Raw genomic sequence first — 288,358 nt, 5'->3', positions numbered from 1 at the left:
CGGCAGTCCGGAGCTGATCAAATAGTACTGAAATCAGTGGCAAGGGGTAGGTGTTTTTAACAGAGATTTTATTCAAAGCACGAAAATCAATACATGATCTGAGCGACCCATCTTTTTTCTCAACAAAAAAGAACCCTGCACTCAATGGAGATTTCGAGGGCCTAATGAAGCCTTTTTTTATGCTCTCCTGTACATAATCATTCATTGCCGTAGTTTCCGGCCCAGACAGGGCATATAGTCTCCCCTTAGGTAAAGAGGCACCGGGAACTAAGTCAATAGCGCAGTCATAGGACCGATGAGGAGGCAGAATATCCGCATTACCCTTGGAGAAAACGTTGGCAAAGTCCTGATATTCCAAAGGAATAAGTTCTGGGGTGACTGCCGCAACCCGGACTGGACGGGAAATACATTCCTTAACACAAAAGGGACCCCATCGGGAAATCTCCCCAGACTGCCAATCTATGGTGGGATTATGAAGGGCAAGCCAGGGGTGACCCAGAACTACGGGGACAGTCGGACAATGGGTAAGGTAAAATTCGATTTTCTCTGAATGTAGGGCCCCCACTGTCAGTTGTACTGGAGGTGTGCGGTGAGTGATTACCCCGTTAGAAAGTGGACCACCATCCAAGCAGTGCATGGTGATACGTTTATCCATAGGTATCTGTGGAACGCCCAAAGCCTGAGCCCAACCAAGATCCATGAAATTTCCCGCAGCTCCACTGTCGACGAAGGCCGACACCAACGAACTGAGGCTACCAAAGGAAATTTTTACAGGAACTAATAAGGAATCATTAGAGGAGATTAACTGCAGACCCAAATGAACCCCCTCACCACTCACTTGGTCAGAGCGTTTCCCTGCTTATTCGGGCAATTACGTGCGATATGTCCCTTGCCACCACAATACAAGCAAAGACCAGAATTTAGCCTTCTGGTTCTTTCCTCTGGGGACAGCCGGGAGAGACCCATTTGCATGGGCTCCTCGACGTCCTCAGGGAAAGTACACACACATGGACCAGGCCTGAAACTAGCTCCTCTTTCAGCCCTCCGCTCCCGGAGACGACGATCAATTTTAATAGCAAGCTCCATGAGTTTGTCTAGAGTCTCTGGAGCGAGGGTACTGAAGGAGACCGTCTTTAATAACTTCAGACAAACCGAGGCGAAACTGACTGCGCAGGGCCGAGTCATTCCAGTCACAGTCGTTCGACCAACGGCGAAACTCGGTACAATACGCCTCTGCTGGATTTTTCCCTTGCTTAAGCGCACGCAGGTGGCTCTCAGCCGACGCTTCTCTATCAGGGTCATCATACAAAAGGCCTAAGGACTTAAAAAAGGCATCTACAGATAGCAAGGCAACATCATCGGCTTTTAGCCCAAAAGCCCAGGTTTGTGGATCGCCTTGTAGTAATGACATCACAATCCCGACCCGTTGAGACTCAGTACCAGAGGATCGGGGCCTTAAACGAAAATAAAGCTTACAAGCTTCCTTGAAATTAAAAAAATCCTTTCGGTTACCCGAAAAACGGTCAGGTAGATGCATCTGTGGTTCTGGAATCATACTCGGGGAAGCTCGCAAAAGATCTTCCTGCGATCTCACCCGAAGAGTAAGATCCTGAACCATCTGAGTTAGTTCCTGAATCTGGTTGGCCAAAAGCTGGCTGGGATTCGGTCCTAATACTGCCGGATTCATGAGGCCGAATTTCAAAGCCCACCAAATACAAATAACTTTTTTTTTTGTGTGTGTTTTTGGGCCGGTGATAATGTTACGTTCCTGATGCTCAGAACTAGAAATATGTTGCGAAGTGAGTCCAGAGCACCAGGACGTGACGCTGAAATAGGGAGGGAACGGGAATAGCCCCTAGCACCCTACCTCCGTTGTTTTACCCGTGTGGTCAGTTCACGCCTGAGTGACTATGGTTCCTTGGGCCCACGGCAGCCGCGTTTGAAGGCGGATTAGGTCTGCCCAACTCCGATGCCCCCAGGTCTTAGAGTGAGACAAAGCGTGAACCGAGACAGGATAATAACAAGGGGACCTCTAACTAAAGCAAACAGAAGCTAGGGGCTACTAACTACCCTAAAACTAAATATATGTGCGGCACGCCGCCAAAGGAAAAGAACAACAAAAGATATCACTGTCCACTCCCCCACACGGCACCGCCGAGTTCCGGGGAGGACAGTGAAAAGCGGAAACCTCCGCAAAAACCACCAATACAAAAAGTACCAAAAGGACTAAGCGGCCTAGGCCGCAACACGCGGCAGAAGCCGCTACTCACGAAACCGGGAGAGAACCCCAACAAACGAGAACCCCCAGATGACTGCAACAGGTTCACTTGAACAGGAAGGATTCCCAGGACCGGCTTCAGAACTCCAGGACTCAGGAGCACAGGGAGCAGGATCGACCAGATACAGCTGACCAGGAACAGACGTTACAAGGCAGGAACAGCATACAGGAAGCTATCACCGGCGTCTGTGCCAGGTAGTGAGGGAGAATATAACAGGGAGCCCTCCAATAGCTGCAGCGAAGCTTAATTAGTAATGTCGTGCAGCTGCCCTGCTGCACGACCAGAGCTAACAGGTGTATTGATTGATAGGAAGCAACGGGGAACGCGGTTCGTCTGTGGCGTCCCCATTGCTAAGGGTCCGGCGGCTACGCGCACACGGCATCCCAGCGTTGCCAGGGACTCGGCGGCTCAGCGCGCATGGCGTCCTGGCGTTGCCAGGGACCCGGCGGCTCAGTGCGTACGGCGTCCTGGCATTGCTAGGCGCCGGGCGGGCAGGAAGGGAGGTGCGGCGGCCGTGAGAGTCGCTCGGAAGCAGACCGAGCGGCGCCGCTGTCCGCGGCACCTAACAATCAGATGGCAGTGTTTTGTTGTTAACCCCTAGGACGGAAGTGAGAAGTTCCTCCGAAGCAGGACCACCTCATTCTATGGAAAAAGAATGTCATAGTAGCTTGGGTAAAGAGTGGAACAAAGCCCTGAGTTCAGTGGAACCTGTTCAAGGTGGAGCATGGCAGCCACAGGGGCTCACAGAAGATGTGTTTATGGAGACACAAGATGAGGATGTGGGATGCCCGGCTGCTCCTCAGTAGACAGGGAGTGAGGAGGAAGCGGTAATGGAGCTGGGAGAGGTTTACTTGATGTCAAGTGATCATCCACCTCCAAAACAAGAATCCGCTAATCTGCTGGATCTGTGGCAGAATGATGAACCCCAGGAATCTACCTGGACAGATGGCAATTTGATGACTACAGGTAGTGGTTCATTCCTATTTTATGTTTATAAGTTGTCTTGCAGGCCAGGATTTCCCGTTGCTCTGTTTAAGAATACTCTTGTTTGCTGCCGGTGGTGAGTCTGTGTAATTGCAGCTTGTTGCCATGTGTTCAGCCTCACCTGGCTGCTAATTGCATCTTGTCAGTTTGGAGTCATGCAACAGGGCAGCTGCATGACATAATTAATTAGGCCTCTCTGTTATATGCTGGCTGAGTGCAATTCACAGACGCTGGTGATATTTCTAGGTTTCCAGTCTTCCAGAGTGCTTGAGTTCTGAGCTTGTTCCTGCCAGTTCCTGAGCTCCTGTCTAGCAGTGTCTGTCTAGCTGCTTCCTGTGTTGATTCCTGTGTCAGTCCCTGTGTCTGATCCCGTGTCCTGCCGTGAAGCATTCCTGTCCAGAAGTCCTGTGGCTTTACCTATGCCTGGTCGAGTTTCTGGCTTCTTGGTGTCCACCGGTCTGTCGTTTGGGATTCTGCCTGTCCTCCAGTTCTGAGAGTCTGTGTCAGCAGCATTGGGGGTTCCTGTCCGTTTGCCAGTATTGGTACCGGTTCCGTGAGTAGCGGCTCTGCCGCGTCCGTCGGCCTAGGCCGCTGTATTCCTTGGTTATATCTGTCACTGGTGTTTTGCAGAGGGTTCTGCTTATGCTGTCACCGCCGATACACAAAAGTATTGTGTCGGCGTGTGGACAGCATTTCCTTTGTTGTTCTTTTCCTTGGGCGGCAAGCCGCACATACATTTAGTTTTTAGGCTAGTCAGTAGCCCCTGGCTTTGGTTGTTTCAGTTAGAGGGCCCCTTGTTATTACCCTGTCTCAGTTCACTCTTTGTCTCTCCTTAAGACCTGAGGGGGCATCGGAGTTGGGCAGACTTAATCCGCCCTTCAAACGCGGCTGCCATGGGCCCAAGAAACCATAGTCTCGCAAGAGTGAATTGACAGCACGGGTAAAGCAACGGAGGTAGGGTACCAGGGGCTATTCCCATTCCGTTTCCCTTTCCCAGCATTACGTCCTGCTGCTCTGGACTCTCTTTATAACATCTCCCTTGTTCTGAGCACCAGGAACCTAACATTATCACCAGCCATACCACAAAAAAGAAATAAAACTTTTTTCTTTTTTGGCCCAGTCCAGTGTCTAGTCTAAAATCCAGTCCGGTGTTTAGAATCCAGTCCGGTGTTTAGAATCCAGTCCTGTCTAGAATTCAGTGTGCAGAATCCAGTCCGGTGTTTAGAAATCCAGTCCTGTCTAGAACTCAGAGTGCAGAATCCAATCCGGTATTTAAAAAAAAAAAAAAAAAAATCCAGTCTTGTTTTGTCTAGTTTAAAAATTCTAGTCTTGCCTTGTCTAGTCTTGTCTTGTCTTGTCTAGTTTTAAATCCTCCTATGTCTACTATGCAAGCCCTGCAGGCATCTCTCTCAGCCCTGAACTCTGCTTTCAGTGCTTTGAAACCTGAGCGACTAGAAGTTTTGCAGCAATCCTTAAAGCAACTGCAAAACCTTCTGACTAAAATCTTGCTCATCTTGCCAGAAGTCGTTGAGAGTACATCTATCTCTAAAGAGACTTTTGTTCACAGTATGGTGACAAGAGAATCCTCTGGTTTAATTGAAGAGAAAAGGTTTAAAAGTTTTCTGCGGCCCAGGCTCTCAGAAGAGGAGCGTCTGCGTCGCAGAAACTTAAACTTATGCCTATATTGTGGGGGTTTAGGCCACTATCTGCAGACCTGTGAGTTGCGCAAGCCAAAGTGGGGTGACAAGTCTTGCCCTCTGGCCAAGTTGAGTCAGGATACAAGACCTACTCCTGTCTCTACTGTGGCAGAGGTACTTGTCACACAACCCACACTAAAAAGCTCTCTGTCCTATAATTGGGGTCCTTGGGCAAGGGAGCCCCATTATAGATTCAGGAACCAAAGGAGAATGTTTCTCTCCTCTCTTGAGGTTCCTGTTGAAGCAGAGTTGCACACCCCTGGAGTGGTGCCCGATGCCCAGGGTCCTGGAGTGGTGCCCGTTGCCCAGGGTCCTGGAGTGGTGCCTGTTGCCCAGGGTCCTGGAGTGGTGCCCGTTGCCCAGGGTCCTGGAGTGGTGCCTGTTGCCCAGGGTCCTGGAGTGGTGCCCCTTGCCCAGGGTCCTGGAGTGGTGCCCGTTGCCCAGGGTCCTGGATTGGTGCCCGTTGCCCAGGGTCCTGGAGCGGTACCCGTTGCCCAGGGTCCTGGAGCGGTACCCGATGCCCAGAGTGCTGGAGCGGTACCCGATGCCCAGAGTGCTGGAGCGGTACCCGATGCCCAGAGTGCTGGAGCGGTACCCGATGCCCAGAGTGCTGGAGCGGTACCCGATGCCCAGAGTGCTGGAGCGGTACCCGATGCCCAGAATGCTGGATCGGTACCCGATGCCCGGAGTGCTGGGGCGGTACCCGATGCCCAGAGTGCTGGAGTGGTACCCAATGCTCTAGCTTATAGAGGGACATCAAATATTATAGCTCAGGTTTCCATACCAGAAGGGGTCTCAGAAGCTGTTACCGCAGGTAGGGACTTGAAAAGCGCAACCCCAGAAAGGGGGTCTGAAACCATAGTTCTAGAAGGGAACTCGAGAAGTAAAACCCCAGAAGGGATCTTTGAAGTAATATCCCCAAGTGGGGTCTCGAGAGACGCAGCCTCAAAGAAGGGTCTAGAGGTCGCTTCCCCAGGAAAGAACTTAAGAGGCATAGTATTTGTGGAGGTTCTGAAGGTTATAGCTTCAGCAAAAGTCCCGGAAGTCATAGTCCCGGGAGAAGTTTCGATAATTATCGACTCAGAGAGGGAGGCCAATGGCTCGGTCCCAGTGAGGGAAGCCGATGGCTCAGTCCCAGTGAGGGAGGCCGATGGCTCGGTCCCAGTGGGGGAGGCCGACGGCTCGGCCCCAGTGGGGGAGGCCGACGGCTCGGTCCCAGTAAAAGAATCCGAGGTGCTGACCCCAGCAGGGTTCCCGGAGGCCACTGCCCCAGCGGGGTTCCCAGAGGCCACTGCCCCAGCGGGGTTCCCGGAGGCCACTGCCCCAGCGGGGTTCCCAGAGGCCACTGCCCCAGCTGGGTTCCCGAAGGCCACTGCCCCGGGTGGGGTTCAGAAAGTCACTGCCCTGGGTTGGGTTCAGAAAGTCACTGCCCCGGGTGGGGTTCAGAAAGTCACTGCCCCGGGTGGGGTTCAGAAAGTCACTGCCCCGGGTGGGGTTCAGAAAGTCACAGCCCCAGGTGGGGTTCAGAAAGTCTCAGCCTCGAGTAAGGTCAATAGTGACCAGGTCCTAGCAAAGCACTCTAGTCAGTCAGATGGGAATGAAGCAGATCCTGACTCTGTTGATATCTCAACATCTATAATCTTTGATGGGGACTTAGTCCAATTTCTGGCGCTTTACAAACACTATTACATCATTATGTTGTCTAGACCATTTCTGGGCATCACTTCAGAAAACCTTGTGCTCTATCTGATTTATTCTTTTAGAGGAGAGCCTTTTGAGTGGGCGACCAGCCTAATGAAAGCTGAAGATCCCATTCTTCAGGATCCCATTCTTCACGGCTGTGGCTCATTTCCATTTTGCATTTTGGTTATGTATTTTATGTTATACTTCTGTTTATGTTCCCCGTGGGTGTCATGGGGTGCTCGGATCTCACCCTTAAGGAGAGGATACTGTTATGAACCACAGGTAGTGGTTCATTCCTATTTTATGTTTATAAGTTGTCTTGCAGGCCAGGATTTCCCGTTGCTCTGTTTAAGAATACTCTTGTTTGCTGCCGGTGGTGAGTCTGTGTAATTGCAGCTTGTTCCTATGTGTTCAGCCTCACCTGGCTGCTAATTACATCTTGTCAGTTTGGAGTCATGCAACAGGGCAGCTGCATGACATAATTAATTAGGCCTCTCTGTTATATGTTGGCTGAGTGCAATTCACAGACGCTGGTGATATTTCTAGGTTTCCAGTCTTCCAGAGTGCTTGAGTTCTGAGCTTGTTCCTGCCAGTTCCTGAGCTCCTGTCTAGCAGTGTCTGTCTAGCTGCTTCCTGTGTCGATTCCTGTGTCAGTCCCTGTGTCGATTCCTGTGTCTGATCCCGTGTCCTGCCGTGAAGCATTCCTGTCCAGAAGTCCTGTGGCTTTGCCTATGCCTGGTCGAGATTCTGGCTTCTTGGTGTCCACCGGTCTGTCGTTTGGGATTCTGCCTGTCCTACAGTTCTGAGAGTCTGTGTCAGCAGCATTGGGGGTTCCTGTCCGTTTGCCAGTATTGGTACTGGTTCCGTGAGTAGCGGCTCTGCCGCGTCCGTCGGCCTAGGCCGCTGTATTCCTTAGTTATATCTGTCACTGGTGTTTTGCAGAGGGTTCTGCTTATGCTGTCACCGCCGATACACAAAAGTATCGTGTCGGCGTGTGGACAGCATTTCCTTTGTTGTTCTTTTCCTTGGGCGGCAAGCCGCACATACATTTAGTTTTTAGGCTAGTCAGTAGCCCCTGGCTTTGGTTGTTTCAGTTAGAGGGCCCCTTGTTATTACCCTGTCTCAGTTCTCTCTTTGTCTCTCCTTAAGACCTGAGGGGGCATCGGAGTTGGGCAGACTTAATCCGCCCTTCAAACGCGGCTGCCATGGCCCCAAGAAACCATAGTCTCGCAAGAGTGAATTGACAGCACGGGTAAAGCAACGGAGGTAGGGTGCCAGGGGCTATTCCCATTCCGTTTCCCTTTCCCAGCATTACGTCCTGGTGCTCTGGACTCTCTTTATAACATCTCCCTTGATCTGAGCACCAGGAACCTAACATCAAGAGCCCATCCTAGAGCAGGAAGTCTTATCTGAGCTGGAGATTGCTTCTGTTGAGGTCTTGGAAACCCAGGTTCTGGACATACAGTGCACATGTGAGACTTTCTCTGACGAATCACAGACAAAGACCGTACCTTTGGAGGTGTCTCGCCTACGTCAGCTAGTCATTGCTAAGCTAGTTGCAATACAGGAGTCCACTTCCGAAGTCATCCAGGAACCTGCTTCTGAAGGGGTTCCCCTCGTGTATGAGGAGGATAAGGTGCAAGATTTCGATCTTGGGGTTGTTGCACCCTGGCATGATCCACCACAGGAGGCTCAAGATCCAATTGCTGAATTGGGACAGTTCATAAAGGACACACTAAGTAAGGAGCAAAAACCTGTCTCAGAGGAATCGGTGCAGAGTCCCATTTCTGAGGTTGCTGTACCCAGGAGAGTTCTCTATATGGGACACGAGAGCTTTAAAATTTGAGGGGAGAGTTCCAAAAGCTGGCCCTAAGTAACAGCCAGCTAAAAGAAACAGTGAAGGAGATTCCTAAACTACAGTGTCGAATAAGAGACCTGGACAAGAGATTCAAAATGGGTTTTGTGCCTGTCCTAGAACAGCAGGAGACCGTGACTAGGGTCAAAGATGGGAGATCGGAGGACGAAGCAGTCACGTTAATTAAGGAAATGTTATCAAAGCTGGAAAGAGTGAAGGAAGCACTAAAAGTTCAACAAATTAAAGGACTTTCTGAGACTCGGGACCAGTACCTCACTCTGAGGGAAAGGGTGGGGGCGAAGTTGGAACATGACCTCGGAACGATTAAAGTCGGGGCAGAGATAGGTGTTACCGGTGCCAAGAGCTTGGCCATAAAAGGTGGAATTGTCCATATAGGCAAAGACCAGTGAGGACCGGGGTGACTACTAGGCCCAGTGTGAACTTAAAAACCTTCCACAGTCCAGAGTTGGTTAATGTCAGGTGTCACAAACACCCAGACAAGAATGAAGCGACTTTCTCAGTAGCCAGTAAATCCAAGCCTGACAAGGGAAACATCCCTAAAGGTGGAAAGGTGAAGAGAAGGGGAAGTTTAGTGGGCAACAGGAAGTTGTCCATTAAAACAACCACTTCGGCCACTATGCCAAAGTGGAGGGAAAGGGAAGGTGGCACAGTGAAGTTGGTGCCACCAACCTTTAATGGAAACAGATTCCAAGGCCAGTTAAAAGGGCCTCGGACGTGTACTTGGGAGATGAACTTGGGACCCAGGTGTATGGGCCCGAGTTATGTCCCAAAGATTTGTCAGCCCAAAATAATTGGTAAATGTGAAACCTTGCCAATGTCACATGCCACTTTTCTGAGCCAGGAAAAGCTGAGGGAAAGGGTATGTGACAGGAGAGGTACTTTGCCACCTGTAAGCTACACACAGGGTCCTGGGGGTGGATGGGAAGTGTGGATGGACCGGGTTCCCATCCATTTGGCCCAGACCAGGTCTTATAGGCTTCTTAGCCCAAGAAGCTGCTTCATCAGCCAGCACCTGGGTGCTGGGTTTAAAGTAGAGTCTCTCCCATGAGTCAGGGCTCCTGAAGGCAGTTAGTGTCCAGGTGATATGCCTGCTAGGGACAGTGGGATCCGGAGGGCTGGGCCACTAGTGTCAGGATGCCGGGACCTGAAGATCTGTATAGCTGTGATTCTGTGAGAGTGACCCTGATTCATTGAAAAAGGATTATCACAGCATCTAATCCCAATCTATATGTTGATATTATTGTGGTGAAGCCTATTTGACATCTCATAATTTGAGTTGAATACCGAATACACATTTTGGATGTGACACACTGAGAATTACAACTATTGGTAATCCTTTCTGTAATAGAGAATTTGATGTTAACCCCTGATGAAGTCCTAACGGATGAAACGCGTTGGGTTTCTGTGATTTGGTTCATTAGAACACACATCATCTGATTGGAGATCCATCCTTTTCAATCTCAAGTAGAAATCACCTGATTGTTATTCCTCAGACCAACATGAAGGCTACATATGTTTATATGATTGATGTATAATCCTGAAAAAGTTTTTTTTCATATATATTTTCGTCAAAGACGTATGTGACAATGTTATGAATTCCATTGTTCATTTTATGTGAATAAAAAATTATTTCAAATATTGTATTGTGAATTCTAAGGCGATATAGCTCCCATGAGAATCCCCTATACTTTTCTATTCTTGTTTCAATACCTTATCTGACAGAAGGTATTGCTCTGTGGTGTAGCTTGAGGTATAGCGCAGTATAGGGTTTAATTTGGTGTTACTATATATATATATATATATATATATACTGTATATCATACTTGGCGACATTCTGGCTGCTCTCTGCGGGAGAGAGCAGCAAGGTCGGCTCAGCAGGGGGGCAGGGGAGGGCTGTGACGTGGGGAGGAGGTGGACCGGAGGCGGGACGGGGTGGAGCAGGGGTGGACCGGGGGCGGAGTTTCGGTGGCACATCCTTTAAGCCACGCCCCCGCTCTGTAATGCCGCGATCCCCGGCATTACAGCAAGAATCGCGTCATCAACTGCCCGGACCGCCCACTTTACACACTAGGTGGGCGGACGGGCAGGGGGACCCCTGATTCCGGGAGACTTGCCTGCTCTTCCGGGGGGCCGGGAGGGTCACCCGATTTTTGGGAGCCTCCCGGCCATTCCGGGAGAGTAGGCAAGTATGCTGTATATGTGTATATATAGCATCAATACATTATGCACAGCTTTACAGGGAATGTATGTAAATAATTACCATCAGTCCATATTGTGATGCATTGCGATGCACAAAAAGAAATATAGTAATATTAGCACCTTAGTATGTTTTTGGACTGGGGCGAGGGGGACTGGAGTGCTCATATGAACCCATAAGGACACAGGGAGAACATGCAAACTGCACACATATTGCATTGATTGGAATGAAACCCATAACCTGCTGTGAGGCAGCAATGCAAATAATTGTGCCAACATGAATCCAGAGTTAAATTAAATAAACTCAAATAATGTGTTTCTATAAATACACTATCATTTGTCACAACATCTGTTTTAGGTTAAGGTTCTAACATCAGAAATTAGAATAAAATGGTCACTGCACATCTGATACCACCGAGCAGGAAATTATGTAACTTGGTGTTTTTGGCTAATTGGATGGTGGAGCACTGCTGTGTGTGTGTTCCTGCTGATAATTATTACAAAACACCCTGAGCTGCTTTTTAAAATCAATATTTATACGTAAGCCTGGGCACAGTCTGAGGACACAATGTTCCTAACAAGGACAATCGAAAAAGTCATATTTAACTGTGTGAGCACCAGATTGCAGAACTTTGCACCCCTCCGCACTTGTCTTGGGCCTCCATGCATCACTGAAGCCCTACATGGTGGCAAATTCTACTTGGGAGACCCATTGTATTCTGAAGAGTGTAGGAAGTTGTAATGTGGGCAGGTTAACAGGCGCTGTAAAATGTTTCAGATGGGTGGGACAAGTCAAAAGAAGTGGAAGTAGGCAGGGGGGAGCTAGAATGTCAACATTCTGGCAATGCTGAGTGTCTACGTCCTGGCAATGTCAACATTGTGTCGATATTGTGAATGTAGCTATCTGACATGTCCACATTCTGTCCATGTTGTGATGTTGACATACTAAATGTCCATATTCAGACCATGTTGACATTCTCTTGTCGACATTCTGAGCATCTGCATCTTGTACCAAACCCATACGTTGCTCCCTGAAAATTGCTGCCCTATACCCATCGCTACTTTATAGCAACCGTCAGTCTTACTTACACATTAGCTATCAAGAAAGGGCATCTAAAAATGAATGGTACATTTTTGGGAAGAAGAGTTTTTGGATATGAGAAACACGATATTAATAACCCTTCTTAAACTCCAGTCAAGGAAACCCATGCAAATACAGAGAGAACATACAAACTAAATACAGATAAAACCCTAAGCACTGTGAGACAGCAGCAAGACAAAACGCCTGCGTTTTTCCAAACACTCCCTAAAAACGGTCAGTTGACACCCAGAAACGCCCACTTCCTGTCAATCACTCTGCGGCCAGCAGTGCGTCTGAAAAGCTTTGCTAGACCTTGTGTGAAAGTACATCGTTTGTTGTAATAGTACGACACGCGTGCGCATTGCGACGCATACGTGCCTTTTTTTGCCTGATCGCTGCACAGCGACCGAAAGCAGCTAGCGAACAACTCGGAATGACCCCCTATGTCACATCAGTATTTATTTTTTTAAAGCTATAACCTCCTGGGGTTTTTCTTCTACAGATGGTTTCTTCTTACTTACAGTTTATCCAAACAGTATTCACAGTGCTTCACTTTTTCCACATTTTATTATGTTACAGCCTTATTCCAAAATGGAATAAATTAATTTTTCCCCTCAAAGTTCTACATACAATACCCCATAATGACAACGTGAAAAAAAGTTTTATTTTTAAATTTATGAAAAATAAAAAAACTAAGAAATCACATGTACATAAGTATTCACAGCCTTAGTTCTATACTTTGTTGATGCACCTTTGGCAGCAATTACAGCCTCAAGTCTTTTTGAATATGATGCCACAAGCTTGGCACACCTATCTTTGGGCAGTTTCGCCCATTCCTCTTTGCAGCACCTCTTAAGCTCCAGCAGGTTGAATGTATAGGCAAAACTAGACATTTGGTAATGGGTGGTCCCTGTTGGGCTCCCAATCCCAAAAAGATCTGCAAAGCTAATCATGTGCGCGCGCCGAAGGTGGAAAAATGGGCGTGGCCACATACCAGAGTGGGCATGGTCACTTAAAATGGAGCGTGTCAACATGACACGCCACCTGTTTCTCGTCACACTGGGAACATTCATTTCAAATCCAAATGCACCTTACCTATATGATGGTTGATTGCAATGTGGAACCTCTGAAGAACTGTATCCTCTGAGGCAGATGGCGTCTTTAGCCGGTAGTCACTATTCATGTAGGAGATCACATCGCCAAGAGGATGCCTATTTGTGTAGAAACATTAACAAGGTCAGCATCATACAACAGAGGTTCAACCAGACTCACATCCTGCCCCCTGCGTCTCTCAGCCACACTATCATTTCCTCCTCATGTCGTCTCTCAGCACACCATCACCTACTCCCTGCATCGTCTCTCAGCACACCATCACCTACCCCCTGTGTCGTCTCTCAGCACACCATCACCTACCCCTGTGTCGTCTCTCAGCACACCATCACCTACCCCTGTGTCGTCTCTCAGCACACCATCACCTACACCCTGCATCGTCTCTCGGCACACCATCACCTACTCCCTGCACCATCTCTCAGCACACCATCACCTACCCCCTGGAAAGTCTCTCTGCACACCATCATATTCTATGTCTCTCTGTCCCCCCCCCCCCCATTAATTCTATCTCAATGTGTCTCTCCCCTTCATTCTGTTTCTCTCAGTATGACCTCCCCTTCACTATATGTCATCCTTGTCTCTCAGTGTGTCTCCCCCTCCCCTTCTATGTCTCTCAGTGACTCCCTCCCATGTCTCTCAATGTGTGTGTCTCTCTCTGCCCTCTGTCTCTCAGTGCTCCCCCCCCTTTAATGTCTCTCAATGTGCTCCCCCCCTTCTAATAATATAACAGCAGGGTCACCTCTCTTCCCCCTGGTAGTTGGAAGCCGGCGGGGTGAGGCGGCTGGGAGCTGAGGAATGGGGGCCGGCGGGGTGAGGCAGCTCGGAGCTGAGGAATGGGGGCCTGCGGGGTGAGGCAGCTGGGAGCCTGCTGGAGCTGAGGACCGGCAGCCAGTGTAGGGCAGCAAGCTGATATAACAGTGAGCATTACACATCGCGGTCATGCTCCGTAGCTGTGGCGGGCGGGAGGACGGCAGCCGACAGCACTGAAGGATTGATGAGGACTGGCGGAGGCGGAGATCTGGCGGGTGGGCTTTGACAGGTGTGTGGCACGCTGCGCACATTCAGTAACTTGGGGAGGGGGCGGAGCTGGGAGCAGCAGCGCAGCTATAGTCCTCACGGTCAGTAAATGCATTCCTGACCGGGAGGACACTAATTAAACTAATGAATAATGGATTGAGGGTAATGGGTGGTCCGGTGCACCCCCGGACCACCCCCTAGATTCGCCTATGGTTGGATGGGAAGCGTCGGTGCAAAGCCATTTTCAGATCTCTCCAGAGATGTTCAATCGGATTCAAGTCTGGGCTCTGGCTGGGCCACTCAAGGACATTCACAGAGTTGTCCTGAAGCCACTCCTTTGATATCTTGGCTGTGTGCTTAGGGGCATTGTCCTGCTGAAAGATGAACCGTTGCCCCAGTCTGAGGTCAAGAGCACTCTGGAGCAGGTTTTCATCCAGGATGTCTCTGTACATTGCTGCATTCATTTTTCCCTCTATCCTGACTAGTCTATCAGTTCCTGCCGCTGAAAAACATCCCCACAGCATGATGCTGCCACCACCATGCTTCCTTCTGGAAGGCTTTCCTCTGATCGCTCAGTTTAGATGGCCGGTCAGCTCTAGTTAGAGTCCTGGTGGTTCAGAACTACTTCCATTTACAGATGATGGAGGCCACTGTGCTCATTGCGACCTTCATAGTAGCAGATATTTTTCTGTACCCTTCCCCAGATTTCTGCCTCAAGACAATCCTGTCTCGGAGGTCTACAGACATTTCCTTTGAGTTCATGCTTGGTTTGTGCTCAGACATGCACTGTCAAGTGTGGGACCTTATATAGACAGGTGTGTGCAGAGCCGGCGCTACCCGCTCAGCAGCTCCTGCAAAGCAGGGAGGCGCTGGACGGAAGAGGCGCTCTCCCCGCTCTGCTGTTGCTGCTGGCTCCCGGCTGCCTCTGCGTCTGTCACACTGTATGACAGACGCAGACAGTGTGCGGCGCGGCTACGGCTCGATCCCCCAGGCACCCTCCCTTCTGTTTCCGCCCCCTCCTCCTGCACTTTAGGCAGCGGTGCCTCCTATTTCCGCCCCCTCCTCCTGTACTTTAGGCAGCGGTGCCTCCTATTACCGCCCCCTCCTCCTGCACTTTAGGCAGCGGTGCGCTTATGTCCTGACGGTGTGAGGAAGAGGTGCTCCAGGGCAGAGGTACTGTGGTTACTGGCCACTTCTTCTTTGGGGATGGGGGGGGAGGGGAGAAGGGGGAAGGAGGATGCCGCCGACCGCCTGCTGTGGTGCAGGGAATAAAGTTGTGCTCTATGAGGTATATATTGTACTGTGCCCTCCCACATGTTTTTTTTGCGTGTGTATCATGACTGTATAAATTGCTCTTGTTCATTTACATGGAGCGCCGAACCTCTGGATATTATATATATATGTATATACATATATATATATACACTGTATATATATATATATATATATATATATATATAAAGTTTGGTAAGGCGGCACACAGTGAATCAATCTTTATTTGCGTTATTATCCAGGCTGATTGCCTGTCGTCAGGGACAAACCCTGACAATGGGCGATCGGCCCGAAATGTGCTTTGGATAATAACGCAAATAAAGATGGATTCACTGTGGTAACAACGTCTCCTGAGTGCCGCCTTACCAAACCTGCATATATATGGTACCAGCATACCTAGGAGGGCACCGGAGCAAGTAATATATGGCTGTTTATCTGGGGGAGTGCTGGGAATAGGTGCTGTACAGTATGTGTGTGTGTATGTGTGTGTGTGTGTGTGTGTATATATATATATATATATGTATATATATATATATATATATATATATTCTGTACCATATATGAGGCAATGTGACTGACCCCAGCTTTCCCACAAGTGCAGATGGTCCCGGTGCCCTCCAAATAGGGAGTACGTAAACAAGCAAGCCATGCAACACCCAGGGGATTTCCAACATAAAGAAAGACGCATCACATGCACAGTAATAAAGAGATACTCTCCCGCACAGAGCCGGCGCTCTCCCACTCAGCAGCGTGAAGCGTGGGTCCGGCTTGGTCCCTCTGGCTCCCTCCCTCTTTCCTCACTGCACTTTAGGCAGCGGCGCTGGCATCACTCTCCATGGATCTGTGTGCGGTAAGTACCACACACCACCTCTATCTCCTCCCCTCCGGTTGACTTAAGAGTAAGGGGCATTAATTGTTGCACTACTTCTGTGGGCATTCTGTGTGGCACGACTACTGTGGGCGCTCTGTGAATCACTACGGCTGTGGGCATTATGTGCGGCACATCTACTGTGGGCGCTATGTGTGGCACGACTACTGTGGGCATTCTGTGGGCCACTACTGCTGTGGGCATTCTGTGTGGCATGACTACTGTGGTCATTCTGTATGGCATGACTACTGTGGGCACTATGTATGGCACGACTACTGTGGGTGTTCTGTGGGGCACTACTGCTGTGGACGTTCTGTGTGGCACGACTACTATGGGCATTCTGTATGTCACTACTGTGGGCATTCTGTGTGGCACGACTACTGTAGGCGTTCTGTTTGGCTTGAATACTGTGGGCGTTCTGTGTGGCTTGACTACTGTGGGTGTTCTGTGTGGCACGACTACTGTGGGGGTTCTGTGTGGCACGACTACTGTGGGCGTTCTGTGTGGCACTACTACTGCGGGTGATATTTGTATAAGGTACACTACTGTGGGTATTGTGGGTATTGTGTGTAAGGGACATACATGTGAATACTGTGGATATTGTGTGTCGTAATGTGAATTAGGTACACAACTATTTGGTGCAATATGAATCGGGGGACTACGTGTGGTATAATGTTAATACGATTGTGATACTGTGTAGCCTAATTTGAATTGGGGACACTATTATGTGGCCACGCCCCTTCCATGTGAGACCACGCCCCTTTGGCGAGCACTGTCCCTTTAATACACATGGGATGGAGGGCGCAAATTTATTGTTTGCAGGGAGGCGCCGGACACCCTAGCACCGGCCCTGGGTGTGTGCCTTTCCAAATCATGTCCAATCAACTGAATTTACCACAGGTGGACTCCACTGAAGCTGTAGGGACATCTCAAGAATGATCAGTGGAAACAGGATGAATCAGAGTTCAATTTTGAGCTTCATGGCAAAGGCTGTGAATACTTACGTATATGTGATTTCTTCATTTTTTATTTTTAATAAATTTGCAAAAATCACGTTGTCATTATGGGGTATTGTGTGTAGAATTTTGAGGGGGAAAAATAGGATTTTATATAACTACCGGTAAATCCTTTTCTCGTAGTCCGTAGAGGATGCTGGGGTACATTTAGTACCATGGGGTATAGACGGGTCCGCAGGAGCCTTCGGCACTTTAAGACTTTTTTACAGTGTGAACTGGCTCCTCCCTCTATGCCCCTCCTCCAGACCTCAGTATAGGAACTGTGCCCGAGGATATGGACAAACTTTGAGAGAAGGATTTACTTTAAGCTAGTGGCTAGATTCACACCAGCTCACACACCCTCAACCATGCCACACAACATGGCATACAACTCAAACACATGCCAATGAGCATGAATAACTTTCAGCAACTGCTGAACAACAACTTAACACGTGATAACTTGTGCAAGAAGAAAAGATAATATGCAGGAAAAAGGATCACTGGGAGGGCGCCCAGCATCCTCTACGGACTACGAGAAAAGGATTTACCGGTAGGTATATAAAATCCTATTTTCTCTAACGTCCTAGGGGATGCTGGGGTCCATTTAGCACCATGGGGATGTACCAAAGCTCCCAGTACGGGCAGGAAAGCGCGGATGTTCCTGCAGAACTGTTGACCGAATTTAAGGTGTCAAACTTGTAGAACTTAGCAAACGTGTTTGCCCCTGACCAAGTAGCTGCTCGGCAAAGCTGTAGAGCTGAGACACCCCGGGCAGCCGCCCAGGAAGAACCCACTTTCCTAGTAGAGTGGGCCTTAACCGAATTCGGTACCGGCACTCCTGCCGTGGAATAAGCATGCTGAATCGTACATCTGATCCATCGTGCAATTGTCTGCTTAGAAGCAGGACACCCAATCTTGTTGGGAACATACAGGATAATATGAAAATGGGGCCTGGACTGCACACCCTAGCTTATTATAATGGGATGTGCTACCTTGCTGGGACTAAGTACTGTAATACTACAACATAGGAACAAAGGGTGCAGGTGCACCATACACCATTAAAATTATTATAACTATAATATAATATTTGAGGTTCTTGGCATATATTGGCCAATATATGCCAAGAACCTCAAATATTATATTATGGTTATAATAATTTTAATGGTGTATGGTGCGCCTGCACCCTTTGTTCCTATGTTGTAGTATTACAGTGCTTAGTCCCAGCAAGGTAGCACATCCCACTATAATAAGCTAGGGTGTGCAGTCCAGGCCCCATTTTCATATAGTCTATATTATGTGTGTGTATACACACCTGAGGGTTGGGACAGCCCTCATCTCTGGATTAGCACCCCACCCACTGCCTCTCAGGCTTTTAAACAGGGAACCGGCACATTCTGACTGCACAAAAAAGGTATGATCCTTTTAATTATATACAAAGTCAGTTTGGGGTGAGCTTTTGGGGCGTGGGGCTCCCTATATTGCTCTGGCTGGGCCACCTTGGGGCATCACCACCTTACATTTACTTTTAACACTTATATCACATTGTGTTTGTTTTATATTTATGTAGCTTTTTCCACATATTTTTTACACTTCTAACACTGCTCAGCTAAACTTCACATTCTAACACTTTACTGCTGTCCTCTTCTTTTCTTTTACATTCAGCAGCCTCTTTCATTTGCTCAACACTGATCTTTCACTCCTATCCTTTTTCTGTGTGATGCCCTGGGGTGGTTTGGCTGGGGTGGTCTGGGGGTGCTCTGCGTCCCGGAGGTGAACCCCTATAGTGTTAGGGACCTGTCCGATGAGGTCACCGTGAAGCAGGTGGGCAGGCTCATAAAAAACTGGCAAATATATGCCAAGAACCTCAAATATTATATTATGGTTATAATAATTTTAATGGTGTATGGTGCACCTGCAACCTTTGTTCCTATGTTGTAGTATAACATACAGGATAAACAATGCTTCTGTGTTCCTAATACGAGCTGTCCTCGTAATGTAAATCTTCAAAGCTCTGACCACGTCTAAGGACTTTGAAGGAGCAGAGGTGTCAGTAGCCACTGGCACCACAATAGGTTGGTTAATATGGAATGAAGACACAACCTTTGGAAGAAATTGCTGACGAGTTCTCAGTTCAGCCCTATATTCATGAAAGATCAAATAGGGGCTCTTGTGAGACAAGGCCCCCATCCAGACACCCGCCTCGCGGATGCCAAGGCCAACAGCATGACCACTTTCCAAGTGAGAAACTTTAAGTCAACCTCTTGCAGAGGCTCAAACCAATCTGATTGAAGGAACTGCAACACCACGTTAAGGTCCCATGGTGCCGTAGGAGGCACGAATGGTGGTTGGATGTGCAGAACCCCCTTCAGGAATGTCTGAACTTCAGGAAGGGAAGCCAATTGTTTCTGAAAGAAAATGGACAAGGCCGAAATTTGGACCTTGATAGACCCCAATCTTAAGCCTGCATCCACACCAGCCTGTAGAAATAGGAGAAGACGTCCTAATTGAAACGCCACCTGTTAAAGCTGATTAACTTTCAGGAAGAAAAAGCAATACCTTAAATGGGTAACTAACCAGGCCTGCGACCGCTGAGCGTGTATGTGTAAAAACCCCTAACAGATGAGTACACGTTGCGTAAGCACGCCGTCACACTGTAAGTACAGAGTCGCTACACGTGAGGCGGAATACACTTTGTAACCCCTAGCAGGAAAGGAATACAACACCAATTGTATTTAAAATGTTGGGATCCAACCCACCAACAAATATTTACTCAAAAGGGGGTTACAACAATAATACAATTACATAAGAGAAGAGGCTACAATCAATGGATACATACGTTTGTTCGCCAGCACCACCCGGTCCCGTTCCTCAGTCAATCTGGGTAGATGACCTTCAGAGAATGTGTTTGACCGGCCAGGCAGCGTGGCTTTTATTCATTAGTCCAAATCATGAAACAATGGAATCTGTAATCCCTTCACCCATAGGTCAAAGGGCTGGTCATTTACAGTACAGGAGGGGTCATAGGTCTGTTTGAATAGGTGGGGGATGCCTGGTCCAGGTGCACTTATAGAGGGTCTCCACTGGGTTACCGCCGAATATCATGAGTACAGTAAATACAGTGTAATATTAATATTCTGTTCCTGCGCATAGATATGTGCAGGAGCGTGCTATCTTCTGCAAACTACTACCGGAATGTTGCTCTTAAAATACTGTACAGCTGGATACCAAACACCACCTCCTAACCTAATTCTGTCCCCTCATATCCTGTAAAGGTGAATCCCTATGTTGTTGTACCTTTTAAACAAATGTAACTCGCTGGTGTAGTGCATTTAGGCTATGTGTAAATTATGTGCTATGTGGATTAAATATGGGATATGTCTTTGTGACTTTTCCATGCGAATGCATATGCTACTGTAATTACTCACACCACGCGCTAATACGCACTACCGCGTGAGCGATTATACGCAACCTGCGAGTATGCGCACGTACGGCAGAACAAGCACCCGCACGGAGGCTATCTGTGTGGTGTTTGTACGTGATGCGTGTGACAATAATATTTCCGACTTCGACACACCATTGGAGAATTCCTGGATTCACACCAAGATACATATTTTCTCCAAATACGATGGTAATGTCTAGACGTTACTCCTTTCCTGGCCTGAATAAGTGTGGGAATGACCTTGCTGGGAATGCCCTTTCGGGCTAGGATCTGGCGCTCAACAGCCATGCCGTCAAATATAGCCACGGTAAGTCTTGATAAACAAACATCCCCTGCAGAAGCAGGTCCTCGCGAAGAGGAAGAGGCCGAGGGTTTTCTATCAGTAACTCCTGAAGATCTGGATACCAAGCCCCCCTTGGCAAGTCTGGAGCAATGAGGATCGCCCGAACCCTTGTTCTTCTTATGATCTTGAGAATCTTTGGTATTAGCGGAAGTGGAGGGAACACATACACCGAATGAAACACCCACTGGGTTACCAGTGCATCCACTGCTGTTGCTTGTGGGTCTCTCGACCTGGAACAATATTTCTGAAGCTTCTTGTTGAGATGAGATGCCATCATGTCTACTTGAGAAACGCCCCAACGACTTACTACCTCCGCAAAGACCTCTTGGTGGAGGCCCCATTCTCCTGGGTGGAGATCGTGCTTGCTGAGGAAGTCCGCTTCCCAGTTGTCCACTCCCAGAATGAAGATTGCTGACTGGATCTGTATGGGACAATCTTGAAGAAGATGCGCCGCTTGTAAAAGACTGTTGTAAATGGCTCTCAACACCAGAATGTTTATGTGAAGAAGTGTTTCCTGACTTGACCATCTTCCTTGGAAGCTTTCCCCTTGCATGATGCTCTCCAACCTTGGAGACTTGCATCCGACCGTGGTCACTAGGATCCAGGCTTGATTCCCGAACCTGCGTCCCTCTAGGAGGTGAGAACTGTGTAGCCACCACAGGAGCGAAATTCTGGCTTTCGTCGACAGGATCATTCTCTGGTGCATGTGTAGATGCGATCCGGACCATTTGTCCAGTAGATTCCACTGGAACACCCTCGCATGGAATCGGCCATACTGTAGAGCCTTGTAAGACGCTACCATCTTCCCCAGTAGGCGGATGCACTGATGAATCGACACACGTGCTGGTTTCAAAATTTGTTTGATCATTGGGGGTCATTTCGAGTTGTTCGCTCGGTAAAAATCTTCGCATCGCAGCGATTTTCCGCTTAATGCGCATGCGCAATGTCCGCACTGCGACTGCGCCAAGTAAATTTGCTATGCAGTTAGGAATTTTACTCACGGCTTTTTCATCGTTCTGGCGATCGTAATGTGATTGACAGGAAATGGGTGTTGCTGGGCGAAACAGGACGTTTTATGGGCGTGTGGGAAAAAACGCTACCGTTTCCGGAAAAAACGCAGAAGTGGCCGGAGAAACGGGGGAGTGTCTGGGCGAACGCTGGGTGTGTTTGTGACGTCAAACCAGGAACGACAAGCAGTGAAATGATCGCAGATGCCGAGTAAGTCTGAGCTACTCAGAAACTGCTACGAGGTGTGTACATCGTTCGCAATTTTAAGATGCTAAGATTCACTCCCAGTAGGCGGCGGCTTAGCATGAGCAAATCTGCTAAAATCCGCTTGCGAGCGAACAACTCGGAATGACCCCCATTGTCTGGATTTCCAGAACCTTTTCCACCGGTAGAAATACTTTCTGTACTTCGGTGTCCAGTATCATTCCCAGAAATGACAATCTCATCGTCGGTTCCAACTGTGATTTTGGAAAGTTTATGGGGGTAATTCCAAGTTGATTGCAGCAGGATTTTTGTTAGCAATTGGGCAAAACCATGTGCACTGCAGGGGAGGCAGATATAACATGTGCAGAGAGAGTTAGATTTGGGTGTGGTGAGTTCAATCTGCAATCTCAATTGCAGTGTAAAAATAAAGCAGCCAGTATTTACCCTGCACAGAAATAAAATAATCCACCCAAATCTAACTCTTTCTGCAAATTTTATATCTGCCTCCCCTGCAGTGCACATGGTTTTGCCCAATTGCTATAAAAAATCCTGCTGCGATCCACTTGGAATTACCCCCTATGATCCAACCATGATTCTGAAGTACTGTCAGGGATAGTGCAATGCTCTGCACTAACTTTTCCCTGGATCTCGCTTTTATTAGGAGATCGTCCAGGTAAGGAATTATGTTGACTCCTTTCTTGCAAAGGAGAACCATCATCTCTGCCATCACCTTGGTGAACACTCTCTGTGCTGTGGAGAGCCTGAATGGCAATGTCTGGAACTGATAGTGACAGTCCTGAAACGCAAACCCCAGGTATGCTTGTTGTGGAGGGTAAATGGGAACATGCAGATAAGCATCCTTGATGTCCACCGACACCATGAATTCCTTCTCCTCCAAACTGGAGATCACTGCTCTTAGAGACTCCATCTTGAATTTGAATCTTTTTAGATAAAGATTCAATGATTTTAGGTTTAAAATCGGTCTGACCGAGTTGTCCGGCTTCGGTACTACAAACAGGCTTGAATAAAATCCCTTTCCCCGTTGTAGCAATGGGACTAAGGTGATTACCTCGTCCTGACGTAATTTTTGTATTGCTTCCATTATTTTCTATCTGTCTTGTACAGAAGCTGGTTAGGCTGATTTGAAAAATCTGCATGGGGGGAGATCCTGAAACTCCAACTTGTAACCTTGAGATACTATTTGCAATGGGATCCGGTCTGAAGATCGACAGTATCTAGGTCGACAATGTTTAGGTCGACCACTATAGGTCGACAGTCACTATGTCGACATGGATGGAAGGTCGACAGGGTTTCTAGGTCGACATGTGCTAGGTCGACAGGTCTAAAGGTCGACATGAGGTTTTTCACATTTTTTTTATTTTTTCATACTTAACGATCCACGTGGACTACGATTGGAACGGTAAAGTGTGCCGAGCGAATCGGTAGCGGAGCGAAGGCACCATGCCCGAAGCATGGCGAGCGAACGCGGTGCACTAATTTGGGATCCCGGTCACTCTACGAAGAAAACGACACCAAAAAAAAATAAAAATCCTCATGTCGACCTTTAGACCTGTCGACCTAGCACATGTCGACCTAGAAACCCTGTCGACCTTCCATCCATGTCGACCTAGTGACTGTCGACCTATAGTGGTCGACCTAAACGTTGTCGACCTAGATACTGTCGATTTGATGAACCACACCCATTTGCAATATCCAGGGATCCAGCTCTGATTGTATCCAGATCTGGCTGAAGCGTTTCAGATGTGCCCCCACCTGAGCGGACTCCCACAGGGGAGCCCCAGCGTCATGCTGTGGTTTTTGCAGAAGCAAAAACCAAAGCGTCATGCTGTGGTTTTTGCAGAAGCAACGTCTGACTTCTGCTCCTGAGATCCTGATGCTGCTGAAGGTTTCTTACCTCTTCCCCGCCCTCTCCCTGCAAACAGAGCCGGATTAAGAGGGGGGTCCCGGGGATAAGTACCCCGGGCCCCCTTTTTTCAAAGGGCCCCCCGTCGCCGCTGCAGATTGGAACAGAGATCCGATCTGCCGTATTGCGCTGCACTCCCGGGAGCCGGCGCCACACGCAGCGGCAGTGACTTCACTGCCTCTGATGGAAGGACAGCTGAGCGACGGCTCAGCTGTCCAATAACGTGAAGAGCAGCAGCCTGCAGCTCAGTCATTGGCTGCCGCTGGGCGCGCAGGCTGCTCAGCCAGCTCTCAGACTCCTACAACACTGGCTGTCCCGGTTCCCCGCTTCCTGTCTCGGCTCCCCACCGGCGCTGCACACAGGACAGCTGAGTGACAGCTGTCCAAAGAAAGTAAGTGTGGCTGTAGTTAAAGTGTAGGTTCTGGTTATACATAATATATACAGTTTGTGTGTGTGTGTGTGTATATATATATATATATATATATATGTGTGTATATATATATATATATATATATATATATGTATGTATATATATATGAATGTGTATGCATATATATATATATGTGTGTGTGTATATATATATATGTATATATATGTATGTATATGTATGTATTAATATATATATGTATGTATATATATATATATATATATGTATATGCATGTATGTATCTATGTATGTATGTATGTGTATATATATATATATATATATATGTATATGTGCGTGTGTGTCACTCTATGTGTGTGTATATATATATATATATATATATATATATATATACATATACACAGTCACACACACATATATATGTGTGTGTATATTTATATTATACTTTGTAGTGATTACGATTTTAATATTACATTTTAGGGCCCCCCCTGTCGTAAGTACCCCAGGCCCCCCAAAGCCTTAATCCAGCTCTGCCTGCAAAGAAGGGGGTACCTTTGGCCTTTTTGTACTTGTTGTGCCGAAAGGACTGCATCGGATGAGCAGAGTATGTCTTCTTTGCAGGTGCTGCTGCATAAGGAAGGTAATTTTTGAAATCCAGGTATCCAGCTCGTCCCCAAAAAGCGCCTCACCCTTATAGGGGAGAGCTTCAATATTCTTTTTAGATTCTGCATCTGCATTCCACTGGTGAATCGACAGTGCTCTGTTTTGCCAGTGAGAGTAGGATGTATCATGCAGCTCAGGGCGCCCCCACCCGCGCCCTGCACCCTGTGTGTGAAGAGCTTATAGTGTTATGGAGATGCATGTCAGCGCAGCCATCCCGCCGCTGCGCTGTACCTTTTGCCACCAATGATGACCGGAGGGCCCCTCTCTGCAGGTCTCCGGTGATATACTCACCACTCTTCTGACTTCTGGCTCTGGTAGGGGTTGGCGGCAGTGCTGTGGGAGTGAGCGGTAGCCAGGCGTGGGCTATGATCAGTACCCTTCAGGGGCTAATGGTGTCCTGTCAGCGGGAGCAGAGCCATGGAACTACACAGAAAGTTGGTTCCTGCTCCCCCTAAGTCCCACGAAGCAGGGAAGCAGTTGCCAGCAGCTTCCCTGAAAATAAAAAACCTAACAAAGTCTTTTCCAGCAGAACTCTGTAGAGCTCCACTAGCGTGCCTCCAGTCTCACCGGGCACAATTTCTAAACTGAGGTCTGGAGGAGGGGCATAGAGGGAGGAGCCAGTTCACACTGTAAAAAAGTCTTAACGTGCCGAAGGCTCCTGCGGACCAGTCTATACCCCATGGTACTAAATGGACCCCAGCATCCTCTAGGACGTTATAGAAAATGAATTTATTCAATTTTGGAATAAGGCTGTAACATAACAAAATGTGGAAAAAGTGAAGCACTGTGAATACTTTCCGGATGCACTGTATATATATCCTTGATTACTAAATGAGAAATGTGTGCAGTGCCATTAGCTAAAGTTTTTAAACAATCACTGTTGACAGTTACTACCAGCGGTAGCTTTTACCTGCTTGTAGGAAGAGGGCTGCTGCAACCCGTGCCTGGAGAGGAGACAGCCAGCCCTGGTACATGCGTGAAGAATCTGGCAGGAGTCGGGACCACTGTATGCGCACAAGTGGCGGTGGCACTGCACATGCGTGAAACACCGGCTTCTATGGACTGACGATAAGATAGGGAGTGGCTTCCTACTGGAAGGACACTCCCTGTCAATCGCAGCCCAGCCTGGCAGCCCTGGCAGAGTGAGAAAACACTTCCCTCTCGGGCTGCCTGTCGTGTGTGTTACTGACAGGTAGCACTTCCAATAGGAAGTTACTGCCAGTCACAATGAAGCTATACTGCCCATCTGGCACTTCTGGCACATGCCAGAAGGGCCGATGGGCTGGTGGGCTGGTCCGGTCACACAGAGAGCCAGTAAGCCCACACTTCTGGCTCGCTGTTAGCACCCCCCCCCCCCTTCCCCGCCGCCTGAACTGCTACTTGCTAAGAAATACAGGAGCGTGCCGTGATTCCACGACCCCCTGACTCGCGGCACGCCCCCATGAACAGTGACTGCGCACCCCCTTTCACGGCATACTGCAACTGGCTGACTGAGCTGAGGTGGTGAATTTTACTGGGGTGGCTGAAATCCTGTAGCCAATAGGTAAAATCCAACACTGGTTACTACACAATTGGAAGTAGGGAAAATATAATAACTATGTGTCAGGTTTCAGCGCCCATTACAATTACCTGCCGCTGGTTTCTAGGGTCTGTACTCCGGCGTCATGGCTACCGGTCACAGTCTCCCCTGCAGTCTGGGGCTGCTTCACGGCCATCTCTCCAGCAGTCCTGTGTGGCTTCCATCCTGGTGTCTCCATGTGGATCTCCCTGCCGGCTGCGTCTGCTGGGTGCCGCCATCTTGGTCCTGGTCAGCTGACCATGGACATGCCAATCGGGCACCAGTTTTCATCCAGCTGACTACTGTATGTCTACCAATGTACCAATGAGCAGCAGGCAAGGGGGATAAGAGGTTCCTTCTGGGACTCCGAAGGCGCCACAGCAACGTTTGTCTTCAGGCGTCCTGTGGCTCCAGTTACCAGGTATCCCGTGTATCTGCTATTTCTCAGCATTAGCTTAGTTGCCCAGTTCATGTAGTTGTATCTGCTGTACTCAAGCTATTCTGGTTCCAGCTCGGATTCATATATTCAAGTTATTCCAGTTCCAGTCCAGATCCCTGTATTCAAACTATTCCGGTTCGAGCCCGGATTCCTGTATTCAAGCTATTCCAGTTCCAATCCGGATCCCAGTATTCAAGCTATTCCAGTTTCAGCTTGGATCCTTGTATTCAAGCTATTCCGAATACAGCCTGGATCCTGTATTCAAGCTATTCTGGTTCCAGCCCAGATCCCAGTATTCAAGCTATTCCGGTTCTAGACTGCATCCCTGTATTCAAGCTATTCCTGTTCCAGTCCGGACCCTTGTGATCAAGCTATTCCGATTACAGCCTGTATTCTGTATTCAAGCTATTCCGGTTCCAGCCCTGACCCTGTATTCAAACTATTCCTGTTCCATACAGATTCTGCATCTGCATTCCACTGGTGAATCGACAGTGCTCTGTTTTGCCAGTGAGAGTAGGATGTATCATGCAGCTCAGGGCGCCCCCACCCGCGCCCTGCACCCTGTGTGTGAAGAGCTTATAGTGTTATGGAGATGCATGTCAGCGCAGCCATCCCGCCGCTGCGCTGTACCTTTTGCCACCAATGATGACCGGAGGGCCCCTCTCTGCAGGTCTCCGGTGATATACTCACCACTCTTCTGACTTCTGGCTCTGGTAGGGGTTGGCGGCAGTGCTGTGGGAGTGAGCGGTAGCCAGGCGTGGGCAATGATCAGTACCCTTCAGGGGCTAATGGTGTCCTGTCAGCGGGAGCAGAGCCATGGAACTACACAGAAAGTTGGTTCCTGCTCCCCCTAAGTCCCACGAAGCAGGGAAGCAGTTGCCAGCAGCTTCCCTGAAAATAAAAAACCTAACAAAGTCTTTTCCAGCAGAACTCTGTAGAGCTCCACTAGCGTGCCTCCAGTCTCACCGGGCACAATTTCTAAACTGAGGTCTGGAGGAGGGGCATAGAGGGAGGAGCCAGTTCACACTGTAAAAAAGTCTTAACGTGCCGAAGGCTCCTGCGGACCAGTCTATACCCCATGGTACTAAATGGACCCCAGCATCCTCTAGGACGTTATAGAAAATGAATTTATTCAATTTTGGAATAAGGCTGTAACATAACAAAATGTGGAAAAAGTGAAGCACTGTGAATACTTTCCGGATGCACTGTATATATATCCTTGATTACTAAATGAGAAATGTGTGCAGTGCCATTAGCTAAAGTTTTTAAACAATCACTGTTGACAGTTACTACCAGCGGTAGCTTTTACCTGCTTGTAGGAAGAGGGCTGCTGCAACCCGTGCCTGGAGAGGAGACAGCCAGCCCTGGTACATGCGTGAAGAATCTGGCAGGAGTCGGGACCACTGTATGCGCACAAGTGGCGGTGGCACTGCACATGCGTGAAACACCGGCTTCTATGGACTGACGATAAGATAGGGAGTGGCTTCCTACTGGAAGGACACTCCCTGTCAATCGCAGCCCAGCCTGGCAGCCCTGGCAGAGTGAGAAAACACTTCCCTCTCGGGCTGCCTGTCGTGTGTGTTACTGACAGGTAGCACTTCCAATAGGAAGTTACTGCCAGTCACAATGAAGCCATACTGCCCATCTGGCACTTCTGGCACATGTCAGAAGGGCCGATGGGCTGGTGGGCTGGTCCGGTCACACAGAGAGCCAGTAAGCCCACACTTCTGGCTCGCTGTTAGCACCCCCCCCCCCCTTCCCCGCCGCCTGAACTGCTACTTGCTAAGAAATACAGGAGCGTGCCGTGATTCCACGACCCCCTGACTCGCGGCACGCCCCCATGAACAGTGACTGCGCACCCCCTTTCACGGCATACTGCAACTGGCTGACTGAGCTGAGGTGGTGAATTTTACTGGGGTGGCTGAAATCCTGTAGCCAATAGGTAAAATCCAACACTGGTTACTACACAATTGGAAGTAGGGAAAATATAATAACTATGTGTCAGGTTTCAGCGCCCATTACAATTACCTGCCGCTGGTTTCTAGGGTCTGTACTCCGGCGTCATGGCTACCGGTCACAGTCTCCCCTGCAGTCTGGGGCTGCTTCACGGCCATCTCTCCAGCAGTCCTGTGTGGCTTCCATCCTGGTGTCTCCATGTGGATCTCCCTGCCGGCTGCGTCTGCTGGGTGCCGCCATCTTGGTCCTGATCAGCTGACCATGGACATGCCAATCGGGCACCAGTTTTCATCCAGCTGACTACTGTATGTCTACCAATGTACCAATGAGCAGCAGGCAAGGGGGATAAGAGGTTCCTTCTGGGACTCCGAAGGCGCCACAGCAACGTTTGTCTTCAGGCGTCCTGTGGCTCCAGTTACCAGGTATCCCGTGTATCTGCTATTTCTCAGCATTAGCTTAGTTGCCCAGTTCATGTAGTTGTATCTGCTGTACTCAAGCTATTCTGGTTCCAGCTCGGATTCATATATTCAAGTTATTCCAGTTCCAGTCCAGATCCCTGTATTCAAACTATTCCGGTTCGAGCCCGGATTCCTGTATTCAAGCTATTCCAGTTCCAATCCGGATCCCAGTATTCAAGCTATTCCAGTTTCAGCTTGGATCCTTGTATTCAAGCTATTCCGAATACAGCCTGGATCCTGTATTCAAGCTATTCTGGTTCCAGCCCAGATCCCAGTATTCAAGCTATTCCGGTTCTAGACTGCATCCCTGTATTCAAGCTATTCCTGTTCCAGTCCGGACCCTTGTGATCAAGCTATTCCGATTACAGCCTGTATTCTGTATTCAAGCTATTCCGGTTCCAGCCCTGACCCTGTATTCAAACTATTCCTGTTCCATCCAGATCCTGTATGCAAGCTATTCGACGCCGGAATCCCGACTGCTGACAATGCCGACAGCCATAGAGCGGGAATAGAACCTATGACGAGCGCAGCGAGCCACAGAGCCCGCAGCGTGGCGAGTACAGTGAGTCCACAAGGGGACTCTTTGCGCTCACCCCACAGCCGGCATACTGATGGATGGGATGCCGTTATCGGTATACTGGCGACCGGCATCCTGGCCGTCGGTATATCATACTGATCTCCTCTGTTCATTGTAGTCATTCCGGGTCCAGTTTAGGATCCATCTCAGAAGCTACAACTGAGAAACCCTAGCCAGCCTTTATCTAGTACTTCAGTAGATCCTGTCTGTTCCAGCCATATGCTTAGTATCACAACAGTACCTCAATCTTCTTGTGTAACAGCATCGACCAATCTTAAACACAGTCCAAGCATCTGCTAGCCATCTTCTGTGGTTTAGACAAAGAATTATCTACGCCTGCCCAGTTTCTGTACGCAAAACCTACATCCAAATCAGACTCAAGATCTCTCTAATACCCCTTTTCCACTAGCTAAAAAAACACGGGTAAATGCACGGGGGTGCACATTTACCCGTGTTTTTTGCTAGTGGAAAAGGGTCCCCCCCGCAAAAACCCAGATCAAGTGACCCGTGAATCCTACCCGGGTAACTACCTGGGTAGGACACCGGAATGATTCGGGTAGGGTTGTAGTGTAAACGGAAGCCATGTCGATGCAACACGGCTCCCGTTTTTACACTGTATGGAAGGGCGGCGCTGGGAGATCATGTGATTTCCCAGCGCCACCCCTGCCGCGTCACTAGCAGCGTCACCAACCCGGCAATATGCCGGGTTGGTGAGCGCAGTGGGAAAGGGGGCTGAGCACGGGCCGCAGCCGGTAGCACCCGTGTCAGGCTCCCGGCTGCGACCCGTGCTCCGTAGTGGAAAAGGGGTATAAACTAAACAAGTTCTTGAAAACCTGACATTGTGGACAGGTTAGTCTCACATCAATAATAAGAAATCAATAGAATCATTTAAAAATATATTGTTGACTATTCAAAGTAAAACATGTTGCAATATACATAACAGTATGGATTTGCTGCTGAAAGATCAGGTAAAAAAATCGAATGGATTAAGGGACATATGTATCAATTATCAGGTTTTAGACATAAAAATTATAATTTCTTCTCTCAGCTATTTGTGGCAATCAAAAATGAACATTCAAAGAAATGTGTTAAAAAAACACATGCAGAGACAGGGTGGAGTGATCGCATTAGCGGGCACTGTTTTGGGCCTCCACACTACTGCGCGTGTATGGTCTGCTGACCACGCATATGTGGTAGCTATTGCCAGGGAGGGTTTCTGGAGGAACCTGGAACCCTCTCCCAGTAATTTTTGGGGAACATACAGTAGTAGCCCACAGATGTCATTTTCAGAGGCCAAAGAGGATGGGGGGGGGGATTTGTTTGAGTATGGGGTCATCCTTACCGTATTGATAGGTGAAGTGAGCAGTAGTCTAAACAAATGTGTAGCTATGCCCCCTGAACTTTCCACAAGCAGTACGCACTATCATACACATTAACAAAGCAACTCTCACTGATCATGATAAAGCAATATTTATGTTTGGATATGTAGTAAGTAATAACCATAGTCATGCCTGAATATATATGCATTTCTGCATTATAAATAGGAAAACCACAAGGTGCCACACACTGTACAGTGGCGGACTAATCAAATGTTCCAAATAAAATCGTATTATATGCATTTATGATCATTATCAACTAAAAGGCAAGATGCAAAGTGATAGAACAGACATGAATGATATTTCAATTCCCATTCCATGTTACTTTTATTCACCTAACATATTGGCATATGCATGTGGCAGGTAATATGACTGCCCATGATTAGCATCATTACACCTTTTTATAAAATACATTGTATTCCCTATCTGTACACTTATTTATTTATTAACACTTATTTATATAATGCATATTCTTATTATTACAATTTACTTATAACGCGCCACAAGTGTTTTGCAGCGCCTACATACATCACACATTAGAACAATACAGGGTACACAGAACTTAACATCACAGAAAACTATAACAGAGCACAGGTAACAATTAGTACCACAGTTCTAATTATACAATACAGCTGAGATGTACGGAAGCAAAGGAGTAATCGGTATACTACTGGGGTCGGGCAGCCGTTGGAAGAGATGAAAAGTCACGAGCAGGAGGAAATGCAGGTACTATAGACAGTCACTGAGTAGGAGATAGTTGTAATTGAAGTGCAAGAGCAAATGGCTGTGAGAACAGGAGGGAAGAGGGCCCTGCTCGAAGTAACTTACAAAGCTATGGAATACGCATACATATTCCACAGCGCTTTACAGAGAATATTTGCCCACACATGGAATAATTTTTTTGTCAGGAGCCAATTAACCTACCAGGATATTTTTGGATTGTGAGAGAAAGCCCTTGCAAGCATGGCGAGCATTTACAAATTCCACGCAGTTAGGGCTGTTTTGGGAGTTGAACCCAAGAACTCAGTACTGTGAGCCAGTAATGCTAACCATTACCATTGCACTTAGGGGGACATGTACTAAGCAGTGATAAAAGTGGAGAAGTGAGCCAGTGGAGAAGTTGCCCATGTCAACCAATCATATGCTCTGTATACTTTTATAGTATGCAAATTATAAATGTTACGTCAATGCTGATTGGTTGCCATGGGCAACTTCTCCACTGGCTCAATTCTCCACTTTTATCACTGCTTAGTACATATCCCCCTTAGTTTTTTAGCTGTCATAATTATCAGAGCGCATTTCTACCAGCCCTATCCATGGTGCAAAAGATCCATCTGAAAACAGGTGTAACTTACTCTTCTGCACTACTTTGCATAGCCCGCAATTTTAACAAAACTCAAACTCCTTGTTACACCCTATCGCCCGATTGTGGAGATGTGACTGAGTTGCATATGACTACATCGTCCGTAGTTGAGTCAAGTTATATCTGCAAAAAAACTGACTTATAATAATCAAGTCTGCATCAACCCCAGAGTTACAGATGGGAAGATTTCTCCCGGAGATGTGTGCTGAGCGATCTAGCACAGATCACTCAGCACACATCTCTTCCCCGCTCAACACAGCGCGATGTGTGCTGAGCGGGGGCAGGGATGGAGGGAATGCTCATTTCACCCAGCGGTGAAATGAGCGATCTAACTGGATTTGGCATGCATGCATGCCAAATCTAGAGCCGGCGACAGTGAAGCGTGGGGCCGCACATCGCTGTCGCCGGCACCCTATACACACAGCGATGTGTTCTTAATTTATAAGCAATCTAGTCAGATTGTTTAGAAATTAAGTAAACATTGCTATTAGTGATGAGCGGATTCGGTTTTACTCGGTATTACTCGGTTCTCAAAACCGAATCTTATTGACTCACTGATGTCACGTGTTTTGGATAGCCAATAAGATTCGGTTTTGAGAACCGAGTAATACCGAGTTAAACCGAATCCGCTCATCACTAATTGCTATGTGTGTACCCCCCTTAAGTCTGGGATTCAATTAGCAGCGGTAGATTACTGCAAGATAATGAATCTCCCAGGGCTATCCAATTAGCCCCGAAGCCAGGAGTTATTGTGGGCTTTAACAAGTGATTGGTAGAAAAAGGGAGTGCAAATGGATAGCCGCTGCCTCCCTTTTTCATCTGTGGTAATTGAATCCTGAACTTACCGGGTTATTCAGGTTTGTTAGCAAACCAAAAAAGTAAACAATTGGGCAAAACCATGTTGCACAGCAGGTGGGGCAGATGTAACGTGCAGCAAGATTAAAGGCCAGTACTGACTGGAGAGATGTGTGCTGAGCGATCTTAACACAGACCGCTCAGCACACATCTCTCGTGATATGTGCTGAGTGACAGGTGGCCGCTCACTTCACACAGCGCTGAAGTAAGCGACCCGCTAGATTGAGCCTGCATGCAGGCCAATCTAGCACCAGTGATAGCGACATGCGGGGCCGAGCATCGCTATCACTGGGGGCATACACATGACAGATCCGTGTTTAAAATCTAAGCAATCTAGTCAGATTGCTTAGATTTTAAACACGGATCTCTCCGTCAGTACCCCCCTTTAGATTTTGGTGGGTTATATTGTTTCTGTGCAGAGTAAATACTGGCTGCTTCATTTCTACACTGCAATTTAGAATTGAGTTTGGACACACCCCACCAAATCTAAATATGCACATGCAGTGCAACATGCTTTTGCCAAGTTGCTTACTTTTTTGGTTTACTAACAAACCTGAATAAATCCCTTAGGGTCTAATTGAGGTTGGAATTCAGACAGAAATTGCAATCGTCTCACATTTGCTACTACAGAAAATCGCATGTGAAGAGCCGCCCTGAATAGTAAAAGATGCACAGGTGTGACTGCAAATCTGCGTATGCATCAGCAGAATTGTGATGCAAACGCAGAAACCGAGTACCATCCACATTTGCGGATGACACAGGGCTACTCAGAATAACGAAAATGCAATTACACCGGCGCTGTGTTTTAAATTGCTAGCAATTGCAACTGCCATCAGATACATGCCTCGAAAACGGCCATGATCCGCCTGCATTTTTTCTAACCACTCCCCAGAAATACCATGTTAACACCCACAAATGGTCACTTCCTGTCAATCAAACTGCGATCGCATTTCACTTAGGTTGCGATTGCATTTTAGCCTTCGCGCATGTGCAATACGTTTGCAGCTCATGCGCAGTCTGCTGATAATCTCCTGATTTGCGATTTTTCAACTGAAGCTAAATAAGACCATTAGTGTGTGTAGTGACAAAAATGGCTTTGGACGCAGCCATAGAAATGGTAGACTCCGCAAAGGGAGTTTCACTGTGGTCACCAAGTGCTGTTAATTTAAAGATTACAATGTTACATCACCATTTTTTTTTTTCCTTCAATTTATTTAAGCAGCAAAAAAATAAGAATTTACTCACCGGTAATTCTATTTTTCGTAGTCCGTAGTGGATGCTGGGGACTCCGTAAGGACCATGGGGAATAGACGGCTCCGCAGGAGACTGGGCACATCTAAAGAAAGATTTAGGTCTATCTGGTGTGCACTGGCTCCTCCCCCCATGACCCTCCTCCAAGCCTCAGTTAGGACACTGTGCCCGGAAGAGCTGACACAATAAGGAAGGATTTTGAATCCCGGGTAAGACTCATACCAGCCACACCAATCACACCGTATAACTCGTGATAGGAACCCCGGTTAACAGTATGATAACAACGGAGCCTCTGAACAGATGGCTCGCAATAACAACCCGATTTGTGTAACAATAACTATTTACAAGTATTGCAGACAATCCGCACTTGGGATGGGCGCCCAGCATCCACTACGGACTACGAGAAATAGAATTACCGGTGAGTAAATTCTTATTTTCTCTGACGTCCTAGTGGATGCTGGGGACTCCGTAAGGACCATGGGGATTATACCAAAGCTCCCAAACGGGCGGGAGAGTGCGGATGACTCTGCAACACCAAATGAGAGAACTCCAGGTCCTCCTCAGCCAGGGTATCAAATTTGTAGAATTTTGCAAACGTGTTTGCCCCTGACCAAGTAGCAGCTCGGCAAAGTTGTAAAGCCGAGACCCCTCGGGCAGCCGCCCAAGATGAGCCCACCTTCCTTGTGGAATGGGCTTTTACAGATTTAGGCTGCGGTAGTCCCACCGCAGAATGCGCCAGCTGAATAGTGCTACAAATCCAGCGCGCGATAGTCTGCTTAGAAGCAGGAGCTTTCAGTTTGTTGGGTGCATACACGATAAACAGCGAGTCAGTTTTCCTGACTCCAGCCGTCCTGGAAACATACATTTTCAGGGCCCTGACTACGTCCAGTAACTTGGAATCCTCCAAGTTCCTAGTAGCCGCAGGCACCACAATAGGCTGGTTCAAGTGAAACGCTGATACCACCTTCGGGAGAAACTGAGGACGAGTCCTCAACTCTGCCCTATCCATATGGAAAATCAGATAAGGGCTTTTATAGGACAAAGCCGCCAATTCTGACACACGCCTGGCCGAAGCCAGGGCCAACAGCATGACCACTTTCCACGTGAGATATTTCAAATCCACAGTCTTAAGTGGTTCAAACCAATGTGATTTCAGGAACTCCAAAACCACATTGAGATCCCAAGGTGCCACTGGGGGCACAAAAGGAGGCTGAATACGCAGAACTCCTTTGACAAAAGTCTGAACTTCAGGCAGTGAAGCCAGTTCTTTCTGGAAGAAAATCGACAGGGCCGAAATCTGGACCTTAATGGACCCCAATTTGAGGCCCAACGTCACCCCTGCTTGCAGGAAATGCAGGAATCGACCCAGTTGAAATTCCTCCGTTGGGGCCTTCCTGGCCTCACACCAAGCAACATATTTCCGCCAAATGCGGTGATAATGTTTTGCGGTGACATCCTTCCTGGCTTTGATCAGGGTAGGGATGACTTCCTCCGGAATGCCCTTTTCCTTCAGGATCCGGTGTTCAACCGCCATGCCGTCAAACGTAGCCGCGGTAAGTCTTGGAACAGACAGGGCCCCTGCTGCAGCAGGTCCTGTCTGAGCGGCAGAGGCCAAGGGTCCTCTGAAAGCATCTCTTGAAGTTCCGGGTACCAAGCTCTTCTTGGCCAATCCGGAACCACGAGTATAGTTTTCCCTCCTCGCCTTCGTATTATTCTCAGTACCTTGGGAATGAGAGGCAGAGGAGGAAACACATAAACCGACTGGTACACCCACGGTGCTACCAGAGCGTCCACAGCGATCGCCTGAGGGTCCCTTGACCTGGCGCAATATCTGTGGCACAATATCTGTGGCTTCTGCCATTGCCCTCCTGCTTCTTGTGCCGCCCTGTCTGTTTACATGGGCGACCGCCGTGATGTTGTCTGATTGGATCAGTACCGGCTGGTTCTGAAGCAGGGGCCTTGCTTGGCTTAGGGCATTGTAAATGGCCCTTAGCTCTAGAATATTTATGCGAAGCGAAATCTCCTGATTTGACCACAGTCCTTGGAAATTTATTCCCTGTGTGACTGCGCCCCAGCCCCGAAGGCTGGCATCCGTGGTCACCAGGACCCAGTCCTGTATTCCGAATCTGCGGCCCTCTAGTAGATGAGCCCTCTGCAGCCACCACAGCAGCGACACCCTGGTCCTTGCCGACAGGGTTATCCGCTGTTGCATCTGGAGATGGGACCCGGACCATTTTTCCAACAGGTCCCACTGGAAAGTCCTTGCGTGGAACCTTCCGAATGGAATTGCTTCGTACGAAGCTACCATTTTTCCCAGGACTCGTGTGCATTGATGTACCGACACCTGTCCCGGTTTTAGGAGGTCTCTGACTAGAGATGACAACTCCTCGGCTTTTTCCACTGGAAGAAACACTTTTTTCTGGTCTGTGTCCAGAATCATTCCCAGGAACAGAAGACGTGTCGTCGGGACCAGCTGTGACTTTGGAATATTGAGAATCCAGCCGTGCTGTTGTAGCACTTCCCGAGAAAGTGCTACCCCCACTACCAACTGTTCCTTGGACCTCGCCTTTATCAGGAGATCGTCCAAGTACGGGATAATTAAAATTCCCTTCTTGCGAAGGAGTATCATCATTTCGGCCATTACCTTGGTAAAGACCCTCGATGCCGTGGATAACCCAAACGGCAGCGTCTGGAACTGATAGTGACAGTCCTGTACCACAAATCTGAGGTACTCCTGGTGAGGAGGGTAAATGGGGACATGCAGGTACGCATCCTTGATGTCCAGGGAGACCATGTAATCCCCCTCGTCCAGGCTCGCAATAACCGCCCTGAGCGATTCCATCTTGAACTTGAACCTTTTGATATAAGTGTTCAAGGATTTTAAATTTAAGATGGGTCTCACCGTACCACAAACATTGTGGAATAGTAACCCTTCCCTTGCTGAAGGAGTGGTACCCTGACAATCACTTGCTGTGAATACAGTTTTTGGATAGCCACCAACACTGCCTCCCTGGCAGAGGGAGTTGCTGGTAAGGCAGATTTTAGAAAACGGCGGGGGGGGGGGGGGGGACGTCTCGAATTCCAGCCTGTACCCCTGAGATACTACTTGAAGGGTCCAGGGATCCACCTGTGAGAGAGCCCACTGTGTGCTGAAATTTCTGAGACGGGCCCCCACCGTACCCGGATCCGCCTGTGAAGCCCCAGCGTCATGCTGTGGACTTACCGGACGCGGGGGAGGACTTTTGCTCTTGGGAACTGGCTGTATGTTGCAGCTTTTTCCCTCTACCTTTGCCTCTCGGCAGAAAGGATGCGCCTTGAGCCCTCTTGTGTTTATGGGGCCGAAAGGACTGTACTTGATAATACGGTGCCTTCTTTTGCTGTGGGGTAGCCTGTGGCAAAAATGTCGATTTCCCAGCCGTAGCTGTGGAAACGAGGTCTGAAAGACCATCCCCAAACAGTTCCACCCCCTTATAAGGCAAAACTTCCATGTGCCTCTTTGAATCGGCATCACCTGACCACTGCCGAGTCCATAACCCCCTTCTGGCGGCAATGGACATTGCGCTTATTTTTGATGCCAGCCGGCAAATATCCCTCTGTGCATCACGCATGTATAAGACAGCGTCTTTTATATGCTCTACTGTCAGCAAAATAGTGTCCCTATCCAGGGTATCAATATTATCCGACAGGGAATCTGACCACGCAGCAGCAGCACTGCACATCCATGCTGATGCAATCGCTGGTCGCAATATAATGCCCGTGTGTGTATATATAGCTTTTAGGGTAGCCTCCTGCTTTCTATCAGCAGGATCCTTTAGGGCGGCCGTATCCGGAGACGGTAGTGCCACCTGTTTTGATAAACGTGTAAGCGCTTTATCTACCCTAGGGGATGTTTCCCAACGTGACCTATCCTCTGGCGGGAAAGGGTACACTGCCAATAACCGTTTAGAAATTATCAATTTCTTATCGGGGGAAGTCCAGGCTTCCTCACACACCTCATTTAATTCCTCAGATGCAGGAAAAACTACTGGTAGTTTTTTCTCACCGAACATAATACCCTTTTTTGTGGTACCTGGGGTACTATCAGAAATGTGTAATACATTTTTCATTGCCTCAATCATGTAACGGGTGGACCTATTGGAGGGTACACTAGTCTCATCGTCGTCGACACTGGAGTCGGTATCCGTGTCGACATCTGTGTCTGCCATCTGAGGTAGCGGGCGTTTTAAAGCCCCTGATGACATTTGAGACGCTGGAACAGTCACAAGCTGAGTAGCCGGCTGTCCTATGTCGTCAAACCTTTTATGTAAGGAGCTGACACTGTCACGTAATTCCTTCCATAAGTCCATCCACACAGGTGTCGACCCCTCAGGGGGTGACAACACATTTACAGGCATTTGCTCTGCCTCCACATCATTTTCCTCATCATACATGTCGACACAGTGGTACCGACACACAGCACACACACAGGGAATGCTCTGACAGAGGACAGGACCCCACAAAGCCCTTTGGGGAGACAGAGGGAGAGTATGCCAGCACACACCAGAGCGCTATATACCACAGGGTTATCACCTATAAAGAGTGTTTTCCCTTATAGCTGCATATATATATTATACTGCGCCTAAATTTGTGCCCCCCCTCTCTTTTTTACCCTTTCTGTAGTGCAGGACTGCAGGGGAGAGCCAGGGAGCGATCCCTCCAGCGGAGCTGTGAGGGAAAATGGCGCCAGTGTGCTGAGGGAGATGGCTCCGCCCCTTTTTCGGCGGGCTTTCTCCCGCTTTTTGTGTTATTCTGGCAGGGGTAATTTACACCTATATAGCCTCTGGGGCTATATATGGTGTCAGTTTTGCCAGCCAAGGTGTTAATATTGCTGCTCAGGGCGCCCCCCCCCCCCCAGTTTTGCCAGCCAAGGTGTTAATATTGCTGCTCAGGGCGCCCCCCCCCCCCCCCCCATCAGTGACCGAAGTGTGTGGTGTGCATGAGGAGCAATGGCGCACAGCTGCAGTGCTGTGCGCTACCTTGGAGAAGACAGAAGTCTTCAGCCGCCGATTTTCCGGACCTTCTTGCTTCTGGCTCTGTAAGGGGGACGGCGGCGCGGCTCCGGGAACGGACGACGAGGTCGGGTCCTGTGTGCGATCCCTCTGGAGCTAATGGTGTCCAGTAGCCTAAGAAGCCCAAGCTACCACCACTTAGGTAGGTTCGCTTCTTCTCCCCTTAGTCCCTCGCTGCAGTGAGCCTGTTGCCAGCAGGTCTCACTGTAAAATAAAAAACCTAAACTATACTTTCTTTCTAGGAGCTCAGGAGAGCCCCTAGTGTGCATCCAGCTCGGCCGGGCACAGAAATCTAACTGAGGCTTGGAGGAGGGTCATGGGGGGAGGAGCCAGTGCACACCAGATAGACCTAAATCTTTCTTTAGATGTGCCCAGTCTCCTGCGGAGCCGTCTATTCCCCATGGTCCTTACGGAGTCCCCAGCATCCACTAGGACGTCAGAGAAATGTATTACTGTACATCAAAGATGTATGGAAACTTTCAGCAGGTGCAACATGTTATTCCAAGTCACTAATGGCAAAATACAGAATTTTATGGACAATTAACATGTGCTGTTTTACATTACCTGAGGCTTTCTTTATATATTAAATTCCCGCAAAAGACTATGTTTAACCCCTTGTGTGCTGAAATAGCCTGGCTTCAGTTCTCTTATTGGAAAATTACTCGGAGTAGCCTGTTTGTGTGTCTCCAGGAAGGATAAAGTTTTAATTATGGTTGCTATGGCCAGTTGTGTCATGCTGGGGCTCTAATGCGAGAGAAAATGTTAATCTCATTAATACATCTCCACAGAAAACATCTAATGTGCACTCATTTCTCCCATTTCTCTCATGTTAGATTGGAAATTCCCAACGTGACAAGTTCCAACCAGGGCAGTCAGATTTTCCTGCTAAATCCAATCTGAAAGGGTGTCTCGGCTGGTGATTATGATTGATCTCACCGATAAAGTTTATATTAACAGACATTTTAAAAGGTCTGGTGACATAGGGCTGGTCTTGGCAAATGGTTCCCTTAATAATGGCTTTGACTGACCATTTCTTCTTAGATGAATGTTCATGTACTGAAGATTGTCAGGGAGGTATATATTATATAATTAAAAAGAAAAGAACACTTTAGGGGTGCTACTTGCTAGTGTCAACACCCTACCTCAAAGAGCAATATCTAAGAAAAGAATACAAAAACAGCTCAAGAGCTCTATTCTAAAAATGACTAGTAACACTTGAGGATCTGTAACTGTATAAAATAAACATTTATTAATATATAGTATTGGAGTTAAGGTGCATGCACACTTGCCGAGAAAGTAAACGACGTCGTTCATTTTCAACCTTCCTGAGCAACGTTTACTTTCTCGGCAAGTGTGAATGCTGGTGACGATGAGTGATGCGCGGCCCCATGGGTTGTTAACGACCCTCACTGTTGGTCGTGCATGCAGCTCAATTTGGACTGTCGTCCAAGAGCTGCCTGCATCGCCTGGCCGCGGCGTGACGTCACTGAGCGATATGGTCATCATATCACTCAGTGTGTATGCACTGCCACCGACCACCCGGCACGGGAGGGGAAAACACTAGGTAACGTCGCTCATAGAGCACATCACCTAGTGTGTACCCACCTTTAGATTAAAGTAATGGCATAAAAAAAAAGGAACCATGAAGACCAGTATGAATTACAGATATACAAAAAAATGGGGGTTAATCATCACAATGTCATGTTCCAAACTCTGGACAATTGTTCATAGAAAAATATCCAAAATAGTGGATTTGGTGGACAGTTAATGAGCTTACAGTTATATGTATATTAAATCAGGTGAACTATTACCATCCAATAATAATCCAGCAAAATATAGAATAAGTATGGTATCTACAAAATGGGGCTCATTAGTGATGTACTTTTAGCAATAATGAACATCTTCCAAATTAAGTTGTGCAAGGAGACATCTATTAAGCAGATATAATGGGGACAATCATCTATTTGGACATTGTGGTTACTTTTCCCATTCTAAACAGCCATCTATGGATCGTTATTTTCCAAATCATCTAGAGGCATCCTTGGACATCTACTTAATTTGCAAGACGTTCATTTTTGTTAAAAGGCTTTGGGGCATATTCCTCATAAAAAAATGGTTCTTCACTTTCCCTTCCTCTCGAACGCGGTTCATCATGACTGTATGACCATATCATACAGCCCACCAAGAACCTTTGCAATCTGGCGGACAACTATGCAATAGATAGCACCTTTCCTTGTGTATCAATGCCTATTTCCCTATAGATTGTAAGCTGGCGTTCAGGGCCTTCCTACCTCTATGACTGTTTGTTATAACCCAGTTTTGTTATATCATTGTTATTTCCAATTGTAAAGCGCAATGCAATTTGATGCGCTACATAAGAAACTGTTAATAAATAAATAAATAAATAAATAAAATAATAAAATGAAAAAAATTGTGCAAAGAGAATTTTTAGTTTGAAATTCTCATTGCATTCTCTGACATTTTTTCCATTATTCATTATATGGCCCCATCTTAAAATTATCACTTTTTGCGAAGTAACTTTTTTTGGGAAGTGATCATTTTTCCCTCTGGCTGCCCAGCTGCAGAAGGGAGCGGAGTGCTCAACATATTGACTTTGACAGCATGAAGAGCTAAAAATGACTACTTCCCTACTATTAATATGACACCATTATTGAGTGTATATGAATAAATGTTTATTTTATGCAGATTAGCATGGTATTGCTAACAATTGTTATATTCTATATTTATCACAATTGGCTAACTATCTGGGATAAAGTTATGCAAACAATGTGGAATCACTGAAGATGGGAATGGGAATATTTATTCTTTCATTATGGTTACAAGATGTTATTGGTAGAGGGAGGTGCAAGAAGCACACACATTTATTACAGCTATTTTACAGACATTGTTGGTTTTTCAAACATTTAGCAATTGGCTAATAACTGAAATCTCTAATGACCCTGCGGGATCTTATCTAGCTCACTCCTGTCTAGCTTACACACAGACATAAAGGGTACACAAGCAAAAACAATAGGCACCCACACCGTACAGAAACACCTTCATACCAGAGGCAGACATATTTAATTTCTGCATTAAGGATTGGAATATAGGTTATACAGTCTTGTATAAGGGAAAGATTCCATATCATATATCTCTGTTTAAAGGACTATGGGGTACATTTACTAAGCAGTGATAAGAGCGGAGAAGTGAGCCAGTGGAGATATTTCCCCATCAACCAATCAGAAGCTCTGTATCATTTTATAGTATACAAATTATAGATGTTACTTCAGTGCTGATTGGTTGCCATGGGCACTTCTCCACTGGCTCACTTCTCCGCTGTTATCACTGCTTAGTAAATGTACCCCTTAATGTGCAATGTTTTGTTTTCTGTATCATGATTTCACGGGATCTGGTCTTTAGGTTGACAGTAAGAAGGTCGACCACTGTTGGTCGACATGGTTTCTAGATCGACAGGGACTCTAGGTCAACATGACAAAAGGTTGACATGAGTTTTTCACATTTTGTTTTCTTCATTTTTTTTTTACTTTTTCATACTTTACGATCCAAGTGGACTACAATTGGGAACGGTAACCTTCGTGAGTGGGGTGCATCCCCGAGTCTGCTTATAACATAATGAAGGAAAACGCTGAAGAGATACATCCTTGTTAAACCTGATGCAGATGGTGGCTGTTGAATTTCTAAGATACTATGGACTGCAGTAGGCTGAAGTGTTGCCTAGGGTGCCGAGAAACCTGGCCCCGGCCCTGGACCCCGGGCTACTCATAATAATGAGAAATTGGTTAACATAATTTTCTCACGAAAGAGCATACTTATTAAAGTGAAATTGCTGGATCCCTGCAAAATCTATGTATATCTAACTTTTAAGATTGAGGTCCCTCCATTTCCGACTATAAAAGCTAAAAGCAGCCCCTATCTATCCACGGCTATAAAAAATCTGTATCACCCAGATGATTAATAAAAAGAAGCTCCAAAAGGAACCTGTCACTTTAATGTGTACAGTATAGTACACCTCTCAAATTTCCCGATTTTCGCGGGACAGTCACATTTTTCTGGGACTGCCCCGCTACTGTCCCTACCCAAGAACCGCAGTGTCCCACGGTGGTGGTGGGAGGTTGGGAGGCCCCTCTCATTCGTCACTCTGCTTAGCAGAGCAGAGGTGAATAGACACTGTGCACATGCATGGCCATCATCTCACAGAGCTCTGGGTATTCCCCCATAATGACGAAAACGTGAGGCGCGGCTCACAGTCATGGCATTCCCGTAAAATAACGCCCCCTTTTGCCGAGGCCACACACCCTTTCTGGACGGGAAAAGGGGACCTGATTAAGCGCTACAAAAAGTTGTGAGATATGGTAAAGTGATCACTGATGTAATCACTGTACATTGTGCTGTGAGACCCCAGGCGGCCTTGTGTGTGCCATCTGAAGAAATATCTGCTTCATCTTGGGAATCCTTAATATTTGCAGATACTCTCCGAAAATGGATTTGTTTGTTGGGATTTCTATAAATACAATCGAATGAATGGCTATGCCCGTTAAACTCAGTTGTAAAACAGTAGAGATATACACTGAGAAACTTTATTAGCTGCCTTAGATCTTTAAACCAGGTTACATTGAACAAGTTTTCTGGAAATGCTTACTCTAGGCTAAACATGTCCTCTCTGCAGGATAACGTTCCAAACCAAGCCTGGTCAACCTGTAGCTTTCCAGTTGTTGTGAAACTGCACGTCCCAGCATGCCCTGCCATAGAATGCTAAAACTGTACGAGAGCATGCTGGGGTGTGTGTACAGCAGCTGGAGAGTGTGTACAACAGCTGGAGAGCCACAGCTTGACCAAGCCTGTTCCTCCCCCTCAGGTCGATGTTCACTGGCACCTGCCTCTTCATGTGCAAGAAGGCGCATGTGCGTTTAACTTACAACAATTATTTAGTGCAGTGGTTCTGAAACTCGGTCCTCAGGACCCCACACAGTGCATGTTTTGCAGGTAACCCAGCAGGTGCACAGGTGTATTAATTACTCACTGACACATTTTAAAAGGTCCACAGGTGGAGCTAATTATTTCACTTGTGATTCTGTGAAGAGACCTGCAAAACATGCACTGTGTGGGGTCCTGAGGACCGAGTTTGAGAACCTGTGATTTAGTGTACCAAAATGAGCCCCCCGAAAGTACATATTCCAAGTCCGTGGACACATTTTCTTGCAGGACAGCATGTTTGCAGTCATCAGCTGCCAGCTGTAAACATGGCCGCGCAACGATGAATTGATATGCAGTGGGTTGTGTGCTTCCGCAGCTTGCCAGAAACAAACATGGCGGCACCCCTAGACCTTTCAAGCGACGCTCCGTCCGTTACCATGGTGAGCGCAGGGTTGGGCCGCAGTATGTGTGTAAGTGATGCGACCACTGTGGGCGGGGTAGGAGACTGTTGTTGTTTGGGAGTTGGGGGGTGTGCGCGCCGTTTCGAACCGAAGGCCGGGACCTTTTTCTGCCGCTGTTTACAACCAGTACCTGCATGGAGGTAAGGTACTGCACCTACACATTGCATACAGTGATGAGGCGCCAGCACCTGTCCTTTCACTGACGGCTATACATGTGCTGTAGGCGGCAAGAACTTCCGCAGACTTTCCAATCCAGCATGAGGGAGGCATTTGTCTGATCCTTTCATCAATACATCCAGATTGGTTTGATACATATGCATGATTGGGTGCAGACAAATGTTTCTGTCGGCATGTCTGTATTACACTTTATGTATACACCGGCTGAGGGATAACATCAGAGTGAGTAGTAGGTGTACGGTGAACATGTAGCTCCCTCTGCAGTTCCCCTGCATGTGAGATGCAGATAATTGCTACACCCTTTCTCTGTAACTCCAGTGTATTGTAAGTAGATCTATGGATGCACAGTGTACTCCACTATACACTGCCATAGGTTCCCATTTATATTTAACTCTTTGATTTAGAAAAGGTCAGAAATTATTTTGTTACAGGTATTAAATATAATTAACTTATTTTGCTCCAGTTGGCAAGTAAAAGGCAGTCCCCTAAATATAGGGTCTAAAGGGGGGTACACACGGAGCGATAATCTAAGCAATCTGACTAGATTGCTTAGATTTTCAGCAACATCGCTCCGTGTGTAGCCCCCTCAGCGATAGCGATGCGCGGCCCCGCATATCGCTGCTGCTAGATTGGCCTGCATGCAGGCCAATCTAGCGGGTCGCTCACTTCACCCGCTGGGTGAAATGAGCGCCCCCCCCCGTCTCCCCCCGCACGCTCAGCACAGATCGCGCTGTGCTGAGCGCCGGGAGAGATGTGTGCTGAGCGGTTCGCTCAGCACACATCTCTCCCAAATCGGGCCGTGAGTACTGGCCTTTAGGGGGACATTTACTAAGCAGTGATAAGAGTGGAGAACCAATCAGCACTGAAGTAACATCTATAATTTACATACTATAAAATTATACAGAGCTGCTGATTGGTTGATGGGGCAACTTCTCCACGGGCTCACTTCTCCTCTCTTATCACTGCTTAGTAAATGTCCCCCTAAGTTTTCACCATTGTATGTGTATCTACGCTGCATAGTATTTTTCTGACCTGGCCCCCCCCCCATACTGTCTGGATAAAATTAATTACTTTGCAAACATGTATTTTCACTGTAATTCATATTCTCATCCACTCTGTATAGTATAAGGTGTTTTAGAGCAGTATTCCGTAACATAGGGATATCTTATGATTGTTTATCCACAAGTCCCAGCATTATTTACCTCTTGTTTATAATGTGTTTTAGAGATAGGCAGCATATGGCTCTCTGGTTGTAGAACTACAAGTTGGCCAGTACGGATGGTGTAATGGTTAGCATTACTGCCTCACAGCACTCAGGTCATGGGTCCAATTACCTCTACAGCCCTAACTGTGTGGAGTTTGTATATTCTCTCCATACTTGTGTGGGTTTCCACCCACAGTCCAAAAATAAGTAGCAGGAAAATTGGCTCCCAACAAAAAATAACCCTAGTGTGTGTGTGTGTGTACATGTGATAGCGAATATAGATTGTAAACTCCACTAGGGGCAGGGGCTGATGTGTATAGCCATATATTCTCTGTAAAGCGCTGCAGAATATGTGTGCGCTACAGTTCCAGTATGGCCTACCAGCCTGTACTTGTAGTTCTACTCACTAGAAACCTGTATGTTGCTATTGTATGCATTCTAGTATTCCCTAATAGCATGTGAGACTTAAGAACACTGTACCTTGTGATGTTAACTGCAGTTTATATTACAATATATTGCAAATGCAAAGGTGCGTAGTGATGCCCGACTTGTACATGTAAGGGAAAGTGCATCTTTTATGTAACCAATAGATGTGATGCACATTTCAGGCTTATGGTACTAAACCTGATTAGAAGGGGACATAATACAAGTACAGCATCTCTGCTCACCTTATTTTCTGCTATGTCTTTCATTCTATGATGTATGATTCTTGGGTTAATATTGTATCTGTTCTTGTATATTTTGGTTCCAGTACTCCATTATATTTCCCTGAAAACTAAATGTTATGTGGCGTTGTGTACAAGCAGACTGAACTTAATGATTTATTTTAATGGCTGATAACAAACTTTGGGGTCGATTCTATTCGGCAACTAATGAATAGCGCCGGGAATTAGCTCCCGATGCTATTCAATTCAGCAACTAGTTACGTCGGCGATGGCCCGTTCTCGCCGACAAAACAGGTTGAATTGTCGGGAGAACGGGCATTCTCCGACTTAACTCCCCGGCGCAAGGCTGATTCCCGACAGAATCAGCCTCGCGCCGGCCGCGAGGCAGCACTTTTGTCGGGTTTCTCTTCTCATCCCCCGGGGATGAGAGAAGAATTCCCGACAATTGCAGGTAATTAGTTGCTGAATTGAATAGCGTCGGGAGCTAATTCCCGGCGCTATTCATTAGTTGCCGAATAGAATCGACCCCTTTGAGTTGTAAATATGTCCGAGCTCTCGCATCATGACAAAACTTCCTTCTAACCTCTGTTGGAAGTATGATGCGGCATAGGGCAGGTCCATTTGCAGTTTGCAAACACAGAAGCGGTTAGATATCAGATTTGCACTTTTCAGTTGCGCTCCTCTCCGATAATTACAGATTTTCCTGCGCACCTCTATGGGGTGTGAAGAAAAATCTGCAATGTTTATGGCTGTAAAGTAACTGGGAAACAGTTGGAATGCCATAACCTCGTGTATAGAAACTCAATAGAGTTTGTAAGGCTATGGAGAGTTCCTAAGAAGCACACATAAGATTAGGGAAGAGTGCATTGTACAATGGGCCCACCCTTCAATGTATGCTTTATAGCAGGGATGGGGAACCTTCGGCCCTCCAGCTGTTGTTGAACTACACATACCAGCATGCCTTGCTAGTTTTGTCAGGCCAGACATAACAACTGGGTGGCAATTAAAATTTGCTCATCCAGTTGTGACGTTAGTGTCGGCAGGGTGGTTAGCTGGACACACATGCACTGATATACCAGCATTAGCTGTGCTGCAGGGCCAACGTGATAGGTGTGTTAATAACATCATTCGAAGACATTGGGGGTACACGCAGTCCATCTGCTATCAATATCATATTCTCAATCAAACGATACTGTACATCTTTCTGGTGTGTAGCCAGCCTAAAGCTGGTTACACACTGGAGCAACGGGCATTCATTACAGCATCGGAACAAATGCCCTCAAGTCCAGACTCTGTGTCTGTCTGAATGAGGTTTATGCAGGATGGAACAATCGTGTTCCATCCTTTATAAGCATATAGAAGGTTGCTAGCGATATCGCTCGGTTTGACGTGGGAGCGCAGAATCACCCGTACATACGGAAAATCAGGCCGACGTCACTCCAGTGTGTACCCAGCTTTAGTTTTTATCTGTTTTGCAGGTCTTCTGAGAAAACGGGGTATGGAGATTCTGTGTAGGCCACATATTACACTGCTTGGATATAAATCTTGAAGACATCAAAGAGAAACCCACTTTTATATTTCACTGTTCCCATAAATGTGCTTTGAAAACACAGTAGTTTGGGGCCTATTAATCATTCAATATTTGCAGCATATCCCCTGAAAACACCCACCTGAATGTAGCAAGGAGGGGCTGCAGAAGATGGCTCCACTGCGGGAGGCCAAGTCCCAGGGTGTGGTTTTTGATACATTTGGGCATTACATCATTTTTTATTGCTGCGAAAAATAGCAGTAAGAAAATACAATTATTGTATAAAGTACAATCACCCAGACAGTTGTCATTTCCCTATCACTCTACTTCCCCATAGCTGCAGCATTGGGAGACGGCTTCTATTTTTTTTGTATCTGTCTCCTCCCCAGCGGGAGGTGTTGTCAGCAAATAGATATACAAGTACATTTAGTAACCTGTGGAGTCATAAATAGTGTTTCCTCCTCAGGATTTGTGCAGGGCAGGGTGCTGAGGTGCCGGGAATCATGTGCGTACAGACACCAGAAAATGGGGCGCACCCAGCCGGCGTCTCTGTTGGAGGCGGTCCAGTCCCCTTGACGGCATTAATGTGCACCAGCTGTGGAGTCATTGATGGAGGCATACCCGGTACCTACAGAGGGGGATCCGGTCTCTAGGTCGACAGTAATTAGGCCGACCACTATTGGTCGACAGGGTCTCTAGGTCGGGTGGTCTTCTGTATGCCGACTGACAGGATCCCGGCGCACAGTATACCGGCGCCGGGATCCCGACAGCCGGCATACCGACACTTATTCTCCCTCATGGGGGTCCACGACCCCCCCTGGAGGGAGAATTAAATAGTGTGGCGCGCCACCGTGCCCGCAGCGCGGCGAGCGCAGCGAGCCCGCAAGGGGCTCATTTGCGCTCGCCACACTGTCGGTAAGCCGGCGGTCGGGCTCCCGGCGCCGGTATGCTGGTCGCCGGGAGCCCGACCGCCGGCATATCGTAGTGAACCCCTCTAGGTCGACCTGTTCTAGGTCGACAGGTCAAAAGGTCGGCATGAGTTTTTCACTTATTATTATTATTATTATTATTATTTTTACCTTTTCATACTTAGCGATCCACATGGACTACAACTGGGAACGGTAATCTGTGCCAAGTGAAGCGAGGCACCTTGTCCGCTCGCCATGCGAGGGGACACGGTGCACTAATTGGGGTTCCCGGTCACTCTACGAAGAAAATGACACAAAAAAACCCTCATGTCGTCCTTTTGACCTAGACCATGTCGACCAATAGTGGTCGACCTAGACACTGTCCAACCTAGTTACTATCTACCTTCCATACCACACCCCTATAGAGGTGCTGGGCTTCCCCCAAGCGTTCCCTTTAATAGGAATAGATGCAATGTGCATGCGCACAGCATCTATTCATGCAGCGACGGCGCCGCTAAAGGGGAAGGGCGCATTTTGCCTTTAAAACTTGGGCAGGACAAGTTGCCATGCTAAACGACCTAGCGTGAAGACTGTTAAGGGCCAAAATTATTGTAAAATCTCACTTCAGAAGGTATATTTGAAGAAAACTGAGATTCGGACAGGCTTTGCATTTAAATCCTACACAGACTTTCTTTGTGTATCAGAAAATTGTTTTTATTCTAAGACACATTTTGTCAGAACGACATTCATTCGCCCTTGTAACTGGGTTTGTATTTAAATACTAATAGAAAAAAGTCCTGAGGCACTATAGGAATTGCTTTCAATGTTCCTACAGAAATATATAACCCTGCTTAAATGATTTTTCTGTCTAGCAATACCCTAACCAGTTGACAGCAGCATCTTCTAAAATAATAGAATAAATATTTGGTTTGCATTAAACAACAAAACAAAGTAGGCAATCAATTCAGTGATTAGAGACAGTTGCAGCAATATCTTGGCTGTACAATGTTGCATTTGTTACTTTGTAGGTGTTGTGGTTTTGTAGTGCGAGATATTGTGTACTCAGCTGATAAAGGACAGAGTGCAGAGGAAAACGTGAAAGACAACTACCCTGCATGCAGTCTTTGAGAATAATACCCTTGTTTGAATGTAAGTGGAATGGACTTCTTCCCCCCTCTTCTCCTTCAGGTCCAGAAGCACAATTCACATTGCAAGTTTTACATTCCCTTTTTGTGTTATTTGACGATCCTGTTTTCTGTATAATAGATGCGCTAGTCTGCATTTTGAGGGGGAGGGATATTTATGGCATTGCATGGCACGGTGACCCATTGAGGCTTTGGTAGCTTTTGCTTAGTCCCTCGCCTCTGCCCATGTCCATCTCCAGAAAATCGACTGGCATTTCTGGTGTTTCGTGGCATAGATTGGTTTTCTTTCTCCAGCAAGGTCTTGTCTTGCACGGCCTCACCAAGGCCAGAAATATCGCCCCCAGAGCCATCCCAACAGCACACGAGTAGAATGCAGAGCCGTAGTTCTGAGTCCAGTCTACCAGCACTCCTGCAAGAGAAGTAAAGAGCATTGTTATGCGCCCCTTGTCTGAATGCACAGGAACATGCTACTGTATGTGTGGGAGCGCTTTCCTTCATTTTGCTGAAAGGTTCAAAGCTGTTTTGACACTTAAATATTAAACTGTTGTCTTTGTAACACTACGGTATCTTTTTATTTATTTTCTTTGCACAAAAGAACAAAAATTTGAACCCTTTTTTTTTTTTACTGATGCTATTAACCACTGATATGTGATCAGTTGGTCTATGTTAGGCATGTCCAAACTGCGGCCCTCCAGCTGTTGAGAAACTATACATCCCAGCATGCCCTGACACAGCTTTAGCATTCTCTGACAGCAAAACTGTGTCAGGGCATGCTGGGATATGTAGTTTCACAACAGCTGGAGGGCCGCAGTTTGGACATGTCTGGTCTATGTTACTAAAAAGCAAATTTGCACCTGTAGTAAATTAGTATTGATCTGTTTTTGCAGCTCACTTTCATGTACATAAATGACCGTTCAGGTTTTCATATTTGTATTAACCTTGACTGCATTCAAAAGGCAATTACCATGTTAAATTAAAACTAACGCTGTTTGGGCACTTTTCCTAAAACATGTTTAATTCCATCAGAAACCAGTTTCAGCATGTTGTGCAACAATTTTTTTATTTTTCAATAATTGAAAAGAACGAGAGAGGAAAAGCCCATAAAAGCGTCCACAACATGGCAGACGTGGGAATAACTGATGCCATCATTTGACTCCGTCTGATCTGGCCAGTGGAACAAAACTATAAAAGAAAAATCTGGCAATACTTAAATAATGGCATCTGGGGTAAATGGATCTGAGTACAAGAGCGTTTTAGCTCTGTTGTGGAGATCCCAAGTGTCATCTCAGTCACTCTGCCCTGTTACCGCGTATCATTAAATTAGCAATTTGACCTGATTGGCGGATGTTTTGAAAACCACATGCTGCCATCTTGGAAAAAGGTCTTAGTTTTCTTATTTATTATGGGAAGTCCTCTGAATGGTATAATATTCCTAGCAACTTCCTTTAAGACCATGACAATCCCTGTCCAAAATAAAATGGGACTACATTAACAAAGATACTGGGTAGAGTGTGTATTACTGAATAAAGTTAGTGTTCATATATCTCTGCAGAATATCTGGTCACCAGATTGGCCAAGGGTGTAACTACCATAACTGATACTGCTACGGGGCCCAGGTGAAGGGAGGAAGCCGAACAGCATACCATAAAGCATGCCATTGGCCTAAAACTGAAAAGATAGACAAAATCTACTCCTACAATGTGGATTACACCCCCTCAGCTTTCCTTTTTCTTCTTTGCTTTCCATTACCTTTTAACAAAAACAGTCTTGCTGGTTTTGGTTAATCAGTAGACTGACATTAAGGGCGGTATCAAATTAGCCCCAATGCTACTTCAGCCGATCAAAATTGGCGTATATCGCGATGTATGTCAGATGGTCATTATTGTGGTATCTAATTATAGGCCGTTTTGATCAGCCAAAATTGGACCCGTGATCGCACTAAAACTTAGGGGATCAGGGATAAGTCTCCATTCCCATGTGTTATCGCGGCCCCTTATCATGCCTGAGGCACTCAGAGCATAATCCCTGATTAATGCTGGTATCGGAGCTAATATGATACCCGCTGCTAATAGGATCACCGGGGGCTAAGTACCGCTGCTAATAGGATACCGCCCTAAATGCCTATACTGTATGTTGCAACAATTCTGCTATACACCCAACATTTGGTAACGACTAACATTGAGAGCTTGCAATTTTGTCAGTTGAGAAACCACATTTTTGTGGATACCTGGTAATGCACAATGGCTGTAGTGTAATCAATACGTTGTACAGCTTAAATGATCATCATATTATAGTAGTTAGCATGTCCTTTTTGGAACATTTTGCCAACCTTGCATTTTCCAAATGTCCTCCAGCTTCTCACAGCTTAACAATACACTTTACAGGAAGTATTATAATTGGTTACTGATGATCGAGGTTCTAGATTCCATTAGGATAGTGTGGTTTTGTCTGCTGTATTTCAGGTATAGTCACCACAGATTGCAGTAAGCACATAACCATGGCTCAAACTGCTGTAATAGCGCAATATAACACATATAAAAGTGCACATATACTGCCTGCGATATATTCACTGCAACTTTGTTAGGCTAAGATGTGCCCCTCTCCTTCCAAACTCTAAATGTGTGCATACAGTTGAAGTAACAGCCATTGAGATTCTAAATCAAATATTTCAGAGCTCTATAAAACAGAAAAATGTTCTTACCTCCAAGTGGTGGTCCAGCCAACCCTGCAATGCTCTGAATGAATATATAGACTCCAACCCCAGATGACATTTTCTCGATTCCAACAAGGTCGTCTTCTGCCACCATTGGAATGTGAGTACCGGTAACTGTCCCCAACATGCATCCAAAGAAGACACTACACACCACAAGTCCCCAAAAGTTGTGAGCAAAGGGGAAAGCTATCATGGCTAGACACAAGAGGATGACAAAGATAAGTTCTATGTAGATCTTGCGGATGGGCTTCTTGTTGAGAATCCAACCAGCACCAATCCTTCCAAAGACCTCTGCGATGGCCATAGCTGACAGCATGTATGCAGACAAGTCCTTGTCTATACCTAGGCTCAGACTGAGGGGAATGATGTACAGTGATGGGGCAAAGAACCCCAGTGTGGCAAAGAGGCCAAAAAGTGCATAGCATATAAAACTGGAATTTTTTAATACCGAAAAATCTAGAAGAGGTGGTGTTTTTTTCTCGTCTATTTCCACCTTCTCGTCCATCTCATTTTTGTCTATTACTTCTGTGCACTTTTCAAGTTTCACATTGACTGGACCATTCTTAGGTGAGGTAGATACTTCGACTCCAGAGTCTATGGAGTCTAAGGATGTGAGTGTCTGCTCATTTTCAAGCATGTAGGTCATCTCCAGGTTTTCTGTCTTTGGAGGTTCTTTGGCTTCTTCCTGGGGCTTGATGACTATTGGCCTGAGTAAGGCACCACATACTACAATATTCAGCTGAAGAGCCCCGACTGTCAGTAGACAATATCTCCAACCAACTTGGTCATTTAACGCAGTGATGGCTGAGATAAGAAAATAAAATATTAATGATATTAGCTTGACACGTGTTTAGTAATAGCTGTATACACCAGATAATAATAAAACATTCAAACTCATGTGAGCTATATGTGAGGAGGCAATACTGCTGGCCACATGTTGCCATGTCAACTATTTTTGCTGATGGCATTGGCCTCTTTCAGTAGGATAATGCATCCTGCCACTCTGAAAATATTGTTCTGGAATGGTTTGAGGAACATGACAAAGTTGAAGATGTTAACTTGGCCTCCAAATTTACCATATATCAGTCCTATTGAGCACCTGTGGGATGTGTTGGAAAAACAGCCCAAGCCATGGAGGTCCCGCCGCACAACTTATAGGACTTTAAAGATCTACTGCTAACCTCTTGATGCCAGATACCACAGGAAGGGTGTGGTTCACAGGGTTGACAACTACTGGTCGATAGTAACTATTTTGACACCCAAAATAGGTTGGCACAAGCGTATGGTCGACATGAGTTTCTTTCATTTTTTTGTGTGTCATTTTCTTCGTAGAGTGACCGGAACCCCCAATTAGTGCATAATGTTCCCTTGCTTGCGCTCGGCACAGGTTACCATTCCCAACTGTAGTCCACGTGGATGTGAAAAACTCATGTCGACCTAGAAACCCTGTCGACCTAATGCATTTCGACCAATAGTGGTCGACATAGAGACAAGATACCGCAGAACACCTACAGGTCTTATGGAGTACATGCCTCGATGGGACAGCGCTGTTTTGGTGTCACAAGGGCACAGTAATAGGCAGGTAGTTTTAATATAAGCAATTTACTCTTTATTTGCCGATTTTAAAAGATTGGGGGAGAGAGAATCAATTAATGCAGCATGTACAGAAGTGTGGGCACCCTGTCAGTCAGTGTCATTGGCATGAATCAAAGCTTCCAAATGTTTCTTCCTTGCAGAGGCAGAAATAGCCTTAGGTAGACTTGCATGTATTACACACTAATTTTCAGTAACATTCATATCTTAGGACATTGGTGACCATTCCAAAACGTTAATCTTTCATTCCTGTATGTACGTCATGTTTATTTTGTGGTAGGCTTTGAATAGTTGTCTTGCTGAAGTAATCAACTTCTTTTCAGCATATGCCTCCTTTCCTCAAGTTTTCGCCAAATGTATTTTGTGTTTGTGGCCAGTTATCTTTATTCTGAAGTCCTAAATCGGCTGCATTATAAAGCCCATGACGCTAAGAGGTCAGACTACTTAAATTAAACCTTAAGAAGGCCATTTCAAGGTTGACTAGAGCTTTAAGATTGATTCACATTTTCAGGTTTTAGAAAGGAATATTGAATCATCTGGAAGGATGCCCAAACTTTTGCACATGATACTATGGATTTTATTTTTTGTTAAAACGATGAACATCAGCAAATAACAAAGAAAGGAAAACGGCAATTAAATATGTACATTGCAGACATTATGTAAACTTTCCATTAAAAATGTGATTGGGTGAGGACAAACTCTTTTATATACAGTTGTACTTAATGACTGCATGGAAAAAAGTCACATCTTATTGACAGGTTAACCTGGACCGCGGCTCACTGTGAAAGGTTCCCCCTAAAATAACCCTGGTCTATTGACTGGGGAATCCAACTCGAGCGTCAGCAGAGGAGAAGCCCCAGCAGTAACCCAGGTCCAGCCTGTGGTGTGTTCAGTGACCCGGGCTTTTGATTAGAAAAGGGTATTATAGTCTTCATCTACAACTTTGAAACTATCACTAATACAGTTGTAATGTTGTAGCATATATCTTATTACACAGAAAAACTCTTGTTAGGAGTTTTCAGAGTCCCATATATTCATAATATATCCACTTTGTTATATACTAATCTGCTTGTCACATACATAACAAATGTTAAGTATATGAAACTGTACAAAGCACACTCTGAAACCAGCGGAAGCGTTGTAGACCAATTTTTGAGCTCCAGTTGTACAATTGGAATACATGCGATATGCCGGCGGTCATATGACAGACACCGGCATCCCGATGCAGAGAATCCCGACAGGGGTCAGGTAAGTATGTTTACCATCCCTCCCGCAGCCTAACCCTAACCATTCCCGGTGGTGTCTAAACCTAACCCTCTCCGTGGGTGCCTAACCCTAACAATCCCCCCAGAGCCTAAACCTAACCTTCCACACAACCCATGGCTAACCATTGAGTACTCCGGCAGAGGTTGATCGGCATTCTTGGATTTTTTTAAGATCACGGCACTGCCATTTCAGTACATGTCGGTATTCCGAGCAGTGTCCGTATACAGACTGCCAGGATCCCGAACGGATCCCGTACAATTTATTAAGATGCACCAAATATTAAGAGACACTAATCTCCAGAGAATGTGTTATAAATGTGCACATTTTTACAGTGACCTCTAAACAATTGCTTCTTGTAACATTCAGGCCATCATTCACTGTGATTACGTATTGTATACTAAGGATATGCAACTCCAATCTGAATATCGTAAAAAGGTCATAGACCTGTTGTTCAGAGGAACCATTTTGTCAGCTGTACATGTACACAGAATATGGAGCTTGCTCTATTGTAAAGCTGGACACACACACTAAAAATAAGATTCTCTGTACCCTCTCCCCTCTATGATCAGATAAACATGTTGGCACTGTACCTGGGGCAAAGGCAAAAACAGCGAAACATTCTCCAGTAGAAGCGACAGCAGTGACCAGTGAGCGGCGCTTGTCAAAGTACTGTGACAAGATGGTGACGGTGGGAAGGAAGCTGAGACAGTATCCAAGACCTGAAACAATGTAAAGCATTTCATTACCACATACTTCAAGCATCTGAAAACCCCATATCATACAGTGAAAAATCAATTACCCTTTCACTATGGCATACCTCAAGCATCTGGAAAATCCAGCAGCTCATTTTTAGAATTTTAAATTACTGTTAATCTGCTGGAAAAACCTGAACTTTGATATGTAATATCTGTAATATTACAAACATTTTTTACATAGAGCTTTGATCTATGTAATTTGTTTTGTTTAATCTGTGGTAGAATCTTGTCCCTCCAATGTTCCCTGCCTCACTGAATATACTGTAATCCAGAGATAAGCCATCACTACTATGATACTTACCAGACACCACACCAATAGTGACATACATCTCCACAATATTGCGTGCAAAGGAAGCCATGATCATTCCCAGGCTGATAAGGAAACCCCCAAGCATAACCACCGGCCTGTGCCCAAATCGGTTACTCAGAACCGTAGAGAGGGGAGCTGAGATAAATAGGGAAGACATAAAATGAATGAGTCGTCTGGGCCCAACTTATTGCATCTGAACATGAATAAAAGCAAAACTGGAAATACTCTTATGACATTCGTTCTGAAATGTGAATCTTCAGCTCTATGATCCACTCACCATTCTATAATAGAGAGCAGCTTTCCTTCGCTAGGCATATTCTGCCATTGGCATTAGCTATCACTTTGGGTGAGATGTCCAAAAAAAAAACAGCCTATTTTTCATACATTGCTTTTTGCTGTGTATTTGACGTAAAGTATGATTTAGACAAAAGGATCTGTTCTATTTAGTGCATTTAATTTCAAGTGGAACAGTGTATGGACAGATCCCCAATTCTCAGCTTCTTTGTCAAGAGGAATGACCGATTATTTAAAGGTCAGCCAGAGATTGCAGTAGAGCAGCACCCTCTGTGGTAATAATGCAGTAGTGCCAATGATCTCTGGTAAGAGAATATATCTACAGACCAACAAAGTTAGCCTAGCATTTAGTTAATATAAACCGGTATACTCCTGATATGCTGAATGTGAGACATCTTGCGTTACAGGAAGGTTAAACTTGTAAGCATCAGATTTTTCTTGAATTGCTGAAATAATGAAACCTATATAACCTGTCTAAGTCATCCTTATTTTCTCACTCGCTCTGAGCACCTGCTCTAACAGAGAAAATGATGGGGGGCCAGTGGCCGGCAGGACTTACCTGTGAATGTAAGAACAAAAAGACAGATAGATATAATCCATGATATCCTGCTGTTACTCTCGTCAAAGTAAACCATAAGATCTTTGAAGAAGACTCCAAAAGACTTGATGACCCCATACGTGAATACTTCCACGAAGAAAAATGCCACTGCCACCACCCATCCCCAGCCTCCGTCAGGCACTTTGGTATAGACATTGGCACCAGTGCACTTCTCCATATCTAGCGTCATCTTTTGCCTAGGATAGTAAATAAAATAGTACATTGAATTAGATGTAATCCAGCATCCTCTACAAATACTATTAGCAAATTAAGAATACAGCCTCTCTGGGCTTCCTTAAATGACAACTTCCTATGCCCAGCCACACAAACAGAATTCATATAATACCATACAAACATATGTACATGGTGATTTCTTTAAGGATCAGTTCCATTCCTCCTGATAATACAGATAAGATAAAGATTAAACAGTAGGCTAGTGCGAATGGTATAAAAAGAGGTAAGTAAAAATAGCTGGACGTCAAGGTACATGTGTGTCTGATCGCACCATGCAGTGTCACATCTGCTCTATGTTCACAGATGGGAAAAAAATGAAGCTTTTAAAGAAAAAGAAAACCATACCCACTGGGAGGGGCTTTGTTATGATTTGGGGTTACCCTGCAGTGTCTGGCATGGGGTGTCTTGAACCTGTGCAGAGCACAATAAATAATCACAAGTTTAGTAAGGTATTCTGGAGCAAAACATACTGCCCATTGTCAGAGAGCTCTGCCTTAGGTTATGGATCCTCCAGAAGGATAATGACCCAAGAATACACCCCTAAAATCACCATAGAATGGATAAGAACAAAACATTGGAATATTCTGAAGTGGCCTTCTACGAGTCCTGATCTGATAGACCATCTATGGAAAGAGCTAAAACATGCATTCTGGAGAAGATAAACCTGAGACCGCTGGAGCAGTTTGCTGTGGAAAAGTGGCCCAAATGACCTGTACAGAAGTCTCATTGAGAGCTACAGATATAGGACCTAATTCAGAGATGTATACAAATCCAGTGGTTTATGTACAACTCCGATCTGCACTGCACATGTACAGATTTGTCCGCGACAATGGTCGCAGTGCCCCCAAAGCTGAAGCATGATTGATATGCTGCAACGTTTAGGGGTGTGTCAGCCCCATTTTCTGGCCATGCTGAAGCCAGTGGCTGCGTCCTTGAATGCAGCTTCGCTGTCTTCAGTGTGAATTTACTGAGGTTACTCAGATGTCGGAAAGTCGAGCAGTGATCTAATTCTGCATCTTCGGATGCAACAGCGGATCACAAAAGCACGCAGGAAGCATCTTTACACAAGACACCTCCTGTAACAGTCGCATATTTTCGCATAGCAGTCTCATCTAAAAAAGTAGCTGCTGTGTGATCAGTGTACATCTCTTGTGGCCCAAACCTTGATTACAGCAATTTCCTCTAAAGGTTGTATAACAAAATATATTAGGTTAAGGGTCCCATCATTTTTATCTATATCATTTTGTCCACGTCTGCACATTCCGACCCGTTCATCGCTGTGGTGCGAACGGGTCGGAACTGTGCATGTGCGGCGGCCGCATTGCGTCCGTGCGTCGTTACTCGCTGACCAGCGGCCAGAATAAAGTGATCACAAGAAGATTGACAGCGGGGAGGCGTTCTGGGGCGTCTACTCACCGTTTTCCGGGCGTGGAGATCCAAACGCAGGCATGTCCAGGTATTTGGACGGCGGATGTCTGACGTCAAATCCAAGACCTTCATCGTTGGATCCATCGCACAGGGTAAGTAACTGCAGGGCTAGTCTACTTCTGCACAAAACTTTTTTAGCATAGCAGGGCTGCACAAGCGATCGCAGCCCTGCTATGCTAAAATACACTCCTCCATAGGCGGCGTCTAGTTGATCGCACGAGCAGCAAAAAGTGGCTACGTGCGATCAACTCTGAGAGAGGGCCATAGAAAGATAACAATGCAACGTTTGTTATATGTTTTGTCACAGGAGATTTATTTATTTATTTTTAATTTTAGGACTTGATTGTTAATTATGGGGGTCATTCCGAGTTGATCGTAGCTGTGCTAAATTTAGCACAGCTACGATCATTTACACTGACATGCGGGGGGATGCCTTTGCACTTCAAGAGTAGCTCCCGACCAGTGCAGCTTTAGCGTGCTGGCCGGGAGCTGCTCCTCGCTTCCCAGCGGCTGCATGTGACGTCATGCAGCCGCTGCGGCCCGCCCCCCGTTCGGTCTGGCCACGCCTGCGTTGGCTGGACCACGCCTACAAAACGGCGGCCAAACGCCACCATTTCGCCCCCTCCCGCCCAGCGACCGCCTCTGCCTGTCAATCAGGCAGAGGCGATCGCAGCCCTGCCACGGCCTTCTGCCATGCGCCGGCGCAGTAGAGACCCATTCGCTCGGCTGCGATAAACAGCAGCGAGCGAACGGGTCAGAGTGACCCACTATGTCCTAATATGTAGCTTGATTTGAAAGAGATGTGTGTCTATGCTATACTTTTTTGTGTGAGCAGTACCACCGTTTTACTGTTAGAATTAGAAGTAGTATTCAGGCACACACTATGTCTTCTAAATTAAGCATGTCCTTTTTTATTTTCTAAATCCTCAACAGATGTCCCCTACCTCTTAGTTGGAGCCTTGTGGGCAACTTTCTCTCACTGCCCCTTCAAAAAACCAGGGTTGGGGGTCCACCTTAGGAAAAATACCTAAGTGGCAATGCTTATTTAAACTACAGCCATGCATTGCTTCTGGAAATGGTGGTAACATTTTAGAGTGGAGATATGGTATACATTTTATAGGTCACATCAGGGGCCAGAACTTTACACATTATAACATATGACAAAATGTATTAAGCCTTAAAAAGTGATATAGTGGAGACGGATAAAGTGCGATAAATAACCAGCCAATCAGTTATGAGCTGGTTGGGTGGTGCTTTATCACTGTTTATCAGTCTCCACTTTATCACTTTTTAAGGCTGAATACATTTGGGCCTCAATGCTCTCCAGTTCAAATTATGCCACATTAAAGTGCCCCAGTTCTTATTATGTAACATTATTATGCCCTCCACATTACAATGAGCAGATCAGATTGACACGTTACAGTGCCCTTCAGTTCAATTTATGCCACATTACAGTGCCCCCTTACCATTATAACATCCCCTACACACTCCTCTCACTGAAAATATAAAGTCACACAATTCAGTCTGGTGATTGGATCAGAACCAGTTGATCAGCAGGCAAATCTGGAAGACTGGTATGTATCTTTATAGCTTTGGCCGAGAGCCCCCTAAGCCTCTGGCCTCCATAGCAATGACACCCCTTGCACACACTACAGATATACCCATGGGCCACTTTATATTGGCAGAGGATTACATCAGTCAGCCAGTAAGAAACAACCAGGACATAAGCCGGTACACACTAGAAGATATGCTCCATTAGCTAACGATATCATTAACAATATTGTTCAGCGACGTCATCGCTAACAATATCGTTTAGTGACATTATCCTGCCACAACCCCGAACATGGAATTTCTGACGAGATTGTTGGATTGACCTGCATGTTCGGACGATAGGCGATATCGTTAACGAGCGCGTTTCGTTAACTATATTGCGTGTACACACTGGACGATTATCGTTACGATGTGTCGTTATCATCCACATCGTTCAAAAAAAACTAGGAAGGTGGTAAATGATGTAAAAGGCAGGAGGTAGTAATGTAGAAAGGGGAACCAACAACAGGGCGCACACACATGGATCCCAGAAAACTATACCAAGACACAGGTGTCAGCACTGAATATTAATAAAATGCTAATCCCTGTGCATGTAATGAAGTAAGACACGGAACAGTGTAATATGGTATGTTCAGGAGGTTAGGGTGTCACATGTAGGGCTCATACGTATGAATATTTTACATTCTTTAAGCTGAAATCTTTGTACATAGCATACATACAGTTCCCTTCCAGTTGCAGTCTGAAAGGGGTATTAGTCTAGTACTGACGCAATTGGTGCATAACAGTGAGACCTTATTGACACTAAATATCTATTTTTAGAAGTGTGTTCACACTGCTGCCACTACCATCTGTAATAGCACACTCCAGTAGCTATGGCTCTCAGGGACACAACTCCTCTGTAATGTATGCAGCAACCTACGGCTTGGTTACCATGTCTCTTGGTTCCACATAGTTTATGATCTGACGGATGTTAGGAGATTGCTTTAAAAAATAAAAAAAAAAGTGCAGCAAAGTGGTGTAGTCATTGAGAGCTATCGATTAGTTGCCCTAGTAAACAAAGCACTAAGATGTAAACGCCTAGAGATCTAGGCACTGTAGCTTTCTCCCTGCCTTCCATTTTGTGTTCTAATTTTACTGAGCCTGAGCTTGCAAATCCAGGAGAAGTCAGTAGGTGTCCTTCACTGTTTGCAAGGTCTGCATTTACTTATTCATATCTGGGACATGAATCGAACAAGAACATCGAGCTGACAAGATGGTGCATCTATGTAATATAGCAATAGATTACATATATAATACTGCCTCCATTACTGCTGTGTAATAGCCCTTTCTGCAAGAAAAGGTGGAAATGAGCTAAAGTTGGGTACACACTTTTGCGATCACTCAGGTTAATACTCCCGATTAATAGAGAGGAGGGGAGAGAAGAGTCCCTCCTCCAGGACACCCACAGTAAATCATACCCCTTTCAGACTGCCAGCTCGTAACCCGGGTTTCTGTGCGGTCTGAGAGACCCGGTATTTCAACCCTGGTGGCGACCAATGTTGAATATGGCTTCAACCTGGGTCGCTGTGTGGTGTGAACGGGTTGCCGGGGCGATGCAACCAGTTTTCCCTTTCATACTGTATGGACGGGTGGCACTTGGATATCATCCGACCTCAGAGTGTCACCTCAATATGCCGGGCTGGGGACACCAGTGTGAAAGGGGCTCGGGGGGAGGGGTCTATGTTATTGCTGGGTTAACCTGGTTTGCGGCTTGGTGTGAAAGGGTCCCCAAAAAATAACCCTGGTCCAGGGACCCAGGAATCCAACCCAGTTAGCGAGCAGGGTCAGTCCGGGAAGGACCTGGGTTAAGAGGCAGTGTGAAAGGGCGACCCAGGTCCCATCAACTCCCTACGGAGGGCCGGATCACCAGCGCTTGGAGAGGTTATCTCCAAACACCGGCAGAGGAGAAGCCCCGGCAATACCTCGGGATCAATCTGTGGTGCGAACGGGTCTCAAGCCACTGTGACATGACTTGTTACCAGTGTTCAGTGACCTGGGATTTTGGTGCGAAAGGTTACAAGTGTCAAATAGCGCATTTGGCACTTACCGCTCTTCTTACATCTCAATCACAACCTTTTACCTACTTCATTACTCTAAAATGAATCCCTAGATCCGGTGCTACTAGTGCAGAAGTCTGTCCCAAATTTGGAACCTGGGTCTTACAGAAATGTTTATGTTGCCAACAATGGAAACTACATCAAACGTATTTCCATGCCTTGTTTATTATAAATAAATTGTACTTTATGATAAAGAAACTCTGTAAGATCATGTTTTGATAGTATCATGTGACTGATTGTTTTCGGCAATGGATCTCAGCAGCGCACCATACCTGTAAACCAAGGAGCTTAGGCAATTTCAATGCCTTGCACGTTCTGTAACTTGGGGATTAAAAAAGGTGATATAAGGGGAGGCGATCACGAGACCACCTGTCGGGATCCCGGCGGTCACAATGCCAATGCCGGAATCCCGACAGGCGGTGCAATCAGTCGCCAGAATCCCGGCGCCACAGGCTTTCTCCCTCCTTTGGTGTCCACGACACCCATAGAGGGAGAATATAACCTGTGGCGAGCTACTGTGCCGGCAGCGGCCATCGGTATTTCGTATGTACTGTATTCCGATATTAGTCTGTAAGACCCAGTGTGATCGCTGTAGGAAATATGTATCACTTGTGACAAACAAAAATGGAGCTAGTAACACCATTATCTTGCTGAGATCACACCTAGGGTAAGGGTATATTTTGAGTGCCAGTTTGTTGCTTTTATATAAACTACCTACGGTGTATATAAACACAGGAAGATCGGACCATTGCCTGCCGACCTTTTGTTGTGTGCAGTTATATAAGTACCACTAAGTGACTGGCTTGTGGCTAGTTGCTGGTTTCCCTCTCCCAGCTGGTGAGACAATAGTGTTACATGAAAATGAAAGGCAGCATAGCATTAAAATAGTCAAAGTTCTGGCAGTAGTTTTAAATTAAATTGGGTTTGTATAGTGGTGGTGAGTGGCTGCAGTTAAATCTTCAGTTTTATACAACTAGAGATGTGCAGTATCCTCATCGGAGGGTCATGTTATCTGATCAGTTTGCCTGTAACGTGCAAGCTGGGAATTTCTGCAGTGCGCAAGGAGAAAGCTTGTGCTTTCCTCTGATCTGGGCACTCTGCAGCATTTTATATGGAGTCAGCTATTACTACACTTGTGAATCACTGGAACACTTCTCCTCAGCTATAACCACAGGCACACTGGCTACCTTGGACTTTCCCAGATCCGGCACCTTTGCATACTGCTGCATTGCTCCTTACTCGTATCCAGCAGAGGTAGAGAAAAAAAGATAAGTGACTAAGGGGTATATTCAATTAGGGTCGAAAACTGCCATCTGTCGAAAAGACGGCAGTTTTTGACTTTAAGGTCTAATAGTGATTCAACCTATTCAAGCCAGCTGTGTTGTTTTTTTGTTGTTGACAAGTCTGGGAATTCGACTTGTCGAAGAGTATGTGAATCGGCGGTATAGCTGCCGATTCACTTACTTTTGAGTGAAACGGCCAAATTCGACAGGATTTGGCCCCGTTTCCGACCATCTCAGTCAGACATAAAAAAATATCGGACTGAGATGTTGGACCCAGAGGAGGAGAGCCGCAGGGAGACGCGGGACAGGCGCGGGCATACAGGGGAGCAGCAGGCTGTCTCACAGCCGCGCCGCTCACGGCAGCGTCCACCCGGCTCCAGCAAGTGAGGTCACGCTTGCTGGAGCTGTGTGGACACTGCCGTGAGGTCGGGCGGCTGTGTGACATCCTCCTGCAGCTCTACTGTAGCGCTGCCCCCCGTCTACCCGCGGCTCCCCCCGCTGGTCTCCCACGCGGCTCCCCCCCTCTCCTCCTCTGGGTCCCTCATCTCAAATCGACTTTTTAAAAGTCGAATTGAGATGGTATTGAATAGGGGATGTCGGAATGGATCAGACCCTAATTGAATATACCCCTAAATCAGAATTAAGGAGATCTTGGCTTTTCATGGAGACAGGGCATGCATAAAGCCATGGAGACCTAGAAAAAGTGTAATACTATTGGGCCAGCAGTAAAACATTCCGACACTCCATGTACCACACACATGAAGAGTTCTAGCAAAACACACAATTCCCTCACGGAGGTAGGCTATGATTCAGATAGCTTATCCGTGTCTGTTGTCCTGAAAAACCCCAATCAGCTCCTGATCAGAACTGGCCAGATGTAAAATAGATGTGGAAGAAAAGACCGTCCCTGACTGTACTTGGTCATCAGCCAAGCTGCACCATTTAGGCTGTACATTATCAGGGTGGTCAGCAGGGGTGTGGTTCATCAAATCGACAATGTTTAGGTCGACCACTATTGGTCGACAGTCACTAGGTCGACATGGATGGAAGGTCGACAGGGTTTCTAGGTCGACATGTGCTAGGTCGACAGGTCTAAAGGTCGACATGAGGTTTTTTTTTGGTGTCGTTTTCTTCGTAGAGTGACCGGGATCCCAAATTAGTGCACCGCGTCCCCTCGTATGGCTCGCTTCGTTCGCCATGCTTCGGGCACGGTGCCTTCGCTCCGCTACCGCTTCGCTCGGCACACTTTACCGTTCCAATCGTAGTCCACGTGGATCGTTAAGTATGAAAAAATTCGAAAAAAGAAAAAAAAATGTGAAAAACTCATGTCGACCTTTAGACCTGTCGACCTAGCACATGTCGACCTAGAAACCCTGTCGACCTTCCATCCATGTCGACCTAGTGACTGTCGATCTATAGTGGTCGACCTAGACACTGTCGATCTTCAGACCGGATCCCGGTCAGCAGAACTACTGTATCAGTCCATTGTGTCCATCCAAATGGGTATATGAACAGAATCACTGAAACAATCCAACTGAATCAACATTTACCTAGTGCGGAACTGTCCAAAAGCCAGTTCTTGGGCCTGATTCAGTATAAGTGACAATCTTAACCAATATGATATTTGTTTTCAATATTATTGCCTGGAGTCTCCTATAGGACAAGGAGATATGTGTGTTTTGGTTGGGGAAGAGTTGAGGTATGACACCAGCACTGCACAACAGATAAAGGTTGCATTCTCTTCCAGGAAAGGCAAAAGTGTTGCGTAAACTCCCTGTTACATCATCTCTTGTCTTTCCTTTGCCAGAACACTGCAATATATAGATGTGAACCTATATGGATTTATAGCTCTGTTCACCCTTTCACAGACAATATTAATCACAATACAGAAGATGCGGCACACTGCCAATAGACACGACCAACAGGAGATATATACCAGAAGTTTTATGTGAGGGCACTGGACAAATCTATTTGCAGTTATATGTGAGTGCAGTGTCTGTGCGTGTAGCTCTAGACAAGGAGAAAAGTATTGCCCAGCAGTAGATTAAAAGAAAGCAGTCATTGCCCTGGTAACCAGTCCACGAAGGTTTAAATACAAAAGTGAAGGACAGGACAACACCCTGAGGAAAAAATAGTTTTAAGAAATAGACAAAAAAATTCTACAAAGTAAGCCAATTTCTGTTCTCGGAGAAAACGGAAAAGTAAGAAAAGCCTACATTTGCCCGGTATACTAGAAGTACCATCATCCCTGAAGCCACTGGGTCTGAGAATGCCAACATGTTGGGATTAGCATGTGTGTTGGTTTCTTTTTACAAATATACATTTGATACTTTAAGACCCAGAGTGCCATTCCGTGTGTGTGTGTAATAAATATATATATATATATATATATATATATATAAAAAACCTGAAACACAAATGCCGTGCTCTATACAAATACCTTGTTAGCTAGCAGCTCCTGTCCCCACCAAGCAGAGCAGTTGGCTCCCATACCAGGGGCCCCTGACCGGCGCTGCAGCAGATCTCCCCTGTATTGCAGATAGCACAGATAGCAGGAGAAAGATGCAAACAGCGCATTTTGCTTTTCGAATCTCCCGCGTTGTATAAGATAAAGAAATAAAGGATTTGTTCCAGTCCTTACAGTAATGTGCTAGATATGTCCAGTAATGTAAGGTGCAAAGCACAAGTGCACAGAGATCCCCTTAGTATGTGGCATGTGTCTATATAAGTAGAGAGCCCGCTCCTCCGGGGCATACATACTCACTGTGCCCCCCGGGGTGGTGGTAGTGGTGCTGCTGCTGATCAGCCTGGCAGCATGGTTCTGTTTCTCATGGGCCACATGTCAGCTCTCCGATCAACAGCCAACACACTCTGACTTTATATACATATATACCGGCTTTAGCCGGTCTGGTCGGGAGCGTGCATGAGTGTGACGGGGCCGCGCTTCCCTGCCATTTAACCCTGCAGTGGCCGGATGTTGGTGAGTTACTCATCTGTACTGCCATTAACCCCTGCAGTGCTGCGAGGCACATTAGGAGTGCCGCCTGGCCAGAGATGTTCGGTCATGTTGCATGGTGATCCCTTAGGTAGAGTGTGCACATGGTATGAGCACCATAGCAGTGGTAGAATAACTATAGGGATATGTTAATGAATTTGGTTTCCTTATAGCCTGAGCTCTCCAGCGCTAGATTGCAAGCTCTTGGTACTAGCTGGGCGCTGTGGCGTCATTATACAGGGCATGTGAGGTGAGCCGACACCTGCTGGTACTCGGCGGAAGTGCAGCCGTACCTTGATGCAGGAGATCGGGCTAATAGTTGGGTGCGCTGCAATATATAATATGGTGACGACCGCACACATCCATTATCATCAGTGTGGGCAAGGTGCACCCAGTCTCCTGGAGGTAAATGATTGTACCTTGTCCCCAAGGATTCTGCTACCTGGGAACGATGCAGATCTGATCATACCGCAAGGCTGTCAGCGCCTGCGAGTCTGATGTTTCCGCCGTAATCTCCATGGATGGAGCCGGGCACGGTGATCAGCACACTGGCTTGCAGAGTATTCTATCCATACACAACGAGAGCACAGCGATGCCGTACCATGATGTGTTACACATTGCACTACAGACTAATGGCACCTGTTATTCTCTGTATTCTTTTATTATAAGGAGGCATCGTATAGCTTTATTCACGGTACTCCGGACGCCATTGTCATTAACCCCTACTACGAGTAGACGCGATGAGGCAAGGGTTAAAAGCACGCCCCCGGGAGCGGGTATTGCGGGGCCGCGCCCTGGCGCGCTGCACACAGTCCGGGTAAAACAGGTTTCTGCCAGTTATGGGAGGAGGAGGCTGCGAGTGATAAGACACCGGAGACAGCTTCCCCCCAGTCACCTCCAGCCGCCTCCACTGCATCATCATTCACCAGGCACAGAGCCGGTATCTGTAATAAGGGGGCAGTACACCGTTGTGCTGTGGTAATGTGACTGCAGCCTTACCAGGGGTACATACTCAGTATACATCTCCCCCTGTGCATTACTGTGACGCATTATCTCCACTGCTGCCTATTTCATGGAAGGGCTTACCATCCCAGTCATTCCACCAGTTTCCATGAATCTGCTGAGAGTCTGACACCAGTGTTTATTTCCTGGAACTTTAACTATGTTTTCATTATTGATTCAGCTGCACAAACCAGTCCCTCGTTTTCTGACGTTTCGTGCAATTCTCAGCGTTTCTTCTAATCTTCGTCAATGATTGAAGATGTCTATTTAATATTATTAATAATGTTATTTATATAGCGCTTTTCAACCACGGGACTCGCTTCACAGACATCACAAACATGGTACATTATACAAGGACTTGTTATTACAAAAGTAGGAAAACATAGAGATAATTAAAACCAATAGAAACCTGGAGTACACAAGCATATTGCAGAGTTGGTGGAGACATTTTGGGTAGTAACTTCCAAGGGTTATATATTCCACTCATGAAAGGTACCAGGGGGTCCAGGGCCAGACTGCCACTTCTGGCATGTGCCAGAAGGGCAGGTGGGCTGGTCCCTCAGGAAGTCAGGAAGGCCGCGTGCGGTGCAGCCTCCTCGCAGGTTGAGCCGCCCCCACGGTCTCCATGGAAATGGGGGCGAGCTGCGAGTCCACACACCCGGACTAGCGGCGCACAGCGCCGCCATGGTAATGGGGGCATGCCATGGGTCCACGCCCCCATGATTCGTGGCACGCCCCCGTATCATGTGACGTGCGTTCACGAGTGCCCGGGCGGAAATAGAGGCCCAGTCCGTCACTGAGGGGGTCTATTCATAAAGCAGAGAAAAGCCCTGTTTTGCGTTAAACAGGGCTTTTCTCTGCTTATCGCATTTCACAGCAGGTTACCGTGGAGAAGTCCAGCGGCACCTCCGCTCCGTGCCTGAATTGCATCACCATACTTTAATATGGTGAGTGTGATTCATGAAGGAGCTGAAAGCTAAGCTTTCCGCGCCTCCATGGAACTCAGGTTCGCCATCGCGTTGCGGTAACTACAAGGAAGCTCAATGCTTCCCTGCTCTCTGTCCGCACCAGCCGCTAGCTCCGCCCCCCTGATGTGCCAGCAGCCCCTTGCGGCCTCCCAGGAGGTCAACAGGCGGCGCATGCGCAGAAGGATCCGCCAGTTTACCCCGGACATCGCAGGAGGGGACCACTGGAGGAGACAGCGTCGCTGGAGCCCTGGACACAGCAGCACTTTGCTGGAGAGGCGAGTATACGTCAATTGCTACTTATCCCAGCTATACATTGCAGTGAACTGATGCGATGTATAGTGATAAGTAGCAAACTATTAGTTTTTCATTTTCTTTATGAATAAACCCCCAAATGAGGCAGCCACGGTGGGTGCACTATGTAGGATTACCCTGGGTGGAATAGGTCACCCCTAGGAGAGGTGACACAAAATGGGTAGTTGCAGCGACCTAACACTAGAAGTAGGGTCTCACCATTTAAAAAATGTGTTTAAAATAATAATAATAATCTTATTCAGTAAATGATAGGGATTGTGCTGAAGTGTAGTTGGACCCTCTCTACAGAAAAGCATTGTTGAAAATATGCACATTCTGACTTAAATAATTCAAGAGCTGGCAATAGTGTAGTTACAAGACTTCACACTGATTGGGTATATTTACTAAGCAGGGGATTTTAAACACATTATTTTTTTCAGGTTTTGCCTGACATTTAAAAGGGCAGTAATATATAATGCAAAACCAGCCTGAGTTCGTATTAATTATTATTGTCCTTTTAGGCAGAGCAGGCAAATTGTCAAAAAACGTGTGTTTTGAAAATCCATTGCCTAATACCCTTCGGGGTACATTTAATAAACTGCGACTTTTTAAAAGTGGAGATGTTGCCTATAGCAACCCGTCAGATTCTGCTTATTGTTCTAGAATACAATTGCTAGAATTTGGTTGCCGTGGACAACATCCACAAGTGTCTCCCAATAAATTCTCACATTGGATGCTGCATGGTAAATTTTAACACAGGGCCGGCTCTAGGCATGTTCGAATAGAGCGGCCGCGCAGGGCGCCACCCTTAATGGGCGCCGCGCGCTGGCGCCGCCATATTTGAGGCTCACACCGGCCCTGTGCATTGTTGGCCCGGCCGCCGTGACCTCTTGTGTGCGCTATGCTAGCTGCGCGGCGCCGGTGTCTAACGTCAGACGCCGGCAGCACGCATAGCGCACACAAGCGCCTTGGAGGCCGTCCGCCCTCACCTGGACCCGCACTCGCAGGCCATCCGCCCGCCATCGGACAGCAGTACTCCTCCCCCTCTCAGCGCCGCAGGTATTTGGGGGGAGGCACATTTATGGATGGGTGGCACTGTGGGGGCATTTATCTGGCACTGTGGGGGCATATCCACTGTGGGGGCATTTATCTGGCACTGTGGGGGCATATCTGCACTGTGGGGGCATATCTGGCACTGTGGGGGCATTTCTGTATCTGACACTAGGGGCATATCTGGCACTGTAGGGGCATATCTGGCACTGTGGGGGCATTTATGTATCTGGCACTGTGGGGGCATATCTGGCCCTGTGGGGGCATATCTGGCCCTGTGGGGGCATATCTGGCCCTGTGGGGGCATTTCTGGTACTGTGGGGGCATTTATGTATCTGGCACTGTGGGGGCATTTCTGGCACTGTGGGGGCATTTATCTGGCACTGTGGGGGCATTTCTGTATCTGGCACTGTGGGGGCATTTCTGGCACTGTAGGGGCATATCTGGCACTGTGGGGGCATTTATGTATCTGGCACTGTGGGGGCAGATCTGGCACTGTGGGGGCATTAATGTATCTGGCACTGTGGGGGCATATCTTGCACTGGGGGCATATCTGGCACTGTGGGGGCATTTATGTATCTGGCACTGTGGGGGCATATCTGGCACTGTGGGGGCATATCTGGCACTGTGGGGGCATTTATGTATCTGGCACTGTGGGGGCATATCTGGCACTGTGGGGGCATATCTGGCACTGTGGGGGCATTTATGTATCTGGAACTGTGGGGGCATTTATCTGGCACTGTGGGGGCATTTATCTGGCACTGTGGGGGCATTTATCTGGCACTGTGGGGGCATATCTGGCACTGTGGGGGCATTTATCTGGCACTGTGGGGGCATATCTGGCACTGTGGGGGCATTTCTGTATCTGGCACTGTGGGGGCCTTTCTGGCACTGTATGGGGCATATCTGGCACTGTGGGGGCATTTATGTATCTGGCACTGTGGGGGCATATCTGTCACTGTGGTGGCATTTATGTATCTGGCACTGTGGGGGCATATCTGGCACTGTGGGGGCATATCTGGCACTGTGGGGGCATATCTGGCACTGTGGGGGCATTTCTGTATCTGGCACTGTAGGGGCATTTATGTATCTGGAACTGTGGGGACATATCTGGCACTGTGGGGGCATTTATGTATCTGGCACTGTGGGGGCATATCTGCACTGTGGGGGCATTTATCTGGAACTGTGGGGACGTATCTGGCACTGTGGGGGCATTTATGTATCTGGCACTGTGGGGGCATTTCTGTATCTGGCACTGCTGGGGGGCATGTCATGTGTAGCTGGCACGGCTGGGGAGCATATCATGTAGTGTTCCCGCTAGGCGTCTGTGGCTAGGCAATGAGTCTCGGTGCTCTGCCTGGCGCAAAGTGTCTAACGTGCTCTGCCTGGCGCAAAGTGTCTTCGTGCTCTGCCTGGCGCAAAGTGTCTAACGTGCTCTGCCTGGCGCAAAGTGTCTAACGTGCTCTGCCTGGCGCAAAGTGTCTAACGTGCTCTGCCTGGCGCAAAGTGTCTAGGAGGTTCTACCTGGTGCAGTGTGTATTAACTGCACTACTGTGTGGTGTAATGCGAATTGCCACTATTATGTGGCCACGCAACTTTCCCACGAAGCAACGCCCCTAAATTTTAGCTGCGCGCCTTCGGCGCGCACTGTCCATGCTTTACCATGTATTTATGTATCTGGCACTGTGGGGGCATTTATCTGGCACTTTGGGGGCATTTATCTGGCACTGTGGGGGCATATCTGCACTGTGGGGGCATTTATCTGGAACTGTGGGGACGTATCTGGCACTGTGGGGGCATTTATGTATCTGGCACTGTGGGGGCTTTTCTGTATCTGGCACTGCTGGGGGGGCATGTCATGTGTAGCTGGCACGGCTGGGGAGCATACCATGTAGTGTTCCCGCTAGGCGTCTGTGGCTAGGCAATGAGTCTCAGTGCTCTTCCTGACGCAAAGTGTCTAACGTGCTCTGCCTGGCGCAAAGTGTCTAACGTGCTCTGCCTGGCGCAAAGTGTCTAACGTGCTCTGCCTGGCGCAAAGTGTCTAACGTGCTCTGCCTGGCGCAAAGTGTCTAACGTGCTCTGCCTGGCGCAAAGTGTCTAACGTGCTCTGCCTGGCGCAAAGTGTCTAACGTGCTCTGCCTGGCGCAAAGTGTCTAACGTGCTCTGCCTGGCGCAAAGTGTCTAGGAGGTTCTACCTGGTGCAGTGTGTATTAACTGCACTACTGTGTGGTGTAATGCGAATTGCCACTATTATGTGGCCACGCAACTTTCCCACGAAGCAACGCCCCTAAATTTTAGCTGCGCGCCTTCGGTGCGCACTGTCCATGCTTTACCATGTAGGTAGATGAGCACCAAGCATTACAGTATGTACATCATTTTGCCCTCCTAACTTAAAAATGTGCCCTCTCTGTGATCAGCACCCTGCCCTAAAAAGTGAACACTATCATGTGTAGCTGGCACTGCTGGGGGGTATATTGTGTGTAGCTGGCACTGCTGGGGGGCATGTCATGTCTATCTGGCACTGCTGGGGGGGTATATTGTGTGTAGCTGGCACTGCTGGGGGCATGTCATGTCTATCTGACTGGCACTGCTGCGGTGCATGTCATGTGTAGCTGGCACTGCTGGGGGGCATATTGTGTGTAGCTGGCACTGCTGAGGGGCATGTCATGTGTAGCTGGCACTGCTGGGGGGCATGTCATGTCTATCTGGCACTGCACATTATGTGTATCTGGCACTATACTGGAGACATTATGTGTAAGGAACACTACTGTGGCTGTTATGTGTAAGGCTGCTAATTGTGTGCGTAGAGGGGGTGTGAAAATATATTTCTCTGACGTCCTAGTGGATGCTGGGGACTCCGTAAGGACCATGGGGAATAGACGGGCTCCGCAGGAGACTGGGCACACTAAAAGATAGATTTGGTACTACCTGGTGTGCACTGGCTCCTCCCTCTATGCCCCTCCTCCAGACCTCAGTTAGATTTCTGTGCCCGGCCGAGCTGGATGCACACTAGGGGCTCTCCTGAGCTCCTAGAAAGAAAGTATATGTTAGGTTTTTTATTTCTCTGACGTCCTAGTGGATACTGGGAACTCCGTAAGGACCATGGGGAATAGCGGCTCCGCAGGAGACTGGGCACAAAAGTAAAGCTTTAGGACTACCTGGTGTGCACTGGCTCCTCCCCCTATGACCCTCCTCCAAGCCTCAGTTAGATTTTTGTGCCCGGCCGAGAAGGGTGCATTCTAGGAGGCTCTCCTGAGTTTCTTAGTAAAAGTTTAGTTTTAGGTTTTTTATTTTCAGTGAGACCTGCTGGCAACAGGCTCACTGCATCGAGGGACTAAGGGGAGAAGAAGCGAACCTGCCTGCTTGCAGCCAGCTTGGGCTTCTTGGCTACTGGACACCATTAGCTCCAGAGGGACCGAACACAGGCCCAGCCTCGGAGTCCGGTCTCAGAGCCGCGCCGCCGGCCCCCTTACAGAGCCAGAAGCAAGAAGAGGTCCGGAAAATCGGCGGCAGAAGACATCAGTCTTCACCAAGGTAGCGCACAGCACTGCAGCTGTGCGCCATTGCTCCTCAGGCACACTTCACACTCCGGTCACTGAGGGTGCAGGGCGCTGGGGGGGGCGCCCTGAGCAGCAATAGAAACACCTTGGCTGGCGAAAATACATCACATATAACCCCCAGGGCTATATGGATGTATTTTAACCCCTGCCAGAATACAGCAAAAAGCGGGAGAAAAGTCCGCCGAGAAGGGGGCGGAGCCTATCTCCTCAGCACACGGGCGCCATTTTCCCTCACAGCTTCGCTGGAAGGACGTCTCCCTGACTCTCCCCTGCAGTCCTGCACTACAGAAAAGGGTAAAACAAGAGAGGGGGGCACTAATTAGGCGCAGTATAAATAAAACAGCAGCTATAAGGGGAAAAACACTTTTATAAGGTTATCCCTGTATATATATATATATAGCGCTCTGGTGTGTGCTGGCATACTCTCCCTCTGTCTCCCCAAAGGGCTAGTGGGGTCCTGTCCTCTATCAGAGCATTCCCTGTGTGTATGCTGTGTGTCGGTACGATTGTGTCGACATGTATGAGGAGGAAAATGGTGTGGAGGCGGAGCAATTGCCTGTAATGGAGATGTCACCCCCTAGGGAGTCGACACCTGAGTGGCTGAGCTTATGGAAGGAATTACGTGACAGTGTCAGCTCTTTACAAAAGACGGTTGATGACATGAGACAGCCGGCTACTCAGCTCGTGCCTGTCTAGGCGTCTCAAAAGCCATCAGGGGCTCTAAAACGCCCGTTACCTCAGATGGCAGATACAGACGCCGACACGGATACTGACTCCAGTGTCGACGATGAAGAGACGAATGTGACTTCCAGTAGGGCCACACGTTACATGATTGATGCTATGAAAAATGTTTTACATATTTCTGATAATACAAGTACCACTAAAAAGGGTATTATGTTTGGTGAGAAAAAACTGCCTGTAGTTTTTCCTGCATCTGAGGAATTAAATGAAGTGTGTGATGAAGTGTGGGTTTCCCCCGATAAAAAACTGATAATTCCTAAAAGGTTATTAGCATCATACCCCTTCCCGCCAGAGGATAGGGCACGTTGGGAAACACCCCCTAAGGTGGATAAAGCGCTCACACGTTTGTCAAAACAGGTGGCACTACCGTCTCCTGATAGGGCCGCCCTTAAGGAACCTGCTGACAGAAAGCAGGAGAATATCCTAAAATGTATATACACTCACACGGGTGTTATACTGCGACCAGCAATCGCCTCAGCCTGGATGTGCAGTGCTGGGGTGGCTTGGTCGGATTCCCAGACTGACAATATTGATACCCTGGATAGGGACAGTATATTACTGACTATAGAGCATTTGAAAGATGCATTTCTATATATGCGGGATGCACAGAGGGATATTTGCCGACTGGCATCAAGAGTAAGTGCGCTGTCCATTTCTGCCAGAAGAGGGTTATGGACAAGGCAGTGGTCAGGTGATGCTGATTCCAAAAGGCATATGGAAGTATTGCCTTACAAAGGGGAGGCGTTATTTGGGGTAGGTCTATCAGACCTGGTGGCCACGGCAACTGCTGGGAAATCCACATTTTTACCCCAGGTAGCCTCTCAACATAAGAAGACGCCGTATTATCAGGCGCAGTGCTTTCGGCCCCATAAGGGCAAGCGGGCAAAAGGCTCCTCATTTCTGCCCCGTGGCAGAGGGAGAGGAAAAAGGCTGCAGCAAACAGCCAGTTCCCAGGAACAGAAGCCCTCTCCCGTTTCTGCCAAGTCCTCAACGTGACGCTGGGGCTTTACAAGCGGACTCAGGCACTCCCCTAAAGTCTGCTTTACCGACGTCTCCCTCCGACAGGGAGGCGGTATTGGAAGCCATTCACAAGCTGTATTCCCAGCAGGTGATAATCAAGATACCCCTCCTGCAACAGGGACAGGGGTATTATTCCACGCTGTTTGTGGTACCGAAGCCGGACGGCTCGGTGGGACCTATTTTAAATCTGAAATCCTTGAACACTTACATACACAGGTTCAAATTCAAGATGGAGTCACTCAGAGCGGTGATTGCGAACTTGGAAGAAGGGGATTATATTGGTGTCTTTGGACATCAAGGAGGCTTACCTCCATGTCCCAATTTACCCTTCTCACCAAGGATACCTCAGGTTTGTGGTACAGAACTGTCACTATCAGTTTCAGACGCTGCCGTTTGGTTTGTCCACGGCACCCCGGGTCTTTACCAAGGTAATGGCCGAAATGATGATACTCCTTCGAAGGAAGGGAGTTTTAGTTATCCCGTACTTGGACAATCTCCTGATAAGGGCAAGATCCAGGGAACAATTGGTAGTCGGGGTAGCACTATCTCAAGTGGTGTTGCGGCAGCACGGTTGGATTCTCAATATTCCAAAATCGCAGCTGATCCCGACGACACGTCTTCTATTCCTAGGGATGATCCTGGACACAGTCCAGAAAAAGGTGTTTCTCCCGGAGGAGAAAGCCAGGGAGTTATCCGAACTAGTCAGAAACCTCCTAAAACCAGGCCAAGTGTCAGTGCATCAATGCACAAGGGCCCTGGGAAAAATGGTGGCTTCCTACGAAGCAATCCCTTTCGGCAGATTCCACGCAAGAACTTTCCAGTGGGACCTGCTGGACAAATGGTCCGGATCGCATCTTCAGATGCATCAGCGGATAACCCTGTCACCAAAGACAAGGGTGTCTCTCCTGTGGTGGTTGCAGAGTGCTCATCTTCTAGAGGGCCGCAGATTCGGCATTCAGGACTGGGTCCTGGTGACCACGCATGCCAGCCTGCGAGGCTGGGGAGCAGTCACACAGGGAAGAAATTTCCAGGGCTTGTGGTCAAGCCTGGAGACATCACTTCACATAAATATCCTGGAGCTGAGGGCCATTTACAATGCCCTAAGCCAAGCAAGACCTCTGCTTCAAGGTCAGCCGGTGCTGATCCAGTCGGACAACATCACGGCGGTCGCCCACGTGAACAGACAGGGCGGCACAAGAAGCAGGAGGGCAATGGCAGAAGCTGCAAGGATTCTTCGCTGGGCGGAAAATCATGTGATAGCACTGTCAGCAGTGTTCATTCCGGGAGTGGACAACTGGGAAGCAGACTTCCTCAGCAGGCACGACCTCCACCCGGGAGAGTGGGGACTTCACCCAGAAGTCTTCCACATGATTGTAAACCGTTAAAAAAACCAAAAAAAAAAACCAAAGGTGGACATGATGGCGTCCCGCCTCAACAAAAAATTGGACAGGTATTGCGCCAGGTCAAGGGACCCTCAGGCAATAGCTGTGGACGCTCTGGTAACACCATGGGTGTACCATTCAGTGTATGTGTTTTCCCTCCTCTGCCTCTCATACCCAAGGTACTGAGAATTATAAGACGGAGAGGAGTAAGAACTATACTCGTGGCTCCGGATTGGCCAAGAAGGACTTGGTACCCGGAACTTCAAGAGATGCTCACAGAGGACCCGTGGCCTCTACCTCTAAGAAGGGACCTGCTCCAGCAAGGACCCTGTCTGTTCCAAGACTTACCGCGGCTGCGTTTGACGGCATGGCGGTTGAACGCCGGATCCTGAAGAAAAAAGGCATTCCGGAAGAAGTCATTCTTACCCTGATTAAAGCCAGGAAGGATGTGACCGCAAAGCATTATCACCGCATTTGGCGGAAATATGTTGCGTGGTGCGAGGCCAGGAAGGCCCCAACGGAGGAATTTCAACTGGGTCGATTCCTGCATTTCCTGCAAACAGGAGTGTCTATGGGCCTAAAATTAGGATCCATTAAGGTTCAGATTTCGGCCCTGTCGATTTTCTTCCAGAAAGAACTGGCTTCAGTTCCTGAAGTTCAGACGTTGTCAAGGGGGTGCTGCATATACAGCCTCCTTTTGTGCCTCCAGTGGCACCTTGGGATCTCAATGTAGTTTTGGGGTTCCTAAAATCACATTGGTTTGAACCGCTTAAATCTGTGGATTTGAAATATCTCACATGGAAAGTGGTCATGCTGTTGGCCCTGGCTACGGCCAGGCGCGTGTCAAAATTGGCGGCTTTATCTTATAAAAGCCCTTACCTGATTTTTCATACGGACAGGGCAGAATTGAGGACTCGTCCACAATTTCTCCCTAAGGTGGTTTCAGCGTTTCTCCTGAACCAGCCTATTGTGGTACCTGCGGCTACTAGGGACTTGGAGGACTCCAAGTTGCTGGACGTTGTCAGGGCCCTGAAAATATATGTTTCCAGGACGGCTGGAGTCAGAAAATCTGACTCCCTGTTTATCCTGTATACACCCAACAAGCTGGGTGCTCCTGCTTCTAAGCAGACTATTGCTCGTTGGATTTGTAGTACAATTCAGCTTGCACATTCTGTGGCAGGCCTGCCACAGCCAAAATCTGTAAAAGCCCATTCCACAAGGAAGGGGGCTCATCTTGGGCGGCTGCCCGAGGGGTCTCGGCTTTACAACTTTGCCGAGCAGCTACTTGGTCAGGGGCAAACACGTTTGCTAAATTCTACAAATTTGATACTCTGACTGAGGAGGACCTGGAGTTCTCTCATTCGGTGCTGCAGAGTCATCCGCACTCTCCCGCCCGTTTGGGAGCTTTGGTATAATCCCCATGGTCCTTACGGAGTTCCCAGCATCCACTAGGACGTCAGAGAAAATAAGAATTTACTTACCGATAATTCTATTTCTCGTAGTCCGTAGTGGATGCTGGGCGCCCATCCCAAGTGCGGATTGTCTGCAATACTTGTACATAGTTATTGTTAACTAAATCGGGTTATTGTTGTTGTGAGCCATCTTTCCAGAGGCTCCTCTGTTATCATGCTGTTAACTGGGTTCAGATCACAAGTTGTACGGTATGATTGGTGTGGCTGGTATGAGTCTTACCCGGGATTCAAAATCCTTCCTTATTGTGTATGCTCGTCCGGGCACAGTATCCTAACTGAGGCTTGGAGGAGGGTCATAAAGGGAGGAGCCAGTGCACACCAGGTAGTCCTAAAGCTTTACTTTTGTGCCCAGTCTCCTGCGGAGCCGCTATTCCCCATGGTCCTTACGGAGTTCCCAGCATCCACTACGGACTACGAGAAATAGAATTATCGGTAAGTAAATTCTTATTTTTACAGTGAGACCTGCTGGCAACAGGCTCACTGCAACGAGGGACTAAGGGGAGAAGAAGCGAACCTACCTGCTTGCAGCTAGCTTGGGCTTCTTAGGCTACTGGACACCATTAGCTCCAGAGGGATCGACCGCAGGACCCGTCCTTGGTGTTCGTTCCCGGAGCCGCGCCGCCGTCCCCCTTACAGAGCCAGAAGCAAGAAGATGGTCCGGAAAATCGGCGGCAGAAGACTTCAGTCTTCACCAAGGTAGCGCACAGCACTGCAGCTGTGCGCCATTGCTCCTCATACACACTTCACACTCCGGTCACTGAGGGTGCAGGGCGCTGGGGGGGGGGGGGCGCCCTGAGCAGCAATAATATCACCTTGGCTGGCAAAATAACCACAATATATAGCCCCAGAGGCTATATATGTGGTAATTACCCCTGCCAGAATACAGAAAAAAGCGGGAGAAAAGTCAGCCGAAAAAGGGGCGGAGCCATCTCCCTCAGCACACTGGCGCCATTACTCCCTCACAGTTCCGCTGGAAGGAAGCTCCCTGACTCTCCCCTGCAGTCTACACTACAGAAAAGGGTAAAAAAGAGAGGGGGGGCACAGATTTGAGGCGCAGTAAATATTATAGCAGCTATAGGGGACATAATTCAGTTAGTCCCTGCATTATATAGCGCTCTGGTGTGTGCTGGCATACTCTCTCTCTCTGTCTCCCCAAAGGGCTTTTGTGGGGTCCTGTCTCCTTTAAGAGCATTTCCTGTGTGTGTGTGCGGTGTGTCGGTACGGCTGTGTCGACATGTTTGATGAGGAGACTTATGTGGAGGCGGAGCAGATGCCTATAAATGTGATGTCACCCCCTGCGGGGCAGACACCTGAGTGGATGGACTTATGGAAGGAATTACGTGCAAGAGTCGACTCCTTACATAAAAAATTTGACGACATGCCAAATGCGGGACAGCCAGCTTCTCAGCTCGTGCCTGCCCAGGCAATTCAAAGGCCATCAGGGGCTCTAAAACGCCCACTACCTCAGATGGCAGACACAGATGTCGACACGGATACTGATACCAGTGTCGACGACGATGAGTCAAATTTAATGTCCACTAGGGCCATTCGTTGCATGATTGAGGCAATGAAAGAGGTTTTACACCTTTCTGATATAAACCCAGGTACCTCAAAAAAGGGTATTATGTTTGGGGAGAAAAAACTACCAATAGTTTTTCCCCCATCTGAAGAATTAAATGAAGTGTGTGAAGAAGCGTGAGCTTTCCCTGATAAGAAATTGGTGATTTCAAAAAAATTACTAATGGCGTTCCCTTTCTCGCCAGAGGATAGGTCACGTTGGGAAACTCCCCCTAGGGTGGATAAAGCGCTCACACGTTTGTCTAAAAAGGTGGCACTACCGTCTCCGGATACGGCCGCCCTAAAGGAACCTGCTGATAGAAAGCAGGAGGCTATCCTAAAGTCTATATATACACACACTGGTGTTATACTGAGACCAGCTATTGCTTCAGCGTGGATGTGCAGTGCTGCTGCTGCTTGGTCAGATTCCCTGTCAGAAAATATTGACACCGTGGACAGGGACACTATATTGCTAACCGTAGAGCATATAAAAGACTCAGTCTTGTACATGAGAGATGCACAGAGGGAGATCTGCCGGCTGGCATCTAGAATAAGTGCATTGTCCATTTCTGCTAGGAGAGGCTTATGGACTCGGCAGTGGACAGGGGATGCAGATTCTAAAAGGCACATGGAAGTTTTGCCTTATAAGGGTGAGGAATTATTCGGGGATGGTCTCAGACCTTGTTTCCTCAGCAACAGCTGGGAAGTCAGCATTTTTACCCCATGTCCCCTCACAGCCTAAGAAAGCGCCGTATTATCAGGTACAGTCCTTTCGACCCCAGAAAAACAGGCGGGGAGAAGGCGGGTCCTTTCTGTCTAGAGGCAGAGGAAGGGGAAGAAAGCTGCACCACGCAGCAGGTTCCCAGGAACAAAAGTCCTCCCCCGCTTCTTCCAAATCCGCCGCATGACGGTGGGGCTCCACAGGCGGAGCCAGGTACGGTGAGGGGCCGCCTCAAAAATTTCAGCGATCAGTGGGCTCGCTCACGGGTGGATCCCTGGATCCTTCAAGTAGTATCTCAGGGGTACAAGCTGGAATTCGAGGCGCCTCCCCCCCGCCGTTTCCTCAAATCGGCCTTACCGACAACTCCCTCGGGCAGGGAGGCTGTACTAGAGGCAATTCACAAGCTGTATTCCCAGCAGGTGATAGTCAAAGTACCCCTACTTCAACAAAGACGGGGTTACTATTCCACACTGTTTGTGGTACCGAAACCAGACGGTTCGGTGAGACCCATTTTAAATTTGAAGTCCTTGAACACATACATAAAAAGATTCAAGTTCAAGATGGAATCGCTCAGGGCGGTTATTGCAAGCCTGGACGAGGGGGATTACATGGTATCCCTGGACATCAAGGATGCTTACCTGCATGTCCCAATTTACCTTCCTCACCAGGAGTACCTCAGATTTGTGGTACAGGATTGCCATTACCAATTCCAGACACTACCGTTTGGACTGTCCACGGCACCGAGGGTGTTTACCAAGGTAATGGCAGAAATGATGATACTCCTTCGAAAAAAGGGAGTTTTAATTATCCCGTACTTGGACGATCTCCTAATAAAGGCGAGGTCCAGGGAGCAGTTACTGGTCGGAGTAGCACTATCTCGGGAAGTGCTACAACAGCATGGCTGGATTCTAAACATTCCAAAGTCACAACTGGTTCCTTCCACACGCTTACTGTTCCTGGGGATGATTCTGGACACAGAACAGAAAAAAGTGTTTCTCCCGCAGGAGAAAGCCAAGGAGCTGTCATCTCTAGTCAGAGACCTCCTAAAACCAAAACGGGTATCGGTGCAAAACTGCACACGAGTCCTGGGAAAAATGGCTTCGTACGAAGCAATTCCATTCGGCAGGTTCCATGCAAGGACCTTCCAGTGGGACCTCTTGGACAAGTGGTCGGGATCGCATCTTCAGATGCATCAACTAATAACTCTGTCTCCAAGGACCAGGGTGTCTCTACTGTGGTGGCTGCAGAGTGCTCATCTTCTAGTGGGCCGCAGATTCGGCATACAGGACTGGGTCCTGGTGACCACGGATGCCAGCCTTCGGGGCTGGGGCGCAGTCACACAGGGAAGAAATTTCCAGGGACTTTGGTCAAATCAGGAGTCATCCCTACACATAAACATTCTGGAACTGAGGGCCATTTACAATGCCCTAAGTCAGGCAAGGCCCCTGCTTCAAAACCAGCCGGTTCTGATCCAATCAGACAACATCACGGCAGTCGCCCATGTAAACCTACAGGGCGGCACAAGAAGCAGGCTGGCCATGGCAGAAGCCACAAGGATTCTCCGATGGGCGGAAAATCACGTACTAGCACTGTCAGCAATGTTCATTCCGGGAGTGGACAACTGGGAAGCAGACTTCCTCAGCAGACACGACCTACACCCGGGAGAGTGGGGACTTCATCCAGAAGTCTTTCTACTGTTGGTAAACCGCTGGGAAAGGCCACAGGTGGACATGATGGCGTCCCGCCTCAACAAGAAGCTAAAGAGATATTGCGCCAGGTCAAGGGACCCTCAGGCGATAGCTGTGGACGCTCTAGTGACACCGTGGGTGTACCAGTCGGTTTATGTGTTCCCTCCTCTGCCCCTCATACCAAAGGTACTGAGAATAATAAGAAGGCGAGGAGTAAGAACGATACTCGTGGTTCCGGATTGGCCAAGAAGAGCTTGGTACCCGGAACTTCAAGAAATGTTATCAGAGGACCCATGGCCTCTATCGCTCAGACAGGATCTGCTACAGCAGGGGCCCTGTCTGTTCCAAGACTTACCGCGGCTGCGTTTGACGGCATGGCGGTTGAATTCCGGATCCTAAAGGAAAAGGGCATTCCGGAGGAAGTCATTCCTACGCTGATCAAAGCCAGGAAAGAAGTAACCGCAAACCATTATCACCGCATTTGGCGGAAATATGTTGCGTGGTGTGAGGCCAGGAAGGCCCCTACAGAGGAATTTCAGCTGGGTCGTTTTCTGCACTTCCTACAGTCAGGAGTGACTATGGGCCTAAAATTTGGTTCCATTAAGGTCCAGATTTCGGCTCTGTCGATTTTCTTCCAGAAAGAACTGGCTTCACTGCCTGAAGTTCAGACTTTTGTAAAGGGAGTGCTTCATATTCAGCCCCCTTTTGTGCCTCCTGTGGCACCTTGGGATCTCAATGTGGTGTTGAGTTTCCTAAAATCACATTGGTTTGAATCACTTAAAACCGTGGATCTCAAATATCTCACGTGGAAAGTGGTCATGTTATTGGCCTTGGCTTCGGCCAGGCGTGTGTCAGAATTGGCGGCTTTGTCATATAAAAGCCCTTATCTGATTTTCCATATGGATAGGGCAGAATTGAGGACTCGTCCCCAGTTTCTCCCTAAGGTGGTATCAGCTTTTCACTTGAACCAACCTATTGTGGTGCCTGCGGCTACTAGGGACTTGGAGGATTCCAAGTTACTGGACGTGGTCAGGGCCTTGAAAATTTATGTTTCCAGGACGGCTGGAGTCAGGAAAACTGACTCGCTTTTTATCCTGTATGCACCCAATAAAATAGGTGCTCCTGCTTCTAAGCAGACTATTGCTCGCTGGATTTGTAGCACAATTCAGCTGGCGCATTCTGCGGCTGGATTGCCGCATCCTAAATCAGTGAAAGCCCATTCCACGAGGAAGGTGGGCTCATCTTGGGCGGCTGCCCGAGGGGTCTCGGCTTTACAACTTTGCCGAGCTGCTACTTGGTCAGGGGCAAACACGTTTGCTAAATTCTACAAAATTGATACCCTGGCTGAGGAGGACCTTGAGTTCTCTCATTCGGTGCTGCAGAGTCATCCGCACTCTCCCGCCCGTTTGGGAGCTTTGGTATAATCCCCATGGTTCTTACGGAGTCCCCAGCATCCAGTAGGACGTTAGAGAAAATAAGATTTTACTTACCGGTAAATCTATTTCTCGTAGTCCGTAGTGGATGCTGGGCGCCCGTCCCAAGTGCGGACTTCTTCTGCAATACTTGTATATAGTTATTGCTTAAATAAGGGTTATGTTTGGTTGCATCAGGGTTGATCTGATGCTCCGTTGTTGTTCATACTGTTAACTGGGTAAGTTTATCACAAGTTATACGGTGTGACTGGTATGAGTCTTGCCCTGGATTCCAAAATCCTTTCCTTGTACTGTCAGCTCTTCCGGGCACAGTTTCTCTAACTGAGATCTGGAGGAGGGACATAGAGGGAGGAGCCAGAGCACACCAGTATCCAAATTCTTTCTTAAAGTGCCCTGTCTCCTGCGGAGCCCATCTATTCCCCATGGTCCTTACGGAGTCCCCAGCATCCACTACAGACTACGAGAAATAGATTTACCGGTAAGTAAAATCTTATTTTTTTTATAACTGCAAATTAAAATGTGGTGTGGTTTGGGAAGGTGTATATTATACACGATCCAACCTGTGACGTTTCATGCTTACATTTTCTAAAGTACCATGTTTAATAAAAGTTATTCAGGATGTGCAGTTTCCTATAGTAATTATATGATAATCCTTTTAAACTTCTATGTCGTGAGACATCTTGTTTCCACCATAGATGACGTAGATAACGCACCGCCAGGATATTTATCTCTTTTATTGTGTTTCCTGGTGAAGTAGTTGTAAACAGGCACAGAGAGTTCAAGGTCATGTACTAGTTGTCTGATACCGTGGTGTTCTTCTGTAAGATTACACTCACGTCACACACTTTGCTTGGGTTCAGCATTGTTTTTGCTTCAACAACTAAGTTAGCAGCTAGTTAGCATATTGCATTCGTGGGGAAGCCCTCAATTGTTTATCATGCCTGACCTCCCATCTAAAGTGACGGGAGATCGGGGTAAAGGATAATCAATTGAGCATTTTTTTTATTGCGCTCATAGAGGTCATGTTTAGCCTCGTAAAGCAGCTAAACCTGACCAAAATAATGGGCGCGACTGCAAAAAGGTCTCGATTAGGTGTCCAAATGGGTTACTTTTCGCATATTTATGCTTGCCACCCCCTGGTGGTAGCAAGCTGAAATGCTGGCGATGGCAGCTAATCGCACCAGAACGGAGCAACAATTCAATGGCTCCATTGGGTGCCACTCACTGGCTGCTAGCGCTGCAAACAATTGAATTCCGCCCATAATGTCATTTTCATAGAAAGATCACTTAATATCTTTTGTGTTTGCTGTATTCTAAGGGGGGAATTCTCTCTGAGATAGCACATTCCTTTCATCCAAATCGCCAGTTTTCATTGTTACCCCATAGAGGTGGAAAGGAAAATTTGCAATGCCGGCAGTACCGCAGTCCTGTTGGAGGAAGAGCGCTATATAAATAAAATTATTATTATTGTTACTATGTGTGCATGTCACGCAGCCACCCCGATCACGCCCACGCAACGCCCCCAGTTTTCCACGCCTCCGTTTCACTAACGGTGCTCTTTCTCCGCCTACGAAGCGGGCGTTGCCTCCCCACGAACGCCTCTGCTTGATTGATAGGCAGAGGCGTTCGCATTTACTGCGGGGTGCCCTCATTAAATGCGGGCGCATGTACAGGACGGGCCCAGCACATGCGCCCGTATCACCATTGTATTTTTGGCTGTTGGATCGCCAAATTAAATGCTTTAACCATTGTATATTTCTCATGCCTGAGATACTGTCAAGAGCTTTTCTCTTACGTCCTAGGGGATACTGGGAATCCATTTAGTACCATGGGGTATAGACTGGTCCACTAGGAGCCATGGGCACTTTAAGAATTTTATAGTGTGCGCTGGCTCCTCCCTTTATGCCCCTCCTACCAGACTCGGTTTAGAAAATGTGCCCGGAGGAGCCGGTCATGTCGCTGGAAGCTCCTGTTGTTTTCAGGCAGCCTGCCTGCTTCGTGGGACTTAGGGTGGGGAACGGCCCAACCTCTCTCGGGGTTAATGGTCCCGTTCCCCGCTGACAGGATACTAGCTCCTGAGGGAAATATTCACAAGCCCCACCACAGCGAGCGTATCTTCCTGCAGCACGCCGCCACCCCTAACAGAGCCAGAAGAAAGAAGAGTGGTGAGTACTAAGCCGGCATCCTGGTTAGCGGGTCGTGGGCCATTATGGCGGTATGAGTGTACGGAGACGCATGGCTTATGAACGGGGCGGACTGTGTCTCCCACTGTGTAAGGACACAGAGGCTGAACAGCGGACACAGTACCCGGACTGGAAACAAAGCCATAAAAGGAGTCTCCATTTTATGCACTCAGACACAAACAGCCAGTATAAAAAAGAGCGGTAAGACCGAGCGCCATTGAAGGGGCGGGGCTTCACTATGAGTGAATCCAGCAGCTCACCAGCGCCATTTTCCCTCTGCAGCTGACACAGACGCTGACTGACAGGCACGCACAGCTCCTCCGGAGAGACTCCAGATTACCTCAGCGGTATTAGGGGGTTATAGCAGGGGGGAGAGGTTATTAGTGTACTTAGTCCCTAATCTAGGTACTTAGTCTGCGACCCGGCTAAACTTGGCATTAGCGGTAAGGGTGCCGTGTGCTGGCTCCATACTCTCTCTTTGTCTCCCTGGAAGGGCTCTTTGTGGGTTAATTGTGCATTTAACCTTGTTTGTTTGTGTATGCTGTCACTGTTATAGATGTCAGGCAAAGAGTGTGTTTCATGTAAGGCACAGTGTTCCTCTTCTCCAGGGGGTTCACTAGTGTGTACTCAGTGTAGTGTCCCTTCCCATGCTAGCGGGGCAGAACCAGCATGGATAGACTCCATTAGGGGAATGATTTCCAACATTTCTACTAAATTGTCCCGCAATAAGAAATAGACGCAATACTTAAGACAATCTATGACTGAGTTTATGAAAAGAGACTCAGTACCCAAACCAGCATCTCAGTCCCCTACCATTTGTCCGCAAAAACATACTTTGGCCCATATCCTGCAGTCTGACTCTCTGATTATGAGGGGTCAGACATGGAGGAGGGGGAGGTGGACTCAGAGGTGGGGGAGGGTACTCTGTCACAGGGAATAGAGGCTCTCATAGAAGCTATTAGAGAAGTTCTGCATATCCCTGATAAGGTGACAGAGGAGAGTGAGGAATCTTATTTTAATATAAAAAAGAAATCCTCAGCCACTTTTCCTGTGTCAAAGGGACTAAATACCCTGTTTGAAGAACCGTGGGTTAATCCTGATAGGAAATTTAAAATCCCTAAAAGGTTTGGCCTACTCATCAAGCTTATCTAAGGTTTGCCTTACAGGACTGTCACTACCAGTTCCAGGCCCTGCCATTTGGCCTCTCTACGGCACAGAGGGTGTTCACAAAGGTAATGGCAGAGATGTTTCTCCTCTGCAAACAGGGAGTGAGCATAATACCATACCTGGACAATCTGCTGATAAAACCACCATCCAGGGAGAGGTTGTTAGACAACATTGCCCTCTCAACCCGACTGCTCCAGGATCACGGGTTTTGAACCTAGCAAAATCTCATCTGGAAACAACACGGAGGCTTCCGTTCCTGGGGATGATACTGGATACGGAGGCACAGAAGGTGTTCCTTCCGTTCGAAAAAAGGCATTGGTGATCCAGTCGATGGTGCGGGATGTTCTAAGACAAACCCGGATATGGGTGCGTCTTTGCAGTCGCCTTCTGGGGAAGATGGTGGCAGCTTACGAGGCGCTGCAGTGCGGAAGGTTTCATGCAAGGCCCTTCCAGCTGGATCTGTTGGACAAATGGTCCGGATCGCATCTTCACATGCACCAGAGTATCAGTCTGTCGCCAAAAGCCAGGATTTCCCTTCTGTGGTGGCTTCAGACTTCTCACCTGACCGAAGTCCGTAGGTTCGGGATTCAAAATTGGATCCTGCTAACCACAGATGCAAGCCTCAGAGGTTGGGGATCAGTCACCCAGGGGGAACAATTCCAATGAAGATGGTCAAGTCAGGAAGCCATTTTTCCGATCAACATTCTGGAACTAAGGGCCATATACAACGCCCTTCTACAGGCATCGGATCTTCAAGATCAAGCCATTCAGGTTCAGTCGGACAATGTGACGGCAGTAACGTTCATAAACTGACCAAAGTAGTGAATGATCTAGTCACTGCTAGATCAAAAGGCCATTACACACTACTTATTCTCCTAGATCTCTCTGCTGCTTTTGACACTGTTGACCACTCTCTTCTTATACAAACACTAGAGTCCCTAGGTCTTCAGGACACAGTCCTTACTTGGTTCTCATCCTACCTATCTAATCGATCTTTCAGTGTTCACTTCTCTGATTCTACCTCCTCTTCTCTACCTCTCTCAGTTGGAGCACCGCAAGGCTCAGTCTTAGATCCTCTGCTTTTCTCAATCTATACCTCCTCTCTTGGTAAACTAATCAGCTCCTTTGGATTTCAGTATCATTTGTACGCTGATGATACTCAAATCTACCTATCCTCTTCAGATTTATCACCATCTGTATTGGCTCGTGTCACTGGATGCCTGTCTGCCATTTCATCTTGGATGTCATCTCGCCACCTCAAACTCAATATTTCCAAAACAGAATTAATTATTTTCCCACCAGCTAAGAGTAGTTACCAACCTGATATTGCCATAACTGTTGACAATGCAACTATCCACCCTACCCCACAAGCTCGCTGCCTAGGTGTCATCCTTGACTCTGAACTGTCGTTTGTTCCACACATTCAATCTGTCTCTAAATCATGTTACATGCACCTTAAAAACATATCCAAAATACGCCCTTATCTTACACAAGACACTGCAAAAACTCTAATCCATGCACTCATCATCTCCCGCATTGATTATTGTAATAGTCTCCTTACTGGTCTTCCCAAACATAGGCTCTCACCACTTCAATCCATTTTAAATGCAGCTGCGAGGCTAATCTTCCTCGCCAGACGTTCTTCATCTGCTGATCCACTCTGTCAGTCCCTCCATTGGTTACCGGTATTCTACCGTGTCAAATATAAAATACTTTTACTTACTTACAAGGCTCTTAACCAAACTGCACCATCATACATCTCCTCACTCATCTCAAAATATCTCCCTACCAGACCCCTCCGCTCTGCACAAGATCTGCGTCTCTCATCCAGATGTATTATCTGTTCCCACTCAAAATTACAGGACTTTACCCGGGCTTCACCCACTCTGTGGAATGCCCTCCCACGCACAATAAGACTCTCCTCTAGTCTCCAAACCTTTAAACGTTCCCTGAAAACTCATCTCTTCAGACAAGCCTACCACATTCCTGACCCACACACATAACCTTCAATGCTTCCCTATCCAGTTACATCCCCTCTGTACAGTCCACATAACCTCACATTTTGTCTTCCAACATTGCTGGGGGATCATATCATACAACCCACTAAGAACCTAGAAATCTGGGGAACCATTATGTAACTGGTAGCATCTATCCTCATGTAGCAATGCCTATTTCCTTCCCTATAGATTGTAAGCTTGCGAGCAGGGCCTTCCTATCTCTAGGTCTGTCTGTCCTTGCCCAGTTTTGTTCTATAACTGTTGTTCTAATTGTAAAGCGCAACGGAATATGCTGCGCTATATAAGAAACTGCTAATAAATAAATAAATAATAAACCGACAGGTCTGAATGAAGAGCAGAGCAGCAATGTCAGAGGTAACACGGATTCTCCTCTGGGCAGAAAGGCACGCTGTGGCGTTGTTCGCGATCTTCATTCCAGGAGTAGACAACTGGGAAGCAGACTTCCTCAGCAGACACGACCTCCACCCAGGAGAGTGGGGCCATCACCCGGAGGTGTTCGAGTGCTTGACACGTCGGTGGGGAATTCCACAGATCGACTTGATGGCCTCTCGTCTCAGCAAGAAGATCAAGCGGTATTGTTCCAGGTCGAGGGACCCACAAGCAGTGGCGGTATACGCTCTGGTGACTCCATGGGTCTATCAGATGGTCTACGTGTTTCCACCACTCCCATTGATCCCAAAGATTCTCAAAAGAATAAAAAGCGAAAAGGTTCAAGCAATTCTCATTGCTCTGGACTGGCCAAGAAGGGCCTGGTTTGCGGATCTACTCGAGATGCTCCTATAGGACCCGTGGCCTCTACCTCTTCGCGAGGACCTTCTCCAACAGAGGCCATTCGTCTATCAAGACTTACCGTGGCTATGTTTGGCAGCATGGAGGTTGAACGTCAAATTCTAGCCCGGAAAGGGATCCCAGATAGGGTTATTACACCCCTGATCCAAGCCAGAAAGGGGGTAACGTCTAAACATTACCACCGTATTTGTAAAAAAATACGTTTCTTGGTGTGAGAACAGGAAATTTCCTGTGGTGGAATTTCAACTGGGACATTTTCTCCTTTTTCTGCAGTCAGGTGTGGATGTGGGCCTACGTTTGGGCTCCATAAATGTCTGGATTTCGGCCTTATCCATTTTCTTCCAGAAGCAATTGGCTTCCCTCCCTGAGGTTCAGACATTTTTGAAGGGGGTTCTACACATCCAACCGCCCTTTGTGCCTCCTACGGCACCTTGGGTTCTCAACGTGGTGTTGCAGTTCCTGCAATTGGAATGGTTTGAGCCTTTACAGGACGTAGACGTTAAGTTTCATACGTGGAAGGCCGTCACGCTGTTGGCCTTGGCTTCTGCAAGGCGTGAGTCAGAGCTGGGAGCGTTGTCTCACAAAAGCCCCTATTTGATTTTTCATGAAGATAGGGCTGAGCTCAGGAACTCGTCAGCCATTTCTTCCAAAGGTGGTGTCTGTGTTTCATGTCAACCAACCTATTGTGGTTCCTGTGGCTACCGACACCTCTGCTACTTTAAAGTCCTTGTATGTGGTGAGGGCTTTGAAGATCTATGTGAAGCGGACAGCTCATCACAGAAAATCTGACTCGCTGTTTGTTCTTTATGATCCCAATAAAATTGGGTGTCCTGCTTCAAAGCAGACAATTGCACGCTGGATCAGGCTTACTATCCAGCATGCTTATTCCACTGCAGGTTTGCCATGTCCAAAATCTGTACAGGCCCACTCTACTAGGTCGGTGGGTTATTCCTGGGTGGCTGCCCGGGGTGTCTCGTCTTTACAGCTCTGCCGAGCAGCTACTTGGTCAGGTACGAACATGTTTGCTAAGTTCTACAAGTTCGATACTTTGGCCTCTGAGGACCTTCAGTTTGGTCAGTCAGTTCTGCAGTAACCTCCGCACTCTCCCACCTGGTTTGGGAGATTTGGTACATCCCCATGGTACTAACGTGGACCCCAGTATCCTCTAGGACGTAAGAGAAAATAGGATTTTAATTACCTGCCGGTAAAACCTTTTCTCGTAGTCCATAGAGGATACTGGGCGCCCGCCCAGTGTTTCGTTTCTCCCTGCACAGTTACTTGGTTAAGTATTGTTGGTTCAGCGGTTGCTGTTCCTGGTTTCAAGTTTGGTTAGCTTGGCTTTCCTCTTGTTGTGTATGCTAGTTCGGAATCTCGCCACTATCCTTATCTGTTCTTCTCTCAAAGTATGTCCGTCTCCTCGTGCACAGTTTCCTAGACTGAGTCTAATAGGAGGGGCATAGAGGGAGGAGCCAGACCACACTTTCAAGTTCTTAAAGTGCCCATGGCTCCTAGTGGACCCGTCTATACCCCATGGTATTAATGTGGACCCCAGTATCCTCTACGGACTACGAGAAAAGGATTTACCGGTATGTAATTAAAGTCCTATTTTACCCTGCACAGAAACAACATAACCCACCCAAATCGAACTCTCTCTGCGCGTTACATCTGCCCCACCTGCAGTGCACATGCTTTTGCTCAATTGCTAACAAATTTGCTGCAGCGATCAACTCTGAATTCCCCTCATTGTTATGATGAGTACCTGGCTGAAGGGGTAGATTTATTAAAGCTCTAAACAGACAAGAGGTGGTGTTGCAAATAATTACCAGATTCCAGCTATAATTTTCTTTTGTATTCTAGAATAGGATAGAATCTGATTGGTTTAGTAAATCTATCCCTAAGCTTCAGTTGGTATGGGGCTGATCTGAATGATATATATTCTCTGTACAATACTACGCAGTTGGCGCAATGTAACAAAAAAAATAGACCAGTCTTTCCACTATTATCTTTTATTTATATGGTGCAACAAGGGTTCTGCAGCGCCTAACAAAGTAAATACCAAACTGAGCAAAACAAGAAAACAGTGACTTACAGTACAATACAGTGCAAGACCAGGACATCCTATATAACAACGCTGCTCCTTTGGGGGAACTCTAGTATTTTGCACGCTGGCAGCCACAAGATGGCGCCCTATGGAGCAGTTCAAGAAGTGCTCCGTTCAGGTGTGCACAGCTGCCATTGCTGACCTAACTGTTATGATCTGTTATTTTGTTAGGCTAGTAACTAGAACTAGTTTTATATAAAATTGCTTCATCAGGGGATAGGACACTGTAATAAGCATCAGCGTGGCAGAAACTGAGGGTTAGGTGCCGTTGTAGGAAGTATGAAGTAGAAGATAGGGAAAAGCACAGGAGGGGAGAGGGCCCTGCTTGTAGCCTACATTCTAAGGCAGGCCTGGCCAACCAGTGGCTCTCCAGATGTTGTGAAACTACACATCACAGCATGCCTTGCCACAGTTTTAGCATTCCCTAATAGCAAAACTGTGGCAAAGCATGATGGGACTTGTAGTTTTACAACAGCTGGAGAGCCACAGGTTGGCCAGGCCTGTTCTAAGGGGAGGGGCCGACAGACAGGGATGACACAGATACGGTAAAAGTGAGCATGGAACAGAGTGTACTAAAGTAACAGAGACCCCCAAAATCAGACTCTAATGATTACCTGTCTGGGCGCAGTCTTCTCCACAGCACCGCAGGGGTCCGACGGTGGCTGGTCTCCGGGATTGCTGTGGCTGTCGCAGATGTTCTGTCCTCTGGGCTTCCAGCTGCAGTGTCTGGTGCTCTGTCTCCATTCCGGTTTCCGTGTGCTGCCTGTGAGGATGGTTCCGGAGTCCTGCATGGTGACGTTCCTGCCATCCTGAGAGTATGGGTGCAGCCGTGTTCTGGAACATCAGCTGACTGTAATTCCACTAATAGGATAATCACTGCTGGGTTCCCTGCAGCCTCAGCCAACCCAAAGCAAGTTCCTATAAAGGGACTCTCAGGGCAGCCATCAGATCGCCAGTGCTACAAGACTCGTAGCTCTGAGCTTGAGGTCTGTCCCTGTGCTCCACAGTGCTCTCCCACTGTATTCTTTGATGTCAGTGGTCCCAGTCCGGTGTACAGTCAAGTCTTCGCCCATCCCAATCTGGTCTACATTCAAGTCCTCATCTGTTTCAGTCCAGTGTACAATAAAGTCCTTACCGGTCCCATTCTGGTGTACAGTCAAGTCCTCGCTGGTCCTAGTCCAGTGTACAGTCAAGTTGTCACCGGTCTCAGTCTGGTGTACAGCCAAGTCCTCACTAGTTCCACTCTGGAGCACAACTTAGTTCTCCGCTCCTCCAGCCCTGAGAACAGTCAAATTCCTCACCAGTACCAGGCTGGTGTAGAGCCATATCCTCGCCAGTAACAGTCTGGCGTACAGCCAAGTCCTCACCTGAAGTAGTCCAATGTGCCAGCCAAGTCCTCACCTGAAGTAGTCCAATGTGCCAGCAAAGTTCTCACCGGTACCAGCCGATCTACATGCAAGTGTTCACCAGTTTCAGTGTGATATGTTGCTAAACCTCCTATGGATCATGTCACTCTTCAGTTTGTAACTGGTTCCTGCATAACCTTAACCATACTTCCCAACATTTGAGGATTCAGAAGCGGGACTCCCGCTCGCCCGCCCAAAAAGGGGGCGTGGCCTAACGGAAAGGGGCCGTAGCCTTGCGGCGATAACGTGGTCGCGAGTCACGCCCCATTTGTTGTCAATAAAGGGGGCGTAACCAGCGCAGCCATGCTCCCTTTCCCTCTGTCTTTACTGAATAGACGCTGTGCACATGCGCACAGCATCTATTCACCGCTTCTCTGCTAAGCAGGGCAGAGGTGGCAGGAGCCTTCCAACTGCCCCACCGTGGGACAGTCCCAAAAAAACTGGACTGTTCCGTGAAAATCGGATCAGTTGAGAGGTATGCCTTAACTGTTCTGACCCACACATGTGAAGGAACTGTATCTTGCCTCTTCGTCTTGTACATTTGCCTGTGACTCCACCTCCAAACCCCGACACCAAGCCGGGAACACAAACAAGCCAAACCCTAAGAGTGGTGTGTCCAGAATCAAATCTGAATTGTAGTTTAAAATAAAGCTGATTAGCATTGACAGCCTACATGCAAAAGCAGCCAATGTTTACACTCCATGCAGAAAAAAGAACATATGTATTTGCTCCCCTTGCAGTGCAACATGGATTGTCCAGGTGCAAAGTTACTTAGTTTATATTTTGCTTTGCTCCCGCCTCAGAATCAGCCCAGAGTGAGAACATCTAGTCATTGGAAAATACACATCTTACATTTTGGCATATAAACCTGCATGACACATCTAGGAGGCCACTTTCAGAACATTATTACATGCCCTGTATTTCCACCCTTGATCTCCCAAAGGGATAATTGCAGAGTGAGATGGCCAAGCAGGTGGTTCATATAAAACGTGGCTGTCTTCGGGACATCCATCGTCTACACTAATTGGTATTCATGTCCTTCGGATACCATGGTACTCCTGCTTTCATCCAACAAATACTTTGTCCTCATCAAAAGCATTATGTGGTATATCTGGATGACTTGGTTGTATTCCAGCCCCCCTGTATGGTAGGTCTCACTGACAGCCTGAAGAAATGTGCCACTAAAATCAAGAAGCAATAGTAGTGGTGTAAATTTTAGGAAATGCATTAATGAGTTAATTAATACGTTTAGGTTTTGAATAAAGACCCTATTGTCCTAAACCAACAAGGAAGTGCCCTGGTTCTTGGTCTGATAATGTTGGATACATATACCTAATTCCTCCTCTCTCAGCCCCTAACATGAAGAAGCATACCAAAGAAAGCAATGTAGTAAATTGCCCAACTCTGTGGCTGTGTGAAAACTGTTTTTATTTCTTCGTAGTATACAGGCTGTTCACTCCTTTTGCGGTGTTTCTAACCCTTTCATAATGTTGCTGAACTGTACACTTTTACCTGAAGTCCTTACTTGACCCCTTTCATCCACATTTCTTACATGGTAAACACAGTCTTGGAGCAGTTTCACATCCCTGTAATTATCTGCATGCTTAACAGTGAGTGTCACCTACTTAATAGCATTATAGCTTTTAACTTTTTCTCTTTGCAAATTAGGACATTGCGCTTTTCAAGCAGTAGGCCGCCCCTCACTCCTCCCTTCTTCTGAAAACTGCACTTTTACCCTGCGCTGCTGTACAGAACGTGGTGAAATGGTTAGAACTCCCAACATTCTGAAATTTAGGACAGTTGCATGCAAAATCAGGACTGTCCCATCCAGAGGTGTAACTAGTGTCTTCAGTGCCCCCCGCACAAAAATATAAAGTACACTATGTGTGTGCTCTGAAAAAGTGGGGATGGTCACTGAAAATGGGCCGTGCTAACATGACCCGCCACCAGTTACTCGTCGCTGGTAACACTCCTTTCCATTGCATAAGCACCTTATATATATGATGGTTTCTCCCAGTGTGGAACCTCTGAAGAAATGTATCCTCACTGGGAAGGCGACGTCTTCGGTCAGTATTCACTATTCATGTAGGCCACATTGTCCAGAAGATGCCTATTAGGAATATTAAGAAGGTCATCATCATACAATAGGGGTTCAACTAGACTCCTGCCCCCTGCATCTCTCAACCACACCATCTCCCTCTGCATCTCTCCGCACACCATCCGCTCCCCGACGTGTCCTTTTTTCAGCACACCATTACTTCCCCCTGTGTTGTCTCTCGGCACACCATCACCTCCCCCTGCATTGTCTCTCAGCCACACCATTATCTCCTCCTGCGTCGTCTCTAAGCACACCATCACCTCCCCCACTGCATCATCTCCCCTTCATTCTATGTCTCTCTGTGTGTCATTTCCCCCTTCATTCTTTGCCTCTCTGTGTCACCCACTTCATTCTTTGCCTCTCTATGCCCCCCCCCCCCCTTATTCTGTACCTCTGTGTGTGTCCCCCTCTCCCTTCATTCTTTGCCTCTCTGGGTTCCCCCTTCATTCTTTGCCCTTCTGTGTCATCTATAGGGTTACCACCTCATCACTTTAATTCTGGACACATTAATTACACAGGTTCTGTGGCTGATTAAAACCAGGTGAAATGGAGTCTTGAAGTCAGCCAGCCACAGAACCTGTGTAATTAATGTGTCCAGAAGTAAAGCGATGAGGTTGTAACCCTAGTCATGCCCCACCCCCCACCCTCCCCGCTATTCCTTGCCTCTGTGCAGAGCCGGCAGAACCTGCTCAGCAAAGGGATGCAGGTAGCCGGTAGCCCACAGCGCAGGGATGCAAAGCCGGGAGAGCCCCTCTCTCTGCTCTGCATCCCTGCGCTGTTGCTACCGGCTGCCACTGTGCCTATCACTGTATAAGCAGCCTGGATCGCAGCTCTTCCAGTCCCCACTCCAGCCATGCAGCAGATGTCCTCTCCTCCCGTCCTGTGCCAGCGCCGTGACGCTAGCAGGAGGAGGTGTGGGTACGGGACTGACTCCTGGAGCAGTGAGCTTGTTACTGCTGACTGCAGTACTGCTAGGAGCCACTAGATGCCCCCATCTCCATGGACGGAGCCATCTCTTCACCTGCCAGAACCCAGGAACAATAGAGAGACTGCCTGGGACCAGTGCAGATGAACTAAGTGAGTTTTCTTTTTATGTGTGATTGTCTTTCTGTATTCACTCCCTTTCCATTTTTCATGTTTTGTTGCCTCACAACCTGGAATTAAAATGGATTGTTTGAAGTTTTGCATAATTTCATTCACAGAACATGCCTACAACTTTAAAGATTTTTATTTATTTATTGTGAAGCAAACTACAAATGGGTCAAAATAACAGAAAAACTTCAGTGTGCATAACTATTCAACCCCCTAAAGTCAGCACTTTGAAGAGCCACCTTTTGCGGCTTACAGCTGCAAGTCACTTTGGATAAGTCTCTATGAGCTTGCCACTGGGATTTTTGCCCACTCCTCAAGGCAATACTGCTCCAGCTCCTTCTAGTTGGATGGTTTCCGCTTGTGAACAGCAATCTTCAAGTCTGACCACAGATTCTCAATTGATTTAAGATATGGGCTTTGACTAGGCCATTCCAACACATTTAAATGTTTCCCCTTAAACCACTTGAGTGTTGCTTTAGCAGTATGCTTCGGGTCATTGTCCTGCTGGAAGGTGAACCTCTGTCCCAGTCTCAAATCACAGGCAGACTGAAACAGGTTTTTCTGAAGATTATCCCTGTATTTAGCACCATCCATCTGTCCATCGACTTGAAACAGTTTCCCAGTCCCTGCTGCTGAAAAATATCCCCACAGCATGATGCTGCCGTTCTTGGGGTGATGGGATGTGTTGGGTTTGTGCCAGACCTACCGGTTCTCTTGGTGGCTTAAAAGTTAAGTTTTAGTCTTATTTGACCAGAGCACCTTCCTCCATACATTTGGGGAGTCATCCACATGCCTTTTGGCAAACTCAAAACGTGCCTTCTTATTTTTAACTCTAAGTAATGGCTTTTTCTGGCCACTCTTCCATAAAGCCCAGCTCTATGGAGTGTACGGCTTATTGTGGTCACATGCGCAGATACACCAGTCCTGCTGTGGAACTCTGCAGCTCCTTCAGGGTTACCTTTGGTCTCTGTACTGCCTCTCTGATTAATGCCCTCCTTGCCCGTTCCGTGAGTTTTGGTGGCCGGCCCTCTCTTGGCATGTTTGTTGTGGTACCATGTTCTTTCCATTTGAAGATGATGGATTTGATGGTGCTCCGGGGGATCATCAAAGATTTGGATATTTTTGTATAACCCAACCCTGACTTGTACTTCTCAACAACTTTGTCCCTAACTTGTTTGGAGAGCTCCTTGGTCTTCATGGTGGGATGCCTCTTGCTTAGTGCTGTTGCAGCCTCTGGGGTCTTTCAGAAAAGGTGTGTTTATACTGACAGATCATGTGACACTTAGATTGCACACAGGTGGACTTCATTTCACTAATTATGTGACTTCTGAAGATAATTGTTGCACCAGAACTTTTGAGGGGCTTCATAGCAAAGGGGGTGGATACATATGCAAATGCCAATTTTCACATTTTTATTTATAAAAATTTATTTTTTTATATACATTTTTCTCATTTCACTTAGACCACTTTGTGCATATCCATCACATAAAATTCAGATTTAAAAAAAATAATTTAAATTACAGGTTGTAATGTAACAAAATAGGTAAAAAGCCAAGAGGGATGAATACTTTAGAAAGTCTATCTATCTATCTGTCTGTCTGTCTGTCTGTCTGTCTCTATCTATTTATCTATCTATGTGTCTGTCTATTATCTATTTATCTATCTATCTCTCTATCTGTATCTTTATTTCTCTGACGTCCTAGTGGATGCTGGGAACTCCGTAAGGACCATGGGGAATAGACGGGCTCCGCAGGAGACTGGGCACTCTAAAGAAAATATTAGGTACTATCTGGTGTGCACTGGCTCCTCCCTCTATGCCCCTCCTCCAGACCTCAGTTAGAATCTGTGCCCGGCCAGAGCTGGGTGCTCCAAGTGGGCTCTCCTTACCTTACTAGTAAAGAAAGTATTTATTAGGTTTTTTATTTTCAGTGAGCTTCTGCTGGCAACAGACTCACTGCTACGTGGGACTGAGGGGAGAGAAGCAAACCTACCTGCTTGCAGCTAGCTTGTGCTTCTTAGGCTACTGGACACCATTAGCTCCAGAGGGTTCGAACACAGGCACCTGTCCTCGATCGTCCGTTCCCAGAGCCGCGCCGCCGTCCCCCTTGCAGAGCCAGAAGAACAGAAGCTGGAAGACGACGAAATCGGCGGCTGAAGACTCCTGTCTTCATTAAGGTAGCGCACAGCACCGCAGCTGTGCGCCATTGCTCCCAGCACACTTACACACTCTGGTCACTGTAGGGTGCAGGGCGCTGGGGGGGGGGGGGGGGGCGCCCTGGGCTGCAATTGAAGTACCTTTGGCATAAAAATACATATATACAGTCTAGCACTATATATATGTAAAAACCCCCGCCATTTTTTTACACTGAAAGCGGGACAGAAGCCCGCCACTGAGGGGGCGGGGCCTTCTTCCTCAGCACACCAGCGCCATTTTCTCTTCACAGCTCCGCTGGAAGCAGCTCCCCAGGCTCTCCCCTGCAGTATCCAGGTACAAGACGGGTTAAAAAGAGAGGGGGGGGCACATAAATTTAGGCGCAAATAACATATAAAGCAGCTATTGGGTAAATCACTTATTGTCAGTGAAAATCCCTGCTGTAGCAGCGTGGACAGATACTCTGTTAGACGACATAGATTCCCTCGACAGAAATACTGTTTCTCTATCGTCCTAGTGGATGCTGGGGTTCCTGAAAGGACCATGGGGAATAGCGGCTCCGCAGGAGACAGGACACAAAAAGTAAAGCTTTAGGATCAGGTGGTGTGCACTGGCTCCTCCCCCTATGACCCTCCTCCAAGCCAGTTAGATTTTTGTGCCCGGCCGAGAAGGGTGCAATCTAGGTGGCTCTCCTAAAGAGCTGCTTAGGAAAGTTTAGCTTAGGTTTTTTATTTTACAGTGAGTCCTGCTGGCAACAGGATCACTGCAACGAGGGACTTAGGGGAGAAGAAGTGAACTCACCTGCGTGCAGGATGGATTGGCTTCTTGGCTACTGGACATCAGCTCCAGAGGGACGATCACAGGTACAGCCTGGATGGTCACCGGAGCCTTGCCGCCGGCCCCCTTGCAGATGCTGAAGTAAGAAGAGGTCCAGAATCGGCGGCAGAAGACTCCTCAGTCTTCTAAAGGTAGCGCACAGCACTGCAGCTGTGCGCCATTTTCCTCTCAGCACACTTCACACGGCAGTCACTGAGGGTGCAGGGCGCTGGGAGGGGGGCGCCCTGGGAGGCAAATGAATACCTATTTTGGCTAAAAATACCTCACATATAGCCTCCGGAGGCTATATGGAGATATTTAACCCCTGCCAGAATCCGTTAAGAGCGGGAGACGAGGCCGCCGAAAAAGGGGCGGGGCCTATCTCCTCAGCACACAGCGCCATTTTCCCTCACAGAAAGGCTGGAGGGAAGGCTCCCAGGCTCTCCCCTGCACTGCACTACAGAAACAGGGTTAAAACAGAGAGGGGGGGCACTAATTTGGCGATATGCTTATATATATATTAAGATGCTATAAGGGAAAACACTTATATAAGGTTGTCCCTATATAATTATAGCGTTTTTGGTGTGTGCTGGCAAACTCTCCCTCTGTCTCTCCAAAGGGCTAGTGGGTCCTGTCCTCTATCAGAGCATTCCCTGTGTGTGTGCTGTGTGTCGGTACGTGTGTGTCGACAGGTAGGAGGACGATGTTGGTGAGGAGGCGGAGCAATTGCCTGTAATGGTGATGTCACTCTCTAGGGAGTCGACACCGGAATGGATGGCTTATTTAGGAAATTACGTGATAATGTCAACACGCTGCAAAGTCGGTTGACGACATGAGACGGCCGACAAACAATTAGTACGGTCCAGACGTCTCAAAAACACCGTCAAGGGTTTTAAAACGCCCGTTTACTTTAGTCGGTCGACACAGACACAGACAGGGACACTGAATCCAGTGTCGACGGTGAATAAACAAACGTATTCCTTATTAGGGCCACACGTTAAAGGCAATGAAGGAGGTGTTACGTATTTCTGATACTACAAGTACCACAAAAGAGGGTATTATGTGGGATGTGAAAAAACTACCATAGTTTTTCCTGAATCAGATAAATTAAATAAAGTGTGTGATGATGCGTGGGTTCCCCCCGATAGAAAATTATGGGCGGTATACCCTTTCCCGCCAGAAGTTAGGGCGCGTTGGGAAACACCCCTTAAGGTGGATAAGGCGCTCACACGCTTATCAAAACAAGTGGCGGTACCGTCTATAGATAGGGCCGTCCTCAAGGACCAGCTGACAAGGCTGGAAAATATAATAAAAAGTATATACACACATACTGGTGTTATACTGCGGCCAGCGATCGCCTCAGCCTGGATGTGCAGAGCTAGGGTGGCTTGGTCGGATTCCCTGACTAAAAATATTGATACCCTTGACAGGGACAGTATTTTATTGACTATAGAGCATTTCTATATATGCGAGATGCACAGAGGGATATTTGCACTCTGGCATCATGAATAAACGCGATGTCCATAACTGCCAGAAGATGTTATGGACACGACAGTGGTCAGGTGATGCAGATTCCAAACGGCACAGTATGGCCGTATAAAGGAAGAGGACTTGTTTGGGGTCGGTCCATCGGACCTGGTGGTCACGGCAACTGCTGGAAAATCCACCGGTTTTTACCCTAAGTCACATCTCTGCAGAAAAAGACACCGTCTTTTCAGCCTCAGTCCTCTCGTCCCTATAAGATCATATCTGCCCAGGGATAGAGGAAAGGGAAGAAGACTGCAGCAGGCAGCCCATTCCCAGGAACAGAAGCGTTCCACCGCGTCTGACAAGTTCTCGGCATGGCGCTGAGACCGTACAGGACCCCTGGATCCTACAAGTAGTATCCCGGGGGTACAGATGGGAATGTCGAGACGTTTCCCCTTCGCAGGCTCCTGAAGTCTGCTTTACCAAGTCTCCCTCCGACAAGGAGGTAGTATGGGAAAAAATTCACAAGCTGTATTCCCAGCAGGTGATAATTAAATTACCCCTCCTACTACAGAAAAGGGGTATTATTCCACACTATATTGTGGTACTGAAGCCAGAAGGCTAGGTGAGACTTATTCTAAAAATTTTTTTTTGAACACTTACAAAGGTTCAAATTAAGATGAAGTCACTCAGAGCAGTGATAACGAACCAGGAAGAAGGGGACTATATAGTGTCCCGGGACATCAGGGATGCTTACCTCTATGTCCCAAATTTGCCCTTCTCACTAAGGGTACCTCAGGTTCGTGGTGCAGAACTGTCACTATCAGTTTCAGACACTGCCGTTTGGATTGTCCACGGCACCCCGGGGTCTTTACCAAGGTAATGGCCGAATTGATGATTCTTCTTCGAAGAAAAGGCGTCTTAATTATCCCTTACTTGGACGATCTCCTGATAGGGGCATAGTCCAGGGAACAGTTGGAGGTCGGAGTAGCACTATCTCGGATACTGCTACAATCAGCACGGGTGGATTCTAAATATTCCAAAATCGCAGCTGATCCCGACGACACGTCTGCTGTGCCTAGGGATGATTCTGGACACAGTCCAGAAAAAGGTGTTTCTCCCGGAAGAGAAAGCCAGGGAGTTATCCGAGCAAGTCAGGAACCTCCTAAAAACAGTGCATCATTGCACAAGGGTCCTGGTAAAGATGGTGGCTTCCTACGAAGCAATTCCATTCGGCAGATTTCACGTAAGAACTTTTCAGTGGGATCTGCTGGACAAATGGTCCGGATCGCATCTTCAGATGCATCAGCGGATAACCCAATATCCAAGGACAAGGGTGTCTCTCCTGTGGTGGTTATAGAGTGCTCATCTTCTAGAGGGCCGCAGATTCGGCATTCAGGATTGGATGCTGGTAACCACGGAGCCCAGCCTGAGAGGCTGGGGAGCAGTCACACAAGGGAAAAATTTCCAGGGAGTGTGATCAAGTATGGAGACTTTTCTCCACATAAATATACTGGAGCTAAGGGTAAATTTATAATGCTCTAAGCTTAGCAAGACCTCTGCTTCAAGGTCAGCCGGTATTGATCCAGTGGGAAAAACATCACGGCAGTCGCCCACGTAAACAGACAGGGCGACACAAGAAGCAGGAGGGCAATGGCAGAAACTGCAAGGATTTTTCGCTGGGCGGAAAATCATGTGATAACACTGTCAGCAGTTTTTCATCCCGGGAATGGAAACTGGGAAGCAGACTTCCTCAGCACGACCTCCACCCGGGAGAGTGGAAACTTCATTGAGAAGTTTTTTCCACATGATTGTAAACCGTTGGGAAATACCAAAGGTGGACATGATGGCGTCCCGTCTGAACAAAAAACGGGACAGGTATTGCGCCAGGTCAAGAGACCCTCAGGCAATAGATGTGGACGTTCTGGTAACACCGTGGGTGTACCAGTCGGTGTATGTGTTCCCTCCTCTGCTTCTCATACCTAAGGTGCTGAGAATTATAAGACGTAGAGGAGTAAGAACTATACTCATGGCTCCGGATTGGCCAAGAAGGACTTGGTACCCGGAACTTCAAGAGATGATTACAGAGGTCTTATGGCCTCTGCCGCTAAGAAGGGACTTGCTTCAGCAAGTACCATGTCTGTTCCAAGACTTACCGCAGCTGCGTTTGTCGGCATGGCGATGGAAAGCCGGATCCTAAGGGAAAAAAGGCATTCCGGAAGAGGTCATTCCTACCCTGGTCAAAGCCAGAAAGGAGGTGACCGCACAACATTATCACCACGTGTGGCGAAAATATGTTGCGTGGTGTGAGGCCAGGAAGGCCCCACAAAGAAATTTCAACTCGGTCGTTTCCTGCATTTCCTGCAAACAGGAGTGTCTATGGGCCTCAAATTGGGGTCCATTAAGGTTCAAATTCGGCCCTGTAAATTTTCTTCCAGAAAGAATTGGCTTCAGTTCCTGAAGTCCAGAAGTTTGTCAAGGGAGTATTGCATATACAAACCCCTTTTTTGTGCCTCCAGTGGCACTGTGGGATCTCAACGTAGTTCTGGGATTCCTCAAATCACATTGGTTTAAAACCAGTCAAATATGTGGATTTGAAGCATCTCACATAAAAAGTGACCATGCTCTTGGCCCTGGCCTGGACCAGGCGAGTGTCAAATTGGTGGTTTTTTCTCAAAAAAGCCCATATCTGTTTGTCCATTCGGACAGGGCAGAGCTGCGGACTCGTCCCCAGTTCTCTCCCTAAGGTGGTGTCAGTGTTTCACCTGAACCAGCTTATTGTGGTGCCTTGCACCTACTAGGGACTTGGAGGACTCCAAGTTGCTAGAAGTTGTCAGGGCCCTGAAAATATGTTCCAGGACAGCTGGAGTCAGAAAATCTGACTCGCTGTTTATACTGTATGCACCCAACAAGTTGGGTGCGCCTGCTTCTAAGCAGTCGATTGCTCGTTGGATTTGTAACACAATTCAACTTGCACATTCTGAGGCAGGCCTGCCACAGTCTAAATCGGTTAAGGCCCATTCCACAAGGAAGGTGGGCTCATCTTGGGCGGCTGCCCGAGAGGTCTCGGCATTACAACTCTGCCGAGCAGCTACGTGGTCAGGGGAGAACACGTTTGTAAAATTCTACAAATTTGATATCCTGGCAAAAGAGGACCTGGAGTTCTCTCATTCGGTGCTGCAGAGTCATCCGCACTCTCCCGCCCGTTTGGGAGCTTTGGTATAATCCCCATGGTCCTTTCAGGAACCCCAGCATCCACTAGGACGATAGAGAAAATAAGAATTTACTTACCGATAATTCTATTTCTCGGAGTCCGTAGTGGATGCTGGGCGCACATCCCAAGTGCGGATTATCTGCAATACTTGTACATAGTTACAAAAATCGGGTTATTATTGTTGTGAGCCATCTTTTCAGAGGCTCCGCTGTTATCATACTGTTAACTGGGTTTAGATCACAAGTTGTACGGTGTGATTGGTGTGGCTGGTATGAGTCTTACCCGGGATTCAAAATTCCTCCCTTATTGTGTACGCTCGTCCGGGCACAGTACCTAACTGGCTTGGAGGAGGGTCATAGGGGGAGGAGCCAGTGCACACCACCTGATCCTAAAGCTTTACTTTTTGTGCCCTGTCTCCTGCGGAGCCGCTATTCCCCATGGTCCTTTCAGGAACCCCAGCATCCACTACGGACTCCGAGAAATAGAATTATCGGTAAGTAAATTCTTATTTTTGCTAACCCTGGGCCATATCAAAGACGTCGTCTTATATATGCGGGATGCTCAGAGGAACATTTGCATGCTGGGCTCTAGAATTAATGCTATGTCCATTTCTGCCAGGAGGGTCTTATGGACTCGGCAATGGACAGGAGATGCTGATTCTAAAAAACACATGGAGGTTTTGCCTTATAAGGGTGAGGAATTGTTTGGGGACGGTCTGTCGGACCTCGTGTCTACAGCGACAGCTGGAAAGTCGACTTTCTTGCCTCAGGTTTCCTCACAGCCTAAGAAAGCACCGTATTATCAAATGCAGTCCTTTCGTCCCCAAAAAGGCAAGAGGGTCAGGGGCGCATCCTTTCTTGCCAGAGGCAGGGGTAGAGGTAAGAAGCTGCACCATGCAGCCAGTTCCCAGGAACAAAAGTCCTCCCCTGCTTCCACTAAGTCCACCGCATGATGTTGGGGCTCCACAGGCGGAGCCAGGTGCGGTGGGGGCGCGTCTCCGAAACTTCAGCAGCCAGTGGGTTCGCTCACAGGTGGATCTCTGGGCTATACAAATTGTATCTCAGGGATAAAAGCTGGAATTCGAAGCGACTCCCCCCCGCCGTTACCTCAAATCAGCCTTGCCAGCTTCCCCCATGGAAAGGGAGGTAGTGCTGGCGGCAATTCACAAGCTGTACCTCCAGCAAGTGATTGTCAGGGTCCCCCTCCTTCAACAGGGAAGGGGTTACTATTCCACAATGTTTGTGGTACCGAAACCGGACGGTTCGGTGAGACCCATTCTGAAGTTAAAATCCTTGAACACTTATATAAAGAAATTCAAGTTCAAAATGGAATCGCTCAGAGCGGTTATTGCAAGCCTGGAAGAGGGGGATTTTATGGTGTCGCTGGACATCAAAGATGCTTACTTGCATGTCCCCATTTACCCACCTCACCAGGAGTACCTCAGATTTGTGGTACAGGACTGTCATTACCAATTCCAGACGTTGCCGTTTGGCCTGTCCACGGCACCGAGAATATTTACCAAGGTAATGGCCGAAATGATGATACTCCTTCGGCAGAAGGGAGTTATAATTATCCCGTACTTGGATGATCTCCTCATAAAGGCGGGGTCCAGGGAGCAGTTGTTGATCAGTGTAGCACTCTCTCAGGAAGTGTTGCAACAGCACGGCTGGATTCTGAATGTTCCAAAGTCGCAGCTGATTCCTACGACGCGTCTGCTTTTCCTGGGCATGATTCTGGACACAGAACAGAAGAAGGTGTTTCTTCCGGTGGAGAAGGCCCAGGAATTAGCATCTCTGGTCAGGGACCTCCTGAAACCAAAACAGGTATCGGTACATCACTGCACGCGAGTCCTGGGAAAGATGGTGGCCTCATACGAAGCCATTCCCTTCGACAGGTTCCATGCGAGGATCTTTCAGTGGGATCTGTTGGACAAGTGGTCCGGATCGCATCTTCAGATGCATCGGCTGATCACCCTGTCCCCGAGGGCCAGGGTGTCTCTTCTGTGGTGGCTGCAGAGTGCTCACCTTCTCGAGGGCCGCAGGTTCGGCATACAGGACTGGGTCCTGGTGACCACGGATGCAAGCCTCCGAGGATGGGGGGGCAGTCACTCACGGAAGAAACTTCCAAGGGCTTTGGTCAAGTCTGGAGACTTCTCTACACATAAATATACTGGAATTAAGGGCCATTTACAACGCCCTGAGTCAAGCAGAGCCCCTGCTTCAAAACCGGCCAGTGCTGATTCAGTCAGACAACATCACGGCAGTCGCCCATGTAAACCGCCAGGGCGGCACAAGAAGCAGGATGGCAATGGCGGAAGCCACAAAGATTCTTCGATGGGCGGAGAATCACGTGCAAGCACTGTCAGCAGTGTTCATTCCGGGAGTGGACAACTGGGAAGCAGACTTCCTCAGCAGACACGACCTCCACCCGGGAGAGTGGGGACTTCATCAAGAAGTCTTCCAACTGATTGCAAACCGATGGGAACTGCCACAGGTGGACATGATGGCGTCCCGCCTCAACAAAAAGCTAAAAAGATATTGCGCCAGGTCAAGAGACCCTCAGGCGATAGCTGTGGACGCCCTAGTGACACCGTGGGTGTACCAGTCGGTATATGTGTTTCCTCCTCTTCCTCTCATACCAAAGGTGCTGAGAATAGTAAGAAAGAGAGGAATAAGAACAATACTCGATGTTCCGGACTGGCCAAGAAGGACTTGGTACCCGGAACTGCAAGAAATGCGCACAGAGGAACCATGGCCTCTGCCTCTCAGACAGGACCTGCTGCAACAAGGGCCCTGTCTGTTCCAAGACTTACCGCGGCTGCGTTTGACGGCATGGTGGTTGAACGCCGGATCCTAGCGGAAAAAGGCATTCCGGATGAAGTTATTCCTACGCTGATAAAGGCTAGGAAAGACGTGACAGCAAAGCATTATCACCGTATATGGCGAAAATATGTTGCTTGGTGTGAGGCCAGGAAGGCCCCTACAGAGGAACTCCAACTGGGTCGTTTCCTGCACTTCCTACAGTCAGGGGTGACTATGGGCCTAAAATTGGGGTCCATAAAGGTCCAGATTTCGGCCCTATCCATTTTCTTTCAAAAAGAACTGGCTTCACTGCCTGAGGTTCAGACATTTGTTAAGGGAGTGCTGCATATTCAGCCACCTTTTGTGGCACCCTGGGATCTTAACATTGTGTTGGATTTCCTGAAATCCCACTGGTTTGAGCCACTTAAGACCGTGGAACTAAAGTATCTCACGTGGAAAGTGGTCATGCTGTTGGCCTTAGCATCAGCTAGGCGTGTGTCGGAATTGGCGGCTTTGACATGTAAAAGCCCATATCTGATCTTCCATATGGACAGGGCAGAATTGAGGACTCGTCCCCAATTTCTCCCAAAGGTGGTGTCCTCGTTTCATTTGAACCAACCTATTGTGGTGCCTGCGGCTACTCGGGACTTGGAGGACTCCAAGTTGCTGGACGTAGTCAGGGCTTTGAAAATATATGTTTCCAGAACGGCTGGAGTCAGGAAGACTGACTCGCTGTTTATCTTGCATGCACCCAACAAGCTGGGTGCTCCTGCTTCAAAGCAAACTATTGCTCGCTGGATCTGTAGCACGATTCAGCAGGCTCATTCTGCGGCTGGATTGCCGCATCCAAAATCAGTAAAAGCCCATTCCACAAGGAAGGTGGGCTCTTCTTGGGTGGCTGCCCGAGGGGTCTCGGCTTTACAGCTTTGCCAAGCGGCTACTTGGTCGGGTTCAAACACATTTGCAAAGTTCTACAAGTTTGATACCCTGGCTGAGGAGGACCTTGTGTTTGCTCATTCGGTGCTGCAGAGTCATCCGCACTCTCCCGCCCGCTTGGGAGCTTTGGTATAATCCCCATGGTCCTTACGGAGTTCCCAGCATCCACTAGGACGTCAGAGAAAATAAGAATTTACTCACCGGTAATTCTATTTCTCGTAGTCCGTAGTGGATGCTGGGCGCCCGTCCCAAGTGCGGACTTTCTGCAATACGTGTATATAGTTATTGCTTAACTAAGGGTTATTATTATGAGCCATCCGTTGAGTGAGGCTCAGTTGTTGTTCATACTGTTAACTGGGTAAGGTTATCACAAGTTGTACGGTGTGATTGGTGTGGCTGGTATGAGTCTTACCCTGGATTCAAAATTTCCTTTCCTTGTAATGTCAGCTCTTCCGGGCACAGTTTCCCTAACTGAGGTCTGGAGGAGGGGCATAGAGGGAGGAGCCAGTGCACACCAGATAGTACCTAATCTTTTCTTTAGAGTGCCCAGTCTCCTGCGGAGCCCGTCTATTCCCCATGGTCCTAACGGAGTTCCCAGCATCCACTACGGACTACGAGAAATAGAATTACCGGTGAGTAAATTCTTATTTTTTTTCTAAGATTTGTTAGGTACAGGAAGGCTGCTGGCAACAGCCTCCTTGCTTCGTGGAACTTAGTGGGGAGTAGGAACAAACTGTTGAAGTTAATGGTTCTCTGTCTCCAATGACAGGACACTGAGCTCCTGAGGGTGCTGTTCGCAAGCCCACGACGTGACCGCTCACTACCGCAGCACGGCCGCCACCCCCTAACAGAGATAGAAGAAAGAAGAGTGTTGAGTACAGCGCCGGCGGCTAGGTTAGCAGGTCGTCCGGCGGGAATGGCGGCACAAGGGTGGGAGCGCAGCTCTGACAGGCTGCGCTCCATGAAGGCTCAGCAACATGCATATGTTGACGCTGCTGAGCGGCGTCCCTGGCCTGCGCGATCACCCTAAGACTGGTAAATACAGCTAACGGGCTAATCCCGCTGTTGGCATCAAAGACTTCAGACCAATATAATCTAATTGTGCGGGAAGCCGCGTGCCATTACAGGGGGTGGGGCTTCTCTTCAGAGCGGGTCCAGCACTCACCTGCGCCATTTTCTCCCTGCAGATCACTGAAGCAGGATGCTGACAGGGAGTGCTGACGCCCACATAACTCCAGTTATCCTCTGCGGTACCAGGGTGTTATAGATAGGGGGGGGGGGGAGAGTGTAGTTAGTAATAATTAAACCTATTAAGGTTAGTTAGTCAGCGCCAGGCTTTTATCATAACTGCCCAGAGGGGTGCTGTGTGGCTTACTGGGGGAAACTGTGTCTGACATTTTCCTGTATGTGTATAATTGTATATATCCAGATTACCATGTCTAAGGGCTCTGTGTCATGTGCTGCAGAGTGCGTATCTTCTCCTGAGGAGTCTATTCCATGTACTCGGGACTGCAATGTGCTTTCTCAACCTTCTGAATCCGAACCCCCATGGGTGGATTCTTTAAGGGGAATGATATCCCAGATTTCATCAAGGATGTCACATACTGAGAAAGAGACGCAGTTTTTGAGAAAATCTGTAGAGAGTTTGAAGTATTCAGCTCCCACTACTTCCTCAGATACCCCTCCTGCATACCCAAAAAAATGTACACTTGCCCAGATAATGCAAGTTGACACTGATACCGACTCTGATACAGGGGACGGTGATGGGAATATGCAGGGGGGTGATGTATCCCTTGCTAAAGGGGTGTAGCTAATGATTGAAGCCATTAGGGATGTTTTACATATTTCTGAGAAGGTACCTGAACAAGTAGAAGAATCTTATTTTACAGAAAATAGGAAATCCTCGCTTACCTTCCCTGCTTCTAAGGAGTTAAACTCTTTATTTGAAAAATCCTGGGAAAACACAGAGAAAAAAATTCCTCATTGCTTTACCATTCCCTGAAGAGGATAGATAGAAGTGGGAAAACCCACCTATAGTAGACGCTTCTGTATCTAGGTTGTCTAAAAAGATGGTTTTACCTGTCCCTGGTTCAACCACCTTAAAAGAGCCGGCTGACCGCAAGATTGAGTCTACGGTCAAATCACTATAGACTGCTACAGGCGTGGCTTAAGGCCCACTATTGCTTGTACGTGGATTTCTAAAGCCATAGTAAAGTGGTCAGGCACATTACTAGATGACTTAGATACTATGGATAGGAGTGACATTGACTTGTTTTTACGTCACATACAAGATTCTGCTGGCTTCATGGTGGAGGCCATGAAGGATCTTGGCATGCTGAATGCAAGGGCTACTTCCATGGCTGTCTCGGCACGCAGAGGACTCTGGCTACGCCAATGAACTGCGGATGCAGAATCCAAGAAAAGTGTGGAGAACCCACACTTCACAGGTCAGGCTCTGTTTGGGGACGCATTGGATGCGTGGATCTCCACGGCATCTGCTGGTAAGTCAACCTTTCTCCCCTCAGCAGCACCACCAACTAGGAAATCTTATCCTACGTCTACACTGCAGCCCTTTCGGACCACAAAATTAAAAAAATCCAAATCCCCTTCCACCTTCTTTAGGGGTAGTCAGAGAAAATCCAGAAAACCTGCACCAACAGGTTCTCAGGAACAGAAACCAGTTTCTGCTTCCTCTAAATCTTCAGCATGACGGTGGACCTCCCAGCCTGTAGATCGGGCAGGTGGGAGCGAGACTAAAAGATTTCAGTCACATCTGGGCGTCATCATGCCTAGACCCCTGGGTGACAGACATTGTTACCCAGGGCTACAGACTGGAGTTTCAGGAACTCCTATCTCACAGATTCTTCAAATCAGGCTTACCAGTTTCACTGACAGAAAGTGCTATCCTGCAGGAAGCCATTCGAAATTGGTCCAAACAAATGTTGTTGTTCCAGTTCCACCTCACCTAAAACACAAGGGTTATTACTCAAACCTGTTTGTGGTACCAAAATCTTGACGGTTCGGTAAGGCCGATATTGCACCTAAAGTCATTGAACCTCTACTTGAGGGAATTCAGATGCAAGATGGAGTCTCTGAGAGGGGGAATTCCTGGTATCTCTGGATATCAAGGATGCATACCTTCACATTACGATCTGGCCACCTCACCAGGCTTATCTCAGATTTGCGCTGCTGGATTGTCACCATCAGTTCCAGGCACTGCCTTTTGGCCTCTCTACAGCACCGAGAGTGTTCACCAAGGTCATGGCAGACAAGGAGTGAACATAATTCCATATCTGGACGACCTGCTGATAAAAGCATCTTCCAGGGAGAGGTTGTTGCAGAGTATTGGTCTCTCAACTCGACTACTCCAGGATCATGGGTTGGTCCTGAACCTTCCATAGTCACATTTGCAGCCGACAAGGAAACTGCCCTTCCTGGGAATGATACTCGACACGGAAGTGCAGGGGGTGTTTCTACCGGTAGAGAAAGCGTTGGTGATCCAATCAATGGTTCATCAGTGCATTCGCCTTCTGGGGAAGATGGTAGCCTCCTACGAGGCTCTTACCTACGGAAGATTCCATGCGAGGTCCTTCCAACTGGACCTCCTAGACAAATGGTCAGGATCACATTTTCACATGCACCAGCGGATACGCCTGTTGCCGAAAGACAGAATTTCACTCCTCTGGTGGCTGCAAACTTATCACCTATACAGTACAACGGCCTTCTACAAGCAGCACATCTTCTGCAAGATCAGGCCATTCAGGTTCAGTCGGACAATGTAACGGTAGTGTCCTACATACACCGACAGGGCGGAATGAAGAGCAGAGTGTCAATGTCAGCAGTAACAAGAATCCTCTTCTGGGCAGAAAAACACACGTTGGCACTATCAGCAATCTTCATTCCGGGAGTGGACAACTGGAAAGCGGACTTCCTAAGCAGACACGATCTCCATCCAGGAGAATGGGGCCTCCACCCAGAGGTGTTCGCAGAGGTGACAAGCTGATGGGGCGTACCACAGGTAGACATGATGGCCTCTCGCCTCAACAAGAAGCTTCACAGGTACTGTTCCAGGTCGAGAGACGCACAGGCAGTGGCGGTGGACGCACTGGTAACTCCGTGGGTGTTCCTGTCAGTGTATGTGTTCCCTCCACTTCCACTCATCCCAAGGATTATCAAACTAATAAAAAGAACAAGAGTTCAGGCGATCCTCATTGCTTCGGATTCGCCAAGGAGCGCTTGGCACGCGGATCTTTTGGAATTACTGCTGGAGGATCCGAGGCCTCTTCCTCTTTGCGAGGACCTTCTGCAACAGGGGCCGTTCGCCTATCAAAACTTACCGTTCTTACGTTTGACGGCATGTAGGTTGAGCGCCAGATCTTAGCTCAGGAGGGTATTCCGAAAAAGGTCATTCCTACGCTGATGCAAGCTAGGAAGGTGGTTACGTTTACACATTACCATCGGATTTGGAAAAAGTATGTGTCTTGGTGTGAATCCAAGAAGTTTCCAACGGTGGAGTTTCAACTGGGACGTTTTCTCCCCTTTCTGCAAGCAGGTGTGGATGTGGGCCTACGCTTGTGCTCCATAAAGGTCCAGATTTCGGCCTTGTCCATTTTCTTCCAGAAACAATTGGCTGCCCTCCCTGAGGTTCAGACATTCTTGAACGGGGTTCTGCACATCCAACCTCTCTTTGTGCCTTCTACGGCACCTTGGAATCTTAATGTGGTGCTGCAGTTCCTGCAATCGGAATGGTTTGAACCTTTGCAGGAGTGGACGTCAAGTTTCTTACTTGGAAGGTGGTCACACTGTTGGTATTGGCATCTGCTAGACGTGTGTCAGAATTGGGGGCATTGTCATGCAAGAGCCCCTACTTGATTTTCCATGAGCTGAGCTCAGAACGTGTCAGCAATTTCTTCCCGGCTTTTCATATCAACCAACCTATTGTGTTGCCAGTGGCTACTGACTCCTCAATTACCTCAAAGTCCTTGGATGTGGTGGGGGCTCTTATCTGTCCTTTATGATCCCATAAATATATTATGTCCTGCATCTAAACAGACAATTTCTCGCTGGATCAGGTTTACTATACAGCATGCTTATTCGAAGGCAGGCTTGCCGTGTCCAAAATCTGTGAAGGCCCACTCTACTCGTAAAGCGGGTTCTTCCTGGGCGGCTGCCCGGGGTGTCTCAGTTTTACAGCTTTGCCGAGCAGCTACTTGGTCTGGGTTGAACACGTTTGCTAAGTTCTACAAGTTCGATACTTTGGCCTCTGAGGACCTAAAGTTTGGTCAATCTGTTCTGCAGGAACCTCAGCACTCTCCCTCCCGTACTGGGAGCTTTGGTACATCCCCATGGTACTAAATGGACCCCAGCATCCTCTAGGACGTAAGAGAAAATAGAATTTTAATTACCTACCGTTGCTGAATTGTTCCAGGTTGGTTAGCTTGGCTTTCCTTTTATTATGTGTGAGCTGGTGTGAATCTCACCACTATCTGTGTATTTCCTTCTCTCGAAGTATGTCCTTCTCCTCGGGCACAGTTTCTAGACTGATTCTGGTAGGAGGGGCATGGAGGGAGGGGCCAACCCACACTATTAAACTCTTAAAGTTCCCATGGCTCCCAAAGGACCCGTCTATACCTTATGGTACTAAATGAACCCCAGCATCCTCTACGGACTACGAGAAAAGGATTTACCAGTGGGTAATTAAAATCCTATTATTATCTATCTGTGTCTATCGATTATCTATCTGTTTATTATCTGTCTGTCTGTCTCCCTATCACTCGATCTGGCTCTCTATGGCCAAAATTTACTAAGAATTCGAGTTTGTCCGATTTGTGTTTTTTTATCTAAGTCCCAATCCGGGAGTTCACTAAGCACCAATCTCGGCAGTGTTTGGACTATTCGTAATGGTTTGATTAGCAAAGTTCAGAAATACGAATGAATAGACCATCGGTCAAACATGGCTGTTATTTCATACAATACGGGCATTCACTATTCATTAGTATTTGGGTGTTAGTCTCTGAGTGCTCAAGTGCGGGTCTGTTTTTTTTTCGATTCGTTAAAAAAAGCAGCAAAAAAATAGACCTGCTTTTTCCAGTCGAGTTTGGATAACCATGCACGGATCAGTGAGATCTGTGCATGGTTATCTATGGGAAAGGGTCTGTTTAGTGTTAAAACTAAAAAAAAATTGCGTGGGGTCCCCCATCCTAAGCATAACCAGCCTCGGGCTCTTTGAGCCGGTCCTGGTTGTCAAAATATGGGGGGGGGGGGAAATGACAGGGGTTCCCCCATATTTCATCAACCAGCACCGGGCTCTGCGCCTGGTCCTGGTTCCAAAAATACGGGGGACAAAAAGCGTAGGGGTCCCCCGTATTTTTGAAACCAGCACCGTGCTCCACTAGCCAGGTACATAATGCCACAGCCGGGGGACACTTTTATACTGGTCCCTGCGGCCCTGGCATTACATACCCAACTAGTCACCCCTGGCCGGGGTACCCTGGTGGAGTGGGAACCCCTTCAATCAAGGGGTCCCCCCTCCAGCCACCCAAGGGCCAGGGGTGAAGCCCAAGGCTGTCCCCCCCCCCCATCCAAGCCATGTGTAAAAAATGTGAATATTGTTTTTAGTAGCAGTACTACAAGTCCCAGCAAGCCTCCCCCGCAAGCTGGTACTTGGAGAACCACAAGTACCAGCATGCGGTTGATAACCTGGCCCGCTGGTACCTGTAGTACTACTACTAAAAAAATACCCCCCAAAAAACAGGACACACACACCGTGAAAGTATAAGTTTATTACATACATGCACACCTCCATACATACATACTTACCTATGTTCCCACGATGCTCGGTCCTCTTCTCCATGTAGAATCCTTGGGGGACCTGTGAAAAAAATTATACTCACATAATCCAGTGTAGATTGTGTCCAAAGTATAATCCACGTACTTGGCAAAACAAAAAAACGGAAACCCGACCACGCACTGAAAGGGGTCCCATGTTTACACATGGGACCCTTTTCCCCGACTGCCAGGACCCCCCCTGACTCCTGTCAAAGAGGGTCCCTTCAGCCAATCAGGGAGCGCCACGTCGTGGCACTCTCCTGATTGGCTGTGTGCTCCTGTAGTGTCTGTGAGGCAGCACACGGCACAGATACAATGTAGCGCCTATGCGCTCCATTGTAGCCAATGGTGGGAACTTTGCGGTCAGCGGTTGACCGAAAGTAACCTCACTGCTGACCGCAAAGTTCCCACCATTGGCTACAATGGAGCGCATAGGCGCTACATTGTATCTGTGCCGTGTGCAGTGCATCGTCTATCCTCAGCGGTGCTCGCTCCTCCTCTGTGACTGTCTCGATGCTCTGGCCTGCAGACATCACGTGACATCCAACAGCAAACCAGAGTGAGGAACCAGCGATTTAAGGGGGTCCTGGCTAAACCGGTAAGCACCAGGAACACATCGGTGTCCCTTATACATAGGCGCTGCCTGGCTGAGTAGCGTGGGGTCAGGAGGCTGTACACGTGGCTTGCACTGAGCTGGTGTCCCTTCTCCTGGCTGTCGGCGTCTGGGTTCCTGCTTTCTTCGTGCTGTGGTGCTGCCGCATCTCTCACTACCTCCACACTCTGGTTCCACTGTAGTGCCTGTGTGAGGCAGTTGCCCTTCCTTCCTGCCAACGCCTTCCAGCTGTACAGTAGCTGGAAACCTGAGGGATTGAGCTGCACAGTGAGGAGCCGGCCGGGACACTGTGCGGTTGAGCAGTGTGGGGCTGTCACTGACTGGGGAGTGTACATGGGAATCCAGTCTGCAGTGTTAAGTGCAAGCCCTATTGGGGGAGGGGGTAATTTAGGGGTGGGCGAACTTTGGTGCGCACTGTCCCTTAATTAAGTATAGGAGGGAGGGCACAAATTTAGAGTTTGCAGTGGGGCGCCGAACACCCTTGCACTGGCCCTGCTTCTGTCCTCCCTTCATTCTATGCCTCTTTGTCTCCTCCCTTCCCCTTACTCTATGCCCCTCTGTCTGTCTCCTCCCCCCTGTCCCCCACACCTTCATCCGGGAGACGGTGAGGACAGGCAGCAGGCTGAAGCTCGTGGAGCGAGACTCTGGAGTCGCAGACATGCTCCTGGCAGCAACCCTATCAAAGTGGGAGGCTTCGAGCTGCTGCTGCAGTAATGCCACAGAGCACCAAGGGCCTTGCTCTACTGCACAATTGTAATGGGCGGGAAGATGCGGCCTGCCATGGCATCCGAGACACGCACACTGCTCGTCCTGCAATAGTTACGCCACAGGTACCACCTACAGGTAGATCTGGATAGTTGGGAGGTATGTATTAAAGGGCTGGTTTTCTAGCTTGTTTTGAACACTGAGGGGTAGTTGTAAAAACAGGGCCTACAAACAGTGCCAAATAACTTTTCTTTTAAATTGTATTATATTTATTATAGCAACGTCTGTGTTGTTTTTCCTACTTTGGGATACTATCTGTATTTAGTGAAGTTGGGAGAATGTGGCTACTGTATTTAGTGAAGTTGGGATAATGTGACTACAACAGAGTAGAGTTGAAATATAATTGTCACAACTGAGGGCCTGAGCTGACGGGAGGCAGCCTCAGTTGTAGGGGCTGAGATGTACCGGAACCTGGGAGGTTGTATCAGACCCCTGGACATGTAGGTAACATGAATAATAACTGCCCGAAGGCGTGACCACGACAACTTAGATAAAAGTCAATGATGTTTATTATGACAACTCCGCAACACAGCAGCAGTAAAAGAAAACGTAAAAGTCAGCAAATAATAAATACAGTTCCTGGGTACTACAGGATGGCAGGAGCCACAGGGCACTGGTAGTGTGAGATAGTTCTTATGATCTTCTAGATGGAAAGTCCTTACCAGGCCCGACTGTAGCAATGGAGATAACCCAGGATTGTGCCAGCTGGTGTTCCAGGAAAAGCTGGGTTGCTGAAGGTAAAACAGCTGCTGTGGATACTGGCTGGAACCAGACTGTTAGCACGGAGTGGATACTGGCTGGAAGCAGTTAAATAATAAATGAACTTGGGAGCGATGAAATATGAACTGAAATGTAGAACTTGAGAGCGGAGAAATAATAATACCGGTGGAGAGTGGTAAAGTGTAGAAAGGACACCGGCCCTTTAAGGGAAGCTGTACTCTGCTGGAAGCTGAGCTGGAAGCAGGTAATGTTGTAGCTGGAAACAGATGAATCCACAATGGATTGGAGAGTCAGGCTACACCGCAGGTGGAATGCTGGTGCGGGTCTCTATGGTGGAAGTCTTGAGACAGGAGCTGGAACCTGGAAGACAATCACAGGAGAGAGACAAACAGGAACTAGGTTTGACAACCAAAGCACTGACGCCTTCCTTGCTCAGGCACAGTGTATTTATACCTGCAGCAAGGAAGGGATTGGCTAGGCAATTATGCAGATTAACAATACTGACAACAGATTGGAGGAAATGATCAGCTGACAGAATCCAAGATGGCTGCGCCCATGCAGACACTTGGAGGGAAGTTTGGTTTGTAATCCATGTGGTAACGAAAACAGTAATGGCGGCGCCGGCCACTGGAGACAGGAGACGCCAGGCTGACAAGTGCACATACAACCACGCGGACACAGCGGAGGCCGCGGCTGACGTAATCGCCACTCTGACACTCTGCATGCAGAAGCTCAGGGACGGCGGCGGAGGCCGCGGGAGACGCCATGCCAGATGTAATAAGGCGTTACTGTGACAGCGTCTCAGAGAGACAGGAGAGGATGCAGGAATGTGAACATTAGGATAACAGATGGGATCCGGTCCTGGAGCGCTGAGCCAGCCTTAGGAGGCATCTGATGGGTAAGAAATGGCGTCCAGATACCCGGATCGTGACAGCACCCCCCCCTTTAGGAGTGGCCCCAGGACACTTCTTTGGCTTTTGAGAAAACTTGGAATGGAATCTCCGGACCAAGGCAGGAGCATGGACATCAGAAGCATTGGTCCATGAACGTTCCTCAGGACCATAACCCTTCCAGTCAATAAGATATTGTAGTTGACCGTAACGGTGACGTGAGTCCAGGATCTTGGCCACTTCATACTCAACGCCTCGTTGAGTTTGGACTTTCGGAGTTGGAGGAAGTGAGGAATGAAACCGATTCAAGATCAGCGGTTTCAACAGGGAAACATGGAATGTCCTGGGTATTTTTAAGAAGGGAGGCAACTGGAGTCTGTAAGCAACAGGATTGATGACTTGTTCAATCTTGAAAGGACCGATATAGCGAGGTGCAAACTTCATACTGGGAACTCTTAACCTCAAATTCTTCGTGGATAACCATACCCGATCACCCACCTTGAGAGCAGGAACTGCTCGACGCTTCTTATCCGCAAACTTCTTGTACCTGAACGATGCCTTGAGCAGAGCTGATCGTACGCTCTTCCAGATATTGGCAAACTGATGCAAGGTGATATCCACTGCGGGAACAGAAGTTGCTGGAAGCGGTTGGAACTCAGGAACTTTAGGGTGGAATCCAAAGTTAGTGAAGAATGGTGTTGAAGCAGATGAAGAATGATACTGGTTGTTATGACAGAACTCGGCCCAGGGAAGTAATTGAACCCAGTCATCTTGAGAGGAGGACACATAGATGCGGAGGAAGGCCTCCAAGTCCTGATTCACCCTCTCGGTTTGACCATTGGTCTGAGGATGGTAAGCCGTGGAAAACTTTAGCTTGACTTGGAGGACTTGACATAAACTTCGCCAGAATTTGGCTGTGAATTGAACTCCTCGATCTGAGATAATTTCTTCAGGAAGACCGTGGAGTCGGAAGATCTCTTGTATGAATACTTGAGCCAACTTGGAAGCTGACGGAAGACCGGTGAGAGGAATGAAGTGTGCCATCTTGGTGAACCGGTCAACTACCACCCAGATGGTATTGAACTTGTTGCACATGGGTAAGTCTGTAATGAAATCCATCGACAAGTGGGTCCATGGTCGACGGGGAACGGATAGTGGAACCAGTTGCCCCGCAGGCGACTGGCGGGATACTTTATGTTGGGCACACTTTGGGCAAGATGCAATAAACTCCAAGACGTCCTTTTTCAGAGTTGGCCACCAATAGGACCTAGAGATAAACTCCAGGGTTTTTTGGATACCTGTATGTCCGGCAAAACGGGAAGCATGGGCCCAATGCATGAGCTTCTTCCTTAGCATCGGCTTCACAAAACTTTTCCCTGATGGGGGCGTAGAGTCCATCCCTACCGTGGAGAATGCCAACGGATTTATAATAGGATGTTTGTCTGAAGACTCTGACTCATTTTCTTGCTCCCATGAGCGGGAAAGGGCATCGGCCTTGCGATTCTGAGAGCCCGGACAGAACTGGAGTTTAAAGTCGAACCTGGAAAAGAAAAGTGCCCATCTGGCCTGACGAGGGTTGAGACATTGTGCGCCCTTCAGGTATAAAAGGTTCTTGTGGTCTGTAAGTATGGTGATTAAATGAGAAGCTCCCTCCAACAGATACCTCCACTCTTCTAGAGCGAGCTTGATGGCTAGCAACTCCTGGTCGCCAATGGCATAGTTGCGCTCAGCTGGGGAGAACTTCCGGGAGAAGAAACTGCAAGGATGTAAATGGCCATCTTTAGCCCTCTGAGATAACACCGCTCCTACTCCAACGGAGGAGGCATCCACCTCTAGGATGAAAGGAGAGTCGATGTCAGGCTGTTTCAGGACAGGCGCAGAGATGAACCTCTGTTTTAAAAGATGAAAAGCTTGCATGGCTTCTTCAGACCACTTGGACGGGTTAGCACCCTTCTTGGTGAAAGCAGTAATAGGCGCCACAATGGTGGAAAAGTCTCGTATAAACTTTCGGTAATAATTGGCGAACCCTAAGAACCTCTGGACCCCTTTGAGGGTTAAGGGTACCGGCCAATTCTGAATTGCTTGTAGTTTCTCAGGATCCATCTCTAGTCCGGAACCGGACACAATGTACCCTAGAAACGGAATGGACTTGACTTCAAAGACGCATTTTTCTAATTTGCAATAGAGATGATTGACACGGAGACGGGACAGAACCTCTTTAACCCAAAAACGATGTTTCTCTAAATCGTTGGCAAAAATGAGGATATCGTCTAGATAGACCACGACATGACGGTATAGAATGTCTCTGAAAATCTCATTGACAAAATGCTGGAAGACAGCTGGAGCATTGCTCAATCCGAAGGGCATGACGAGGTACTCATAATGTCCGTCACGGGTGTTAAAGGCGGTCTTCCACTCGTCACCCTCACGGATCCGGATGAGATTGTATGCACCTCGCAAGTCCAGCTTTGTAAAGATGGTAGCTCCGCTAACTCTGTCAAAGAGCTCAGTAATCAGGGGTAAAGGATAACGGTTCTTGATGGTAATGTCGTTCAAACCTCTGTAGTCGATGCACGGCCGCAGACCACCATCTTTCTTTTTTACAAAAAAGCCTGCGCCGGCTGGGGAAGAAGAAGGTCGAATGAACCCCTTTGCTAGGTTCTCTTTAATGTATTCCTCCATAGAATGCGTCTCAGGCAGAGACAACGGATAAGTTCGGCCTCGAGGTGGAACCTTCCCTGGAACGAGATCAATCGGGCAGTCCCATTCTCTATGAGGAGGAAGGATATCAGCAGAAGCTTTACTGAACACATCCGTGAAATCTTGATATGGAGGAGGTGGAACATCAGACGACCTGGGGGAGGAAGAACAGACAGGCAATACTTTAAACAAACATGTCTCTGCACAGGAGGAACCCCATGCCAGGATTTGCGTAGTCGTCCAATCAATTGTAGGATTGTGAAGACGGAGCCATGGAAGGCCCAGGACCACAGGATGTGTGGCTCTTGGAATCACTAAAAGTGAAATAAGTTCGGAATGAAGAACTCCCACTCTCAGACGAACTGGTAGAGTCCTTAGAGCAATAACAGTATCAAAAATTTTACTGCCATCCACGGCAGTTAAGGAAAAGGAGGAAGGAAGTCTCTCGGTGGGTAGGGACCACCGTTTAACATAGGCTTCAGTAATAAAGTTCCCAGCTGCTCCGGAATCAAGGAGAGCAATGACGTTCCGATAACGTTGAGCAACTTGAAGCGAGACTGGGAGATTACAATCATGAGGAGATGGAGAGGAGATCATTACTCCTAGCCGGCCCTCTCCTGGGCGAGCTAGGGTTTGGAGTTTTCCCGGACGTTCGGGACAGGCATTGATGGTGTGAGACGGAGCTGCACAGTAAAGACAAAGAGACTCAGAGAGACGTCTTCGGCGCTCAGCAGGAGTTAAACGGGAACGGCCAATTTGCATGGGCTCATCTTTAGATGGTGACAGTTGACGAGGAGGAGGAGCAGAAGATTTTGGAGCAGATGATCTTCCACGCTCAGTTGCTCTCTCTCTGAAACGTAAATCAACTTTCGTGCAGAGTGAGATTAGCTCATCTAACTTAGAAGGTAAGTCTCTGGTAGCTAACTCATCTTTAATAAGCTCAGATAAGCCATGCCAGAATGCAGCATACAGGGCCTCGTCGTTCCATGCCAGTTCGGATGCCAGGATCTGGAACTGTATCAGATATTGTCCTACAGTACGTGACCCCTGGCGTAAACGGAGAATCTCGGATGAAGCTGAGGTTACCCGGCCTGGCTCGTCGAAGATGCGCCTGAATGTTGACACGAAGGCAGTGTAGGAAGATAGCAGGGTGTCGGACCTCTCCCATAACGGTGATGCCCAATCAAGGGCTGAGCCACTGAGAAGAGAAATAATGTAGGCAATTTTTGTACGGTCACTGGGAAAATTGCCAGGTTGTAGCTCAAACTGAATCTCACACTGGTTGAGAAATCCCCTGCAGAATCTTGGAGATCCGTCAAATTTTGCTGGCGTTGGAAGATGAAGACGTGGAGCAGAAATGGGTAAGGTGGGTGGGGTTATAGCTGGAGTCACTGTGGTTGACGCACCAGATGCGCCTGATCCACGGAGAGTTGTCTGAATCCCATCCAGCCGAGTAGAGAGATCCTGGAGACAGCGGATGATGTGGCCCTGTGCAGCCTCCTGATGTTCTAGTCGGGCTGCCAGTTCTTGCATCGGCCTGGCCGCTTGATCCTGGTCTCCGGCTGGATTCATTAGGTCAGTGCTTACTGTCACAACTGAGGGCCTGAGCTGACGGGAGGCAGCCTCAGTTGTAGGGGCTGAGATGTACCGGAACCTGGGAGGTTGTATCAGACCCCTGGACATGTAAGTAACATGAATAATAACTGCCCGAAGGCGTGACCACGACAACTTAGATAAAAGTCAATGATGTTTATTATGACAACTCCGCAACACAGCAGCAGTAAAAGAAAACGTAAAAGTCAGCAAATAATAAATACAGTTCCTGGGTACTACAGGATGGCAGGAGCCACAGGGCACTGGTAGTGTGAGATAGTTCTTATGATCTTCTAGATGGAAAGTCCTTACCAGGCCCGACTGTAGCAATGGAGATAACCCAGGATTGTGCCAGCTGGTGTTCCAGGAAAAGCTGGGTTGCTGAAGGTAAAACAGCTGCTGTGGATACTGGCTGGAACCAGACTGTTGTTAGCACGGAGTGGATACTGGCTGGAAGCAGTTAAATAATAAATGAACTTGGGAGCGATGAAATATGAACTGAAATGTAGAACTTGAGAGCGGAGAAATAATAATACCGGTGGAGAGTGGTAAAGTGTAGAAAGGACACCGGCCCTTTAAGGGAAGCTGTACTCTGCTGGAAGCTGAGCTGGAAGCAGGTAATGTTGTAGCTGGAAACAGATGAATCCACAATGGATTGGAGAGTCAGGCTACACCGCAGGTGGAATGCTGGTGCGGGTCTCTATGGTGGAAGTCTTGAGACAGGAGCTGGAACCTGGAAGACAATCACAGGAGAGAGACAAACAGGAACTAGGTTTGACAACCAAAGCACTGACGCCTTCCTTGCTCAGGCACAGTGTATTTATACCTGCAGCAAGGAAGGGATTGGCTAGGCAATTATGCAGATTAACAATACTGACAACAGATTGGAGGAAATGATCAGCTGACAGAATCCAAGATGGCTGCGCCCATGCAGACACTTGGAGGGAAGTTTGGTTTGTAATCCATGTGGTAATGAAAACAGTAATGGCGGCGCCGGCCACTGGAGACAGGAGACGCCAGGCTGACAAGTGCACATCCAACCACGCGGACACAGCGGAGGCCGCGGCTGACGTAATCGCCACTCTGACACTCTGCATGCAGAAGCTCAGGGACGGCGGCGGAGGCCGCGGGAGACGCCATGCCAGATGTAATAAGGCGTTACTGTGACAGCGTCTCAGAGAGACAGGAGAGGATGCAGGAATGTGAACATTAGGATAACAGATGGGATCCGGTCCTGGAGCGCTGAGCCAGCCTTAGGAGGCATCTGATGGGTAAGAAATGGCGTCCAGATACCCGGATCGTGACAATAATTTATTTATAATTCAAAGGTTTCCTCAAAGTCAGATGAAGATTTCGGGGAAAAAAATCCTCCTGCCTTCTGGCTAGCTTTGACAGTGTTTACTATACATGAAGAGTATTGTAAGCCAACATGAAGTCTAGTAGGTGTATTGGACACAGCTACACAAGGCTCTAACTGGAAATTGTCTACTTGAATGGTCCTGTAAATGTAGCACTGTATGTTTTTTTAGTATCATTATTTATAACAACACTTGCACTTACATACAATTATAGCTCAAGTGAGATTTTTTTTCTTGGGACTGCAAGCGACTCACAAGTTTCAGAGCTCCAGGTGGTGTTTCTATAAATGTCCTTCCATTATAGTGTGAGCAAAGCTGTTTCCATGACTTTAAGCAGACTGAGCCTCTCACACAGCGCCTGGACCAAGTACTATTTTTGCATGGGAGCGTTATAAATAAAATATTATTTATGCACCTGGTGTTCCCTTACAACGAGCAGATGTGTTCTGTAGGCTCATATCCTCCATTAATATGTACTATGCATTTTATCAGTTTGCGACACATCTGGTGCCCAAAGTCTCCCAAATATGAACTGTACTAGCCTCTTTTGTTGGCAGTGCTCGCGTCCTGTCTCACCAAGGATCAGCCTGTTATGAACAGCTAATTGGCTGCTAGGTGTGAGCAGACAATGTATACAAATTCTTCTCTTGTCTGTCTGGGCTATGCTTTTAACAGAAAATGTAATGTGGTTTTATTTGTTTGGAATCTACCATATCTTATGTACTAACTGTCACATGAATGTTGCTCTCTGATCTGAGGCCATTTCCTGTTTCAGGATGTCATTCTCATAAATTGAGGTTTGCAGAGATTGGTCATGGAAATTTTAGGACAGGGAAAACTTATTTTTTATGGCTTCTCACATTGTGGGGTCTATTTACTTAAGTCTTGGAGTGATATAAGGTGGAGAGAAATAAAGGACCAGCCAGTCAACTTCTAAATGCCATGTTACAGGCTGTATTTGAAAAATGACAGTCAGGAGGTGGTTGCTTTGTAGTTTCTGCTCTCCACTTTACCTCTCTCCAATGCTTAGTACATAGACGCCAGTGGGGGAGATGTACTAAGCCTTGGAGAGTGATAAGTTGCACGGTGATAAAGTACCAACCAATTTGATTTTTTACATGTATTATATCTTAATGTTATTTATGGAAACTGCAGAACATCTGTTATTCACATGTACATGTAGAGTCCACGTTAGTGGACTGCTGAACAATGTCCACTGCTTAATTCCAATATAAATCTATTGATTTATATATGCATTAGTCCACAGTAGGGAGGCCAATCCCGGGATCGGGATCGGCGGGATCCCGGGATTTAGGCCCAAAAATGGCCGGAAATTCAATCCCGGGATTGGAGGATTCAATCCCGGGATTGGAGGATTCAATCCCGGGATTGGAGGTTCCAATCCCGGGGATTGAGGGATCAGCATTGAGCGTCCTCAGGACGCTCAAACGCTGCCCAGCTCCCTCCTCTCGGTTCCCCCTGTGCAGCGTGACCTGTGCCTGTGAGGTCACGCTGCGCTGTCAGCAGCCGCAGAGCAGGAAGGTACGACGGTATTCACCCGCCGCCTCCTCCCGGCTCCCCCTACACTTACCCGCCGCCTTCTACCGGCTCCTCCTGCACTTACCCACCACCTCCTCCCGGCTTCCCTGCACTCAACCACCGGCTCCCCTGCACTCCCCCGCCGCCTCCTCACCAGCTACCCGGCTGTGCAGGTTTGTACTTTTTTTAATGTCTGCGGGGCTGGTGGGGAGGGGCGTGGGGGATGGCCGGAAACAGTTGAAAGCCAATACCGGGAATCCCGGGATTGACCGTTTTTCAATCCCGATACCCGGGATTGAAAAAATGGCCCGGGATTGGCCTCCCTAGTCCACAGCTACGGACTACTAAAAAATGGTCGTGGCTGAAATCCACATTTGCTCGTTTGACAATTGCTCATTGCAGTGGGGAGACAGCATTGTGACAGACTGCACTCCCCGTACATGCACACGTTAGCCGGACGGTCACATGAGCAATGGCAGGACGTCAACCCATTAGTGGGAGAAGCATAGTGCGGCATGACCACATCCCAGTTAAGGGAGGTGCGCTGCAGACACACTGGAGGACGGGGACTCTCTTCCTGTATGCACAAATAAGAATTGAAACCCATCCTAGTCAACTGTGGGTGTAACACATGTCCTAAATTATGAATATTGTACAGGGTATATATAGTAACCAGGCACTTGGCACTCACACTCCTAATGAAGTCCAGCTAAACTTCACAGATTAAACGCATTGAGTGACCCGGACTAACCAATATACCTACCTAACCGATGACATTGAAAGACTCGTACAGAAACCAAAAGAGGAAAGTATTCCTTGTTATGGGCACTCTCGGACAAATGGGTTCAAATAACTACTTAAAGTCAGATATCCTTGGATACATGACCACTAATGTAAAACATAACCTTTATTTATTGTCATAAAACATCTGTGAAAATATAGTGCAAAGTAAAAAAAAGGGATGTGAAATAAAATACTCAACCACTGCTGTTTCTTATTTCTTCACTATCTCTAGTGTTATTCTAAATGTTTCAGTATTTGTTGCAATATTCTTTTGCTAGTACCTTTAACTGATACATTTGTGTCTAGTAGGCTCCAATATGCAATAACTGTGATTCTCCTGATTTTGTTCAAGGGCTGTTATCAGTATCATAAATTATTCAGTGCTGGCAGTGTGCTCATCACTACACATTACAGCACCCTCAATTTCTTTCAGAATAAATTACCTTGTTTTCTCTAACGTCCTAAGTGGATGCTGGGGACTCCGTAAGGACCATGGGGAATAGCGGGTCCGCAGGAGACTGGGCACATCTAAAGAAAGCTTTAGGACTATCTGGTGTGCACTGGCTCCTCCCCCTATGACCCTCCTCCAAGCCTCAGTTAGATCTTTGTGCCCGAACGAGAAGGGTGCACACTAGGGGCTCTCCTGAGCTTCTTAGTGAAAGTTTTAGTTTAGGTTTTTTATTTTCAGTGAGACCTGCTGGCAACAGGCTCACTGCATCGAGGGACTAAGGGGAGAAGAAGCGAACTCACCTGCGTGCAGAGTGGATTGGGCTTCTTAGGCTACTGGACATTAGCTCCAGAGGGACGATCACAGGCCCAGCCATGGATGGGTCCCAGAGCCGCGCCGCCGGCCCCCTTACAGAGCCAGAAGACAGAAGAGGTCCGGAAAATCGGCGGCAGAAGACATCCTGTCTTCACCAAGGTAGCGCACAGCACTGCAGCTGTGCGCCATTGCTCCTCAGCACACTTCACACTTCGGTCACTGAGGGTGCAGGGCGCTAGGGGGGGGCGCCCTGAGCAGCAATAAAAACACCTTGGCTGGCGAAAATACATCACATATAGCCCCCAGGGCTATATGGATGAATTTTAACCCCTGCCAGAATCCATAAAAAAGCAGGAGAAAAGTCTGCGAAAAAGGGGCGGAGCCTATCTCCTCAGCACACTGGCGCCATTTTCCCTCACAGCTCCGTTGGAGGGAAGCTCCCCTGGCTCTCCCCTGCAGTCACTACACTACAGAAAGGGTTAAAAAAGAGAGGGGGGCACTAATTAGGCGCAGTATTAACAATACAGCAGCTATAAGGGGAAAAACACTTATATAAGGTTATCCCTGTATATATATAGCGCTTTGGTGTGTGCTGGCAAACTCTCCCTCTGTCTCCCCAAAGGGCTAGTGGGGTCCTGTCCTCTATCAGAGCATTCCCTGTGTGTGTGCTGTATGTCGGTACGTTTGTGTCGACATGTATGAGGAGAAAAATGATGTGGAGACGGAGCAGATTGCCTGTAATAGTGATGTCACCCCCTAGGGGGTCGACACCTGAGTGGATGAACTGTTGGAAGGAATTACGTGACAGTGTCAGCTCTGTATAAAAGACAGTGGTTGACATGAGACAGCCGGCTACTCAGCTTGTGCCTGTCCAGACGTCTCATAGGCCGTCAGGGGCTCTAAAGCGCCCGTTACCTCAGATGGCAGATATAGACGCCGACACGGATACTGACTCCAGTGTCGACGGTGAAGAGACAAATGTGACTTCCAGTAGGGCCACACGTTACATGATTGAGGCAATGAAAAATGTTTTACACATTTCTGATAATACGAGTACCACCAAAAAGGGGTATTATGTTCGGTGAGGAAAAACTACCTGTAGTTTTCCTGAATCTGAGAAATTAAATGAGGTGTGTGATGATGCGTGGTTTTCCCCCGATAACAACTGATAATTTCTAAAATGTTATTGGCATTATATCCTTTACCGCCAGAGGTTAGGGTGCGTTGGGAAACACCCCCTAGGGTGGATAAAGCGCTCACACGCTTGTAAGGGCTCTACCCTCTCCTGAGATGGCCGCCCTTAAGGATCCTGCTGATAGAAAGCAGGAGGGTATCCTAAAATGTATTTACACACATACTGGTGTTATACTGCGACCAGCAATCGCCTCAGCCTGGATGTGCAGTGCTGGGTTGGCGTGGTCGGATTCCCTGACTGAAAATATTGATACCCTAGATAGGGACAGTATATTTTTGCCTATAGAGCATTTAAAAGATGCATTTCTATATATGCGTGATGCACAGCGGAATATTTGCCGACTGGCATCAAGTCTAAGTGCGTTGTCCATTTCTACCAGTAGAGGGTTATGGACACGTCAGTGGTCAGGTGATGCGTATTCCAAACGGCATTTGGAAGTATTGCCTTAATAAGGGGAGGAGTTATTTGGGGTCGGTCTTTCAGACCTGGTGGCCACGGCAACAGCTGGGAAATCCACGTTTGTACCCCAGATCGCCTCTCAACATGAGAAGACGCCATATTATCAGGCGCAGTCTTTTCGTGGACAAGCGGGCAAAATGTTCCTAATTTCTGCCCCGTGACAGAGGGAGAGGAAAAAGGCTGCAGAAATCAGCCAGTTCCCAGGAACAGAAACCCTCTCCCGCCTCTGCCAAGCCCTCAGTATGACGCTGGGGCTTTACAAGCAGAATCAGGCACGGTAGGGGGCCCGTCTCAATGAATTTCAGCGCGCAGTGGGCTCACTCGCAAGTAGACCCCTGGATCCTTCAGGTGATATCTCAGGGGTACAAATTACAATTCGAGACGTCTCCCCCTCGCCGTTTTCCTAAAGTCGGCTTTACCGATGTCTCCTTCTGACAGGGAGACAGTTTTGGAAGCCATTCACAAGCTGTATTCCCAGCAGGTGATAATCAAGGTACCCCTCCTGCAACAGGGAACGGGGTATTATTCCACACTGTTGTGGTACCGAAGCCGGACGGCTCGGTGAGACCGATTCTAAATCTAAAATCTTTGAACACTTACATACAGAGGTTCAAATTCAAGATTGAGTCACTCAGAGCAGTGATTGCGAACCTGGAAGAAGGGGACTACATGATGTCTCGGGACATCAAGGATGCTTACCTTCATGTCAAAATTTACCCTTCTCACCAAGGGTACCTCAGGTTTATGGTACAGAACTGTCACTATCAGTTCAGACGCTGCCGTATGGATGGTCCATGGCACCCCGGGTCTTTACCAAGGTAATGGCCGAAATGATGATATTCCTTCGAAGGAAGGGAATTTTAGTTATCCCTTACTTGGACGATTCCCTGATAAGGGTAAGATCCAGGGAACAGTTGGAGGTCGGTGTAGCACTATCTCAGGTAGTGTTGCGGCAGCACGATTGGATTCTCAATATTCCAAAATCGCAGCTGGTTCCGACGACTTGTCTTCTGTTCCTAGGGATGATCCTGGACACAGTCCAGAAAAAGGTGTTTCTCCCGGAGGGGAAAGCCAGGGAGTTATCCGAGCTAGTCAGGAACCTCCTAAAACCGAGCCAAGTCTCAGTGCATCAATGCACAAGGGTTCTGGGTAAAATGGTGGCTTCCTACGAAGCAATCCCATTCGGCAGATTCCACGCAAGAACTTTCCAGTGGGACCTGCTGGACAAATGGTCCGGGTCGCATCTTCAGATGCATCAGCGGATAACCCTGTCACCAAGGACAAGGGTGTCCCTCCTGTGGTGGTTGCAGAGTGCTCATCTTCTAGAGGGCCGCAGATTCGGCATTCAGGACTGGGTCCTGGTGACCACGGATGCCAGCCTGCGAGGCTGGGGAGCAGTCACACAGGGAAGGAATATCCAGGGCTTATGGTCAAGCCTGGAGACATCACTTCACATAAATATCCTGAAGCTAAGGGCCATTTACAATGCTCTAAGCTTAGCAAGACCTCTGCTTCAAGGTCAGCCGGTGTTGATCCAGTCGGACAACATCACGGCAGTCACCCACGTAAACAGACAGGGTGGCACAAGAAGCAAGAGGGCAATGGCAGAAGCTGCAAGGATTCTTCGCTGGGCGGAAAATCATGTGATAGCACTGTCAGCAGTATTCATTCCGGGAGTGGACAACTGGGAAGCAGACTTCCTCAGAACGACCTCCACCCGGGAGAGTGGGGACTTCACCCAGAAGTCTTCCACATGATTATAAACCGTTGGGAAAAACTCGACAGGTATTGCGCCAGGTCAAGGGACCCTCAGGCAATAGCTGTAGACGCTCTGGTAACACCGTGGGTGTACCAGTCAGTGTATGTGTTCCCTCCTCTGCCTCTCATACCCAAGGTACTGAGATTGATAAGATGGAGAGGAGTAAGCACTATATTCGTGGCTCCGGATTGGCCAAGAAGGACTTGGTAACCGGAACTTCAAGAGATGCTCACGGAGGATCCGTGGCCTCTACCTCTAAGAAGGGACCTGCTCCAACAAGGACCCTGTCTGTTCCAAGACTTACCGCGGCTGCGTTTGACGGCATGGCGGTTGAACGCCGGATCCTGAAGGAAAAAAGGCATTCCGGATGAAGTCATCCCTATCCTGATCAAAGCCAGGAAGGATGTAACCGCAAAACATTATCACCGCATTTGGCAAAAATATGTTGCGTGGTGCGAGGCCAGTAAGGCCCGACGGAGGAAATTCAACTGGGTCGATTCCTACATTTCCTGCAAACAGGAGTGTCTATGGGCCTGAAATGGGGGTCCATTAAGGTTCAAATTTCGGCCCTGTCAATTTTCTTCCAAAAAGAACTAGCTTCAGTCCCTGAAGTTCAGACGTTTGTAAAAGGGGTACTGCATATACAGCCTCCTTTTGTGCCTCCAGTGGCACTTTGGGATCTCAATGTAGTTTTTTGGGTTCCAAAAGTCACATTGGTTTGAACCACTTAAATCTGTGGAGTTAAAATATCTCACATGGAAAGTGGTCATGCTGTTGGCCCTGGCCTGGGCCAGGCGCGTGTCAGAATTGGCGGCTTTATCCTGTAAAAGCCCTTATCTGATTTTCCATTCGGACAGGGCGGAATTGAGGACTCGTCCTCAGTTTCTCCCTAAGGTGGTTTCAGCGTTTCACCTGAACCAACCTATTGTGGTGCCTGCGGCTACTAGGGACTTGGAGGACTCCAAGTTGCTAGACGTTGTCAAGGCCCTGAAAATATATGTTTCCAGGACGGCTGGAGTCAGAAAATCTGACTCGCTGTTTATCCTGTATGCACCCAACAAGCTGGGTGCTCCTGCTTCTAAGCAGACTTTTGCTCGTTGGATTTGTAGTACAATTCAGCTTGCACATTCTGTGGCAGGCCTGCCACAGCCAAAAATCTGTAAATGCCCACTCCACAAGGAAGGTGGGCTCATCTTGGGCGGCTGCCCGAGGGGTCTCGGCTTTACAACTTTGCCGAGCAGCTACTTGGTCAGGAGCAAATACGTTTGTAAAATTCTACAAAATTGATACCCTGGCTGAGGAGGACCTGGAGTTCTCTCAATTGGTGCTGCAGAGTCATCCGCACTCTCCCGCCCGTTTGGGAGCTTTGGTATAATCCCCATGGTCCTTACGGAGTCCCCAGCATCCACTTAGGACGTTAGAGAAAATAAGAATTTACTTACCGATAATTCTATTTCTCGTAGTCCGTAGTGGATGCTGGGCGCCCATCCCAAGTGCGGATTGTCTGCAATACTGGTACATAGTTATTGTTACCAAAAAATCGGGTTATTGCTGTAGTGAGCCATCTTTTCTAGAGGCTCCTCTGTTATCATGCTGTTAACTGGGTTCAGATCACAAGTTGTACGGTGTGATTGGTGTGGCTGGTATGAGTCTTACCCGGGATTCAAAATCCTTCCTTATTGTGTACGCTCGTCCGGGCACAGTATCCTAACTGAGGCTTGGAGGAGGGTCATAGGGGGAGGAGCCAGTGCACACCAGATAGTCCTAAAGCTTTCTTTAGATGTGCCCAGTCTCCTGCGGAGCCGCTATTCCCCATGGTCCTTACGGAGTCCCCAGCATCCACTACGGACTACGAGAAATAGAATTATCGGTAAGTAAATTCTTATTATTCCAATATCTAGTGTATCGTGTAATATTTTAATATCTAGTGACTGATATGTCTAATTGCCTTGTTGTGGCTTCAAATAGAAGAAGAAAAGAAAATATCTAATTTTTTGCTGCAGTTCTTATTTATGCAGCGTCATTGAGATCACACTTAGGAACCATGGCCATACTGTAAATTAGGGTGAATGGATATCATCATCATGATATGCCTACTCTTTCTGTGATCTGACTAATATTTCATTGTGGATCTTACCGGTGCAATTTACTAGGACCCAGGGAAGAGTCTGATACAACTGTTTCTCATTTACATGGGTCACTGTGAGTCCTTATCCATCAAATGATGGCATTCTGATATTCTATACCACCTAATCTTCACGTGGTTTTCATATTAACAGCGCTAGACCACATATTCGTTTGTATTTTGTAGAGTGGAATTAACTTTTGCAGTGATCTTTTATTGACCCACATTCACCTTATGTCCTGTATCTCACAGATCCTTTAATTTGCGTATATTTCACAAACTTATTATATCGCTCATATCCATAAAATCAATCATTAAAAGATTACATACATTTATTCACATGATACCAGTCATCTTCTAATATGCACCATAATTTATATTCCCAGTATGTTTGAATAGTACGTTTTAATACAGTGTACTTCAGTGAATAAATCTGTATCATTCGATAGACATGTATTGAGAATATATCTTAATAAGACTATCAACCACAGTTCCCTTCTCCGGGGTCACCGTCCTATATTAGTAATATTTTAGTGCCGTCCCTGGCCTCCGTAAACTGTCTTCTGGATACCGCGCGTCTCAGCGCTTTCCTGCAGACCGTGGCTCCAGTGACCGAGACCACACACGTGGCTGACAGCATCTCTCACTGTGATGCCGTCCCCGGCTTCAGCAAACGGTCATCTGGATACTGCGTGTCTCAATACTAACAATTTTTAGTAATGGCCTTTATTATGAGGCATACTGTGACAAATGACATGGCCCAATGTAGGCACTGCTATCAAGTAGTTAGGACTGCTGTATCAGAGAAGCCGTGAAGTGGCCAGCAGCTAAACATGTGTTTGCAAACATTTGTGACGAATTCTCTGAATTTTATTACCAGATAGATTCAGGGATGGCTACAGGTAATTTTCAGTGTGCGGAAGGGAATTTGGGGGTGGGGATTTGCACCCCCCTTCCTCTTTGTTTGTTTGTCTGTGACCCCTCCCCCTTCCAGCACCTGATATATAATTATCTCCAGGTATGATTGAGCAGCTTCCAAATTGTTTGTCTGCTTGTGTGCATGAGGCATTGAGTGGGAGCAGCATTTGGAAGGCATGCTGTTCCTTGTAGTGCCAATGGGAGATCCTGGGGGTGGCTCCCTGGTAAGTTAGCTCTCAGTCTGGAACTGTTTTAGTAATTACCTTTATTATGAGGCATACTGTGACAAATTACATGGCCCAATGTAGGCACTGCTATCAAGTAGTTAGGACTGCTGTATCAGAGAAGCCGTGAAGTGGCCAGCAGCTAAACATGTGTTTGCAAACATTTGTGACGAATTCTCTGAATTTTATTACCAGATAGATTCAGGGATGGTTACAGGTAATTTTCAGTGTGCGGAAGGGAATTTGGGGGTGGGGATTTGCACCCCCCTTCCTCTTTGTTTGTGTGTCTCAATACTATACTGCAGACCGCGGCTCCAGTGACCAAGATCACACACAGGACAGTACGGTTGGTGTAATGCTTAGCATTACTGCCTCACAGCACTGAGGTCATGGGTTCGTTTCCCGTCATAGCTCTGACCGTGCGGAGTTTGTATATTCTCCCTTTGCTTGCGTTGGTTTCCTCCCACAATCCAAAAATATACTGGTAAGTTAATTGGATCCCAACAAAATTAACCCTAGCGTGAATGTGTTTGTGTGTACAAGTGGTAGGGAATATAGATTGTAAGCTCTACTGGGGCAGGGACTGATGTGAATGGCCAAGTATTCTCTGTAAAGTGCTACGGAATATGTGTGCGCTATATAAATAACTGGTAATAATAATAATAAGGGCTGACGGCATCTCTCACTGTGATGCTGTCTCCGGCATTACATGTGCACAGCTGCAGTCATAGTTGATATCAGTATACGGTACCTATACTAGTTATCTGGACACAGTATTACATAAGAAACATATACATATACAGTGGCTGAGTAACTTAAAAAGACAGACACATATAGTGTTTGTGTTCTGCCTCCTAACGATCGCAATTGCTTAGTCATAGGAGAGGGGAAAAAATTGTTCAGCACCACATTGAAAGACTCTCCAGATAAGCTTTTCTAAATTTTATAAAATGTTATAAATTTATTGTTTATGAATGAATTTGTATTTTGGTGTGCAGATTAATAAAAAAAACAAAAAAAAAACCCCTCTTCTTTTTATCATATTAACATTTCTAAGGCTATAACAGCTTTGGTTGGAATCTGGTTGGGTTTAACCATCTCCAGCTCTCTTATTTGGGTAGGGCCAGTTTTCTTAAAATAATTATGTTTCCAAAATTGAGTTAACTCCTCCAATCACGTCCTTTATTGCTCACGATGGAAGACACTAAGGGGGATATCCAATTAGAGGTGAAACAACATTGGGTGCCATTTTTTTCTGATGTTTCACAGATAATTCTCTGACGTCCTAAGTGGATGCTGGGACTCCGTAAGGACCATGGGGAATAGCAGCTCCGCAGGAGACTGGGCACAACTAAAGAAAGCTTTAGGACTACCTGGTGTGCACTGGCTCCTCCCTCTATGACCCTCCTCCAGACCTCAGTTAGAATTTTGTGCCCGGCGGAGCTGGATGCACACTAGGGGCTCTCCTGAGCTCCTAGAAAAAGAAAGTTTATTTTAGGTTTTTTATTTTCAGTGAGATCTGCTGGCAACAGACTTACTGCTACGAGGGACTAAGGGGAGAGAAGCGAACCTACCTGCTTGCAGCTAGCTTGGGCTTCTAAGGCTACTGGACACCATTAGCTCCAGAGGGATCGAACACAGGGCCCGACCTCGATCGTCCGTTCCCGGAGCCGCGCCGCCGTCCCCCTTACAGAGCCAGAAGCAAGAAGAGTCCTGGAAATCGGCGGCAGAAAAATTCGGTCTTCAAACAAGGTAGCGCACAGCACTGCAGCTGTGCGCCATTGCTTCCCATGCGCACCTCACACTCCGGTCACTGATGGGTGCAGGGCGCTGGGGGGGGGCGCCCTGGGCTGCAATATTAAGTACCTTGGCTGGCAAAAAAACACATAATATAGTCATAGAGACTATATATGTGTAAAATACCCCTGCCAGATATACATAGAAAAAAGCGGGAGAAGTCTGCCAAAAAAGGGGCGGGGCTATCTCCCTCAGCACACTGGCGCCATTTTCCCTCACAGCTCCGCTGGAAGGATCGCTCCCAGGCTCTCCCCTGCAGTTTCCAGACTACATAGGGTAAAAAAGAGAGGGGGGGCACTAAATTTAGGCGCAATATTGTGTATACAAGCAGCTATTGGGAAAAATCACTCAGTTATAGTGTTAATCCCTGTGTTATATAGCGCTGTTGGTGTGTGCTGGCATACTCTCTCTCTGTCTCCCCAAAGGGCTTTGTGGGGTCCTGTCCTCAGTCAGAGCATTCCCTGTGTGTGTGTGTGGTGTGTCGGTACGGCTGTGTCGACATGTTTGATGAGGAGGCTTATGTGGAGGCGGAGCAAGTGCCGATAAATGTGATGTCACCCCCTGCGGGGCCGACACCTGAGTGGATGGACTTGTGGAAGGAATTACGTGAAAGTGTCAACTCCTTACATAAAAGGTTTGACGACATATCAGATGTGGGACAGCCGGCTTCTCAGCTTGTGCCTGCCCAGCTGTCTCAAAAGCCATCAGGGGCTCTAAAACGCCCGCTACCTCAGAAGGCAGACACAGATGTCGACACGGATACTGAATCCAGTGTCGACGACGATGAGACAATTGTACATTCCAATAGGGCCACACGTTACATGATTGAGGCAATGAAAAATGTGTTGCACATTTCTGATATTACCCCAGGAACCACAAAAAAGGGTATTATGTTTGGGGAGAAAAAACTACCAGTGGTTTTTCCCCCATCTGAGGAATTAAATGAGGTGTGTGAAGAAGCGTGGGCTTCCCCCGATAAGAAACTGGTAATTTCTAAAAGGTTACTAATGGCGTACCCTTTCCCGCCAGAGGATAGGTCACGTTGGGAAACATTCCCTAGGGTGGATAAAGCGCTCACACGTCTGTCAAAAAAGGTGGCACTACCGTCTCCGGACACGGCCGCCCTAAAGGAGCCTGCTGATAGGAAGCAGGAGGCTATCCTGAAGTCTGTATATACACACTCAGGTATTATACTGAGACCAGCTATTGCTTCAGCATGGATGTGCAGTGCTGCAGCTGCGTGGTCAGATTCCCTGTCGGAAAATATTGATACCCTAGACAGGGACACTATATTGCTATCCATAGATCATATAAAAGACGCAGTCTTATACATGAGAGATGCACAGAGGGATATTTGCCGGCTGGCATCTAAAATAAGTGCAATGTCCATTTCTGCCAGGAGAGGATTATGGACTCGGCAGTGGACGGGTGATGCAGATTCTAAAAGGCACATGGAAGTTTTGCCTTATAAGGGTGAGGAGATGTTCGGGGATGGTCCCTCGTACCTCGTTTCCACAGCAACAGCTGGGAAGTCAGCATTTTTACCCCATGTTCCCTCACAGCCAAAGAAAGCACCGTATTATCAGGTAAAGTCCTTTCGGCCCCATAAAGGCAAGCGGGTTAAAGGCGCGTCCTTTCTGCGCAGAGGTAGAGGGAAAAAGCTGCAGCATACAGCCAGTTCCCAGGAGCAAAAGTCCTCCCCCGCTTCCTCCAAGTCCACCGCATGACGCTGGGGCTCCACAGGCGGAGCCAGGTACGGTGGGGGCCCGTCTCAAAAACTTCAGCAATCAGTGGGCTCGCTCACGGGTGGATTCCTGGATCCTTCAAGTAGTATCTCAGGGGTACAAGCTGGAATTCGAGACGTCTCCCCCCCGCCGTTTCCTCAAATCTGCCTTGCCAACAACTCCCTCAGGCAGGGAGGCAGTGCTAGAGGCAATTCACAAGCTGTATTCCCAGCAGGTGATAGTCCAGGTGCCCCTCCTTCAACAAGGACGGGGTTACTATTCCACAATGTTTGTGGTACCGAAACCGGACGGTTCGAGGAGACCCATTTTAAATTTGAAATCCTTGAACACATATATAAAAAAATTCAAGTTCTAGATGGAATCGCTCAGGGCGGTTATTTCAAGCCTAGACGAGGGGGATTACATGGTATCACTGGACATCAAGGATGCTTACCTGCATGTCCCCATTAACCATCATCACCAGGAGTACCTCAGATTTGTGGTACAGGATTGTCATTACCAATTCCAGACGTTGCCGTTTGGTCTGTCCACGGCACCGAGGGTATTTACCAAGGTAATGGCCGAAATGATGATACTCCTTCGAAAGAAGGGAGTTTTAATTATCCCGTACTTGGACGATCTCCTGATAAAGGCGAGGTCCAGGGAGCAGTTGTTGGTCGGGGTAGCACTATCTCGGGAGGTGCTACAACAGCACGGTTGGATTCTAAATATTCCAAAGTCACAGCTTGTCCCTACGACACGTCTACTGTTCCTGGGGATGGTTCTGGACACAGAACAGAAAAAAGTGTTTCTCCCGGAGGAGAAAGCCAAGGAGCTGTCATCTCTAGTCAGAGGCCTCCTGAAACCAAAACAGGTGTCTGTGCATCACTGCACGCGAGTCCTGGGAAAAATGGTAGCTTCCTACGAAGCAATTCCATAAAGGCAGGTTCCATGCAAGGACTTCTCAGTGGGACCTGTTGGACAAGTGGTCCGGATCGCATCTTCAGATGCATCGGCTGATAACCCTGTCTCCTAGGACCAGGGTGTCTCTGCTGTGGTGGCTGCAAAGTGCTCATCTTCAAGAGGGCCGCAGATTCAGCATACAGGACTGGGTCCTGGTGACCACGGATGCCAGCCTTCGAGGCTGGGGGGCAGTCACACAGGGAAGAAACTTCCAAGGACTATGGTCAAGTCAGGAGACTTCCCTACACATAAATATTCTGGAACTGAGGGCCATTTACAATGCCCTAAGTCAGGCAAAACCCCTGCTTCAAAACCAGCCGGTACTGATCCAGTCAGACAACATCACGGCATTCGCCCATGTAACCCGACAGGGCGGCACAAGAAGCAGGACGGCGATGGCAGAAGCCACAAGGATTCTCCGATGGGCGGAAAATCACGTGTTAGCACTGTCAGCAGTGTTCATTCCGGGAGTGGACAACTGGGAAGCAGACTTCCTCAGCAGGCACGACCTCCACCCGGGAGAGTGGGGACTTCATCCAGAAGTCTTCCAACTGATTGTAAACCGTTGGGAAAGACCACAGGTGGACATGATGGCGTCCCGCCTAAACAAAAAGCTAGAAAGATATTGCGCCAGGTCAAGAGACCCTCAGGCGATAGCTGTGGATGCTCTAGTGACACCGTGGGTGTACCGGTCGGTTTATGTGTTCCCTTCTCTTCCTCTCATACCCAAGGTACTGAGGATAATAAGGAGAAGAGGAGTAAGAACTATACTCATTGTTCCGGATTGGCCAAGAAGAGCTTGGTACCCGGAACTTCAAGAAATGATCTCAGAGGACCCATGGCCTCTGCCGCTCAGACAGGACCTGCTGCAGCAGGGGCCCTGTCTGTTCCAAGACTTACCGCGGCTGCGTTTGACGGCATGGCGGTTGAACACCGGATCCTGAAGGAAAAGGGCATTCCGGAGGAAGTCATTCCTACGCTGATTAAAGCTAGGAAAGAAGTGACCGCAAACCATTATCACCGCATTTGGCGAAAATATGTTGCGTGGTGTGAGGCCAGGAAGGCCCCAATGGAGGAATTTCAGCTGGGCCGTTTTCTGCACTTCCTACAGTCAGGGGTGACCTATGGGCCTAAAATTGGGTTCCATTAAGGTCCAGATTTCGGCTCTATCGATTTTCTTCCAGAGAGAACTGGCTTCACTACCTGAAGTTCAGACTTTTGTTAAGGGAGTGCTGCATATTCAGCCCCCTTTTGTGCCTCCAGTGGCACCTTGGGATCTCAACGTGGTGTTGGATTTCCTAAAGTCACATTGGTTTGAGCCACTTAAAACCGTGGAATTAAAATATCTCACGTGGAAAGTGGTCATGCTGTTGGCCTTGGCTTCGGCCAGGCGTGTGTCAGAATTGGCGGCTTTGTCATGTAAAAGCCCTTATCTGGTTTTCCATATGGATAGGGCAGACTTGAGGACTCGTCCCCAGTTTCTCCCTAAGGTGGTATCAGCCTTTCATTTGAACCAACCTATCGTGGTGCCTGCGGCTACTAAAGACTTGGAGGCTTCCAAGTTGTTGGACGTAGTCAGGGCCCTGAGAATTTATGTTTCCAGGACAGCTAGTGTCAGGAAAACTGACTCGTTGTTTATCCTGTATGCACCCAACAAGCTGGGTGCTCCTGCTTCAAAGCAGACTATTGCTCGCTGGATCTGTAGTACGATTCAGCTTGCACATTCTGCGGCTGGACTGCCGCATCCTAAATCAGTGAAAGCCCATTCCACGAGGAAGGTGGGCTCTTCTTGGGCGGCTGCCCGAGGGGTCTCGGCTCTACAACTTTGCCGAGCAGCTACTTGGTCGGGGTCAAACACATTTGCTAAATTCTACAAGTTTGACACCCTGGCTGAGGAGGACCTAGAGTTTGCCCATTCGGTGCTGCAGAGTCATCCGCACTCTCCCGCCCGTTTGGGAGCTTTGGTATAATCCCCATGGTCCTTACGGAGTCCCAGCATCCACTTAGGACTTCAGAAAAAATAAGATTTTACTCACCGGTAAATCTATTTCTCGTAGTCCGTAGTGGATGCTGGGCGCCCATCCCAAGTGCGGATTGTCTGCAATACTTGTATATAGTTATTGTTTAACTAAAGGGTTATTGTTGAGCCATCTGTTGAGAGGCTCAGTTATTGTTCATACTGTTAACTGGGTATAGTATCACGAGTTATACGGTGTGATTGGTGTGGCTGGTATGAGTTTTACCCGGGATTCAAAATCCTTCCTTATTGTGTCAGCTCTTCCGGGCACAGTATCCTAACTGAGGTCTGGAGGAGGGTCATAGAGGGAGGAGCCAGTGCACACCAGGTAGTCCTAAAGCTTTCTTTAGTTGTGCCCAGTCTCCTGCGGAGCCGCTATTCCCCATGGTCCTTACGGAGTCCCAGCATCCACTACGGACTACGAGAAATAGATTTACCGGTGAGTAAAATCTTATTTTTTTTACAGGCTATACTAGGCGAAATATAATCCCTGATAACCACGGGACTTAAGGGAGGACGCCGTGGCCTGGGTGTCGGCAGTTGGCGCTGTGACCCCTGGCACTGAAGCGGGGGCAGCGCTGTGACCCGCATCCCCCATCTTCCCCCAGCACTGGCAGCGATCACTTGACTGGTTAGCGGTCATGACCGGGAGCTGTCAGGAGCCATCACCCGATACAGCATCAGGTAACCCCCGATAAGCCGCTGCTCACGGCTGCTTAACCGGTCTAATAGGATAGCCCACGGTGGGACAATTAGCCCAGCCTTCGTTAAGTTTCTTTGGAACCACAAACGTCACAAAATAAGCCTAACTCGACTTCAACAGTCCAAATTTAATGGAGAAATTAATTTTCCAAACCTCACACATTATAACCATGCAGTGCCTTTATGACATCTGAGGGATTGGTCAGATGGTACAGTAAATGTATTAATACTGATTCATTACTAGAGGAGAATTTTTGGAACAGATTGTAGCTTAGTCCTTTCTACGCCTTTATGATCCGAAGGTACCTCCAGGACCATGTGAGAATACTCTCCTCTGGAACACAGGTCGACTATGGCATATATTGTGTCATAAAAAAAGGCTTGAATGCACGTAAAACACTTTTTCTTCCATTATTACGTCTACCAGAGTTCCATCGTGGCTTAGCTGCAAATCTTTTCCTGTTGTGGTCAGCTACACTGTATTGGTTGCTTGGTAGATAGAACTCTTAGGAGGACCCTCACATTCCACCAGGCGGTTGAGAAGTATGATTTATTTTTTATTTTTTTTCCAATTTCCTTTTTACCTATTTTCAGGCTCCGCATTACGTGGGACAAATTATTAGAAATCTCTCATACAAAGATTGGGGCAGTGCCCTGGTACACTTTTGTTTTATCCTCCACCAGGACATAAGGCAAACTCCAATCACTACATTTTTCTATGAGGCAGTTTAGATTACAGTACACTCCATATAAATTGTAAACAAGAAAGGTTTTGGGAGGAACCCAATCCTAGGCGTTAAGCAAAACAATATAAAACATTAACAATACGTTCCTTTAAGAATGATATTTCCCTCTTTGCTTTTCTCTCTCAGATGTCACCGAGGAGTGGTGTTTGAAATCAGGTGATGTGATGAACATAAAAAATACAAAACATACAAATAATGTTTAGACCAATCTATAAAATATAAAACTTTGTGATGTACAATAATCAAGTGATGTAATGAGGGCACACCTCACAAATATGTTTATATTAAAGAGGGTTGGTGATGTGAATGTTTATATTTTCTTTAAAAATAAAGTGATATTGTGATCAGTGGTGAGTTTTTCGTGAAAGCGTACCCAGCTCACTGTGGCCCTCTTTCCGAGTTGATCGCTAGCTGCCGTTGTTCGCTGCATAGCGATCATTTAAAAAAAATGGCATGAGCTGCAATGCGCACGCGCTTCGTACGGATACAAAGAGCATCGTGGTTTTGCACTGCTTCTAGCGATGATTCCATTCGCACAGTCGATCGCAAGGAGATTGACAGGACGAGGGCGTTTATGGGTGTCAACTGACCGTTTTCTGGGAGTGTTTGGAAAAACGCAGGCGTGTCCAGGCGTTTGCAGGGCGGGTATCTGATGTCAATTCCGGGACCTTCGTCGCAGCAATCATCACACAGAATAAGTAACTACAGGGCTGGTCTTGTTTTGCACAAAATGTTTTTGTACCGCTCGGCTGCACAGGTGTTCGTACTCTTGCAAAGTGAAAATACACTCCCCCGTGGGCGGCGACTATGCGTTTGCATGGCTGCTAAAAGTAGCTAGCGAGTGATCAACTCGGAATAGGGCCTATGATGTGTAGGATGGAGTAAGCACATAAAGGTATCTTTAACTTCCAAGGAACTTCATAGAAGGATAAGCATACCCTACTCACGGTGAAATAGATGATGTCAAGCACATCAAGGTATCTTTTAATTGGACCAATCCGGAGATTCCATTCAAGGCCCGTCCTCTATTTCCACTCCAAATTGTTGACCGAAACTGTCGACGAGTTTCGGTCACAAAGTGACCTTTATCAAGAATGCATACAACATCAACAATTTGGAGTGGAAATAGAGGGTGGGCCTTGAATGGAATCTCCGGATTGGTCCAATTAAAAGATATCTTGATGTGCTTGACCTCATCCATTTCACCGTGAGTAGGGTATGCTTATCCTTCTATGAAGTTCCTTGGAAGTTAAAGATACCTTTATGTGCTTACTCCATCCTACGCATCATAGTGAGTTGGTACGCTTTCACAAAAAAATCACTACTGATCACAATATCACTTTATTTTTAAAGAAAATATAAACATTCACATCCCCAACCCTCTTTAATATAAACATATTTGTGATGTGTGCCCTCATTACATCACTTGATTATTGTACATCACAAAGTTTTATATTTTATAGATTGGTCTAAACATTATTTGTATGTTTTGTATTTTATGTTCATCACAGCACTTGATTTCAAACGCCACTCCTCAGTGACGTCTGAGAGAGAAAAGCAAAGAGGGAAACATTCGGGTTACATCATTCTGAAAATAACGTATTGTTAATGTTTTATATTGTTTTGCTTAGCACTTAGGATTGGGTTCCTCCTAAAACCTTTCTTGTTTACAATTTATATGGAAATGTGGTGACATTTCGGGGAGGGAACCAAGTCCAGGGCAGCTTTTGTTTTGCACCAGTGTAGCAGAAATTCTCTGACTTTGTTGTATACAGCACACTCCAGACTGGTCTACCCCAGTGGCTGCACAAATTTCCTGATCTCACAGTCGATATATTACTTTAAATACCTGTTTGACTCTTGTTGCAGTATTCCTGCTGGTTCATACAGAGAATTGTTCTTGAATATATATCACAGAATGTATATTAGGCCACATCGTGGGTTTTTAACTGTTTCTTCCTCCTCGAATATGTGCCCTCGATGTCAGGAGAACAGTGCTGATATCTGTCATTGTTTGTGGTCTTGTCCCTAGGTCAGACTGTTCTGGCTCGAGATTCATAGATATGCCGCTTGCTCACCTGGTTAATTTCTGCTGTTTGATCCTGCATAGACCATAGTGGGAATCTTGCCACAGAGTCAATGGGTGTCAAGTGGATGTCGTAAACTTTTACTGGTGCTGCGTTTAGCTTCTACAAAAAAAAAAATACAATTTACAGCTGTGGATTCAGCCTGGAGTTACCTCTTTTTTTCTCTTTCAAGAAAATCTATTTTACTCACAGCGCCAGTTCTAGACCTTGTGGTGCCCAGGGCAAAAGTTACCTCCCACCGCAACAGGCAAATAAGGGTCCGTATGCACCACAAGCGCGCAGCAAAAAATAAGGGCCTGGCTTCCTAGTGAAGGGGTGTGGTCAGTTATGCCCCCTATAGCTGTGCCTCTAGTAGCTGCGCTTTAAAAAAAAAAAAAAATACTCACCAGCCCCGCTCCTGCTTCCCGTCCGCTGCTGCTGTCCTCTGTCTCCGGCCACCGCTCCTCGGATCTATGGGGGAGACGTCATGAGCCGCTACTGTTTACTTATTCCGGATGGACTGGTTGGAGGCTTCCTTGGCCTCCAAACATTCCAGAGTAGCCAATTTTTTTAAGGTTTGGGAGAGTTACGTAACTGTGCTCCCTACACAGACACAACAATTAATTACTCAGCGTTTCTAATCTACCTCTTGGTACTCTACCTCATGGTACTTAACGAGGATTGCAGTCAATGATCCCCTGTCTCTTAGTGAGATATTCTCTGGTTTCGTACAGCATATCTTTCACTTCATTTATTGCTATTCTGTTTATATTTAAATTGTTTGGTGTGTCGTCATTGATTATCTCCAATTGTCATTTTATTGGTTCTCGTATTTCTTGATGTCGTATTATTTATATGCTTCAGAATCAATAAAAAAAACAACATTTTTTGGAAAAAAATAACATACTCTGTGTACATAAAATCTTGAATAATTGCTAATCTGAAGTATCCTTATTGTTTGTGTTTTCTCTTGGGATATTTTTGTCCTTTTGGAACAAATATTATTGCTCCTGAAATTATACCCATGCATTAAAAATATGTAAGTTTTTATCATGTACACAAAGTATAAATTTTATAATGGACTATGGGAATTTTCTAAAAAAAAAACCAAACAAAAAAACAACACTGCACTATGAGCACTCTTGGCATGTATATGTTTGTGATCTATTTTCAGAACCTATCTGGCAAGGGTTCTTTACCAGGAGCAGTGGCTGTGTCTGAAAGGAAGACTTGCAATTGGACTTGAATTACATTTTATATTGTGTATCGAGGGCAGGAAAAGAGATTGTTGTTGCTTTACAATTGGGAACAAATCCTTGATAAAACAAGAATGGGTTGTAACAGACAGACATAGAGGTAAGAGGGCCCTGCTCGCAAGCTTACAATCTATAGGGAAATAGGGCTTTGATACATGAGGAAAATGATTACATATTGTAAATAGTCCATCCCAACAGTGCTAGATTTTAGTTTAGAAAGAGAACATATGTAAAGTTAACAGATTCTTGCCATGCTCATCCACACCCTGGTCTACTCATGGAGGAAGTCACAATGTGAAACGATCTGAGCATGCTACTCTGTCCATGTTTCCCTCCCTTATTATTTCAGTTTAAACATCTATTACGCTGAAGCACAAGAGCACAGTGAACCTTGGGGAAATTGCCCTATATGCAATATCATCATTTGCCACTGCCATTTCTGCTAGTCACGCCACAAACTAGGTACTTTCGGAGAGACGTATCAAGCTTTCTAAATATTGTAAAAGTGCAAAAGTGAAGAAATTTCTCAGTCCGCTTCTAGCTAACATTTAACAAGTACATTCTATAAAATGATAGCTACAAAGAATTAACTCTCTATGGTGACTTCTCCGGCTATAAGGTTAACAACGATAAATAAGAAGCTCTCCCCCTACATATCCCAACTGACACACTGGGGAGATTCATATGTTTGAAAAGTTGGTTGGGTGTCTGTTTTTATCCTGTCTATTAGATAGGAAAAAAACAGACTCCCAACTGACTTTTCAAACATTTGAATCTCCCCCACTGACTCTTCTTAAATCCAACTTTGCTTTCACTTGGCGTCATACCTCCATCAAATACTTAGGCATCCACATCACCAAATCTTATCACTCTCTATACGAAGCGAATTACCCTCCCTTATTTAAAGAGATATCTCAGGGTATTCTATCTTGGAGAAAGCATTTCATTTCCTGGATAGGTAGAATCAATGCTATTAAAATGAATGTTCTCCCCAAGATATTATATCTTTTCCAGACTCTCCCTGTTCCTCTCCGGATTCTGACGTCTCTTCAGACTCAATTTGGAAAATTCATCTGGAATGACAAAAAGTCTAAGCTACGTAGGGAAACTCTTCAGAAGAGCTCTACATGTGGTGGTCTGGGCCTCCCCTCCATCTCAAGATATTATCCCACCTCAGCTCTTAGCCAGTTGGTTGCTGGGCACTCCCCAAGATACCTGAAACGATGGGTTGACTTGGAGAGTGACCTGGCTCAGGTTGATTCTATTTCTTGCCTCCCGTGGCTCCCTAGAGCCCACAGGCCTAAAATTATCCAGTCAGTCCCAACAGTATCTCTTACACTATCGGTTTGGGACTCGCAACATGCTAGGCTTTCCCCTCTAACCCCTATCTGGAATAATCCCTCCTTCGCCCGGGTCGATCCTCCTATACGGCTTCCATCTGGTCCAAGGCAGGCATCACCCACTTATACTACATATACTCCCCACGTCCTCTTTCTACCAGTATCTTCAAATTAGAAATTTTGCCTTGTCCTCTACAAGGAAAGCGCCTCTTCCTACTGTCCCGAATCCAATGGAATGTCTCTGTATTTACCGCTCCATGGATCGAGGCATTATTTCTGTCCTATATCAGTCCATATTGATGCCAGACTCTTCCCCTCCCCCTTCCCCATCCCCGTGCCTTACATGAAATTGCTTGGGAAACTGACTTGGGGACCCCCCTTGAAGATGATGCATGGGACACTATACGACTAAACATCTCTAAATGTTCTATCAGCGTCTCCGTTAAGGAGAACTCCTACAAAATATGCACGCGCTTTTATCTCGTCTCAGAACGATTATACCAAATGTATCCCAATACGTCCAACCTTTGTTGGCACCATTGTGACCAAATAGGCTCTTATTTTCATATTTGGTGGAGTTGTCCCAAGAACGCTTCCTTCTGGTCCTTGGTCCAAACTCTCATTAAGTCAGTTATACCTGCCTGCCCCCCGCTCTCCCCTGAGACGCTTCTGTTGTGTGCCCCGTCCTGCCAGCTATCTAGGTCTGAAAACAAATTGGCTCTTCACATAACCTGTGCAGCTAAGCTCCAAATTGCCAAGTCTTGGAAACAACCCTCCGCTTCCCCCCCCCCCCCCCTCCCACCTGTCATGAACTTCTGAGCCGTATTTGGTTTATAGCAAAGATAAAATACCTTTCCTCCCTGATGAACGACACTGTGGATAAATTTCACAGCATTTGGACACCCTGGTACACTAAATTTCAAGTGGCTCTTCCAGGCCTTGTTTTGCACCCAGCCAGTGTCCATAGGCCCCCATTGTAATTTTACCTCCCATCCCCCCATCAGAAATTTTTTCCATAGTAGTATTAGATCTCCTGAATTTTCATCCCCCGTATTATGATATAAATCGTATTGAGCAGTGTTTTAGGCTCACAGTTTGTTGTACTCAGGCCCTCCAGAGAGCTTGACCCCCAATAGTGTCCAGGTAGCTTGGACGACTGGCTACCCCAAACCAGCGACCCCAAGTTTCTAGACCCCATTTTGGGGGAGGTAGGTCCCAGGGGGTACTGCCCCCCCCCTTCCGGTACCCTTGCTGGTTCGCCAGAATTATGAAACTTGGTAGGTTGATAAAGCAAGTGTCCTTCTGGGGTTCATAGGACCCGTGGAAGGTAAGTTATGCATTCTGGAAGGGACCGTGTTGCTGCTGAGTGGTCGCGGCCATTGAAACTCTAATAGGCCCTACACATTAGGCGATATAACTGAACGATATGAACGTTCTCGTTCATTAACTCATTCATAGCGTTCAGTGTGTAGGCACCAACAATGTATGATGCGCGGCCCCCCGCTCGTCCATTGTTGCTGCCAGGTCGCTTATGCATGCAGGCCAATATGGACAATCACGTCCATATTAGCTTGCACTGCGGGTGACTGGGGGGAGTGAAGAAACGTTACTCCCCCAGTCACCTCCCCCCCCCCCCCGCGCCTCCCCGCCGCCGGGTCACCCATCTGCCGTATCGGCCGTCGGTTAGCTTGGCGGCGGGTCGCCAAATGTGTAGGGCCCATAAGTCCCTGGTTGGGATTTGTTTAAGTATTTAATTTCAAAGCTGTGAAATAAAAAATGGTATTATCGATTATTTTTAGGGGAAAACCTATTATGACTAATAAGCTTATTGTTGTATATGACTACATATTTGCTAGGACCAACAGTTTCTGAGATAAAAATGAAAAACCGCAAAAAGGGACATGTTTCACGTCACTGCTGCTAGAGCTCACCTCCGATTCATCAGGACTTTTGCATAATTCATCACTAGACACCTCCAAGTAAGTGTGCCAAGTTTCAAAACTGTTGGAATTATTCTTAGGTGAAAACCTATTTTGACCGGACTATAAGAAAGGTGCATAATGAAAATTCCTCTGTAAGTCAGGTTGGGCCTCTTTAAAGCTGGGTACACACTGCTGAAATATCTTTCTGCTGCGGATCTGAACTATAAGACACATCGGTAAGTGTGTATACTCTATTTGTGCGCCCCTGCTGCAGGGCCGATAGAATACATTGCTAACAAGGGCGCAGCATGGCTTCCACTGTTGCTTTGTTGCCCCCAGCATCTGCAAGTGTGTTGCGTGTACCCAGTTTAGTTAGGTTGGGCTTGGTGTAAGTCATTAACATTCAGGTTCTTTGTTTGGACGTCATTGATGGGCATTGAATAAAGATATGTTTACTTTACCATCAGATCCTCTGCCAGCTACATATCCTCATATAATGTTAATAGTTTTTTTCCGTATCATTTTAATTGACTCTTCCTTGGACTACTATGTGATAAATAGGTCAGATTTTTGTGTGTTTATTCTCCATTGAAGTGCAGTTTGCTGTAAGTAGTGTGAAGCAATGAAAGTGCTATGCAACAGGGATTATGGCTTAAAATAATACTCATTACAGTTACTTGGGATGGAAGTAATTTTCCTATGGGTGTTTTGGCGTAGCTCATGTTGATTTTGGCTTTGATGTGAAAACCTTGTTAGGCACCCTGAGTACTGTCCTTCAGTATGAGACAGAGAATGCAGACAGACACCACAGATTGTAACAAGGACTCTAGTGCCTTGCGGATATTTTCTATTAAACTAATATTATAATATACGTGTGTGTGTGTGTGTGTGTGTGTGTGTGTGTGTGTGTGTGTGTGTATATATATATATATATATATATATATATATATATATATATGTATATATATGTGTGTGTGTGTATATATTGTAACACTGTAGGGGTGCAAGGCGCCTTTTCCTGGGGAATATGGTAGCACGCAGCAGCTGAGGAACAACACAAGTCCAGTTTCTGGTACAACTGACCCCGGCCAGTTTTATTGAAACAGAAAATAAAACAAACCCCAAAATAAAAATACCTTGCCTGTCCGGCACTAACTAAACATAAGATATTCCTAACTGTCACTAAACAAAACACAGAGTTCTTCAGTACATACTGTATAGCTTACTTGCATCAGAAAGCGTGTCTCTCACACACAGATCCCTCAGCCTTCCCAGGCAGTCTGCCCATACTAATCAGGTTAGCAGCACTATAACACACTTACACAGCTGAAACCCTGATTAGCCCTCTGTGAGGCCAAAGACCCGAACTGGGCCCAATGTCTAGAACTCGCCTTATCTCTCTCTCAGAGCCTTTACCCAGCTTTTACAGCAAACTGAAAAGGTTCAGACAAAACAAAAAGCATTTTTCCTAGAAGTTAACATTTTCTAAAACATGTAAGACAAGAACCTGGGACAAATATACCTGCCCTCAAACACTATCCCAGTGTTCTTGTCACATATCCCCCTCCCCTGTTTCGACCTAGGGGCCGGAACACTTGTAGCCCCCAAACAGAAGATGCGAGACAATGCATCTGCGTTGGCCAATTGTGTTCCCGGTCTATGTTCGACAGTAAACTTAAAGTCCTGCAACGCTAGAAACCATCTAGTTACACGAGCATTCTTGCCTCTATTTACATACATCCATTTTAAAGGGGCATGGTCTGTCACTAGTCTGAATTGTCTACCCAAGAGGTAATATCTCAAGGTATCTAGTGCCCACTTAATGGCCAAAGCCTCCTTTTCCACAATGGCATACCTTTTTTCATGCTCATTGAGTTTCCTACTCAAATAAATGATAGGGTGTTCGTCCCCATCTCTGGTTTGGGACAGCACAGCACCTATCCCTACCTCTGAGGCATCTGTCTGTACCACAAATTCTTTTGAAAAATCTGGTGTTATCAACACCGGTTGTGAACACAAAGCCACTTTTAACGCTTGGAACGCCTTTTCTGCATCAGGGTTCCATTTCACCACATTTGACTGCTTCCCTTTGGTAAGGTCTGACAACGGCACCGCTGTGGTCGCAAAATTAGGAATAAACCGTCTATAGTACCCAGTAATTCCCAAAAAAGCCCTTACCTGTTTTTTATTCACTGGACGAGGCCAGTTTTGAATAGCATCAACTTTATTCAATTGGGGCCTAATCAGACCTCTGCCTATGGTGAAGCCCAAGTATTTGACCTCCTCCATTGCGAGGCAGCACTTCTTTGGGTTAGCAGTTAACCCTGCCTCTCTGATTGAGTCCAGTACTGCTTGTACTTTAACCAAATGGGACCCCCAGTCTGTACTGTGAATTACCACATCATCCAAATAGGCAGCTGCATATTTTCTATGGGGCCTCAAAATTTTATCCATCGCCCGTTGAAAGGTTGCTGGAGCCCCATGCAACCCAAAGGGTAACATCTTATACTGGTACAGCCCCTCCGGAACCGAAAAGGCTGTTTTTTCTTTGGCGCTATCAGATAAAGGTATTTGCCAGTAACCTTTGGTCAGGTCCAATGTGGTGAGAAACCTGGCTGTTCCCAGCCTTTCTACAAGCTCATCCACACGGGGCATGGGGTATGCGTCAAACTTGGACACCTCATTTAACTTACGAAAGTCATTACAGAAGCGTATGCTACCGTCGGGCTTCGGGATGAGCACTATGGGACTGGACCACTCACTGTTAGACTCCTCTATGACTCCAAGTTCTAACATGGTTTTAACTTCCTTAGAAATAGCTTCTCGCTGAGCTTCAGGAATCCTATATGGCTTTAAATGAACCCTGACCCCTGGTTCTGTGACAATGTCAAGTTTTATTATGGTCGTTCGGCCAGGCAGCTCTGAAAATACCTCCCTATTTTGGATGAGAAATTCTTTAACCTGATTGTTCTGATCAGCTGATAACGTCTCTGACACCTTCACTGCGGGAAGCAACCGGGGTGAAAACACCGAAGGGCAAGGCTCCGCTGACAGAGACAACCTATCTTTCCAGGGTTTGATTAAGTTAACATGGTAAATCTGTTCGGGTTTTCTCTTTCCCGGCTGGTATACTTTGTAATTAACCTCATTCACTTTTTCCCTAATCTCAAATGGACCCTGCCATTTAGCTAGGAATTTGCTTTCCACAGTGGGTACCAAAACAAGAACTCTATCTCCAGGAGCAAATTCCCGTATCTTGGCACTCCGGTTATAGACCCTCTGTTGAGCACTTTGGGCCTGTTCCATGTGCTCTCTGACAACAGGTACCACGGCTGCAATCCTATCCTGCATTTGTGTTACATGCTCAATAACGCTTCTATAAGGAGTGGGCTGTCCTTCCCACGTCTCTTTGGCAATATCCAACAACCCTCTGGGGTGTCTACCATACAACAAATCAAACGGAGAAAACCCCGTAGAGGACTGAGGAACTTCTCTGATGGCCATTAACAAGTAGGGCAACAAACAATCCCAGTTTTTCCCATCTCTCTCAACAACCTTTTTTAACATACTTTTTAATGTTTTATTAAACCTTTCCACCAACCCGTCAGTTTGGGGATGGTAGATGGACGTCCTGAGGTGAGTGACCTTAAATAACTTGCACAATTCTTTCATGATCCTTGACATAAATGGAGTACCTTGGTCAGTCAAAATTTCTTTTGGTATTCCCACTCTACTAAATACCTGCACCAGCTCCTTAGCTATCGCCTTGGTTGTGATAGTGCGTAAAGGGACAGCCTCAGGATATCGAGTGGCATAGTCCATAATTACCAGGATATACTGATGGCCCCGAGCAGACTTTAACAAGGGCCCCACGAGATCCATGGCTATTCTGTCAAACGGGACCTCTATAATAGGCATGGGAACTAGTGGGCTCCTGAAATGGGGTCTAGGGGCATGATACTGGCATTCAGGACAGGAAGAACAATATTCAGACACTTCTTTATAAACCCCTGGCCAAAAGAACCTTTGTAAAACTCTTTCAGTGGTTTTTTCTGCCCCTAAATGTCCTGCGGTAACGTGACTATGAGCTAAATCTAGTACCGTTCTCCGATAAGGCTGGGGAACTACCAGCTGTTCTACCACATCCTCACCCCTTTTGACAATGTGGTACAAGAGCTCATTACAGATGGCCATGTGGGGATACGTAACCCTGTCACCTGGTACCACAGGTTCCCCATTAACAATCTTAACATTCTCTCTAGCCTTTATTAAGGTAGGATCCTTTAACTGTTCAGACGCAAACAGATCCTTCTTTACCTCCAGGTCAGGCACGCTTTCAGTTCTAACTACTATGTCTCTGTTCCCGGCAAGAGGGTCCTCACTGGACTCCCCATCTGTCACTTCCCCAGCCAAACTAGCAAAAGGCAAAGGGCCAGAAAGTTCCGAAGACCCACGTACATCCATAAAATCACCGGTATTATCAACTGGCTTTTTACTTCTCACATCTGTTGATAACCGGGATTCCCACAGTTTCCAAAAATGAGGAAAATCCCTCCCTATTATGGCCTCATGCACCAAGGTAGGGACCAGTCCCACTTTAACCATTGCTGACCCACAACAAGTTTCTATATTCACCTCAGCAGTGGCATAATGTTGGGTATCCCCATGTATGCAAGTTACCCCAATAGGTATTTGCTGGACCTTTAAGGGGTTCACTAACCCAGCTTTCACGAGGGTAACTAAACTTCCTGAATCTAGCAAGGCCTCTACCCGGTTACCCTCTAAGAACACATCACACATTTGTTTTTCCAGCTCAGGTGAAGGTACCACAGTACAGGCTAACCTAGCAAAGAAAGACATTCTGCGACATTCAAAGGCAGCATCACATTGCATGGGTTCTTGCATGACTGGGCAATTGGCAACAACATGACCTGGCATACCACATCTAAAACATTTAACCACACGATTATCAACCCGTTTGGGCAACATAGACCGTTCTAGCCCCATTGGCCTGTCTCCAGGGCCAGTGTTTACAGTCTCTCCAGCCTTGCGTTCTCTTAACCGCCCAGCAACGTTTTCCCACGGAACAGTCTTACCAGTCTTTACTGAAGGGCGCTGTCGAGGATCTATGGGTTGCTGGGTGGTCATCAGTAGTTCCTCTGCTGCCAAATACCGCTCTACCATGTCTACTAATTGGTCAGCAGTACCCGGGTTTCCATGGCTCACCCACTTGCGCAGGACCATGGGCAAAGATCTCAAGTAGCGGTCCATGACGACTCTTTCAACCATCTGGGGACCAGTTAATGTCTCTGGCTGTAGCCATTTTTTTGTTAGCTGAATAAGGTCGTGCATCTGAGAGCGCGGAGGCTTCTCCATGGCGTACACCCAACGGTGCACCCGTTGTGCTCGTACTGACAGCGTGACTCCCAGGCGGGTCAGGATCTCAGTCTTTAGTTTATCATAGTCCCGAGCCTCAGCAGGGCTTAAATCAAAGTACGCTTTTTGGGGCTCACCTGACAGAAAAGGTGCCAGCAGACTGGCCCACTGTGCTTTTGGCCAGTTCTCACGCTCTGCAGTCCTTTCAAACGTGGTCAAGTAGGCCTCCACATCGTCAGCCTCTGTCATTTTCTGCAAGAAGTGACTGGCCCGTATAGAACTAGAGCTGGTCGGAGCACTGACGGCCACATCTCCAATCCGGGCTGCAAGGCTCTGCACCACTTCTGTTAAGGCCTCTCTATCCTGACGCTGTTGCCGGTAAAGTTCGTCAATAGCCACCTGCTGCTGTCTCCTATTTTCCTCCATTGCCACCTGCTGCTGTCGGTTGGCCTCCTGCTGAGCCGCTGTAGCTTGCAGCAAGGCTTTAAGCAGATCCTCCATGTCGACAGATTTTTCAGGCGGCTTTGTAGCTGCTTTCACCCAAGACATATATCAAACCCTCAGGGGTGAGTCTCAGTAACTTCACACTGGGCTGTATCTGCATAAACCACCGTTTTCTGCAGGCCTCACAAAGCTGCTGCTTTCACTTATGCGCAGAACGGGGTTGCTCACATTCTCCACCAAGTTGTAACACTGTAGGGGTGCAAGGCGCCTTTTCCTGGGGAATATGGTAGCACGCAGCAGCTGAGGAACAACACAAGTCCAGTTTCTGGTACAACTGACCCCGGCCAGTTTTATTGAAACAGAAAATAAAACAAACCCCAAAATAAAAATACCTTGCCTGTCCGGCACTAACTAAACATAAGATATTCCTAACTGTCACTAAACAAAACACAGAGTTCTTCAGTACATACTGTATAGCTTACTTGCATCAGAAAGCGTGTCTCTCACACACAGATCCCTCAGCCTTCCCAGGCAGTCTGCCCATACTAATCAGGTTAGCAGCACTATAACACACTTACACAGCTGAAACCCTGATTAGCCCTCTGTGAGGCCAAAGACCCGAACTGGGCCCAATGTCTAGAACTCGCCTTATCTCTCTCTCAGAGCCTTTACCCAGCTTTTACAGCAAACTGAAAAGGTTCAGACAAAACAAAAAGCATTTTTCCTAGAAGTTAACATTTTCTAAAACATGTAAGACAAGAACCTGGGACAAATATACCTGCCCTCAAACACTATCCCAGTGTTCTTGTCACAATATATATATATATATATGTGTGTGTGTGTGTGTGTGTGTGTGTGTGTGTGTGTGTGTGTGTGTGTGTGTGTGTATATATATATATATATATATATATATATATATATAATAAAAGTTTGTGAGTTATCATTCATATTCTCTGACAAATGGACAGAAAATCACAAATTCTGCTAGGGTATGTAAACTTATGAGCACAACTGTATATGCACACATAAACAGTATATACATACATACATACATACATACATACGTATGTATGTATGTATGTATGTATGTATATACTGTTTATGTGTGCATATACAGTTGTGCTCATAAGTTTACATACCCTAGCAGAATTTGTGATTTTCTGGCCATTTATCAGAGAATATGAATGATAACTCACAAACTTTTCTTTCACTCATGGTTAGTGGTTGGGTGAAGCCATTTATTGTCAAACAACTGTGTTTACTCTTTTTAAATTATAATGACAACAGAAACTACCCAAATGACCCTGATCAAAAGTTTACATACCGCAGTTCTTAATACCGTGTATTGCCCCCTTTAACATCAATGACAGCTTGAAGTCTTTTGTGGTAGTTGTGGATGAGGCTCTTTATTTTCTCAGATGGTAAAGCTGCCCATTCTTCTTGGCAAAAAGCCTTCAGTTCCTGTAAATTCTTGGGCTGTCTTGCATGAACTGCATGTTTGAGATCTCCCCAGAGTGGCTCAATGATATTGAGGTCAGGAGACTGAGATAGCCACTCCAGAACCTTCACTTTATTCTGCTGTAGCCAATGACAGGTCGACTTGGCCTTGTGTTTTTGATCATTGTCATGTTGGAACGTCCAAGTACGTCCCATGCGCAGCTTCCGGGCTGATGAGTGCACATTTTTACTCCAGTATTTTCTGATAACATGCTGCATTCATCTTGCCATCAATTTTGACCAAGTTTCCAGTGCCTTTGTAGCTCACACATCCCCAAAACATCAGCGATCCACCTCCGTGTTTCACAGTAGGAATGGTGTACCTTTCATCATAGGCCTTGTTGACTCCTCTCCAAATGTAACGTTTAAAGGGTGTGGCCAAAAAGTTAAATTTTGGTCTCATCACTCCAAATGACTTTGTTCCAGAAGTTTTGAGGCTTGTCTCTGTGCTGTTTGGAGTATTGTAAGCGGGATGCTTTGTGGCATTTGCGTAGTAATGGCTTTCTTCTAGCGACTCGACCATGCTGATTGGCATTCTCAATTGCTTGGATATCGTTTTATACAGTGCAATTACCTTTTCCCGCAGGCCCTTTGACAATTCTTTTGCTATCCCCATGACTCAGAATCCAGACACGTCAGTGCAGCACTGGATGAAAGGTGCAGGGGTCTTTCAGGAGTCCAGAAACTCACTGACCTTTTATACACACACACTGATTACAAGCAAACAGATCACAGGTAAGGATGGTTACCTTTAGTAGCCATTCAAACCCGTTTGTGTCAACTTGTGTGCATGTTATCAGGCCAAAATCTCCAGGGTATTAAACTTTTGATCAGGGTCATTTGGGTAGTTTATGTTGTCCTTATGAGTTAAAAAGAGTAAACACAGTTGTTTGACAATAAATTGCTTCACCCAACCACTAACCATGAGTGAAAGAAAAGTTTGTGAGGTATTATTCATATTCTCTGACAAATGGCCAGAAAATCACAAATTCTGCTAGGGTATGTAAACTTATGAGCACAACTGTATATATATGTATCCATGGCGCTCATTAATACATTAAATAAAACTCCACTGTTTTATAGCTGTTATTTAATAAGGATGCGGTTAATTTACCAGCCGTCGAGATCTCAGCGGTCAGGATAACGACGCCAGACAGCTGGGAAAATGCAGACAGATGCCGGTATTCCCTCTCAGGTGGTGGTCCATGCCACCACCCAAGGAGGAATATAATGGTGTGGTGAAGCTCGCTACCAGACCCGAAACGCAACAAACACAGCGAGACCGCGAGGGAACTCACTGTCTGACCCCCGGTATCCCGACTGCTGGTATTTCATACCGAATCCTATTATATAGTGAGTGCAGTGCCCCTATGATTTCTGTTTAAACAATGTGGTCACATACCGTGTTGCACCCCAAATCTAGGAATAGGTGAGTGCTGTGACTAGTGCTTTTTGTTTGTTAGATTTTTTTTATTTATCTTTTTGTGATCACATTTTCTCATGCACCCTGTTTTAACTTATTTATTATAGCTTGTGTCAGTTGTTTTCCTAGGTGCTTTACAACTGATGTGTTGGTAACTGCCTCACCTTTAAAAGACAAGCTTTAGACCAGGTAGCATACCTAAAGTTTAACACCAATGTGATAGATATTTTTATGATAATGATTTGGAGCAGTAGAGTAGGATGGGCAGTATAGTGAGGTCCCTTGCAGGGGGGCTGCAGGCTTAAATGCATTGATCAATACATGTGTAAAACCCCCTGGTACTGGGTATGGCAAAATACGCCTGCATTGTCACAGTTAATATATTTCACACTCTTACGTTGCTCCGGCTGGTTATGGGTGAGGTACAGGTACCAGTGGGTCCCCTGAATACTCAGGAGTTTAATTACATGCGTGCTTTGGTAGTGGACTACAAGTGCCAGTGCAGCGCAAAAAGAATTGGGCACCAGGCCATCTCATCAAAAACAGCATAACAGTTTATTTAAAATACAAAAACAGGGTAGTAGCAGTAATAACATTTGAATAATTGCTCCTCTCCTCCATCACACTAATCGTATCGGTTATATCAAACAACATTAGGATACCTCTTCCAATACAGCACTTCATTGCAGCAGCATAAATGGCAAACAGCAGTACATACTAGTATATCCTGGGACCAGTAGTGCCACAGCAGCAAACTGGGACTCTCTTCGGTGTGTTTTCCCCTCTCTTCGCTGGAGGTTCTCACAGCCTATCTAAACAGGATATAACAAGGACTTTTGTTGATGGGGGGCCTTAAATCATGCCGCGTGGCTTGCAACCACTCACCCAGATCCGTCCTCTCCCGAGACTCACACCTGGCGTCATTCTTCTAGGGTATCCCTAAAGGTGGGGATCCCCCTTGATTCCTTTCACCTGACTCTGCATACTGCTGCTTTCACACTGCGGTCTCTCTCGCTGAAGCTGCAGGCTCCTATATTACACCAAAAATATACAAAGAGTTGGCGCTCCACAGTACACACAAAGCCAATTAGACTCAGACGGCCGCTCACCAGTTGTGGGCGGGCAGCCCCAACAATAGATCAAAATGATGTAGAAGAAAGGAATGGGAGCGCTGAATGAGTCTAATATATGAATTTATTATTAAAACAATGTTTCATTAAACACATGAATGAGAATAAAAATAAATAAAATAGTCTGATGAAAAATTCATATAATATGGTAGTAGATTATAAAATCACATGAGTAAACAATATTTGATATGACTGCAGTATAACACCTGAAAAAAATATATAAAAAAAGTCTTTGTAGACCTTAAATGGATAATACAGTGGTGCTTCGTGTTTTCAGCCGTGCGTCCACGGACTGAAATGATGTATAGGTGGGAGACTATTGAGAGATACCTCTTTTATAGGATCGCTGTTGTTAGAAAGTGCAGTCTCTCCTTTCTTTATGCGCATGAGAGCCCCGCTGTAATGTCGGAGACTGCTCGATTGGGCCGAGCGGACAGTGTCTCAGTGCTGGAGGTGTGGACACCGGCACTGGGCTGATGTATAATTAACCAGATGGTAATGGTATGGGAGAGCCAGTTACTCCTGTGGTGTGTTATCCGATGGAAGGAAACCTTTCCATTGTGTACGCTGTACTGAGCTGGGTGTGCAGCGGCTCGATGCAGTGGAAGTACAGATTGTCACGCCGCTGGTAAATTGTCCGTGGATTGCGGCAGAACTCCAATCGGTTCACACAGCTCAGAGGATGTCAGGAGAATAAAGCAGTCAAACAAAATCCTTCAATGGAGTACGTACCTTAACGCGTTTTTCGGCCTATGGCACTGCCCGTTTCATCAGAAGGGAATGAATAAACAAATGGTGGCTAGCCAGGGTATATATACCATATTAATTAAAAAATCAAATTCAGCTGTGGTAATTGATTAATTCCAAACACAGGTCTCTGCTGAAATAAACTTAGCAGATGTAATATATTAATAAAGTACATATAAAGAGAAGAAAACTAATTCTTGTCTAAATGTGAATATAAAGGCAACCGCAGAGTATATATTATTATTTATTTAATAAGTTATAAATTCAAATATATTATTCTAAAAGCATATGAATAGTTAATCATCTGTTGATTCCAAAGTGGTGAACATTTCCAATGGGCTCAGGAAAATTAAGAAAAACATGAAAAGACCAAAAAATTCTAACATCTAAAAAGACATTCGGATTATAGGGTTCATTATAAGGTATTTGGAGAATCATCGGTTTTACATACATATCAAAAAATAAAAATAATGTTACAGTAAAAAAACATTTTTTATCTGTATCTAGACACAAAGAAACAGGTTGGAATTATATCTAATGAACTATTCATATCTGTGAAAATCATTAGTATAATTAATAAATAAACTTTGCATAATGAAATGCAAAATAAAAAATGAAAAATGATTAAGAAAAAATGAAAAATTATAAATAATAATTACTTAAAAAAATAAGAATTTACTTACCGATAATTCTATTTCTCGTAGTCCGTAGTGGATGCTGGGAACTCCGTAAGGACCATGGGGAATAGCGGCTCCGCAGGAGACTGTGCACTGGCTCCTCCCCCTATGACCCTCCTCCAAGCCTCAGTTAGGATACTGTGCCCGGACGAGCGTACACAATAAGGAAGGATTTTGAATCCCAGGTAAGACTCATACCAGCCACACCAATCACACCGTACAACTTGTGATATGAAACCCAGTTAACAGCATGATAACAGAGGAGCCTCTGAATAGATGGCTCACAACAAGAACCCGATTAGTTAACAATAACTATGTACAAGTATTGCAGACAATCCGCACTTGGGATGGGCGCCCAGCATCCACTACGGACTACGAGAAATAGAATTATCGGTAAGTAAATTCTTATTTTCTCTGACGTCCTAGTGGATGCTGGGAACTCCGTAAGGACCATGGGGATTATACCAAAGCTCCCAAACGGGCGGGAGAGTGCGGATGACTCTGCAGCACCGAATGAGAGAACTCCAGGTCCTCCTCAGCCAGGGTATCAAATTCATAGAATTTTGCAAACGTGTTTGCCCCTGACCAAGTAGCTGCTCGGCAAAGTTGTAAAGCCAAGACCCCTCGGGCAGCCGCCCAAGATGAGCCCACCGTCCTTGTGGAATGGGCTTTTATTGATTTAGGCTGCGGTAATCCTACCGCAGAATGCGCCAGCTGAATAGTGCTACAAATCCAGCGCGCAATAGACTGCTTAGAAGCAGGAGCACCCAGCTTGTTGGGTGCCATCAGGATAAACAGCGAGTCAGTTTTCCTGACTCCAGCCGTCCTGGAAAAATAAAATTTTCAGGGCCCTGACTACGTCCAGCAACTTGGAATCCTCCAAGTCCCCAGTAGCCGCAGGCACCACAATAGGTTGGTTCAAGTGAAAACCTGAGACCACCTTCGGGAGAAACTGAGGACGAGTCCTCAACTCTGCCCTATCCATATAGAAAATCAGATAAGGCCTTTTACATGACAAAGCCGCCAATTCTGACACACGCCTGGCCAAGGCCAAGGCCAACAGCATGACCACTTTCCACGCGAGATACTTTAGCTCCATGGTTTTAAGTGGCTCTACCCATGCGACTTTAGGAAATCCAACACCACGTTGAGATCCAAAAAGTGCCACAGGAGGCACAAAAAGGAGGCTGAATATGTAGTACTCCTTTAACCAAAGTCTGAACTTCAGGCAGTGAAGCCAGTTCTTTCTGGAAGAAATTCGACAGAGCCGAAATCTGGACCTTGATGGACCCCAATTTGAGGCCCAAACGTCACCCCTGCTTGCAGGAACTGCAGGAATCGACATAGTTGAAATTCCTCCGTCGGGGCCTTCATGGCCTCCCACCAAGCAACAAATTTTCGCCAAACGCGGCGATAATGTCTTGTGGTGACATCCTTCCTGGCTATGATCAGGGTAGGGATGACTTCCTTCGGAATACCCTTTTCCTTTAGGATCCGGTGTTCTACCGCCATGCCGTCAAACGCAGCCGCGGTAAGTCTTGGAACAGACAGGGTCCCTGCTGCAGCAGGTCTTGTCTGAGCGGCAGAGGCCAAGGGTCCTCTGCCAGCATCTCTTGAAGTTCCGGGTACCAAGCTCTTCATGGCCAATCCGGAACCCCGAGTATGGTTTTCACTCCTCGCCTTCCTATTAATCTCAGTACCTTGGGTATGAGAGGTAGAGGAGGAGACACATAAACCGACTGGTACACCCATGGTGTCACTAGAGCGTCCCCAGCGATCGCCTGAGGGTCCCTTGACCTGGCGCCATTTTTCAACTTCTTGTTGAGGCGGGACGCCATCATGTCCACCCGTGGTCATTCCCAACGGTTTACCCGCATTTGGAAAACTTCTGGATGAAGTCCCCATTCTCCTGGGTGTAGGTCGCCCATCGGAGAATCCTTGTGGCTTCTGCCATCGCCATCCTGCTTCTTGTGCCATCCTGTCTGTTTACATGGGCGACCGCCGTGATGTCGTCTGATTGGATCAGTACCGGCTGGTTCTGAAGCAGGGGCCTTGCTTGGCTTAGGGTATTGTAAATGGCCCTTAGCTGCAGAATATTTATGTGAAGTGAAATCTCCTTGGAAATTTCTTCCCTGTGTGACTGCACCCCAGCCCCGAAGGCTGGCATCCGTGGTCACCAGGACCCAGTCCTGTATTCCGAATCTGTGGCCCTCTAGTAGATGAGCCCTCTGCAGCCACCACAGCAGCGACACCCTGTTTCTTGCTGACAGGGTTATCCGCTGTTGTATCTGTAGATGGGACCCGGACCATTAGTCCCACAGGTCCCACTGGAACGTCCTTGCGTGGAGTCTTCCAAATGGAATTATGCTTCGTACGAAGCTACCATTTTTCCCAGGACTCGTGTGCATTGATGTACCGACACCTGTCCTGGTTTTAGGATGTCTCTGACTAGAGATGACAACTCCTCGGCTTTTTCCACTGGAAGAAACCCTCTTTTCTGGTCTGCGTTCAGAAACCTTCCCAGGAACAGAAGACGTGTCGTCGGGACCAGCTGTGACTTTGGAATATTGAGAATCCAGTCGTGCTGTTGTAGCACCTCTGCTACCCCCACTACCAACTGTTCTTTGGACCTCGCCTTTATCAGGAGATCGTCCAAGTACGGCATAATAAAAACTTCCTTCTTGCGAAGGAGTATCGACACTTCGGCCATTACCTAGGTAAAGACCTTCGGTGCCGTGGACAACTCCAACGGCCGCGTCTGGAACTGATAGTGACAGTCCTGTACCACATATCTGAGGTACTCCTGGTGAGGGGGGTAAATGGGGACATGCAGGTACGCATCCTTGATGTCCAGGGAGACCCTGTAATCCCCCTCGTCCAGGCTCGTAATAACCGCCCTGAGCGATTCCATCTTGAACTTGAATCTTCTGATATAAAAGTTCAAGTATTTTAATTTCAAGATGGGTTTCACCGAACCGTTTCGGTACCACAACCACTGTGGAATAGTAACCCCTTCCTTGCTGAAGGAGGGGTACCTTGACAATCACTTGTTGTGATTATAGTGTTGAATATCCACCAACACCGTCTCCCTGGCAGAGGGAGGTGCCGGTAAGGCAGATTTTAGGAAACGGCGGGGGGAAGAACGTCTCGAACTCCAGCCTGTACCCCTGAGATCCTGCTTGAAGGACCCAGGGATCCATGTGAGAGAGCCCACTGTCCGCTGAAATATCTGAGACGGGCCCCCACCGTACCCGGGTCCGCCTGAGCAGCCCCAGCACCATGCTGTGGACCTACCGGACGCAGGGAGGACTTCTGCTCTTGGGAACTAGCTGTGTGTTGTAGCTTTTTCCTCTACCGTTGCCTCTCGGCAGAAAGGATGAGCCTCTAGCCCTCTTGCTTTTCTGGGGCCGAAAGGACTGTACTTGATGATACGGTGCTTTCTTTTGTTGTGGGGTAGCCTGTGGCAAAAAAATCGATTTCCCAGCAGTAGCTGTGGAAACGAGGTCTGAAAAACTATCCCCAAACAGTTTTACCCCCTTATAGGGCAACTTCCATGTGCCGATTCGAGTCGGCATCGCCTGACCATTGTCAAGTCCATAACCCCCGTCTGGCGGCAATGGACCTAGCGCTTATTTTTGATGCCAGCCGGCAAATATCCCTCTGTGCATCACGCATGTATAAGACCACGTCTTTTATATGCTCTATTTTCAGCAAAATATTGTCCCTATCCATAGTTATTTTCCGACAGGGAACCTGACCACGCAGCGGGAGCACTGCACATCCATGCCGAAGCAACGGCTGGTCGCAATATAATGCCCTAGTGTGTGACCATATCTTATAGGGTAACCTCCCTCGGTCGGGCACAAAAATCTAACTGAGGCTTGGAGGAGGGTCATAGGGGGAGGAGCCAGTGCACACCAGGTAGTCCTAAAGCTTTCTTTTTGTGCCCAGTCTCCTGCGGAGCCGCTATTCCCCATGGTCCTTACGGAGTTCCCAGCATCCACTAGGACGTCAGAGAAATAGATGATATATAAAAAATATATTAGATAAATAAATAAAAGGGAGAGAAAGGTTGGATAAATTGGGACGCCAGAATACATAACTAATATTGATGTAATGTTCTTAATGTTGCAAGATGATACATATGTTCAAGAAAACACACACTCTTCTAGAAAGGTGAATATGTGTCGTGTGCCAGTGTGTCATTCAAGACCTCCAGAAATAAATATACTGGAGGTAGTCGGGTGAGACAGTGGCACACTACACAAATATTTGGTATACAGAGGATAGATAGTTCTTATATATCTTATTAATGAGACTATTATCTTAGGAAACCTATGATAGCATAACCCATCTATCAAGATAATCACACATTATTATTATTGGTGCAATGTAGCCATGGCTAGCTTTATTAGTGCAGTATATAAAACAAAACAGAAAAATAAATCCTAGCCCGTCTGGGCATTTACTAACCATAATTGAATCCCCGTCTCGGAGTGGTAGGACCTACCACAGCTTTAATCAGCATCTTACAGGTGCAGTCACTAATTTACCTGCTTTCAGGCTGAAAGCCTCTGGGTCTACAGGGTTTCCAAAAATCACTTTTACATTTTCTAGCTTTTACCAGTCATTCATGTGAGAGGGCACATTTCAGACACTGCCACTGTATCCGGAACATTCTCAAACGGGTCTGTGGTGTTCACTTCTGTAACAAATTGGTTTTCCACAGTTTCCAGAACTGGATAAATTCTCTCCGCAATATCACATCATACGTCAAGCCAGGAACCAAACCAACAGAGACTACAGCGGAACCAAACTGCGTTTCTTTATTAACCCTTTGCAGTAACATAATACAGAGTATACCCATGTATGCAAGTCACAGCAACTATTTTCCCCTTACAGTTTAAAGGATTCACCAATTTGGCTTTTATAAGAGTAACCAGGCTACCAGAATCTGACAAAGCCTCTTACCGGTTTCCTTCTATAGTTACTATACACATTTGCTTATCTGTCGCAGCCTGTCGGTCTGCGGAGCAGGTTAGCTGAGCAAAGACAGACATTCTGCTATTAACAGAACACACAGTTATCACATTGCATAGAGGTGGTCATTCCGAGTTGTTCGCTCGTTGCCGATTTTCGCTATGCTGCGATTTGTTGCTAAATGCGCATGGTACCCAGCGCGCATGCGCTTAGTTATTTAACTAAAAACTTAGCAGTTTTGCTGTTGTTCGTGCAGCGCTTTTTAGTCGCACTGCTGATCGTGAGTGATTGACAGGAAAGGGGCATTTCTGGGTGGTAACTGAGCGTTATCCGGGAGTGTGCTAAAAACGCAGGCGTGTCTGGAGAAACGGGGGAGTGGCTGGCCGAACGCAGGGCGTGTTTGTGATGTCAAACCAGGAATTAAACGGACCGAGCTGATCGCAACCTAGGAGTAGGTCTGGAGCTACTCAGAAACTGCAAGAAAATATGTAGTAGCAATTCTGCTAATCTTTCGTTCGCTATTCTGCTAAGCTAAGATACACTCCCAGAGGGCGACGGCCTAGCGTTTGCAATGCTGCTAAAAGCAGCTAGCGAGCGAACAACTCGGATTGACCACCAGAGTCAGAGGTAACATAGAAACACAGAATTTGACGGCAGATAAGAACCACTTGGCCCATCTAGTCTGCCCCTTTTTTTTTTTTTACCATATTTTTATCTCAAAGCTTATTTGATCCTTATTTGTTTGTAAGGATATCCTTATGCCTATACCAGTGGCGTAACTAGAAAATTTTCTCCCCCAAGCCAAAATATTTTTTGACGCCCCCCCCCCCCCATGATTGGCACTAGTAAACGGACAAACATGCGCGCGCCGCCAAAAGGGTGTGTGGCTTCGTTTAAATGGGCGTGGCTTCGCATAAAGGGGCGTGGCATTGCAGGAAAAGACTACTTTATACCCCAGTTTTGCAACCTGCATACCCAGACGTTAGCCACCACAGGAAAGAAAAATAATCCTGATTCATGCCCCTTACATTATTTGTCATTTTTCCTCCTTATAGTAATGCCCAGTATACATTATGCCACATACTGCAAAGGCCGTCAGACATTATGCCACACACAATAATGCACATGACACAATATGCACACACTGTAATGCCCCCAACACATTATGCCACACACCGTAATGCCTGTGACACATTATGACAGGAATCGCAATGCCCGTTATACATTATGCTACACACTGCAATGACCCTGATACATTATAGCACATACAATGTCTGTGACACAGTATGACACACACCGCAATGATCCTGAGACATTATACCACATACCACAATGCCCGTGATATAGTATACAACACACCGTAATGCCTGACACATTATGACACACACCGCAATGTCCGTGATACATTATGCCACACACTGCAATGACCCTGAGACATTATACCACATACCACAATGCCAGTGATATAGTATACCACACACCGTAATGCCTGTGACACATACCGCAATGCCCGTTATACCCTATGCCACACACCGCAATGCCCATTATACATTATGCCACACACTGCAATGCCCCTGAGACATTATACCACATACCACAATGCCCGTGATATAGTATACAACACACCGTAATGCCTGACACATTATGACACATACCGCAATGTCCGTGATACATTATGCCACACACCGTAATGCCCATTACACATTAAGTTCTACAGTAAGGCTTCTAATTACTTTTCTCTAACGTCCTAAGTGGATGCTGGGACTCCGTAAGGACCATGGGGATTAGCGGCTCCGCAGGAGACTGGGCACAACTAAAGAAAGCTTTAGGACTACCTGGTGTGCACTGGCTCCTCCCACTAAGACCCTCCTCCAGACCTCAGTTAGATTTCTGTGCCCGGCTGAGCTGGATGCACACTAGGGGCTCTCCTGAGCACCTAGAAAGAAAGTATATTTAGGTTTTTTATTTTCAGTGAGATCTGCTGGCAACAGACTCACTGCAGCGAGGGACTAAGGGGAGAAGAAGCGAACCTACCTAACAGGTGGTAGTTTGGGCTTCTTAGGCTACTGGACACCATTAGCTCCAGAGGGATCGACCGCAGGACCCGACCTTGGTGTTCGTTCCCGGAGCCGCGCCGCCGTCCCCCTTACAGAGCCAGAAGCACGAAGAAGGTCCGGAAAATCGGCGGCAGAAGACTTCGGTCTTCACCAAGGTAGCGCACAGCACTGCAGCTGTGCGCCATTGCTCCTCATGTACACCTCACACTTCGGTCACTGATGGGTGCAGGGCGCTGGGGGGGGGGGGGGGCCCTGAGGGCAATAAATAACACCTTGGCTGGCAAAATATACATCATATATAGTCCCAGAGGCTATATAGATGTAAAATTACCCCTGCCAGTATCACAGAAAAAGCGGGAGAAAGTCCGCCGAAAAGGGGGCGGGGCTTCTCCCTCAGCACACTGGCACCATTTTCTCTTCACAGTTCAGCTGGAAGACAGCTCCCCAGGCTCTCCCCTGTAGTTTTCAGGCTCAAAGGGTTAAAAAGAGAGGGGGGGCACTAAATTTAGGCGCAATATATGTATGCAAGCAGCTATTTGGGGAAAAATCACTCAGTTATAGTGTTAATCCCTGCATTATATAGCGCTCTGGTGTGTGCTGGCATACTCTCTCTCGGTCTCCCCAAAGGACTTTGTGGGGTCCTGTCCTCAGTCAGAGCATTCCCTGTGTGTGTGCGGTGTGTCGGTACGGCTGTGTCGACATGTTGGATGAGGAAGGTTACGTGGAGGCGGAGCAGAGGCCGATAAATGGGATGTCGCCCCCTGTGGGGCCGACACCAGAGTGGATGGATAGGTGGAAGGTATTAACCGACAGTGTCAACTCCTTACATAAAAGGCTGGATGACGTAACAGCTGTGGGACAGCCGGTTTCTCAGCCCGCGTCTGCCCAGGCGTCTCAAAGGCCATCAGGGGCTCAAAACAACGCCCGTTACCTCAGATGGCAGACACAGATGTCGACACGGAGTCTGACTCCAGTGTCGACGAGGTTGAGACATATACACAATCCACTAGGAACATCCGTTACATGATCTTGGCAATGAAAAATGTGTTACGCATTTTCTGACATAAACCCAAGTACCACATAAAAGGGGTTTTATTTTTGGGGAGAAAAAACAGCCACTGTTTTGTTCCCCCATCATATAAATGAATGAAGTGCGTAAAGAAGCGTGGTTTCCCCCGATAAGAAACTGGTTATTTCTAAAAAGTTACTGATGGCGTACCCTTTCCCGCCAGAGGATAGGTCACGTTGGGAGATATCCCTTAGGGTGGATAAGGCGCTCACACGTTGGTCAAAAGGTGGCACTGCCGTCAGGATACGGCCACCTTGAAGGAACCTGCTGATAAAAAGCAGGAGGCGATCCTGAAGTCTGTATTTACACACTCAGGTTATATACTGAAACCTGCAATTGCCTCAGCATAAATAGTGCTGCTGCAGCGTGGTCTGACACCCTGTCAGATAATATTAATACGCTAAGACAGGGATAATAATATTTGCTAACATTGAGCATATTTAAGACGTTGTCTTATTTATAAAGGATGCACAGAGGGATATTGCCGGCTGGCATCCAGAATTAATGCAATGTCCATTCTGCCAGGAGGGTAGTAGAAACCCGGCAGTGGACAGGTGATGCTGCATTTAAAAGGCATATGGAGATTCTGCCTTATAAGGGTGAGGAATTGTTTGGGGATGGTCTCTGGGACCTCGTATCCACAGCAACAGCTGGGAAGAAAAAATGTTACCTCAGGTTTCCTCACAAAAGCCTAAAGAAAGCACCGTATTTTCAGGTACAGTCCTTTCGGCTTCAGAAAAGCAAGCGGGTCAAAGGCGCTTCCTTTCTGCACAGAGACAAGGGAAGAAGGAAAAAGCTGCACCAGTCAGCCAGTTCCAGGATCAAATATCTTCCCTCGCTTCCTCTGAGTCCACCGCATGACGCTGGGGCTCCACAGGTGGAGACAGGTGCGGTGGGGGCGCGTCTCGGGAACTGCAGGGATCAGTGGGCTTGCCCACAGGTGGATCCCTAGGTTCTGCAAGTAGTATCACAGGGATACAGGCTGGAGTTCGAGACGACTCCCCCTCGCCGTTGCCTCACATCAGCCTTGCCTGCTGCCTCGGAGAAAGGTAGTACTGGCGGCAATTCACAAGCTGTACTTCCAGCAGGTGAAATCAAGGTACCCCTCTTTCAACAAGGCCGGGTTTACTATTCCAAAATGTTGTGGTACCGAAACCAGACGGTTCGGTGAGACCCATTCTAAAATTGAAATCCTTGAACACTTATATACGAAGGTTCAAGTTCAAAATGGAATCGCTCAGGGCGATTATTGCAAGCCTGGAAAATTTCAGGGTATCACTGGACATCAAGGATACTTACCTGCATGTCCCTATTTACCCTCGTCACCAGGTGTACCTCAAAATTGTGGTACAGGATTGTCATTACCAATTCCAGACGTTGCCGTTGGTCTGTCCCCGGCACCGAGGGTATTTACCAAGGTAATGGCCGAAGTACTTATCCCGTACTTGGACGATCTCCTTATAAAGGCGAGGTCCAGGGAGCAGTTGTTCGTCGGAGTAGCACTATCTCGGGAAGTGCTACAACAGCACGGCTGGATTCTGAATATTCCAAAGTCACAGCTGGTTCCTACGACGCGTCTACTGTTCCTGGGTATGGTTCTGGACACAGAACAGGATAAAAAGGATTTCTCCCGGAGGAGAAGTCCAAGGAGTTGGCGTCTCTAGACGGAGACCTCCTAATACAAATACAGGTATCGGTGCATCTATGCACGCGAGCCTTGGGAAAGATGGTAGCTTCTTACGAAGAAATTCCATTCGCCAAGTCCCATGCAAGGATCTTCCAGTGGGATCTGTTGGACAAGTGGTCCGGGTCGCATTCTCAGATGCATCGGCGGATAACCCTGTCTCCAAGGGCCAGGGTGTCGCTGTGGTGGTGACTGCACATCTTCTAGGGGGCCGCAGATTCGGCATACAGGACTGGGTCCTGGTGACCACGGATGCCAGCCTTCAAGGCTGGGGGGCAGTCACACAGGGAAGAAACTTCCAAGGCCTATGGAAAAGTCAGGAGACTTCCCTACACATAAATGTTCTGGAACTTTGGGCCATTTACAATGCCCTAAGTCAGGCTAGACCTCTGCTTCAACACCGGCCGGTGCTGATCCAGTCAGACAACATCACGGCGGTCGCTCATGTAAACCGACAGGGCGGCACAAGAAGCAGGATGGCGATGGCAGAAGCCACAAGGATTCTCCGATGGGCGGAAAATCATGTGTTAGCATTGTCAGCAGTGTTCATTCCCGGAGTGAACAACTGAGAAGCAGACTTTCTCAGCAGACAAGACCTCCACCCGAGAGAGTGGGGACTTCATCCAGAAGTCTTCCAAATGATTGTACACCGTGGGGAAAGGCCACAGGTGGACAGGATGGCGTCCCGCCTCAACAAAAAGCTACAAAGATATTGCGCCAGGTCAAGGGACCCTCAGGCGATAGCTGTGGACGCTCTGGTAACACCGTGGGTGTACCAGTCGGTGTATGTGTTCCCTTCTCTGCCTCTCATACCCAGGGTAATGAGAATAATAAGAAGGAGAGGATTAAGAACTATGCTCATTGTTCCGGGTGGCCAAGAAGAGCTTGGTACCCAGAACTCCAAGAAATGATCTCAGAGGACCCATGGCCTCTGCCGCTCAGACAGGACCTGCTGCAGCAGGGGGCCTGTCTGTTTCAAGACGTACCGCGACTGCGTTTGACGGCATGGCGGTTGAACGCCGGATCCTGAAGGAAAAGGGCATTCCGGAGGAAGTTATCCCTACGCTATTGAAAGCTAGGAAAGAAGTGAACGCAAACCATTATCACCGCATATGGCGGAAATATGTTGCGTACTGTGAGGCCAGTAAGGCCCCAAAGGAGGAATTTCAGCTAGGTCGTTTTCTGCACTTCCTACAAGTCAGAGGTGACTATGGGCCTAAAATTGGGTTCCATTAAGGTCCAGATTTCGGCTCTATCGATTTTCTTCCAAAATAGAACTGGCTTCACTGCCTGAAGTTCAGACTTTTGTTAAGGGAGTGCTGCATAGTCAACCCCCGTTTGTGCCTCCAGTGGCACCGTGGGATCTCAACGTAGTGTTGGATTTCCTGAAGTCGCATTGAGTTGAGCCACTTAAATCCGTGGAGCTACAATACCTCACGTGGAAAGTGGTCATGCTGTGGGCCGTGGCGTCGGCCAGGCGTGTATCAGAATTGGCGGCTTTGTCATACAAATGCCCTTATCTGTATTTTATATGGATAAGGCGGAATTGAGGACTCGTTCCCAATTCCTTCCTAAGGTGGTATCAGTTTTTCATGTGAACCAACCTATTGTGGTGCCTGCGGCTACTTGGGACTTGGAGGATTCCAAGTTTTCTGGACGTAGTCAGGGCCCTGAAAAGTATATGTTTCCAGGACGGCTGGAGTCAGGAAAACTGACTCGCTATTTATCCTGTATGCACCCAACAAGCTGGGTGCTCCTGCTTCTAAGCAGACTATTGCTCGCTGGATCTGTGGCACGATTCAACTTGCACATTCTGCGGCTGGGATGCCGCACCCTAAATCTGTGAAAGCCCATTCCACGAGGAAAGTGGGCTCTTCTTGGGCGGCTGCCCGAGGGGTCTCGGCTTTACAAATTTGCCGAGCTGTTACTTGGTCGGGTTAAAACACTCTTGCAAGAGTCTACAAGTTGGATACCCTGGCTGAGGAGGACCTAGAGTTTGCTCATTCGGTGCTGCAGAGTCATCCGCACTCTCCCGCCCGTTTGGGAGCTTTGGTATAATACCCATGGTCCTTACGGAGTCCCAGCATCCACTTAGGACGTTAGAGAAAATAAGATTTTACTCACCGGTAAATCTATTTCTCGTAGTCCGTAGTGGATGCTGGGCGCCCATCCCAAGTGCGGATTGTCTGCAATACTTGTATATAGTTATTGCCTAACTAAAGGGTTATTGTTGAGCCATCTGTTGAGAGGCTCAGTTGTTATCATACTGTTAACTGGGTATAGTATCACGAGTTATACGGTGTGATTGGTGTGGCTGGTATGAGTCTTACCCGTGATTCAAAATCCTTCCTTATTGTGTCAGCTCTTCCGGGCACAGTATCCTAACTGAGGTCTGGAGGAGGGTCTTAGTGGGAGGAGCCAGTGCACACCAGGTAGTCCTAAAGCTTTCTTTAGTTGTGCCAGGTCTCCTGCGGAGCCGCTAATCCCCATAGTCCTTACGGAGTCCCAGCATCCACTACGGACTACGAGAAATAGATTTACCGGTGAGTAAAATCTTATTTTAAATTACCTGCTCGTTGCCAGGGGTTTCATGCTCTTGGTTCCATGCACGGTGCCAGGGATTTTCATGCTCAGGGTGTCATGCTCGTTGCCAGGGGTTTCATGCACTGGGTGTCATGCTCGTTGCTAGGGGGTAGTGCTTGTTGCTAGGGCCGTGCTCCCAGTGCCACATATGCCCCCAGTGCCAGATATTCCCCCACAGTGCCAGGTACATGCCCCCAGTGCCAAATATACCCCCCCCCCAGTGCTACATATGCCCCCAGTGCCAGATATTCCCCCACAGTGCCACATATGCCCCCTCAGTGCCTGCTCCCCTCAGTGCCAGATATTCCCCCACAGTGCCAGATATTCCCCCACAGTGCCTGCTCCCCCCAGTGCCAGATATTCCCCCACAGTGCCAGGTATATGCCACCAGTGCCAGATATTCCCCCACAGTGCCACATATGCCCCCTCAGTGCCTGCTCCCCCCAGTGCCAGATATTCCCCACAGTGCCAGGTATATGCCCCCAGTGCCAGATATTCCCACACAGTGCCACATATGCCCCCTCAGTGCCTGATCCCCTCAGTGCCAGATATTCCCCCACAGTGCCAGGTATATGCCCCCAGTGCCAGATATTCCCCCACAGTGCCACATATGCCCCCTCAGTGCCTGCTCCCCACAGTGCCAGATATTCCCCCACAGTGCCAGGTATATGCCCCCAGTGCCAGATATTCCCCCCACAGTGCCACATATGCCCTCCTAAGTGCCTGCTCCCCCCCACTCCTTTGTGTTGGAGGGACACGGAGCGCATAGCGCGCGCCTCTCCCGTGTCCCTCCTGGCTCTCCAGCGGGTCTAATAAAGGAAGTGCCGGTTCGTGAGCCAATCAGAGCTCACGAACGGTACTTCCTTTATTAGACCGGCCGGAGAGCCAGGAGGGACACTGGAGAGGCGCGCGCTGTGCCCTCCGTGTCCCTCCAACACAGCAGCGGAGGGAAGGAGACCGCAGATTGACATGGACGCTCGTCCGCATGTCAATCTGTACTAAGTCAGTGGCGCCCCTCGCCCCCAAGCCACCGTGAGGACTGCGGGGGCAGTAGTTACGCCACTGGCCTATCCCATGCATGTTTAAATTGCTCTACTGTCTTAGCCTCTACCACCTCTGATGGGAGGCTATTCCACTTGTCCTCTACCCTTTCTGTGAAGTCATTTTTCCTCATATTTTCCCTGAACAGCCCCCTCCCCCCCCCCCCCCCCTCCTCTCAGTGCATGTCCTCGTGTTCTATTGGAGAATGTTTCCCTCCTGGACTTTAAGACCCTTGATATATTTGAAAGTTTCTATAATGTCCCCCTTTCCCTTCTCTACTCCAAACTATACATATTGAGGTTTTTAAGTCTTTCTGGGTATGTTTTGTGATGTAGTCCATGCACAATTTTAGTTGCCCTTCTTTGTACAGTCTCTAATGTAATAATATCCTTTTGAAGATATGGCCTTCAGAATTGAACACCGTATTCTAGATGAGGCCGTACCAATGACCTATACAGTGGCATTATTACTTCTTTCTTTCTCATACGTCCTAGAGGATGCTGGGGACGACGTCAAGACCATGGGGTATAGACGGGATCCGCAGGAGACATGGGCACTCTAAAGACTTTTCATTGGGTGTGAACTGGCTCCTCACTCTATGCCCCTCCTCCAGACCTCAGTTGTTTTAGAAATGTGCCCAGGTCGACTGGATGCACTCTGAGGAGCTCTACTGAGTTTCTCTGAAAAGACTTATGTTAGGTTATTTATTTTCAGGGAGATCTTCTGGCATCAGACTCCCTGCTTTGTGGGACTGAGGGGGCAGAAGCAGACCCAAATTCCTCAGAGTTTCATGGCTCTGCTTCTGGCTGACAGGACACCATTTGCTCCTGAAGGAAACTGAACGCTAGCCGTGTCTAGATGCTCACTCCCACAGCACGCCGTCACCCCTCTAACAGAGCCAGAAGTCAGAAGACAGGTGAGTATGAGAAGAATGATCTTCAATCAAGTAAGTGACGGCCCACACACACAGGCACTGCAGGGTGCAGGGCGTGGGGGGGGGGGGGGGAGTCGGCACCCTGGGCAGCAAGAAAAATACCTCAAACTGGCTAAAAAGGGGCATAAGGGGCCATCGCCTTATTTGGCGATGGCCTGCATGCGTTAGTCTCGGCGGCTACCACAGGTAAGTCAACATTTTTGCTCTCTGCGCCTGCACCGGCAAAAAAGACCTATCACCCGCAAATGCAGTCCTTTCGGCCCAATAAATACAAAAAGAAGAGAGGTTCCCCCTTCTTTACAGGAAGGGGAAGGGGAAAGAAGCCCACACTGGCTCCAGGTTCCCAAAAGCAAATAGTATCCCAGGGATACAAACTAGAGTTTCAAGATGTTCCCCCATGCCGATTTTTCAAATCGACCTTGCCAGCTTCTCCGCAGAGAGAAAAGCAGTAACAGCGGCAATCCAAAAAATTATGTCAAGACCAGGTCATAGTCCTGGTACCATTGTCACAACAAGGGCGGGGTTTTTATTCAAGCCTTTTTGTTGTTCCGAAGCCGGACGGCTCGGTCAGACCGATCCTAAATCTAAAAAATCTGAATTTCTTCCTGAAAAGGTTCAAGTTCAAGATGGAATCACTTTGGGCGATGATTGCCAGTCTGGAGGAGGGGGGCTACTTGGTGTCGGTGGACATAAAGGATGCTTACCTGCATGTTCCCATTTATCCTCCTCACCAGGCTTATCTGAGATTCGTGATTCAGGATTGCCATTACCAATTCCAGACGTTACCTTTCGGTCTCTCCAAGGCGCCAAGGGTATTCACCAAGGTGATGGCGGAGATGATGGTCCTCCTTCGTCAGAAAGGAGTCAATATAATCCCTTATCTGGATGACCTCCTGATAAAGGCGAGATCCAGGGAGCAGTTATTACAAACATATCCCTCTCCCTGTCAATACTACAAAAACACGGGTGGATCATAAATTACCGAAAAGTCACAGTTGGAACCGACGACAAGGTGATCTTTCCTCGGGATGATTCTGGACACAGAAGTTCAGAGAGTATTTCTTTCGCTGGAAAAGGCTCTGGAAATCCAGAAAATGGTAAAACAGATATTGAAACCATCAAGTGTGTTGATCCATCAGTGCATTTAGTTGTTGGGGAAGATGGTGGCGGCCTACGAGGCCATACAGTTTGGCAGGTTCCATGCCAGAGTATTCCAGTGGGACCTGTTGGAGAAGTGGTCGGGGTCACACCTACACATGCACAGAAAGATAATCCTGTCGTCAAAAACCAGGATTTCGCTCCTGTGGTGGTTGCACAGCTCTCACCTGCTAGAGGGACGCAGGTTCGGCATTCAGGACTGGGTCCTAGTAACCACGGATGCAAGTCTCCGAGGCTGGGGAGCAGTCTTTCAGGGAGAAAACTTCCAGGGACGTTGGTCACATCAGGAAGCATGCCTTCACATAAACGTGCTGGAGCTAAGAGCCATTTACAACGGCCTTCAACAAGCGGTACATCTTCTTCAAGACTGTCCCGTGCACCAAATATGGAATTAGCCTCCGCCATCACTTTTATTTTTACCAGATAGCACACTATATACAATCAATTCTCTCACGTCTCACTACTTCAGACCTGGTTAACTCCCTGGACGCACTTCTGCGCTCAGGGACCTGTTCCATCTCAGCAATATACGCCCGCATACGCACGGAACACATGCCCACCACAGACCTTGCACAAATACAAACATGGTCCACCCAAATCCCGTCCATGTCCCCAGAGAACATAGTGGACAGCTTCGCGAGCTCTCTCAAACTTATCCCTGCCAGCCTCTATCAAGAAATGGCATACAAAATATTACATAGAGCCTACATATCACCAAAGAGGAGCCATTTGATGGGCTTGTCCGATTCGGCAAAATGTTTAAAATGCTCTTCACCAATAGCAGATCTTATGCACTGCTTCTGGCACTGCCGCCACATTCAAAAATTTTGGGCAGAACTACATACCTACGGCATTGCCGAGTTGGGCTTGCGCTTCCAATGTACTGCCTCATGGGCGCTATTCGGCTATGTGCGTGACCAACACGACATTCCCTCTCGAGACACAAAACTAATTATGATCCTCTCAGCGGTGGGTAGGAAGGCCATCTTGCAACAATGGATATCCAACACCCCTCCCACACTACCTTTAGCTACCTCTAGACTGCTATTCCTATTCACGATGGACTGGCTGGAGACTTCCCTTAATAAAGAAATATTAACCCCCACTTTGTTTCACTGCTGGCGACGATTCATCAACACACTACCTATTCCGACAAAAACAGCCATTAAACAAAGCTTTCACTGCACCACCTGGTACGGACACCAAGTTCTAGCAGATGACCCCCCCCATCGCTCTCCCATAACTACACCCTATCCCCCTCTCCTCCCTACCCCTTACTCTTCTCTTGTTCTCTTGCTTTCTATTCCCTCTTATTATCTCAACTCTGATTGCCCACACTGGACTTTTAAACCCTTTCACTTCCCTCCTCCTACCCCCTAACACTGGATATCTATCGTCTACCTCTTCTTTTCGCACTGTTGATGTCTCCGTGGATGGGTCGGTGGCCCCCTGGCCCTGGCAGGTACGGTTAATAATGTTGTTGATATTGTTAGTGTTTTTATTGTTTTAGGATTTAGCGTTCCCCAAAGGGGGTAACGCATTAATATGTTTTACTGTTATGAAAGAATCTGCTAAATAACAGGAACACATTAGCTGTTCCATTATATCTTATATTTTATGTTTACTAATTTTGCTATTTGGCTATACAATACTATGATATAACATATATCTGGATGTTCCTATGTAAAAAGTGAAAATATGAGGTTCTCTGTTTTGAATTTCAGATTCTACTTACTTTTTCTTTTCATACACGACTGTCCCAGACGGCTAATGTGGCCCCAGGTGCAGTCGAATTATATGTCATTACCTGCTATGATTTAATATGTCTTTTTGACCTCAATAAAAATATTTTGGAAAAAAAAAAGACTGTCCCGTGCAAATCCAGGCCGACAATGTAACAGCAGTCGCATACATAAACAGGCAGGGTGGAACGAAAAGCAGAGCGGCAATGGCAGAGGCGACAAAAATCCTCCGCTGGGCAGAAAAATATCTACATGTTCTGTCGGCAATATTAATTCCGGGAGTAGACAACTGGGAAGCAAACTTCCTCAGCAGACACGATCTCCATCCAGGAGAGTGGGGCCTCCACCAAGAAGTCTTTGCAGAGGTGACAAGTCTTTGGGGAGTTCCTCAAATAGACATGATGGCGTCTCGTCTCAACAAGAAGCTTCAGAGATACTGTTCCAGGTCGAGAGACCCTCAAGCAGTAGCAGTGGATGCACTGGTGACCCAGTGGGTGTTTCCATCAGTGTATGTTTTCCCTCCACTTCCGCTGATCCCAAAAGTACTCAGGATCATAAGAAAGACAAGGGTTTGAGCAATCTTCATTGTCCCAGACTGGCCAAGAAGGGCTTGGTACCCAGATCTTCAGCAGTTACTCATAGGAGATCCTCGGCCTCCTCCTCCTCGGGAGGACCTGCTGCAGCAGGGGCCGTGTGTGTACCAAGACTTACCGCGGCTACGTTTGACTGCATGGCTGTTGAGCGCCGTATCCTAGCCAGGAAGGGTATTCCTAAGGAGGTCATCCCCACCCTTATTCAGGCCTGAAAGGGAGTAACGTTAAAACATTACCACCGTATTTGGAGAAAATATGTGTCTTGGTGTGAATCCAAGAAAGCTCCTACGGAAGAGTTTCACTTAGGACGTTTTCTCCATTTTTTTGCAGGATGGTGTGGAGACGGGCCTACAATTGGGATCAATCAAGGTCCAGATTTCGGCCTTTTTCAGTGTTCTTCCAAAAACAATTGGCCTCTCTTCCAGAAGTTCAGACCTTTGTGAAAGGGGTTCTGCACATCCAGCCTCCATTCGTGCCTCCAATGGCACCATGGGACCTTAACGTGGTATTGCAGTTCCTTCAATCGGATTGGTTTGAGCCTCTATAAAAGATAGAGTTGAAGTTTCTCACTTGGAAAGTGGTGATGCTTTTGGCATTGGCATCCGCAAGGTGGATGTCTGAATTGGGGGCCTTGTCTCACAAGAGCCCTTGCCTGATTTTCCATGAAGATAGGGAAGAGTTGCGGACTCGCCAACATTTTCTTCCAAAGGTGGTTTCTGCTTTTCACATAAACCAACCTATTGTGGTGCCAGTAGTTACTGACACATTCACTGATTCAAAGTCTCTAGATGTGGTTAGAGCTTTGAAAATCTATTTTGCTAGCACACCTCGTATATGGAAAACAGAGGCTCTGTTTGTCCTGTATGATCACAACAAGATTGGCTGTCCTGCTTCCAAGCAGACTATTGCACGTTGGATTAGAAATACGATTCAGCAAGCTCATACTACGGCTGGATTGCCGTTACCGACGTTGGTAAAGGCCCACTCCACTAGGAAGGTGGGCTCATCCTGGGCGGCAGCCCGGGTGGTCTCGGCATTCCAACTTTGCCGAGCAGCTACTTGGTCAGGGTCAAACACATTTGCTAAGGTCTACAAGTTTGACACCTTGGCCGATGAGGACCTCAAGTTTGGTCAATCGGTGCTGCAGTGTCATCCGCACTCTCCCGCCCGTACTGGAGCTTTGGTATAGACCCCATGGTCTCGTTGTCGTCCCCAGCATCCTCTAGGACGTATGAGAAAATAGGATTTTGATAACCTACCGGTAAATCCTTTTCTCCTAGTCCGTAGAGGATGCTGGGCGCCCGTCCCAGTGCGTACTTTACCTGCAGTTTAGTTATTACAGTTACACAAGTTGTGTTATCTTGGTTTCAGCATGTTGCTGCAATTAGTTCATGCCTGTTGGCGTGTGTTATGTTGAATGCCATGTGTGCGGCATGGTTGAGGGTGTGAGTTGGTAGATATCTCACCACTAGTTAAGTAATTCCTTTCCTCGAAATGTCAGTCTCCCTGGGCACAGTTCCTACAACTGAGGTCTGGAGGAGGGGCATAGAGGGAGGAGCCAGTTCACACCCAATAAAGTCTTTAGAGTGCCCATGTCTCCTGCGGATCCAGTCTATACCCCATGGTCTTGATGTCGTCCCCAGCATCCTCTACGACTAGGAGAAAAGGATTTACCGGTAGGTTATCAAAATCCTATTTTCTGCTGCTGATTCCTCTCCCAATGCAGCCAAGCATCTGACTAGCCTTCCACATTGCTTTGTTTCATTGCTTACCTGCCTTTAAGTCACCTGAAATTGTGACTAAGCGAACAATTAGCAGCAATGTGCCCCAAACATCCACATCAAAAATATTGGATCATATTATTATTATCAAGGCTTTTATGGAGTAAAAACCTTCCTGGAACTGACGACCTACTTTCAGGGTCTAAACCCACAGTCTTAGATTCTTTTCACCGCCCAGCACCCTTCTACTCTAGAACAGTCTTACCAGTGGTCACTTGAGATCGCCATTGTGGGACTAGCGCCTGGTAGGGTACACTTAATAGTTCCTCAGCTGCCGCATACCTCATCACCATTTTAACCAAATGGTCTGCTTTTTTAGGGTCCGCATGGCTCACCCACTTGCGCAGAGTTGTAGGTAGAGACTATACAGTAGTGTTATATATCCTGCACCGAACCCAAGTAAGTATAGTTTTCCTTTTTATCACGTTATATAACCAGCCATGTAACATCTTTGCTCCAACAATCATGAAAATACCTCATTAAAGAAACCCCTATTGGCAGATGCCAACAAAGAAAAGAAGATTGTCTTTTTGGAGCACTCTTTTAGTTCCAATAATAATACATTGATATGATTAGTTCTATTAAAACGTGACCTTTAATAATAATATTCTCATTTAAAATATCGGGGGTGTAAATATATATATTTTTCATTAATAGTCAAAATGTCAGAAATACCCCAAAATTAGATTAAACATTTCATAGACATACAACTGTCTTTGTGGTGAATTTTAAATGTATATACAGGTTGAGTATCCCATATTCAAATATTCCGAAATACGGAATATTCTGAAATACAGAATTTTTTGAGTGAGTAGTGAAACCTTTGTTTTTTGATGGCCCAATGTACACAAACTTTGTTTAATACACAGTTATTAAAAATATTGTATTAAATGACCTTCAGGCTGTGTGTATTAGGTGTATATGAAACATAAATGAATTGTGTGAATGTATTCACACTTTGTTTAATACACAAAGTTATAAAAAAAATATTGGCTAAAATGACCTTCAGGCTGTGTGTATAAGGTGTATATGAAACATAAATGCATCCTGTGCTTAGATTTAGGTCGCATCACCATGATATCTCATTATGGTATGCAATTATTCCAAAATACGGAAAAATCCCATATCCAAGCATTTTGGATAAGGGAGTCTCAACCTGTATTACTATATTTATTAAATCATGTAGTTCAATAAATATTTTCTTAAGTCACACGGCTTCATTGTCTTATGTATTAGTTTTGTCGGCATAATAATTTGCCCGTTCATTCGACAAAAAAAGCTAGTATCTCATATAGTAAGAATTAGTTAGATCGGCATAATAATTTGCCTTTTCATTCGACAGAATGAGCTAATACTTCACATTACAACCACTGCAGCATAAATCCGGTTTCTGTGTAACATTTTCTCACAGAAAAGTAAATAAAATTAATTTCAATAACTGTTACACTGGTATAAATATTTATCAACCCTAATCACACTCTTTATAGCTGTAATTCCTCCCTTTCAGTATAGATTTTAATGTCCTCCTATTACCATATTCAAAATAATGTGCACGTTTCCACGGACAAGAATAATAAACTGTAAAATCATAAGTGTCTGCTTAGTGCACTGTACGCACACTGTATAAAGGAAATGTTTATTAAATAGATAATCTCTATTATTAGTTATTATCCTGAGATATAGGATTGTGCTTCAATTAGCAAAAAGAAGACTAAGCTATTACCATATTGAGCATTAGAATAATACAGTCTCTAAAGCAGCAAGGAAAGAGGGCTAGCCGTCCTCTCTCATTGCGTATCAGCGGCGTGTTCTCACCTGAAAAACAATTCTCAAGCTATGGAGCAAAGAGTCTTTCTCATATTCCACACCTGTACATTTAAAATAACCAGCATTTCAGAGCAGGCATTGTTGGCGTGCTCTGAGCTCATTTGAGATTTAAAGGATGCACCTGTTACCAGCACTAGCTGTCTGGGAGTTTAATATAGAGCATGAAACAATGTTTTTAATTGTTGCCACAGTGATATAAAAACATTTTTTTATACATTTAAGATGCACTGTTTCAACCCCCAAATGTGAAGTTATGTCTTAATTGACAGTTGACACATCCCTATTGTCATTTCAAACATATAAATTAGGAAATATGAGAAAATAAGGGGAGAAAGAAAAAAATCCTACCCCTCTCGTTAAATCTTTTGCGTTAATTACAGCCTCAGAGACAGTTTTAAGTTTGTACAAACGGTTAATCCCTTAGGGTTTTTGGAGCAGAAAATAGGTTTGTCACTGACCTAGGTTGGGGGTGTTGTGAACTCGGGGGTTCTCCCGATGGTAGGGGAGAGGAACCACAGTTGGGTCGGAACAGGGATGGCTTGATATAGGTCTTCCTCATACAGGACTCTGACAGTAAAGCTTGGTGAAAATATTAAAGGACTTTATTGCAGGAAGGAGGCAACACAATGTCACATAACAGAGAAGGAGCGTATGGAGAAATGTCCAGAAAGTACTTGTGAGTGATGGTAAAAAATACTGGTGACTGAAGAACTTGAGAGCGGTGGTTAAAGACACTGATGATTTGAAGAACTTGAGAGCGGTGGTTAAAGGCAATGATGATTTGAAGAACATGAGAGCGGTGGTTAAAGGCAATGATGATTTGAAGAACTTGAGAGCGAGGGTTAAAGACACTGAGGACTTGTATAACTTGAGCGAGGGTTAAACTGCAGCCCACGCTGACTCCAAGAAGCACTGGTGACTAGAGCGCAGTGGAACCCAGCAGTGGCTGGGAACGCTGGAAGCTGTGCAACAACTGACACCTGGAAATGCCGGAGACACTGGGGTATGCTGCAGAGAGATCCGCCGAGAACAGAAGCACTGGCATCCACTTCAGAGGAAAAGACGATACTCAGGTGCCGAGGCTCTGCCCGGCGTCTACCTTTGAATCTCCCGCCTCCGCTGGATTGGCGGAACAGTCCGATGACGTCACCCGCTCCCCGCCCACGTGATGCCGGGTGTCATGGTGGCGCCCCTCCCCCGGGGAACCGCCGGGAGCCGTGCCAGCCAGACGCCGGAGCCCGTGGACCACCGAAGACGGAGGCCGCAACACAGACCAGCAGACACGCAGGGGTAAGCGCAGCGAACGCCGCCCATGGCGTGTGACAAGGTTATCTCCTTTTAACACTTTTACACTCAAGATATAAGTGTAGACCACAAAGTAATGGACACATTCAATTATTTACAATTTCTGACGTCCATATACATAATGGTTATAACAGTAATATAAAAAACATCATTTAAACTTTCAAAATACATAACGTAAACCAGAGTGGTCAAAACATACAATTCTATATGTCAATTACAGGTGTCATTAAACAGTGTGAGTAAGAAAAAGTAAAGCCTGTTTTGCACCTACCCCCATCTGCTTCCCTTCATCATCTTTGAGCGGATGATGGGTGAGAGTGGGCACAAGTACCAGGCCGGTGGAAATATAGCTACAGCGCCACTCCGTGCCCCTGTGTCAGGTGTTAGATGGACCCTGATACTTTCTGCATTGCAGGGTCAAAATGCGCCTGCAGGGATGTGTGGACGCTTGGAAGGGAGAGGGATGTGTGTACTGCTGATCGCGCTTGGCTGAATACAGAGCGCGGCTTTGCCGTGCTGCCGATAGCAGTAATTATAACAGTAATATAGAAAAACTCATTTAAGTTTTCAAAATACAAAACGTAAAACACAAAGTGGTCAAAACATTCAAACATCAAATGTTGGCGTGTGGTACCCCATAATATTGTATAGCCGCAGAAATAATGCAGCGACAGGTGGGATTATATCCACCCTTTTCACTGCAACATGTACTGTTTCTCACTAATCCCTACCATACTGTATCATAGATAAATATAGTACATAATTTTGTTAGAAAGAGAGTAGGGATAAATAACAAAAATTCTATATGTCATTAACAGTGTGAGTAAGAAAAAGTACAGCCTGTTTTGCACCTACCCCCATCTGCTTTGTAAGTAGAGACCGTAGGTATCGATTCATAACGACCCTTTCCATAATCTGTCCTGTTAGAGACTGTGGCTGTCAGGGCTGTCTTTTTGTATGGGCTCAATGGGCTCTTGCCCAAGGGCCCAAGGAGTATAAGGGCCTTAGGCTGATAGCTGAGGGTCACCTCTTTCCAGGGGTACCAGATTTTTGAAAATCGGCCCTGGGGAACCAGAGATATCCCACTTGAAAGCAGTGGTCCCCATCCAAGCCTGTTAATTGCTTTTCCCAGCCAGATATCTCGGGTTCTGTCTGACTTAGTGTTTTTCTAAGGCTATAATCCAAAAGCTGGGACTTTCCCCTTTTGGTGGACACTGGCAGCTTTTCTCTACTATGTCCAGAACCAGAGATATCAGCCTTCAAGCAGTTGGTCCCTGCTCCAGCTCCACACGCCTGGTATGCAGTTTTAGATTTTCATTGATGAATTGCTCTGGCCTCTGAACTCTGATCGCCAAGTCCCCAGAACCTTCTGAAAGGTGGCACTCTCTAGGTTTTTATCCCATTCAAAGCTAAGATATATATTTTCAGAAACTTGAGATATCTGCAGTCAAGCAATCTGCCCTCACACCGGAAAATTATAAATATTAAGCCTACTCCACTACCCACCCCTCCCCTACGTATTAAACATCGCCAACCACCCTGGAAGTCATGTACCAGGGCTTCTTCATTCAGCCCAATGCTCCCTTCTACAGTTTAGCCCCATCTGTGCAGTAAAGGAGTAATTAGCAGAAACTTACTGCTCCAGGTCCTACATGCTGAGCAGAAGATAGAACACCCCCTACCGCCCGCGGGACATCAAAGTAGCCACTGATAGCACCCCCCACCCCTACTGCTGGAGGATGGGTAGGGGGCCCAGTGCATTGCTGTGCCCAGGACCTACACTGCTGTTAAGACGGCACTGCTGCCTGTAGCAGCTTTGTGTTAAGATTAACGAAGTCATGCATTTGAGAGTGGGGAGGCTTTACAGCGGTGAAGTCGTTTGGCAAGAACATACACTGTGACACCCAACTGAGTTAGGATTTCTTGTTTTAATTTATCATAGTCTTTAAAATACATAGGCCAAAAACCTGAGACAAACATATCTCCCGTCAATCACAAATTTTATATATACAGTATTGTGCAAAAGTTTGGTGTGGAAAAAATGCAGCAAAGTATAGTTAGGTACACTTAGCGATGTAGTGAACTACGAGTATATCACTCATTTTCCCCCTCCTGAGCGATATAGTTTACTATACTGCCCAATGTGTATGACGCTGCCGACGAGTAATGCACTTTATAAATGTTACATCAACACTGATTGGTTGCCATGGGCAACTACTCAACTGGCTCACTTCTCCACTCTTTTCACTGCTTCATGAATAGACCCCTTAGTCCAAAATATGCTAACAGCTAACATCTGAAAGGAAAATAAGATACATTAAATAAAAGCCTATTAGATAATTTCTAATATGTGTATAATCATTTAAAACTACTGAAAGATATACTCTCATTCAGCCCCCTAGGTTGGATTACATCAAGTCGTGCAATCTTGCGAGCAGGGCCTTCCTATCTCTAGGTGTCTGTTTTTACCCAGTTTTGTTCTATTACTGTTGTTCTAATTGTAAAGCGCAACGGAATATGTTGCGCTATATAAGAAACTGTTAATAAATAAATAAATAATCCACCTAGCCTCACATTGTAGCAGTTTAAGAGATCAATTCCCAGTATGTAGGAATGGTGTTATTTGGTCAATCATTCACTATCTCAAACTTGTAAGTGGATGATGTTTAGCAAGAAAGTGACAGGAATCCGGCTGTTCACTTATACCCGTGCTTAATACAGTACGAATTGCAGAACGGTGTGCCGACTGTCACGCTTGGCTGGGTTTGAGGATCCGGCAACTGAGATTTGCCCAAGGAAGTAATTATCTGCGGATGAAGAAGACGAGGAGGCTGGATATAGTTCCTTCTCATGAGACACGAGACAGATGGAGGACGTAGGCCGTGCTAGAAGGCAGGTATTCGTAGCTTGAGCAAAACTGAAGACAAGGGTCTGTGGGCTAGCAGGTGGTGGCTTGGAATGACGAGGCTGAACTGTAGCCTTGTGAACTGTGGCTTGAATGACGAGGCTGAAAGGCACAGCCTTGTGAACTGTGGCTTGAGAGACGAGGCTGAAAGGCACGGCCTTGTGAACTGTGGCTTGAGAGACGAGGCTGAAAGGCACAGCCTTGCGAACTGTGGCTTGAGAGACGAAGCTGATGAAAGGCACGGCCTTGTGAACTGTGGCTTGAGAGACGAGCTGGAGGCACGGGGACCGTCCGTGCCCAGAGGCCCTTACTGGGTCGGGGTTTCCAGGAGTGCTTCCAAAGGCGGCAGTAGGTTACAAACGACAGGGCTGCGGCAGCAACTAAGAGACGGCAAAGCAGAGCCAGGGAGTAACCAGGACACGGCAAGAATCCTGGGAGCACAGAGCTATAGCACCTACAACTGGGTTGTAACTTGAAGCAATGGCGCCTCTGTCATAAACCAGCCCCCTTTTATAAGGAGAGATCTCCCTGGATTGGCTGGATACACAGGAAGCCTGCACTATTGCTTCAGAATTGGTCTCCAACATGGTGGCTCCCAGTAAAGCAGACCTTTCTGCTGGCACCCAGACACTCCCCAGCCCCTGGTCTCCTAGCAACTGCCCTTGACTGAGATCCGCTGCAGCGGTGTCCCGCCGCCACGAGCGGACCCCCCACCGCCACCTACCCACCGCAAGTGGACCCGCCGCAGCAGCCCTCCTCCGCTGCTGTCCACAAGCCGCCCGCACAGCAGACCTCGCGGCCCCGGCTTGTCGGTAAGACCCCGGACGCTGACAGTACCCCCCCTTTGAGAGTGGACTCCGAACACCTATATGGTTTGGCTGGAAACTTGGCATGAAATGCCCGAAGAAGTCTTGGAGCATGGACATCTTCTGCTCCCACCCAAGACCTCTCCTCGGGTCCATATCCCTTCCAATCAATAAGGTATTGGAGGCGGCCATACCGTCTGCGGGAGTCGAGGATCTTATGAACCTCAAATTCGTCTCCTTGTGCTGACTGGATCTTGAGAGACTTAGGCAGTGCAGCTCTGAATCGATTAAGTAGCAACAGTTTTAAAAGAGACATGTGAAACACATTAGGGATTCTCAGATGCGGAGGTAACTTCACCTTGTAAGCCACTGGATTTAATACTTTCTCAATTGGATATGGCCCAATAAACCTGGGAGGAAACTTTTTAGTAGGTACCTTCAGCCTCAGGTTACGTGTGGAAACCCAAACTCGATCTCCCACTTTAACAAGGTTTGGTACAGCTTTTCGCTTTAAATCTGCATAGATCTTATACCTCTTGGATGTCTTAAGCAAAGCCTCGTGAACTTGTTTCCAAGTTTTGGTGAACTGTCAAAGTGCTAATTCTGCGGCAGGAACCTCAAGCGTAGGTAGAAGTTGAAAGTCAGGAACTCTTGGATGATAACCATAGTTTATGTAGAATGCAGAAGATTTTGTAGCAGAATGGTAGAGCTTGTTATGGGCAAATTCTGCAAATGGGAGATAGTCCAGCCAGTCATCCTGAGAAGAAGACATAAATAAACGTAGGAAAGTTTCCAAGTCCTGGTTCACTCTCTCCGTCTGGCCATCTGTTTGGGGATGATACCCTGAGGAGAAGTTCAGCTTCACACCAAGGGCAGAACATAGGGACCTCCAAAACTTGGCCACAAACTGAGGACCCCTATCTGATACAATATCCTGCGGTGGACCATGAAGTCGGAAGATCTCTGCTATAAACAACTTTGCCAACTGGGACGCTGATGGGAGACCAGACAGAGGAACACTGTGTCATCTTAGAGAATTGGTCAACTATGACCCACACGATATTTCGTCCGCCAGAAACAGGTAAATCGGTAATAAAATCCATAGAGATATGCGTTCATGGTCTTTGCGGCACAGGTAATGGGTGGAGTAAACCGGATGGAGGACCTTTTGGACTTTTATGTTGGGCACACTTCGGACAAGCGGCTACGAATTCTTGAACATCAGTCCTGAGACGAGGCCACCAGTAGGAACGCTGAATGAACTTGAACGTTTTATGACCACCTGCATGGCCCATAATGGAGGAGTGAGCCCATGTAAGAAGTCTCTTGCGAAGATTTGGGGCGACAAATATTCTTCCGGGAGGAGGAAGCGGAGACGTACGAGTTGCTGAGAAAGAGGTGGATTCCATGATAAACTGTTCCTTTGAATGATCAGTGGGTTCTTCAGAACTTAGGGAACGAGATAGTACATCTGCTTTTCTATTGAGAGAACCTGGTCGGTAACTGAGTTTAAACTTGAAACGGGTAAAGAAGAGAGCCCATCTTGCTTGGCGTGGGTGCAGACATCGAGCTGATTGTAAATATAGGAGGTTCTTGTGATCCGTGGTTACAGAGATTGGATGCTGAGCTCCCTCCAACAGATACCTCCACTTCTCAAAGGCTAACTTAATCGCCAGTAATTCTTGTTCTCCAATAGCGTAATTCTGTTCCGCGGGAGAGAATCTTCGCGAGAAGAACGCACAGGAGGAATGGACTTTCTTGTCCTCGAAGAGCTGGGACAACACTGCTCCTACTCCTAAAGTGGAGGCATCAACCTCAACCAGGAACGGACGACTGAGATCGGGTTGTCGAAGGACAGGGGCAGTCATGAAGGCTTTCTTTAAAGATCAAAAGGCTTCTAAAGCCTCCGGAGACCACTTGGCAGGATCTGCTCCTTTTCTAGTTAATGCGGTAATGGGAGCTATGACGGACGAGTAATTCTTAACGACTCTCCGGTAGAAGTTGGCGAATCCCAGAAAAACGTTGAACCCCCTTAAGGGTAGCAGGAAGCGACCAATCCTGGATCGCCTGGACTTTAGCGGGATCCATCTGTAACTTCTGTCCCGAGAGGATGTAACCGAGGAATGGAATCGTGGATACTTCGAAGGTACACTTCTCTAATTTTCAGAATAACTGATTCCTTCTTAAATGGGTTAGAACCTCTTTGACTTGTTCTCGATGGGTCTTCAGATCTCTAGAAAAGATGTCATCCAAATATACTACCAAGCAGTCATAGAGGAGGTCTCTGAAAATTTTGTTGACGAATTCCTGAAAGACAGCTGGGGCATTACACAGGCCGAAGGGCATAACCAGATATTCGTAATGCCCATTGCGGGTATTAATCGCTGTCTTCCATTCGTCTCCTGGGCGAATACGTATTAGATTGTAGGCCCCCCGTAAGTCCAATTTGGAGAAAACAGTAGCTCCTTTAACTCGGTCGAATAGTTCTGGAATCAGAGGCAATGGATATCTGTTCTTAATTGTTATCTCGTTGAGACCTCTATAGTCAAAGAAACTCCTGCCCCGGCCGGAGAGGTGGAAGACCGGATGATACCTTTATCCAAATTCTCCCGGATATACTCCGACATTGCCTGTATCTCAGGGAGCGAGAGAGGGTAAGTTCGACCCCGGGGAGAAGTTTTGCCTGGTACCAGATCAATGGGGCAGTCCCAAGTTCGAAGCAGAGGTAAGGTGTCCGCCCCGTGTTTACTGAAGACATCTTGGAAGGCCTGGTATTCCACAGAAAGGCTGGAAGAACAGAGGGATCTTACTGTGAGCAAACAATTCTGGAAGCTTCTCCCCCAAGAGAGAACATCCATGGTTTGCCAATCATCTATGTGGGGATTGTGTTTAATCAACCACGGGAATCCTAGGATCAGTTCGTGAGAGGCTTTAGGAATTACAAGGAAAGAGATGTTTTCCGAATGAAGAACTCCGACCTTCATCTTGAGAGGAATAGTACGAAAGGATATAATCCCCTCAGGAATATGACTTCCATCCACCGCAGTAATAGAAATAGTACGATCCAAACGGACCGTTTGTATTCCAGATCATTTAACCAGAGCTGAGGTAATGAAGCTTTCGGCGGCTCCGGAGTCGAGTAGTGCAGGGATGAGAAGAGAAGAAGAAGGGAGCTCCAGGTGAGTTAACAAAACAGACTCTTTCTTGGCAAGTAATTCTGGGGATTCTCCTAACTTAACCTCTCCGGCACAAGCTAGGAGCGGGCGTTTCCCGGACGTTGACTGCAGGATCTAACAAAATGATCGTATGCACCGCAATACATGCATAAGTTCCCTTGTCGCCGTCTCTGGCGTTTTTCGTTGGAGAGACGGGAACGTTTGATCTGCATGGGTTCTTCGGTAGTTGGGGATGGCAGTCTTGGCGGCGGGATGTATCGATGCTTGGGACGATCTGATCGCGATCTCTCCAGACAGCGTTCTCTGTACCTCAGGTCTAATTTATTACACAAGGAAATTAGCTTATCCAACTTGTCAGGTACGTCCTGAGTTGCTAGGTCATCTTTTATCTTTTCGGAGAGACCGTTCCAGAAAGCTGCAATGAGAGCTTCTTAATTCCAGTTCATTTCTGAGGAGAGGGTACGGAACTGGATTACGTACTGACTGACTGTACGTGTGCCCTGACGCAGGCGCAGGATCTCCAGTGCGGCGGCAGAGGTCCTGCCCGGTTCGTCGAAGATTCTTCGAAAGGTGGCCACAAACTCTGAGTAGTTAGAAAGGATGGGATCCGTTCTCTCCCACAAAGGTGAAGCCCATTCCAGCGCTTGCTCAAAAAGCAGAGAAATTATGTAGGCTATCTTGGTTCGTGCTGGTGGGAAATTGGCGGACTGTAGCTCGAACTGAATTTCACACTGGTTAAGAAAGCCGCGGCATTGTTTTGGATTCCCATCAAACTTACTGGGTGATGGCAAATGCAAAGGTGGAAGTGGTACTGGCACAGGAGGAAGCGGAGCCGGAGGCGCTATTGTGGGAGCAGCCGTAGATACTTGGGGTGCCGTCATGGCAATACAGAGAGAGTCGAGGCGGTCAGACATATTCTGCATGAACTGCACAATTTGAGATTGTGTGGCCTCCTGCTTACTCAAGCGGGACCAAATATCCGCGGTGGAATCACCCCCTGAGGCCTGATCACCCGTCGGATCCATAGCGCCAGTGCTTGCTGTCACGCTTGGCTGGGTTTGAGGATCCGGCAACTGAGATTTGCCCAAGGAAGTAATTATCTGTGGATGAAGAAGACGAGGAGGCTGGATATAGGGGGTAATTCTGAGTTGATCGCAGCAGCAAATATGTTAGCAAATGGGCAAAACCATTTGCACTGCAGGGGAGGCAGATATAACATGTGCAGAGAGAGTTAGATTTGGGTGTGGTGTGTTCAATCTGCAATCTAAATTGCTGTGTAAAAATAAAGCAGCCAGTATTTACCCTTCACAGAAACAAAATAACCCCCCCAAATCTAACTCTCTCTGCACATGTTATATCTGCCTCCCCTACAGTGCATATGGTTTTGCCCAACTGCTAAAAAATTTCCTGCTGCGATCAACTTGGAATTACCCCCATAGTTCCTTCTCATGAGACACGAGACAGATGGAGGACGTAGGCAGGGCTAGAAGGCAGGTATTCGTAACTTGAGCAAAACTGAAGACAAGGGTCTGCGGGCTAGCAGGTGGTGGCTTGGAATGACGAGGCTGAACTGTAGCCTTGTGAACTGTGGCTTGAATGACGAGGCGGCACAGCCTTGTGAACTGTGGCTTGAGAGACGAGGCTGAAAGGCACGTCCTTGTGAACTGTGGCTTAAGAGACGAGCTGGAAGCACGGGGACCGTCCGTGCCCAGAGGCCCTTACTGGGTCGGGGTTTCCAGAAGCGCTTCCACAGGCGGCAGTAGGTTAGAAACGGCAGGGCTGCGGCAGCAACTAAGAGACGGCAAAGCAGAGCCAGGGAGTAACCAGGACACGGCAAGAATCCTGGGAGCACAGAGCTATAGCACCTACAACTGGGTTGTAACTTGAAGCACTGGCGCCCCTGTCATAAACCAGCCCCCTTTTATAAGGAGAGATCTCCCTGGTTTGGCTGGATACACAGGAAGCCTGCACTATTGCTTCAGAATTGGTCTCCAACATGGCGGCTCCCAGTAAAGCAGACCTTTCTGCTGGCACCCAGACACTGCCCTGGTCTCCTAGCAACTGCCCTTGAGTGAGATCCGCTGCAGCGGCGTCCCGCCGCCGCCTACCCGCCGCAGCAGCTCTCCTCCGCCGCTGCCCACAAGCCGCCCGCACAGCAGACCTCGCGGCCCCGGCGTGCCGGTAAGATCATTCGTTCTTTCAATTTTACTCTCTGTTTTCCTGATGTAGGCCAATCCACAAGAATACAAAATTTGGTAAATTGCAAAACTTGAGTTACAGTCCAGCAAATAACCAATCTGTATTTTATTTCCCAGTATTTTGAAGCAGACTATCATGATGTTGGTAGCTGCAACTATACACACACAGTATTTCTAAAGATAAAGAATTCTACAACAAAGCGATATGCTTTTTAACTTATAGGGAGGACAGTTAACAGAAGGGCAGTATGTTTGCTGGAGTTTGCATGCTCTTCCTATGTTTTTGTGGATTTGCTCCCACATTTCAAAACGTACTGGTAAGTTAATTTTATCGTGTGTTAGAGACTTGAGACAGGCGCAGGGACTGGTGTAAATTATTACAAATTCTCTTTAAAGCTCTGTGTAATATGTAGATGCATAACTGTGGGAGGCAACGGAAACATCTGCCGCAGGGCTCCTGCTCTGTAAGGGGGCACCTCTCCTCCTGTCCCCTGTGTTCAGTTACACCATTCAATGAAATTAATTGATAGCCGCCGCTGTGTCTTCCTCCCTGCACCTTACATGGGGGGTCATATCCGAGTTGTTCGCTCGCTAGCAGATTTTAGCAGCATTGCACACGCTAGGCAGCCGCCCTCTGGGAGTGTATCTTAGCTTAGCAGAATTGCGAATGAAAGATTAGCAAAATTGCGAATAGAAAATTCTTAGCAGTTTCTGAGTAGCTTGAGACTTACTCCTACACCGCGATCAACTCAGCCCATTTCGTTCCTGGTTTGACGTCACAAACACGCCCTGCGTTCGGCCAGCCACTCCCCCGTTTCTCCAGACACTCCCGCGTTTTATCCTGGCACGCCTGCGTTTTTCCGCACACTCCCTGAAAACGGTCAGTTTCCGCCCAGAAACACCCACTTCCTGTCAATCACACTCCGATCACTTCAACGATGAACATTCTTCTTTCGGACGTGAGTAAATCTACTAAGTTTGAGCAAAAATACTTAGTGCATGCGCACTGCGTACCATGCGCATGTTCGCCTTAATCGCTCCGTTGCGAAAATCGGCAACGAGCGAACAACTCGGAATGACCCCCATGGTTCTTTATCTTTAGATACATATTTTACAAGTTTGATACCCATGATTAGAACCCACAACCTATTACACTGGAATCAGACACTTTACTGATGGAGCTATTTGCTCGTGTACAGGAAGTATGAGAATTCTAACTATATGAAGTAGAATCTGCAGGGTTGCTATGCAGGAGCTCTATCAGTAAGGCGTCTGCCTTCAGTGTACGAGGTCATGGGTTCTAGTCCTGGGTATGAATGCTGAGAAATGTGTGATTTAAAATAAATGACAATGAAATGTGTGTGCGTGTATGTGTGTGTATATATATATATATATATATTATGTGTACCATTCATACATACATACATACATACATACATACATACATACATACATTTATCTATATATGGGGGGGCACCACTGTTTATCGTACCTCTGGGCAATTAGGATGAACTTATGCGACTGTGCTATGACAATATGTCAATAATAAGAAGTACAGTACTTTGTAACAGGGAGTGCAATAGATCCATGGACTGTATTCCCAGCATGTGTGGTTAGGAGTCATACTGTATTAGTGTTTCCCAACCTCGGTCCTCAAGGCACACTAACAGTCCTGGTTTTAGTGATATCCAGGCTTGAACACAGGTGACTTAATTAGTACCTCAGTTATTTTGATTTAACCATCTGTGCTGAAGCCTGGATATTGCTAAAACCTGCACTGTTGGTGTGCCTTGAGGACGGCGGTTGGGAATGCCTGCTGTATTAGAATGCAAGAATATATGGACACACATACAGGTTGAGTATCCCATAATATTCCGAAATTAGGAATATTCAGAAATACAGAATTTTTTGAGTGAGACGGACATAGTGAAACCTTTGTTTTCTGATGGCTCAATGTACACAAACTTTGTTTAATACACAAATTTATTACATATATTATATTAAATGACCTTCAGGCTGTGTGTATAAGGTGTATATGAAACATAAATGAATTGTGTGAATGTACACACACTTTGTTTAATGCACAGAGTTATTAAAATATTGGCTAAAATTACCTTCAAGCTGTGTATAAGGTGTATATTAAACATAAATGCATTCTGCGCTTAGACTTAGGTCCCATCGCCTTGATATCTCATTAGGGTATGCAATTATTCCAAAATACGGAAAAATCCCATATCCAAAATACTTCTGCTCCCAAGCATTTTGGATTTGGGATACTTAACCTGTTCTGGTATTTTTAAGACTAGGTAAAAAAACATTCTAAAAACCTGATAGTGTTTTTTTTATCATTAAAATAGTAAAATAACAATTATTTTATACTTTTTCCGGTAAGAGTTATAATACAGGAAAGGAATCTACTCTTCACATGATGGTGACATCTCTATAACGAGACCAGTTTCTGATGTGCATTAAAGACCATTATAGGAAACAAATTATGTGATTCATTATGATTGTAACTTTTCAGCCAGCAGACTGCTCCCTGGTCTATGTTCTAGTATAGTGGAGAATGGCCTGGGTGTTAGGGCTTGAAGCTCTTTACAATCTCTTAGGGATTTATATTTCCAGCTCTTGGCAGTAAACGTGAAGTTGACCCTGTGTTTAGCTTTCAAGCATTTTTCACAGCAATTAATACAACCATTTCTATCATCCCTATGACTTGGTCCAAAGCAGCCAATTTTCTGCTGATTACTGGGCACCTTGTTAGCTGTCATTGTTATCAGCCTTTAAAGTAACTGATTGTACTATTTTTTTTTTATTTTTTTTAACTAGAAAACTAATTAACCAGAAATCTTTGAGAGAATGTTTGCAACATATCAGGCATAAAACTTGATGTACACCTGATGAAGGAGTTGCAACCCTGAAACTGTGTGTTGTCATTGTGTAACCTGCTACCTGATGCTGTCAGAAGCTGAACAAAGTGTCCAGACTTATATTTCTCATTTGTCAGACATAAAGCCTGACATGTTTTATTACGTTGTTTATCCTCTGTAGTAGTAACACAAATATTTGTGTTTTTCAGGCACTGAAATGGTAATGTTCGTTGTGTAGTTTGGATGATCTCTCTCTGTCCAGTCATTGCCAAATTCGGAGGATGATGAGCTTATTCTGCACTCTTCTAAAACCTTTCTTGGTGTAACTTCATCATGATCTGCTACTGTTCATTCGCTGCTGCAGTCTGAGGATGATGATACCGCTCTACTCTATCATGAAGCCTTTTGTGCGCACAGTTCTTCTTTATTGTGTCCTTCATATGTGGCTTTCAGATTCCAGTTCCTGTTTGAAAAAGAAGAGTCCAAAAAAGCCAAACTTTATTGTTATTTTAGCAGATGACATTGGATATGGGGATCTAGGAGCAAACATGGCTGCACAGACAACTAATACCCCCAACCTGGACAAAATGGCTTCAAATGGTTTGAGGTAACTGTGACTTATCTAAAATACCTTGAGCAAGTCATTTGCCAACACTATGGAATTAATGAAATCATTAACTTTGTAGCTAACCTCACGTGTACCCAAATTAGTAACATAGTAACATAGTATCTGAGGTTGAAAAAAGACAATTGTCCATCGAGTTCAACCTATTTGTGGTCTCCTATGCATGATAATTTGACTAAAATTTCTGACTGATGCTGCTGTCAGCCTTTGCATTTTATCCCTATTTATAGTAACTATAATGCATGACTATGCACCATACCCCTGGATATCCTTATCCATTAGGAATTTATCTAACCCATTCTTAAAGGTTTGACAGATTCCGCCATTACAACTCCCTCGGGCAGGGAATTCCAAACACGTATTGTCCTTACCGTGAAAAAGCCTTTACGCCGTATTGTGCGGAATCTCCTCTCCTCTAACCTGAGCGAGTGTCCACGAGTCCTCTGTGTTGATCTAACCAAAAACAGGTCCCACGCAAGCTCTGTGTATTGTCCCCTTATATATTTGTAGATGTTGATCATATCCCCTCTTAGTCTCCGCTTTTCCAATGTAAACATGCCTAGTCTTTCAAGCCTTTCCTTGTATTCCATCGTCTCCATGCCCTTAATTAGTTTGGTCGCCCTCCTCTGTACCTTTTCAAGCTCCAGGATATCCTTTTTGTAGTACGGTGCCCAGAATTGTACACAGTATTCAAGGTGTGGCCTCACTAGTGATTTATATAACGGGAGTATAATACTCTCGTCCCTAGCATCAATACCCCGTTTTATGCATGCTAATATCTTATTAGCCTTCTTTGCTGCAGTCCTACTTTGGGTACTACTGCTTAGCTTGCTATCTATGAGGACACCTAAGTCCTTTTCCAGTACAGAATCCCCTAATTTTACCCCATTTAGTAGGTAGGTGTAATTTTTGTTCTTGTTACCATAGTGCATTACCTTACACTTGTCTGTGTTGAAGCGCATTCTCCATTTGGCTGCCCATGCTTCTAATTTAACTAAGTCGTTCTGAAGAGACTCGGCATCCTCCTCTGTATTTATAGCCTTACACAATTTGGTATCATCTGCAAAAATTGACACCATGCTCTCTAGACCTTCTGTTAGGTCGTTAATGAAAATATTGAACAATAGCGGTCCTAATACTGAGCCTTGCGGCACACCACTTAGCACTTAAGTCCAATTTGAAAAAGATCCATTAACCACAACGCGCTGCTCCCTATTATATAACCAGTTTTTGACCCAAGTGCATATTGTGCTTCCTAGCCCTGATTCTTGTAGCTTGTAGATAAGTCTCATGTGTAGTACAGTATCGAACGCTTTGGCAAAGTCTAAAAAGATTACATCCACGTCTTTACCCTGATCTAGGTTTGCGCTTACTGTTTCATAAAAGCCAAGTAAGTTGGTTTGACAGGATCTGTCCTTCATAAACCCATGTTGATTCCTTTTAATGACCTTATTGGTTTCAAGGAACTTCTGAATACTATCTCTTAGAATACCTTCCAATACTTTCCCCACTATAGATGTAAGACTAACTGGTCTATAATTACCTGGTTCAGCTTTACTTCCCTTTTTGAATATAGGCACTACTTCCGCTATACGCCAGTCTTTGGGAACCATACCTGATATAACTGAATCCTTAAAGATCAAAGATAGCGGTTTTGCCAGTTCAGAGTGAAGCTCCATTAGAACCCTTGGATGAATGCCATCGGGCCCTGGTGATTTATTAATCTTTAAATGTTTTAATCGGTCACAGACTACTTCCTCGCTTAAATAAGTACCTATCAGTGTCATATTCTCATTATTGAGATTGTGTGTCAGTCCCTGAATTGGGTCCTCTCTAGTGAATACTGTTGAAAAAAACTCATTTAGTGTGTCCGCTATGTCATTATCATTTTTGCTTAAGACTCCCAACTTGTCTTTTAAAGGGCCTATACTCTCCTTCTTTAATCTCTTGCTATTAATGTATTTAAAGAATTTTTTGGGATTCGCTTTGCTTTCCTTTGCTACTAGTTTTTCAGTTTCTACTTTAGCCGCTCTTATTTCCTTTTTGGTTTGTTACAAAGATAAAAATAGGATTTCCTTCACACTAAGCTTACTTAGGGTTTACAGATCTCAAACATATCTCATCTACCATTGGGTAATCATAAAATATCCCAGAGAGTAACACCTATTGTATGCAGAATAATTCTATTATCATTGGGATGGCAGAACTCTCACCATTGTACACTTAATCGTGTGCATTTAGGGCGGTATCCTATTAGCTTCGAAGTGATTTTGGACAATCAAAGGAGCTAGATATCACGATTAATGACCGATGGTCATGATTACGGTATCCAATTGGAGGCCATTTTGATTGGCTGACATTGGACCCGCGATCATGCAAAAACACATGGCATCATGGATAAGTTCCCGATCCCATGTGTTATCGTGGCTCCGGCAGCCCACTTATTGCATATTCTTCGGATGCCTTAAAAATAACAATTGAATTGCACCCCTGATCTCTCATTACTTTAGACGGGAGATTGGGCACGCAAAAAGAGTTGAATTGCCCCCTGTATTTCATACTGTTAATTGGAGTTATTGTGTTACATAATGTGTACTGGGCTGGCACCCCTACAATGTGACATAATGTGAACTAGTGAACTACTTTGGTTCTTATAATAAACTAGGGCACTACTATGGAGTATAAAATCACCTAATTCACTACTATGGTTCAGAAAATGAACTAAGGCACCATTATGGGGCATACAATGAACAACTTCTCTGGAGAGATGTCTCTTTAGATTTTTCATAAAACCATTTAGATTACTAGCGACCCACCCCGGCTTCACTTACACCTAAACCGTCCTCAACAAATGCTCTATAGGACTGTGAAAACCCTATCAAAATCCATCCAGTAGTTACGTAAAAACATACAATTTGACGGCAGATAAGAACCACTTGGCCCATCTAGTTTGACCCTTTTTTCCTTTTAGTATCCTCAGCATTATTTGATCCTTAGTTGTTTGTAAGAATATTTTTATGTCTAGTCCAAGGATGATTAAATTGCTCTACTGTCTTAGCCTCTGTCACCGCTGATGGGAGGCTATTCCACCTATTCACTACCTTTTCTGAGAAGTAATTTTTCCTCAAGTTTCCTATGAACCTACCATCTTCTAGTCTCAGCATGTGACCTCATGTTCTAATACTACTTTTCCTTTGAGGATTGTCTCCCTCCTGTACCTTGTTCAAACCCTCAATATATTTAAAAGTTTCTATCATGCCCCTCCCCAAACCTTTTCTCTTCTCTGCTCCGAACTATACATATTACGATCTTTTAGTCTTTCCTGTTAAGTTTTGTGGTGTAGACCATGCACCATTTTAGTTGCCCTTCTTTGTACTGTCTCTGATGCATAGGTTCTCAAACTCTGTTGTCGGGACACTAAACAGTCAACGTTTTCCAGGAAAGCCAACAGTGCACAGATGTACTCATTACTCACTGATACATTTTAAAAGATCCACAGGTGGAGTTAATTATTTCAATTGTGATTCTGTGAGGAGACCTGCAAAACATGCACTGTGTGGGGTCCTGAGGACCGAGTTTGAGAACCTGTGCTCTAATGTATTTATAGCCTTCTGAAGATATGGCTTCCAGAACTGAACACAGTATTCCAGGTGAGACCGTACCAATGACCCTTATACAGTAGCATTATTCTTTCTTAGGCTGTGTACACATGGTGCGATATTTCTTTCGATTTTGACTATATAGTCAAAATCGTAATAAAATCTAGTGCATATTGCACCGTGTGTATAGGTCTTGCGATGCCTATTCGTGGTCCCGCTGGATCGGCATCGCAAGGAAAAATAGACTGTGCAAGTAGCCCAACATTGACTATATCGGTGGGGCCAGGCTCCGGCCACGTCTAATAGTCAATGTCGGGATTACGGCGCATCACGCCGTGTGTACACAGCCTTACTGTTACTGTTTCCTCTCCCTATGCAACCAAGCATATGGTTTGCCTTCCTTGTTGCTTTGTTACATTGCTTACTTTAAGACACCTGTGATAGTGACTCCTAGATCCCTTTCCTCCTCAGTAGTGGTTCTCGAGATTAGCTCAAACAAACAGACAGACTGCTAATGGGGATTTTATTTTATACTATGAAGAGATAAGAACTTTTCTTAATGCAAAACAATGCCAGTATCTTCTGTAACCTTATTGACTTCTGATATCTTTTATAATGTACAGCATTCATAGTGTTCTATATATGCTCTGTGACTGGCAAAATCCAGTCTGACCCCTTTAAGTTAGAAAGTGTATCTGTCATCTAAAAGCTCTATTATGGACTCATCTGTCCCAATAGCCTTCTGGCTTGTCCAAGTGATCTTTAGCAAACTGCAGATGGACAGCAATGTTCTTTTTAGAGAGCAGCGACTTTCTCCTTGCAATCCTGCCATGCAAACCATTGTTGTTCAGTGTCCTCCTTATGGTGGACTCATGAACATTAACATTAGCTAATGTGAGAAAGGCCTTTAATTGCATGGACGGAGAACGGACTTCCGGGGTATAGGTACCCTCCGAGCTGTCAGAGGCCATTATAGGGGTATTTGCAACAGGTGGAGAGGTCCCGAACAAGCTCTGAAATGCTGCGTCAGATTTAGATTTAGACTGAACTGAGGCAGCCACGGCGGATTTGCTGGCACGTCGTCTCGGCATATGGCTGGCAGGATAGAATTCTCACATATCACCAGGCATTATTACATGAAAGTCATATATAAGCGTAAGAGGATGTCACTCATCATGATCCCCCCTTTAAAACGTGGACATAGTCACATAGCAGCAGGCATCATGGAGAATAATGAAAACATCAAGGAGCAGTTCCTCATGCAGCAGACAGGAGCACCATTGAGGTAGGGAAGGCGTTCCAGGACAAAGGTAGTGGGGCCCCTGTAAGTGCAAATTATCGAGAGTAACAACCACAGTAGGAGCACCGTACAACAGAGTCCAGAGAAAGTCCCCCCAGAACCCAGGTGTGGGGATTCCAGAGAAAGCACCCTCCAGGGGGTGCTATGATAATCCCAGCTCCCTTGAGTGATCCCAGTCACAATGCACTCTCTCCTGGGATTACAGTGGGAGAACAGGGAAAGTTGTCAGGCACAGGGTAGCAGCTGAGTGATCTTCACTGCCTAACCCTGCAACATAATAGTGTGAGAGTGTCCCCAACGCGGGCGCTGGGCGCTGAGGGATCCATAAGCTACCTCCAATGTCACCAGCGCTGCGGAGTAGCCCTCCCGTTCACGCAGCGTCTCTGTGCATGAAGGACCATTGCCCCCCCCCCTACCCGTGTAGCCCGTCGGGCACTCACCTCCTCACCGCAGCGGCGTCAGCTACAGGAACCTCCGAGAAAGGTCTTTAATTGCTAAGAGGTTACCTTGGTGACCTTGCAAACTATTACATTTGGTTCCTTTGTGACCTTGCAAACTATTAGACACCTTGCTCTTGGTGTGATCTTTGTTGGTCGACCACTCGTGGGGAGGGTAATAATGGTCTGGAATTTCCTCCATTTGTACACTGTCTGACTGTTGATTGGTTGAGTCCAAACTCTTTTGAGATCGTTTTGTAACCTTTTCCAGCCCGATGAGCATCAATAGCTCTTCTTCTAATTTCCTCATAAATCTCCTTTATTTGTGGCATGATACACTTCCACAAACGTGTTGTGATCATCAGACTTTGATAGATCGCTGTTCTTTTTAAAAGACAGATTGTCCACTCGCCTGATTGTCATCCCATAGATTGAAAATACCTGACTCTAATTTCATCGTCAAAATATCTTCTAAGCCTAAAGGTTACTTTTGACACTCACAGATATGTGATATTGGATCATTTTTATCAATAAAAAAAAATAGCAGTCTAAATTTTTTGTCTAACTTGTTTGATTTGGTTCTCTTTATGTACATTTAGGACTTGTGTGAAAATCTGAGGTAGTTTTAGGCCAAATTTCAGCAGAAATTATAGAAAATTCTGAAGGGTTCACAAACTCTTAAAGCACCACTGTAACTGGGCTGAGACTGGTTTCTCTCACCTAGCTGCAATATTAGTAGTGATATTAGGCAGCAGGTCCATTATCATATTAACTGATGTTGGGCATATTGGTAAATGTGGTTGGTGAGTGTTATCGTCTACAACCTGCACAAACAGCCGTATTGATAGTAGACATGATCAGACTGTAAATGCAAATCAGATTTGTTTTAACAAATTTATTTTCTTTAGACATATATAATGGTAAAATAAACCATTAATTTCAGGTTAATTGTTATCTAGATTACAGGAGGACTGGTTTTCTATTCCTGTATAAAAGGTATTCAGCATAGAAATCTATAAATTGTCCATTCTAAGTCAGGAAGATTAGTGTAGACTTCTGTAGTTTATTTGTACAGAACTTGATTTATTTCTTTTTCTCTGGGGAGCCGCAGAGCTGTTATGATAGCTGATATTTCCTGGCAAATGAGCTGTGGATAAAGCAAACTGTTCTCAAGATGATTCTAGGAAATCTTTCATCTCATGATCTACCACTGGCAGCCGCTAATCTGGCTGTTGTGTTTAAGTGCCAAAACCCAGTGTTCAAACTTTTCCCAGCTCCCTCCTCCTGTGCTGGAGGCGACCACAGCTAATTGATCCTCACACACAAATTTCATGCTGGTTAGAGTGCAAAGAACCACTCCTCAGGAAGACTGCATTTATCTTTATGCGCTGGAAATGGTCATTGCTCAGCTACTTTAGGTGTTTCTACAGCAGTGTAACTGTGATTAACCTAGAACCTTGGTTGTTGTTTGTCGTAGACTTGTAGATTTCCACTCTGCGGCTTCCACTTGTTCCCCGTCCAGGGCATCACTGCTCACCGGAAGACTTGGAATCCGCAATGGAGTCACACACAACTTTGCACCCAAGTCGATTGGTGGTCTACCACTGAATGAGACAACTCTGGCAAACGTTTTAAAGCAATCTGGCTACATCACCGGTCTCATAGGTACTTATCTCTTATAGTTCTATATTGAGAATCCTGTTTTCTGTCCTTCAGGCAATCATACACATGCATATGGGTTTTTAGTTTTCCTTATCTTGGGACCATAAAAAACAAAACAAAAAACTTCTCTTGGTTTTCATTTAATTGGTCACATGACTCATTCAAGAATGCTTTAGGAGTATCTTGTAAAACTTTCCCTGTCATAAGTCCTTATCACGGTTCCACTATATGTGCATTAAATCTCTTGTGCAGAGTAAGGAACAGCCATGTCTTCTGTAGCACCATATTATTTTATCTTGTGCTGGCAACACCCCGATGCAACCATATTTATAGGGGTGTATCTGTTTTTCTCAGGTAAATGGCATCTTGGTCACCATAAACGTTATCACCCTAATTGGCGTGGTAAGTGAGACGTATTAGAATCGGATTTTGGGAACATTTACTTGCCATATACAATGTATCCTGTCAAACTTATAACTCACCTGCATTCCCTCTTTTCAGGCTTTGATTACTACTATGGAATTCCATACAGTAATGACATGGGCTGTACAGACACGCCAGGATACAACCTGCCCTTATGTCCACCATGTCCCCGACATTCTGAGAACCACCAAAGGTATTTGACTAAGGGCTTCTATATAATGGAATTTCTACAGCTAGATATTGTACATCTTATTTGCAGTATCAGTACCACAATCAGTCATCTATAATAAAATAATCAGCCCATTTGGTATGCGCTGACTGTCCATGTGATCAATAACTGTAAGTTATTTTTATTAGTTAATTAGCAGCTTTGATTGATGACTGCCTGATACATTTAAGTCATGAAAAATCGATGTTCTACCTGTTTTTGTGTGGGTTCTAGGCACTCTGGCCATCCAAAAACATACAGTTATGTTAGTAAGCCTGTGACAAAATGAACCCTAGTGTTTAAACTGGAAACTCCACTAGATAAGAGACCGATGTAAATAAATAAAACATTGGAGCTCATGTTGGTTTGGATGTATTCCATAAAGAAAACCCCCACAGCCATAATAAGTGTCTGGAAAAATATGTAATAACATGTATATGCAGAGTTGGAATCATCCAGGTATGCAGCCCTGGTATGTGCGCTGGGTAGATTAGTTTAGACTGTGATATTAATAAATGTGAGTCACATTTACCATGTAAAATACAATTAAATACAGACAAATACACCACATAAAGTACTGTGGCAGTAGGGTAATGGGGCCACAGCTGTATAGGTTGGCCCAGAAGGGTTTTCAGGTGCAGAGTGAGTTGGGACATACTGCCTGGTTACCTTGATGTAGAATGTATGGTCCATGCTTTGTATTTGGCCGAGATCAGTACTCCGGTAATAGTCAGCACCTCAGAGCTTGGCTTAAAGATCCCCTGGGAACAAGGTTCAGGACTCCTGATGCTGAACAAGTCTGTCAGGTGATAGGCTTGGTGGGAGTGGGTTTAGCGTCAGGTTGCCAGGACCAGGAGGGTCTACTGTTCTTGTGTATATTCGCTGTGGTCGAAGGTGAAACCCCACTGCTGTGATTGCTTTATTCTAATTAAAATATGTGTAGCCTGCTGTTGTGTAAGACCTGGTATTTGCTGTGCAGTGGCTGCTGGGTTGCAGTGAATAAAACCCTACTGATTTTACCACATCTTCTTGACGTGGTCCTTACAAGTGTCACATTGTAAATTAAATATAGATGAATGCAACATTTTGTTGTCTTCATCTTTAAAAACCAAATGGGAATCATCTTTCCTGAGGTGGTCTGAGTGAAAATAACAATTAACACATCAATGACTGATTCGCACACAATGTTTTATATACAGTGTGAGGGGTCAAGATGAAATCATCAAATCATAAATGGCTGGCAGTTATCATTATCATTGATGTGTAATTTGCACCAGGAGTCTTGCACCAACAAATAATGCTCCACCTAACAGGTGTAAGTGATGATGCTCCAGCTGACAGGTGCAAGTGATAATGCTCCACCTGACAGGTGCAAGTGATGATGCTCCACCTGACAGGTGCAAGTGATGGCGCTCCACCTGACAGGTGCAAGTGATGGTGCTCCACCTGACAGGTACAAGTGAAGATGCTCCACCTGACAGGTGCAAGTGAAGATGCTCCACCTGACAGGTGCAAGTGAAGATGCTCCACCTGACAGGTGCAAGTGATGGCGCTCCACCTGACAGGTGCAAGTGATGGTGCTCCACCTGACAGGTGCAAGTGATGATGCTCCAGCTGATAGGTGCAAGTGATGATGCTCCAGCTTCTGAACATGTGCAAGCGATGATGCTTCACCTGACAGGTGCACGCGATATACTTTGTCTTGGTCTAACATTGATGCCATTATATGAACCTTTCCTTACAGTACTCTGCCTACACATGCCTGCTATTTCCACCTACATTGCATCTCTATATGGAGTCTTTTGTGTTTGCATGCATGATACAGAAGTGCATATTTTGCTGAAAAAACCTCCCCCAAAACATGCATACACAATCCCATTACGTGTAAAGTACAGCATATTATTTTAATGGTATAGAGGTAAGAGTTACTAATAAAGACTGTATCACACGCTACATTCAGTAAATAAATAGTAATGTTCTAGTACATTTTTGTTTTTAAATACCTAATTTCTTCTGTTTTAAAACTATATTTTAGACACCTCCCATTCTGTAATAATAACTATTGTAGCTTTATCTAATCAGCATGGTAAAGGTACCCAGCCTCATGTGTTATGTGTCGGTAGGTCTGCTGGAGGATGTTATACCAGGCTAGCATTACCCCTTATGGAAAATTCTGTAATCATGGAGCAGCCAGTAGACCTAACCAGTTTGCCTGCAAGATATGCAGACAAGGCGATCACCTTCATCAGGAATGCCAGGTAAGAGATGTCCACAGGATCACTGATACAATTGGTATGGGTAGGCCTTATTGCTGCAAGTGATCCCAAAGTTACTGTGGTGCACAATAACATGAGCAAAATCATTTTTATTACGCATGTTGGTAAATGTAGCTGCACAGTAACTGCCTGTGTGCTACCGTCTCCCAAATGCACTAATAGGACCCAATAATGCTAGAAACAAAGCACCAAATGGGGGGATCTTACCTATTTTGTGACTCGTGTTTGGTCAAATTGCGCATGATACCATTATTCACATCGAGCTGCGTATGGCCTTATTAATATATCTTATGTAGATCCTACACATGTTACAATAACTCCTTTCTTACTGTTACTGTCAGGTATATAGTTGTAGTGCCCATTTAAAGATCCTGACACACACTAGATTCAGCATTTTATAACTGTCTACACTGTCCAAACAAAGTTGAGCGAGATTTCACAGAGTAGACTTGCCTGGAACATTGTTTCATCCATTGCAGTGATGGGATACAGTGACTCATTTGAATTGTTTGATTTGAAGTATGAGGAGTATTTAGCAAGTTAAATACACAGAGACAAACAGTAGGCATACGCTACAATGGTTGCTGCCAGACAGAAAAGGCTGAGAGTTTAGTTCCATTGCTGCTAGGGGTAATCCTACTCTTTCATCTGGTTGTACATATTGCCCTGTTTTCCTCACCATGATCCCTGCAGACATTGTGGAAGACATGTGACTGAATGAATGTATAGAACCTAAAAATAAATATATATGGCCCAAAAAGGGAGTTACTAACATAGTGTTCCAGGTCTCTATCCAAGAGATTGAGCTGTGTATGGCTGGTTTTCCACTCCCCTCTGCCTCATCCCACGTGTAATGTCAGGTGGCATTTAGGCTTGTATACGGCACTGCAAAGTAAGTAACATTTCAAAATATTGTCCACACTTTGTTGCTGAGCCAGATGATTAGAGTACATTGAGTACTGTCTATACTGTAGATGGACCTGGTGTACTGCTTATCCCATTATAACATATTAGTATGATTTACCGTCAGTATACAGACATTGGCATCCCGGCTGTCAGTATGCTGCCAGCGGGGCGAGTACAAAGAGTTCCCTTGCGGTCTCGCTGCATTCATCACGCTGCGGGCTCGGTGGCTCGGTGACTCGCTGCGATCATCGCAGGATCTATTCCCACTCTATGGGTAGCATGGACACCCATGAGTGGTAATAGGAATCCGGTAATCGGCATTGTCTGGATTCTTGCATCCGTATCCTGATCGCCAGGATCCCGACAGCTGGCAAATTAACTGCATCCCATTATAATGTAACTTTTTATTTAAAATACTTCACCTCAGTAAGTATTCATTTGTAAAGCCAAGAGAATAAGAGAACTGCATGAAATATGAAGAGTAATAGAAATTGTGCTATACTCTTGAGCAGTATAGAAGAACATTTACATTTCAAGGGTCAGTTCCGTAAAACCTGGCAAATTAGGCAACTAGGCTGGTCATGTAATCCAGTCCAAAGTACATGGCATGGATTTATTTGTTTACATGAAAAGGCCTCTCTTCTGTACATGGAAGCTATATATGTTATATAATTGGTGCAGTCTCTGTCCAGCATAGGTGGCAGATAGAAATCAAGGGTGTTCAGCAGCTGTATGGGCACAAGGTACCTACGTGCTGTGTAGCTAAAATATGGCTCATAAATTGGCTAATGTGCCAAGACTCCTAGAGATACAGAAGTGCTACTTCCTTTACCCTTGCAAATGAATTACCAGTGTTGCCATATGGGTAATTGTCTGCACTTAGTATAATATTAGGCCAATAGATGTTGTCTGAATCAAAATATAATTCATTATAAATAGGCGATGTTACCATAGTGGACAGTATACTGGATATATATATATATATATAGTAAGGAATAGATATGAAATAAGTTTGAATGTATGAGGTAATGTGTAGCTGATTTAAGAAATTAGGTTTGTATATGTGTTTATATATTTAACTGTATATTTGTGTTTTACTGCAAGATGGTAAAACATAGTGTAGGGAACAGGTTTATTCTGCTCTAGCCATAAATAAAGCTAGAGAGGTCACAGTATAACAAAGAATGCATTTACAATCAAATGGACACTGTAATTCACAGGTGTGCTTACAGTAGATCAGAATCAAGGTTTGCAATACCTAGCGCAATTATAAAACTGGTTTGTCTATTGTCCAGTAAAGGTTAAAGCTAGGGAGCATAAATTAACTACTATGAAAAGAGATCACATCCATTGATAAAACATGGTGTAACCCACCCCAGGAAAACCTGTCAATACAACAGAACTTTGGATGAAAAGACATTCCAGATTTTACAATACTATACTTGCTTAAGGCAGTGTGGACACCACACTTTTATGACACCATGCCTCTGTGAACAGGACACGACAGCCCAGTTCTATGTTTGTTTTATTACACCTTGGCATCTGACAAACCTATAATTATCTATTCCATTGGAAACTATGAGAATATGATAGTTTGAATTGGTAAAATATGGGATAAAAGGAGCAGGTTTTTTAGTTAGGAATTAGAAGAAGGAGAAGGAGGAGAAGGAAGGAAGTCAGTCAGGAGGAGAAGAAGTCATGGAGAGAACATGCAGGAGGAAAGGATATGTAACTTGCAAGTATACACTTTATGTTAGTAATTGAAACTGTTTGTGAAACTTATGTCATGTTGTTTTATGTTATATAACAAAGGAAGCATTAGATAAATAATTAGTATATATATCACTACTGTGTATATCTTATTCTGTATGATTTGATCTGCCTATAAATAAATAATCATATAAAAAGAGCGGTAATATTCAAGCTTGAACTCTCTTTAAGGAATCTTAACTTCATAAATTAATAAGTCATATATATAAGGACTGCATCTATTTATCAGTTTGTAAGCCTGACATAATATATTTGCAGATATATATGATAACGCATATTAATTAAAATATATCCATATATTAAATACCATATATGATATATTAAATATTAATATTCATAAATATGATTCCATAAATCAATATTGGCGACCACGAAGGGACTTGTTATTACTGAATCTGATTATCTGATTATAATATTTATGAGGAGTAGCAGACACTATAAGCTGGCTACCAAATCTGCAGAATCACGGTGGGGTCATATCTATGAAAATTTATTACCATTTTGTAATGTTATCTTGTATTCTGTATAACCTAGGATAAATGTGTTAGTGCAATATACATTATTTTAACTAACATAACATTTATTAGGAAGCAGCACCAAGGGCTGTAAGCCTGCTGGCAAATTACAAGATCACAGTGGATTAGGTTACAAATGAGAATAAAGAATTTAAAGGCCTAGAATAGAAAATGTGCACAGTGGAAATTAGTATTTCCAAATAAATGTATAAATGTACCAGGTATTAGAGTTTAACCTTAAGACACCGGTCAATCTTAAGGAGAGGATACCGTGGGTACTAAAAACAAAGAATAGAAAAATTTTGCATTGTAAATGATTGCAATGTTAAAAATGCAAAAGTTTTCTGTAGCATTAGGAAAAATGCGCAGAAGTGCGGCTTTAGAAGCCAAACAGAAATGTAAAGAAAAATCAGGTTCCCGTCTTCGTAAGACGTGCCTGGCCATTAATGCAAAAATGCATTCATTATTTAAGTCAAAAGCAAAAAGTCTGTCAGTTTGTAATCAAATTGTCAAGATCTCTCATGAAGAGATAACATCCAGCAAGCAAGCTGAGATAGAAACACCAAACAGGAATAGTGTTGAGGTATGTGAAACTCTGTACACAGAGTCTACAGGAGTCAGAAATGACTTAATCAGTCAAGATCCTAAAATTAAGGAAAGTTACATGTTGCAGGACTGCATCAATCTGCAGTGCATGGAGTCTGCTATGGTCACACAGACCACCAGCAGAACAGCCTCTTTGGTAAAGGAAGAAAGTAGCAATGTGCAGGATGTGTCTATCAACAAACAGCACATCAATGCAACAAATGTAGGAGCAATAAGAGATGTCCCCTATACCTTTTCTAGCAAGGGGGAAGATCAGTGTAACTCAGATTATGAGTGTCCTATTGAATGCACTCTCAGAGTTCCCAATGTGGATGAAGAATTTGTTATGCCCTTAGGCAAAGGTGAATTGTCAGCAGACTTAAACACTGATAGCTGCAGTACAGTGCACACAGGGGTAGAGAAGTTCTCCATGGTGAAAAATCCAATGGTAACCAGAGTTGAAAACCCTGAAATGTATTCACCTGGGAACATGTTTAAAGAGAAAATCCATGAAATTAATTCAGGAATGCATGTTTACAAACAAAGTTCCCAAACTTTTGTAACCCCCACACAACACTCAGAGACATCTAGTGATGGTGCAAATGTTTGCAGGCTCTCAGAGAGACCACATGCAGAGTGTCATTTTGCAAACCACACACCAATTAACAATGACAAAAAGGATCACCAGGATGAAAATGTTTTTGTGCACTGGTGCCATAACCATTTTATCAAAAGTATAGACAAACAGAAGGCCCTGGAACCTACAAAACATATTTGGCAAAGTCTAACAAGTTTCTCCCCCCACAAGAATATTTTTCAGAAGCTCCAAGATTCTTCCAGACTAAGGAGCCACACCAAGCAGCAAACGCTATGGTTGGAGACAGTCTGGGCCCAGGCTGCGTCACAAGGGAGTATGGTCACAAGTGAATACGGTAATATCATTCCTTTACTTGTTAGATCCAATGTAGCCATTGTTTGCTTTGATGTTCAAACAGCCACAGTTTCCAAATTAAACCTGCATCATATCTGCAGTGACAATTGTGCTGTCATTGACACACAATGTGACAGGAAAGATTGGCACAGGCCAGAAACAATCGTTTGTTTGTTATTCAATCTTTAAAGACACATTTGTAAATTCTGTACCTGATAACATGCAGCAGATAGGACAGAATGCATAGCAAGCTATGTTAAATCACTGTATAAATATCTGTGATATTCATTGTATGTCTTTTTGTTTGATTCATAGTAATCCTGGCAACTTGTATACAGAATGGTGCAAGACTCCAAAAAGACTCCAATTTACAAGGGAAAAGGTCTTCATTAACCCTTTCATCGCTGCTATCCAGCAAAATCTACATAGCATCCCTAAAGACTGATATATGGACAAATCCTCAAGGAGTTTTCCAGTTTCACAAGAAAGGGGAAGGTTTTCATTAACCCTTTCATCACAAGTAATCATTACTTGTCTTTCAAACTACATGTACACCCCCACAACAGTGTACAGCACATCTCATCACTGTGATTATACAGAACTGTCTCATCCCTTCATATACCTTAATCAAATATATGTAAACATTTGTCTGATATATATATATATATATTTTTTTTTTACATCATTGTATTATATACCTTGTAAATATTTTATGTTTTTTTTTATATATTACACAGTAGATACTACCTATGCTTCCTTCACAAAGCTTCAAAAGTAATTAAATATCTAATAAAGGATGGCATACCCCGTTGAAACAAATTGGGCCGAGATTATTAAGTGGGATGAATAATTCTCTTAATAAAGACTGTAACAAGTCAAAGAGAATTATTTGTAGCATAACAGGGTCACTGTATATGCACATGGCTGCATATAACATAATACTGGATGGAATTAGATTTAGTCAAAGCCATTCCTAAATGATATTTAATATCTGTTTGAAGCAAAATTGTATTCATTTATTGTATTGATAGGATGTTACTATATACACATCAAAAGCATTTTAAATAATTATTAGTCAAAATATAGGTAGGATAGAAAACGCCTTTATATGGGTTATTTAAGATTGAGATGTATAAATAGGTTCAAGGTAGAATAAGGAGACTTAAGACTGCATGATAATTTATTCAGTGAGGAAATACAGTAAACAGAGTAGGTGTACTACTCACAGCCATTTGTGGTACTATTGCCCGAAGACAATTAAGACCTACTATTAACAAGCAAAGAAAGAAAGAAAGAAAGAAAGAAAGAAAAAAAAAAAAAGACTGTTTCATATATGCCTGTTCTATTCAAAATCACAACCTGTTTGTGCAAAAGCAATATGGACACTTGTCACAACTGCGGCATTGGAAAAACATTTAAAGGACGCACAAGGCTAAAGACCATTACTGAGGTTCGTCACAAGTACTGAATGTTCAAGACACAGCACTCGACGTACACAGCCCTCTGACTCAAACAGCGAAATGGCAAGCAAAGGAGCAGCTGCTATGAAGAATTCTACTTCAACTGCCTCCATAATGCAAACGCAAGGCGTCTCCAATTGCAAGCAAACCACCCAGTAAATTGCTACAGCCAAGAACAGCAAAAATGTCCAAACGTACTGATCCAGATACAGAAAAAAGGTCTACAATTGGGCTATGGTATTCCAAATGTCTGTAGAAATTAGTTTTCCTCATGAATACTGAATAAAAACCTCAGTCTTGTCTGCTTTAGTTAAAAAGTAAAATAAGGTTAGGTAAGCTAAGAGTTTTTAGAGATTTTTAAAATCACAATGGTTATTATTATTACACTTATGGTTTACATTATGGTTACAACAAAAGTTATGTTTTGAAAAAATATTTTGAAAATGTATTTGGAAGCAATTACGCTAGTTTAATGTGGGGCCAATCAAAATAATTTCTCATGGCCACAAGGGGGCGACTGTTGCCATATGGGTAATTGTCTGCACTTAGTATAATATTATACCAATAGATGTTGTCTGAATCAAAATATAATTCATTATAAATAGGCGATGTTACCATAGTGGACAGTATACTGGATATATATAGTAAGGAATAGATATGAAATAAGTTTGAATGTATGAGGTAATGTGTAGCTGATTTAAGAAATTAGGTTTGTATATGTGTTTATATATTTAACTGTATATTTGTGTTTTACTGCAAGATGATAAAACATAGTGTAGGGAACAGGTTTATTCTGCTCTAGCCATAAATAAGGCTAGAGAGGTCACAGTATAACAAAGAATGCATTTACAATCAAATGGACACTGTAATTCACAGGTGTGCTTACAGTAGATCAGAATCAAGGTTTGCAATACCTATCGCAATTATAAAACTGGTTTGTCTATTGTCCAGTAAAGGTTAAAGCTAGGGAGCATAAATTAACTACTATGAAAAGAGATCACATCCATTGATAAAACATGGTGTAACCCACCCCAGGAAAACTTGTCAATACAACAGAACTTTGGATGAAAAGACATTCCAGATTTTACAATACTATACTTGCTTAAGGCAGTGTGGACACCACACTTTTATGACACCATGCCTCTGTGAACAGGACACGACAGCCCAGTTCAATGTTTGTTTTATTACACCTTGGAATCTGACAAACCTATAATTATCTATTCCATTGGAAACTATGAGAATATGATAGTTTGAATTGGTAAAATATGGGATAAAAGGAGCAGGTTTTTTAGTTAGGAATTAGAAGAAGGAGAAGGAGGAGAAGGAAGGAAGTCAGTCAGGAGGAGAAGAAGTCATGGAGAGAACATGCAGGAGGAAAGGATATGTAACTTGCAAGTATACACTTTATGTTAGTAATTGAAACTGTTTGTGAAACTTATGTCATGTTGTTTTATGTTATATAACGAAGGAAGCATTAGATAAATAATTAGTATATATATCACTACTGTGTATATCTTAATCTGTATGATTTGATCTGCCTATAAATAAATAATCATATAAAAAGAGCGGTAATATTCAAGCTTGAACTCTCTTTAAGGAATCTTAACTTCATAAATTAATAAATCATATATATAAGGACTGCATCTATTTATCAGTTTGTAAGCCTGACATATATTTGCAGATATATATGATAACGCATATTAATTAAAATATATCCATATATTAAATACCATATATGATATATTAAATATTAATATTCATAAATATGATTCCATAAATCAATACCAGGCAATGACCTTTATACTGATCTTGAGACTAACTGAGGCACCCGTCCTTCTATTACTTGTCAGCAGGCTCAATGATTAGTAAAAAAAGATAAATAATGGTGTCTGGTACTGAGTACATTTATCAGTCTATGTGTGATGTGAATACTGCAGACGCTACAGAGGTAAATTGATGCCCATACTCTACAATAGAACAGTGACATTGCATGGTAGATTATCTTTATTACTCAATGAAATAAAGCCCTTTTCAGCAATGGGAGTACCTCTTGTTTGATTCAGTTTCGATGTGTATGATGTAGTGATCGGGGACAGCCTTTCTTCCTGTTCGTGGCTCTGGCCCATATGCACGTGCCTTTGTCGCCTGTCCCTGTGGCCGCCCAATGTGGACCCTATGAGGAGAGTTTGCAAGAGATGGACCACCTGGTCGGAGAGATAAGAGCCAGTACTGATGATAACACTCTCATCTGGTTCACAGGTACCTCAGGCAGTGGCTTCATGCTGTGTAATGACTTGTCACTGGTTTCATTCCTACAGCATGAACTGTATCATTCATTTATATATGCAGTAACATTTTTATCATATTCCACAGGTGACAATGGTCCTTGGGCTCAGAAATGCCATCTTGCAGGAAATGTGGGGCCTTTTATCGGAGCCTGGCAGACTACACAAGGTGATCTTCAAGCTCTGAACTGTAGATGATGTGCTTAAATTAGATAAGAGTAATTTTTTTGGTTTTTATCAGTAAAAAACTGTGTTGCATTTGATCTCTAATACTCCAATCTGTGCTGTAGACACAAAGGGGTAAATTTACTAAGACGGGAGTTCTATTTAAGATGGGATGTTGCCCATAGCAACCAATTAGATTCCAGGTATTCTCTTCTAGAAGGTGCTAGATAAATGAAAAGTAAAATATGATTGGTTGCTATTGGCAACATCCCATCTTAAATAGAACTCCCATCTTAGTAAATGTACCCCCAAAACACACAGACTTCTCTACAAACTGGCCAAAGTCCAGACCAGCGCACCTTCATATATGTGCCACCTTCTTCACCAAGCAGGTTTCATGGAACATGCCCATTTCATGGTTTGCCATTCTCCTAAAGCAGTTCTCTGTTCACTTTTTTTTAAATAATCATCAGAGTGAGGGAACATTGTGACATTTTTATGTGTTTGCAGCTTACTTTTTCATTGGTTAATGAAATTATGTGCTAAATACAATAAAATCAGACGCTTTTTCTGCTATAGTTAAACTAATGGTCAATCAATTATGGAGGAATGCAGCTCCCATGGGTAATCTAGATTACCATAAAACTGCATCAAATTGTTCAACTCGTGAAATAAGGGAGCGCATATACAAACTAATATATCAAGGTCAGTGGCGTCACAAGGGGGGTGCGACCCGCTCCCGGGTGTCACTCGCCGAGGGGTGACACCAAAATGCCAGCTCCTGCTTAGAGACAGCAGCTGAGTGCTGCACTGTTACATTATGTGCAGCACTCTGCTCCTGTCACTCTGTAGGAGCCAGCACTGCAGGCACAGCACTCCGCGGGAGTGAGCCTCCACCTCCTAAACCCCCCAAGTGACTAAAAAAACGGGTGTCGGGATGTGAAGCCCCGCCCCTTTTTAGAAAGCCCCCCCCTTTCCAGTCATTCAAGCTGTGAAAACGGATGCCAGCCCGTGAAGCCCCGCCCCTTCTCGTGAAGCCCCACCCCCTCTTTTGCCTCCGCACTGGGTGTCCAAGAGGTGAGTGACGCCTCTGATCAAGGTATAAAACATTTAATAGCATTAATTAATAACAATTTAAAAACAGTAGGTAACATACATGGTCTCCATACCCGCAGTAACCATTTGTTTGCTATATAGGTTGTTGGCATAACAGATGTTTAAAAATCTGTACAGCACAGTTCCTGTTTAGATAAATGTAGCAATGGTAATTTGCTCATAAATGAAAAGTTCCAGCCGGTAAGGTATGAGCTTTAGCATGCAGCTTGCACTGATGGTTAATAGGCTGTCACCTGGACACAGCGCTCAGAGCCGTCAGAAGACCGCACTATGCTACCACCTCCCCGCTACCGCATAATGCTCACCAGCTTGAGGTGAAATCTTCCGGTCCCATGTGGGTGACGGGTGAGCTGTGCAGGAGCGGCGGTGTTAGTTCTTGGCCGGGGAGGGAGGGCACAACTTCTAGAAGAGACGGACGTGGTGCGATTGTCCGGTGCCGGTGAACAGGTGAATAAACCAGTAGGCAGGTAAAGAATGATGAGCTGTGCCGATGATATAATGCGTTTCTCCGTGGCAACGGTTTCCTCAGAAGGCATTCATGAATGCCTTATTCATATTGTTATAAGCGGTGAAAGGAGACCCCTCAACGCGTTTCTCCGTGGCAACGGTTTCCTCAGAAGGCATTCCTGAATGCCTTACTCATATTGTTATAACGGTGAAAGGAGACACCCTTAACGCGTTTCTCCGTGGCAACGGTTTCCTCAGAAGGCATTCATGAATGCCTTCTGAGGAAACCGTTGCCACGAGAAACGCTTCAAATCTGTCATCAGCAGGCTACATGGCTGGGTTATCAGCAGGGGCGTAACTGGATGGCGGTCATTAGGTCAACATGAGTTAGGTCGACATACATTGGGTCGACCACGTTTGGTCGACATGCATTAGGTCGACATGGTCATTAGGTCAACATGTGCTAGGTCAACATGGAAAAAGTCAACATGAGTTTTTCACAATTTTTTTCCCATATTTTTTTTACCTTGTTCATTCTTAACAATCCACGTGGACTACAATTGGGAATGGTAACCTGCCTTGCCCTAAGCATTGCGAGCGGATGCAGTGCACTAATTGGGGTTCCTCGTCACTTTTAGAAGAAAACGACACCAAACGTGGTCGACCCAATGTATGTCGACCTAACTCATGTCGACCTAATGAGCCACACCCTGCATAACTACAACTTTGTGGGCCCCATAGCAAAATTTTTAAAGGGCACCCCATCTACAGAGAGGGGAGGTACCGGGTAATACACACACATGGTTAGAGTGGGACACAGGGTGACACACACACCGGTAAAGTGTGGATATAAGGTGTCAAACACACAGGGTTAGGGGGTCCACAGTGTGTCATGCAAAGGGGAAGGGGTGTGAGGGTGTACAGTGTGTCATACACGTGGGGGGGGGTGTACAGTGTGTCCTACACATCGGGTAGGGGTGTTCAGGGGTCACATACCGGAGGGGGGGTACAACAGGTCACACACCAGGGGGCAGTGGGTGGGTACAGTGGGTCACACACTAGGGGTAAGAGGGGTAGGTGGGTACAGGGGATAATTCACTGGAGGGGTAGGTTCAGGGGTCACACGCTGGTAGTGAGGGTGTAGGTGGGTATAGAGGGGTCATAAAGTGGAAGGCAGTGGGGGTACCGGGGATCACACACTAGAGGGGGGAGGGGGTACATGGGGTCACACACTGGTGGTGAAGGGGGGGTTGTTTGGAAGTACAGGTTTCACCGGGCACTCACTGCTCTGTGTTCCGATCCACCTTGGGGGGAGCTGCAGGGTGTCAGAGAAGGAAGCCCACAGACCCAAGTACAGCCCCCCTCCCCCTGGCATCGGAGCTGTCTTCTCTGTTGGGTTCAGGGAGGCTAGCAGCTTGAGGATCCAGGACGAACACTGAGCCCACCTTGCAGCTACACAGCCCCATAGCGCCAACCAGCCGGTAAAGTATGAGGCCGGTGGCATGGAGGAGTCATGTAGGAACTGTGGCTGAGCTCTGCTTCACCCCATGGAGCGGCTGCAGGGGTGGAATGCAAGATGCTGGCGGGAGGGCAGTACAGATCTCTGTCATCACCCACTCTCTCCTCCTTGCTCCGTGGCAGCTAGGGAAGTGGTGGAGGGAGGGGGGGGGGGGCAGGGGTGTAGCCAGAACTTTGAGGGCCCCATGTCAACATTTTGAAGGGGCCCCCGTCCCAATACTTCTAGAGAGACACTTCTCTGCAGCAGTTGTTAATTTTATGCCCTATAATAGTGCCCTAGTTCATTTTCTGAACTATAGTAGAGCCTTATTTAATGTTATGCCCCATAGTTGTGCCCTAGTTTCTTTTATGAATCGCAGTAGTGCTTAAGTTAATCCTATTCATATTGTGCCACATTACAGTGCCCCGGTTCATATTACATAACATTAAAATGCCCTCCAGTTCATTTTATACCACACTACAATAAGCAGGTTCAGGGACATACCTAGATATATTGCAGGCCCCAAAGAAAAAGTTTGGAAGGACCCTTACGTACCACTAAATGGCAAAAAATGTATATAACAGATGTAACTTTGACAGGGAAGGTGTGCCCCCTTTCAGCTCTGGGCCCCATAGCAACTACACTGCCTGCGCCTATGGTAGCTATGCCCTGGAGGGTGGGGGTTGTTTTGCTGGGCTCCTGTGGCCCCAGGTGGGGTGGGAGGATGGGGGTGCGGCGGGGGCCCTTCCCCCAACATGGCCTTTTCTAGTGGGGTACTGTGACTTGGAGCTGGGGGCCCTGAAATCAGTCTGGGCCCCATAGCAGCTGCACCCTCTGCACCAGTGGTAGTTACGCCACTGGTTACCAGACACTGCAACATTCATTAGCCACTTACGCAAGACAGGAGGCAGTGAATGATTCTAGTGTCTCATTCCCCAGTGGGAAAACACCTCTTAGTGAGCAGATGTTTTAAACTATTTATTCTTTTAACAACATATATATCACAATAAATGGGTTTGGTATGAAATGCCGACATTGAATGCCAACATAGTCTGAATTCAGAATGTCGACATAACATTTTTTAACAGCATTAGAGCCTTAGCTGCAGCCTATCCCCATTCCTAAACCTAACGCTGTCATGTACAGTCGATATCATGTCCATGTCCACATTTTCACTGTGGACATTCAGATGTTGACATTATGACTACATACCCAATAAGTACCCCACAAAAGGCTGAGCCCTCAGCAGCTATAACTTCTTTTACACCTTTGGTATCTATTAAAGTATTTAGAGCATATGGCGTGAGAGAATGTTTGTTCCCAGTAAAGGATGCTGAAGTATAGCGGTGCACTGCAGGAAAGCTGACTTGCGTTAAACTGCTGACCGTTGCTAACCAGCCTTTGTGGCAAAAAGCGTGTTGGTGTTCCTGCTATGCATCGCTATACTTCAGCATTCTTTATTATCTACTTACTACATATGGCTTTACCTTATTGTCAGTGGTAGCATCGTGAGAACTGACTGAGATCGTGAGAACTTTGCTTTCTGAGGCTTCAAACTTTTCTTACACAAAATTATTACAAATATTGTATAAAGTTAACTTCAGGCTGTATATGAAACATAAATGCATCCTGTGTTTAAACTTGGGTCCCATCCTCAAAATATCTAATTATAGTATGCAAAATGACACTACAAGAACCAGCATGCCATACATGCCTCTCAGAACAGTGATGCACAAAAATGGCAAGCCGCTCATATTCATGTGGTGCTTGCAATGGAGAGGCTAATCTAGTTAAATCACTAAGGGGTATATGCAATTGCGGTCGAATTCCCGAAATTGTCGAAAAACTGGACTTTTTCGCCAAAAAAAAAAAAAAAAAATCGACAATGCAATTCAGTACTTTCCGTCAAAAAAACGGACTCGACTTTTTGAAATTCGACATTTGTCAAATTCGACATTTCTGCAATGGTACAAATGCAGCAATTCGCCAAAAGTATATTCAATTGAAGTTTGGAAATTCGACAACAGTGCTTTTTGACAGTAAATTCGTCATTTTCAATCCGCCACACTTTGGTGGGGGAATCTAATAAAAAAAAATTAAACATGTTTTTTTTGGTGTTTTTTTTATTGGTAATAGCATATCTATTTATATTAGAAGGGATTAGGTACTTGGTTTGTCTATTTTGGAGGCACAAGTATTATTTATATATTTTAAAAAATATTATTATTATAATTTTTTTAAATGGAATGGTAAAATCCCCCCAAAAAATGGCGTGGGGTCCCCCCTCCAAAGCATAACCAGCCTCGGGCTCTTCGAGCCGGTCCTGGTTCTAAAAATCGGGGGGGGGGGGGGGGGGGAATGACGGGATCCCCCGTATTTTTAAAACCAGCACCGGGCTCTGCGCCTGGTGCTGGTGCAAAAAATGCGGGGGACAAAAAGAGTAGGGGTCCCCCGTATTTTTTACACCAGCATCGGGCTCCACTAGCTGGACAGATAATACCACAGCCGGGGGTCACTTTTATACAGCGCCCTGCGGCCGTGGCATTAAATATCCAACTAGTCACCCCTGGCCGGGGTACCCTGGGGGAGTGGGGACCCCTTCAATCAAGGGGTCCCCCCCCCCCCAGCCACCCAAGGGCCAGGGGTGAAGCCCGAGGCTGTCCCCCCCATCCAAGGGCTACGGATGGGGGGCTGATAGCCTTTGGAAAAATGAAAGAATATTGTTTTTTCCAGTAGTACTACAAGTCCCAGCAAGCCTCCCCCGCAAGCTGGTACTTGGAGAACCACAAGTACCAGCATGCGGGAGAAAAACGGGCCCGCTGGTACCTGTAGTTCTACTGGAAAAAAAATACCCAAATAAAAACAGGAGACACACACCGTGAAAGTAAAACTTTATTTCATACATGCCAACACACACATACTTACCTATGTTGACCCGCCGACTGCCACGTCTGCAATGTCGCCGACGATCCGGGGTACCTGTGAATAAAATTATACTCACCTCAATCCAATGTCCAGGTTATAATCCACGTACTTGGCAAAAAAAAAAAAACGAACACCCGGACCACACGGACTGGAAGGGGTCCCATGTTTACACATGGGACCCCTTTCCACGAATGCCGGGACCCCACGTGACTGCTGTCACAGAAGGTCCCTTCAGCCAATCAGGAAGCGCTGTATAAAAGTGACCCCCGGCTGTGGCATTATCTGTCCAGCTAGTGGAGCCCGATGCTGGTATAAAAAATACGGGGGACCCCTACTCTTTTTGCCCCCTGTATTTTTTGTACCAGCACCAGGCGCAGAGCCCGGTGCTGGTTTTAAAAATACGGGGGATCCCATGACATTTTTTCCCCCGGATTTTTAGAACCAGGACCAGGCTGGTTATGCATTGGAGGGGGGACCCCACGCAATTTTTTTTTCGGGTTTTTTCCCGTTTCTTTTTACATTGGAACAAAATCCGTCAAATCGGTTGTTTTTCGTCAGCGGGACTGTCGAATCCGTTTTTTATTGAATATGGTCAATTTCGGCACCCACTTGCCGAAATTAGACAGTCGAATTGTGTCGAATTAAAAAACGGCCGAAAAATTGCCGCGATTCGCCGCTAATTGCATATACCCCTAAATCTTAAACTCTTAGCGACCACAGTGTACATCTGTCATGTTTCTCTTACCAGGTGGTAGTGCCGCAAAGCAGACAACATGGGAAGGTGGTCATCGTGTGCCAACTATTGTTTATTGGCCAGAGAGGATTCCACAAAACCGCACAAGTTCTGCATTATTGAGGTAGGCCACATAGCTTGGCTGCATCACAGATTTTAGTTGTTTCATAGATGTGTTTAGGCCAGTGGTTCCCAAACTTTTGTGAATCACTGTGCCCTAGAGCATCAGAATTTCTGCTGCGGGGTACACTGGGCTCCACAAGGATTGGACAATGGGGTGTAGAGTAGGATCTTGATCCGAGACACCAACAGGCTCAAAGCTTTGACTGTTCCCAGAATGCACAGCGTCGCCTCCTCTATAACACCGCCTCCCTGCACAGGAGCTCAGTTTTGTAAGTTGGTGCTGCAGTAAACAGGCACTGAACAGAGGGGCTGCTCCAGGCAGCCCTAAGAAAAGCTTTTTATGAGGTAAAAAGTGAAGACTTCAAGTGCAGCAGCGGTGGTAAATGTCTTGTGACATTCACTGCTGCAGCTCCAGCTCTCCCCAGCGGCGCTGTACACTCCCGAGCCCTGGTTGCCGGGTAACTACAGCGGAGGCTCCGGTTTTCTTCACGTTAGACACACACGGCTGGGGCTCTCCAGGATCGCGTGGCCGCGCTTCGGGAGGTGGTAAGCGGGTCCCGCTTGCGGGACCCGGTCTTTATCGCGATCCGGCGCGGTCAGTGGGAGGCGGGCCGCGCGCACTGACGGTGGACACTGTAGATACAGGCGATCCCACTAGATCACCAGAGCATGGGCACAGGTCAGGTTTTCTCTCTAAACCAATTCTTATATCGCCCACAGTACCCGGTGGTTTTGCCAGCAGAGGGGATAAGGTTTAGACCTGAAGCCCCTCCCCCAGCCCCAGGGCGCCATTTCTAGCAAGTGTTCCCGCCCTGGAGCTGCATATCTGTCTTTTCCTCACTCCCTGTCAGTGTCTGCGGTGCCATTATCCCTCAGCTCACTGTTCCTGGGACTGCTTGGGCAAATCCTCCTATGTAAAGCCGCCTGGTCGTCAGTGCTGTGACTTTACATGACACTTAAGTATTCTACCTGCCTTTTTTAGTCAGTGTTAGTAAGAAAGAGTGCATTTAGTCAGGGTTTTCTAGTACAATTACCCTGTGATATACATCCAGTTCTTACCGTGTACTGTTATATCATTTGTTATATAGCTGTGTAAGCTAGTCCAGTGCAGTATTATTGTCAGTAATAACCTCTGCATTGTACAAACTGTGACTATCTGTGTGTGCATTTGATAGCTGAGTGGTGTCCATTTCGTGTCTTTCACTCAACCTGCTATCCCTATATTCTATAACCTGAGGGGGCTTGGTGCGTCAGGTTTTATCTAATATAGGATTTTCACAAAGATATACTGTATTACGTATTTCTCTAACGTCCTAGTGGATGCTGGGGACTCCGTAAGGACCATGGGGAATAGACGGGCTCCGCAGGAGACTGGGCACTCTAAGAAAGATTTAGGACTACTGGTGTGCACTGGCTCCTCCCTCTGTGCCCCTCCTCCAGACCTCAGTTAGAATCTGTGCCTGGACGGAGCTGGGTGCATTTTATTGAGCTCTCCTGAGCTTGCTAATAAGAAAGTATTTTAGTTAGGTTTTTTTATTTTCAGAGAGCTTCTGCTGGCAACAGACTCTCTGCTACGTGGGACTGAGGGGAGAGAAGCAAACCTACTAACTGCGGCTAGGTTGCGCTTCTTAGGCTACTGGACACCATTAGCTCTAGAGGGATCGAACACAGGAACTTAACCTTGGTCGTCCGTTCCCGGAGCCGCGCCGCCGTCCCCCTCGCAGAGCCAGAAGACAGAAGCCGGCGGGTGAAGCAAGAAGACATCAAAATCGGCGGCAGAAGACTCCTGTCTTCATATGAGGTAGCGCACAGCACTGCAGCTGTGCGCCATTGCTCCCACACTAACCCACACACTCCGGTCACTGTAGGGTGCAGGGCGCAGGGGGGGGCACCCTGGGCAGCAATTGAGTACCTCCTGGCAAATAGGGCATATATACAGCTGGGCACTGTATATATTTGCATGTGCCCCCGCCATTATTTTTACACAAAATCGCGGGACAGAAGCCAGCCGCTGAGGGGGCGGGGCTTCTTCCTCAGCACTCACCAGCGCCATTTTCTCTACACAGCTCCGCTGAGAGTAAGCTCCCCAGGCTCTCCCCTGCAGAAGCACGATAGAAGGGGGTGAAAAGAGAGGGGGGGGCAAATAAATTTGGCGTAAAAACAATATATACAGCAGCTACTGGGTTAACACTACGTTACTGTGTGATTCCTGGGTCATATAGCGCTGGGGTGTGTGCTGGCATACTCTCTCTCTCTGTCTCTCCAAAGGGCCTTGTGGGGGAACTGTCTTCAAATAGAGCATCCCCTGTGTGTGTGGTGTGTCGGTACGTGTGTGTCGACATGTCTGAGGTAAAAGCCTCCCCTAAGGAGGAGATGGAGCTAATATGTGTGTGAGAGGGTGTCTCCGTCGACAACGCCGACACCTGTTTGGATATGTGTAAGTGCTAAGGTGAATTTATGGCACAAAAGATTAGAGAACAGACAGGAAATGTAGCCATGTCTGTCCCTCTGTCGCAGAGACCTTCAGAGTCTCTCAATGCTCACTATCCAAAATAATAAACACTGATATCGACACGGAGGTTGATTCCAGTGTCGACTACGATAATGCAAAGTTACAGCCAAAATGGCAGGAAAGTATTCAATATATGATTATTGTAATAAAAGATGATTTGCATATCACTGATGACTCATCTGTCCCTGACACAAGGGTACACATGTTTAAGGGGAAGAAAGCTGAGGTAAATTTCCCTCCTCTCATGATGAAAAAGAGCGGGAATCTCCAGACAAGAGACTGCAGTTTCCCACAAAGAATTCTCAGGCAGTATCCTTTCCCCACTAGGGCCAGGTTACGATGGGAATCTTCCCCTAGGGTGTCACAAAAGGTAGCCCTGTCGTAACAGCTATTCTCAGGGATCCTGCAGATAGCGTGCACATTCTGGTACACTACCCAGACCGGCGATGGCGTCGGCATGGGTTTATAGTGCTGTGGCAGCGTGGACAGTTACCTTATCAACAGAGATTGAGACCCTAGTATGTAGATATATATATATATATATATATTAAAGATGCTGTCTTAAGAGATATATTTTTATATATATATATATATATATATATATAAAACATGCCCAAGGAAACATGAGTATATTGGGTCCTAGAGACAAAGCTATGTCGATTTCTGCTTGACGTGTCCTGTAGAATATGCAATGGGCAGATGATGCCGACTTAAAGAGGCATATGTAAGGCTGAGGATTGTGTGGAGAAGGGTTCTCGGACCTGGTCTCCACAGCTATAGCTGGTAATTCTGATATTTTGCCGTATATTCCTGCACAGCCTAGGAAAGCACGACATTATCAAATGCAGCCTTTCGAACAAAGAAACAAGAAAGTCCGAGGTGCGTCCTTTCTTGCCAGAGGCGGGGGCAGAGGAAGGAAGCTGCACAACACAGCTAGGTCCCAGGAACAGAAGTCCTCCCCGGCCTCTACAAAAATCCACCGCATGTCGCTGGGGCTCCACAGGCGGAGCTAGGCCCGGTGGGGGCACGCCTGCGTAAGTTCAGCCACAAGTGGGTTCACTCCCTGTTAGATCCCTGGGCAATAGATATTGTGTCTCAGGGATGCAAGCTGGATTTTGAGGAGATGCCCCCTCACCGACGGCCCTGCCAGCTTCCCCCTTAGAGAGGGAATTAGTGTTACAGACAATTCACAAATTATATCTCCAGCAGGTGGTGGTGCAGGTTACCCTCCTTCAACAGGGAAGGGGTTACTATTTCACAATGTTTGTGGTACCGAAACCGGACGGTTCGGTCAGACCCATTTTGAATTTAAAATCCCTGAACATTTACCTGAAAAGGTTCAAGTTCAAGATGGAATCGCTCAGAGCGGTCATTGCAAGCCTGGAAGAGGGGATTTTATGGTGTCTCTGGACATAAAGGATGCTTACCTGCATGTCCCCATTTATCCACCTCATCAGGAGTACCTCAGATTTGTGGTACAGGATTGTCATTACCAATTCCAGACGTTGCCGTTTGGTCTCTCCACGGCACCGAGAATATTTACCAAGGTAATGGCGGAAATGATGGTGCTCCTGCGAAAGCAAGGAGTCACAATTATCCCATACTTGGACGATCTCCTCATAAAGGCTGGGTCCAGAGAGCAGTTGCTGATCAGCGTAGCACGCTCTCGGGAAGTTTTACAACAGCACGGCTGGATTCTGAATATTCCAAAGTCGCAGCTGATTCCTACGACGCGTTTGCCCTTTCGGGGCATGATTCTGGACACAGACCAGAAGAAGGTTTTTCTCCCGACGGAGAAGGCTCAGGAACTCATGACACTGGTCAGAGACCTCTTAAACCAAAACGGGTGTCGGTGCATCACTGCACGCGAGTCCTGGGAAAAGATGGTGGCATCTTACGAGGCCATTCCCTTCGGCAGGTTCCATGCGAGGACCTTTCAATGGGATCTGTTGGACAAGTGGTCCGGATCTACAGATGCATCGGCTGATCACCCTATCCCCCAGGGCCAGGGTGTCTCTTCTGTGGTGGCTGCAGAGTGCTCATCTTCTCGAGAGCCGAAGATTCGGCATTCAGGACTGGGTCCTGGTGACCACGGATGCAAGCCTCCGAGGGTGGGGGGGCAGTCACACAAAGAAGAAATTTCCAGGGTCTGTGGTCAAGTCAGGAGACTTGCCTTCACATCAATATCCTAGAACTAAGGGCCATATACAACGCCCTAAGTCAAGCGGAGACCCTGCTTCGTGACAAATCGGTGCTGATTCAATCAGACAACATCACCGCAGTGGCTCATGTAAACCGCCAAGGCGGCACAGGGAGCAGGGTGGCGATGGCGGAAGCCACCAGAATTCTTTGCTGGGCGGAAAATCACGTGAGAGCACTGTCAGCAGTGTTCATTCCGGGAGTGGACAACTGGGAAGCAGACTTCCTCAGCAGGCACGACCTCCACCCGGGAGAGTGGGGACTTCATCAAGAAGTCTTCACACAGATTACAAATTGATGGGAACTGCCACAGGTGGACATGATGGCATCCCGCCTAAACAAAAAGCTACAAGGGTATTGCGCCAGGTCAAGAGACCCTCAGGCGATAGCTGTGGACGCTCTAGTGACACCGTGGGTGTTCCAGTCGGTTTATGTGTTTCCTCCTTCTCCTCTCATACCCAGAGTGCTGAGAATCATAAGAAAAAGAGGAGTGGGAACAATACTCATTGTTCCAGATTGGCCAAGAAGGACTTTGTATCCGGAACTGCAAGAAATGCTCACAGAGGACCCATGGCCTCTGCCTCTCAGACAGGATCTGTTGCAACAGGGGCCCTGTCTGTTCCAAGACTTACCGCGGCTGCGTTTGACGGCATGGCGGTTGAACGCCGGATCCTAGCGGAGAAAGGCATTCCGGATGAAGTTATTCCTACGCTGATACAGGCTAGGAAAGACGTGACAGCAAAACATTATCACCGTATATGGCGAAAATATGTTGCTTGGTGTGAGGCCAGGAAGGCCCCTACAGAGGAATTCCAGCTGGGCCGTTTCCTTCACTTCCTACAGTCGGGAGTGACTATGGGCTTACAATTAGGGTCCATCAAGGTCCAGATTTCGGCCCTATCCATTTTCTTTCAAAGGGAACTGGCTTCTCTTCCTGAAGTTCAGACCTTTGTAAAGGGAGTGCTGCATATTCAGCCCCCCTTTTGTGCCACCAGTGGCACCTTGGGATCTTAACGTGGTGTTGAGTTTCCTGAAATCTCACTGGTTTGAGCCACTTAAGACCGTGGAGTTAAAATATCTCACGTGGAAAGTGGTCTTGCTATTGGCCTTAGCTTCGGCTAGGCGTGTGTCAGAATTGGCGGCTTTGTCATGTAAAAGCCCCTATCTGGTTTTCCATATGGACAGGGCAGAATTACGGACTCGTCCGCAATTTCTGCCAAAGGTGGTGTCATCTTTTCATTTGAACCAACCTATTGTGGTGCCTGCGGCTACTCGTGACTTGGAGGATTCCAAGTTGCTAGATGTAGTCAGGGCTTTGAATATTTATGTAGCCAGAACAGCTGGAGTCAGGGAAACTGACTCGCTGTTTATCCTGTATGCATCCAACAAGCTGGGTGCTCCTGCTTCAAAGCAAACTATTGCTCGCTGGATCTGTAACACGATTCAGCAGGCTCATTCTGCGGCTGGATTGCCGCATCCAAAATCAGTAAAAGCCCATTCCACAAGGAAGGTGGGTTCTTCTTGGGCGGCTGCCCGAGGGGTCTCGGCATTACCGCTTTGCCGAGCAGCAACTTGGTCGGGTTCAAACACTTTTGCAAAATTCTACAAGTTTTATACCCTAGCTGAGGAGGACCTTGTGTTTGCTCATTCGGTGCTGCAGAGTCATCCGCACTCTCCCGCCCGTTTGGGAGCTTTGGTATAATCCCCATGGTCCTTACGGAGTCCCCAGCATCCACTAGGACGTTAGAGAAAATAAGATTTTACTCACCGGTAAATCTATTTCTCGTAGTCCGTAGTGGATGCTGGGCTCCCGTCCCAAGTGCGGACTTCTTCTGCAATACTTGTATATGGTTATTGCTTAATAAAGGGTTATGTTATGTTGGCATCCGTGGTTTGATGCTCTGTTGTTGTTAATACTGTTAACTGGGTATGTTATCACAAGTTATACGGTGTGATTGGTGTGGCTGGTATGAGTCTTACCCGGGATTCCAAAATCCTTTCCTTGTAATGTCAGCTCTTCCGGGCACAGTTTCCTTAACTGAGGTCTGGAGGAGGGGCATAGAGGGAGGAGCCAGTGCACACCAGTAGTCCTAATTCTTTCTTAGAGTGCCCAGTCTCCTGCGGAGCCCGTCTATTCCCTATGGTCTTTACGGAGTCCCCAGCATCCACTACGGACTACGAGAAATAGATTTACCGGTGAGTAAAATTTTATTTTTTCTCTGTGATTTAGTCACCATATCTCTCCTTTATCTCTGCTAGTGCTGACTACACTGCGCAGGGGTTTGGGTTTAGAGATATAGTGCTGCTGATAATTGTACTGTGTTACCTCATACTGCAAGTTATATCATGTCTGCTTCTGAGGGTAACGGTTCTGGGGCTGAACACACTGCCGGTGTTGCTGAAGCCACAGACCCATATGAAGAGAATATAGCAGCTGTGGGCTCTGGTTCTGGGGGCTCCTTGCCCCCCAGTGGGACTGGGGCAACGGAGGCACATACTGACCCACCGTGGGCCGCTTTTTCCACGCTTCTGCATACGCTAGTTCATAAACTAACACCCCCTATGGGACCCCCAATGCCGGTACAACCGTATGTGGTCCCTGCAGCTAACCCGCCGTGGGCGGACGATTTATCTGCTCAGTTAAAGAAGTTGAACCAGTCCCTGATTACTAAAAAGTCTAACCATCGCTCGCCTAAGTCCAAGGGGTCCTCTAAGCGAGCGCTTGTCTCCTCACAATCCACTGCTGTCACTGACACCTCGTCTGATGAAGACGGCACGTATACTGACCCCATAGTTTCTGACTCAGATACGGCTGATGGGGAGGGTAGTTCACATGTGGATGTTCCTGATCTTTTGGAGGCTATTAAGTTAATTCTACAGATTACGGATGATCCCGAGCCATCCGTCCCTCCTAAGAAACCAGATAGGTTCAAGCGTCAGAAGATGGTTAAACAAGTTTTACCTCACTCTGATCACCTAGTGGATATACGTCGGGAACCCTGGGAAAACCCGGGTACGAAGTTTGTGCCTCAAAAGAAGATGCTGGCTCGCTATCCCCTTGCGCCAGAGCTGTCTAAGAATTGGGAAATGCCTCCTCCAGTGGACTCGCATGTGGCCAGGATGGTGGTTTCCTCAGCTCTGCCTGTCACTACCATCACGTCTCTAAAAGAGCCTACGGATAAGCGTGTGGAGGGTTGTCTGAAAGCGATTTACACCCTCACGGGTGCTGCGCAAAGGCCCACTATTGCAGCTACATGGGCTGCCGAGGCTATTGAAGCATGGGCCTTGGAGTTAGATACTGAAATCTCCTCTGACCATGCTAGACAATGCTTGTCATATATTGTCACAGCTTCTCGCTATATTAAAGAGGCGGGTTCGGATGCCGGTATCCTAGCAGCCAAGGCCTCTACTACGTCAGTCCTGGCTCGCCGGATATTGTGGTTGAGAGCCTGGTCTGTGGATCTGGACTCTAAAAAAAAATCCCTGGAGGTACTCCCTTTCAAGGGAGATATTCTGTTTGGGGAGGACTTAAATAAGATAGTGGCTGACTTGGCTACTGCCAAAACTGCCGGTCTACCACATACCGCTCCTTCTGTGTCGAAGGCTAAAGGTACGTCCTTTCGCCCTTCAGGTAAAGCAAAAGGTCAGGCGTACCACAAGCAGGCCCGCACTTCCAAACCTGGTAAGCCGAAGCCCAAAAGAGTCTGGGCTGCCCGTCAGCCAGCTTCCAAGACCGATAAGCCTGCCGCATGATGGGGCGGGCCTCCCCCTGGGGGATCCCAGGGTGGGGGGCCGGCTTCTAGGGTATACCCAGGAATGGTTGAAGACCACTTCAGATGCCTGGGTTACGCCATAGCCTTCAAAAACCGACCCCCTCATCGATTTTGCCAGACAGACGTCCCGTCGGACCAGACAAAGGCAAACACCCTGCATTCGGTGGTACAGACCCTCCAGGATACAGGAGTTGTAGTACAGGTGCCTCTTGCTCAGAGGGGCCGGGGGTACTATTCTCCGCTGTTTCTAGTCCCGAAACCGAATGGGTCCTCCCGGCCCATTCTCAACCTCAAGGAATTGAACAAGGTTTTAAAGGTTTCCAAGTTCCGTACGGAAACTCTTCGCTCTATAGTTCTAGCCTTGGAACCTGGGGACTACATGGTCTCCCTGGATATACAGGATGCTTACCTGCATATTCCTATAGCAGCGTCACATCAGCGATACCTGAGGTTCGCTATTGGCAACTTTCATTACCAGTTTCGGGCGTTACCTTTTGGTTTAACAACGGCTCAGCGAGTTTTCACCAAGTAATGACGTTGATGACGGTGGTACTCCGCCGTCAAGGGGTCAGGATACTGCCGTACCTGGACGACTTGTTAATCCTGGCAAATTCCCCAGAACTTCTCCTGTGTCATCTGGATATGACAGTCCGGTGTCTACAAGCCCACGGGTGGCTCATCAACTGGAAGAAATCCTCCCTGGTCCCTGCTCAGAGCATGGTGCACCTGGGAGCGCTATTGGACACTCACAACCAGCGGTTGTTCTTGTCTCAGGAGAAAGTCCTGAAGCTTCAGGACAGGATTCGTTGCTTCCTTTCTCGTCTGCAAGTGTCGATACATTTGGCGATGCAGGTGCTGGGCCTCATGGTCTCAGCATTCGACATGGTGGAGTATACTCAATTCCATTCTCACCCCCTCCAGAGGCTGATTCTAGCCAAGTGGGACGGCCTGCCTCACCGGATCAGGTCTCACATGATCTCATTGACTCTGGAGGTCCGTCTGTCGCTACTTTGGTGGCTCCAGGACCAACAGTTGTGCAGGGGCCGTCCCTTCTGGATATCCAACTGGGTCCTGTTGACGACAGATGCCAGTCTAAGAGGTTGGGGCACGGTGCTGGAGCAACACTCCCTTCAGGGTCGGTGGACCAAGGAGGTATCTCTCCTCTCGATCAACATTCTGGAATTGCGGGCGGTCTTCAATGCGTTGAACCTGGCCCAGCATTTAATTCAGAACCGTCCTGTTCAAATACAGTCGGACAACGCCACCACAGTGGCTTACATAAATCATCAAGGCGGCACTCGAAGCCGTTTGGCAATGAAGGAAGTCTCACGGATTCTAAGTTGGGCGGAATGCTATCTACCGGCCATATCGGCAATATTCATTCCGGGAGTCCTGAATTGGGAAGCAGACTTTCTCAGTCGTCAGGACGTGCATGCCGGCGAGTGGAACCTCCATCCAGAAGTGTTTCAACGCCTAGTGGAAAAGTGGGGTCTTCCAGATGTAGATCTGATGGCGTCTCGACACAATCACAAGGTTCCGGTCTTCGAGCAAGGACAAGGGATACTCAAGCAGCATTCGTGGATGCGCTGGCGGTGCCGTGGAGGTTTCGGCTGCCGTACGTGTTCCCTCCGGTGTCACTCCTGCCCAGGGTAATTCGGAAGTTCAAGCAAGAAAATGGAAATCTGCTTCTCATAGCTCCGGCGTGGCCCAGACGGCCCTGGTTCTCAGACCTGCAAGGCCTATCGTCAGAGCGTCCACTTCTGCTTCCACAACGCCCAGACCTCCTCGTTCAGGGCCCCTGTGTCTACCAGGACCTAGCCCGGCTGTCTTTGACGGCGTGGCTCTTGAAGCTTCCGTCTTAAGGGCTAAGGGTTTTTCTGAAGAGGTGATTAAAACTATGTTGTGGGCCCGGAAACCGGCTTCTGCTCGGATTTACTATAGGGTCGGGCATTCCTACTTTGTTTGGTGCGCATCTAATAATTATGACTCTTCCAAGTTTAGTACAGCCAAACTTTTGGCTTTTTTGCAGCAGGGCCTAGATTTAGGCCTGCGTCTGGCCTCCCTCAAGGTTCATATTTCGGCCTTGTCAGTGTGGTTTCAGAGAAAAATTGTGACTTTACCTGATGTTCATACTTTCACTCAGGGTGTGTTGCGTATCCAACCTCCCTATGTCCCGCCTGTGGCTCCTTGGGACTTGTCGTGGTTTTGGAGGCGTTGCAGGAGCCTCCGTTTGAACCACTGGGTTCAGCTGACCTTAAGTGGCTTTCCCTTAAGGTGGTGTTCTTGCTGGCTATTGCCTCTGCTAGAAGAATGTCGGATCTGGGTGCCTTGTCTTGTAGTTCCCCATATCTGATTTTTCACCGTGACCGGGCGGTTCTTAGGATTCGTCCCGGATATTTACCTAAGGTGGTTTCTTCGTTCCACCTTAATCAGGAGATTGTGGTTCCGGCCTTTGTCTCTCCTGATTTGTCTTCCAAAGAGCGGTCTTTGGATGTGGTACGGGCTCTCCGTATCTACGTGAAGAGAACTGCTTCTATTCGAAAATCTGATTCTCTCTTTGTTTTGTTTGGATTTCACAAACGTGGCTGGCCTGCTCACAAGCAGACCCTGGCCAGATGGATTAGAATGGTGATTGCACATGCTTATATGAAGGCTGGTCTATCAGCTCCTGCTCACATTATGGCCCATTCTACTCGGTCTGTTGGACCTTCTTGGGCGGCCTAACGTGGTGCGACCCTTGAACAATTGTGCAAGGCGGCAACGTGGTCCTCCGGGAACACGTTCATAAGGTTCTATGCCTTCGATACTGATGCTTCCCAGGATGCTTCCTTTGGACGCCGGGTTCTTGTGCCCGCTACAGTGCGTCCCCTCCCATAAGGAACTGCTCTAGGACATCCCCATTGTCCAATCCTTGTGGAGCCCAGTGTACCCCGCAGCAGAAAATGAGATTTATGGTAAGAACTTACCTTTGTTAAATCTTTCTGCGAGGTACACTGGGCTCCACAAGGCGCCCACCCTGACGCACTTAGCTTCTTTGGGTTGGTATGGTATTAGCCGCTGACACTTCTCTTGTCGTGAGAGTGTGGTGTATGTGGCTACTAACCGTTGTCGTCTCTTTTCCTGCTACTGCATTGGGCTGGTTAACTAAAAACTGAGCTCCTGTGCAGGGAGGCTGGGTTATAGAGGAGGCGGCGCTGTGCATTCTGGGAACAGTCAAAGCTTTGAGCCTGTTGGTGCCTCGGATCAAGATCCTACTCTACACCCCATTGTCCAATTCTTGTGGAGCCCAGTGTACCTCGCAGAAAGAGATTTAACAAAGGTAAGTTCTTACCATAAATCTCTTTTCTTTCACGGCACCCCAAGGCCAAAAGTTTTTTTATTACTAAGATTTAGAGAAAAATATTAAATTAAGTAAAATGTGTTTGTCATCCTTGGGTTCAGTTATGTGGTGAGAGACAAGATTTGCTTTTGTTTGTCCGCATATTTTATGATTGACAGCCACCAGCACTGGTTTTGCCTATTACATTGACCATAAATCATTTGAATTGGTCCTGGACCACAAATCCAAGGCACCCCTGCAAGTGTCCCAAGGCACCCCAGAGTGCTACGGCACACAGTTTGAGAACCACTGGTTTAGACTGATTATATTCACTAAATTATTTAAGAAACTTTCAGATGTGTCCTCTTACATCCTTTCTGCAGTCACGCTAAACAGTCCTTGAAGTTGCGCCATGACGTGGTGGTACCTGGTAGCGCTGAGTGTCTATTTGCATTTTTTTCTGCGACAATGCATCTTAGATGCAAAGCAATGTGATATGATGCACGAGCAGCTTCTGCTGATTAAAATGATATTCAGCATGCCTATATTCTGTGTGTAATTACGGCTCTATCTGTATCCGAAATGCTATGTTACAGTGTTTTCCATGAAAACAGTGTAGCATAGCATTTTATATACAAATACCAAGGGCGTAGCTACCATAGGTGCAGGCAGTGCAGCTTCTATGGGGCCCAGAGCTGAGAGGGGCCACCTTGCCTGTCAAAGTTACGTGTGTTATATACGTTTTTTCCCATTGGATGGTACGTAGAGGTCCTTTCAAACTTTTTCCTTGGGGTCTGCAATATATCTAGGTATGCTACTGGACCTGCTCATTGTAGTGTGGTATAAAATTAACTGGAGGGCATTTTAATGTTCTATAATATGAACCGGGGCACTGTGATGAGGCACAATATGAACAGGGAGCACTATGCTGTATATCATAATGTGAAATGAACTAGGGCACTATTATATGGCATAAAATTAACAACTGCTGCAGAGAAGTGTCTCTCTAGAAGCATTGGGACAGGGGCCCCATCAAAATGTTGCTTTGGGGCACATAAAGTTCTGGCTACGCCCCTGACAAATACAGTCGCAGTGGCACACAGAATATAGGCATGCTGCATATCATTTTACTCAGCAGTAGCTTACTTTGCATCTAAGATACATTGTTGCTGAAAAAAAAGCAAAAGAATATGCTCAGCGCTACAGAGTCACGTGGCACTCATGCATTGTGTAACTTAACTTGTAAGGCACGGAGCAAAGATGTAATAGGACACATCTGTTTGTCCCTCCATATTTACCTGCGTCCAAAACATTGGGGGGGGGGGGAAACCCCCCCAAAAAACAGCATTGCTAGTTTCTTCCCTAAGACCATCTGCTTAAATCCTGAAAACTAAAAATGACTGTAGCACCAGTGGAGGTTAAAATACTTAGCAGTACTGTGCAGAAGCTAGAATGAAGCAGGGTTTCCTGCTGTCGAAACTTATCCATAGGTTCTGTAAAATAAATGTATTTTTCTAAACCAATGATAATCAGCGGTTTTGTTTGTTTTTTGTTACTGTAATTTTGCCGTGGGATTTAAATAATTAATGTAATGCCTTTAAAAAATAACTGCTGCCTTAAACACTGGTAAACCCACAGAAAATGGTCAGTTTGTTAAAACACCGTTTAGTGAACAAGCCTCTTAACAGTTCCATTCTCTTGGTTTTAAAATATCATTAATGTTGGAACTTGTTGCAGAAGACGAGAGCTGAAAAGGCTGCTTTTAAAAGATATGTCTGCTTAAGGGACTGCTGTTTTTATTTTCCATTTCTATCAGTTTAATGGAGATAATATGCTTATTTTAGAAATTCAGTCACAGAGTTGCTGGAAGAAGATATAGATCATAGATCAGTAGACAGTCATTCTTTATCTCTTTGTCACATAAAGCATTTATCCAGCACTATTCTGGCAGTGTAGCTCGTGTGGTAATCTGACACTAGGCTAGATTCAGGTTTGTATGCAAACTTGATGGTTTACATACAAATCTGATTTTTGGGGATCTTCACATGTGCAAGACCCATTCTGCAATATCGCTCGCAGCCCCCTTAGGCGTTGCATGCATTTTGGGGCAGTGTCAGGGACGTCTTACAAAACATGGGCTTTTTGGTCCCAGGGTCTGCGTCGTAAGACTTCCTGGACCCAGCAGACAGGATCCGACGGTCTGTCTGAGTAAGTTGTGGCTTACACAGCCTGACTGAGGTTTGCTCCCATCACATGTCACGACCGGTAGCAGCACTCAGATCTCACAGACACCTATAGACACATGTTATTTGTACAGTATTGCACAGCCTCTTCCCTGCTGACTGTCTAATACTTTACAAATTGGAATCAGGCACACAGTACAAGAGCTGAGGGTGTTACTGAATGGCAAGGGGTATATATGTGTGACACAATTTGGGCTGTGTCCTTTATTCCAAAATAACAGAGAGCAGTCAAATCGATGGCAAAAAGCAACTTGACCGCAGCTACAAATGGTGTTTGTAGCTGGTGGGCAGTCATGCACACTGTGTCAGTCTGTCCAGCCTCCAGATCAGATAAGGTGTACAGGGTGACATGGAATATGAACTTTGCACCAACCTGTCCACTCAGGCAGAATAAATATCACTCCACTGTGCAGTGACACGTGCTGTTAATGATCTTCCCGCACCCGCTCTCTATGGTCTCTACTGTACATAGGTTTATCAAACCTGGCCAATCATGAATTACACAAGTGAAACCAGGTGAAATGCAGACTTGAAGTCAGTTAGCCACACATCCTGTGTTATCCATGAGTGTCCCAGTTTAAGGGATAGTATGGTAAACCTAACTATAAAGGGGATGTAGTTATGTGACCGGTGGTCGGGAGACCGCCAGTCACTATACCGATGCTGGGATCCCAACTGATTGACAGCCGACAAACATGGACTATTCCCACTTGTGGGTGTCCACGACACCCATAGAGTGTAAATAGAACCTGTGGCGAGTGCAGCGAGCCTGCAAGGGGCTTTGCTGCGCTCCCCCCCAACAATCTACAGCTCTGGATCCCTGCGTCGGTATAGTGACCAGCAGGATCCTAAACACCAGTAACCCGAACCCAACTCCTACAAAGTACCTGTGATCAGACAGTCAGGGTGTGATGTAAAGCAACTTTAGGTACATTTAAGAAAAACAACCTTTTCTCTCAAACTCAAATTGTTATATTTTCTTTAGAAAAAAGAGGTCGTGTGAGCAGTTTAAAACAATTTGCTTTGTTGGTAGTTCTGCACCTGAATCAACCTCTTATAACAGCATACCTCCCTACATGACCCGTTCCAGGAGGGACAAAATGCTCTGTACCTGGACTTCCCCTCTTAACCTATGATTGCCGTCATGTTGAAACAGCTTTCCTATCCATTAACTCGTTCAACACAGGTGAGGGTAATCGTGCATTAAGAGGGAAGTCCAGAAACAGAGCATTTTGTATAAGCCATAGAGCAGGCCTTTCCAACCTTGGTCCTCAAGGCACGCTAACAGGCCAGGTTTTTTGTTATCATGCTTGAGAAGAGGTGACTTAATAAGTACCTCAGTTATTTTGATTTAACCATCTGTACTCTGTAAAGTGATGCAGAATATGTGTGCACTATATAAATAACTGGTAATAATAACAATAGTCTGTGCTGAAGCCTGGATATCACTAAAACCTGCACTGTTAGGCTGGGTACACACTAGACGATGCACATCACATGTGACATCATGCAAGGTTTTCCCCACAAATGATATCGTTCATACACACTAAACTATATTTCTCATATGTCCTAGAGGATGCTGGGGACCACTTCATGACCATGGGGTATAGACGGTTCCGCAGGAGCCATGGGCACTCTTAAGACTTTTCAATGGGTGTGAACTGGCTCCTCCCTCTATGCCCCTCATCCAGACCTCAGTTTTAGAAATGTGCCCAGGCAGACTGGATGCACTCTGAGGATCTCTACTGAGTTTCTCTGAAAAGACTTATGTTAGGTTTTTTATTTTCAGGGAGAACTACTGGCAACAGACTCCCTGCTTCGTTGGACTGAGGGGGCAGAAGTAGGAACCAACTTCCTGAAGAGTTTCATGGCTCTGCTTCTGGCTGACAGGACACCATTAGCTCCTGAAGGGTACTGAACGCTAGCCGTGTCTAGATGCTCACTCCCACAGCACGCCGTCACCTCCCTCGCAGAGCCAGAAGTCAGAAGACAGGTGAGTAGAAGAAGGCAGATCTTCTATCAAGAAAACTGAGGTACAGCGCGGCTGGCGGGAGCGCAGCGCGCCATTGCTGCCCACACATACAGGCACTGCAGGGTGCAGGGGGGGGGGGGGAGACTCCCTTGGCAGCAAAAATACCTATAAACTGGCAAAAAGGGGGCAATAAGATGCCTCTAGCACAGCCCTACCCCCACCAGTATAAATATTATAAAAGATTACTGAGTGAAATACGCGCCATTGCGGGGGCGGAGCTTCTTCCTCAGGTAGCCAGCACACTGCTCAGCGCCATTTCCTCTCTCTCCTCAGACTACAGAGACAACGCTGGTCCTTTCCTCCACTTCTGACTACAAGTATCAGAGTGAAAATAAGGGGGGACACAAGCATTTTTGGTGCATTACAAGTGTGAATTACTGTGTAAAAGCGCTGCCTGTCTGTGGGCACTCTGTGTTCACAGGCATTAGATACTGGCGCTGGGGTTGTGAACTGGCTGCTCCTAAACAGATTTTACTGTGGGTCTGTCCCCTATAAGTCCCAGTGTGTCTGTGTGGGTGTTGTACACGTGTGTGACATGTCTGAGGCAGGGAGTTCCTCCCTGGAGGAAGCCATTTTAGGGACACAGAGTGGTAATGTGGTGGCGCTGCCGACATACAAAGAGCCTGCATGGGTGAAAGAAATACGTGATAGTGTGCATCATATCAATAGGAGATTAGATAAGTCTGAATCTCATGCTGAGTGCTGGAGAAAATCTGTGGAAGATGTCATTTTTCAGGGCTCTGTTCTTCCATCTGCAGGTGACCCATCTGGGTCACATAAGAGACCTTTTGCAAATATTGTGAATACTGATACCGACACGGACACTGATTCTTGTGTCGACGATAGTGACTCCAGAGAAATAGATCATAAATTGGCAAAAAATATACAATATATGATTATAGCTGTAAGGGAAGTTTTGGAAGTCACTGAGGCCACTCCTGTACCTCAGGAGAAGGCGTATTTCTATAAAGAAAATAAATCTAAAGTTACTTTCCCTCCTTCCCACGAGCTATACACTCTCTTTGAAGGGATGTGGGTGAATCCTGATAAGAAATTTTGTATTCCCAAGAGGATTCAAATAGCTTATCCTTTCCCGGCAGACGACAGGAAAAAATGGGAGTCGCCCCCTGTGTTAGACAGTGCACTGTCCAGGTTGACAAAGAAGGTAATTCTCCCTGCACCTGCACGGCTTCGCTAAAGGAGCCAGCAGACCGCAAAATGGAGACTACAATAAAATCCATTTATGTTGCCAATGGTACGCTGCTCAGGCCCACTATTGCCTGCGTGTGGGTGAGTCGCGCTATTGAAAAATGGTCGGAAAGTGTGTCATCAGAAATTGACACGATTGATAAAGATGAGATACTCCTTAAGTTAGGGAATATCAAAGACGCTGCCGCATACATGCTAGAAGCAATGAAAGATATTGGACTCTTGAGTTCACAAGCCGCTACCATGGCAGTATCGGCTCGGCGGGCATTGTGGATTCGCCAGTGGAACGCGGACGCAGATTGCAAAAGAAACATGGAGGCTCTCCCATATAAAGGTGAGGCCTTATTTGGCGATGGACTGGATGCGTTAGACTCAGCAGCTACCGCAGGTAAGTCGACATTTTTGCCCTCTGCGCCTGCACCGTCAAAGAAGACCTATCACCCACACATGCAGTCCTTTCGGCCCAATAAATACAAAAAAGCGAAAGGTTCCCCCTTCTTTGTTGGTAGGGGAAGGGGAAAGGGAAAGAAGTCCACAGTGGCTTCAAGTTCCCAGGAGCAGAAGTCTACCACTACTTCTGCCTAATCTTCAGCATGACGCTGGGGCTCCCTTGCGGGAGGCCGCTCGGGTGGGGGCACGTCTCAAGCTGCCAAGGTTGGATTCTGTCTGGCCTGGATCCCTGGGTGTTGCAAATCGTATCCCAGGGATACAAGCTGGAGTTTCAAGACGTTCCCCCATGCCGATTTTTCAAATCGACCTTGCCAGCTTCTCCTCCAGACAGAGAAGAAGTAACAGCGGCAATCCAAAAATTGTCAGGATCAGGTCATAGTCCTGGTACCTGTGTCACAACAAGGGAAGGGGTTCTATTCAAGCCTCTTTGTAGTTCCGAAGCCGGACGGTTCGGTCAGACCGATCCTAAACCTGAAAAATCTGAATTTCTACTTGAAACGTTTCAAGTTCAAAATGGAATCACTGAGAGCAGTGATTTCCAGTCTGGAGGAGGGGGACTACATGGTGTCTGTAGATATTAAAGATGCTTACCTGCATGTTCCCATTTACCCTCCTCACCAGGCCTATCTGAGATTCGCGATTCAGGATTGCCACTACCAATTCCAGACGTTACCTTTCGGTGTCTCCACGGCGCCGAGGGTATTCACCAAGGTGATGGCGGAGATGATGGTTCTCCTGCGTCAAAAAGGAGTCAATATAATTCCTTATCTGGACGATCTCCCGATAAAGGCGAGATCCACACTTTCCCTGTCGATACTCCAACAACACGGTTGGATCATAAATTATCCGAAGTCACAGTTGGAACCGACGACAAGGTTGTCTTTTCTCGGGATGATCCTGGACACAGAAGTTCAGAGAGTATTTTTTCCGATGGAAAAGGCTCTGGAAATCCAGAAACTGGTAAAACAGATATTGAAACCATCCAGGGTGTCGATCCATCAGTGCATTCGGTTGTTGGGGAAGATGGTGGCGGCCTACGTGGCCATACAGTTTGGCAGGTTCCATGCCAGAGTATTCCAGTGGGACCTGTTAGACAAGTGGTCGGGTTCCCACCTACACATGCACCGAAAGATAATCCTGTCGACAAAAACCAGGATTTCGCTCCTGTGGTGGCTACACAACTCTCACCTACTAGAGGGACGCAGGTTCAGGATCCAGGACTGGCTCCTGGCAACCACGGATGCAAGTCTCCGAGGCTGGGGAGCTGTCACTCAAGGAGAAAGCTTCCAAGGACGATGGTCAAGTCAGGAAGCCTGCCTTCACATAAACGTGCTGGAACTGAGAGCCATTTACAACGGCCTTCAACAAGCGGTACATCTTCAAGATCATCCAGTAGGACAATGTAACAGCAGTCGCGTACATAAACAGGCAGGGCGGAACGAAAAGCAGAGCGGCATTGGCAGAGGTGACGAAGATCCTCCTCTGGGCAGAAAGACATCTAAAAGCTCTGTCGGCAATATTCAATCCGGGAGTAGACAACTGGGAAGCAGACTTCCTCAGCAGACACGACCTCCATCCACGAGAGTGGGGCCTCCACCAAGAAGTCTTCAAAGATGTGACAAGTCTTTGGGGAGTTCCTCAAGTAGACATGATGGCATCCCGTCTCAACAAGAAGCTTCAGAGATACTGTTCCAGGTCAAGAGACCCTCAAGCGATAGCGGTGGATGCGTTAGTGGCCCAGTGGGTTTTCCTGTCAGTGTATGTCTTCCCTCCACTTCCGCTGATATCATAAGAAGAACAAGAGTTCGAGCAATCTTCATTGTCCCAGACTGGCCAAGGAGGGCTTGGTACTCAGATCTTCAGGAGTTGCTCCTAGAAAATCTTCGGCCTCTTCGCGAGGACCTGCTACAGCAAGGGCCGTGCGTGTATCAAGACTTACCGCGGCTACGTTTGACGGCATGACTGTTGAGCACCGGATCCTAGCCCGAAAAGGGTATTCCCAAAGAAGTCATCCCCACTCTTATTCAGGCCAGGAAGGGAGTAATGTTGAAACATTACCACCGTATTTGGAGAAAGTATGTATCTTGGTGTGAATCCAAGAAGGCTCCTACGGAAGAGTTTCACTTGGGACTTTTTTTCCATTATCTACAGGCTGGTGTGGAGGCGGTCCTCAGATTGGGATTAATCAAGGTCCAGATTTCGGCCTTGTCGGTGTTCTTCCAGAAACAATTGGCCTCTCTTCCAGAGGTTCAGACCTTCGTGAAAGGGGTTCTGCACATCCAGCCTCCATTTGTGCCTCCAATGGCACCATGGGACCTTAATGTGGTGTTGCAGTTCCTCCAGTCGGACTGGTTTGAGCCTCTACGAGAGATTGAGTTAAAGTTTCTCACTTGGAAAGTGGTGATGCTTTTGGCATTGGCATCCGCACGGCGGGTGTCTGAGTTGGGGGCCTTGTCTCACAAGAGCCCTTACCTAATCTTCCATGAAGATAGGGCAGAGTTGCGAACTCGTCAACATTTTCTTCCAAGGGTGGTTTCTTCTTTCCACATAAACCAGCCCATTGTGGTGCCAGTAGTTACTGACACGTTCACTGAGTCAAAGTCTCTAGACGTGGTTAGGGCTTTGAAAATTTATGTCACTAGAACAGCTCGTATACGGAAAACAGAGTCGTTGTTTGTCCTGTATGCTCCCAACAAGATTGGGTGTCCTGCTTCCAAGCAGACTATTGCGCGTTGAATCAGAAGTACGATTCAGCACGTTCATACTACGGCTGGATTGCCGTTACCGACGTCGGTGAAGGCCCATTCCACTAGGAAGGTGGGCTCATCCTGGGCGGCTGCCCAAGGGGTCTCGGCATTGCAATTTTGCCGAGCAGCTACTTGGTCAGGGTCAAACACATTTTGCAAAATTCTACAAGTTTGACACCTTGGCCGATGACGACCTCAAGTTCGGTCAATCGGTGCTGCAGGGTCATCCGCACTCTCCCGCCCGTACTGGAGCTTTGGTATAAACTCCATGGTCATGAAGTGGTCCCCATCATCCTCTAGGACGTATGAGAAAACAGGATTTTGATACCTACCGGTAAATCCTTTTCTCCTAGTCCGTAGAGGATGCTGGGCGCCCATCCCAGTGCGTACTTTACCTGCAGTTTAGTTGTTAGTTACACATGTTGTTTTATCTTAGTTCAGCATGTTGCTGCAATTGGTTCATGCCTGTTGACGTGTGTTATGTTGAATGCCATGTTGCGCGGCATGGCTGAGGTGTGAGCTGGTATGAATCTCACCACTAGTATTAAAGTAAATCCTTTCCGCGAAATGTCCGTCTCCCTGGGCACAGTTCCTATAACTGAGGTCTGGAGGAGGGGCATAGAGGGAGGAGCCATTGAAAAGTCTTAAGAGTGCCCATGGCTCCTGCGGAACCTTCTATACCCCATGGTCATGAAGTGGTCCCCAGCATCCTCTACGGACTAGGAGAAAAGGATTTACCGGTAGGTATCAAAATCCTGTTTGTTTACTATATCGTCAGGGACTGCACCCGGCCACATCCAGGACCATGTAGTCTTGTACAATATCTTTAGTTTTCACATAAGAACTAAAGATATTGTACATCGTTAAAGACCCGCTGGAGCATGCATTGTTAACAATATAGTGAATACACACTGAACGATGTGAACGATATATATCGTCCAATCCGCCACATTGAACGATATATATCGAGTGCATATCGTGTGTACCCAGCCTTAGTGTGCCTTTAGGAAGAGGTTTGGAATGCCTGCCATAGAGCATAGGTTCTGAAACTCTGTTCTAGGGACCCCAAACAGATTATGTTTTCCAGGTCTCCTCACAGAATCACAAGTGAAATATGTGTTGGTGAGTAATGACAACACCTGTGAACCTGATGGGTGACCTGAAAAACATGAACTGTTTGGCACCCTGAGGACCGAGTGTGAGAACCACTGATCTAGAGCAAGTTTAGATCAGGTGTAATTTGGGCTGCTAGCAGTGTGTCTCCACCCCTCCCCTCTCCTCAAGAACCTGTTCACTTGATTCATAATGATGATGTGTGACTAATATTACTCCCTTACAGACATATGTATACAGGGATGCAAAACCAGCCCTGGAAATTTCTGGAAACAGCCCTAAATCGCGGGTGGAGTCAGGGCAGCGGAGTGCGGATATGGGTCGAAGTACTGGTGGGGCATAGCCAAACATGAAGAGGCATGGCCACCCCCTCAAAAAAAAAATTTTTATGCGTTTGACCTCCTCAGCAATTGACACGGACACTACTGTATGTGCTGGGGGACATTCTGTAAGCAGATTTCCCCGGCATGGTCCACAGGATAACAATGGGATATGATGGAGCGACAGCGGATTGGCACCAAACGATCAAAAGCTTTCAGGCCTCCCAGGATGCAACGGGCCATATATCCCCGCCCACTGGCTCAGGCAAATCATTTTTTTGTTTTGTGCGGCAGGAACCGGACCATGGTCAAAGGGCTGCTGTTTCTTTTAGCAGTCCTAAGCTTTCTTATGTTTTTTTTAGTCTTACTAGTTTTTTGAGTGATCTTCTCTAAACAGCGTCTTACACGCTTAGAAAGAGTCGCTCCACCAACTCTCCGCCGGGCCGCGACAACGCTTACCCATGAGTACAGTGCTGTTTCGGCAGGTGTCTGTGTCCGATATACTAGCAGGTCCAGCAGACATTTTCCAGGCTGTGGCCGGAGCACGGAGAGAAGGTAAGGCATCGATTCCGCTTCGTAGATGGAACACAGCCGCACTGTATTGGGAGGAGACTACCAAACAGTAGCTGACGCGGCTGCCACCGCGGGTGCACCAGCGCTAGGCCCTAGGGATGTTAGGCACCAGGAATAGTATGAGGCCGTGATCCCTCGGGTTGATGTCAGCAGGGGGAGTTAGACTATCTCCTGGTCGCCCCTCCTTCCCGGTTCATGACCAGTTTCCGCCGGTCTCCCCCATGAACTGTTTCCTCGCTTCCGTCCCAGACGCTACCACGAGGGGACTCGGTCACAGCATAGGTCGCTGCGTCTGTGTTCACTAAGCGCTACCGCGAGGAGACCCGGTTGCAACTTTGGCAGCTGTGTGACCGGCGCGTCTGTTTTCACTGAGCGTTTGTGTTCACTATAGGTTCCCGAAGCGACAGTGTACACTAGTAGCGTCTGGATCCACTCGGCGTTCGGTACCGTATTGATTGATACTGGAAGCGAGGTGAGTCTCCCTGTATCCCACTCTACTGAGTACGGGCTATACAGCACTAAATTTCTATCTACTTTTTTCAGTATGATAGTTAAGTGCCTATTGCATCTGAGTCTGTGTACATTTACTGTGGTTTTCTTCGCATTGCGTCTGAATACGTTAGATCTGTGTAAAACAGGATTCAGTAATATGTACTCCTACATACTTTTAAATGTGTTTGTAGTTGATAATGTGCTCATATGACTAATATATAACATGTGACTAACTGCTAGTGTGATTGCTGACTTTAATATATGTTTGTCAGTTGTTCTTCTGATCCTCAATGCTGGTGCATGGGTAGGGTCAGATTGATATCACTTTAGAAGGTTAAAGTGATTACAGTCACAAATTGTGTAGTACACTGTGAAAGTGCTGATTATTTATCATGTCTAAGAGCGGCAAAAGTGACAAAGGTACACTTACAGTAACACCAACACTCATATCATGTTTGTCTTGCAAAACTGTATTATCCTCTCAGGATCTGGTTCAGGATGGTTTATGTGCAAATTGTTTTGTTTTTCAGCAAAATACAAGGCAGATCAAAGTACAACGTCAGGTACAGATGGATCCACCTTGAGCTGTGTTTGCACAGACTTTGTCCAGTATAGCTGAACGGGTAATTCCTACAGCTTCTTTACCTGGAATGGGGTACACTATTAACCCATACATGCAGCTCCCTACCTACGGCATATCATTTCCCTCAGCAGCTTCTCATGTGAAGCAAGCTGATAAACCGATGGTAAGTAAACCTTCTCCTTCACAGGTTACACAAGATGATTCATCGGCAGATGATAACTCAATTTACTCTACTTCGGCATACGAAGAGGAGGAAGAAGGTCTCAGCTCAGTGGATATAGCTGAATTAGTTAAAGCAATGAAGGCCATTCTATCCTTAGAGGATTCAGCAGAGCCTGTGTTAAAAACCAAGGCAGCTGTATTTAAATGTCCCAGAACAGTTAAGACTGAGTTTCCAGGATCAGACCAGCTGACCGAAATCATGGAAGCTGCTTGGGCTACACCCAATAAAAAATATAGAATTCCCAAGAAATGGGATGCCAGTTATCCTTTTCCAGCAGGGGACTGTTTAAAAAGGGAGGTGGATCCTAAGGTAGATACGCACGTGATTCGATTAGTTCGAAAATCTATATTGCCTTTACCGTCAACATCATTAAAGTCATAATGCTAGACATGGCTTCAGCTTGGATGGCAAAGGCAGTGGCTGCTTGGGCTGATACACTAAAAGAGGATGTTTTCTCAGCTGCTAGAGAACAAAAAATAAGATTTTAAACCTACCGGTAAATCTATTTCTCCTAGTCCGTAGAGGATGCTGGGGACTCCGTAAGGACCATGGGGGTTTAGACGGGCTCCGCAGGAGATAGGGCACCTAAAAAGAACTTTGACTATGGGTGTGCACTGGCTCCTCCCTCTATGCCCCTCCTCCAGACCTCAGTTAGAGAACTGTGCCCAGAGGAGATGGACAATACAAGGCAGGATTTAGCAATCCAAGGGCAAGATTCATACCAGCCCACACCAATCATACCATGTAACCTGGAACATACATAACCAGTTAACCGCATGAACAACAACAGTAACGGTCCAAGACCGATTTCAACTGTAACATAACCCTTATGTAAGCAACAACTATATACAAGTCTTGCAGAGTTTCCGCACTGGGACGGGCGCCCAGCATCCTCTACGGACTAGGAGAAATAGATTTACCGGTAGGTTTAAAATCTTATTTTCTCTTACGTCCTAGAGGATGCTGGGGACTCCGTAAGGACCATGGGGTTTATACCAAAGCATCCAATCGGGCGGGAGAGTGCGTATGACTCTGCAGCACCGACTGAGCAAACGCTAGGTCCTCATCAGCCAGGGTATCAAACTTGTAGAATTTAGCATAAGTGTTTGACCCCGACCAAGTCGCCGCTCGGCAAAGTTGTAATGCCGAGACGCCTCGGGCAGCCGCCCAAGAAGAGCCCACCTTCCTAGTGGAATGGGCCTTAACCGAATTTGGTACCGGCAATCCAGCCGTAGAGTGAGCCTGCTGAATCGTATTACAGATCCAGCGAGCAATAGTCTGCTTCGAAGCAGGTGCGCCAATCTTATTGGCCGCATACAGGACAAACAGAGCCTCTGTTTTCCTAAGTCTAGCCGTCCTGGCTACATAAATTTTTAAGGCCCTGACTACGTCCAGGGATCTGGAATCCTCCAGGTCACTTGTAGCCACAGGCACCACAATAGGTTGATTCATATGGAATGAAGAAACCACTTTAGGTAAAAATTGCGGACGTGTCCTCAATTCAGCTCGATCCACATGAAAAATCAAGTAGGGGCTCTTGTGTGACAAAGCCGCCAATTCTGACACTCGCCTTGCTGATGCTAAGGCCAACAACATGACCACCTTCCAGCTAAGAAATTTCAACTCAACCTTGTTAAGCGGTTCAAACCAGTGTGATTTTAGGAACTGCAACACTACGTTCAGGTCCCATGGTGCCACTGGAGGCACAAAAGGGGGATGAATGTGCAGCACTCCCTTTACAAACTTCTGGACTTCTGGAAGAGAAGCCATTTCCTTCTGAAAGAAAATTGAGAGGGCCGAAATCTGTACCTTAACAGAGCCTAATTTCAGGCCCATATCCACTCCTGTCTGTAGGAAGTGGAGAAAATGACCCAGATAAAAATCATCCGTAGGTGCATTCTTGGTCTCACACCAAGACACATACTTTCGCCAGATACGGTGATAATGTTTTACCGTCACCTCCTTCCTAGCCTTTATTAAAGTAGGGATGACCTCTTCCGGAATCCCCTTTTTCGCTAGGATTCGGTGTTCAACCGCCATGCCGTCAAACGTAACCGCAGTAAGTCTTGAAATACACAGGGCCCCTGTTGCAACAGGTCTTCCCTCAGAGGAAGAGGCCAGGGGTCTCCTGTGAGCATCTCTTGTAGATCCGAGTACCAGGCCCTTCGAGGCCAGTCTGGGACAACGAGTATCGTCTGTACTCTTCTTCGCCTTAGGATCCTCAACACTTTTGTGATGAGAGGAAGAGGAGGAAACACGTAGACCGATTTGAACACCCACGGTGTTACCAGAGCGTCTACTGCTACTGCCTGAGGGTCCCGAGACCTGGCACAGTACCTCCGAAGCTTTTTGTTGAGGCGTGACGCCATCATGTCTATTTGAGGAGTTCCCCAAAGACGCGTTACGTCTGCAAAGACTTCTTGATGAAGTCCCCACTCTCCTGGATGGAGATCGTGTCTGCTGAGGAAGTCTGCTTCCCAGTTGTCCACTCCCGGAATGAAGACAGCCGACAGAGCGCTTACATGATTTTCCGCCCAGCGAAGGATCCTTGTGGCTTCCGCCATCGTGACTCTGCTTCTTGTCCCGCCTTGGCGGTTCACATGAGCCACTGCTGTGACAATGTCTGATTGAATCAGAACCGGTAGGTTTCGAAGAAGACTCTCCGCTTGTCGAAGGCCGTTGTAAATGGCCCTGAGTTCCAACACATTGATGTGTAGACATGACTCCTGGTCTGACCAAAGACCCTGAAAATTCTTTCCCTGCGTGACCGCTCCCCATCCTCGGAGGCTCGCGTCCGTGGTAACCAGGATCCAATCCTGAATTCCGAACCTGCGACCCTCCAGGAGGTGAGCACTTTGCAACCACCACAGGAGGGACACTCTGGCCCCTGGGGACAGAGTTATTTTCCGATGTAAGTGCAGATGGGACCCGGACCACTTGTCCAGAAGATCCCATTGAAAAGTCCTTGCATGGAACCTTCCGAAGGGAACGGCCTCGTAGGCCGCCACCATTTTCCCCAGAACTCGAGTGCATTGGTGAACTGACACCCTTTTCGGTTTTAGCAGGTCTCTGACCATGTCCTGGATGTCCTGGGCTTTCTCTATTGGGAGGAAGACCTTCATTTGTTCCGTATCCAGTATCATACCTAGGAACGGTAGTCGAGTTGTCGGAATCAACTGTGACTTCGGTAAATTTAGAATCCAACCTTGTTGCTGGAGCACACTCAGAGAGAGCGCCACACTGCTCAGCAATTTCTCCCTTGATCTCGCTTTTATTAGGAGATCGTCCAAGTAAGGGATAATTGTGACTCCATGCTTGCGCAGGACCACCATCATTTCCGCCATTATCTTGGTGAAAATCCTCGGGGCCGTGGAGAGTCCAAACGGCAACGTCTGAAATTGGTAATGACAATCCTGTACAGCGTATCTCAGGTATTCCTGATGGGGGGCATATATGGGGACATGAAGGTACGCATCCTTTATGTCCAGAGACACCATAAACTCCCCCTCCTCCATGCTGGCTATTATCGCTCTGAGAGATTCCATTATGAATTTGAATCTTTTTATGTACAGGTTTAGGGATTTCAGATTCAAAATAGGTCTGACCGAACCGTCCGGTTTCGGGACCACAAATAGGGTTGAGTAGTAACCTCTTCCCTGCTGGTGCAGGGGATACTTGATTATCACTTGCTGTATACACAGCGTTTGAATTGCAGCTAACACTATATCCCTGTCCGATGTGGAAGCTGGTAGGGCCGATTTGAAAAATCGGCACGGGGGCACCTCCTCGCATTCCAATTTGTAACCCTGGGAAACTATTTCCAACACCCAGGGATTCAGGTCCGAACTGACCCAGGCCTGACTGAAAAGTCGAAGACGTGCCCCCACCGGTGCGGACTCCCTCAGGGGAGCCCCAGCGTCATGCTGTGGGTTTTGGAGCAGCCGGGGAGGACTTTTGTTCCTGGGCACCTGCCGAAGCAGGTGCTCTTTTGCCTCTGCCCTTACCTCTGGCGAGGAAAGAGGATCCCCGACCTCTTCTGGACTTGTGCGACCGAAAGGACTGCATCTGATAGGGTGTCACTTTCTTTTGCTGTTGGGGAATATATGGTAAAAAATTTGATTTACCTGCTGTAGCTGTGGAAACCAGGTCTGTCAGCCCATCCCCAAACAATACATCACCCTTATAGGGTAGTACTTCCATATGTTTTTTGGAATCCGCATCACCCGTCCATTGGCGAGTCCATAAGGATCTTCTCGCTGAGATAGACATGGCATTGGCCCTAGAAGCTAGCAATCCAATGTCCCTTTGAGCGGGTGGTCTTCTGTATGCCGGCGGTCTGGCTCCCGGCACTCAGTATACCGGCGCCGGGAGCCCGACACTCGGCATACCGACACTTATTTTCCCTCGTGGGGGTCCACGACCCCCATAGAGGGAGAATAAAATAGTGTGGCGCGCGCGCCACCGTGCCCGTAGCGTGGCGAGCGCAGCGAGCCCGCAAGGGGCTCATTTGCGCTCGCCACACTGTCGGTAAGCCGGCGGTCGGCCTCCCGGCGCCGGTATGCTGGTCGCCGGGAGCCCGACCGCCGGCCAGCCGTAGTGAACCCCTTTGAGCATCCCTCATAAATAAGACTGCGTCTTTTATATGGGCTAGAGTTAAGAATATAGTATCCTTATCCATATTATCAAATTGATCTGTCAGCTCATCTGTCCAAGCTGCAATTGCGCTACACACCCATGCCGACGCAATTGTCAGTCTTAGCACAGCACCCGTATGAGAATAAATACCCTTTAAGGTAGTTTCTTGCCTGCGATCTGCAGGGTCCTTAAGGGCCGCTGTGTCAGGAGACGGTAGCGCCACTTTCTTGGACAAGCGCGTCAGGGCCTTGTCCACAGTGGGGGGTGATTCCCAAATCTCCCTGTCCTGCTTAAGGAAGGGGTATGCCATATAAATTATTTTGGGGATCTGCGGTCTCTTTTCCGGAGTCTCCCAAGCTTTTCCAAAGAAATCATTTAATTCATGAGATGTGGGAAAGTTAATAATCTGTTTCTTTTCCTTAAACATGTGTACCCTTGTGTCGGGGATCGAGGGTTCATCCTCAATATGCAACACATCCCTTATTGCCACAATCATACACTGAATGGTTTTAGTCACCTTAGGGTGCAATTTTAATTCGTCGTAGTCGACACTGGAATTAGAATCCGTGTCGGTAGTAGTGTCTTGTGTTAAGGGACGCTTTTGAGACCCCGACGGGCCCTGTGAGTCGGTCCAATCCGAGGATTGACCCCCTGATGTCCCACCTAATTCAGCCTTATCAAGCCTTTTATCTAAAGATGCCACACTTGCATTCAACATATGCCACATGTCCATCCAATCCGGAGTCTGCACAACCGACGGGGACACACCACTCATTTGCTCCACCTCCTCCTTGGAGAAGCCTTCCGCCTCAGACATGTCGACACACACGTACCGACACCCCACACACACAGGGATTAACCTATAAGGGGACAAAACCCCAACCAGGCCCTAAGGAGGGACAGAGAGAGAGTATGCCAGCACACACCAGCGCTTAAAAACCCTGGAAAAATTATGACCAGATAGCGCTTTTCTATATATAATATACCAATTCCCACTCACTGCGTCGCTAATGTGCCCCCCTCTCTTTTTTCCAGCCTGTGAAGTTCAGCAGGGGAGAGACCAGGGAGCCAGCGTTTTCCTCATGCAGCTTCTGTGGAGAAAATGGCGCTGGTTAGTGCTGAGGATCAAGCCCCGCCCACCCGACGGCGGGCTTCGGTCCCAGTGATTTGTCAATGAAAATGGCGGGGGATCTTAGATTTACTGCCTCCGCAGCCTAATCTATCTGCATTTGCCAAATGTAAGGCACCCTGCACCCTTCAGTGCTGCTCTGTGTGTGTGTGACTGCGCGCCTTACCTCATGAAGATCTGATGTCTTCTGCCGCCTAAGATGTCTTCTGCCTTCTCATCCGGCTTCTTTCTTCGGCATCTGTGAGGAGGACGGCGGCGTGGCTCCGGGACGAACTCCAGGTGAGACCTGTGTTCCGACTCCCTCTGGAGCTAATGGTGTCCAGTAGCCTTAGAAGCCGTGCCCAACTTGACAAGCCAGCTCTGCTTCTCTCTCCTCAGTCCCACGATTCAGGGAGCCTGTTGCCAACAGGACTCCCTGAAAATAAAAAAACCTAACAAAATTCTTCTTCCACAGAAAACTCTGGAGAGCTCACTGCAGTGCACCCATTCTCCTCTGGGCACAATATCTAACTGAGGTCTGGAGGAGGGGCATAGAGGGAGGAGCCAGTGCACACCCATAGTCAAAGTTCTTTTTAGGTGCCCTATCTCCTGCGGAGCCCGTCTATACCCCCATGGTCCTTACGGAGTCCCCAGCATCCTCTAGGACGTAAGAGAAATCCTATATAGCTCATGTTAAAAAGGCTGCAGTATTCTTGGAAGAAGCGGCATTAGATATGGGTACTATTGCTTCTAGGGCATCAGCCTCAACAATAGCTGCTCGCAGAGCACTTTGGTTATGTACGTGGAAAGCTGATTCAGAATCTTAGAAGGTTTTTGAATATTTGCCTTTTGCTGGAAATATTCTTTTTGGTAAAGAATGGACAGATATTCTGGAGTCAGAAGCAGACTTCAAGAAGGTCAAGTTTCCTTCCACATATAACTCCAAACCTAAGGGTCCAGTTTTTTGGCCTTTTCGGTCGCAAGGAAAAGTGAAAGGAAAAGGTGATCATAAGCAGCCCCAATATAATAAGTTGGGTAAGTCAAAAAAGCATTGGGCTACCAGAGGGCCAGCTTCCAAACCAGAAGATAAGCCATCAAGCCTGATGGTGCGGGCCTCCTCCTGGGGGACCCCAGGGAGGGGGCCGGCTTCTTCAGTTTGCACAGATCTGGCAGCAGTCTACAACAGATGCCTGGGTGCAAGAAGCGGTATCTCTAGGTTATGTTTTTCCCTTCAAGAAGCATCCTCCTCGAAGGTTCTTCTGCACCAGCCCGTCTCGGGTGGAGGCGAAGGAAATGGCCTTGCAAGAAGCAGTTCAGAAATTGCTTCAGTGATGAGGAGTAGTCATTCCAATACCCCTTGCACAACGGGGACAGGGTTTTTACTCCAAGCTGTTTTTGGTTCAGAAGCCAAATGGGTCTTTTCGTCTCAAAATGCTAAACAAATACATTTGGGTACCACGGTTTCACATGGAGACGTTACGCTCCATAGTTTTGGCCTTGGAACCAGGGAATTATATGGTATCCCTGGATATTCAGGATGCATACCTACATGTTCCTATAGCACTGTCCCATCAGTGTTATCTCAGGTTCGCCATCCTCCAGCAGCATTTTCAGTTCCAGGCCTTACCCTTTGGGTTAGCCACAGCCCCCAAAGTATTTACCAAGATCACGGTGGTAATGGCAGCTTATCTCTGCAAGCAGGGGATAAGAATTTTTGCCATACCTCGACGACCTTTTAATCCTGGCACAATCACAGGAATTGCTCCTGTGCCATCTCCAACAGACAATAACATGTCTGCAGAGGCACGGGTGGCTCATAAATTGTGTAAAGTCATCTCTGGTTCCGTCACAACGTGTGACCCACTTGGGGGCTGTATTGGATTCAAGTCTGCAGAAAGTATTTTTACCTCGGAACAAGATATCCAAGGTACGGTCAAGGACTCAGGAATTGTTACACAGTCAAACAGTATCAATTCACGCAGCAATGCGAGTGATGGGTTTGATGGTGTCAACATTTGACATGGTGGAGTATGCACAATTCCATTCAAGACCTCTGCAGCATCTGATTCTGGCCAGATGGAATGGAGTACATCAGACAATAAAGAAACAGACTATGGTACTTTCAGAAAAGGTAAGAAAGTCATTAGCCTGGTGGCTACAGACATCCCATCTAGACAAGGGGAGACCCTTTTGGATATCAGATTGGGAGATCCTGACAACAGATGCCAGTCTTCAGGGCTGAGGAGCAGTGTCCAGAAAATTATGGTTCCAGGGACAATGGACCACAGAAGAAAGTTGCCTGCCAATAAACCTGTTAGAACTTCGGGCCATATACATGGCACTGATTCAGGCAAAGGACACTCCTCAAGGAAAACCAGTCCAGATCCGCTCGGACAATGCAACAGCAGTAGCGTACCTCAACCATCAGGGAGGAACCCGCAGCCAAACAGCAATGAAGGAGGTAAGTCACATACTAAATTGGGCAGAACTCCATCTCCCAACCTTGTCCACAGTGTCCCTTCCGGGAGTCCTAAACTGGGAAGCGGACTTTCTCAGTCGGCACGCCATTCAGGCAAGCGAATGGGCTCTACACCCGGAGGTCTTTCAGACTCTAGTAGAAGAGTGGGGATTGCCAGAGATAGATCTCATGGCGTCCCGTCTGAACAACAAGGTGCCCGCATACGGGTCAAGAACAAAGGATCCCAAAGCGATCTTTGTGGACGCCTTGTCTGTGAAATGGGACTTTCATCTGGCGTATCTGTTTCCTCCGATCATCCTGTTACTAGAGATGAGCGCCTGAAATTTTTCGGGTTTTGGTTTTGGGTTCGGTTCCGCGGCCGTGTTTTGGGTTCGAACGCGTTTTGGCAAAACCTCACCGAATTATTTTTGTCGGATTCGGGTGTGTTTTGGATTCGGGTGTTTTTTTCCAAAAACACTAAAAAACAGCTTAAATCATAGAATTTGGGGGTCATTTTGATCCCAAAGTATTATTAACCTCAAAAACCATAATTTACACTCATTTTCAGTCTATTCTGAATACCTCACACCTCACAATATTATTTTTAGTCCTAAAATTTGCACCGAGGTCGCTGTGTGAGTAAGATAAGCGACCCTAGTGGCCGACACAAACACCGGGCCCATCTAGGAGTGGCACTGCAGTGTCACGCAGGATGTCCCTTCCAAAAAACCCTCCCCAAACAGCACATGACGCAAAGAAAAAAAGAGGCGCAATGAGGTAGCTGTGTGAGTAAGATTAGCGACCCTAGTGGCCGACACAAACACCGGGCCCATCTAGGAGTGGCACTGCAGTGTCACGCAGGATGTCCCTTCCAAAAAACCCTCCCCAAACAGCACATGACGCAAAGAAAAAAAGAGGCGCAATGAGGTAGCTGTGTGAGTAAGATTAGCGACCCTAGTGGCCGACACAAACACCGGGCCCATCTAGGAGTGGCACTGCAGTGTCACGCAGGATGGCCCTTCCAAAAAACCCTCCCCAAACAGCACATGACGCAAAGAAAAAAAGAGGCGCAATGAGGTAGCTGACTGTGTGAGTAAGATTAGCGACCCTAGTGGCCGACACAAACACCGGGCACATCTAGGAGTGGCACTGCAGTGTCACGCAGGATGTCCCTTCCAAAAAACCCTCCCCAAACAGCACATGACGCAAAGAAAAAAAGAGGCGCAATGAGGTAGCTGTGTGAGTAAGATTAGCGACCCTAGTGGCCGACACAAACACCGGGCACATCTAGGAGTGGCACTGCAGTGTCACGCAGGATGTCCCTTCCAAAAAACCCTCCCCAAACAGCACATGACGCAAAGAAAAAAAGAGGCGCAATGAGGTAGCTGTGTGAGTAAGATTAGCGACCCTAGTGGCCGACACAAACACCGGGCCCATCTAGGAGTGACACTGCAGTGTCACGCAGGATGTCCCTTCCAAAAAACCCTCCCCAATCAGCACATGATGCAAAGAAAAAGAAAAGAAAAAAGAGGTGCAAGATGGAATTATCCTTGGGCCCTCCCACCCACCCTTATGTTGTATAAACAAAACAGGACATGCACACTTTAACCAACCCATCATTTCAGTGACAGGGTCTGCCACACGACTGTGACTGATATGACGGGTTGGTTTGGACCCCCCCCAAAAAAGAAGCAATTAATCTCTCCTTGCACAAACTGGCTCTACAGAGGCAAGATGTCCACCTCATCTTCACCCTCCGATATATCACCGTGTACATCCCCCTCCTCACAGATTATCAATTCGTCCCCACTGGAATCCACCATCTCAGCTCCCTGTGTACTTTGTGGAGGCAATTGCTGCTGGTCAATGTCTCCGCGGAGGAATTGATTATAATTCATTTTAATGAACATCATCTTCTCCACATTTTCTGGATGTAACCTCGTACGCCGATTGCTGACAAGGTGAGCGGCGGCACTAAACACTCTTTCGGAGTACACACTTGTGGGAGGGCAACTTAGGTAGAATAAAGCCAGTTTGTGCAAGGGCCTCCAAATTGCCTCTTTTTCCTGCCAGTATAAGTACGGACTGTGTGACGTGCCTACTTGGATGCGGTCACTCATATAATCCTCCACCATTCTATCAATGTTGAGAGAATCATATGCAGTGACAGTAGACGACATGTCCGTAATCGTTGTCAGGTCCTTCAGTCCGGACCAGATGTCAGCATCAGCAGTCGCTCCAGACTGCCCTGCATCACCGCCAGCGGGTGGGCTCGGAATTCTGAGCCTTTTCCTCGCACCCCCAGTTGCGGGAGAATGTGAAGGAGGAGATGTTGACAGGTCGCGTTCCGCTTGACTTGACAATTTTGTCACCAGCAGGTCTTTCAACCCCAGCAGACCTGTGTCTGCCGGAAAGAGAGATCCAAGGTAGGCTTTAAATCTAGGATCGAGCACGGTGGCCAAAATGTAGTGCTCTGATTTCAACAGATTGACCACCCGTGAATCCTTGTTAAGCGAATTAAGGGCTGCATCCACAAGTCCCACATGCCTAGCGGAATCGCTCCCTTTTAGCTCCTTCTTCAATGCCTCCAGCTTCTTCTGCAAAAGCCTGATGAGGGGAATGACCTGACTCAGGCTGGCAGTGTCTGAACTGACTTCACGTGTGGCAAGTTCAAAGGGCATCAGAACCTTGCACAACGTTGAAATCATTCTCCACTGCACTTGAGACAGGTGCATTCCATCTCCTATATCGTGCTCAATTGTATAGGCTTGAATGGCCTTTTGCTGCTCCTCCAACCTCTGAAGCATATAGAGGGTTGAATTCCACCTCGTTACCACTTCTTGCTTCAGATGATGGCAGGGCAGGTTCAGTAGTTTTTGGTGGTGCTCCAGTCTTCTGTACGTGGTGCCTGTACGCCGAAAGTGTCCCGCAATTTTTCTGGCCACCGACAGCATCTCTTGCACGCCCCTGTCGTTTTTTAAAAAATTCTGCACCACCAAATTCAAGGTATGTGCAAAACATGAGACGTGCTGGAATTTGCCCATATTTAATGCACACACAATATTGCTGGCATTGTCCGATGCCACAAATCCACAGGAGAGTCCAATTGGGGTAAGCCATTCCGCGATGATCTTCCTCAGTTGCCGTAAGAGGTTTTCAGCTGTGTGCGTATTCTGGAAAGCGGTGATACAAAGCGTAGCCTGCCTAGGAAAGAGTTGGCGTTTGCGAGATGCTGCTACTGGTGCCGCCGCTGCTGTTCTTGCGGCGGGAGTCCATACATCTACCCAGTGGGCTGTCACAGTCATATAGTCCTGACCCTGCCCTGCTCCACTTGTCCACATGTCCGTGGTTAAGTGGACATTGGGTACAACTGCATTTTTTAGGACACTGGTGAGTCTTTTTCTGACGTCCGTGTACATTCTCGGTATCGCCTGCCTAGAGAAGTGGAACCTAGATGGTATTTGGTAACGGGGGCACACTGCCTCAATAAATTGTCTAGTTCCCTGTGAACTAACGGCGGATACCGGACGCACGTCTAACACCAACATAGTTGTCAAGGACTCAGTTATCCGCTTTGCAGTAGGATGACTGCTGTGATATTTCATCTTCCTCGCAAAGGACTGTTGAACAGTCAATTGCTTCCTGGAAGTAGTACAAGTGGGCTTACGACTTCCCCTCTGGGATGACCATCGACTCCCAGCGGCAACAACAGCAGCGCCAGCAGCAGTAGGCGTTACACGCAAGGATGCATCGGAGGAATCCCAGGCAGGAGAGGACTCGTCAGACTTGCCAGTGACATGGCCTGCAGGACTATTGGCATTCCTGGGGAAGGAGGAAATTGACACTGAGGGAGTTGGTGGGGTGGTTTGCGTGAGCTTGGTTACAAGAGGAAGGGATTTACTGGTCAGTGGACTGCTTCCGCTGTCACCCAAAGTTTTTGAACTTGTCACTGACTTATTATGAATGCGCTGCAGGTGACGTATAAGGGAGGATGTTCCGAGGTGGTTAACGTCCTTACCCCTACTTATTACAGCTTGACAAAGGGAACACACGGCTTGACACCTGTTGTCCGCATTTCTGGTGAAATACCTCCACACCGAAGAGCTGATTTTTTTGGTATTTTCACCTGGCATGTCAACGGCCATATTCCTCCCACGGACAACAGGTGTCTCCCCGGGTGCCTGACTTAAACAAACCACCTCACCATCAGAATCCTCCTGGTCAATTTCCTCCCCAGCGCCAGCAACACCCATATCCTCCTCATCCTGGTGTACTTCAACACTGACATCTTCAATCTGACTATCAGGAACTGGACTGCGGGTGCTCCTTCCAGCACTTGCAGGGGGCGTGCAAATGGTGGAAGGCGCATGCTCTTCACGTCCAGTGTTGGGAAGGTCAGGCATCGCAACCGACACAATTGGACTCTCCTTGTGGATTTGGGATTTCAAAGAACGCACAGTTCTTTGCGGTGCTTTTGCCAGCTTGAGTCTTTTCAGTTTTCTAGCGAGAGGCTGAGTGCTTCCATCCTCATGTGAAGCTGAACCACTAGCCATGAACATAGGCCAGGGCCTCAGCCGTTCCTTGCCACTCCGTGTGGTAAATGGCATATTGGCAAGTTTACGCTTCTCCTCCGACAATTTTATTTTAGGTTTTGGAGTCCTTTTTTTTCTGATATTTGGTGTTTTGGATTTGACATGCTCTGTACTATGACATTGGGCATCGGCCTTGGCAGACGACGTTGCTGGCATTTCATCGTCTCGGCCATGACTAGTGGCAGCAGCTTCAGCACGAGGTGGAAGTGGATCTTGATCTTTCCCTAATTTTGGAACCTCAACTTTTTTGTTCTCCATATTTTATAGGCAGAACTAAAAGGCACCTCAGGTAAACAATGGAGATGGATGGATTGGATACTAGTATACAATTATGGACGGACTGCCACGGTTAGGTGGTATAAAAAAACCACGGTTAGGTGGTATATAATACAATTATGGATGGACGGACTGCCTGCCGAGTGCCGACACAGAGGTAGCCACAGCCGTGAACTACCGCACTGTACACTGGTTGATAAAGAGATAGTAGTATACTCGTAACAACTAGTATGACGACGGTATAAAGAATGAAAAAAAAACCACGGTTAGGTGGTATATATTATAATACAATTATGGATGGACGGACTGCCTGCCGAGTGCCGACACAGAGGTAGCCACAGCCGTGAACTACCGCACTGTACACTGGTTGATAAAGAGATAGTAGTATACTCGTAACAACTAGTATGACGACGGTATAAAGAATGAAAAAAAAACCACGGTTAGGTGGTATATATTATAATACAATTATGGATGGACGGACTGCCTGCCGAGTGCCGACACAGAGGTAGCCACAGCCGTGAACTACCGCACTGTGCACTGGTTGATAAAGAGATAGTAGTATACTCGTAACAACTAGTATGACGACGGTATAAAGAATGAAAAAAAAACCACGGTTAGGTGGTATATAATACAATTATGGTTGGACGGACTGCCTGCCGAGTGCCGACACAGAGGTAGCCACAGCCGTGAACTACCGCACTGTACACTGGTTGATAAAGAGATAGTAGTATACTCGTAACAACTAGTATGACGACGGTATAAAGAATGAAAAAAAAACCACGGTTAGGTGGTATATATTATAATACAATTATGGATGGACGGACTGCCTGCCGAGTGCCGACACAGAGGTAGCCACAGCCGTGAACTACCGCACTGTACTGTGTCTGCTGCTAATATAGACTGGTTGATAAAGAGATAGTATACAATACTACTAATATACTGGTGGTCAGGCACTGGTCACCACTAGTCACACTGGCAGTGGCACTCCTGCAGCAAAAGTGTGCACTGTTTAATTTTAATATAATATTATTTATCATGTACTCCTGGCTCCTGCTATAACAACCTGCAGTGCTCCCCAGTCTCCCCCACAATTATAAGCTTTATATACAATACATTGATGTGCAGCACACTGGGCTGAGCAGTGCACACAGACTGAGTCACTGTGTGACTGTGTATCGTTTTTTTCAGGCAGAGAACGGATATATTAAATAAAACAAACAACTGCACTGTCTCTGGTGGTCACTGGTCACTGTGGTCGTCAGTCACTAAACTCTGTCTGCACTCTCTTCTAATCTACAGTATCACAGCAATCTCTCTCTCTCTCTCTCTCTTCTAAATCTAATCTAAATGGAGAGGACGCCAGCCACGTCCTCTCCCTATCAATCTCAATGCACGTGTGAAAATGGCGGCGACGCGCGGCTCCTTATATAGAATCCGAGTCTCGCGAGAATCCGACAGCGTCATGATGACGTTCGGGCGCGCTCGGGTTAACCGAGCAAGGCGGGAAGATCCGAGTCGCTCGGACCCGTGAAAAAAAAAGTGAAGTTCGTGCGGGTTCGGATTCAAAGAAACCGAACCCGCTCATCTCTACCTGTTACCCAGGGTGGTGAGGAAAATAAAGCATGCATAGGGTGCTGTGATTCTAATAGCTCCGGCTTGGACCAGAAGGTATTGGTACACAGATCTGCAGAGAATGTCGATGGATGCTCCACTTTTGCTCCCTCAACGTCCAGATCTACTAATGCAGGGTCCTTGTTATCACAGACATCTGGATCGACTGTCTTTGAGGGCGTTGCTCTTGAAACCTCTATCCTGAAGTCAAGCGGATTCTCACAACAGGTAATTAATACAATGAACAGAGCAAGGAAACCCTCCTCAGCTCGTATTTATCACCGAATATGGCAGGCCTATATTCATTAGTGCAGTGAAAAAAGTATGGACCCAAAATCTTTCAGAGTTTCCAGGGTCTTAGCTTTCCTTCAGGTAGGAATGGATAAAGGTGGCTTCCTTGAGAGTGCAAGTATCAGCATTGAGGTTCCAAAAGAAAGTTGCCAATTTACAGGATGTGCGTACTTTTTTCCAGGGAATGCTGCGCATTCAACCTCCTTTTGTTCCTCCTTTGGGACTTAAGTCTAGTCCTGAAAGCTCTTTAAGTTGCTCCATTTAAACCACTTAATAAAGTGGATCTTAAATGGTTGACAGCTAAAGTTCTCTTTCTACTGACTATGGCATCAGTTAGAATAGTGTCAGATTTAGGAGCGCTGTCATGTCGTTCCCCTTTTCTTATTTTTTATCCAGATAAAGCAGTTTTTAGAACTAGGTCTGGGTATCTTCTTAAGGTGGTGTCTAAATTCCACCTTAATGAAGAAATTGTAGTCCCGGCTTTTCAGGTATCGGGACTTTCTGCGGGAGATGCGTCGCTGGACGTGGTCCGGGCATTAAGGATCTACGTGGATTGTACCAGTGCCATCAGAAAGACAGATTCTCTCTTTATTCTCTACGGGTTTCACAAGAGAGGATGGCCTGCTACTAAACAGACGCTGGTAAGATGGCTTTGAATTACTATTTCAGAAGCATACTCTCAAGCTGATCTCCCTGTTCTGGCTAATGTCTCTGCTCACTCTACTCGTAAGGTAGGTCCTTCATGGACAGCACAACATGGTGCTTCAGCAGAACAGATATGTAAGGCAGCCACATGGTCTTCCACATTTATTAGACATTATGCCTTGGATACTTTTGCCTCTCATGACGCTGAATTTGGGCGTAAGGTTTTCCTGTCAAATCAGGAATGTCCCCACCACTAAATTGCTTTGGGAAATCCCATTGTTATCCTGTGGACCCTGCCGGAGAAATGTACGTTATGGTAAGAACTTACCGTTGATAACGGTATTTCTCCTAAGTCTACAGGTTCCACAGGGATCCCAGCCTGACGCACCTGATTTGAGGATCCTTGTACTCACTAACCTCTTCCTTCTTGTATGGAAGGGTGTGCATGTGTGTTCTTCTCGCCTGATTAGGGCTCTAAATGATGCTCCTACCTAGTCAGTGGACGGGGATATATGGATGGGCCCGTTGCATCCTGGGAGGCTTGAAAGCTTTTGATCGTTTGGTGCCAATCTGCTGTCGCTCCATCATATCCCATTGTTATCCTGTGGACTTAGGAGAAATACCGTTATCAACGGTAAGTTCTTACCATAACGTATGTATCTCCATGTGTGTAAGAACCTCTCACTCCTTCCTGTAAATATATTTAGCAATGAGCTATGTGAGGGAAGGAGAGATATTTGGGGGAGAGCTGTGTAAGAGGGAGAGAGCTGTGTTGGGCTGATCTGAGTGAGTGGGGAAGAAGCAGAGCTGTGGGAGGGGGGCAAAGCTGTGTGTGGGGATCTAAGTGAAGGGGGAGAGCTGTGTGTGGGGATCTGAGTGAGGGGAGGGAGAGCTGTGAGGAGGGGAGAGCTGTGTGTTTACCTTTAGTTGGCTGGCTGTGGCTGGGGGAGGTTCCTCCATGGTGGCAGGTTCCTTCTGAAAGTGCATTTATGTCCCATGGGCAGACAAGAGTGCAGGAGACAGAGCAGGCCAGGGAGAAGATGAAGAGAGATAGGAACAGCCAGGCCAGACGCACCGCTATCTTATCATGTATGAAAGTGGATGTCTGCAGCCTGCCAATTCGGTGGCAGTTGTTTAGCATGGTGGGTGCTCTGAGGCAGGCACTTGGCCGCACTACGCTCACTGGGGCCCTCCTCTACTTTCCTACATGCAGTGCGGACAGACAGCCTGACACAGGGCTTAGTGAAGGCCACTGAGGGGACGTTGGGACCGGCCAAGTGGAGACTGGTCCAGCGTCCCAATCCGCCCCTGCATGTATACAACTAATCCTTAATCCATAGCTGTTCAACTGGAAAACAGGACTGCAGATGATCCATCCAGGGTTATATTGTTGTACCGTCTGCCCTGATACTATATTTGGGATTAGCTTAGTATTGCTTCATAACTCTTGTTCCTGCAGTGTTCTGTTTGTTTGTACTAGCTAGTTTGTATTAGCAGCTTGTATCATGTTTGTTTTCTATCCAGTGGTGTGTTGTGAAATAGTTTGTTGTTTTATTTATTGTTCTTGTAAGTATAAAAACACACACTTTCTCTGACTCAAAGGATAGGATGTTAGTAAATAAGTGGTGACTGTATCAGCGCTTAGAGAGTGGAGAAGTGGACAAGTTGCTTATTGCTACTAATCAGCTTCTACCTTTCATTTTAGAAGCTTTACTTGATAAATGCTAGAAGTTTATTAGCTGCTAAGGGCAAACTCTCCATGACTCTACTCTTTAGAAGGTTTAGTACATTCCCCTCTGAGTCCTGTATCTGTGGCATGTCTCCATGCTGAGAGACAATTAAGTATTGTTCAGGGCAAAGTTTGTTGTTCTCTATCACGCGCCTAAAGACTCTCTGTGTTCCTGCAAGAACAAAGTCTAACACACATGCACATGTTGCCAGCATTGTGTTTTTTTAAAGGTATTATACAGGCCTGTTCTCACATGTCTAGTGTTCCAATCACCTGTTCAGCCAACCATTGCAGTACTGTACAATCCATAGTGTGTCCCTGTGATCTGCCTGTGGTCTCAATTTGGGACAACCATTGCTCCAGCCCTGGAGCCACCATTAAGAACTGGAACCAGAGCAGAGATAATTGTGTTTTCTGTTTTAAAGTGTGCTCAGGAAAGTGTTGGGAGTAAATCTGTTGCAGAATCTTATTTCAATTGTAGCAGAGTTCCAGAGCATGAAGCTAGTGAGGCCCACACACCATGTTATCTGTGCTAGGTGGACTTTGAGCTATACTATATGTGCTATGCAATTGTACTTTAGTGGTATGCGTTTTGAACTACAACCGAATTTGACTGCAGTACAATATATAATGTATGCAATGTAGTTCAGAAATACCTGCCTGCACATACTATTTTGCCTTGCGATATGGACTAGATGGGAGCAAAGATCGCATCGCAAGGGACAATACACACAATGCAATTTTAACTAGACACAATGCTATTTGAACTAAAAAGACCAAATAGCATACGAGAACCGCATCGTGTGTGGGCACCGTTAGAGCTTAGCTTCTGAAGCTGCTCCTTCTTGCTAGCTTATGTACTGAAAAATTAAGGCCCTCATTCCGAGTTGATCGGTCGCAAGGCGAATTTAGCAGAGTTACACACGCTAAGCCGCCGCCTACTGGGAGTGAATCTTAGCTTCTTAAAATTGCGACCGATGTATTCGCAATATTGCGATTACTAACTACTTAGCAGTTTCTGAGTAGCTCCAGACTTACTCTGCCTGTGCGATCAGTTCAGTGCTTGTCGTTCCTGGTTGACGTCACAAACACACCCAGCGTTCGCCCAGGCACTCCCACCGTTTCTCCGGCCACTCCTGCGTTTTTTCCGGAAACGGTAGCGTTTTCAGCCACACGCCCCTGAAACGCCATGTTTCCGCCCAGTAACACCCATTTCCTGTCAATCACATTACGATCGCCGGAGCGAAGAAAAAGCCGTGAGTAAAAATACTTTCTTCATAGTAAAGTTACTTGGCGCAGTCGCAGTGCGAACTTTGCGCATGCGTACTAAGCGGATTTTCAATGCGATGCGATGAAAAAGAACGAGCGAACAACTCGGAATGAGGGCCTAAATCTAAAATTGGACTAATTTTATGTCCAGTTAACATTGGCTGCACAATTAACTGGGCTGCAGTTATAATACCGGCTGTTGGGATTCCGGCGTTCCAGCCAGTGAAATACCGCTGGATGGAATCACAATCGTCGCTGGGTATTCCCACTCGGTTGGTGGGTTCACGCCACCAACCGAGTGGGAATATTACCTGTGTCAAGCGAAGCGAGCCACCGGGCCCAAAGCGTGGGAAGCACACTGTCTGCCGGGATTCCACAAGATGGTTGCAGATGTCGGTATATTGACAGCTGGCATCCCGTCTTACGGTAAAACATACCGATTACACTTAACTAGCCAGCCCCGTTCAGCCACATAACAACCATTATCTAGTCTCTTCACTTGCTGCTTGTAAGATGGTGTATCTGTTTCAAGACTGGTGTACTGACTTTCAAAGCTCTACATAACGATGGCCTAAAGTACCTGATGCAATTTCTGATTCCTTGCTGCCCAAGAGGGCTTACTGTTCTATGTAAACGATGGACTAAATAGCATTACCTAGAATCTCCCTTAATTTATTTGGGGGTCGAGCTTTCATCTTTGTGCCTCTGACGCTATGGAATTCACTTCCTTGCATAGTTCAAGATTACTCCACTCTAGAATCCTTCAAAAACAGGCTGTCTCTTATGTTCCTAAACGAAAAAATAAAAATACAACTAAAATGTTTAGTTCTCTTTTCTGTTAAACTTATTTTGTAGCCTGTGTTTTTTTTGGGTCTGGGACTCAGGGTCGACAACAAAAAGGTCGACACACCTTAGGTCGACGTCAATTGGTCGACACACCGTAGGTCGACGTGGGCAAAAGGTCGACATGGACAAAAGGTCGACCGGAACAAGGTCGACATGGAAAAATTTCGACATGAGTTTTTTATGTTTTTTTGGTGTCGCTTTCTTCGTAGAGTGACCGGGAACCCCAGTTAGTGCACCGCGTCCCCTCGCATGGTGCCTTCGCTCCGTTTCGCTCGGCACAGATTACCGTTCCAATCGTAGTCCACGTGGATCGTTAAGTATGAAAAGGTTCGAAAAAACAAACAAACATAAAAAACTCATGTCGACCTTTTGCCCATGTCGACATTTTTGACCGTGTCGACCAATTGGTGTCGACCTAAGGTGTGTCGACCTTTTTGTTGTCGACCTGGAGTCCGGATACCGATTTTTTTTAAAGCAAATTTAAAGCACTTTGAATGCCATTGTGAGAAAATTGCTAGATAAGTAACATTATTATCATCAATAAATACACTACATTTACTTAAAATATGCACTAAGGACCTATTAATCTAGTTACTTCATAACTGCAGTTTCTGCATAATTTCATGTAACCTCACTATGTTATAACATTCTAATGCAGGCAATTTCACAGAAAGCTAAATAGGCTATCGCAACCACTATCCCAGCGAGCTACATTTAGTACATAGCAGTTGTACTTTATAAATAGAATTAAATTATAATTGAAAATGATAAAGCTTGTCACACTACAGACTGATAATAATCGCTGCACTGTGATTAATAAATAGGCACCTAAACCTAAAGTAATACACTTCGTAGACACTGGAGCTGAAAGCAAGTAGCTGAAATTGCAGGAGTGTGAATACTGAGGATCCGCTATCCCAAAGCTGTACAGGAGGCAGGACTGGACATAATGGCTTTGGTTTAGCCAGCTCTGTAAGAGGCCTTGGTGTGATGTGCTGTCAGGATATTCCCAATAATAATTTCTTATGATATGTGTGTTTTTACCTTTATTGTTCGCTGGTGATTGTGTTTGTGATAAATAGAGGTTCCAGCACTTGATCCATTTTCCTCTTTCTGATATCTGTATATCTCTTCCTCCCATAGCATGCTGGACATTTTCCCCACCTTAGTGACTCTGGCAAATGGCACTCTACCAGCAGACCGCCGTTTAGATGGCAAAGACATCTCTAAGATCTTGTGCGGTGGTTTACAGGAAGAACAAAGGGTGAGTAAGAGGAACTTTATAAGAACTTGGCCTTTTTCTGACAGAGGACATTACAATGAGATGGGATTTATTGTACTTTCTGGGGGTGTACATGGATCTGGTTTGATCTCTGGAGTAGAATTGTTGGCTGACAATGTAGCACGATTACTCGCAGATGTCTTGTCAGGAAAGACAAGTTTTCCTGGAAGGAGCAGAGTGACCTGCCTATATACTGACTAGCTGTATGTATTAGCGGTTCTTTAACAGTTTATGGAAAATACTTCAAAGAAAGGACTCTGCTATGTATGTTTATTCTGCCACCATCAGATACTTTGTTTTCTAGATTATAAATTAGTGAAAGGTGTCTGGCCTCAGGTCTAACAGCCAGTAAAGACATATATGTGAATATCCTGTCTTTTCCATGTATTAACACCTGCAATACTGGAAACCTTGCTGTTGTATGCAGTGTGTGTTGTGTCGCCAGCTGTTTTAGGGTTGGAGAAAGGTCAGGAGTATCGAACGCCCAACAAAATGAGCTCATGTTCTGTACAGAAATGGAATGCAGATCGTTCTATTGCCAGAGTTTGCATCACATCCTTGATATCCTTTGGATGCTTTCTTTGACACCTGCTGATGAACCCCAGCCCTTTAGCTGAATCCTGACACAGTTGGGGGGTAAGTAGGCTACCCCCCCCCCCCCCCCCCGATGACCCACCCACCCTAACCCTCCTTTGTTGGCGGCTAGGGGTAAATTTAGGGGGGTGGCAGCTAGGGTTAAATTTTGGGGGGTGGCGGCTACAGGTAACCCCCCCCCCCCTTCCCTAGTGCTTTACCCTAACTCCTCTCTAATGCGTAACCCTAACCCTACCACCCCGGGCCCTAACCCTAATATTGGCTGCCGGTGTTCCGTCACCAGTCTCCTGAGCGGTGTGGGGATTCTGACGTCAGTCACATGACCACCAGGATGCCAAACGCATCCCAGAGAAACTGATCAGTCACTTACCCTTCATCTTGTAATGGATGCAAAGAAGACACTAAGAACTCAGACAGTGTTCTGTCAAACTGTATATGCAGTGCGTTTATAATCTTGTGATATGCATTGCTGTCACAGAGAACATAACATGCTCAGTAACTGAGTGCAATTTATACTTGGGGTCTCAGGCTGTAAAACCCCTGAGAACTTGCTCATTATCTGTGTGAACCTGTTCCTCTACAGTCTGTGATCATTACAGGGGAGAGTGAAGGCTTACAATTCCACCAGCAGGGCTAAGGCAGTTTAATTCTAAAAATGTATTTTCATTCTAACAGCAGAACAGAAATCTGACTGGTGGCAAAGAGAAGTGCACATTAAGTTGTATACGGTAGATTATTTTATTATCAAGACCAAATATGGAAATAAAAAGGTGTGTCATTTGTGACTTGAATTAATGACCCATGGTGAGGTATTGTATTACCTGCAGATTGGACCGAATTTCTGATACGAGAGTTGGGCAATAAGTTTGCTGATGCACAAAAAGTATTGTATTTACAAACAAAGTGAACATTAACGGTGGATGACCAAGCTTCTGAATGTGTTCATAGGCTAGAAAAACCACTTCTTACTGGACGTATGGGCAGGTGCATTGGAGATGTGCACCATGAATATCTTGGACAGTGCCTGGAAATGGCTTCCAGCACTTGTGGCAGGCATTGGTTGGCGTTCAAATCCCCAGTGGTGGTGTGCTGCTGATTGAGTGGTACGGTAGCTACATGACCAGTCTTGACCACAAAAACAGCCACCATGTGCTTGGCCATGCTGCACTCCCATTGTAACTTCTGTGTCGGCGCACCTCCAACTGGGGTCCACTGGGACGACTATTGTTTGGTCTCGGGTTGAAAATAGATCCAGGATTCATCACCACTGATGAGCCACCGCCATCAAACGTGGCCAGCATGTTGCAGCACCAAGTCACCTGAGCCACCTCCTGCTTTTGAGTCAGCTGATGGGGCACCAAGCGTGCAGAAACCTATTTCCTTCCCTAACTGGGCCACGGTCACCCTGACATCCATCTCAACTGTGTCCTGCATGGCAGCAACGTTGTTCTTGCTGTTTGCAAACAGAGGTTGGCCGCATCACTCCTAGTCTTCCAGGGTCCGTCTCCTGCATCAAAATTCTGTAAAACACTCAAACACAGAGGCTTGGGATGGTGCTTCCTCCTCAAAAGCAGCTTGCATTCGTTCAAAACTCTCCTGCTGTTGCAGACCACTCTTGTAGTTGTAAAAGATCATGGCTCTCCCATGGCCTCTGTTGAGCTCCATAACAAGTTTGTGAAGGAAGTGAACATGCTGACTTCTTCGGTGTGCAGTGCTGCTTATATAGGGTTCTGTGCCATGACATTTCACAAGAACTTTAATCAGAGATTAAAGTTCACAACCACTCAGATTGTGTCTTATCTATCTACCTATACATTGCACACCCCTCACACACTATAGGGTCCCTAGCCAATTTACTACTTGATTATGGGTCTAAAACCATGGTGACCATTTGCTGGACTGAAGTTTCTAATCTCAGGATTCGACCAGAGGGGTATATCCTGCTTCTTTTTACTCCTTAGTAAATACTGGGCTTACTTTAGTTAACAACATGATAAAAATTTAATTTTCTCGAATACACAGTGTTTGTTGTTTTGCAGATTTTTCCAAGAAAAAATAAGAGGATGGCTATAATATCTGTTTGCTTCGGGGGGGCGGGGGGGACAATCGGAAAAGCTAAAGAAAATTACAAAAAGTTTTTACCTATTTAATGAAAATTTAATTGAAGATCTTGTAAAAGTATAGTCATTCCATCAAATACATTTATAAGCACATTTTCAGTTAGGTGGTTATAAGTTATGAGCATCTTTATTATATATATATATATATATATATATATATATATATATGTATATATATATATATATATATACATATACATTAACTCCTACATCTTCCTTTACAGACCCTGTATCACCCTAATAGTGGAGCAGGCGGGATGATTGGGAATATAGAAGCGCTTCGGGTGGGTCACTACAAGGCGTTTTTTACCATAGGTATAGTATTGCTCCACTGTTTTTGTAATAATGTCAGGACTTATTGGTTGGTTTATATCCCTAAAGAGTTACACATGTTGTAGTTAAATAATGCCATTACGTGAAACAGATGTAATAACATCACACATATCAGGCTGATTACTAGCCTTCAAACTTCTGCTTTGTATTGTCGTAGGTGGAGCGTTGGCCTGTGATGGGAGTACTGGACCTGAGCAACACCACTCTCCCCCACTAGTGTTTAATCTTCACCAGGACCCTGGGGAAGAGTCCCCACTGAAGAAGGCCAGTGTAGAGTATCAGCAAGTGCTGCCATGGATCACGAAGGCCATGACTGATCTTTCTGATGATATCCGCACAGACAATGTGTCCACAGCTGACTATACTCAGAGTGAGTCTGCCACCATCTGCTGTAACCCACACCACGCTGTCTGCTCCTGCATGTAAGAAGACTATGTCCACATAGGCCTCCATGTGCCTGAACCCTTTTTTCTTTTTATCTAATTCTTGAAAATTGTGGGTGAAGATACAAATGTCAAGATGATATCGTCTGCATCCAACAAATGTGTTTTTTCCTCAGTTACAAAACATTAAAGAAAATGTATTTATTGCTATCAATATACTGAAAGGTGTTAACTTGTGTAATTGGACTTTGGATTTGATTGAGATCAGTGCTGTAAATATATCAGTAATACGTTACTAACACTTCAGCTCACCATAGACTTCCCCTATAGTAGATATTGTCACACCTTTCTCAAATACCATTATTTTCATTTAGGTAAGGATAACTAGACATTCCCCTGTTCTAGCTCCCTCATTGTGCAGGGCTTAGCTAGCCTTTGTTACAGTAACTCTGGTTCAGCCCTTGCATGGTTGATTGCAGAAAAGCCTCTATGCTTTTCTAGAGGATGCAAGTGTAGCCATGTACACAGCCTTTCCAGTAGTATTAAACTGTGTAGCTATTACCCTACTGTTATTAGGACTCCTATCAGAATATGTAGCAACAGAAGGAGGGATGAGCAATTTCACAATGCAAAGAAAGTGGATCATCCATAGTTCCCGCTAGCAGGGATTTCACAGTAACTTGCAGCACTTGCTAGTCTTTCTTGTCTTGTATATGTAAGTGGCTGTTCCACTGCACAGATAAAGTACTTGTATCATGGTTTGGCCTGTCCTTTTAATTGTAAGCTCTGCAGAGAATCCCCTCTCCTTATTCTTTATTGTACAATTATATGCTATATATTATTATTCTAAATTTCTTCTTACATAATATTTACACACATACAGGTATATGCAATTGCGATCGAATTGCCGCAAATGTCGAAAAACGGGGCATTTTCGACACCAAAAAATATTCGACAATGCAATACAGTACTTTTCGACAAAAAAACGGACTTTTCAGATTCAACTTTTTGAAATTCGACAGTTCACAAATTCGACATGTCTGCAATGGTAAAAATGCGGCTTTTCGACAAAAGTATATTCAATTGAAGAATGTCGATTCGACAACAGTGCTTTTCGACAGTAATTTCATCAATTTCATTCCGCCTCACTTTGCTGGCGGAATCTAATAAAAAAAATGTAAAACATGTTTGTTTTTTTTAGTGTTTTTTTTATTGCTAATAGCATATCTATTTATATTAGAAGGGAATAGGTACTTGGTTTGTCTATTAGGATTTACAAATATTATTTATATATTTTTTTAAATAATATATTTTTTTTTAACTGACTAAAATTGAGAGAGCATGGTTTTCAGTGGGAAGGGGTGGGAATGGGTTAAAATTCAGGAAAAAAAATGCGTGGGGTCCCCCCTCCTAAGCATAACCAGCCTCGGGCTCTTTGAGCCGGTCCTGGTTGTAAAAATACGGGGGGGAAATTGACAGGGGATCCCCCGTATTTTTAGAACCAGCACCGGGCTCTGTGTCCGGTCCTGGTGCAAAAAATACGGGGGACAAAAAGCGTAGGAGTCCCCCGTATTTTCAACACCAGCACTGGGCTCCACTAGCTGGAGAGATAATGCCACAGCCGGGGGACACTTTTATACCGGTCCCTGTGGCCGTGGCATTAAATCCCCAACTAGTCACCCCTGGCCGGGGTACCCTGGAGGAGTGGGGACCCCTTAAATCAAGGGGTTCCCCCCTCCAGCCACCCAGGGGCCAGAGGTGAAGCCCGAGGCTGTCCCCCCCCCCATCCAAGGGCTGCGGATGGGAGGCTGATAGCCTTGTGTAAAATAAAAGAATATTGTGTTTTTTGCAGAAGAACTACAAGTCCCAGCAAGCCTCCCCCGCAAGCTGGTACTTGGAGAACCACAAGTACCAGCATGCGGGGGGGAAACGGGCCCGCTGGTACCTGTAGTTCTTCTGCAAAAAAAATACCCAAAGAAAAACAGGACACGCACACCGTGAAAGTAAAACTTTATTACATACATGTCGAGACACACATACTTACCTATGTTCACACGCCGACTCTGTCCACGTCTCCAAGTAGAATCCGGGGTACCTGAAAATAAAATTATACTCGCCTAAATCCAGTGTGTCCTGTTCTTTTTTTGTAATCCACGTACTTGGCAAAAAAACAAACTGCATACCCGATCCACGAACTGAAAGGGGTCCCATGTTTACACATGGGACCCCTTTCCCCGAATGCTGAGACCCCCCCGTGACTCCTGTCACAGAGGGTCCTTTCAGCCAATCAGGGAGCGCCACGTCGTGGCACTCTCCTGATTGCCTATGCGCGTCTGAGCTGACAGACAGCGCATCGCACAGCCGCACCATTATCTTCAATGGTGGGAACTTTGCGGTCAGCGGTGAGGTTACTCGCGGTCAGCCGCTGACCGCGGGTGACCTCACCGCTGACTGCAAAGTTCCCACCATTGAACATAATGCAGCGGCTGTGCGATCCGCTGTCTGACAGCTCAGACGCACAAAGCCAATCAGGAGAGTTCCACGACGTGGCGCTCCCTGATTGGCTGAAAGGACCCTCTGTGACAGGAGTCACGGGGGGGTCTCAGCATTCGGGGAAAGGGGTCACATGTGTAAACATGGGACCCCTTTCAGTTCGTGGATCAGGTATGCGGTTTGTTTTTTTGCCAAGTACGTGGATTACAAAAAAAGAACAGGACACACTGGATTTAGGCGAGTATAATTTTATTTTCAGGTACCCCGGATTCTACTTGGAGACGTGGACAGAGTTGGCGTGTGAACATAGGTAAGTATGTGTGTGTCTCGGCATGTATGTAATAAAGTTGTACTTTCACGGTGTGCGTGTCCTGTTTTTATTTGGGTATTTTTTTGCAGAAGAACTACAGGTACCAGCGGGCCCGTTCCCCCCCGCATGCTGGTACTTGTGGTTCTCCAAGTACCAGCTTGCGGGGGAGGCTTGCTGGGACTTGTAGTTCTTCTGCAAAAAACAATATTCTTTTATTTTACACAAGGCTATCAGCCTCCCATCCGCAGCCCTTGGATGGGGTGGACAGCCTCGGGCTTCACCCCTGGCCCTTGGGTGGCTGGAGGGGGGGGACCCCTTGATTTAAGGGGTCCCCACTCCTCCAGGGTACCCCGGCCAGGGGTGACTAGTTGGGGATTTAATGCCTCGGCCGCAGGGACCGGTATAAAAGTGTCCCCCGGCTGTGGCATTATCTCTCCAGCTAGTGGAGCCCGGTGCTGGTGTTGAAAATACAGGGGACCCCTACGCTTTTTGCCCCCCATATTTTTTGCACCAGGACCGGACGCAGAGCCCGGTGCTGGTTCTAAAAATACGGGGCATCCCCAGTCAATTTTCCCCCCGTATGTTTACAACCAGGACCGGCTCAAAGAGCCCGAGGCTGGTTATGCTTAGGAGGGGGGACCCCACGCATTTTTTTTTCTGAATTTTAACCCCTTCCCACTGAAAACCATGCTCTCTCAATTTTACTCAATTAAAAAAAAATTATTTTAAAAAATATATAAATAATAGTTGTAAATCCTAATAGACAAACCAAGTACCTAATCCCTTCTAATATAAATAGGTATGCTATTAGCAATAAAAAAAACACTAAAAAAAACATGTTTTTAAAAATTTTTATTAGATTCCGCCAGCAAAGTGAGGCGGAATGAAATTGACGAAATTACTGTCGAAAAGCACTGTTGTCGAATCGACATTCTTCAATTGAATATACTTTTGTCGAAAAGCCGCATTTTTACCATTGCAGACATGTCGAATTTGTGAACTGTCGAATTTCAACAAGTCGAATCTGAAAAGTCATTTTTTTTGTCAAAGTACTGCATTGCATTGTCGAATATTTTTTTTGTGTCGAAATGCCCCGTTTTTCGACATTTGCGGCAATTTGACCGCAATTGCATATACCCCTATAGGTCAATACACATGGAGCGATATAGCTGAGCAGTTTTGACTATATAGTCAAAATCGCTCAGAAAGTTAGTGCGTATCACTCTGTGTGTACACAACCAGCGATAGCGATGCGCGTCCCCGCCAGGTCGCTATCGCTGCTAAAAAATAAGAATTTACTTACCGATAATTCTATTTCTCGTAGTCCGTAGTGGATGCTGGGGACTCCGTCAGGACCATGGGGAATAGCGGGCTCCGCAGGAGACAGGGCACATCTAAAAAAGCTTTTAGGTCACATGGTGTGTACTGGCTCCTCCCCCTATGACCCTCCTCCAAGCCTCAGTTAGGTACTGTGCCCGGACGAGCGTACACAATAAGGAAGGATCTTGAATCCCGGGTAAGACTCATACCAGCCACACCAATCACACCGTACCACTTGTGATCTGAACCCAGTTAACAGTATGATAACAAAACGAAGTAGCCTCTGAAAAGATGGCTCACAACAAGAATAACCCGATTTTTGTAACAATAACTATGTACAAGCATTGCAGACAATCCGCACTTGGGATGGGCGCCCAGCATCCACTACGGACTACGAGAAATAGAATTATCGGTAAGTAAATTCTTATTTTCTCTAACGTCCTAGTGGATGCTGGGGACTCCGTCAGGACCATGGGGATTATACCAAAGCTCCCTAACGGGCGGGAGAGTGCGGATGACTCTGCAGCACCGAATGAGAGAACTCCAGGTCATCCTTAGCCAGAGTATCAAATTTGTAAAATTTTACAAACGTGTTCTCCCCTGACCACGTAGCTGCTCGGCAAAGTTGTAATGCCGAGACCCCTCGGGCAGCCGCCCAAGATGCGCCCACTTTCCTAGTGGAGTGGGCCTTTACAGATTTAGGCTGTGGCACGCCTGCCACAGAATGTGCAAGTTGGATTGTGCTACAGATCCAACGTGCAATCGTCTGTTTAGACGCAGGAGCACCCATCTTGTTGGGTGCATACAATATAAACAGCAAGTCAGACTTTCTGACTCCAGCCGTCCTAAACTATATATATATATATATATATTTTTAGGGTCCTGACAACGTCTATTAACCTGGAGTCCTCCAAGTCCCTAGAAGCCGCAGGCACCATAATAGGTTGTTTCAGGTGAAAAACCTGACACCCCCTTAGGAAGAAAACTGGAGACGAGTCCCAGTTCTGCCCTGTCCGAATGGAAATTTAAATATGGGCTTTTGTAAGACAAAGCCGCCCATTCTGACAATCGCCTGGCCGAGGCCAGGACCAACAGCATGGTCACTGTCCATGTGAGATATTGGTCAACAGCATGTTCACTTTCCATGTGATATATTTCAAATCCACAGATTTGAGCGGTTCAAACCAATATGATTTTAAGGAATCCCAACACTATGTTGAGATCCCACGGTGCCACTAGAGGCACAAAAAGGGGTGTATATGCAATACTCCCTTGACAATCTGGACTTCAGGAACTGAAGTCAATTCTTTTCGGAAGAAATTCTACAGGGCCGAAACTTAAAACCTTAAAGAACCCCAATTTTAGGCTCAAAACACTCCTGTTTTCAGGAAGTGTAGAATTCGACCTAGTTGAATTTTCTTCGTGGGGCCTTCCTGGCCTCACCCACGCAACATATTTTCACCACATGTGGTGATGACGTTGTGCGGTCACCTCCTTCCTGGCTTTGACCAGGGTAGGTATGACCTCTTATGGAATGCCTTTTTCCTTCAGGATCCGGCATTCAACCGCCATGCCGTCAAACGCAGCCGCGGTAAGTCTTGGAATAGACATGGTACCTGCTGAAGCAAGTCCCTTCTTAGCTCCCCAGGCCCTTAGTCCTCTGTGAGCATCTCTTGAAGTTCCGGGTACCAAGTCCCTCTTGGCCAATCCGGAGTCACGAGTATAGTTCATACTCCTCTATGTCTCATAATTCTCAATACCTTGGTTATGAGAAGCAGAGGAGGGAACACATACACCGACTGTTACACCCACGGTGTTACTAGGACATCCACAGCTATCGCCTGAAGGTCTCATGACCTGGCGCAATACCTGTCCCGTTTTTTGTTCGGGCGGGACGCCATCATTTCCACCTTTGGTCTTTGCCAATGGCTCACAATCATGCGGAAAAACTTCCCTATGAAGTTCCCACTCTCCCAGGTGGAGGTCATGCCTGCTGAGGAAGTCTGCTTCCCAGTCGTCCACTCCCGGAGAGAACACTGCTGACAGTGCTATCACATGATTTTCCGCCTAGCGAAAAATCCTTGCAGTTTTTTCACTGCCCTCCAGCTTCTTGTGTCGCCCTTTCTGTTTACGTGGGCGACTGCCGTGATGTTATCCCACTGGATCAATACCGGCTGACCTTGAAGCAGAGGTCTTGCTAAGTTTAGAGCCTTATAATTTTGCTCTTAGCTCCATCTATGTGGAGAGAATTCTCCAGACTTGATCACACTTTCCTGGAAATTTTTTCCCTGTGTGACTGCTCCCCAGCCTCTCAGGCTGGCCTCCGTGGTCACCAGCATCCAATCCTGAATGCTGAATCTGTGGCCCTCTAGAAGATGAGCACTCTGTAATCACCACAGGAGAGACACCCTTGTCCTTGGATATAGGGTTATCCGCTGATGCATCTGAAGATGCGATCCGGACCATTTGTCCAGCAGATCCCACTGAAGAGTTCTTGCGTGAAATCTGCCGAATGGAATTGCTTCGTAATAAGCCACCATTTTTACCAGGACTCTTGTGCAATGATGCACTGACACTTTTCCTGGTTTTAGGAGGATCCCGATTAGCTCGGATAACTCCCTGGCTTTCTCCTCTGGGAGAAACACCTTTTTCTGGACTGTGTCCAGAATCATCCCTAGGAACAGTAGACGTGTCCTCGGAAAAGCTACGATTTTGGAATATTTAGAATCCACTCGTGCTGTCGTAGAACTATTAAAGATAGTGCTACTCCGACCTCCAACTGTTCTCTGGACCTTGCCCTTATCAGGAAAGCGTCCAAGTTTCTTTTAAGAAGAATCATCATTTCGGCCATTACCTTGGTAAAGACCCGGGGCGCCGTGGACAATCCAAACGGCAGCGTCTGAACTGATAGTGACAGTTCTATACCACGAACCTGAAGTACCCTTGGTGAGAAGGGCAAATTTGGACATGTAGGTAAATGTCCCTGATATCCAGTGACACCATCTCGTCCCCTTCTTCCTGGTTCGCTATCACTGCTCTGAGTGACTCCATCTTGATTTGAACGCTTGTATGTAAGTGTTCAAATATTTCAGATCTCACCGAGCCGTTTGGCTTCAGTACCACAATATAGTGTGGAATAATACCCCCTCCCTTGTTGTAGGAGGGGTACTTTGATTATCACCTGCTGGGAATACAGCCTGTGAATTGTTTCCAATACTGCCTCCCTGTCGGAGGTAGACGTTGGTAAAACAGACTTCCGGAACTTGTGAGGAGGAGACGTCTCGAATTTCCAATGTACACCTGGGATACTACATGTAGGATCCAGGAGTCCCCTTGCGAGTGAGCCCACTGCGTGCTGAAACTCTTGAGATGACCCCCTACCGCACCTGAGTCCGCTTGTACTGCCCCAGCGTCATGCTGCGGACTTGGCAGAAGCTGTGAAGGGCTTCTGTTCCTGGGAATGGGCTGCTTGCTGCAGTCTTCTTCCCGTTCCTCTACCCCTGGGCAGATATGACTGGCCTTTGCCCGCCTGCCCGTATGGGGACGAAAGGACTGAGACTGAAAAGACTGTGTCCTTTTCTGCTGAGATGTGACTCGGGGAACAAAAGGTGGATTTTTCAGCTGTTGCCATGGCCACCAGGTCCGATGGACCGCCCCTTTATACGGCAATACTTCCATGTGCCGTCTGGAATCTGCCTCACCTGACCACTGTCGTGTCTTCGTCTGGCAGATATGGACACATTTACTCTTGATGCCAGAATGCAAATATCCCTCTGCGCATCACGCATATATAGAAATGCATCCTTAAAATGCTCTATAGACAATAAAATCTTGTCCCTGTAAAGGGTATCAAAATTTTCAGTCAGGAAATCCGACCAAGCCCCCTCAGCGCTGCACATCCAGTCTGAGGCGATTGCTGGTCGTAGTATAACACCAGTATGTGTGTATATACTTCTTAGGCTATTTTTCAGCTTCCTATCAGCTGGCTCCTTGAGGGCGGCCGTATCTGGAGACGGTAACGCCACTTGTTTTATAAGCGTGTGAGCGCCTTATCCACCCTAAGGTGTGTTTCCCAACTCGCCCTTACTTCTGGCGGGAAAGGGTATACCGCCCATAACTTTCTATCGGAGGAACCCCACGTATCATCACACACTTCATTTAATTTATCTGATTCAGGCAAAACTACAAGTAGTTTATTCACACCCTACAAAATACCCTTATTTGTGGTACTTGTAGTATCAGAAATATGTAACACCTCCTTCATGCCCTTAACATGTAACGTGTGGCCCTAAAGGAAAATACGTTTGTTTCTTCACCGTCGACACTGGAGTCAGTGTCCGTGAGGTAAATGGGCGTTTTTACAAGCCCCTGACGGTGTCTGAGACGCCTGGACAGGTACTAATTTGTTTGCCGGTCGTCTCATGTCGTCAACCGGCTCGCAGCGTGTTGACATGATCACGTACTTCCACAAGTAAGCCATCCATTCCGGTGTCGACTCCCTAGAGAGTGACATCACCATTACAGGCAATTTGCTCCGCCTCCTCACCAACATTTTCCTCATACATGTCGACACACACGTACCGACATACAGCACCCACACAGGGAATGCTCTGATAGAGGACAGGACCCACTAGCCCTTTGGGGAGACAGAGGGAGAGTTTGCCAGCACACACCAAAATGCTATAATTATACAGGGACAACCTTTATAAAAGTGTTCCTCCCTTATAGCATTTAATATATATTTATATCGCCAAATCAGTGCCCCCCCTCTCTGTTTTAACCCTGTTTCTGTAGTGCAGTGCAGGGGAGAGCATGGGAGCCTTCCCCTCAGCCTTTCTGTGAGGGAAAATGGCGCTGTGTGCTGAGGAGAATAAGCTCCGCCCCCTTTTCGGCGGGCTTTTTCTCCCGGTTTTTAAGAACTGGCCTGGGTTAAAATACATACATATAGCCTTAATGGCTATATGTGATGTATTTATTTTGCCAATAAGGTACTTATATTGCTGCCCAGGGCGCCCCCAGCAGCGCCCTGCACCCTCCGTGACTAGGTCAGTGAGCCGTGTGACAACAATGGCGCACAGCTGCAGTGCTGTGCGCTACCTTCATGAAGACTGTGAAGTCTTCTGCCGCCTGTTTCCGGACCTCCGTTCTGCCGTCTTCTTCAGCGTCTGTAAGGGGGATCGGCGGCGCGGCTCCGGGACGAACCCCAGGCTGACCTGTGTTCCGACTCCCTCTGGAGCTCAGTGTCCAGTAGCCTAAGATCCCAATCCATCCTGCACGCAGGTGAGTTGGAGATCTCTCCCCTAAGTCCCTCGTTGCAGTGATCCTGTTGCCAGCAGGAATCACTGAATGAAACCTAAAAAAAAACTTTTCTAAACAGCTCTTTAAGAGAGCCACCTAGATTGCACCCTTCTCGGACGGGCACAAAAACCTAACTGAGGCTTGGAGGAGGGTCATAGGGGGAGGAGCCAGTACACACCATGTGACCTAAAAGCTTTTTTAGATGTGCCCTGTCTCCTGCGGAGCCCGCTATTCCCCATGGTCCTGACGGAGTCCCCAGCATCCACTAGGACGTTAGAGAAATAGACTGTGCAGGCAAGTCAATTTTGGCTAGGTCGCTGGAAAAGAAAAAGCATCCCCTTGCTTAAATGAGTTAGCCAAAATCGCCCATAGCCAAAATCGCTGGTAAAGCTAATCAAAATCTCCTACTGCCAGTTCAAGGGAAAACGCTCAGTCAAAATCTGTCATAGGTAAAATCTCGGGATCCGGTCTGAAGATTGACAATGTTTAGGTCGACCACTATAGGTCGACAGTCACTAGGTTGACAGGGTTGGAAGGTCAACAGGGTTTCTAGGTCGACATGTGCTAGGTCGCCTGGCCAAAAGGTCGACATGAGTTTTTCAAAAAACAATTATTTATTTTTTTACCTTTTCATACTTAACGATCCACGTGGACTACGATTGGAACGATGTCATGCGAGGGGACACGGTGCACTAATTCGGCTTCCCGGTCACTGTACACAGAAAACGACACACACAAAAAAAAAAACACATATTTTCTTTATATGTACACTTTAGTTTCTTTTTACTTTATATATAGTTTTACTTTACTTTATATTCTGGCAACAGATTTATACTATATGTAATGTCCTTCAGAAACAAAACAATTTACCTTTTCTTTCTGTAATTTGTACTTTTGGATTCAATAAAAATAGTGTGAAAAAATAATTTGTTAGTATCATTAGTATCTGCAGCGCAGGATCCCATCACCTGCTCGGTAAGTATACTAACACTAATCCCTTATCCATCCCCCTCCACGCAGCCTGATACTAACCCAGCAAGGCATACTTATGATTGAGGTGCTGGCAGTCTAGAACTAATTGTTTGATACTTCTCACCCAAAGGCTTCATATATCTCGTCCAGAATGAGAAACTGAATCTGAGGTGCTAGGCTATGGAATAGTCATTCTCGGTTAAGTCTTCCTGTACATGTGACATTTGCTCTCCATACAATTTGTAAAAGCTAGAAAGTTTGAAATGGTGGCTGGCTACATTTTACTGCATGTATTGATACATGATTAGGGACAGGTGAGCACAGAGCCGGCCATAGGCATAGGCAAACTAGGCAATTGCCTATGGCATTTGATATGCCTAGGGGCATCATCAGCTTCTGCTGATTAAAATGATATGCGGCATGCCTATATTCTGTATGTAGCATTTCATATGCAGATACAGCCACAGTCTCACACAGTATATTGGCATGCTGCATATCCGTTTAATCAGCAGAAGCTGCTTGTGCATCCTAGTCACATAGCAATGCAAATAAGATGCATTTTCATTAAAAAAAAGGTGTGCCCGACGTTAGCATTGATGCAAGATTTGTGAGGACACATCTATATCCAATCAGAGGCAGAGGTCACAGTGTTAGTGGAAGTGTGAGTGCTGTATGCATGTGAGTGGGTTGGTTGTGCAGTAGTGTTCAGAATATGTGTAAGGAGCATTATGTGTGTCATGTAAAAATGCATTAATAATGTGCAACATATGTGTAAAGGGCCACTATGTGTGTCATTATGTATAAGGGCATTAATAATGTGCGGCATATGTGTAACAGGGTACTACTGTATGTGTGTCATTATGTGCATAGGGGCACTAATAATGTGCAGCAAATGTGTAGGGGGCACTATGTGTGTCATTATGTGTATAAGGGCATTAATAATGTGCGGCATATGTGTAAGGGACATTATGTGTAAAAGGGCATTAATAAAGGTTGTCATAATGTGTAAGGTGCATTATGTTTATAAGGACATTAATGTGTCTCATATGTGTAAGGGGCATTACTGTGTGGAATTGTGTATAAATGCATTACTAATGTGTGGCATTATGTGTATAAGGTGCTCTACTATGTGGCGTTGCAAATAGAAAGGGCACTACTGTGTCGTCTAATGTGAATAAAGAGCAATAAGGTGTGGTGTAATGGGAATAAGGAGCAATTCAGTGTGATGTAATGTGAATAAGGGGCTCTACTGTGAGGAGTAACGTTTATAAGGTAAAGTGATACTACTGTGGGATGTAATATGAATTATGGACACTATCGCAAGATAAAATGTGAATAAAGTTGCAGTACTGTGTGGCATAATTGGAATTGGGGTTACTATTGTGTGGCCATGCCCCTTCCCAGCAAGAAGATGCCCCTTTTTGGGCTGTGCGTCAAATGTGCGAACTGTTCCTATTTAAAATATAGGGGGTACAAGGACTGCTATGGGTGATGGTGCTGGGAAAGAAGTGCAAGGTCAGAGGCAGAACCAGCGGTGGTGCTAGGGGGCACCAGCCAAAATCTTGCCTAGGGCATCATATTGGTTAGGGCCGGCTCTGGGTGAGCAGAAGGGGGGGTATTTTTCTGCCCATACAGTGCTTTCTCCTGTAGGTTACTGAGATGATAGTATAGTTTTTTTTAATAGAAGGGTCCCTTTAACTACACCATTATTCACACCACTGCACAAGTTTGAAAAGTGGGGACCAAGCATTTGACCTATCATGGTCCTCTGCCAAATCATGGTGCTTACAACTCACCTGAAAGACCTACAAATGTTTATCAATATCCACAACACTGTTCTCAGGTTTGGTAAAATGCAAGCATCCTAGGTACAGCAGATGGTAACTGCGCACTGGGTGCTGCAGGCCATGGCACTCACAGGCCTAACTTTTGGGAAGTTCTTGTGAACGTTTCACCTCTGGCATGTGCTGTTTATCCACACTTGTTGGTGCCATTTTCATCTTACCACGTGGTGCTGAATAGACTGTCAATGACACTTGATTAGCACAGGATCTCAAGGTCCACACTGGAAATTCTGCTACAGCTGGATATGTTCTATAGTTACTCCTCTCCTGTGTAAATCAGCTCTCTGAAACTGGTCTGCAGACTATCCTGCAGCTTGCCACCCTTTAATCTATGACGTGACAAGATGACCATACTTTGCCCTCTCATTTTTGGGTGTACAGATTGCGGTTTCACTTGCCATTGTAAATCTCCATCTCTTGACCACTCCATGGCACCTGCACCTGCACATTACACATCGACTTAAGTGTCACCTGAGCACCAGTGTGGTTGTATGGAACCCTATACAACCAGTGTGGTTGCTGGAACCACCCAGAGGTCTGATGCCTTCTCCAAGCCAAATATGAATCCAGATCTTAAGGCAGTAATTCTGCAACTTTTGAGAATTCTTTAAAATCCGCTGCAGAGCTTTGTCTTCTAGACTCCTTTTCAAATTTCGCTAACTCCACCAAAGTAAGTACATATATTATTTTTTTTAAGTTTACCTGCAATGGGCTCACTAATTAAAAGATATCTATCAGCATGTGTGGGGCAGCACGGACAGTGTAACAATTAGCATTAGTGCCTCACAGCATTGAGGTCATGGGTTTCCCACCTTGGCCCTGGCGTGAATGTGTGTGAGTGTACAATCTCTGTAAAGCGCTATGAAATGTGTGTACTATATAAATAACTGGTAATAAATAATAAATGTGTAGGGTTTGGAGAGAAAAAACTTGGCCACAGCCTATAACCGAGTCAGCCATTGAACAAAGGGCACATTTACTATAATCAAGAGAAACTGAAATATGTTGCAGGAATTACACTAATTACTTAATACCTACCGGTAAATCCTTTTCTCCTAGTCCGTAAAGGATGCTGGGGACTCCAAAAGGACCATGGGGTATAGACTGGATCCGCAGGAGACATGGGCACACTAAAAGACTTTGACTGGGTGTGAACTGGCTCCTCCCTCTATGCCCCTCCTCCAGACCTCAGTTATAGGAACTGTGCCCAGGGAGACGGACATTTCGAGGAAAAGGATTTTTGTTAAACAAAGGGTGAGATACATACCAGCTCACACCACAACACACCGTACAACTGGATTACCAAGAAAACCAGATAACAGTATGAACGAAAAAAAAGCAACAAGCTGAACATGACCGATACACAACCTTCGTGTAACCGAAACCAACAAGTAACAATACAACCGCAAGTAACAGTACGCACTGGGATGGGCGCCCAGCATCCTCTGCGGACTAGGAGAAAAGGATTTACCGGTAGGTATTAAAATCCTATTTTCTCTTACGTCCTAGAGGATGCTGGGGACTCAAAAAGGACCATGGGGTCTATACCAAAGCTCCAGACCGGGCGGGAGAGTGCGGACGACTCTGCAGCACCGATTGAGCAAACATGAGGTCCTCATCAGCCAGGGTATCAAACTTGTAGAATTTAGCAAAAGTGTATGAACCCGACCACGTAGCTGCTCAGCAAAGATGAAGTGCCGAGACCCCTCGGGCAGCCGCCCAAGATGTGCCCACCTTCCTGATAGAATGGGCCTTCACCGACTTCGGCAACGGCAATCCAGCCGTAGAATAAGCGTGCTGAATTGTATTACAAATCCAGCGCGCAATAGTCTGCTTGGAAGCAGGATTCCCAACCATATTGGAAGCATACAGGACAAACAGAGCCTCTGTTTTCCTCACAAGAGCCGTTCTGGCAACATAAATCTTCAACGCTCTTACCACATTGAGAGATTTTGGCACCGCCACGGCATCCGTAGCCACTGGTACCACAATAGGTTGGTTTATGTGAAACGAAGAAACCACCTTCGGCAGAAATTGTTGACGAGTCCTCAATTCCGCTCTATCCACATGGAAAATCAAATATGGGCTCTTGTGAGACAAAGCCGTCAATTCCGACACCCGTCTGGCGGACGCCAAGGCCAAAAGCATGACCACTTTCCAAGTGAGAAATTTCAACTCAACCTTTCGCAAAGGTTCAAACCAGTGAGACATAAGAAATTGTAACACCACGTCAAGATCCCACAGTGCCACGGGTGGCACAAATAGAGGATGGATATGCAGCACTCCCTTCACGAAAATCTGAACTTCAGGAAGGGCGGACAATTCTTTTTGAAAGAAAATAGATAAAGCCAAAATCTGCACTTTGATGGAACCTAATTTTAGGCCTGCATCCACACCTGCCTGCAATAAATGGAGGAAACTACCCAGCTAAAACTCCTCCACAGGAGCTTTCCTGGCTTCACACCACGACACATATTTTCTCCAAATACGGTGATAATGCTTCGCCGTGACCTCCTTTCTAGCCTTAAGGCGAGTGGGGATGACTTCCCCGGGAATACCCTTTCGAGCTAGAATTTGGCGTTCAACCTCCACGCCGTCAAACGCAGCCGCGGTAAGTCCTGAAATACGCATGGCCCTTGCAGTAACAGGTCCTCTCTGAGAGGAAGCGGCCAAGAATCTTCTATGAGCAATTCCTGAAGATCCGGATACCAGGCCCTCCGTGGCCAATCTGGAACGACGAGTACTGCCGGAACTCTTGTTCGTCTTATGATCCTCAACACTTTCGGAATGAGAGGAAGAGGAGGGAACACATATACCGACTGAAACACCCACGGAGTTACCAGGGCGTCCACCGCACTGGCTTGGGGGTCCCTTGACCTGGAACAGTACCTCGGAAGCTTCTTGTTGAGGCGGGACGCCATCATGTCTATTTGAGGAATTCCCCAACGCCTTGTCACTTCTGCAAATACCTCTTGATGAAGAGCCCACACTCCCGGATGGAGATCGTGTCTGCTGAGGAAGTCTGCTTCCCAGTTGTCCACGCCTGGAAGGAAAACTGCTGACAGAGCGCTCACATGCTTTTCCGCCCAACGGAGAACTCTTGTGGCCTCCGCCATTGCCGCTCTGCTCCTTGTTCTGCCCTGACGGTTTACGTACGCTACCACTGTTACGTTGTCCGACTGAATCAGGACGGGTAGACCTCGAAGAAAGTGTTCCGCTTGCAGATGGCCGTTGTAAATGGCTCTTAACTCCAGAATGTTTATGTGGAGCCAAGTTTCCTGGCTTGACCATTTCCCCCGGAAACTTCTTCCTAGCGTGACTGCTCCCCAGCCTCGGAGACTTGCATCCGTGCTCAGCAGGACCCAATCCTGGATTCCGAACCTGCGTCCATCTAGAAGGTGAGAACTTTGCAGCCACCACAGGAGAGAAATTCTGGTCCTGGAAGATTGACTTATTTTCCGGTGCAAGTGCAGGTGAGACCCGGACCATTTGTCCAGCAGGTCCCACTGAAACACCCTTGCATGAAACCTGCCAAACGGAATGGCTTCGTAAGCCGCATCCATCTTCCCTAGCACTCGAGTGCATTGATGAATCGACACTCTTGCCGGTTTCAGAATCTCCTTGACCATGCATTGGATTTCTAGAGCCTTTTCCTCTGGAAGAAACACTCTTTGCAGTTCCGTGTTCAGGATCATGCCCAAGAAAGGCAGCCGAGTTGTCGGAATCAACTGAGATTTTGGCAAATTTAGAATCCAACCATGATGTTGCAGAACCGTCAGGGAGAGTTCCACATTTCTAGATCGTCCAAGTACGGGATAATTGTGACACCTTGCTTGTGTAGGAGCACCATCATTTCCGCCATCACTTTGGGCTTTCCACAGCCCTGAGGGTCTTCACCAAACAGCAACGTCTGAAATTGGTAATGACAATCCTGCACCGCAAATCTCAGGAACGCTTGATGTGGAGGATATATCGGGACATGCAAGTAGGCATCTTTTATGTCTACTGACGCCAGAAAATCCCCCCCTTCTAGACTGTAGATCACTGCCCGAAGAGATTCCATTTTGAACTTGAAAGATTTCAAATACAGATTGAGGGATTTTAGGTTCAGGATCGGTCTGACCGAGCCATCCGGCGTTGGTACGACAAAGAGGCTTGAATAAAAACCCTTCTCCCCGTTGGCACGGGGGTACCGGGACAATGACGCACTGTTGACACAGCTTTTGTATTGCCGCACTCACTATTTCCCTTTCTGGGACAGAAACTGGCAAGGCTGATTTGAAAAATCAGTGTGGGGGGCAGGTCCTGAAACTCCAGTTTGTATCCTTGGGACACTATGTCTAACACCCAAAGATCTAGGCCCGAGTGGACCAAGACCTGACTGAAGAGTCTGAGACGCGCCCCCACCGGCACGGACTCCCGTAAGTGAGCCCCAGCGTCATGCGGTGGACTTGGCAGAGGCCGGCGAGGACTTTTGGTCCTGGGAGCCTGACGCAGCAGGCGCCCTTTTTCCTCTTCCTCTACCTTTTGAAGCAAGGAAGGACGAGCCTCTTCCTTTTTTTGTATCTATTAGGCCGAAAGGAATGCATCTGATAATGGGGTGCCTTTTTCTGTTGTGCTGGAACATAAGGAAAAAAAGATTACTTACCCGCTGTAGCGGTAGACACCAGGTCAGCGCGGCCGTCCCCAAACAAGACATTACTTTTGTAAGGGAGTGCTTCCATAGCTTTCTTGGAGTCGGCATCAGCATTCCATTGATGAATCCACAGCGCTCTCCTGGCCGAGACAGCCATGGCATTGGCCCTTGATCCCAAGAGGCCAATATCCCTCGCCGCATCCTTTAGGTAAGCTGCAGCATCCCTGATATAACCAAGAGTCAAAAGAATGTTATCCCTATCCAGGGTATCCATATCGGATGCCAAATTATCAGCCCACTTAGCAATAGCACTACTCACCCAAGCCGACGCCACGGTAGGTCTGAGGAGTGCACCCGTAGTGACATAAATAGCTTTTAATGTCGTTTCCTGCTTACGATCCGCAGGATCCTTGAGGGCAGCAGTGTCGGGAGACGAAAGTGCCACCTTCTTGGACAGCCGGGAGAGGGCCTTGTCCACATTGGGAGATGACGCCCACTTTTCCCTGTTGACAGAGGGGAAAGGATATGCCATAAAAATTCTCTTGGGAACCTGCCACCTTTTGTCAGGCGATTCCCAAGCTTTTTCACAAAGAGCATTCAGTTCATGAGAGGGGGGAAACGTCACCTCAGGATTTTCTGCTGCGGGGTACACTGGGCTCCACAAGGATAGACATAGGGGTGTAGAGTAGGATCTTGATCCGAGGTACCAACAGGCTGAAAAGCTTTGACTGTTCCCATATGCATAGCGCCGTCGCCTCTATAACCCCGCCTCCCTGCACAGGAGCTCAGTTTTGTAGTTGGTGCCGCAGATAGCAGGCACATAACAGAGGGGCTGCTCCAGGCAGCCCTAAGAAAAGCTTTTTTGAAGAAAAAGTGAAGACTACAAGGGCAGCAGCGGTGTGTAAATGTCAGAGACATTCAGTGCTGCAGCTCCAGCTCTCCCCAGCGGCGCTGTACACTCCCGAGCCCTGGTTGGCGGGTAACTACAGCAGGAGGCTCCGGTTTTCTTCATGGTCAGGCACACACGACGGGGGCTCTCCGGGATTGCGTGGCCGCGCTTCGGGAGGTGGTGAGTGGGTCCCGCTTGCAGGACCCGTACTTTATTGCGATCCGGCACGGTCAGTGGGAGGCGTGCTGGACACTGTGGCAGTACAGGCGATCCCACTAGATCACCAGGGCATGGGTGAAGGTCAGGTTTTCTCTCTAAACCATTTTAATAGTAGCCCACAGTACCCGGTGGTTTTGCCAGCAGGGGGATAAGGCTTAGACCTGAAGCCCCTCTCCCAGCCCCAGGGCGCCATTTCCCGCAAATGTTCCCGCCCTGGAGCTGAATATCTGTCTCTCCCTCACTCCCTGTCAGTGTCTGGACGCCATTTCTCTCAGCTACACTGTTCCTGGGACTGCTTGGGCAAATCCTCCTGTGTAAAGCCGCCTGGTTGTCAGTGCTGTGACGTTACATGACACTTAAGTATTCTACCTGCCTTTTAGACAGTGTTAGTTAAGAAAGAGTGCATTTAGTCAGGGTTTTCTAGTACAATTACCTGTGATATACATCCAGTTCTTACTGTGCAGTGTTATATCTATTGACTACATAGCTATATATAAGCTAGTCCAGTGCAGTATTATTGTTAGTAATAACCTCTGCATTGTACAAACTGTGACTATCTGTGTGTGCCTTACCTCGCTGAGTGGTGTCCATTTCGTGTCTTTAACTCAACTTGCTATCCCTATATTCTATAACCTGAGGGGGCTTGGTGCGTCAGGTTTTATATTTATATAGGATTTTCACAAAGATATACTTTAATACGTATTTTTCTCTGTGATTTAGTCACCATATCTCTCCTTTATCTCTGCTAGTGCTGACTACACTGCGCAGGGGTTTGGGTAAGAGGTATTGTGCTGCTGCCAATTGTACGGTGCTACCTGATACTGCAAGTTATATCATGTCTGCTTCTGAGGGTAACGGTTCTGGGGCTGAACACACTGCCGGTGTTGCTGAAGACACAGATCTCTATGAGGAGAATATAGCAGCTGTGGGCTCTGGTTCTGGGGGCTCCTTGCCCCCCCAGTGGGACTGTGGCAACGGAGGTACATAATGACCCACCGTGGGCCGCTTTTTCCATGCAACGCTAGTTAATAAACTAACACCCCCTATGGGACACCCTATGCCGATGTAACCGTATGTGGTCCCTGCAGCTAACCCGCCGTGGGCGGATGATTTATCTGCTCAATTGAAGAAGTTGTACCAGTTGCTAACTACTAAAAAGTCTGACCCTCGCTCGCCCAAGGGGTCCTCTAAGCGAGCTCTTATCTCCTCACAATCCACTGCTGTCACTGACACCTCGTCTGATGAAGACGGCACTTACACTGACCCCACAGATTCTGACACAGATACTGCTGATGGGGAGGGTAGTTCACTTCTGGATGTTCCTGATCTTTTGGAGGCTATTAAGTTGATTTTACAGATTACGGATGATCCCGAGCCATCCGTCCCTCCTAAGAAACCAGATAGGTTCAAGCGTCAGAAGGTGGTTAAACAAGTTTTACCTCACTCTGACCACCTAGTGGATATACGTCAGGAACCCTGGGAAAACCCGGG

General features: G+C 46.7%; 2 protein-coding genes across 7 annotated transcripts; one reads left to right on the top strand and one right to left on the bottom strand.

Moving 5' to 3' along the window:
- Nucleotides 1-45,111: 45,111 nt before the first annotated feature.
- ARSG (arylsulfatase G) lies at nt 45,112-269,096 on the top strand. Of its 2 annotated transcripts, XM_063960740.1 has the most exons (12): nt 45,126-45,441; nt 195,147-195,544; nt 202,376-202,563; nt 202,915-202,962; nt 203,062-203,176; nt 205,315-205,449; nt 213,718-213,893; nt 214,008-214,088; nt 220,819-220,927; nt 265,318-265,438; nt 268,395-268,485; nt 268,661-269,096. In XM_063960740.1, the coding sequence occupies exons 2-12, from the start codon at nt 195,309-195,311 to the stop codon at nt 268,927-268,929; spliced, it is 1,569 nt and encodes a 522-aa protein (XP_063816810.1). In that variant the 5' UTR covers nt 45,126-45,441; nt 195,147-195,308; the 3' UTR covers nt 268,930-269,096. The 2 variants fall into 2 exon arrangements, with proteins under 2 accessions (XP_063816811.1, XP_063816810.1); XM_063960741.1 differs by lacking the exon at nt 268,395-268,485 and having other exon boundaries at nt 45,112-45,441; nt 268,661-268,823.
- On the bottom strand, nt 50,472-69,148 carry SLC16A6 (solute carrier family 16 member 6). Of its 5 annotated transcripts, none has more exons than XM_063960739.1 (6): nt 69,131-69,148; nt 58,419-58,654; nt 57,557-57,700; nt 57,091-57,219; nt 53,630-54,445; nt 50,472-51,337 (listed from the first exon to the last, which is right to left on the bottom strand). In XM_063960739.1, the coding sequence occupies exons 2-6, from the start codon at nt 58,645-58,647 to the stop codon at nt 51,084-51,086; spliced, it is 1,572 nt and encodes a 523-aa protein (XP_063816809.1). In that variant the 5' UTR covers nt 58,648-58,654; nt 69,131-69,148; the 3' UTR covers nt 50,472-51,083. The 5 variants fall into 5 exon arrangements, with proteins under 5 accessions (XP_063816809.1, XP_063816808.1, XP_063816804.1 ...); XM_063960738.1 differs by lacking the exon at nt 69,131-69,148 and adding an exon at nt 68,684-68,814; XM_063960734.1 differs by lacking the exon at nt 69,131-69,148 and adding an exon at nt 67,810-67,989.
- Nucleotides 269,097-288,358: the final 19,262 nt, after the last annotated feature.

Source organism: Pseudophryne corroboree, chromosome 3, assembly GCF_028390025.1.
Source record: "Pseudophryne corroboree isolate aPseCor3 chromosome 3, aPseCor3.hap2, whole genome shotgun sequence".
NCBI classification, from domain to species: Eukaryota; Metazoa; Chordata; class Amphibia; order Anura; family Myobatrachidae; genus Pseudophryne; species Pseudophryne corroboree.
This window is presented reverse-complemented; position numbering and strand designations above follow the sequence as displayed.

Bases quoted from the DNA above. Each gene is read 5' to 3' on its own strand.
- SLC16A6 (XM_063960739.1), bottom strand. From the start codon at position 58,647: ATGACGCTAGATATGGAGAAGTGCACTGGTGCCAATGTCTATACCAAA. The intron at 54,446-57,090 runs GTACAGTGCCAA...TTCTTATCTCAG, and splicing joins TGTTTTTGCCTTTGCCCCAG to CCATCACTGCGTTAAATGAC. The intron at 51,338-53,629 runs GTAAGAACATTT...CTTCTCTTGCAG, and splicing joins GGCTGGACCACCACTTGGAG to GAGTGCTGGTAGACTGGACT.
- ARSG (XM_063960740.1), top strand. From the start codon at position 195,309: ATGATGATACCGCTCTACTCTATCATGAAGCCTTTTGTGCGCACAGTT. The intron at 220,928-265,317 runs GTAGGCCACATA...TTCCTCCCATAG, and splicing joins ACAAGTTCTGCATTATTGAG to CATGCTGGACATTTTCCCCA. The intron at 268,486-268,660 runs GTATAGTATTGC...GTATTGTCGTAG, and splicing joins CAAGGCGTTTTTTACCATAG to GTGGAGCGTTGGCCTGTGAT.